Source organism: Takifugu flavidus, chromosome 7, assembly GCF_003711565.1.
Source record: "Takifugu flavidus isolate HTHZ2018 chromosome 7, ASM371156v2, whole genome shotgun sequence".
Lineage (NCBI taxonomy): Eukaryota > Metazoa > Chordata > Actinopteri > Tetraodontiformes > Tetraodontidae > Takifugu > Takifugu flavidus.
Genome location: NC_079526.1, coordinates 3,866,865 through 4,131,514, shown reverse-complemented (window position 1 = coordinate 4,131,514; position 264,650 = coordinate 3,866,865). Strand labels below are relative to the sequence as shown.

At 46.0% G+C, this 264,650-nt stretch overlaps 16 protein-coding genes and 2 long non-coding RNA genes across 50 annotated transcripts; 8 read left to right on the top strand and 10 right to left on the bottom strand.

Annotated features, from left to right (window-relative positions):
- Positions 1 to 10,789: 10,789 nt before the first annotated feature.
- scfd2 (sec1 family domain containing 2) lies at positions 10,790 to 70,124 on the top strand. 3 transcript variants are annotated; one of them, XM_057038602.1, is made up of 10 exons: positions 10,790 to 11,715; positions 12,410 to 12,578; positions 18,257 to 18,384; positions 21,792 to 21,967; positions 38,812 to 39,106; positions 42,569 to 42,604; positions 62,276 to 62,421; positions 65,892 to 66,026; positions 68,194 to 68,313; positions 69,708 to 70,124. In XM_057038602.1, the coding sequence occupies exons 1-10, from the start codon at positions 10,902 to 10,904 to the stop codon at positions 69,798 to 69,800; spliced, it is 2,112 nt and encodes a 703-aa protein (XP_056894582.1). In that variant the 5' UTR covers positions 10,790 to 10,901; the 3' UTR covers positions 69,801 to 70,124. The 3 variants fall into 3 exon arrangements, with proteins under 3 accessions (XP_056894582.1, XP_056894583.1, XP_056894584.1); XM_057038603.1 differs by lacking the exon at positions 42,569 to 42,604; XM_057038604.1 differs by lacking the exons at positions 42,569 to 42,604; positions 62,276 to 62,421.
- Positions 60,663 to 61,983, top strand: LOC130528843 (uncharacterized). Its single transcript, XR_008951410.1, has 2 exons — positions 60,663 to 61,419; positions 61,472 to 61,983. It is a non-coding gene; the product is annotated as an uncharacterized LOC130528843 (long non-coding RNA).
- A 471-nt stretch (positions 70,125 to 70,595) lies between the features above and the next one.
- rasl11b (RAS-like, family 11, member B) lies at positions 70,596 to 72,734 on the bottom strand. Its single transcript, XM_057038624.1, has 4 exons — positions 72,431 to 72,734; positions 72,287 to 72,343; positions 72,117 to 72,193; positions 70,596 to 71,714 (listed from the first exon to the last, which is right to left on the bottom strand). The coding sequence occupies exons 1-4, from the start codon at positions 72,543 to 72,545 to the stop codon at positions 71,217 to 71,219; spliced, it is 747 nt and encodes a 248-aa protein (XP_056894604.1). The 5' UTR covers positions 72,546 to 72,734; the 3' UTR covers positions 70,596 to 71,216.
- Positions 72,735 to 81,952: 9,218 nt separating this feature from the next.
- On the top strand, positions 81,953 to 88,646 carry usp46 (ubiquitin specific peptidase 46). Of its 2 annotated transcripts, none has more exons than XM_057038610.1 (9): positions 81,953 to 82,346; positions 84,502 to 84,582; positions 84,806 to 85,019; positions 85,541 to 85,779; positions 86,115 to 86,191; positions 86,294 to 86,377; positions 86,477 to 86,674; positions 86,760 to 86,864; positions 86,942 to 88,646. In XM_057038610.1, the coding sequence occupies exons 1-8, from the start codon at positions 82,311 to 82,313 to the stop codon at positions 86,815 to 86,817; spliced, it is 987 nt and encodes a 328-aa protein (XP_056894590.1). In that variant the 5' UTR covers positions 81,953 to 82,310; the 3' UTR covers positions 86,818 to 86,864; positions 86,942 to 88,646. The 2 variants fall into 2 exon arrangements, with proteins under 2 accessions (XP_056894590.1, XP_056894589.1); XM_057038609.1 differs by having other exon boundaries at positions 81,955 to 82,346; positions 86,786 to 86,864.
- A 4,822-nt stretch (positions 88,647 to 93,468) lies between these two features.
- On the bottom strand, positions 93,469 to 98,544 carry spata18 (spermatogenesis associated 18). 4 transcript variants are annotated; one of them, XM_057038608.1, is made up of 12 exons: positions 98,047 to 98,540; positions 97,332 to 97,437; positions 97,128 to 97,243; positions 96,818 to 96,936; positions 96,571 to 96,666; positions 96,371 to 96,505; positions 96,070 to 96,301; positions 95,838 to 95,996; positions 95,596 to 95,771; positions 94,763 to 94,886; positions 94,615 to 94,683; positions 93,469 to 94,415 (listed from the first exon to the last, which is right to left on the bottom strand). In XM_057038608.1, the coding sequence occupies exons 1-12, from the start codon at positions 98,131 to 98,133 to the stop codon at positions 94,359 to 94,361; spliced, it is 1,476 nt and encodes a 491-aa protein (XP_056894588.1). In that variant the 5' UTR covers positions 98,134 to 98,540; the 3' UTR covers positions 93,469 to 94,358. The 4 variants fall into 4 exon arrangements, with proteins under 4 accessions (XP_056894588.1, XP_056894586.1, XP_056894587.1 ...); XM_057038606.1 differs by having other exon boundaries at positions 95,596 to 95,996; positions 98,047 to 98,543; XM_057038607.1 differs by having other exon boundaries at positions 94,615 to 94,886; positions 98,047 to 98,542.
- Positions 98,545 to 99,337: 793 nt separating this feature from the next.
- On the top strand, positions 99,338 to 102,412 carry sgcb (sarcoglycan, beta (dystrophin-associated glycoprotein)). Its single transcript, XM_057038611.1, has 6 exons — positions 99,338 to 99,488; positions 100,081 to 100,290; positions 100,377 to 100,562; positions 100,655 to 100,846; positions 100,935 to 101,066; positions 101,178 to 102,412. The coding sequence occupies exons 1-6, from the start codon at positions 99,474 to 99,476 to the stop codon at positions 101,385 to 101,387; spliced, it is 945 nt and encodes a 314-aa protein (XP_056894591.1). The 5' UTR covers positions 99,338 to 99,473; the 3' UTR covers positions 101,388 to 102,412.
- Positions 102,413 to 102,569: 157 nt separating this feature from the next.
- Positions 102,570 to 112,159, top strand: LOC130528832 (uncharacterized). Of its 4 annotated transcripts, none has more exons than XM_057038593.1 (6): positions 102,570 to 102,752; positions 103,276 to 103,719; positions 105,488 to 105,657; positions 105,797 to 106,130; positions 107,222 to 109,802; positions 109,879 to 112,159. In XM_057038593.1, exons 2-5 carry the CDS (start codon positions 103,287 to 103,289, stop codon positions 109,786 to 109,788), a joined length of 3,504 nt encoding a protein of 1,167 aa, XP_056894573.1. In that variant the 5' UTR covers positions 102,570 to 102,752; positions 103,276 to 103,286; the 3' UTR covers positions 109,789 to 109,802; positions 109,879 to 112,159. The 4 variants fall into 3 exon arrangements, with proteins under 4 accessions (XP_056894574.1, XP_056894573.1, XP_056894576.1 ...); XM_057038594.1 differs by having other exon boundaries at positions 103,281 to 103,719; XM_057038595.1 differs by lacking the exons at positions 102,570 to 102,752; positions 103,276 to 103,719 and adding an exon at positions 103,762 to 105,334.
- A 92-nt stretch (positions 112,160 to 112,251) lies between these two features.
- Positions 112,252 to 119,818, bottom strand: dcun1d4 (DCN1, defective in cullin neddylation 1, domain containing 4 (S. cerevisiae)). Of its 10 annotated transcripts, none has more exons than XM_057038616.1 (11): positions 119,794 to 119,818; positions 117,741 to 117,811; positions 117,619 to 117,658; positions 117,375 to 117,462; positions 117,124 to 117,221; positions 116,974 to 117,044; positions 115,677 to 115,768; positions 115,450 to 115,558; positions 114,571 to 114,675; positions 114,330 to 114,432; positions 112,252 to 114,239 (listed from the first exon to the last, which is right to left on the bottom strand). In XM_057038616.1, the coding sequence occupies exons 4-11, from the start codon at positions 117,443 to 117,445 to the stop codon at positions 114,184 to 114,186; spliced, it is 705 nt and encodes a 234-aa protein (XP_056894596.1). In that variant the 5' UTR covers positions 117,446 to 117,462; positions 117,619 to 117,658; positions 117,741 to 117,811; positions 119,794 to 119,818; the 3' UTR covers positions 112,252 to 114,183. The 10 variants fall into 10 exon arrangements, with proteins under 10 accessions (XP_056894596.1, XP_056894600.1, XP_056894593.1 ...); XM_057038620.1 differs by having other exon boundaries at positions 117,124 to 117,209; positions 119,794 to 119,817; XM_057038613.1 differs by lacking the exon at positions 119,794 to 119,818 and adding an exon at positions 119,053 to 119,136 and having other exon boundaries at positions 114,330 to 114,429.
- Positions 119,819 to 122,195: 2,377 nt separating this feature from the next.
- ociad2 (OCIA domain containing 2) lies at positions 122,196 to 125,021 on the top strand. Of its 2 annotated transcripts, none has more exons than XM_057039214.1 (7): positions 122,196 to 122,378; positions 122,467 to 122,551; positions 123,916 to 123,969; positions 124,052 to 124,099; positions 124,182 to 124,326; positions 124,534 to 124,605; positions 124,678 to 125,021. In XM_057039214.1, the coding sequence occupies exons 1-6, from the start codon at positions 122,307 to 122,309 to the stop codon at positions 124,601 to 124,603; spliced, it is 474 nt and encodes a 157-aa protein (XP_056895194.1). In that variant the 5' UTR covers positions 122,196 to 122,306; the 3' UTR covers positions 124,604 to 124,605; positions 124,678 to 125,021. The 2 variants fall into 2 exon arrangements, with proteins under 2 accessions (XP_056895194.1, XP_056895193.1); XM_057039213.1 differs by having other exon boundaries at positions 122,206 to 122,399.
- Positions 125,022 to 133,199: 8,178 nt separating this feature from the next.
- On the top strand, positions 133,200 to 173,370 carry fryl (furry homolog, like). Of its 4 annotated transcripts, XM_057039293.1 has the most exons (63): positions 133,200 to 133,707; positions 134,811 to 134,876; positions 141,909 to 142,117; positions 142,904 to 142,957; positions 143,863 to 144,002; positions 144,127 to 144,223; positions 145,056 to 145,135; positions 145,219 to 145,299; positions 145,404 to 145,572; positions 146,687 to 146,779; positions 146,865 to 146,963; positions 147,082 to 147,183; positions 149,516 to 149,560; positions 151,377 to 151,480; positions 151,569 to 151,677; positions 151,786 to 151,872; positions 151,949 to 152,120; positions 152,201 to 152,333; positions 152,429 to 152,536; positions 152,654 to 152,891; positions 152,976 to 153,152; positions 153,236 to 153,322; positions 153,407 to 153,675; positions 153,914 to 154,115; positions 154,299 to 154,423; positions 154,518 to 154,575; positions 154,677 to 154,768; positions 154,875 to 155,047; positions 155,163 to 155,323; positions 155,416 to 155,526; positions 155,701 to 155,855; positions 155,956 to 156,055; positions 156,175 to 156,343; positions 156,696 to 156,964; positions 157,051 to 157,191; positions 157,271 to 157,439; positions 157,519 to 157,606; positions 157,817 to 157,929; positions 157,999 to 158,149; positions 158,231 to 158,334; positions 158,471 to 158,653; positions 158,756 to 158,957; positions 159,133 to 159,254; positions 159,339 to 159,526; positions 159,648 to 159,742; positions 159,984 to 160,579; positions 160,701 to 160,969; positions 161,048 to 161,188; positions 161,704 to 161,904; positions 161,991 to 162,152; positions 162,370 to 162,444; positions 162,610 to 162,786; positions 163,457 to 163,657; positions 164,684 to 164,866; positions 166,603 to 167,069; positions 168,251 to 168,458; positions 168,548 to 168,697; positions 168,794 to 168,892; positions 169,776 to 169,844; positions 170,211 to 170,228; positions 170,888 to 170,998; positions 171,597 to 171,790; positions 171,888 to 173,370. In XM_057039293.1, the coding sequence occupies exons 1-63, from the start codon at positions 133,491 to 133,493 to the stop codon at positions 172,126 to 172,128; spliced, it is 9,669 nt and encodes a 3,222-aa protein (XP_056895273.1). In that variant the 5' UTR covers positions 133,200 to 133,490; the 3' UTR covers positions 172,129 to 173,370. The 4 variants fall into 4 exon arrangements, with proteins under 4 accessions (XP_056895273.1, XP_056895274.1, XP_056895276.1 ...); XM_057039294.1 differs by lacking the exon at positions 134,811 to 134,876; XM_057039296.1 differs by lacking the exon at positions 149,516 to 149,560.
- A 278-nt stretch (positions 173,371 to 173,648) lies between these two features.
- Positions 173,649 to 175,171, bottom strand: zar1 (zygote arrest 1). Its single transcript, XM_057039305.1, has 4 exons — positions 174,457 to 175,171; positions 174,196 to 174,288; positions 174,017 to 174,091; positions 173,649 to 173,950 (listed from the first exon to the last, which is right to left on the bottom strand). The coding sequence occupies exons 1-4, from the start codon at positions 175,114 to 175,116 to the stop codon at positions 173,807 to 173,809; spliced, it is 972 nt and encodes a 323-aa protein (XP_056895285.1). The 5' UTR covers positions 175,117 to 175,171; the 3' UTR covers positions 173,649 to 173,806.
- A 343-nt stretch (positions 175,172 to 175,514) lies between these two features.
- On the bottom strand, positions 175,515 to 178,328 carry slc10a4 (solute carrier family 10 member 4). The gene is made up of 3 exons (XM_057039304.1): positions 177,169 to 178,328; positions 176,802 to 177,012; positions 175,515 to 176,310 (listed from the first exon to the last, which is right to left on the bottom strand). Exons 1-3 carry the CDS (start codon positions 177,654 to 177,656, stop codon positions 175,786 to 175,788), a joined length of 1,224 nt encoding a protein of 407 aa, XP_056895284.1. The 5' UTR covers positions 177,657 to 178,328; the 3' UTR covers positions 175,515 to 175,785.
- A 101-nt stretch (positions 178,329 to 178,429) lies between these two features.
- Positions 178,430 to 188,787, bottom strand: slain2 (SLAIN motif family, member 2). 4 transcript variants are annotated; one of them, XM_057039300.1, is made up of 10 exons: positions 188,068 to 188,787; positions 186,161 to 186,303; positions 183,032 to 183,199; positions 182,779 to 182,952; positions 182,312 to 182,665; positions 182,101 to 182,241; positions 181,049 to 181,135; positions 180,532 to 180,570; positions 179,974 to 180,184; positions 178,430 to 179,884 (listed from the first exon to the last, which is right to left on the bottom strand). In XM_057039300.1, exons 1-10 carry the CDS (start codon positions 188,535 to 188,537, stop codon positions 179,821 to 179,823), a joined length of 1,851 nt encoding a protein of 616 aa, XP_056895280.1. In that variant the 5' UTR covers positions 188,538 to 188,787; the 3' UTR covers positions 178,430 to 179,820. The 4 variants fall into 4 exon arrangements, with proteins under 4 accessions (XP_056895280.1, XP_056895281.1, XP_056895282.1 ...); XM_057039301.1 differs by lacking the exon at positions 180,532 to 180,570; XM_057039302.1 differs by lacking the exon at positions 181,049 to 181,135 and having other exon boundaries at positions 188,068 to 188,786.
- A 574-nt stretch (positions 188,788 to 189,361) lies between these two features.
- Positions 189,362 to 195,345, bottom strand: anapc4 (anaphase promoting complex subunit 4). 2 transcript variants are annotated; one of them, XM_057039298.1, is made up of 28 exons: positions 195,123 to 195,345; positions 194,878 to 194,993; positions 194,699 to 194,804; positions 194,488 to 194,620; positions 194,327 to 194,401; positions 194,222 to 194,248; positions 194,080 to 194,124; positions 193,895 to 193,979; positions 193,477 to 193,584; positions 193,160 to 193,330; positions 193,023 to 193,087; positions 192,861 to 192,903; positions 192,706 to 192,782; positions 192,524 to 192,624; positions 192,390 to 192,441; positions 191,898 to 191,953; positions 191,768 to 191,814; positions 191,641 to 191,697; positions 191,515 to 191,571; positions 191,326 to 191,419; positions 191,147 to 191,244; positions 190,985 to 191,046; positions 190,855 to 190,896; positions 190,671 to 190,772; positions 190,524 to 190,601; positions 190,278 to 190,445; positions 189,804 to 189,927; positions 189,362 to 189,716 (listed from the first exon to the last, which is right to left on the bottom strand). In XM_057039298.1, exons 2-28 carry the CDS (start codon positions 194,983 to 194,985, stop codon positions 189,462 to 189,464), a joined length of 2,436 nt encoding a protein of 811 aa, XP_056895278.1. In that variant the 5' UTR covers positions 194,986 to 194,993; positions 195,123 to 195,345; the 3' UTR covers positions 189,362 to 189,461. The 2 variants fall into 2 exon arrangements, with proteins under 2 accessions (XP_056895278.1, XP_056895279.1); XM_057039299.1 differs by having other exon boundaries at positions 194,878 to 194,989.
- Positions 195,346 to 196,547: 1,202 nt separating this feature from the next.
- palld (palladin, cytoskeletal associated protein) lies at positions 196,548 to 235,737 on the top strand. Of its 3 annotated transcripts, XM_057037822.1 has the most exons (21): positions 196,549 to 196,718; positions 198,020 to 198,946; positions 212,789 to 212,964; positions 213,062 to 213,128; positions 213,826 to 213,943; positions 214,015 to 214,077; positions 215,695 to 215,836; positions 215,963 to 215,986; positions 216,593 to 216,712; positions 217,230 to 217,695; positions 228,133 to 228,780; positions 229,241 to 229,385; positions 229,622 to 229,723; positions 231,241 to 231,462; positions 231,551 to 231,700; positions 231,885 to 231,973; positions 232,490 to 232,622; positions 233,645 to 233,852; positions 233,928 to 234,093; positions 234,170 to 234,303; positions 234,454 to 235,737. In XM_057037822.1, exons 2-21 carry the CDS (start codon positions 198,021 to 198,023, stop codon positions 234,612 to 234,614), a joined length of 4,260 nt encoding a protein of 1,419 aa, XP_056893802.1. In that variant the 5' UTR covers positions 196,549 to 196,718; position 198,020; the 3' UTR covers positions 234,615 to 235,737. The 3 variants fall into 3 exon arrangements, with proteins under 3 accessions (XP_056893803.1, XP_056893802.1, XP_056893804.1); XM_057037823.1 differs by lacking the exon at positions 229,622 to 229,723 and having other exon boundaries at positions 196,548 to 196,718; XM_057037824.1 differs by lacking the exons at positions 196,549 to 196,718; positions 198,020 to 198,946 and adding an exon at positions 207,711 to 207,863.
- LOC130528447 (uncharacterized) lies at positions 198,953 to 203,238 on the bottom strand. 2 transcript variants are annotated; one of them, XR_008951298.1, is made up of 4 exons: positions 202,338 to 203,238; positions 200,646 to 202,028; positions 200,327 to 200,543; positions 198,953 to 199,620 (listed from the first exon to the last, which is right to left on the bottom strand). It is a non-coding gene; the product is annotated as an uncharacterized LOC130528447 (long non-coding RNA). The 2 variants fall into 2 exon arrangements; XR_008951297.1 differs by having other exon boundaries at positions 200,646 to 203,238.
- Positions 235,738 to 236,714: 977 nt separating the features above from the next.
- On the bottom strand, positions 236,715 to 239,192 carry cbr4 (carbonyl reductase 4). Its single transcript, XM_057037825.1, has 6 exons — positions 239,042 to 239,192; positions 238,613 to 238,815; positions 238,253 to 238,373; positions 237,848 to 237,984; positions 237,137 to 237,271; positions 236,715 to 237,050 (listed from the first exon to the last, which is right to left on the bottom strand). The coding sequence occupies exons 2-6, from the start codon at positions 238,755 to 238,757 to the stop codon at positions 236,872 to 236,874; spliced, it is 717 nt and encodes a 238-aa protein (XP_056893805.1). The 5' UTR covers positions 238,758 to 238,815; positions 239,042 to 239,192; the 3' UTR covers positions 236,715 to 236,871.
- Positions 239,193 to 240,908: 1,716 nt separating this feature from the next.
- Positions 240,909 to 262,402, bottom strand: sh3rf1 (SH3 domain containing ring finger 1). 4 transcript variants are annotated; one of them, XM_057038368.1, is made up of 13 exons: positions 262,122 to 262,402; positions 260,853 to 261,355; positions 249,867 to 250,142; positions 249,484 to 249,579; positions 248,860 to 248,967; positions 248,662 to 248,772; positions 246,604 to 246,714; positions 244,951 to 245,078; positions 244,213 to 244,383; positions 243,769 to 244,043; positions 243,403 to 243,701; positions 242,909 to 243,294; positions 240,909 to 242,829 (listed from the first exon to the last, which is right to left on the bottom strand). In XM_057038368.1, exons 2-13 carry the CDS (start codon positions 261,231 to 261,233, stop codon positions 242,661 to 242,663), a joined length of 2,511 nt encoding a protein of 836 aa, XP_056894348.1. In that variant the 5' UTR covers positions 261,234 to 261,355; positions 262,122 to 262,402; the 3' UTR covers positions 240,909 to 242,660. The 4 variants fall into 4 exon arrangements, with proteins under 4 accessions (XP_056894348.1, XP_056894347.1, XP_056894350.1 ...); XM_057038367.1 differs by having other exon boundaries at positions 248,662 to 248,967; XM_057038370.1 differs by lacking the exon at positions 246,604 to 246,714.
- Between the last annotated feature and the right edge of the window lie 2,248 nt (positions 262,403 to 264,650).

Sequence of the window (264,650 nt, the reverse complement as noted above, 5' to 3'; positions counted from 1 at the left end):
GGTATCCCATCTGCCCTGGGAGGGACTCGGGGTCTGCCAGGAGGAGCTAGGAAACGAGGATTTTCCTTTTAGAATCAGGCAAGAACAGAACAGTGCAGGATGGATGAACGGGCGGATGGACGGATGGCCTGATTTGAGGACACTGGATCTCAAAACCTTTTGATAGATTAAGCATCAAACAAAAAATAAACCTGGGAAGCTTCCGAGCTAACCATCATTAGCAATAGCATCAACAAGAACTCACTGGAGGAGATGCCATTAGCCAATAAGGCCCAGGGATTTGGTTTCATATCTGGTTATTTGCCCCATCAGCCACTGGTGTGCAGGCCTGTTGGGGCAGGCGGTAGCCAGGCTCCGTCAGTATGACCTGTAAATGTGCCGCGGTGTAATTCTGTCCACTCCCACCCTGCAGTCATTTGAGTAAGAGGCCAGGACGATCCAGTGAGTCACAATTAACACAATTAGCACAAAATACAGCGATGGAACAGCCCGTTCCGTGGGATCATCCGGTATGAGATCCTAAAATATTCATTTTACATATTTAAACTAAATCCCTCCTCCCCCTGACCCTGTAATAACCATGTTTGATATTTACATATTCACGCCAATTCATATGTAAATTATAACCATCTTACCTTATTTGAAGACATGAACAGGGCCTGAAATGTCAATTCCACATTGGATTTCTCTCACAGAGCATGAAGAGAAAAATCCTAAAAAAAAAAAACCAATATTGTTTAATAAAGAGGCTAAAACTGTTGATCATAATTCTTGGTTCTGTTATTCAAACGACAAATCGTATTTCTTATAATTTAATCATCTTAAACCAACCAGGCAGATGACAACAGGGGCCAAGGGTCGACCTGAGGTTTGTTGGGAAGGTTAATCTCATAAGGTTTGATTAAATATGTTGGTGTAACGCAGCCCTACATTACAGGAACGGGTGTATTATGAATAAAACTACACTGAACTGAATAATTACTGTCTTGTTAGGAGAAGAAATGAAGTCAAACCAGTAGGTTCCAATTATCGCCAAGAGCCCTGTTGTTATTCTGGGCTGTGAGTGATAGTTTGACACCTTCGTGAATCGCGTCAGGATGAAGGAGCCGTAACACATTTAGAGTGCAACAGTGGCACGCAGCCCTGAGCCCCTTTGTTAGCATCTCCAGATTGCAGAAATGAATGCCCTTATTTGTTCCAAATCAGTGATTCTATTTATGCCGGCATAAATAATCTCTCAGCCATGCAGCAATGCAAATTAAGCTAATTAAGACCCAGCCTGCAAATTATCAAGCCTGCAATTATCAAGTGTTGGGGCCTCATAAAATTAAGCGATGTCTGAGAATTTCCAATTGGAAGTCCATCTTTTTTAATTATTTTTCTTTAATCACGCCCGACTGTGCTTATAAAACCTGGTTTTCCTCACACTGTCCTTCCGGGAATGAAGAATGTGTGGCAGAGAGCGATGGTATGTTTCAAAACATACAACATGCCATCGAACGCACCGAGCAAAGCAGAGCAGAAGAGCGTTATTTTGCGTAATGTCACTGAGGGCTAAGGAAGTTGGGCAGCGAGGAACGCACAAACAGATGGAGGTGGAACAGTCACCAGATCCAGAGAATGACCCTCAAGCGACATCACGCACAAAAGCAAAGGGGGGGGGAGGGGTTTTACTGTGATGCTCTCCCCACAATAAAATGAGACTGTTGAGATCGAGGCCGTGTCTCGGAAATCTAAAAGAACATCCTGGGTGGTAACCTGGTCCTGCAACTGGCAGGAGCCAAAGGGACTGGTGACGCTCCAGATGTGCATCCATCCAAGGAGGCTGTTGTTTTCCTGACCGGCTCAATATTCAACTGCTGCTCTGATTTAAAGGGAAAACATTCGACTGTGGCTCCGTTGGCAGGTCCTGCTTCATCCTCGCCATCTACAGACACAGCCGATCCAAGACCGCCCAGTTCTAAACCTTTTACCAAAGCTTTCTGCACGGCTCCGTCAGTGGCAATGTCTTAACGGTACCATGAGTCAGAAAGACAAAGGGAACAGTGCATGTGGGACTGTCATGTGCAAGTAAGTGCATATTCGCATATGAAGGGGCCCAGCTGGGAAACGGAGGGCCAATATTTATCATTCATTGCTGGGATCTGCGTTCGGGGTACTAGCAGTCAAAGATGGAGGCTGTTCGAGGAGAAGGTGGGAAGAGGCGACATGGCTGAAAGTGTGACGGCGGTGGCAAATCCCATAATCCCAGTAGCAACAGCTGATGACCAGTAGCTCAGCCACAGTGCTGCCATGTGTGACTCAGCATACCACATGTGGGCTACCTCCCCCGGAGCAACGACTGTGCACGGACGCGGCTACAGTCACCAGGGGTCCATCTGTGTCTCCTGCTACACACACACACACGCACAGGCAATAAAGCTGCTAGGTTCCAGTCTAAAAATAGCTCAAATCTGAGTTATAAATCAATATAACAGCTAGCACATAAACACGTACGTGTGTGTGGAAAACCCTGCCATGGTCATGTGACCGGAATGTAGGGCAAAGACATCGACTAGGCCCAGAAGGTGCGAAGAGCTCAGCGAGCTGGAGGACGAGTCCTTTGCGACTCTTAAATACTCAAATCTCCTGTGCATTTGCCTCGTCTGTCGCGCACGTGTGCGTCACGTACTTGTTCCCTTCAGCAGTGCGCCTACAGCTTCCCAGCTGTCCCCACGTCCCACTTCCCCAATCTGACCCACAAGCCTGTACGGCGTGTCCTCTGTCTGGTGATCTAATGGACGCAGATGCCCAGCATCATAAGTAGGATGAGTGCTGGAGACTGCATTTAAGGATTTAACAGGGTACAAGCAGAAATGATTTGGTTCATCATTTATTTTAAATTTCGCTACAACCGTCCCGAGTATCGAGGGCAGCGGTAAAACACCACGCTCGCCCATCCATGCAGGACATGAGAGAAATGTGAGTGTATCATAGCAGGCAGCAGCGCATGTTGATCATAATTGAGCAGACACGTGTGTAGCTGTCACTGCTGCGTGCACGGGGGAAATGTAGGGCATGTGAGTGCAAGCGCATGCAGCAGGTTTCAGGGCAGTGGGGCACTATGGGAGATTAGCGCTGCTGTTCAAGCTAATTTTACTTTGGGCATTAAAGGTATTGTTTCTGTCACTTCCTGTCAAATACACTAGTGTGTCCTGTTAGCTACCGCAACACGACACCTGACTAGCAGCTGCACCGTCTGAGCGCTTGTGTTGTTCCATCAGCTTAAGTTCCCACCTGCATCGTTTGTTTACAGTTTCTCTGAGGAGCGCTAACACCAATGTCGACTCATGCTGGGTGGGTAGTTCTATTACCTCCTAGAACTACCCGAGAACTTGTCCTTCAGGGAGGTTCCTGTAGCCCTGTGGTCTGTTTCCATCACACCTTAAAGCATCAGGAAGGTACGAGTAGGGAGCATTAAAGAGTGCTTAGTCCACACACAGCTAACCAGTGAACACGTGTGAATTACAATATTACAATTGCTCTAATAAACACAGCCATCACTAATATTCACTATTGCCAAAACCACACGCTCTCACCTGCCAAGCAGACTCTTCCTTCTCTTCCTCTTTGTTCTGCTCTTTCTCTGAACTTTTCAGCCATAAAAAAAGCTCACTGACTGTATATAACACATATATGCAGGTAACGATACACACACACTGAGGGAACCCAAACCAGATCAGTTACCTGGAACAGAACCAACACACGACACACTTCCCAGTCCAGAGGAGCCCAGCTGTTCACCAGACAACAGCGTTACACTCTTCAAAGCCGTCCAGAAGGGCAGAATAAAAGACAAGGGAATTCATCTGGGGTTTGATCATATAAGATATATAAGTGTAACAGACATAGGATGCACGTATATAAAATTCTGCCTCGTATATTTGCTGATAAAAAAAACTTTTAGTGCAAGTTGATGTATAAAAAGATAAACAGTATCTAAAGCTAACCTTCAAAGCAGCAAGATGAGATCTGTGGCCATAAAGATCAAATACAATAGTATATTGAGACTGTATTACATTACATTAGGAAAAAATGAAATTCTCTTGTTCCTCTCCTGCATATTAAAGGCAGAAATGGAACTAATTCATTCCAAAACTACAGCAAAAACAAAGCCTGACTTTCCTTTGAGCATGAATGAACAGACGGTGAAACATGAATGAGTGAAGAGGAAGGAGAACAACTGAATCGGTCTGCAGTGTGATCAAAGCGCTGGGTTTTTCATCGCACAGCTGCAGTTTGGAGCGTTTGAAGCTTATCATTAAGGTGCCGAGGACGCCTGCCAACCCCTGCAAGGAGGATGGATACCATTGATACTGTTGAGGTCTGCAGGGTCCACATGGAACCCACACACGCCCTCGTCCAGCTGATCATTTTGCTATTGTGCAGAACATGAGCACGGACCTTTCGCAATACCCCCCCCCCTACACACACACACACACACACATACACACACCTCCCCGGCCAGCTGCGAGGTTAGCCTGTGCTGCTAATTCAGCACTTTTTACTCTGCACTTTTTTTTCTTCTACCAGCAGAAATCACCAGAGATCTGCCCTCTTCCCTCCTCTCGATCACACAGTGACACATTTGGGCCATTGTAGGAGAGGCGGAGACGCCTCCGAGTTTAAAGCTCAAGATTCTGTAGATTACGTTCCGAATATGTGGAATTCGCCATCACAGGATTTTACGCAAACTGAACTGAAATTCCTTCGACAAATCAAATCCATATGTTGCTTTGTTGAAAATGTGATGTTGTTTTTTTAAATTCTGACCTATAATAACAGGAATTTCCACATAAGTGTGAGTCAGTCCATCCCTGTGTAGGATAAAAATGTTTCTTTCCTCCTCCTTTTCTGCTTTTTTCAGTAGAATACTCTTTTCAACATTGTTTAGCGACAGCGTTAACTTATTCGTGTCCTTAGAAAGTGTTGGATGATCAGAAACAGCCTATAAAAGTAAGACATTCCAGATCTTAAAACCCAAATCTGATTGTACAAAATCTGTACGGCCCAATGTGCAGATCATAAAAGAAATACCTGCTGTTTACAATGCCCACGAGGGAATATCTGAACATGAATAGTGACGGAAAGACTGTCTGCAGACTCTGCACGTGTGTTCGGGAAAAGTTGAAAGGAAATGATTCATAAAGTGTATGGGAGATGGTTGGCAGGGTTCACAGGAACAGTAAGTCCCTGGAGGATGGGAGGCTTTGGCAGAGGAAATGTGAGCAAAACCCAGCTTTTAGGACAAAAAGAATTCGCGCACACGTAGACACTGCAAATTAAGACAGAGGGAAGAAACGGGGATTGGGAGAAGGAGGAGAAGATGAAGGCACAGGAAGCTATAAAGACAGACAAACAGAAATGGGACGAGGCGAGCTGAAGGCAGACGGCGTCCAAAAGTAACAAATCCAGACTGGGCTCAGCAGCAAGACCTTGTAAGAGGGTGAAGGGTACGACGTGGTCCGCCCGTGACCGGAGAAGTGTAAATTAAAGCCGGAGAGTGGGAGTTTGCAAACACGGCGTGACACAGATGGGAGTAGCGGATGGCTCAGACACTCATAAACAAGAACAAATAAGGTTTGCATCCTGGTCTGCGCCATATTTGGTCACTGGTCAAGCTGCTTGATGATCCGCATGGTGAAAAACCTGAAACAGCTCAGAGAAGCAGCGAGCTTAGAACAAGGCCTTTAGCGTTAAACTGTTCCTTCTATTTCAACAGCTGCTCTTCTCTTCTTTGATTGAAACTGTTGCCTGCTGTGCTGCATTCACAGTACAAAGGTAACAGGTTTATTGGCCCTCCTGGCCGAGGTATCGGGGGAAAGACGGCCACGTTTGTGATCGATGATGGAAGCGCAGCGTAGAGGATTTACAGGACGAACCCCACCCGCACACGTCAAGGTATAGAGCAGAAAAACCGTCATTTCATGATCTTCCTAACGAAATCCTGTTGTGTTGCTCTTTATAGTGTAGAAATGTGTCCCTGTTTGGAATTCCCGACCCAGTCCAATGCATGGCTGCACACTTAATGGCTACATTAGCACTAAGTACGTCCTCACATGCCTACACACACTTTTCAGAGCCAAGGTTGCGCCACAGTTTCACATCTGGACACCATCTTCTCCCCTCTTGCCTAAAGACCCCTAATGGGAAAGTGGCTCACATTTTAGCACAGAAACCTACAAAAAGAGAAAATAAATCATCAAAGGAGGAGAAATAACTCAAGCTGTAGGGTGTTGGAGGCTGAACGTTGAAACTCTTCAGGCTCTTCTGCTCTTCAAGTGCAATCTACGACATCTTGCTTCCCTTTCAAATAAAATGCCGATGATTTGAGAGGGTCTGAAGGGCACAGCGGTCCAGTCAGGCTTTAGAGACTCCAGACACCTGAGCACCCGCGGGAGGCCACATGAACCAAAACCGCCACTTCTGACCTCAGCCTAAACTACAAGCAAACAGACACCCGAGACAGGAGTTATTTCTTTTCAAATCAGTTTAAATCCGTATCCCCTGCATCTCAGAGTACCCGCAATCCAGGAACGTTAATGCATCGCAAGCACATGCGAGCCAACGCCAGCCTGTCCGAGCCCATGCCGTGAGGGAGTAATTGCTTCTACCTGTGGTGATTTCCAAACCACGTTTGATGAGGAGCATGAGTAGTTCCATGCTTGGCGGCATGTGAGAGAGTTAATGGCTGAGGGCTAATTGCCATCAATTGTGCTTGCGTGGCTTTCACTCTCATGCAACCTTCTCACGGAGCCGCGGGCCTTTAGATGGAGGCGATATTTCTGATTCGCTGCCACCACCGCTTGGATTGAAGCTACTGGGTTTGGACAGATGTGGACAATTATTGTGACAGTCCTCGCATTGACCTCCCGCATGTAATTATTGTTCATATGATGACACATGTGGATACACAGAACACAGAACACAGCTGCACTGTGGATGTTCCGTGTGGATTGGTCAAACCAGTGATTGCAATTATTGCCTTTCACCAAAATCTGTATCCATCAAACACATTTGGCTTCAAAAACAAAACACTCAAAAAGGAAAATAAACAATTTCCCCCTCTATTTTCCACTTCCCTGTTGTCAGCCTGTTCAGCACATTTCTTGATGTGCAGTCCAAGCATTTTTTTTTCCACAAGCTGTCTATTTTTATCAGGATAACATTACCGTCATAAAAAAGAAGAAAAGGAAAGAAGTCACAGCGAGGGCGAGTGGCATAAATAAAAATACATATTGGACACATGCGAATGCACTTCAGAAGTGCAGGATGTTTCAGATTTTGATTGTATTAGCAGCTCTGGCGCAGGTTCGCCAACCAGGATGGGCTTCACAGGAGGTGTGTAAAGAGTAGGGGGAGATGAACTGGGCCATCTATTTTTGAATCTTTGAAGATGAAGATGTGGCATGTGTTCAGCTGTGCACAAAGCACCGGCGAGCTCTCCTGGATTTCTTTCCAATTTACTACAAAGATTCAGAGGAAGTCTTAAAAGTGACCACCTGGCTGGCACGAGACATCTGCGAGGAGGACGTATATCTATACAGCGTCCTGAGATAATATACACGTTCACGCACATCAAAACACGTCATCTGTCCTTTGACATCGCGGGATTGTTTGTTATGACACATGTTGCTGCTTTTGGAGTTGCACACACGCCCGGTCAAATTACTGTTAGTCATTTGTGCAGCTGCAGCATCCTGCGCGGTCCTGAAATCTGGGTATGCGCCAGTTCGTCCCACTCTGGAGACAACCTACCTGCTCACCATTGGCTTAAGCACTGCCTCAAACACGGTGAGAGCTTAGCTTTAGGAAGTGAAACTGAGTGGACGGGACTGATGATCAGCTGTTAATCATTTTTTGGGGTCATTTTTGCTGTATAACGACATTGCTGAGCACATTACCTAAGCCAGATTGTCCTGCCCAGGATATACAGTACATCAAATGAGAGTTAAAGTAGATTTTAAACTTTAAAGTGCCATAAAATACAAGCTTCACAATGCCTGCATCTGGCTACACTGCAGAACATCTTTGTTTAGCAGAGCCTTACTTTGTCCTAATCCCACTCCCCATACCCCTACTTTAACCTACCATGGGTCCATTAAGGTATTAAACCTTCTTATGTGGGTCATATCTCATTCTTCACAAAATAGTGCTCTGCAGGCCTATCAGCCCTGCCACACACTCAACACCGATCACCGTCAAATGCACACACGGACCACTAACCCATTTCTGTCATTAAGACTTTGTCAACAGTTGGGCTAAACATGCAGGAAAGAGGGGATTAAAAAGTACATTTAATGGCAGCCTGGAAGGGAAAGGCTGGAAGCATCTTAATGGATTTTCAGTTCAGAATTCAAAAATTGACCTTTTTTCTACTGTCCTTGACAATAAACACGGGTAAACGTAAAAAGCAAAGAAAATGGGCTTAATTTGGGTGAATCTCAGGAAAATCTTTCAACATCAGCGGAGAAGATCACAGAGAGATCAACAAAGACGTCCAGACACATCAGCTACCACATGAGAGCGTGAACATGTGTCTCCCTTAAACAACAACATGTGTTCTGATCTTCCACACAGTGCAGCACAGATCTTTAATGAAGTGGCCAGTCCCACTGGGCATCTTACTCAGCATGCAAAATGCCAAGGAGAGATGTTACGTGAGAGTAAGTGCTCTCAGCACCCAGCATCTATAAATACAAGGCCAAATGCATGCTGGGATGTGGACGCTATTTACTAATTTACTAAAATGGCAAGCATCTGCAGCCAATGAGGGTGTGGAGCTGTGAGGCAGTTCTAACAGACCTGTCCCCAGAGAATTTTTAAGCTCTACACTCATCTGAACAGACAGGACGCAAAGACCCAAAAAATAAACTGCATCAGTTATTTGGCTATAGGGTAAGTTTACATCCTGCTGACCATCTTATATAGTGGTACCTTGCATATACATTAGGCATTGTACATACATGGCACTACTGCAGTAAAATGACCAAAGAAGTGTAGATAAATTGAAGGCAATATTGTAATTATTCTACCCTATACCAGTGATTTCCAGAATTTGGCATATGTGTGCATTCTACCCTCAGGATTTCTCATTTCATCACACATAACAGATGAACATTAGTCTGTGTTGATCTCAGTGTTTTTCAGATCCTTAGCCAGTGCAGCCCTTATATGCTGAGCACATCATCGGAACAGATGGCACCAGCCTGATAGTTGATGTGTCACCAGAAAATAAAATGAAAAAAAATTGAAATAAAAAAAAGCTCAGCTGCCAACATCTCAAGGTTGAGGGCAGGGTTTACAGCGAAGCCAAGGCATTCCAACTGCTCTGTAAGCTGCTTCAGGTCTCTTGACTGATGCTTTTCCTGTGTAAAGTGTGCCCCTCCTGGAGGTGTGTGGAATAAAAACTTACTTTTAGTCAGCTTTTGAATATTCTCCTATCATGAAGAATCCATTCAGTTTTTGCCTTGGATTAATCAAAACTGTTTATTTGCCCGCTAATGACATCAAAACCAAAGTAGTCTGCAGATATAACAGGAAACAATTTGGTGTTTACGAACTTATTGACTTCTAATATGATTAGCAGCCCCCCACAGCTGTTCATTTGCATTCATATTTGAATATTAACATAATGTCCCTGATATGTAATGTATTTATAAATTCGATTCCTCAGCACCTTTGACCAATTTGCATTCACATATTCACACTGCCATTTACACGTGGTGGAAGACTCCACATCACAAGCTGCCACCTGTTCAGCACCAGAGGAATGGGTACAATATGGAGACATTTGGGTTTGGATGGCTCCTGGAGAGTTTGACATATGGACCGCAGAGGATCGAATTATACCCTTCAAATTGTTGGAGCACCCACTCTGTATGATTCACAGCCACCCGGAAGACCCTAAAATATATACATAATTGAAAAAGCACTGGGGGTATATTCCAACTGATGTGGGCTGCAGATGCACTTTTATATCATATTTGACTGTTGAACAGAGACAACTGAAGATGGCTAGTGGAGAGAGTGCCACCCTCTAGCTGCATGAATGCAGTGATATGATTGATGCATAATTACACATCTTCATTAATTGTTAAATTACATCAAAACATAAAGATATGAATTCATGCTCGATGTCCCAACAGCTTGCTTGAGAGGTGAGATAGACGTAATTTCTACTGAGAACCAAATGAGGGTGCAGCTTAGGTCTACTCAATTATTACAGCTCTAGTTGTAATAAATAAATAATATACAAATACAAAACTGTGTTACTTGTAAAAGAACTCCCTGAACTGACAATTCCCCATACAGTGCAATCAGGAGAGACAGATGTAAGGAGAACATCTTAAATTTATTAATAATTTTTAAAAAAGCTCAAGTTCACAGTTTACCATTTGAAATAGCAGAACAATAGGAAGAAAAAAAAGAATAAAACTACAAAGACAACTTTAGTAAATAAGAAAACAGGGACTTTTTTCTCAGACCTTTAGTTGATACATATAAGAAAAGGGAAGAAATTGAATTATTTTGTCAAGGAACAGAGCTTTATCTGTTCGCTAAAAGCAAATTAAAAATGCTTGTCATTTGTAAAAAAATCACGCGTTTTTCGCATAGTTCATAATTCTATTATTATTTTTTGTATATATAAGATCCACTTCTGTCAAACATGAAATAAAAAACCTCCGCTGTAACTCGACGGAGTGGCGGCGAGTGGTTCTCTTTGACGTCATTATTATGCGCCGTTGCCACGTCACCATTGAGAGACTCGCGTGTTTGTTTTGCTTCTGAAGCTGCTTCAACTGACGCTTCTCATGCGTGTTTAATTTCCATACATTCATTTAAGGGTGTCAATCAGAAGAATGCCTATGACCGAGGATTTTCTACGCTTTCCTCACCAAATGTGGGAGAAGGTGCTGTCGAAGGTGAAGAAAGCTGTTGTTTTCATGGACAGCAGGTGTACAGAGGCTCTCCATTGGAGCGGAGGTGCTGCACTCTTACTGGAAGCCGGAGCCAGGAACCTAAAAGAGTTTTCAAGTTTTGAAGCCTGCGCCGAGAACGAACCGAAAGCTGTGTTTGTGGTGAGCACGTTGTTGAAGGGCAGAACTATCGACGTCATTAAAGACATCATATCGCTCAGCCACTTCCAGTATTGCGTCGTCATCACCACGGTCGCACACTCGGTGCACCTGGTTGCCAACAATGTGACGACAGAAATGGAAGGGAACCCCGTGTTTGAGCAGTTCGAGGAGAAGCTTTGCGAGTGGATGGGAAACATGAACTACACCGCTGAAGTCATGCATGTACCCGCAGTCTTTGCCCCTGTGTCCCAGCAGCTCCTCCTGACACCGGCGTTTGCGCACCTGTTTCCCTTACTGTTCCCTGACCTGGAGGCAATAAACACAAAACGTCCAGAGAAGAAAAGGTTCGGGAGCCTTGTTGACATGGACATGAACAGTCTCCCTGTCGAATTGCAGCTCGAAATCAAATCTTTGGCTGCAGTTCTCAACGCAATGTTTGAAGCTACAGGCACCAGGGAGGAGAGTTTTGCTGTGGGTCCCATGAGTCGCATCATTGCAGGAGAGCTGGCCGGTCACCCTCAAGCTAAAAACCGTAGAAAGACTGCACCTAACAAAGCATCGATCATTTTTGTGGATCGAACAATGGATCTTACAGGTTGACTTGCAGATCTTTTGATATCACGCACCACATGTATTAGGCTGGGCAATGCAAATCATCAATTTAATAATAAACAGTGGATCTTGCTCCTCTTAAGTACTGAAGCCCACATACGTGAAGGCAATGCATTTATGGATTATCAAAACCTTTTGGTTTTATTGCTTTGTCTTCATGATTTTGGGGGAGTATTATTTGATTTCTTAACTGGAATTGTTCTGCAGTCATAATGAGGGATGTATTGTTCCATTATCAATACAAACCAAGTGGCATCATTAAATGAATTGGCGGCCATAAAAACAGGCAAATCTTTATATGTGACATTGTATTTAATGATGCTCGTCATCTGAGATAGTTTTGAAATTGTGCACTAATGCTGCTGTACAAACTTTCCCTTTTTTTCCTTACAAGGCAACAAAATGAAAGGATAATTCATTCAGATGCACTAAAACACACAGGTTATTACAACACTAATAGGAGGTCCAGAGTGTGTATTGGCTGATAGAGATCTGTGCCAGAGCTACACTGGTGCATCCCTGACCATGAACCTATTATCACATTCAGTACTCATCCTTGGAACTATAGTAATCTGGAGTAAATAGGCCCGTAAATGTGCTCAGCTATGAAACCCTTTCAATGGCAGCTGCTCCTACATTCTTGTTTTTACCATTTTCCATTTTTTTGAACATCCCAGGTGCTGTAGGTCACCATGGCGACAACCTGGTGGAGAAAATTTTAACAGTCCTCGAACCTTTACCGGGTCATGTGACAGACATCCAGGTGGACATGCTGGAGCTCACCAGTCTGCAGCGAACCCCTCACTCCACCAACATCCTGGCCCCTGGCTGTCTCGCACAGACCCAGTAAGTATCTCTTTAAATATTATCATTATTCTAAGTACCACTCAAACGTTAGTTGCTTTATTTTTAGTTGTACTGTAAATAATAGCTCAATTGAAAAACATTCATACTTCTTATAGTTAAAATGATCAATTTAAATTAGACTATTATTGGTTTTAACCTGTTAATCTTGTGTAAGTTAAATATATAATATGTGTTCATGTTCTGATTTTTTCCCTTTTCAAAATGAATTCATCATCTTGATGTTCACCCCTCCATGAATTATATAAGCTGTCTCGACTGAGTTCTTGGAGTTCATGTTCATTTTAAGAATGGCTTTATATTACACAGTTTACATTTATACACCTTTCTGATTTGGTCAAATACACATGTGCAAGAGACCATGTCCCCAGCCCACGGCTGACGCCTGCTCCCTGTTGCACATGACCAGCATTTGTTGCCAGCTACTCAGTGAAGCTTGCCTCCCAACGTGGCTGAACGGAGGCACGTGTTGGGTACCTGCGGTGGGGCTGTTGTGCATGGCAGGGATTACTCCTACATCATGTGTTCCACTCCTACTGGAGCCTTTCATGTGGCTGCAGGAAGAAAAGTCTTTGGTTGGCGCGGTCATGCAGTGCGTCTGGACGCGTCGAAGAACGGACTTGCACAAACACCGAGTGGGGACTGTTGTGATATGGGTCGGAGCTTCTGCTGTAATGGAATCACTCTTAGCCCTCGTGACAGTCATTGTGTGCACTTTAGCAGATAGCTTGAGCACAGCAGGGGCAGCTTGCACCGACCCTCAAATTCATGGCTCGTGTCCGGGGTGAACGCCAGCCTGATGTGTCCAGAAAAGCATGTACCAGGATAATCATGGGAAACTGCAAAGGCTGGATCAGCAACTCAGCAGAAGGTGTTTGTGGCCTGGCACACACCTTCAGCTCAGTTGTTCAGACAGCCAACCCTGATCAGTTCCTACAGGCCATGGACACAACGAGGCAGAGAGAGGAGCGTGGCAGACAGTATTGTGCAGTGCTGTGGGGGATGTGCCTGATCACAACCAGCAGGATCAGCAGGAGGGTTATTGCCTGTGCAGTCTCCAGAGCAGATGGCCCTGTTGAGCCTTATCACAGATGTTTTGGTGATTGAAGTGCTGCCTGGGCATGACAAGAAAGAAATACAGAGGTTTTTGCTTAGCTTAACTGCCGTAAAGTGTATGCTTATCACAAGCAGAGATTGTTGAAAACACTAAATGTTTAAGATGGGCTCTGAAAATGGATATTTTTAGATGTAGGCCGCTCTTAAACATCCCTTCTCCCCGATAGTAAAGCACATGTTCTTGACGGGAAAAGAGAACATTGTTGGACCCCTCTGGCTCTGCGGTTTGATAGTCTATATAAGTTTCCTGCATCTGTATGTTTATACACCTTGATGCATTGGGCTATTTTTAACTGGGACCAATGTGTTTACATTGGTCCTGCTAAGTTGACCACCTCAAGCCTTTCAAATAATTGGTGTTGGCATCATTTTGCCTTTTGTAGTGCGTTTCCCTCTGTAAATGCAGGATATTATTATATATTAGTGTCTTAAACATTCTGTGGGTGGTTGTTGATTCTAGGCCCCGCTCTTGCTGTGCAATTACCGCAGTATTGTCTCTCATAACTCTGTGTGAATTTTCCTGATCCTGCAACATCACTTTTACTCTGTGGTTCCAGTAGTCATGCCAGGGTGAAAGTATACACCCACACACACACACATGCTGCCGGTGCTGTTTTTGTTTCTCTATTCCTGTATTTTGGGATCCCTGTTCAGTTTTATGTCGCATCAGGATGCAGAGTTTGCTGTAGTAAAGCATAGCAGGCGGGTCCTTTCTGCGCCCGAGTGCGTGTTTGTGGTCAGCTAGCTTCCAGAAAGCTGCTGTGCTTGACTGCTTAGACCTTGTGATCCTGAGTAGGACATATTGTAAGAACCACACTGGCAGAGGGCACCAATTTTCTTCCAGCCAGGGCCTGAACCCTGTACCCTTGTCAACCGGCCGCCTCCGACCTTGATCATGCGGTGGGAGTGTGCACATGTGGGCAAAACTGAGTGCGGGTGGCCAAGGTGCTCTTGGGCCTGTCTCAGGAGCTGCTGACCGAGTGCCAGATAGGGTAACGGACCGCACCCTGCCCCGAGAAAACACAGCAAGGCTGCCATCTCCTTAAATCTGCCGCAGCTCCTGCAAGTGTACCACCAGGAGGGAGGGAAAATACCCAGCTCTGTTCCCATTTGGGAAATATGAGCTGGAAAGAAAAGCCATGCATGGTTATTTGAGTGCTGGCTGCATGGGAAAAGTAACAGAATAAAAGCATAGATAGTGGAATGTGGAGACAGACACATGACAGACATCTAACCACAGCTCACCCTGTTTTTACACCACCAAGAATAAAGAACATCTCTGAAATCCCGCCACATTCAATCCCTGGCAGTTCCTTCTAGTGTGTTGATTGTTTTACGGTGCTATACTTGTTGTGAGGCCTTTTAAATGACCATGATTCATAGGCTTGCGAAAGCTGTCTGCTTAGGGGTTTGAATGAGTTTACACTTAACCTTGTATTGATTATGTTTTAGGGATCGCAGCTTTTGAGCACAAATGTTAACTGAATATTGATTTTGGTGCAACATCTGAATTCTTGTAGCGTGTAGCTGAAACATCATTCTTCTTTTTGTTGCACATCCAACATGGCGGAGCTCGTAACAAACAGAAGCATTTGAATTTCAATGCTTTGACAGGATTTTCACTTTTCATCCTTCTGTCTGTTTGGTTGATGCAGCTGGATTTTATTATGGGGCCAAAAAGGGGCCAAGGATAATCAAACAAATTTGAGAGTTATAGCACGGCCTTTTGGGGACTTTCAGGCATGTGGGTGCTGTGCTTGTCTGACTCTTTTTGTAAGTCTGGTTTACAGACAATGTCTGATGAGATGTGTGTGTGGAGTCATTGATTAAACTTCTCGTAGGTCCATTTGAGTGAGTCTAATTGTTGTGTAGAACTTTCTTCCCTTCTCATGCTGAGTTTCCCTCCCTTGTTTTTCCCTCATAAATCCACAAATCTTCTCAGTCCAGCGTTCTCTCCTTCTCTCCCAATCATGTACATGAAACTGTTTACGGGAAGCCAACAGAACATTTTGCCCCATGAAAGAAAACATTCCATTAATTAATTCGCCTAAGAATCGGCCCGACCTTGCACAATTTGTACAGAGTAGATTTGTTACACGTTGGAACACGCTCAGATTGTCTGAATCATCTGGACTTGGGAGTAGATCCCCGTGTGAAATACACTTCATGGCTCATCTCACAGAAGAAGTGAACATAAAATTTATTAAGTAACGAACACGCGGATCTTTCTTCAAAAACAAGATATTGTTCTTAAGGGGATTCGGAGTCAAAATTAAACGGCATTTTAATTGGTCTTCCATTGATTGACACTTCCTGCTCCTTCATCATGAGTGAAAGTGTTTGACGGACTGTAATTGAGGCCCACTGCCACAGATTGCTCTAAGGGCAAAGTGTAGTTTGATCGCGTCAAAACAAAAAGATAAAATCTTCTAACTAGTGTTTTGCAGAAGTTCCTAACTCGATTCCTATTTCTCTGGAAAGGATCCTGTTCATCCTGCTAGATTAGAGGGAAGTCAGACAAATGTGTTCGCGAACCCTCTTGTGTCCTTAAAACATTTAATTGGCTATTCAAATGTGGCATGACTCGGCTCTGACTCAGGAAATAAACTTACTTTTGTGGGGTCGATTTCTTCGTTTCCAACAGGCAGAATAATGAAGTAATCACTGATGTGGCTGAGCACTCATACACGCATCTGCGAGGGTCACAGGTCGGGGAATAAATTACCGGAACCCTGAGTCAGAGCAGTTAAGGTCATTCTTCAGTGCTGCATCACACTCTTCCAGGAACACTATCCCCCTCCTCAACCCTCCTCGTTCACAAGTCTTGTGCAAGATCTTTTGCATCATTTTTAATCACACCATGTTTTTCAGTGAGTTACACACATGTTTCTGTAGTGTATTTACATTATAATACATAACACATTTCACAAAATATGGAGACCACTAGGGACTAATCAGTGCAACAGCGCCCCCTTCAGTCCATAGTTGGAACATCATGTTGCACAGACAGAGCCACTCTGTAGTTAAACTTTTCAGAGGGCTTAGCCCCCCTCCCCACTCCGAACCCCCATAGTAAAGCAGTTACTCAACATGGTTCTCTGCTGGTTATGGAGCCTGTCTCACACCCTGCCAACACAAACCCCCACCCCTTGAACCCCCCATGTCCTTCTCCGTCTGACAAAATGGCCCTAGGAAAGCACTGGGGGAGTGGGCCAGCGGGGGGAAGGGGTGTGACTGGCGGAGGTGGGCAGGAGGCCAAATTAGAACCATATTTCATGGACACTTTATCGAAACGATCCCGTCTTCCAGGAATACAGATGGACGCAAACATAAACACATGCGTGGACACACACAGCGGTTGACATTAGGCTCGGTCACGCCGTTGGTATTTCAACCATGACAAATATGTGGGACTTCATGGATTTTGTAACAGTACACTTAATGATTCTTTCCAGAAAAATAACATATCATGACTCTACTTCACCAATAAACACAAGCTGAAATCCCAGGGAAGCACACTCGCAAATACAGAAGAATTACTCTTTGTCTTCTGCTGTGTCAGGTTTTTTTGTGGTTTTCTGTGTCATTTGCCCCGAGTCGAGTCTTTGCCAGTCTTTGTGTTTGGCTGTAGGGTGAAGATGGCGGCCGCCGCAGCGTCAGTCGGGGTCTGGAACAGATTACATATGATATTAAACACATGGCAGCAGTTAGAAAGAGAGAAGGCGAGAGACCAAAAAAAGGTGTTTTTTTTAAAATGAGAAAGAAAAGAAAAACAGAGCGGGTTCATCCAGGATCCCCCCCCCCCTTTTCTCTTCATGTTCAGCCACTTTTCTTTTCTCTTTGTCTTTCCCGGGTTTTGGGCTCAGCCCTGCGAGTGCAGGGACGGATCAAGTCCACTCATGTCAGTCCAACTGTCAAACACACAAACAGAGATGTTTGCCGCTCGTCCCCTTTCATCCAGCCAACAAAACGCCTGTGCCTATTTAACAGAGCCATCTGAGAGGAGAACAGTGGAGGGAGAAATCAAAAACATGCTTATATGTATGCACAAAAAGCCATTCTAGAAGGTAAAAACCTTCCCAGTGGTGCTCTTTTATATCTTTAATGGAAATACTTGAAGCTCTTTAGAGCAGATGCTAACAGTCTTGCACACATGCCTTGTCCTCAGCCTCACATTAGAGATGTGGATCAATGTTTCACAATGCTGACGCTAATGAAACACGTGGGCAGATACGTTATCTGCAGGCTGTTTTTAACTGATATAATGATTGCACCCAGCAGCTGGAGGTGGACTTGGAACATTCCTGATGATTCTTTCTCTAAACTTCAGCCTTTTCCTGAGTGGTCTCACAGGGGAGTCACCGCTCCCTGGCCAGCAGGGCCTCTGTCGCTGCGACGAGCGCTCAATCACGTCCGTGTCGCCGTTCTGCGTTTACCCTCTCAGCAGGCTCGGTGGCACGTCGCTGAAAAATGGCTACATAACCTCCTGTTTATTTGACTCTCCCAGCTAACAAAATGATGTGCGTGATTGTTATACCTACCAGGTCACCGGCGGCACAGGCCCTCTGGGAGACCATGCTGACCAGTAAACATAAAGAGGGGGTGATGGAGGTACGCCGGCATCTCGTGGAGGCAGCCAGCAAGGAGAAGCTGCCAATCAAGATGGGCCTTGGTAAGAAACGGCAGGGAACTGATGACACGTGTCTTTTTAATACACAAAAAAAGCAACAAAAACCCCCACAGATTTACCAAAAATACACAAGGAAATTTCCCCCAGTAGATTTAAACAGCCTCGGTGAAGCAAAGGGCTGCAGCATTTCACAACGGAACCATAGCGCCTCCTATCGGCCGTTATTTTTCCTTTGCCATGTGTTTGCCCCTGTGTCCACAGAGGAAATCTGAACCACATGTTGGCTGTGTGACACACATAAATACACACACACACATGCACAGACGCAAAACACGCACGCAGAAAGCCTTTGTCTGCTAATAAAGCGAAATCGGGGGGCCATGATGGATAAAAATATGTGTAGGCATGCACAAATAAAGTCAGTACATGCTCAAAAACACACTGTGTTTGCCTTTAACCCTTTGCTTCACCCGCATGGTTAATGCATGCAACTACCACCCACACACACACACATTCTTGCACAGCTTTTACACATATGAAAAAGGTTGGAGACATGGGCGGAGCCATGTTGTCCCTTAGCTCCTATAATCTGCGAGGTAAAGACAGTTTTCTCTCTCTTAACAACAAGGTTGTAATATGTTGGAGGTCACGCAAACACTTGGGGACACACACACACACCACAGCATCTGCTCACACATGGTTTCCTTTCACACATCGGTGCTAAACAGCAGTCCTAATTCTGGATCGCCGTGACATGATTTGGTTTTCTAAACATGCCACTGAGAGTTCAGGCTGCACTGCAGAACCATGGAGACAAAGAGAACGTAAACGTGAGAGAGCAGGAAGAGGCCACAGCGCCGAGGGTTCTGTTGATTTGTGTATTTTCTGACAGGGAATGAGAGAAACGATGGTGAGAAGGGCTCACTCTCAGACCCCTCACACACTGAACCTTTATACCCAACTGGCAGATGACCAGATTCTATGAAGCCCCTTGAGCTCCCAGCACACCCCCACAAAGTTCCCATTCTGCCCACCAGCACCCCCAGCAGCGTTTCTCACCCCACTGCGCTCCGCTCATGTGAGCCCGAGCAAAACCTTGTAACACCAAACGCTTAGAAATAATACGCATGTTCGCTCCCAGATCCCACTCGCTCACCGGGAGAGAGTATTTTTCCGCTTGCACCCCAACAAATTCTCGCTGTGGTAGGTTCGTGCTGATGAGTAGAGAAAATAGCGGATCGGGCTCTTCAAGGCCCAGCAGTCTCACGTACACACCGCTTGGTGTCTTTTCATCTCCAGAGGAAAAGATCATCCAGAGAGCGAGGAGAGAAAATAAGAGAAAGAATCCAGTTCTCGGTGTTACGCCTCAACTTTCGGTGGGAAGATTTTGTGTGTGTGCTGATGTTTTCCTTTAGCAGGAGTTATGTTGTCAGATTCCATCATTTTCCATCTGTTTTAAACGCTTCTGCGTGAATTTACTTAACAAATAACTTAAAAATGTGTACGGGTGGAAGGTAATGACTTGGTGATTACTTTTGACATTCAAAGTCAAATTTCAGTGAGATTTAACCTCACCAGGAAATGAAATGTGCTGTTATCCCAGAGCCTGGAATCCTGAGAGGGGCCCCAAAGTGCATCCACAAATAAAAGACAAGAGGCTTTTTCTCCTCTTGGACTGCATAAATAAAATCCTGCGGCCTTCCTGTGTCCCTTGTCTCAGCTGAATTTCTTATGAGACCGTCCAGCTGCTGAGGCTGACGTCACACTTCTGAAGAACCCTGCACACCTAAAAATCTTCTATTGAAAGGGCTAAATCTCTGCTGGTCCCTGTGCTTTTTTTGAAAAATTGTTCTGCTTCTTTGATCATGGCTGAGGCACAATTGGCTCTTCAGGGGGGACCAGGTACCATGTAAAACCTCATTGTAGCACTGGAAAGAAAATTTGATTCAATTTATTGAATCCCCTGCATTCAGTGTAGACAATGAAGGGAGGTAAGGGTCCCGAGGAGCACAGCAGACACGCTTAACGACAGCCCTGCAAAGAGAATCGATCCGTTACTAAGGTTTCTAGAAATATCTGGTTTATGCCAAAGCCCAGCGTTGCAACGGCCCATCTCCCTCAGTGTCCTTTTGCATCTGGGAACAAGATGCTTGAGGAGTCACAGGGCTGTTTAAGCGAAGTTAAGCAGCACAGATAACAGTTAAGGTTCAGCCAGTGCTGTTGGATTGATAGTGTAATGCAGAGCAGACCTTTCTATGGATTTAGTGTGCCAAGAACTTGTTCTGCGTCCCCTCCTTGTTCTCACTCACTCTCATATGATCCAACTGAGGTAGAAAAACCCATTTTATTTCTTTTTTTAATTTTTTTTGCTGTGTCTTTTTGCCCATTCTTGGGAAAGTTTGCACTTGGCTTTGCTTTGAGTGCCGGGGGTTTTATAGCTGGACACCTTCACAATGCAGCTTTTCAATATTTTAGAAAATGTCTGTGGTGAACGATATTCTTTTTTTGTGGACTTTGCTTCCTAAGAGGCAGGTTTAAAAGAATCCGATTCACTGTCAGGGTCACTTCTCAGCTGGTTTTAAGCCACCTTGGATATTTGCTCCATTTATCCTTGAATTTATTCCCCCAGTGAATAGATCAAGGTCAGAAAACTGTAGTTTCTATATTACTTCACCACCTATTTTCTTATATCTGCATCCAGTATTTTTTAGCATTGGGCTCCAGGTTTGCATTCGGCCTTTCTGTTTCTCTTCTAGTCGTGTGTTTGGCCCCCGCTAAAGAAAACACTGGCCGAGTAGTCACACAGGAAATACTCCCACATCTGGTGCTGGTTCTGAGCATCAACATGAAGAAGTAGGCTTAATGGGGAGTTAATGTGTGCCCCCTCTCAATCCCAGCCTCTCGTACCTCAAGGCCACGCTGCACACCCCCTGTCTGTGCCCTGACACCCTGCATGCTGCTCTTCTACAGGAATCTTTGCAAGAAGCGCAGCCGCAAGGGGTTTGGAATAATAAATCATAGAAAACTGCTGAATTTCCCCAAACTATTTCTGTTTCCTCTGTCCACTGATGTGCTAAAGCTCAAAGGTGAAAACCTGCTCCAAGAACTGCTTTTATTGTAGTTTTGCTGAAAAGTGCTAATAAAGGTTGGTCAAATTTAACCGTTTACAGTTGGCTGTAATGATAAAAGTACTCTAGTTTTCTAGAGCAATGAGCTCTTGCAGCATCATAAACAGACCAAATAATGAAAATCCTAAATTGTTGCATCCTCACTGTCACATACACACTCGTGCAAACCTTATTTTATTTGTCCTTTTTCACAAATTACTGCAGTCTATGATGGAACTTCTGATGAAACTTTAATATCAACTGATGTTTTTTTTATGGCTGCCAAGTTTGTCGCCCCCCCCAGATGACAAAATATGTGACTTTGTTTTTTCCTCTGCTCAGGCCGGGTGACCCCTGAACAGCTGCGCTCCTACGTGCAGCTGTTCCGGAGCCGACCGGGGATGCTGGAGAGTCACTGCGGGGTGCTCCAGCTCGGCCTGGCCACAGCCCAGACGCTTCGCCATCCCATCATGCCCCGCTGGGATGCCTGCCTGGCATTCGAGAGGCTGCTGCTCCAGGTCTGTGCTCAACCTACACATACTCACGTGAAAGGTGCTGAGACATAACAACAATCTGGTGGCTCTTCTGCTTGGAACGTGCTCAAAATGCCCACAAACCAAATTTACCACCAGTTAGCTCGTTGAATTCAAATTCAAGCTGGTCTCATCAGCTAAACAAAAGCAAAGCTAATGAGGTTGCACAGGGTCTGCCATCCCATGTTAATGATTCATTTCCCTCCAGGTCTGGAAACCGAATGGCATTAACTTTAGAAAACACACCTAAAATGGCAGGATTGTATGAAGGCTTTTGGGTGTAGCTTTGGCTACGTTTCTTTGGTGCTACGCAGAAAACCCTGCATTCATTGTGGTCGTTATTCTGATATAGCTCTGCCTCCATGGAAATCATTTGTTACTGACACTCAGCAGGTAAGAGGGTTGTTTGCTTTTCTAAATGTTGGCCGGGGATCAGAAAGTTTAACTCCTTTATTAACGAGAAAATATTTTGATGCAGTAAATACTGTAGAAATACTACATTTCCATTACATTTCTAAGGAGGCTTTCCAGAGCAGAGGAGGAAGATGCGCATGTATGTACGATGTATATGAAGCATATATACAGTAGACAGTATTTGACTTTAATAAAGAGGTGCCTAGACTGAAGAACAACTTCATCATCACTGTTTTAGGCCATTACTCAGACCCATCAGCTCGCTCATATCAGTGCCGTTCTGACTCCTTACTGTTTTCACTTCATATTTCTTTATCTATAAAGCAAGCAGTAAGACAGGAGAGTACTTAAGAGGTTATTAAAGTAAATCACGGAAAACTAAAACAACCCTGCAGCAGTGTCTCATGCTAGAATAAAAATCGAAAACAACCTCATAAACCTTGGTCCTCAGCTGGGGCCACCGTTGCTTTATTAAATGTAGGAAGGAGACTTTAGGGCTTATCATTCCAGTATCTGTTCGCTTTATGGCTTCATTTGTTCTGCTCCATGCTTGTACCTGGCTCATTAAACGATGAACGTCCTCCTCTTTTGTAGTTTTGCTTTGCTTTGAGTCTGCCAGATGTTTAGGTGGCCGCAGACGTGAGCGAGTGATGCAGACTGTCGTTAATGTTGTTGCAGGATCAAAATGACGTAACACTCTTTAAGAATCAAGCTCTAACAAGTCTTCCAGCCTCAGGCAGGATGTGGTGTTTTGGTGTCCGTAGTCATAACTGCCCTAAAAACACACTTTTATTGAGGTATTAAGGGAAATGAGTTGTGCGTCCTCTGTGCCCCCTCTGTTTATTTAATTTCCTTGCAAGTTTTTTTCCCCCCTTTGGCTCAACACGGACAGTCAGACGTTAATTACTTTAACAAAATGGAGGGATGAAATGCCTTTCAGTGCTGCCTGGTGGTAAGTCTGTTTGCTCTGCCTGAGTGTGTGAGGGCTGCTGTGTGGTGCACCCAGACTGAGCCGGCCTCCCCAGAGCGGGCGCACACTGCGAGTTCATTCAGGCGGCTGTGGCCATGTGCTGAGGCCTTTGACTGGGCAGCAGCAAAGGACCATTGAGTTCACGTCATTCCTGTGCCCGACACTTAGACACACACTTTTATCGACGTTTGGACCCAGACTTTGCCTGAGCAACAGTATGCAGTCATACATGTGAGGTAATGTTTAGATGTGCTGCAGGGTGTAAAAGTCTGCCCTTTCTTGACTCTAATGCAGTATAACAGAGAGAGTCTTGTGGCTGTGTGGTTAATAGTATTTGAGCTGAGATGTGGTCAGATAGCCATAGTGGTTGGATTTAAGTATTAAAAAGCAGCTGAATTAATTTCCTCTTTGCTGCGACCCCATATCTGGTTCTGTCACCCTACCTGCACTTAGATCTTCCAACGTGCTCAAGCCCTGGATGTCTGGTATGTCTCTGGGTTACGGTCTGAATGGCTCAGTTTGAGAGGTTTTGGTTCAACTCCAGCCCACAGTTACAGAATGTGTACGCTTGTGCTGGACGGGGCCGGTTCAGACGAGGCAGAACTCAACAGGCTCAGCCTGTCTCCACTTCCCAGAACATCACCTCCGCACCAGCTTCCCATCAAACACCCGGCCAGAGCCTTAATGGCAGCCTAAACACGCACGCCGCTCCTGCACATCCCTCCCACGGAGATCTGAATTTGCAGCTTTTATTTTTAAATTGCAGCATTAAAGGCTAACGTTGTCTTCAAATGTGGCTCATGTTAATTAGCCACATTAGCCTGTCGCATCAGTGAGCATGGTAGTGATGACAGCAGCGCAGCAGAGAGAAGCTAACCTCTCTCACCCCAGCCTGTTGCTTTAGTCTACTGGGATTACCAGGGCATGCCTCTGCAAACATTCATGCTCCGCGTTATTACTAGTCGCGCTCAGACAGAGAGCAGCGCCGGGATTTGTGTCCTCTTCCCCCATGAGTCTTTGAAACGGCCGTGTGCAGCCCATATCTCTGCCTCTGCTGTATGTTTGGGTTTTAGTATGAAATATTGGCTATATGTCTAAATGAAAATTGACTTATGAACACAAACACTAGGTCCTCGTCCTTAATCAGCAGCTGCGGGTAAAGGAAATGTGGAGCGTTTTGTTTTTCACCCCTTCACATACTCAGGAGAAGCAACATTAATGGTCCCTGTGTATTTTTTAATTTACTTGTCTGGGCTGGTTTTTCATGTTTTCAGCTTTTGGGCAACAATCCTCAGTAATCATCAGGCTGTTGTTCCGTTGGTGGGCTCTTATCAGCGAATATATGGCCCGGTTGGAGCCTGGTGACCCACGTATTCCATTAACACCACCCCCCATTACAGTGTCAGCGTGTGCTTGACCTTTCACATTTATCCTTTGACTTCTTCTGAACGTATGGTGACCTGTAGAAGCTTAAACCTGCAAGTCTGTCATTTGTCAAGTGACCTCACCGTCCAACTTGTGTCCCTTTCCTGGTATCCAGGACAATCAGAAGGCACACAATCCCCATTAAACAACAGTTACATGCAACATCTGGATTGTGTCATTTCTGATAATGCAGGAGAAAAATGTTGAATAGTCCCAAATAACTTTCATCTTATCTGAGCTGCATGCCACAGATGGGAGCTTTAAGCTTGTAAATGGCCTTTCCCCAGGGTATTTAGGCTGTCCCCTGCATCCCAGACATTCTCCTTCTTCTCCACCTATCTCCCGTGTCCCTGCTGCTGGAGATTGTAACAAAAGGGCGTGAATGACTCGGGGGCACTGCCCTGAGATGTCCAGCGACTGACCTCCCCAACTTCCCTACTGTTTAACAGTCTCACATCTGGTCTGACCCGGACTGACCGTCTCCCCGTCTATCCACATATTTTAGTATCGCGGTCTCATTTATTTAGACACCAAAAGCTTCCTGAAGACCGGAGCTAAAAAGATCTGCTCAGAGGTTGGGAATCAACTCCTGACTACTTTTTAAGAAATCCCGATCTTCCTGTTGCAAATGCAGTGTTTGCACTTAATCTCTGTTATGTGATCTCCAAACATGTGCCTCGCTGTAACATATACATACTGCACATAGGTTGTGAGCCTCTGCGCTCCGTGTAAGTCCACTGTGTTTTGAGGCATAACAAGCCCTCTGAAAGTGGAAGAACAGTTGGCTCTATCAGAAGATTAGTTATTTACCTATCTCTTCCTTCCTGTGTTTAGTTGGAGAGGATTACAGTGGGGGAGAGCCGCAGCGGCGTTTACTCCCAGGAAGACCCAGGAATAGCCTCCCATCCCGAGCAGTGCAACAGTACGCTGAGACGGCTGTGTTTACACTTTCCTGCACTGCTCAGACCTAATGTACTATCTGTTTAATAGGCAGAGAGAGGGGCCTGTTTATAGAGAGGGACCTTTTTAACATCGGTGATGGGCTGGTAAGCCAGAGGGCAGGACCAACTCATCTCATTTCCTGTTATCATTACCCCTCGACCGATAGGTGCTTGGCTTGCTACACTCTCTGCGTCGCCTCTGCAGAAATGCTCCCGCCATCCGGCCGGCATGTTCGGGCGCCACCTACACCATCCTTCATGCGCTGCATTTTACATGTTTTTACTGAAGCTGTATGTCACCCCACTGACCTGAAACATGACATTTAAAGTGTGATTCATTTAGGCTTGTGAATGTTCTGAGTGCGTAAGAGGAGCGTAGTATGGTTAAATATGCTGGTCATGTCTAAAGGTCCTCAGAAATTAGCATTTACTCTCGAGCTTGTTGAGGACCGGATCAGAAATGCATCTGCTGCATACGTACATCTGGGAATATTATTTGCGCTGGTCTGTTTACTGCAGCCGTTTAACTGTGCAGTCAAAGCCTTCCACGGCATGAAGATTTTTCATGTGGTTTGGATTTCTGGATTTCATTTCTTCTGTGTTTGAGAGATTTCTGGTGGTTCTGCAAGATCCAAAAAAAAGAGGGTCTTTTAGAAACTCCATTTTTGGTGGCCAAAGAGGAAAAGAAGACAGACGGAAACACTCAGTGGTTCTCGAGGATCGTCTTGGTTTTTTGGGATTCTTGCAATAAGTTGCATTGTCATCTTCCTTTTTTTTCTTTTTTTTCAGGGGGGGGAGTCGGGTAGTGGAGGGAAGCTCACAGAGCTTCTATTAACACCGTCCCTTGTGAATCAGGTCAGTGTGGCTTGCTGACTTGGCCTCTCTTGCATCGGCCTTCACTTGAGCGTGGTCCAGCTTGACACCGCAGACTGGGGGGGGAAATCCCACAATGCCCAGCATTCACCGTTTTATTGTTACTGGGGACGGTTTCTGAAGTAGCTGACCATGTGTGAAGATGACGGGGGTTGGAAAGACAAAACAATGACCCTGTGTCCCCCATTGAAGCTGTCCAATAGACAGCTTAACACCTCTCCAGTTCTCTGACTGGAAACTCTCTTCATTATAAGGTTACTGTAAGGACCTGCATATGCAGCAATAACCAGGTGTGCCTACAAGGATGTGAGTGCAACCAGGTGTGCATGCATCCATGCATGCATGTGTATCCTTTAATCTGTTGTAACAGTGTCTCAACTTCCTGTCGTCACAAACAGCCTCTCTGTTCTCCTTCCAGAAAAGCTGCACCTCAGGACAGATTAACTATCGGCTCATTTGCCACTACCTGCTGAGCACAGGCCGGAGGAGGTCACGGCCCAGAAGACATTTGCCTTTGTGTCTGTAGGTTTGATCGGAAATGGAGATGCAGAAACATTCCAGGTTCTTTGGCCGTCTTCGTTAGAGGCTTTAGGACTAGATTACAGATTTTTAGCCAGTTTGTGGATTACATTGTCATCAGTCAATTAACAGTAAGAGGTTGAGGAGGGAGAAGCGCTTCTGCTTGTAGCAGTGACAGAACTGGCATGTTTCAGCACTACAGAGGATCATGTGTCGCGTCTCCGGGCCTGACGGGCTGTTGATGAATGCCCGTCCTTGTGACTCAGCAATCTCACGCAATTCAGATTTGTGCGCTCAGTTTCCTGTTGACCTTTGTGTTATGCAATGTAGCAGAATGGTAGTGCCCCCCACTGGCAAAGGTGGGTCTGCGTTTTGGGAACCAATGAACAAGGTATGGCGGGGGAGGCCCCAGTGCCCTCAGGTCATGCAGCAAAGGTAGGACAAGAACTTCTCTTTGCTGCTGTGTGTAATTGTACCCATTTGAACCCTCATTCTGCACCTCCTCCTCCTCTCCCACCTCCCCGTTCACTCATGCCCACCATGCAGACCACCTTATTGCCCCAGGGATTCTCACAGCCGTCCACAGGGAGCAAGACTGACCAATCGCCATGGTAACTAAGCATTTAGGGTCAAACCAGGTCAATCAGAGACAGACTCCTGCCATCCTTGCCCTGTCATTAATTACCCATCATTCCCCGGGGCATCGCTCCATGTGTAACCAAACAAGCTGGATCCAAATAGTTGAGCTGGTGTTTCTTTCATGTATTTGTGTCACTGGGTCAGTGTGCTGTCCATTCCCAGTTGACTAACTGGAGGGTCAGATTCATATGCTGTGTTGGTCCTCTGATTTCTGTGGTGTTGCGCAGATATTTGAATGTAAAGTGTCCTGTAGCACTAGCAGCATCTCTGCAGTTGATTTGGGGAACTAGAGCATGCAAACTGCGGTCCAGCCGGACTCGAACCCTTTTAATGTTTATTGGCTGTGACAGCCTTTTGCAGTTATATCTGGTTTTGAACTCAGCGTTCGACACGCACTGGTATTCGCATTTAAGAGCAACGCAGGTGAAAAAAGTGCGCCGAGGTTTTCCTTCTTTTGATTTTGGCAAGCTTAGCTTTTGTTGCTCTTGGAATCATTTGGTATCAGCTCACAATGAAACTCATCTGTTGCGGATTTTTTTTTTTTTTTTCTGGGCAACCGTACCCCTCCACTCGCCTCGGGATGCGATTGACATCTGGAACGTTCCAACCCCTTTGTCTCCAAATTGATATATTGATATGATATGGTGCTGTTTCGATGTGTATAAAGCTGTTTTGTTGCGCGTACAACTCCATGGTTTCCACGTGACAGCCTAAATAAGTAAGACTAAATAATCCCGCCCTATAAAATGGAGCCATGGCCAATGTGAAATATATACCTCTAAATAGATTTGGAATGTTTCCTTTAAAGAAAAGCCTTCATACATTTGCCAAAAGACTTAATGTGTTCAGGACAATCACATGACAGATAGAGATGGATTGCCCACATGTTTGCAGCGCACAGGAAGATTTATGTTGTGCAAACCGCCCGTGACATCTATACTTGTTGCTGAAATATTTCAAACTTGTGGGCATACAAGGGAGAATTTGAATACGTCCGCACAGTTAAAAAGTTTCCCCTGCCTCTCTGTCTTGTTGCGCTCCAGATGCAGCCAAGGCTAAGCCGTTCCAGCCCTCCGCCTAATTGCATCCAATAGGAGCGCTTGATTTTGAAAGTGTGTGTGGGGAGAACCTCAATCATGCCTGTGTTTACCCGCTCCAGCTTTCATCTGGAGTGAACTCACTTGCCCCACTTTTCTTCTTCTATTGTTTTAAAACATGGTCCAATTGGAGACACGGGCGGGCCTGTTTGTCTGACTGTTGTTTTCTTGGAAATGGGAAATGGAATAAAGAAACCCAAAAAGGGCAACGATGCCGAACCGCTAATTATAAGCAGGAGGGGGTCTGGGGGAGAAGGAGGAGGAGAGGAGGAGAAGGGTTTCTCATACGGCCGCCATGTGCCCCCCATAACCCCGTCCTCCCACTCTCCTGCTCCTCCGTCCTCCAACCTACTGTTGTTTGTCTCCTGTTGCGATTTATTTGTTGCTCCATGTCCTTTCATCTTCGGAGTCGTGACGATTTTGTGCTCTGTGCCCTTGAGTCTCATCATCACATCAGATAGCTGCGGGGAGGCGCCGTCGATGGGGACCGGGCTGAGGGGTCCTTTACATGTTCACACATGTAAAGTCGTGAATAATGTACGGTTTGATTCATGTGTTTTCGTCCTGGTGGTCAAATTTGGGATGAATTTGCTGTAGGCTTTTAACTAATTATCTGCAGCTTGTTGCTGCCATTAGGAGTTTATTAAACAAATGCCACATTCAATTCACATCTGGTGGGGAGCATCACACATTCAGACTTCCTCATTATTCTGCACCCAGATCCTGTCTAACGATTCAGAGGTTAAACTGCTGGAGTGAGCAGAATAATGTTTTTGGCGTTATTCTGCTCACTCCAGCAGTCAAAATCTGCCTGTTTTTTTTATTATTTGTCTTTCTTTTTGTAAGCTATTGTCAGCATTTTTATATCTCCAACCAACCAAATTTCAGTTTTATTTTGAGCTTTCATTTTCCCACTACAAGAAATAGTGGTAAAAACCAATTTGATCTTTAGTTTTGGAGGTTTCAGACGATTTTATCGTTTAATAACACAACGAAAAAAAGCAGCACACAGCACTTTTGGTTTGGCTCACCTCCTGCAACCTAAACAGAAAAGTCCAAGAGTATAAGACCGGATTGACTAGCACCATTGTTTTTACTAAACAGTGTAAAATCCAGCCTACCCGCATTGCAGAAATGTTATTTTCATAAATATTTTCTGCAGCATTTGAGCCTATATTTGCATTAGAAACACTTTTGCGGAGGCTCATCAGAGGCAGGTTTCTAGTTTCTCAGTGTTGGTTAAAGTACAGCTAGTTTCTCTAAAAATTACCCTTTTTACTAATGCTAACACAGCGTGGAAGCATGTTTAAACACATGTGCTTTTATTAATATTAGCAACATCCTTTAGACTCATGAGCACTTGAATCAGCATTGGAAATCCCCCATTGATGGCGGTGTTTGGAGAAACGCTGCCTCTTTGCCACGATTTGTTTAGACCTTGTTTGTCAGCTGAGCTCTGCAGTAAATCACAGACAAAGAGACAAGAGGAGACATTAGCGATGTGTTTCCCATCTGTTCAGGAAGGACAGACATGATGGGGAATGGATGAAGAAGGGAGACTTTTTCACTTTGTACAAAGGCAAAGGTGAGGGACGTTTGAGGATTTACGGCCAGACATTAAGCGTAATTTATCAGAGGCCAGTCAAACACTGGTGCACGCTGGTGGTGCGCACTGTGGCGTCCTGCAGGATTGTTGGGTTTGCTGTCATCTTTAGATTTCAAATACCTGCAGGTGAGAGAGAGGAATTAATCTCGAATCCACCACTGATGTAACAGCCAGAAACAGAATTTTAGCTCCCCAACATGATAATTTATGCACTGCAGAGGATTATGTAGCATAATGTGTGATGTGAACAGAGGGTGTGAAATGATATAAGAATATGAAATATTCCATATTCATCCAGCCTAGATTTGCCTCCATTCTCTTTCACCGCTATCTCAGCCCTACACACAAAAAGCAAAAAACAAACCAAATCTACTACAGACATTATTTGATTTGTGTTATAAGTTCAGGGCATTTTATTCCTTAAAAGATTAGAGGTGATTTCTCAAAGCTACGATGGTCCTGGGGGTTTTATTTTATCATGTGAAAAGAGGTTGAGACTTGGCCGGTGCCGAGTTCTGCTTGAGCAATAGAAGGAAGCTACATCAGGGATTGGGTGACGGAATAATGGAAATTACAACAGAATGGAAGACTCACAGAATTGTAGACCGTCCTAAAAACGAGGCGTTGGGCTGTATTGGTTCGACCGTAATGGTTGGGGCTTATCTCCTTACCCCTGCGGGTTGTGTTTTTAGCTGAGCTTTGGATCGAAAGCTCTGGGAATGTTTGTGCAGGAGGAACCCTGGCTGATGTTGTTTGTATTGTTCTGTTTCAGCGTATGTGTGGAACCAGCGTCAGCAGAAGACAACTATTGTGTTTTGTTTTCGCACGCACGCGCGGCCACAAGAGGGATCAGACGATCGCTCATCACGCTGTCTCTGCCCTGACCCCGGTTCCTAACCCTGCATCAGTTTACTCCTTGTTTGCATCTTTTGCCCTTTGCCCCCACTCGCGCAATATATGGGTCAGCGCTCCAATGAATCGGCACACAGAGATCCTGGTGAATCTGTAAGTGTTATAACAGATGGAATTCATGCGGCGTGATGGATGTTAGCATGCAGCCCTGTGGTCTGCATAAGCGCCACTGTACAGTATGTGTGCGCCTCTCACACTGGCCTGTGTGTTGTGTTTACTTCGAGACATTTCAGTAAACACACATAACACATATACCTCCTGTTGCCTGTAGGTGTGTGGCGCGACTGCCCTGAATGCCAACTTCTTAGTGTTTTGGTGTGGGCCATCGCGCCTCAATGCTGCCCACGTTAGCAGTGTTTCTCAGAGACGACCACTGTTTGAACGTGGAGGTGGATACTGTAGCTACACTTCCATGTTTCTTCTGCACCAGCTCAAAATAACCCAGAGATGTGACTTCAGCAGCATATTGCACGTTTTAAATGTTGGAGAGAGACCTGAACACAGTAAGAATCAGACACGCTGCATGCGATGTGCCACCCACACCAGGGGACAGGAACTGAGGTTTCCTAGTTTAGCTTTTTATTCTTCCAATATAACCCTCTCTGCGAAGCTAAAAATCAACGGGACTGGAAGAAACGGCTCCCTTCAAAACACGTTAGACTGTAGCGCACATTTGGCAAACTCTGATATCAAATGAGACTTAATATTCTGAGTCATCTTGACAATTTCATTTTTCAGAAGCCTAAAGCATATTCCCTAAACTTTGCTGTTCAACAGAAGCACCGACCAAACTAAAGTAGCAGCCCTCTCAAGTCTTGGAGGAATGATATATTGGTGTTTACACGTTGTCTGATTATGTTACATGTTTCAACTTTTGGTCCTGATTCACACCACTGGGCTTGTTAGAATGTGACTGACGTGCGCAGTGCGTGTGATCATTCTACTATGAACCAGTTTACTATTTTATGGCTCTTAAACGCTCCCCGTGTGTATTTGTGTAATTCTAAATGCGTGTTAGCCAAGTGCTGCCTAACTGTCACCATGGTCAGTAACCTTCTTTATCTGTCTCATGTCAGTTTCCCTTATTTATTTGTTGTCTGTGCTTTTCATATGAACACCGTATCTGCTTGGCAGCATAAGATCTGAGTCACAGCCTTTTATCACAAGCGTCCTCTCTGCTCTTTGGTTAGCACCGTGCGCACTAGTGAACTCACCCCTCCTTCACTGATTCCATCGCTAAGTTGATAACTTCAAGAATTGCCTCCTCCCGTCTTTCAACATTTTCTCCCTGTATTCTCTTTTCTTCTCCCGCTCGTCCGTATTCAGCCCTTTCGTTTTCAAAGTGTCATTTGTGACTTCTTTCTCAGACTTTTGAACCAAAGTCATCAGCGTCCGTCCACCCAGGTGTTCGGACCAGGGCGCTTGGCAGGGAAGTGAGCGCGGATTAGCTGTTTTTCCATTTCCCGTGTCTGTGATGAGTGTTCTGTAAATGTTTAGGTCCGAGCAGCCGTGTGGGGATGTGTTTGTCAGTAATCACCAAACGGGCAAGGCGCAGGTTGTACGAACTATGCGGCGTATGATGCAGAAAGGATTTCCACAAACAAGAAATAACGGCTACACGTGCACAAATACGCGGCCTTCCTGTGCTAAGGTGTAGGAGCCCGTTGCTTTAAAACAGATGTTGCTGCGTTTTCATTTACCCATAAATACTGTTACCCCTGTGACCTCTGTGTTATTGTGGGGCGCAGAACCGACCCTCTGCCTCTGCCCAGATGTGACACACTGCGTAACCCCCTTTAAGCGAGTGAGAGCGCAGCAGATGTAAGTCAGAATGATGACTCACGTCATAGTACAGGTCACCGAGAAAGCTTTTGGTTTATTTCGGATGAATTCCATATTTTATTTAAACGCATCGCAGGCCTCGGACGACGACAGCAGCTTATGACGACAGCCAGAGATGACGAGGACTGAGGTGAGATCAGACATGAAAAGAAGGGTTGTGATCCAGTTCAGAGTTTAAAAATAGCCAGATTTCAGCCCATTTCCTCCTTGTTGAAGATGATGGGATGGCGTTTTGGAGGGAACGACGTGGCTAGGTGCATGCAGGATGAGACCCAGCGAGCTCGTGGTGCAACAGCGCCCCCTGATGTGAGAGAGTGTTCCTGAATTCAAACTAATTGAAGATCCCAAGATTCCGATTTTAATCGAAAATTTTTACATTTTGTTCAAATTAAACACTTAAAATGATGAAGCATAGTTCTGTAACTATTCTCTCCAGAAACCAAAATCCCAATTTTGAATCCTGTCATCAAATGTGTCCCCACACACTCTCCTCCCAGCAGCCTTCTCTGCATGTGTGAGACTGAAACTGGAATCAGATGGACTCCTTTAATCTTTGAGTCTGCACGTTTCTTTATTCAAACCAACAAAAGGCGATGGAACACAAGTAACATGGCGTCTGCTTCGCGTCTGTGATTGGCTGAAGTTGGAAACAAAACTTTTGCAACTGCAACCCGTCAATGTCGGGTGTTTATCTTCGAATGCCATCAAATAAACTGCAGTCGTTTGATTCTGTTTGCGTCTGTTTACCTCAGGATGTTTTCTCCCCCGCTGGAGCCTCTGTAGTCAATTAGTTGGGGATGTAATGTACTGTCCTTGGCAGTATTCTGTGTGTGTGTGTGTGCGTGCGTGTGTGTGTGTTCATGTTCATGAATGCATATGAATCAGCTCTCACACTGTGAGAGAAGCGAGGTCTAACATGGCCCTGGGGTTTGTGGCTGCTCATCTTGTGAATTACACCATAATCTGTTGTAGCTTATTGGGTGAAAATAAAGACTTGTTACTTCCCTGGTGTCGGAATGTTTGGAAAATTCCCACTGCAACGCTCCTCTCTCTACTTAAAGCTGTGTTGTACCTTCACGGTTTTTTGGTTTTTTTTTTAATTGTCAAAAAAAGCAGATGTGGGGCGATAAGCAGGCCGGCTGTCGTGTGCCAGGCAGACAGAGTCCAGCCGCAGAGGCTAACATGTGGCTCACTGCTGGTGACAGGGCGCCGTGTGTTTGTGTCTGTGATTGGGTCCCACGTCTCCTCTAAATTATAGCCCCCAAGCCAACCTTTAACACACAGAGCAGAGTGAAATAGTGCAGATAAAAGTCAGGAGATTCACACGGAGAGAGTGGCTTAAAGGGGGCCCGAATGTAAACCAGAGGCAGAGCGGTGTGAAAGCTTCGGAGAGGCTGCAGTTGCCCGTCCGCCTGTGTCTCCTCAAGCTGACCAGCTGTGCGTCTCCACGTGCAGGAGTTCGCCGACTTCCCCTCCCAACAGTCCAACACGCAGGATGCTCCAAACCAAAACAGAAACTCCTCACACTCTGTGTGGCCACTCAAGCCTCATTTAACGCAAAGGATTTACTGTAGGGCTCCGCAAACACACCGGGCAGCAGGTCGACGCAGTCGCACCAGGTCGCGCGACCTTTGAGACCAGTTGTATCGGCCATTCTTTTCCTTCACTTATGCGGCTCCTCTGTTTGTTTGGAGGACTTTCCTCTGAGTCGAGACGTGTGAGTTAAGCGTGCAATGCGCACATTAGTGCTCAGTAAATACATCCCCTATAGTTTCCCGAGTTATTTGCAGTTAGGAAAACTCTGCTGTGTTTGGACGGTGATTTCATGTTCTACACATCACATCAGCTGCACCATGATCCTACTGGAGCAGAGAAACACTTTAAAGAGTGATTTTCTAAAAGGGGGACGTTATAAGTAAACTAGATTTGTCACTAAATGGTTTAGTATTATCGTCTAATGTGAATTTGTCTGGTGTTTATTTGATAGCGTCAAACTTGCTTTCGACACTCTGGTGATGTTTTTATGAATTCTGTTGTGCTTGCTCCTCCGTGTCATAGTTCTTCTCTCCTTCCTGAGCACCTGAGCTGATATCCGCACCCTTTTACACAAGACAGAAAATGGTCGTAAAAGGAGCCAGAGATAAACGTTATTTTTCCCTTCCTGCTCGACTTAATGCAGGTTTCCGCCTTCTGATAAACACAATTTTTTTTCCACGGAAATCGCTCTTGGATTCATCCTTGTCACTGACGGAGGTTAGTCAGGTGTGTGTGTGTGTGTGTGTGTGTGTGTGTGTGTGTGTGTGTGTGTGTGTGTGTGTAGGAGGTGGGGCACGGTGAGAGGATGTGCGTTAAAACAGTGTTGGTGTTTACATTTCTAAACTAGTTCCTGTGTCTATGAGGGGAAGACATACTTGGCTTTCAAGAAGTTCTACAAGTAAAAAATGTTTTCCATAATTTACAGTCTAAATTTAGTCACTGCCTTCTAAGTCCAGGATTTATGTATTTTGTCTTCAGATGTTTGCTTGTATCCCTTCCAGTTGAACATGTTGTTATTTGTGATTGCAAATTGGATGAGATTATACATTTGTAAATGAAGCACATGTGTTCCTTTTCAAAGGAATTGCAAATACTTTTTTTTCCTCGTTGCCATGCTGACGATGAGCTGTCTGAGGTGACTTGGGTCTTGACGGTCTGTGGTCGAGTACAACTTCTGTCCTGATGCCAACGTTGTTCCTGCTCCCACAAGCACTCACCCCCCTCCACGGTACCAGCCCCTCCCCTTGCCCTCGGGCCCAGAAAAAGGTTCATTGTGCAGGCAGGGAGTGAGTCCAGAGAGGTCTGGTTCTGGTTAGCGCGATGTGCTGCAGCTGAAACACTCACCTTCCTCCAGGGTTTGCATCTGGAGCTGGTTTCCTGTTCAGGCTGTGCTGAGCAGGGGCGGGGCTTGGCCCGGCTCTGTGATTGGCCCGGGCTGAGCCTTTATGAACCCCGGGATGGTTGGAATTGCCAAACAGTAATCCGTCAATCACTGGCATACAGATTCAAACCAGAGCAAAAATGTCAGAAAGAATATCTGATTAGTGCAAAGTCGCAAGTAAAATGCGAGCAACATTTAGCCGTAGAGTTATAATCCAGCACCAAGTCTGCTGTTCTGATTACAAAGAGCTGTTGTGTTTTCTAGCTTTATCTGCGCTTATTTATTAAATTGTGTCATTAAAGTGCTCTTAAGTGTTTTCTAGTAATAACACTGAGTAATTGCAGCATTAAAATTAGCATGGTTCTCATTGTTATTGTATAATGGTGTATAATAATGGTATTAGAGCCCGGCAGCAGGACCGCCGTATTCAGTAATGGTGTGTAATAATAATGTTAACTTCCTGCTATTACAGGAGTAAAGTTCTGCCCTTTGTTCAGCACAGAGGAACTCAGATACTTCAAGAGGGCCGAGAGTTTCCTGCAGAAAATAACACGCATTTTTAGTATAGTTTGGTGCATTTGAGTAGGTGGATTGCCGAAATAAAAATAGACAAATTGGGGAGAAGCTAAATTCCAGCCAGTAGAGTTTTGTAATTGCTCATCCTGCAAAGCAAACATCTTCAGCAGTCAAATTAAATAAATGCAGTTAAATTGGGCCTCTGGTGTCACAGGAAAGCATTCTTTAAGTTCACTGTCCGGTTGTGCTGAGTCATGCTCTGTGAATTTAGCGCCAGCGTTGGAAAGAGCTCCAGTCGCTCTTCCTGTTCATTTTCAGGCAGTTCAGCCTCTTCCCTGGACCAAAGACCTCCATTTCCTGTTGTGGCGCCAAGCTTAAGCTGACAGGAGCTTTTATAGAGCTCCTGAAGGGACCCAGTTACAGCGCATGCTTTCTGTCACATGTAAAAACATAAACATTGTGCAGGGTTCAGGGTGCCCGTGGATTAGGAAGCTATATTATAACAGTGTGGAAGGTTATTCTAGGAAGTTGCTGAAAACACTGTTGGGCATTCACCACGGCTGGATTAAACTCAACTTTTCAGTCACATTTTTAATTTTCTTCATGTTTTGCTTGTTTTAATTGCTGTTTACCTCCAGGGGATGAATTATCTCCATTTTGCTTTACCAACAAAACGAGCCCTGTTGCACGATAAACCCCCGTAAAGGTGGCTTTTATAAAGCCAGAGTGCTGTGTGCTATAGAGAAGCTACGCGGGCCGGTACTTCAGGCAGTAGTTAAGTCCATATGTTGAAGAACAGTGAGCAGAAAATGGATGTTTGCACGTGGGAACACACACCGCTGATGTGCTCGGAGGCCAAAGAGGTATCAGTTTTTCAGGTTTGTGTGAAGTTGACGAATAACACGGGGGCCCCTCGGGTCCTCTTTGAGCTCCTTCTTCCTCTGTTGCTCCTCTCTGGATGCCTCTGATGTTAGGGTCACACATCTGCAGATTCCTCACAGGCCAAGTGTGATCAGAACGGGATTAAAAATGTAACCTAGCAAAAGTGGAAAGGGCAAATAAATACCCTCCACCACCTGTGCAGGAAGAGTTTCAGCGCCATCTAGATGCGATTCAAATGAAGTTTACAAATGTTTGGCAGTCAGAGTGAGTGTAAATTAAAGAGTACGATGATCTCAGGGCGTTTCATCAGCACTCATATTAGGTCTGAATATTAGCCAGGGTCTGACAGGGGAGGGGTCCACCGATGCAGAGGGTGTTCATTCAGCAAGAACTGGAAAGTTCCTCCAACTACTGACGTGAACGGAGTCTTGCAGCCTTTTTCTGCCAACAATAGGAGCCGACCTTCACCTCCACCATGACACCGTGAGTCACAGTCCGTCCCTTTGCTCCGGCTGCTGGTGTTATTCCTTTGGCTGCATGAGGAGTTCTTCTGGGTCAGATACCAGATCCCCCCACTGGGCCTTCCACGGGGGTTAAATCGCCCCCCCTCTTGCTCTTGGTGCTTGTTGGTCTTGGTGAGAGGAACACAAGGTCCTTCTGAGGAATCCCTCATTAAAATGAAATATATCCGCTGGTTCATTTGTAGTTCTGACAAACCCTCTGTCCTCCATCAACAGTCTCTTCCTATATATTATCGTCTAAAACCCAACTCCACTGACATTCTTTGTGTTTTTTTATCCCCTTCTCTGTCCTCATTTTCATTTAATTTCCATGTTTTTCACATTGGAGTTTAGCGCCACACCCCTGTTTTATGGCTGTGTGAGCTCAGCCTGGCTGTGAGAGCGGCCAAAGTTCTGTAAACGGCCGCTGATCTACAGCAGGTTGGACGTGACTCTACACAGCAGCTCAGACTTACTGACCTAACCAGCAGTTGCCACATGAACGTTAACCCAGTTTGCCCACACCTAAGGTGTTATTACAACAGGCTCAACGATGTAAAAATAATAATAAACCAATGATTGGACATGATGTAGATACTCAGGGTTCAGATTGGGGGACGATCAAGACACCTGGGGGTTTTCAGCTCTCCAGAACCTGCAGAATGTATTCTCTGCTCAGTTTTAATGACTATATTCAACCCTTATTTTGGAGTGGAGCAGTCACTCTGGTCACTAAGAACTATCTTACATCGACTGTGTCTGTGTGGGTGTTGCAGGCTCTCGGAGACTCTGACTTCACTGCTGTGCTCAGGCAGCTGCTGCCCTTGATGAAACCCCGCAGAGGCGAGGACGACACAGCCTCGGGGTCGAGGTCCAGGGAGGAGGAGTGCGGGCCCGACGAGCTGATCCTCCTGCTGGTTTACCTGTACTCCCTGGCCGATGAGGCACAGCCCTCAGACCAGGACGCAGAGGAGGAGGAGCTGGAGAAGCTGGAGAGGGAGCTGATCGGCCAGCTCACACTGGTCATCACCCAAGAGCAGCACCTCAGCCCTTTACTTCAGAAACTCACAGGTGAGAGAGTCAAGACAACAGCAGATTCCTAATTACTTCCAGGAGTTCGCTGAGTTTGCTGGGTGGGGGGAAATGGAACAGAAGAGCGGTTAAAGCCGATTGTTAATTTCCTCTGTCTGCCTGGAGCACCGTTAATGGGAGCATCTTTATCAAAGTCCTCACACCTCATCACTCTCCTGCTGTCCCTCTGTTCTTGCTCACACGGCTCCACAGATAAACACTCACACATTCTGGTTAAGCTTGGCTAGGAGCTGCACAAACAAAGGAGTTTGGGAAAATCTGTGCTCGTAAAAGTGTGTTTTTCTGAACCTTCCACGAGTCAAAGATACAACCAATGAGCTTGTGTTTGAAGGTGGGACCTTGGGCATTAGTACAATTTCTAAACAGTTTTTTTTCGTCTTATACCAGAATTCTTATACCAGTTTGTGTCTGGTCCAACATCTGTGCATGTGTGCACATGTTTGATGCATTTAAGTTGAAATGAGCGTCAAGAGCAGTGACACTGCTGTTTACTGGACTGGCACATTCCTCTTTGAATGATATCACATACATAATGTGTAGCTGGAAGATATTGTGTAGCACAGCGCATGCGACTCCTAATTATAATAGTTTTTTCCCTAAATAGACATTTCATTTCCTGTCCAACAGGAAAACTCAGTTCAAGGCCTCATTTAATGTAGAGCCTTTTGTTAAATGTGTGTGTACAGTGTTATTAGAGTAAACTAGCAGCGCTTTTTGTAGCAAACGCTAAGTCGCCGCCATTGAAAACACCATTATTTGCGACGGCAGAAAACAGCCCTTCATATGAATGTGCGATCCGTCCACCGCCACAGCCAGCGGAACCTCCCAAAGTAATAGCATCTTTAACCTTGAGCCTGTGCACGCACGGCCTCCTCCCCTGCCACAAAGTTCATAATTAGAGCTACTTTTAGTTTTGGGTGACTCCATACCTTAGCACACACCCTAAAATAATACCCGGCTGCTCGGCTCAAATCGCACACGGGATGGTGCATTCTAAACGGCCTCGGTGCAGCCCGCCGTATGCCTGGCGCTAATAAGGGCCGTTGATCATTCTTGCTCTTTTTCATTCCGTCTCACTCTTTTCCTGCTCCACTTGGCTAAGTGCAGCTCGCAGTTGAGGGGCCTCTTGGCAGGCGCGGGCTGAGCGATGTGGCTCATGTTGAAAACCCGACTCTGTTGTAAACACTTCATTGGAAATTACCCTGTCATGGTGTGCCAGGTGTGTCTCAGACAGAGAGGAGTGTGTGTGGGGGTGTGTGTGCGTGCCGCTGCCCATTGAAAGGCGCTGGCATTGCACGCGCACTCGATCTCGTGCACGCGCGAGAGTCTGCGTTTGGGCTTTATGGTGGTAGATAAAGCGCTTGGCCGGGGAAATATGAGGCAGGAGCTCCTCTCTCTCTCTCTCTCTCCGGGGCTTCCAGAGCAAAACACTGATTGTGACATTCTCCCCAATTAAAGGATTCAAATGGAAACCAGACGTTGAATGAAAAGCGGTCTCCATGAGAACTGTGTTTTTACAAATCCTTCCATTTTGTTTCTTGGCTACAGTGCACGTAAAAACAAAGTGCACAAACGCCGAAGGACAACAGACATAGGGAAGCGAACCGGCCCGCAAGAAATTAGGATAAGAAAGTTTAGGGCAGACACAGTTACGCAACAGCCCCTGGCCCTGCCAAGTGTCTCCTTCTGGGAACTTAATTAAAGAACATCTTCAGGAAATGGTGCTGCTCATAGATGTGTTGTCGCTCCACGTTTCCTGTGAACCCCGATGACCTCGCCACCGCCGAACAGCTCCCTTTAAGTTCAAGTACTAAAACTATTGCAACCTTCAGCTGAGAGATTTTTATTCTACCCATGCAAAAACCTGAAAATCAATAATTATTCAAGGTTGGAAGCAAGTATTTGGTGTTTTTCTTTTGAAGCTATATTTAATTGTCCAAACACATTTTCATTTATTATAGTGATTAGTCACACAAGAAACCTGGCACCATGGAGGGAACTTTTTTTTAAAAAAGCATTATTTTCTTTATTAAAGTGCTTCGAGCAACGTTAATTTACCTGCAGTATTTATGAAGGCTGCTTCATCTGCTGGTCCGTGACAGTTTGAGTTTCACGGTAATTAATGCTACATTTGCAGAGACAGGACGGTGCGTTCACAAACTGCCTGCGGGATCTGTGATTCTAACCACCTGGATGTTGAACTTTAATGGCAACTTTTTATTACTTCATAACAGTCCTTATATGGCCATTATCAACCTGGTCTAAGACAGCTTGTCAATCAAAAAGTGACAGTGTTTCATTTGTTAGCTTCTTACTGACTGATACTAATACTTACTGTCATTTCCTGGGCTTCTGTGATCGCTACTAAACTGCTTCCATGAGTATTTCTACCTCAAAAGGCTTCACGCGAGCTCTGCGCTGTGTTTCATTCTGTCACTTCACATCAGAGGAAAGCCAGCTCAGCAGACTCTTGAATATCTGTGCATATTTAAGAAGCTTTTGCAATAAACAGAGCAACTCCATCACCGTGTGAAACGGACATGACGGAACTCTACAAAGTCTCAGTGTCTGTACTTTTGTTTTTGGGTTTGGGCTTTGATCAAAAGGCCTTGGACATCGTTAATCAGAGAAAATGCTCCCATTTACTGCAGCCTGGGGAACGAGCTCTTAAACCCAAGTCTCCACAGCCAGCACCGCATGTGGAAAGACTCTTATTGGTCACGGGTAAAGCGACGGATGCAGAACAAACAGTGTAAGTGGATAAGAAAGCCACCGCTCATGTAAAACCTGAAGTATGATCGCTGGCTGCCAAGCAGGCATGCGGTGTGTGTGATGTGTGCAGGTTGTAAATAGCTCCGAGCGGTTACTCTTAATCCCTTTGTCAGTTGTGGCAAAAACGGCAATGATGCCGGTCAGAGTAACGAGCTTTTGTTTTTGATTTCCTGTCTGTCTTCATGGATGTGGGTCCCTTCTTTTTCCCTTCTCAAATCTAAATGTTCCATTTCTTCACGCTACTGATGGAGCGTAATTGCCTGCACCCCTGCCGGCGTGTCGGTGTCACAGCCGACATCGTGAGACTGTAAATTCCCCTGACGGCGATGAAGATGGTGGTGATTTACCCAGAGGAGACGGGACGAGGGTCACCCGCTAACTCTGCAGGAATGCAACATGAGAGAAGTTTGGGTGTTTTGTGGCTGTGCCCGAGCCAGATAGTGGGTTTGTTGTTCATCCTGTCAGTGGGGTGCGCGTGGGGCGAAGGAGGAGGGAGCAGTGGGAGCGTCAGACCTCCCCAGGGCTGCTGTTTGGGTTGGCACAGCAGAATGTGGAGGGACGGGAAAGGGAGCCGGCCACCAACTCTCCATTTCCCTACATCGAACTTTTCTTCTCTTTGTTTTTATTTTAATATTCAAATTTTCTTTATCTCCACTCTAAACCCTGCAGCCTCCCCTTCATCCCTGAAGCAGCGGGCCAGCCATGGTAGGAAGCGGAGCATGAGTTAATGATTTCGCCTGATTGAATAATATTCCCCCTGCGACACTGCGTTAATCAAATTATTCCCAATTATTTTTAATTGGCAGCCTTTTTTTCTAACTTCCTCCTCTGTTACACAAACACACACGCACAAATGCACATATTTGAGTTTGAACCGCAGAGGCCAGAGTGAACCAAGCTGGTGGCGTTCTCTCATTCCTTCATTTCATCAGATAAGCTGATGACACGCAGCTCAGGCCTTAATTAACACAGGCTCATCAGCTCCTCACTGTTGGGCCAGACAGGCGTGGTTAACAGGCAGGGCCACACAGGGAGTCACCACCAAACCCCCCCGACTCACAACCCACGGAGTTTCCTCAGGGGGAGAGGGTTTGGTAGCAAGTAAAAGTGAGAAAGAGGGGGCAAAATGGGCCCAGAACCTTTAATTAATGCTGTGTTTGATACGGTGACTGCCGTTACGGGAGTCAGCCAGGATCCTCGTTTCGTCGTCGTTTCATAGTCTTACGACCAAAAATGCTTTAAGGTGAAGTATTTACTGCTATAAAACCAAAAACAAACCAACCACGTCTATATCTAACAGTCATGTGGAACAGGTTGGCCTAAGAACGCTCCGCCCGTACAGTTTGAAGCATACACGGTAATAAAAAGTGACACTTGGAAGTATTATGACTCCACGAGCACGCCTATCAGCTTTAATGTAGCAGTTGCAGCGTGGCAGGTAGGTTTCTCAAACCTGGCCCACACTGTGCGTTTCCACCTCTGTTTGTTTTATGGGCTATGTTAGCGCTCAGCGGAGAATTCCCTTGCTTTTATTTATGACAGGAAATGCACATCATAAAAGTCTCGTAAGCACTTATATCTCCGCTGGGAATGGGCTTGCAGGATGGAAAACGACGCACCGACTTGCAAAGACATAAACACACTTGTGTACTGAAAGCGAAGGCACACACACAGAGGCTCCGGAGGGACTCGAACCAAGAGAGCGGCCCCTGGCCCCCACGCACGCGCCAGTGCAGCTAGAGGTCAGCCTTTGACCCTTTGACGAAGAAGCGGGATAGCAGTCTAGCCATCGCACACTCCCACTTTCTCTCTTGGCCTGTCTGCAGGGACGCTCTCCTTTGATCAGCCTACATGCCTTTCTGCTCAACGTCTGTGCAGCCCTGTGACTGAGAGATGACTAATTTGATGCTCTTTCTGTTTTACGCCCCTTTTTTTTTTTCCCTATAGTGTCTGGGCCTGGAACCACGTATTGTAGCTCAGACAGCAGTCTGGGCTTTCAGTTTTGCTGGACCGTGTGCACGTCTGAGACTTACTTGTACTGTCTATCTGTGCTTTATCTGCCGCGGAAGGACTTGTTTACGTTTGGGAATCCAGTCAGCAGTGAAAGATGACCAGTCCTAATTTAACCACTTTCCTCCCCAAAACTGTCCCCTCACCCTCCCTCTCTCTCTCTCTCCAGGTCTCTCTCTCTCTCTCTTCTCCCCCCTCCCACTTTATTGACTGTAACGCCCAATGCAACTTTGTCCAGCTTTTGAAATTCCCATTCCCACATCACACTCTTCGATTGACATCCAGCTGGGAATGTTTGGCAATACAGAGCGTCAATAAAGTAGCCCTGATAGCTTGAGTAACGCGGCATAGCTCAGCGGGGCTTTTACTCCACTGTCAAACAACAAGAAGGGGCCGGTGTGTTCTGTATATCGTTCTGCAGAGACTGCGGGACCAATGTAGGACTCCTGGAAATGAAATGTGCCTCTGCTTCGTTCTCCTGGGTGGAGAATTCCTCCATGGTCTCAACACCAGATGGAAGCTCTCCTGGCGCTACGAGCTGGCCGGGTCATTTCCTGTCAGGAGGCCTGGTGTTAATCAAGGCCTGAGCCAATGGCGACGCCCCTCTACTCGCCTACCTCCTCCTCCCTCTGTTTTTTTATAGCCCCCCCCTCTCCTTTGGCACCCCCCCCCCCCAACTAGCAGAAAATCTAAGAAATACATATTTTTCTCTCCTCCCCATTTCCCCAGTTTTTTTCCTTTGTCCCCTGCACCATAGTCGTTGTTTATACGTAGCGGTGTCTATAGGTGGCCATAAATCAGGAGCTTATCACAGTGTCCCTATAGAGGACTGGTGAACTGGGCCAATAGATAGAAGGAGATAGTGGGAAATGAAGAAAAAGGGGTCTTTCTTTACTGGCCGCCTGATGTCTGGTCACTTTCTGTTGTGTCTCCTGTAGTGTGATGGACACAGTGGGAGATAGGCTTATCTCCTCACTCCTCCCGCTCAGCTGCCCTCCTCACTGACCAGACGCAGGCCTCCAAGCTTGGGGGTGCAGTCAGAGGGAATGTTTGGACTGAGGTCTCCCGCTATGTCTTTCTTAATCACTCAGAGGTCTACGTGCCACATGTGCAGCGATTAGAGCTGAAACATATCCTCAGCTCTGCTCTCTGCGGAGACATATACATACTCAGAGACTGCAGGCCTAAACAGGGCTGATTCACTATAATTCCATTAGATCAGGGGTCGGCAACCCAAAATGGTGAAAGAGCCATAATCTGTCTGGAGCCGCAAAAAATTAAAAGCCTTATATAAGCCTTATTATGAAGGCAGCGCATGCTGTAAGTGTCTATATTAGCTATATTAGCCTACTATTAAAATGATCAGTAGGCTACAAATACATAATGAGCATTCATGATTAAATGTTTATTTTCCCTGCATCATCCTGGAGAGAATGACACACCACGTGGCCACTCTTTAAGTTTAACTTTAACCATTATAATGTGATGTTGAAATTAAATATTTATTATACACATTTTTTCAACATTGGAAAACTTTAAGAATGTTTGTCATGTTTTTTCCTCCTACAGAAATTATTTTAAAACAAAACATATATTCACACCATCTTTTTCCATTTCCATATTTTTGAAAAAGCTCCAGGGAGCCACTAGGGCGGCGCTAAAGAGCACGCTCATGCGGCTATAGTCTATTTCACATAGCGCCGATGTTGTCTGGACCTTCCACTCATGCGCAAACTAGCGAACCGGGACCCTTTGTGCCAGGTTAGCATTTATCCAGCAGCCGCTGATCCCTGAACGACGTTCTCGTAGATGCAGCTCGGCTGTTCCAACACGCCGCCACCCTTGCTTAAATGTCCAGCAGGCAGAATACTCAACAAGCACACAGGACACGGGATGGCCCCAAGAGCTGTGGCAGAAATGTGTAATGACAGCATAAACAAAGCAGAAAGCACCGCTTCTCTCTGTGTTCAGTACCAGAATTGGATGTTAAACAATAATGTTTTGATATTGATTAGCTGGTGCAGTCGAATTAGTAGTAGTATATTAGTAGTAGTATATTAGTAGTAGTATATTAGTAGTAGTATATGGCTCGGCGCAGAGTGGGACAGAGTTTACTGTCACAACTGCCCTTGTGTCACTCAGATGTGTCACCGTTTCTCAGTGATATGTAGTCCTGCACGTAGCTCCAGTCAGATGGGGAGAGTGAGTGGGGATTGTTTTCTTCTGTTAGTGTTGGACAATAAAACCTAGCGTGATTTATTAATGATGTCTCACTCACCTGCGTCCCATCTGCGGAGCTGTGAGGGATCAACCGTTTTTATGACCAAATGGGTTAAATTGAGTTCTTGACGGGACAGAAGGGTTGGAAACAGCTGAATTAGAGGGCTCACCAGGTCAAGACTACACAGCTGGTTGTTTAGCTAACAGTGCACCCTGAGGAGACACACCTGGCTCTTAATGGGACTGTGAGCAGATACTACTTTAGTTTCTGCACCAATGCAACATCTTTGCTCTCATTATCTGCCTGTAGACCCAGATTGGTGAGTGTTTAAGACTCATTTATAGCTAGTTTTGCAAGTCCCAGCGATGGCACATGTGCTTTGGTCTCTGGACACGTACGCAGCGAAGGTCTCTGTGTTCTTTGGCTCCATAAAGTAGAACCGCTCGAGTCCTCCTGTAGCCGAGGCTCTCGAGAGCGTGCACGTCCAGAACTTTCCCTGGTGAAGACTCTGATTTCCTGTTGGCTCCACACAACATTAGTGCAATCAAATGATTTCCAAATGTTCAAACTTTCCCTCCTGATCTGGTCTAAACTGCACACAACGATCTTCCGTGACTAATATTGAATTTAATCTGACATACCTTGATTTTTTTTTAATGCTATTGCTAAAGTTGACCTCTGGACAGATGCAGACATGCTGATACGCAGACTTTATAAAACACAGAAACATTTCTGGGGTCTGTAAAGGGTCACGCAGTTCACTTTGGGAACTCTGTAGCTCAGAGAGTGACATGTTTACCACCAGCAACCTCTCTCTGCTTACCTTTATTGACTTTAAATGATACCAAATGTCAAAACCTGTGTCAGAATGAGAACCATGAGTCCATCCAGTTCTTGTCCTTTAGTGAATGACGTGCCGCGCTACTATAGTATATGTTGTCCATAGTGGCAGAGGCATATAACCTGCGGTACCACCAGCTACATGGTGTAATAGCTCCATGGTTGACCCTGCCAGCAAGGCAGCAGCTTGGTAGATCTGGAGATGCTGGCAATCCCTCAGATTACAAAAACCTTCTAGATCAACTCTCCAGATTAGATTCTGAGCTGAGCTGACTCATGAACATGCAAGAGATGGTCACTATCATTCAACTGCCATCATTTACACAACATTTCCACTGTTCCCAGTACACCTGTCTCTCTCTCTCTCACACACACACACACACTCAGGCCTTTGATGCCGGCCGCCGCCTGCTGTCTGCATGGTGTGTGCCAGCTCAACAATCCCAGCCCTCCCGTCTCCCTCTGATGGGCAGAGTTTTGATGAATGAATGAGCCGCTTGTTGCCGTCCCGCCGGGGGTGAGAAGCGTTTTGCCACCGACCTCTGTTATCTTCCTCACCGCTGATAAGTGTGTGCTGCTCTGAGGCCAGTGGAAACTCTGCCTCCCCAGAAAATAAACACATTAGTACACATATACACACATGCACACCTCTTCCCTTATAACTCTTGCCCCAAGGCCAGAGCACCCCCCCCCCCCCCCCCATTAGATGCTCTCCCACTATACCAGTTCTTTTAGTGCTGACCCAGAGCATCCAAAGTCACCATCCCATGAAATTCTTCTATTATTTCCATGATGGGATATATAGTTTTTCTTTACTTTCAACCACTTGGGCCTATTTAACAAATTTAATTTATACTTTTAAGCTTTGAGCTAATCTGGCACCTTTGAAATCTGGTCCAGAATGAAAACATCAAACTAACACACATCACTGTCACGTGTCTATTTGATGGCTCCCTCTGATTGACCTTCTTGCACCACACACACACACACACCACACACACACACACACACATTTACAGCTGTCTCACACTTTCATTCAGAATAAATCTAAAACCAGCAAACTTTGTACTGTCAATGTTTTCAGTCGGGCAGTTCCCGACCCATCCGTGACAGGCCTCTATTGCCCTGTGTGGGAGCGGATTAGCCCGTGGTGTATTTAGGAGTGTGTGTCTCTAAAAGGCTAGTAGTAGAATAGGAAGAGTGTGTTATTAGGAGTGCCTCGTGTTACACAAACTCAGCTTTGTAAGCAGCGCCTGCAGAGTTTGTTGTGGTAATGGGGGGAGCGTGTGTTGTGTTCCTCTGCTAACGCTCGTGTTAGCATCACAGTAACAACAGCAGGTTGTGACGTACTGCTGTTTTTGTGTAAAAGAGGCGTTTCAGAGACTTTGCTTTGCCCATGGGTGGTGTCAACGCGTCGAGGTCAGAAATAATGAGCAGTGTGTAATGCGCTCAGTTTAGCACTGGCTTCATCCACCCTGTAATCCGCTTTGATGTGGACCTCGAGCCCACCAGGATGTGATGTTTGTGTAGGACGCCTGCCTGGATGGGTAAATATATGTATGATCATTTCAGTTTTGGGTATTATTGGGACAGTGGCCACAATGCAGTCCGAGAATGGGAGACAGAAGCAGGAAGAAGCATCCCGATTAACAGGATCTGACATGTGGAAGAGAGCCTTCCTGTGACAGGAGGCTTCCTCTGTGTCTGTGGGACGTAGCATCTTATCTTCAGCCCTCCACCCCCACCATCTCCTCATCTACAAACAACTCCTCCCACAGTCACTGTTAAAGGCTATACAGTGGGACCTCTACTTACGAATTTAATTCGTTCCAGAAGTTGTTTCGTAACCTGAAAATTACGTAAGTAGAGATGCGTTTTCCATGTAAATGCCCTAATCCATTCCAAGCCCCCAAAAATTCGGACATAATTTTTTTTATAAATCATAAAAATGCATTAAAACATGTAACAAATACATGTTACAATTAGATTACCGCACAATAAATGTAGGAAGTGCAAGGCTTCTCCAGGAACAAAATGAACTTTATTACAGGCTAATCTTACATTAGCCGTCATTACTAGCAACGAACGTTACCACTTGTGGTAACACCGCCATCTAATGGACAAACATACGAACACCCACAATAAATAAAAGTTAAATGAAGGCGACGCTGGGATACACACAAACTTGTACATACTGACGTCCCTCCTAGCCAATGGGATGACAGGAAGATGCTAGGCGATAGCCAATGGCAGAGCAGCTACAAGCATTATTGCGTTCGCTAAACTCCGCGAGCTGCGAGTAGCAGCAGTAGCGTATTTTTGACCTTCGTATCCTGAAAGTTCCTTCGTAACAAGAGGAAATATTTTCCCGTTGAGACGCTTCGTAACCTGAAAATTTCGCATGTAGAGACGTTCGTAAGTAGAGGTCCCACTGTACTGTGTTTCTGGCTTATGGTTCAAGAGTGAGACTAATGCTATGGATGATTGGGTAATTCACAAAATCACCACAGGATCCCAGATTATTTCATTTGCATCATGATCAGATTCGATTCTTTAAGAATTAACACCACACAAGGGAGCTTTGACAGTACTTGGGGGTCGCCCAGCCTGCACCACCCTCGCAGAACCACCTCTGACATACTGACACAGTCTAGTAATACTGACAAGATTCACATATATCTGGACGCCATGTTTGTTTTAGAATTTAAGGAAAACTTGTGAGTCTGAGTGTGGGAAACTTTAGCAGCTTCTTAACTGACTCCAGCCTGTTTTGAATGTTTGTGTATTTCAGATAAACTTTTCAGGGTTGTTTGGGGGTTCCGGTAGAGAATGTGTCGTATGTTGTCTGGGCTAACTTTCAACCTCTTGCTAGGGAAATTACAACCAAGGCAAGTATGCAGTGGAAAAGGGACCAAAGGAAAGTGCATTCCATTGCTAGTATAGGAGGGCTTTGTCATCTTCTCATGAAAATAAAAAATGATTTACATCGTGTGTGTCTGTCTGTGTGTGAGAGGCAGAGAGAAGGGACAGATGTGCAGTCTCACATGTGGCTTCAATCAGTGTTTCTATTGGTCCTGCCTCATTCTTTACCATCAAGAATGACTCCTGACTGTTTCAGACATCTTCAGGGTTTGTCAAAACATGATTCTTCCTGGACTTTGTCCTCTCTCCTGCAAAAACAAATCATCATCTGAGGTACGCTTTGACCAAAGGAGAGAATATTGCATCCAAGGTTATGACGTGTCTGTGAGTGTGTGTTGCTCTGCGTGTGTCTGCTGTTGTGTCAACTGATGGGCCAGTAAACACCCCCAGAGTCTCAGATATCAGTCTAGTTTATTGCCCTGGATCCAGATCTGGCGTCCCCTGCCTTGTTTATTTGGCTTTCAGGTATCGAATGAAACCCGCAACTCACTCACACAAACATGTGTGTCCCCACAGTCGGAGCGTGCAGCATTAGCTTTGTAAAGACAACAAACAGTCATGCAAAAACGTGTTCACACGACAACACAACTCACTGGTACACACAGAGGGCATTACCCCCCCTCCCCCCATCCCACGTTTCTTGCGTTCCCACGTGCAGGAAGCTGCTTTTGCTTCACGTCAGGTGAGCTCCTGAACGTAAATTCAGGTCTCTAATTCAGACCAGCAGGTCCCACGGAGCACCAGGGGTCGAAGGCTGCACAGTCCCCCCCCAGCAGCCCCCCCGACCCTCAAGCAGGACCCCCTCCTCCCAGGGCCAGCAGCGTGGGCCCGTCTCTCTCGGGGGTCACCGTTCACTCTCTCTACTCCGCCCGCACACCCTCGCTCTTCCTCTCCACGATGCGCCCGCATGCATCCGTGCGCCCGCAGCAAAGATCAGAGGTCAGTTGTGTCTTTTCATCGGCTGCGCTAGCCTCCATCCATCCTCCCGTGTTTATGCGTGCACGAGCAGACGAGGTTCGTCTGCGGTGAGGGCAGCGCTCCTAACCTCGCCGGCGGACTCGTACCGCTGCGCTCAACAGTAAATAAACACTCCTCTCCCACGGATTCCCTCTATCTCTCTTCATCTCCTGGAGATTTTTCCTTTTTCTCTTTTGAAACCCAAAATGTCTGCTTACATTAGTCAGTTTAATGGAAACCAAGTGTTTGAAATATGATGTACGCCCCAATAAAGAGCGCATAACAGAGCAGTTCTATCATGTGATAAGTATGTGAGATCTCAGCTCCACCTTTACAAGCCTGCAAGAGAGCTGGGAAGCTTGATTTGAGAGCAGAACCCCCCTCACATGAGCCCCAAAACTGTAGGAGGGCGGTGTACATTTACAGAAAACAATGTGGCGCGGTCGTGCAGAGGCAAAGAGTTCTGGAAAAGTGCAGAAGCAAACGCATAACAATGCTTCGATTATAATACATACAAATAAAACCCCACTTTAAATCATCCTTCTAGCCTCCCCCCGATAGAGTGAGATCATAATTCATTTTATTTGATGAGTTTAAACGTTCTGGGTACAGCGTCAGCAGCACTTCAGGCTGTGCGCTTCCAAAACACATTTGTTGAATAATGTATCATTTGGGAGTAGCATTTCAACAGTTTGAGCCTTCCATGGCGAGTGTGTAGCCATCACCAGGATCTCCAGATCCCAGCGCTGGCGTGGGGATTAACTGGAGGTGCTCCGGAACACCGTTCCTGGTGTTGTGGTGTCACTGAGCGGAACGATGTTCCGCCATGAATTATGGCTAGCATCCTTGCAAGGAGGGTTAGCTTGCAGCCTTTCCTCCAGCCCCCCCATCAGCACGGTGGTGCGGGTCTGGAGCTGTTCTGGGCTGAACTGGGGGCTGCCTCGCAGACCATCACGTCCTCATGCTCCCTGGTGTGTGTGGTTGAGCATGAGCGTCCACTCATCTGACACACTGAGGTCCCAGTTTTAGGGAGAAATGCCCCATGCTGCTCCGTCTGGTGGAGCGCTCAGTTCACACATTTCACGCAACCATAAATTTTAGTATAAAAATGGAAAATATGTGGCCCAACAGCCAAGTACAACAGCCCAGTAACGGTGCGGTCTAATTCATGTCACGTCAGTCGGCCATAATCGGTCAATTAGTTTATCTTTATACTTTATTTTACTGGCCTTCTACAGTACAATGTTTTTATTAGTAACGATGCATGTATTTCCTAGACATTAGAGAGGAAATGAGCAGTTGTCCTCTTCTGTAGTGTCTAATTAATGTTTTATTAAAAGCTGTGTGGTTTCCCTCACTCACCAGGAGCCCCTGCAGGTCCGGTTGGAATAGACAGCCTCTTGGATGTGTTGTAGCTTAATATGAGCTGGTGATCGTCCAGTTTGGGAGGATTCTTACCTGAAATAAGTCTTCAGCGTTAATCTAAGCCTCCAGCTGGGAGGCTGTTAGTTTAGCGGAACACAAATACAGGAAATGGAGCTAAACAGCCAGGCTGGTTCAGTCCAACGGTAACAACGGTAGCCGTCGGCAACCCCTCGTCCTGTCTGTCTTTGCTTTTGCTCAGGCAACATCAGCAGGGTGGAAAAACAGCACTTTGATTTTTCAGATTCTTTTTTTTTTTTTTCAGGTTCCGCCGATAATTTTACTCAGTTTACGGCGTGCAGATGAGTTACGGCGCCTTCGGACAGATTGAAAGGAAGTTATCATATGTCATTTTTTTCTATCAGGTGAGATGTTTGATTCTGACTGTTTTTTTTTTATGGAAGTCAGTTTTCCTGTCAGCTTCTGCAGATGTCAGAATTCACGGCTCTTCGGCGAGCGGCTGAAACATGAGGAGGACGTCCTTCCCGCTCGTCTCCGTCCTTTTCCGTTGTGTGTATCTGGCAGCGCCGGGTCCCGCTGTGAGGCCTCGGCGTGCCACTCAAACTGCAACCTGCTCTGCACTCTGACAGTCTGTTAGTACGTGATCTACAATTACACGCAGGACAAGTGCCAGTTTACAGGTCACAGCTTTTATGTGAGCTTCAGCACCTCCCAGATGTGGTTAGAAGAATGTGGTATTGGGCAATCCGACATGTCACACCCAACTATTAGCCCAGTGTAAAGTGTCCTCTGGGTAGTGCTTTGGATTTATTTTATATGCACAAGTCTGGTATGATTAAAAACAATATTTGAGAGGTTAACAAGGTTGTTGGAACCATTTTTTTATTTATTCTTTTTATGATCATTTAAAGCAGTGAAATTAAATAATTAGTTTTTTAGAGACATAGCAACTTTTTTATGTGCCTCTAAATGTGGTGCATGTTTGTGTACTCTGGCACCAAAGCGAGTAGACATAAAATAACGTAAAGTGAAAAATGTACCCCCTAAACAAGAACATTTGGTTCAGGGGTGGAGTGAAAGTGACTTTCTTCCCCCTTTTTAAAAGCGGTTTTAGGGTTGTTGCCTCACATCTGGAAGACAACCTGACTGTATTATCTAAGACGGACAAAAAAAAAGCTGATCTCCCTCAGGACCGAGAGAAATCAGACTGGTTGTGGCAGCAGTGTGTTTGGGCCCGTGTGCGTGTGCGTGTGTGTTGGGTCTGCGAGGCCTCCCTGAATGGAGCAACAGTGCCCCCTAATGGTTGTTGTAAGAATTGCGAGCGCTCTCAGTAAAATTCTCTGTCTATGAAATAAGACAAAAACATTCCAGCTTCATGGAAGCCGTTGCTGTTTTGATCACTTCTGGCGTCGAGATATGGTGGGAACTTACACTCTTATCAGAAAATCACACTTCTAACAAAGGCTGGGTGTTTACGGGAGGGAAACATCTGACAGGATCTTGATTTAGTGTTGTTTAAAAAAAAAAAATTGATTTCATTCCAAAAATAACTAAATACCTCTGCTAATGGTGAACACGAAACACTTTCGTAGTTGCCATAGTGACAGTCCTGGCATTAGGTGACATTCCTGTCTGCAGTGGAAGGTTTTCTTGTTTTTGCTGCTCGCCATCTTATAGTAAAACATCTGCATTTGTCATCATATCTGCACATTCCAGAAGATAACATGGCATCAGCATCCTTGGACATTATTTACGTGCGTCTGTTTGCGTGTTGGTGCACACTAGTGCCTTTGAACGTCTCCGAGGATGCGCGTGTGTTCCCGTGCGCTGTGGCCGTTTGTAACTCTAGCCCAGCACGGTCGCTCAGAGGAACACCACAGATGTTCAGATGTTTCTGCTTGGAAAACAAACAACACGGAGACGGTTTTATTCAGGGCAGAGGGTCTGTCAAAATAAGAGCTGGGCCCTTTTCGGCCCCCTCAGATGAGCTTACGGCTAAAGTAAACCCTGCCGGGAGCACAGGCCAGTCCTGCCAGCTCCACCTCCATCACCTATGATTCACACCCTGCTCCTCACAGGGGAGTTCCTGGCTCCCCGGGGGCCTCGCGGGGCCCCAGGTGAAGACCTCAGGGAGGCAGGAATGGAAGGAAAGGAGGGAAAAACATGAAAACACGGCCAGCGCGATTGCTTTTTGCACACTGTGTGCCAGATGTTTGTCGTACCGCTCCGCAATAAAGACGACACCAGTTCTTTTGGCCTCGCGCTCCAAAGTCTGTTGCCTGAAGCGGAACGTGCACGCTGGCACCATGAGGCCGGCAGTCGTGGACGAGTGTGACGGAGGGGGAGCAGAGGTGAAGAAAACAAACAGTTTGAGCCGCGAAACTGAAGAAGATCAAAGCGTCGGCGGGTCGTAAATAAGCCTCGCTGACCGCAGGCCGACAAATGTGCGTGGACACCACAGTGCACCATTCATACGGCACCGTGTGGCAGCTGTGCAAGCATCAGGGAACTCAGAGGGAAACGCACCCCAACCAGGGACCCTCTCCGTCAGTGCCTGAAGGAGAATACGTGCTTAAGTTCTGGGTTTGAGGCCGTGATATTGGCTCTTTCCTTTAATTGCTTCTTAAGTGCTGCATTAAACCACAGATGAGTCATTCAGTGTTGATAGAAAAGCACAAAATGGTCAAGTTGAGCATGTTTATTCCCAATAATCCACCAGCACTGATGAAAACCAGGGAGGTGCTCCATTGAATTCCTGTTGGCCCGCATGTTTTCCAGAATCTGTGCTTTGGATGCGATGTGATGAGCTTATTTCCTCTGAGTTATTTGGTGCTGCGCAGCCTCGCGCAGCAGCTGTAATGTGAAGTCCAGGTGCAGATTTCAGCCCCAGGGAGGAAGTCCTTATTTACTCATGTTCAACCTGCCCTCCCTTTTCCCCTTTTGGCCCTTTGACCTGCCACAGAGGTTCTGTTATTGGAGCCACGTTAGTTGTCAGCCTGGTCACCGCCGCGTCATTTCACTCACCGGGAGCTCCAGTTATGACATCACCAGTGTTAAACAGGAGAGGGGTGGAGATGCTGCCGGGACAGAGGAGGACAAGAAATACAAGGGGGGGGGGCTGTTGTGGGGTTTTGTGTCACAGAACAGAGAGAGAGAATTGAAAGAAAAAGTGAGAAGTTAATAAGTATCAAAAATGACTGGATTTCATCTTTTAACACATATTTTCCCACCATTTTAAACCTGAAGGTTAAAAATCGGCTGCGCTGGAGGTCCAATGAAAAAGCATCGCTGACCCGTAGCCATCATTTCTGTGTAAAAGTGGTTCTGTCTTCGTCTGTCCGTCTGTCTGTCTTGACCGCATGACAAACGGTCCGGTGCTGCTTCAGTGAAGGGTTCTGCGCTACCACGATTGTCCTTTAGGGGGCAGAATAACGCAACTTTAGATAGTTCGGGAGGCAGCCGTCGGCACCAGAGGGCGCAGGTCACCCAGCCACTGCCAGCTGCCCCAGGAGGGCCCCAGAATGGAGGAGTGATGAAAACCAGTACAGTGAGGAGACACACACACTTACACACTATCACACTCGTGTTACAGCGTGCACACCGTTTAATTACTCGCGTGCCTCCAACACCAGAGCACATCTCTAATGAAAGCAGCCCGTCTGTCCCGGCACATCCAGGCTCTCAGTCATCGCGGTACTAATGACATTCTTTCACACACATGCAGGTATGTTTGGGGAGCAGCACCCTGCTGGTTCAGCTGGGTTCAGGGACTAATGTACCGGACAGACGTGCCTTTGCCTCATCAGGGTGTTTTTCCATAAATAAACCTAATTATCCTGTTTAACGCGCTGTGAAGTAATCAGTGTATTAAATCCGGACGAGCTTTCACCTCTGACAACGCGGCTTTCCATAAATGATGGTTTTAGGTGTTTTGATTTGCGATATAATTCCCTCATTTTTGCAGGCCGTCGTATTGAGGGGAGCTGTTCATTCTTTGATGCTTATGTAAGCGCTGCTGTCTAATGTGCTGGGGTTTTTAAAGCTTACGTAACGTTTTCTTTGCCAGCCAGTTGCACGATAAAATACCTCGGCTTCCAGAAGAGTAATCAAATCTCCCCGAGTGTGTGTCCTTAATTAAACCTCCAGTATTTCACATACCGTTGAACGCCACTGCGAATAGTGCCAGAGTCGAACAGGCACATGAACGTGCACAGGTACCACAAGCGCACGTATGCACAGAGACAGACAGACAAAAAGGGAAAGGCCCTGAACGTTTCCGTTCTTATTCAGTTCAGCCTTTATGAAGACACTGGGTTACCATGCCAACCGCTGTAAACCTTCACAGCCTGTTGAAGTAAAAGCTTTCAGCCTGATCAGAGGCCCCCTGCACATTTAACACATGGACTCACACACACACACACACACACACACACACAGGGGTTCATACGCAACAACGTGCATGTGACAGTGTCTGATGTTGAATTGTTGTCATTTTACCTTATAAATACTCTGTATTTAAATCATCATGTCTTTTTCCACTTCAAAATGTACATTAAACATGCACAATACACACCTCTGTTAGTGTTTACACCCGTACGTAGAAATGTAGCAGAACTACACCATGAAAACACCAATCAAGGCCCGACTAAAATAATGTGCATAATATAGAGCAGCAATCGTCTTTATTGTGCTACATTTGCCAAAAAAGACAAATATCGCAAATATATTATATATTTATATATTTTTTTTTTTTTTTTTTTTTTTTTTTCGTCCTGTCCTGCCAGAAAGGTGCTGCTAAGTAGAACTCCAGTGGTCCATCGCCTCCATCGCTGCTCAAACAAGAAATCACCAAAACTAGAATCAGCAGAGCGGAACTTCCCGCTCCCAGGATATCGGCGGGTCCCTTTAGGAGGACGATCGGGACGTTTTCTCTCCTGCGAGTGTGCGAATGGGACGGACGGCGGGTGGGAAGGAGAGACGGTCCTTATTAGGCTCCTTATTAGGCTCCTTATTAGGGTCCTTATTGGGGGCTGAAGGACAGCAGCAGGACCGCTACCAGGAGGGGCCCGACCGGTGACCTGTTCCAGCCCCTCCTGTGCACGTTTCTGCCCAGACGCTGTCACAAACACACTCCCAGTGGGGCCAGAGTGCAAACATGCACACACACGCACACACACACACGCACGCACACCTTCGACAGGCAGGTTTTGGCGTCTCCGTAGACCCGCTGCACCGCTGGGATCCGGTTGCACGGGGAATCTTTAGGAGACGGCCAGACGGATTCTGCAGCTCGTCTGCCGTGGCCGTGCACACGCCGCCTTCGTCCCCTTCACTCGTCCGTGCACACGCGGCGGTGGATTCATGTTGCATCGCGTGCGGCGCTGTAATTTCCCCCTTTGTCTGCAGTCTTTGGCATTCACGGCACCTTCCCAGATTTCACCGTTTTACCCCCCCCCCACCCTGGAAATGGAAACACTGTAACACTGTGATTATTGCACTCAAACCACTCACACGCACACGAATATGAAGACACATAGCAGCACAATTACAGGGGATCAAAGTGAATCCGGGCGAGGCTGACACTCCGGCGGATGGCGGGCGGCGGCGGCGTGGAGCTGCGCCGCCTGCAGCTAATTCTGAGGCTGTGGATCAGCAGATGAGTAATCGCTCAGATATGCAACGTTACACAACAATGGACATTGTGAGCGCTGACAAATGGCGACCCTGACCGCGATTCAGAAGAAGCGGCGGAGGATTTAGTGGGATGGCGTGGAGATGTGAGAGGGAGTATTAGCTCCTTTCTCTCCATACGTCCTGATCTCTTCTCTCTGCTACGCATTAGCCTCCACCCCCACTGGCAGCGACCTGGTGGTTCCCCTTCCCCCGGGGGCGTCCAACACGCCTGCGGTCGGACGCCCCGCGCCTGTTAGCAGGCAGGACAGAACCTGGCCGCAGGATGACAGGCAGAACCGCTCCGTTGGACCACAGCGGCGCGGCCGGCGGTCGGCTCTGACCATGAAAGGTCGCCTTCATGAGCGGCGGGTACGGAGACCCCCGCCGTCCTCGCGGCGGGCTCGACCACGTGGTTACGCAGGAGCCTGCAGAGGCTGAAGATGTTGGCATGGACCCACGTGTCCTCACTTCTCTGACAAAACCTGAGGCTGTGTGTGTGTGTGTGTGTAGACTGTTATGGTATACTAATGGGCACCAGTAATAATATTATGGGCTGCTCATTGGCCCACTGAGTCAAAGGTATGTTGATTGTAGTTGTTCCTGTCTGTCTCATCATTTTCTCCTGACCTAGAAATGCTGCGGCTGCCATGGTGACCGAGGGGGGGGGGGTGAGATACCTTTAAGTGCGGTTTCGGTGCTTTCGCCCGACCTGTGACAGCCCGTTCCACATGGGATCAGCTGGGCAGATACACACACCCCCCCAGCTCTGACGGTCACGTATGCTCATTCTTTTCCCGGACCATAACAGAGGTTTTGCCCAGATTTCCAAATAAGCCGGGCTATTTTAGGCGTTCCACTAAATAGCGCATAGCGACTGGCTTTGATCATCCCGGCCTACATGGCCATCCAGTTGTTGCTGTTTCTGAGGGTTGCTGAGGAACCCTGAGCACTGCGCACGCCTTGTTTTCTCTCTTCTTTCGTCCTGGTTCCATGATGCTTTCTTTTTTCTAGGCGCGTGTCTCTTTCTCTTGGCTCTGTAAATGTTTTGGTTCTCACAGGCACGTTCTGTTGGTGGGTTTGACCGATGAATAAACCCGTCTGTGCTCACCTAACAGTGTTCCTCCAGTGGTGTCGAGGCCAGTTCATTATTCTAGTGTCCATCCCAACGTCACAATAGGGCGAGACGCGAGGCAGGAACACGTCATCCTGACAGTACAGATGCTGCTCCCTGTCCCCTGCTGTCAGCCCATGCTTTCTTTTCTTTTCTTTTCTTTTCTTTTCTTTTCTTTTCTTTTCTTTTCTTTTCTTTCCTTTCCTTTCCTTTCCTTTCCTTTTCTTTCTCACGTTCCTCTCCTTTTCCCCGTTCTACCATCACAGCTCCGACTCACTGGAGAATTCCTCACCTCCGGCGCTGCTGGGTCTAATGAGGAGAACCCTCAGTCACCCGTCGTTCCCTCGCAGGCCTCCTGGAGTTCTCGGTATCGGGACCGGACCTCCTCTCTCCTCGACGCTCTCTCTGTCTGATCCTGACGCGATCTGCTGAGTCACTCTCTGAAACCATGCGGTAAATTTCTTTAAAGGGCCTGATTGTCGATTTCAACAGCTTCAGGAAGTAGTTGGATGGAGCAGACGCCCCGAGGACTGTAATTATTGTGTTGCTGCTCGCTGTTTTCCATCCCTTTCAGAAATACTTAATGACACCAGGGGAGGAAAACAGAGGATGTTTCATTTGGACGCGCTGGGCTCCCTGTGCGTGAGAGACTTTGCTTTGTGCTGTAAATGTAGTGTGCCGGCGTTCCGGTCGGCGGCGCAGCATCGCGGCGTGACTCCAATCCAGACGCAGGTGTTTGGACTTGCAGCCAAGGCCTTCCAGGACCTGCAGCGGGACCCAGATGTGAGCCCAGCGATTGACATCTCAGCCCCAGGTGGCCACGGGGCAGGGGGGTGGCCTCGCCTCAGACCGTGGGCCGTGGCGGAAGCTCGACAGGCTTCCACGGCAGCTTCACGTTAGCAGCTTAGCATGGAGAACTGCTGCTGGTTAAAATAGCAGCAGAGTCCTCGCTCTTCTGTTGTCCTGTATCCAAGGGAATGCACATCTGTTGGATTTTGTTTTCGCCTTCCTCATCGGGCAGCATCTGGAAAGATAAGACCCACATCTGACTGAGTCTTCATGCTCCGAGCCACGACTGCTTTCCTGACAGACAGGGCAGGAGAAAAGAAATACTCCAGGCCAGACATTTACATTCCTCAAGACCCAAAATAAAGACTCACCGTGCTAAATTTAATATCGCGTGTGGGAAAAGAGACCCGACTACGTAACAAAGACTTATGATGCGTGAAACAATCGAGCTGTCCAGCATGCTACCTGTCCAGCATGCTACCTGTCCAGCATGCTAGCTGTCCAGCATGCTACCTGTCCAGCATGCTCGCTGTCCAGCATGCTAGCTGTCCAGCATGCTCGCTGTCCAGCATGCTGCCTGTCCAGCATGCTACCTGTCCAGCATGCTGCCTGTCCAGCATGCTACCTGTCCAGCATGCTACCTGTCCAGCATGCTGCCTGTCCAGCATGCTACCTGTCCAGCATGCTACCTGTCCAGCATGCTGCTGTCCAGCATGCTACCTGTCCCGCATGCTACCTGTCCAGCATGCTACCTGTCCAGCATGCTGCCTGTCCAGCATGCTACCTGTCCAGCATGCTACCTGTCCAGCATGCTTGCTGTCCAGCATGCTACCTGTCCGCATGCTACCTGTCCAGCATGCTACCTGTCCAGCATGCTTGCTGTCCAGCATGCTACCTGTCCCGCATGTTACCTGTCCAGCATGCTACCTGTTCAGCATGCTAGCTGTTCAGCATGCTAGCTGTCCAGCATGCTACCTGTCCAGCATGCTACCTGTCCAGCATGCTAGCGTACAGGCTGTATACAGTCAGACTCATTGCAGCCATTTGCGCTGAAGACACTGTATCAGCGTGGGGAAGGCCGGATCTTATCTGCTCCCACATGTGAGTTCATGTCCTCAGCGGGGCTGCGTCACATATGAGCTCACGAGTGTCCGAAGAAAAGAAGAGCTCTGATTGCAGGTGTGGGTTGAATGGTGACCCCGTGGGGTCAGAGGTCAGGGACAGCCTGTGGAGCCTGACCAGTCTAATGAAGTCTAATGTGTACCTGTGTCTGGGTTCTGCAGTACAAGCATGTTTGTGGTCATCCTGGAATTTTGAAAGAATATCTTCAAGAAAATTATGACTATTTGTGCTTATTTTCAGTCAGACCAGGGTGGTGTTGTGTTTTTAAAAATCTTTTGTTTACCAAAATTGCCAGAAGGTTTGAGTTTTGAATAATGAGTTTAAACTTTTAAAATCCATTGTTTGTATTACCTAAGGGAGAATACTTTGCTGTAGGGTACTTATGTATTGTGGCAAGATCAATAAATCAACCAGCAGATGAATGAATAATGACCATAACGTAGCTCAGGTGGAGGCTCCCGGCCGTCCGGAGCACATTAGCGTCCCTCTAAAGTGGGTTTCCGTGCTCTGTCAGCAGCCAGGAGCCCCGACGAGGCTCCTCCAGCCTAATCTGCTGATCACAGGACTCATTTCACAGCGTCTGACTGGGAGGAAGCGAGAGCTTAAAATTCCAGTTACTGCTCGTCTGTCATAAGCTAAAAAATATGGATTTGTACCGCTCGTTTCGTCACCGTGGTCGTGGCTGTTCGCCGTCCCGTGTACCTCAGCTGACAACATTCCTGAGCAGCAGAGGGGGGGTGCAGGTGTCAGCCGGCCCAGCTTGGTCGGCGTCTGCGGCCCTTCGCCTGCTCATGGCCTCTCTGTTCTGGTCCCAGCAGGCCTGTGCTTCCACTCACGCTCTTTCGTAGCTTTTCTTGTGTTCAGCAGCCGTTCAGATCTGATCAAAGGAGCTTTTGTCCTCTATATTTATCTGGGTAAGTGGATGAAGTGAGCCCCCGGCTGGGAAAACTAGCTGCAATTTCTACTTCATCCTCTGCAGAACATGATGAAATTATTGGTACTTTAATTTGAATCCTTCTGTGTTTATTGTGTTTATTAAACATGGATAAAAACACGTCTCTGATTCTGATACTTCGTCGCTACAGCCTGTCCAGCCTGTATAAATGTGCTTTTATTTTTGCCGTGGTTTCCCTAAAGCGTTAATTGATTTATCGTGGTGCAGCAGCGGGAATGTTCTCACAACGGAGCGGAGGGAACGTTTCCGGTTGGTTGTGAATCACCTGTTGAATAAGCCGTCACATTCTGGAGACACAACCTCTGACATTCCTTGACAGAAGAATGTGTGTGTGTGTGTGTGTGTGTGTGTGTGTGTGTGTGTGTGTGTGTGTGTGTGTGTGTGTGTTGCCAGGCTGTGACACGCCAGAGCAGCTGACCATGGAGCAGGCCCACGCTGCTGCTGAAGGGCTCTTTGAGACCCTGCGAGGGCTGAGCCAGACCAGAGACCACCTGAAGCAGCTGCGCTCCGTCTACACCGCCAGCGACGGCGTTCACCAGGTCTGACACACACACACACACACACACACGGATGACGCCCAGTTTCAACATCTTCTCTCACAACTGAGGGGTCACACGCGGCTGCGTTTTTACAGGCGTCTGTGGAACGTGGTTTAGAATTCTGGCCTTGGCGCTTTGGAGCCTCCTGCCTGCGTCACGCTGTGAGCGCTTCCGTTTCTCGCTCCCTCGCTTTCTGTGAGCGGAGCTGCACCGCTGCCGTCCTCCGCTGTTACTGGGGAACAGCAGCGTTACATCACAGCAGCGGCAGCAGGAGGCACTTTAGGAGTCTGTCACTGGGGTTTGAGGAGAGGGAGTGAAGAAGAGCCAGTGTTATGTGTGTGTGTGTGGGGGGGGGGGTGCTCAGTCAATCAATCAATCAATGAATCAATCTCTATTTATATAGTGTCTGTTACAATCAGAATTGTTTCAAGGCGCTTTCCAGAATCCCAGGGCCTGACCCCCAACAAGCAACAGTGGCAGGAAAAACTCCCCCTTAACAGGAAGAAACCTTGAGCAGGACCAAGCTCATGTAGGGGGACCCTCCTGCTGATGGGGGGCTGGATAGAGAGAGGAGAGGAAGGGAGGGGAGGAGAGGAGAGGAGAGGAGAGGAGAGGAGAGGAGAGGAGGAGAGGAGAGGAGAGGAGAGGAGAGGAGAGGGGGGGACCACAGATCAGGGATAATAAGCTTTTTCAAAGAGGAAGCTTTTAAGTCTGATCCTAAAAGTGATGGACAGGTTTCTGTCCTTCCAGAGTCCCAGGTATTTAAAGGAGGAAACCATCACCGGCCAAAATGGGGTTGTTCTAGGAGGCACGGGTGACCCTGGTCTTGGTCACAGGTGACCCTGGTCTTGGTCACGGTGACCCTGGTCTTGGTCACGGGTGACCCTGGTCTTGGTCACGGGTGACCCTGGTCTTGGTCACAGGTGACCCTGGTCTTGGTCACAGGTGACCCTGGTCTTGTGTTTCTGGCCAACAGCGGAAAAAATCCTGCCCGGGTGGGCTGGAGGAGTTGTTGGAGGGTTTTGGACGCAGCCTCTGGGAGGGCACCTGTGTGCTCTGCATAGAGGTGAATACAGGAAGGAGCAAAGTGCTTCAGGTTCTGATGTCAAGTGGCCGTGCGCAGCCCCGTGAACAGCAGCGTGACAGCTCCATATTCTCTCCCAGCTGTTTCCACCTGACCACCAATGAACTCTCTCATGTCCTGGGCGTTCCTGGTTCCTTTGCTGCCCACCACTGTCACATGGATGTGCCGTAAAGGTCCATAAGAGCCGCACATTATCCCAACACATGCCTCGCCACGCGCTGCTGGAGACCACCGGCTCCCCTCCGCAGAAAATCCCTGGTGGGAAGTCGGAGCAACAGCAGGATGGCAGCGCCGTTTTTAGAAATCTCTGAGGATTTTAGAAGCAACGGGACAAAGAAAGTTATGTAAGCGGCGACAGACGATTGTAGCGAGGAAATGACTCATCCTGTCTGAGAGGCATCAGAGACCTCGGCCAGGCTCTGGTGGTAGATCTGCCGATGCCGGCTAAAGGCTCGCTCTCAGGCAGACAAAACAGTCGCTCTCAAAAGGACGCAGGGAAACGAGTCCAGGAATTTTGTCATCTGAAGGATGGATTACTGTAATCCATATTGTCAGGCCGCTGTAATCTCAAAGGAATCTTCAGATAGCGCCTGTACGCCCATGCTAGCAAGAATGTCAGTTAGAGATCACGTTTCTAAGATGCAGAGAGGGGTTAAACCCCACTCCTTAACTAAGTCTGTAAATCACTCAATCATTCAGTCGATCCCCTCCACCCTTTCATCTCAAGAGAAATGATCCCTCGAGTTGAGTAATGATGTCATTGTGCATTTGTAAGAATGTCTCGGCGTCTCCCTGCGTCCGCTGAGGTTTCCTGGCAGGTTCAGGCTCTTTATCTGTGACAGTGATGGGTTTTTGTTCTCTTTCAGAAGAGGAACATGGAACCCTGTCAGCAAACAGAGGAACACACTGTTGGGCTGAACTATCTTCTAACTTCTGGATGGGAAAAACATGCTGCCCTTTTGCCGATTAGCCTTTAGCCACGTGTTTTTAAGGCATGCTAATGAGATGCATAGCACGGGATGTTAGCCACGCTGTTTTTCAGCATTCCATTTCTGTTCCTTCTGGGTTGCTCCGACACCATCGGCACGTTGTTTTAGACTCTAAAATTTAGAGCCTTAATGCGTTGATCCATGGATAAGACTTCAGACACGCCAGTGTTACGGAATGACTGATTTTCCTGCTGTTTTTCTTTCGTAGGCGATGTGATTGAACAGGGTCACTCGAGTGGCTTTTGGACAGCAGATGTAAATGGAGAACGGGTGGTTGTTTACACCTGTAGCTCTTCTGCTTGCGCATTTGCAGTGCAGTTTATTCTGGCCTGAGCTGAATCGTTAACGTGTTTGCTCCCAGGAGAGTTTGCGCAGGCTGAGCCCAAGTCACCACAGAAATAAATGCTGGCGGATATAATTCCGCTGCTGTGGGATATTGGCTGGGCCTGATTGGGTGCGAGGAGTGGGAGGCTGAGGGGCGTAGGCAGTGAAGAATGATCCATGCAGACACCATATTGAGATGAGAGGAACACCTGGAAACGTGAGCATATGTGTGTGGGGGGGTTTAAGGCCTGATTCATCACAAGTCTGCCAAATGTCCTGATGGGTTTCCTGCTTACACACACATGTCCTCCTGTAAAATATATGAGGAGCTTGAGGCTTTCCTATTTTAGGATTATTGTGAGTACTCAACGCAGCCCTGGCTTCGTCTTATCTGTTCAAACATCATTCCAACAGCGAGGAAAAACAGAGTTTTTGATCCCTGGTTTTATAAAAAGGCCTGTTCTCTTCTGGGCTGCTGGGCCTGTGTTGACTTTTCTTCAGAAGATATTAGGATATTTAGCAGAGCGACGTCAGATGTAGCAAAAACACACTGAAATATTTTTCCGGTGAAAGACCCTGAGACCAAAAGCGTGTGGCAGAGGAGTGCGTCTGACCCAGCATCACTCGAATGAAGCTGAATTTAGGATTGTTTCCTCCCTCAGCTTATAAATACATCTAAATACAATCGGTTGTTGTTGTTGTTGCCACAGTCACACACTTGTCAGATGCTGCCGTTTGTCCCGATCAGCGACAGCGTGGACGCACTTTTGGACCGTCCTGATTACAGGCGCGTTTAAGCGCGTCTCCCCTGAAGTGACAATCAGACCTGTTTAGAACTCGGCCGTCTCTGACTCCTGCGTCTGTCCAGACAGACAGGCTGGGGCTAAACACTCAGATACACACACACACACACACACACACACGTGTTTGTGCTTCTGACAGTGTGTATTTTTGTTTTCTAATGCTATACAACATTGTTATAATAAACAGACACATTAACGTTTGATTTGAGTTTCCATGAGTATTAAGAATACGTGTGTGTGTGTGTGTGGTGTGTGTGTGTGTTTCTGCAGGCGACCTACCGTCCTTTCCTCCGGCAGGTTCTGGAGGAAGTGTTCCACCCCGACAGGCCCGAATGCCCCGACATCGAGTACATGTCCGGTGGCCTGACGGACCTGCTCAAAACCGGCTTCAGCATGTTCATGAAGGTCAGACGAGGCCGCCCCTCCTTGACGTTAAACGGGAAACCCTTAAACGCTGGCGGACGTGTGTCTGCCCGGGGAAAGTTTGCCGTGCGGGAGCCGCTGCGTCGCCCCGGCAGCAGCTCCGTCAGGGTTTCCTATAATGTTAGCATTATAGGAATGCATGAGAAAGCATGAGTTTGCAGAAAACCAACCCAGTTTCCCTGTCGGGATCCCGGTGACACACGAGTCACCATATGTTTGCACATTTGCTGACCTGTGAATGTGTCTGATCAGATGGGGGAGGTTGTGCTGGCAGCCCCGGGCGCAGCCATTCTCCTTTTTACACGCTCCTCACCAGCCTGTGCCTGCAGGACCCTGGTCATCACTCTGTAAATAAGCTACGTGGGGTCGTCTACATTGATAATGTGTTGTTACGAGGTGCTAAATATGCGCGAGGTTGCCTGCAGCTATTAGCAACAATGAGCGGTTTGGCAATGCCTGCTGAAAACTCATTAAACAGCAGAAGGTTGTAAAGATTGAGGAGGATCAGGAGACTCGTGTGGAAACAGCTCCTCCCTGGTCTGGTTCTGCTCCGCAGGTCCACTGGTGACAAGCTTCATCCTTCACCTTCTCTCACCAGTTCCAGCAGACACTGTTTAGCGGCTCCACTTTACTCTTTTGACTCTGCTGCCGATGGAAACTCACACTCGCGCTGATCCCGTGGAACATCTCCGTCAGCTGGACTGAAGTCAGCGGGTTCCCTCAGACCACGTTGGGCCCTCTAACGCGGTGCAGACGGATCTGTTGCAAACAGACCTGGGTTTTCTGTCCCGTGGCAGCTTGATCGATCCTTTAATGCTTCTGTCGTTCGTGTGTGTTTCAGGGGGTTTAGCAGAGGAGTAAAAGGGCTGTTATTTAGCTTACGCTAATCTTTGGCCCACATGCTTTTCTTCGTCCGTGTGCTGTAGCTCACATGTCTCTGGGCTGTGTGGGTAATGATATGTACTGGATGATTATCCCACATCTGGCTGTGTTTAATGTGATGATCACTCTGGGGGAATTAGCCCGCTTGTGTAACTGTGTTCCGACTGCTCGATGTTTTAAATCGCATCCGAGTGGCAACACGGTTGCCTGAACTACCCGGAGCGTGCTGCTGCGGCTCACGTCCGTCTGCCTGCTGCCGGATGTCTGGTTTTGGCGGCGGCAGCGTTCCGTGTTGTCCCAGACGTCTGGATCGGGCCGCAGTTCCTCCACTAGCTTGTCTGAAACGCCAACGGTGGCTTTCAGATGACTTTAAATTCACGTATTGAGTGAATATGAGGGGATGTTCCACTGTGAGAGCACTCCCGCACCACTAAAAGGCATTTGTTATGCAGCCCAACCTGCCCAGAGCCCGTCTAATAAAGCCTGTAGAGCTTTAATCAGGAGGGAGAACATGCATTTGACTCCTCATCTCAATAGTCTGAGACGTTGTTAACGAGATGCTGAAAGCTTGATTGAGAGCGTGATGTTTTCTCTTATCCATAAAATAAATGTCCTCGGGGAAGGAGGTGATGGAAACATATGAGAAAGAGGCACATGCTGACCGATGGCAGACACGCCTCCCTCCGTGCGCGTCCTCCTCTTCACATGGACGGCCGCTCGCCCCTCGTGTCCGCCACCTGCAGCTCCGGTTGTTAGCGTTCAGGGGCGGCAGATGGACGCAGCACGTCGGCCAATAACACTGAATGTTTGTTCCTCCCCAACAGCCAATCACCGCTGGGGGTGTCTGCAATATGCAGTATGAAAGAGCGCGTGGAGGGACACGTGTTCCCGTCCACATGCGAGCCGTCTTATCACAAAGGTGCAAAGAATACTGGGCTTTGTTGAGGGAAATCTCGTGTTCAGAGGCATGATGGGCCGAGGGTTGATTACAGCTCACACCTGAGCTCCGACGTGATGCAGAGTGGTGCTCCTGAGGGCTGTTAGACGTTCTCAGAACAAGGTCACGGCGCCACATTGACCCGTGTGTCGCACACGCACTAGCTTACAATGTGCAATTAAGCCAGGAGCCGCGGGTGACCAGAAAGCTGTCACCGCGGGAACGGACCGACCTTGTTTAGCGCGAGACCAGGCGACGGAACGATGAGACGTCCCGTAACGTGATTACATGATCACCAGCACTCCCCATAATGTCCTGTCCTCCCATCAGGTGACCCGTCCTCACCCCAGCGACAACCCTCTGCTCCTCGTCTTCCTCGTCGGGGGCGTGACGGCGTCCGAGCTGCGTCTCATCAAAGAGGCGGTTTCCACGCACAAACCAGGAAGTCAGGTGTGTCCATTTATTCCCCCGCTGTCGTGCGCGCAGGCTAAATTTGTGTTGCCTAATTCTGCCGTGTTGAGTCGAGACGGGTGTGTGTGTGTATAAATCCACTTCCTGGATCACAGAGATGAAACTAACGGGCCCCATTCAGGGATTATTAAACACAAACGCCAGTTTCAGGTGCAGCTGGTCCAGATTAGATGTCAGGGTGAGACCTTTACGCGCACCAGCTCGGCGGGGTCACGCGGCCGCCACGTCTGTTTTTGCGGTTTAGGTGCTGATTACATATGCAGACGCGTCCGTTGTCTCCACGCGAGCGGAGGAGGGCAGGGCGATGTGGCTTCATCCTAATGAAAGGCTGCAGGGAGGCGGCCGGGCCCAATGAAAGGCCTCCCAGGCATCAAAGACTTCCATCTGTAATCAGGAAAGACCTGGATGAAAGCGTGCGTGCGTGCGTGCGTGCGTGCGTGCGTGCGTGCGTGCGCCGCGACCTGCTGGGCCGCACATGCTCCAGCCCCAGCAGATGCGTGCAGTTCAGCGTAAACAGGCGAGCCGACGGACGGACGGACGGCGAGCGACGGCGAGTCCAGCTGCAGCCTCTTCGCTCCGAGCTCCTCTGAAATGCGCCGACTCTGCCACTACAAACAGGGCGCACGCCAAGTTCAAGGTGCTGACCTGGAGTTAAAACAACACGGCTGCAGGGAAACAGAGCAGGTCTGTTATACAACTCCACAGAAGTGGAGCATTTATTCAGAGCGCCGGCGCTAATACCAAGGTTCCTATTCCTGGATTTGGTAGCTTCCAAGGAAAGCTCCGGCCGTTTGCTCCATTCTATACAAATAAGGCAGAAATAAGAACGTTACACCCGTCTGTACCGGTGGGGCCGGCTGGAGCCATTTTGATGCTGAAAGAAGAAGGATAGTTTGAAACGTTACAGCCCCCATCACGCCGCAACACATCTGTAATTTCTAAACGAGCTACGCTGATCATCAGACGACCACGAGGGCGGATACGTGGAAACCCAAATGGCGATAAGAGACGGTCTCAGCGGGACAATTAAATTAAAATAGTGACCGCATCAGTTTGTATTTTATTTTAGATTTGTAACAGAACACGTGGGAGGAGTGAAAGATGTTTTTAAAAATGGCCATTTTATAGCCAGACCTGATGCTTGAAACCAGCAGCTCATCTCATATGGAACAAAAATTCGATTAAACATCTCTCCTTAAGCTCCAGATGATGTTAGAAGCTCCAGATGATGTTAGAAGCTCCAGATGATGTTAGAAGCATCATGATGTGTTGAAAAGGTGATAACTGATGGTCCTGCTTGTGTAACCAACCAGGCACCACAGCTCCCAGCTTCTGCATCTTTATGAGGACATTTTCTGGGTGTGTTTCTGCAGGTGCTGGTGTTGTCCACCCGGCTGCTGCGGCCCACCGACATCGCTGAACTGCTCTTCGCCACCCCGAGACTGTCGCCTGATATCGGCGTCTGAGCGGCTGTCACGTGGAGCCGCGCACATGCCCGCATGAGACGACACACGCTCCCGGAAAAACGCCTCCGCACCTCATCAGGTGTGCTGGCGTTGGAGGTGATGAGATCATCTGACTGGAGAGGTTGAATTGGAGATCTGGAACATTCCCCAGTTAAACTGTAAAGATGTTATTTTTAGCTTTTGACAGCTTATGTTTTGTGGGAAACTAAACCTCCGTTCTTACTGATCCCTCTGTTAAAAAAAGCAAAGGCGGCAGAAGCTTGATGGCATTTTTAATTGAGGCGCCGCTCTCACCAAACACAATAAAATCGTTTCCCAACTGCACTTGTGTTCCTGCGCACAGTTGTAGCCGTTCCCCCGCAGCTCCGCCGAAGTGTGTGTGACGTGGGAGAGAATACACACTTCCCGTTAGCGCCTCGTGACATTGCGTGGTGACAACTGAGCGGAATAATTAACAAGCGGTTTCACTGCGGCTGCTAACGAGCTCACGCCTACGGGCCGCGCACGCCACCCCCTCCAACGGGAATGGTCTTGGCGAGGTCACCCAGACAGTTCGTAATGTAAATAAACGCTGACTCAGCAGGATTTATTGGACTGGATTAGGATTCCCAGAGGTGGTGAATACAAACAGGACCTCTTCTGCTTCATTTCCACACGGGCTCAGATTTTACAGCCCCGTTGGTGGTTTAGGAAGATTGAAAAATGTTAGTTTAGGGCGGATTTGAGAGCAGAAATATTTCGAGTTCGAGGACACCAAAGCCTCCCCTGGAGAAGAAAATGGAGCAGCACAGACTCTTGGGTTCATCACCACTTTATTGTGACCAGAGTTTTAAAGAAATAAATAACAAACAGGCCCTCAAAGTATTTTTGCCATAAAGTGCATCAGTCAAAATAAACCCCACATGCTACATTTCAGCCTGCCTGCCCCCCCTCTTCCGCTCATGCACGATTCCAGTGGGTTCCAAAAATACATTGCAGGTATCGACAGAGCGCCTGTCCTATGTACAGTTGTTGCGGCGCACAGCTGCGCAGTTCCGGTAGCCGCCGTCCCGCCGGCCGTCAGCGGGGGCCGAGCAGCGGGCTGGAGAAAGAACAGCTACACTGGGCAGCAGCGCTAAAAATAAGCTAGCCCTTGAAAGCTGCTGTTCCCAGGAGAGTTTTGATTTGTACAGTCTGGAACAGTCGACCCGGCGGCGCCGCTTCCTCGGGGGCCGACTTGTCACGTCCCCGCTCGCAACCCGACGGGACAGAGCCGCCACGGGGCAAAGGTCAACAGGTCGCTGACTGTTCTCAGCTCGCTTCTGTCTCCTTCCAGACCTGCACAGGACTGCAGGAGAAGCGCGGTTCTTGTCCGCCCTCGTTCGTATCAACGCCGTCTCTGCGTGGCGTCCCTCCGGACCGGGTTCACTCCCCCGCTCACACCGAGGTGACGGTCCTGACTTTGGCGGACAGCGCCTGTTTAAAGCGCCTCTTCAGGTCCTGCATGTTGGGAGACTTGGGCCTCGGGATCAGAGGCGAGCGGCGCTTCTCCGTGGTGGCGGAGGCGCCGGCAGAGTTCTGGGCGGAGGCCGGTGCTGGTTGCTGCTTGGCTAACTGGCAGCACAGCCTGTGGAAAGCGCTGTGCACCTGGTTGTAATCCTCGCTGGCAGACACGTCGTAGAAGGAGCAGCCCAGCGTCCCCGCCAGCGAGGGGCCCTGCTGAGAGTCGACCCGGCGCAGGTGCAGCAGATCCACCTTGTTGGCCAGCAGGATCACGGGCATGTTGGCGCCGCCGGCGCGGGTGACCAGCTGGTGCAGCTGGTCGATCAGGTCAAAGCTGCGCTGGTCCGTCACAGAGTACACCAGCACCACCGCGTCGGCCCACTGGACGGAGCAGCTCACGTGGTCGGGGAGCCCGACGCCGTTGTCAGTCACCTGGGAAGAAAAGGAGGCGAGTCAGACAAACGCAACGTCCTTGAGTGCCGAGCGCTCTTTAGTCATGACGGGAATGCTGATGGAGACAGACGGCCGCTATAGGGTTACTCAGAACGCAGCAGTGAGGTTTGGATCAGGGTATCATTTACTCTGGTCCCAGACATCCATTAGTCTAAATGGAAGATTACACAGCCAGACTGACTCGCAGACTGGTTCTACTTCAGAGGAAAATATACATCCATCTTTGGGTTTGGATGGAAGCCCGGAAAAAAGGAGGGTGGGGGGGTGGATTCTTATTACCGCCACTCTGCGAATTTGATTATATTATCTTTACATCGAATTCAGCTGCTCCAGACTAAATAAACTGTCATCTGAGGGAGTTTAAAACCAAAGAAAACTCACCTCCACACCAGGAGTGTCCTGAACCTGGATGGTCACCTGCTCCCCATCGACCTGGACCTCTCTGGAATAGAGGTTACCTGCACAGAAACAGCACGATGTTTCACACCCATCCAAAATCGGCATCCACAATTCCCACTTTATTCCAGTTTGTCTTCTTTAATCAGACTTACCGGCGTTTCTCTCATAATCTCCGATAAAGCGCCTCGTCAGGAATCTCACCACCAGCGCTGCAAGACAAAAACTTTGGCGTTAACGAACGAGGGCACAGAGGACGAAGGAAAAGCCCCCCAGAGCCACAGCTCGCCGGGTGTTACCTGTTTTCCCGACCCCGCTGGCCCCTATCACAGCCATCTTGATGACCCGGCCGAGGGGCGAGTTTTCGGGCGTGGGACACTCCGCGATCGTCGTCATGTTGTGGATGAGACGCATTTTTTTCTGTCCACCGCTTCGATCAGCAAATCCGGGGAAAGAAGATGGGAATCTCTCTGCTCCAAAGGGTCCCGACGGAAGTCTGCCGGAGAGGCTGGATGCGGCTGTTCTGGAGGCGGTTCAGCCGGCAGCGGAAAACCCGAGGAAGCAGCAGAAAAACCGAGGAAGCAGCGGCGCACTGAACGCTCCGAGCCGCACGCGGTTTAAATAGCCGTCTCTCGTGCTCGCTTCCGATTGGCTACTCCTCCCCCCTCCTCCCCCGTGTCCCCGCCCACACGTGGGTATATGGGCATTGCAGCAAAAGCTGCTGCAACAGGTGAGAGCCCCGATGCTCCTCACAAAACAGCCTTTGTTTACGACCATTGTGGCTCTGCTGCTGCTAGCTCTTCATAGCTCGTCATAAAATAACACCATGAAATAACATATTTTGCAGCAAAAATATGCAATCTGCACTATCCTCGGGGGGGTGTGCAACTATTTTCAACTATGTTATAGTCAGGAATTAAATAACACGGGTAACCAGTCACTCTGAAAGCACATTTTAGGTACACACGTAAATGTGTTATCCATAATATATTGAAAATTGTCATAATGTGGGTGATTAGTTCCACATTTACTCTGTAGAAGGTGATTAAAGGCAGGGATAAAGCATCTGATTTAGAGAAATTTGAGAATATCTTTGCAGTTTAGATGATCTGTCTCTGGCTCTTCAAAAATTATTAGTTATTTAATGCGTGTAGCTGAGTTAAAGCATATCGTTTGCCCCAAAAAGGAAGTTGCACTGTGACATGTTGCACTCAGCTTCAGCTTCTGTGGAAGTTTAGGATGTAGCTGGATCCTCCCAGTGTTGTTGCACTGTTGCAGTGGGTAACCTGTCGAGGCATGCCTCCACGCTTGGGAATCACTCACACTTGGGGGGTAAACGGCTGCTGATGCTGGACGAGCAAACCCCCCCTCCCCATCTCACATACCTCCAAAGAACTCATGCAAGCATTCATGAAGTCTCTCTAAAACACACAACCGGCACAATCAAACACCTGCTTGTGTTTTACATTGCAAATGAAATCAGCCCGATTCGACCTGCATCATCTCTTTGTGTCAGCCTCCACCCCCACCCCCCCACTCCACCTCCATCCCACCCCTGTGTGCCTGGCCCGCTCGTCTTTCACTTGCTCCTGAGGTATTTTGGCATCCGTTACACTCTGGTATGTATTTTTGATAAGGCAGCTGATGACAAGCCGCTGCGCTGAAATATGAAATGGATGATTTCTGAGCCGAAGTGGCTGCAGCCAGTCCTCAGGGATTTTGGGATGTGCTTTTTTCCCCCTCCAGGTACTCATGAGTACATTTGATGACTTGTAACGCTGCAGCGTGTTGTAGCACCAGACTGGTTGTTTTTTCCTCCTCTAGCTGGGATCTAATGATGGCGGGTCACAGGAGAACGCTGCGTAGGTGTTTCCAGGTTGTTTTGAGAGGGTGTGACTCATGCCGGAAGTCAAATCAGCTTTCGAGTGCGACATCAGTCACTTGTTTTGTGTGTAAAAACAGCGTCCTTCAGGAAGGTGTGTGTGGGGATGTTTTGAGCTCTGCAGGAAAGTGACAACGGCTCAGAGTCAAAGCAAATTTGACTCCAACCGGTCAGAAAAAGACCTGATTTAATAGCAGCACCCACAGGTGAGCGACACACAGGGTCAACCACGGGTGTATGGGGGGGGGGGGGGGGGGACTAGCATTAGGGAGCAAACAGAGGAATATGTAGCAGATTAAGTGGGGGGTTGGGAACGCTGCAAGAGGCAGGTGACATCAGGACATGTTCCCAGAAGGATGTCCTTGCTGACACGTAGGTGAGGACTGATTTCCCGAGGAGGCCTCCGCCTTCACCAGTGGGGCTGGAGGGGAGGCGTCTTTGCCCCTCCACCCCAGGCCTTGGTCCCTTCAAAGGACACTCAGATATCAGCGAAATGGGGGGGCGTTTGGAGCAGAACCCTCAGGGGTTGATGATGCAAATCGCGGTCGAATCTTTCTCACTATCAAGACTGATGCTTATCATCCTCACAGCCTTTAATCATCACACAAGAGTGATGATTAGAGGACAATTATGCATCTCTGAAAACCTCCAAACGTCCCTGAAACCTCAAAAACAAGAGACCGTCGAACCTCCGTCGGTGGCATCCAGTATCGACACAGCTGGAGCATCACTGACGGGCAAATTCACGCCGGTCGGTCGGAACCCTTCCTGACCCTGGCGTCCGTAAGAGCGGCAGCTCTCGTCCCCCACGAACACAACAGAAGAGCGACTGTTTTATTTCTGATTGAAATGTAAAACATTCGGCATGTTCCTTCGTTTGCATACCTCTAAATGTCAACAGTCGTTGTGTGTGTGGTTGGTGGGGGGGGGGGGGTTATTGGGGCTGTGAGCATTATTGCAGTGGTCTGAATAACAATAGCACACACACACACAACCCTCCACAGCTCCTCCCCTCCCACTAAAGGAATTCCAGCTCAAGCCTTTACAGCCAAGCAGCCCCATTTAGTCGCAGCCAATTACCCCCAAAACACACTGGAAAATAGCTCAGTCTCATTTCGCCACCCCCCAACGCCACCGCCGCCCCGCCACGTCCACGTTCCACAGATGATCTACGCTTCCTCTCTCATTACAGCAGATTGACACACACGTGGCAGTCCTCGTTTATATGTGTCAACGTGCGTGGCGGCGTGCACAGAGGCGACAGCTAGGTGTTGTAGCTTTGGGGGGGGGGGGGCTTTTCGTCTGGTGTGCATGTGGCCGTGGCTACTGGTTTTCGGTAAGACTTTACACCATGGGATTATCTTGCGTCTCACTCTTCTCACGTGCAAAACAGCGTAACGGGCTGTAAATAACATCCGTTCCTGTGTTTGGGAAAAACAGGCCGTGGCCACAGCAGCGCGTGATTCAGTGTGTTTATGTGACATTTGGGGGAGGAAAGTTAAAGTGTTATCATCAGAAATTTGAAAAAGATGTAAACACAGCGGGGAAATTCTTTATCTTTGGATAAAAATGGAAGGCCGGGACGTCGCATGGGTACATCTGAACGGTATAAATTTATAAATGAGACGCAGCTCTGCCGCAGGCAGACTGAGGACAGAACCAGGTGGTTTCGGTTCAGGCTCGGATGTCATCTCAGGTGAAAAACACGCCGAACTGAGGCTGCCGCCAGGACAACGGGGGACAACAATATTTTTCACCATGTTGTTGTTGGCCGGGCTATTCTGAGCATCCTCCACCATGTTTGATCTCTGACATAATAGGTCGGGTTGGAACAGCTCCAGCACCGGCAGCCCAGAAGCAGTAGCCGCTCCACCCACCACGACAGAGTCCGACACTCGGAAAAGACCGGCGCTCCACTTTACGGTCTACTACTGCGCAACTAAAAAGTGCTTTTAAATTTATGGGTTTCCTCTCGGGGATTTCGGTCTCGCTCCAATTTGTAGCAGGAAACGGAACAGAAATGTGTCCACCAGCGGTCCACTCACAGCTCCCTCTGTCCCCAGTGAAAGGGTCAACACATGGTCCCCAGTATCGGAACAGCTTAAGTTTCATTCTTTTCTTTTTTGTCATTTAGCCGCTCTTAAACTTCGTAGAGAAATGAAAATTTAGCCTCATTCCTCATGAATCAGCATAAGAAACATTTCTCACGTCATTTCTAGTGAGGATTAAAATCCCCTGAGAACTGGTCAGAAGAAGAGGGACATCGGAGGAGGGACATTCTGGGGTGGACTGTGCAAGGACACAGCGTTCGCTGAGGGGAATTTATGGTCTGTGGCCTCTGAGAGGGTCATTTAGACATTTTCCCCGGGGCTTCGTCTGTCCGTTCAGCCCGCTCTGGAGCACAGACTGTGCAGAGCTGGAGGCAGAGTAACGTCCAGAGTGGCGACGGTGACGACCGGGAGCTCCGCCGGGCCCGGACCTCCCACCTGCGATGCTGCTACGAAGAGCACTGGAAATTCAAAATAAGAAGCGAGTGTTCCGCGCAGCTGAGTTTCCAATGAAATGTTTTGGTCGGGTGTTGTCAGGCCCGGGCGTCATGGCGACCGTAGAGGGCGTGAGTAGGGATGAAAGGGAAGAGCTGCAGAACCAAAACAACCCAGGAAAAGAGACGAACAGCGTGCGCACATGGGAAATATTTGCCAGGATTAGTTCCTCTACCCTGTCCATCAACGTCCCAGTCCTCCCATCGCTCCCACTGCCTTGTATCAATAACCTGAACGGCTTGTTTTTTATTTTTTCACCTCGGACCCGCGCGTCTGTCGTCGTCGGTCACCCCGGAGGCGGTTGGCATCTGCGGGACTGAATAAAGTTTTGTGTGCGCGCTGACAGACGGGCTCAGGAGCATGAAACCGGAGGATTAGGCACCTGCACGCACAAACGTGACGCTGTGAAGACGCGCTGGACAGCAGGACAACACGGGGACATTCATCGCCTGTCCGTGTGCTCAGGCTTCGCCATAACTCTCGATCATAAGTGAAGGAGGGGACGCTCCAGACAACGTGCACGGACGCGTCCCTGTCTGACTGAGGCGAGCCGGGATGGCACGAGCGTCTTCACCGCGACCCACACTCGCCGTCGAGTGTCCTCCTGACCGCCGCTCCAGCGTTGGCGTGCGGCGTGGGAGACAGGAGGGAGAGACCTGCGGCAGACACAAGGCCGCCACACGCGGAACCTCCAGAGTCATTCACATGCACGTGGACGCCCGCGCTCTGGCGTAATCTCAGCGAGGTGCACTTACTTTGTGAATGACTGTGTGACTGATTCAGAGTCTGTATCTGCGCTCCAAGGTCGCCCCCCCCGGCTGACTCTGCGCGGGCGTCCTGCAGTTTAAATCGGTGACTCTCAGCGGAAGTTGAACAATAGCCAGATGTTGAAAATCTCCAACCCCTGTGTTTTCATCATTTGCAGCGAGCAGCAGGGTGAAAGGCAACGCACGTGTGACCCGTCTCTGACCTGGACGACCAGCACGTGCACGTGTCGTCCTACAGCTGCAGGCGAAGCCCAGCATCATTAGCACCTGATGCTAGTTCAGGGACAAATGTGCTAACGCCTCAGTTTAAATGGACTGGTTATGGTGGGACACAGGACTGGTTATGGTGGGACAGAGCATTTAAATGGACTGGTTATAGTAGCCAGAGAGGCTATATGAACTGGGTGTAGTTGGACAGAGAGGATACATGGACTGTTATAGTGGGGCAGATCAGACCAAGATGGACTTGTTATACTGTATATTGCCCCCCCCCCACCCCCACCCCCCCCCCACCCCCACCCCGCTGCACCATTAGCTGCACACAGAGAAGAACCACTTGGTCATTAAAGGAAGATGTCTCGATGTTCTTGAACGGAACACAGTGTGCTCTGTGAAAATCACTAGCACACTCAATGGCAGAGCAGACTCGTGCGTCAGACACCCTCCAGCAGTACCCCCCCATTCAGTGATACACACACACACACACACACACACACACAGGGACATGCTGAGGGTGAAAATGACATTTCAGGTCATTAACTTGTGATTTGAGAAACAAACTGACACAAAAGTTAAACATATACGTGTCCCTGAGCTGCTCATATAGTTTACCTAAATAACTGGGCCGTAATGCTGGGGTGGGGGGGCGGTGAGGTCCCGTCAGCAAAAGATTCCACTTTCTGGAGGTTCTTTTTGTTTCGGACATTTAACGAAAGACTTGAACTCAGTATTTTACTGAAAAGAGAAAATCCCATTTACTGAAATGAAGAATGCTGTGAATCAGGAATGAACGCCAAATGTGGGCCTACGCAGTTACACACCCGGGAAAGACAGAAAGGAAGTGGAAAAATTCAGAAAAGCATTGACGGATATTATATTTGTAACTCAAAATTCCATTTTATCGTGTTAGCATGTAATTTAGCATTAGTAATGATGGCGCTCTAGCTGCTGCTAGAACATCTGTCCACCAATGCTAACTTGCTAACCAGCGCTACCAATGCTACACATCCCATAAATCAGAGAAAAGCTTGCACCCTCAGACCTGCAGAGTGCATCATAAGCGCTATGTGTGTAAATGTAAATTTTGCTGCGTCTGTAAATAAACAAATTGCACCTTTTCCTCGAGTATCATTGTGCTTCTCTAGCTTTTGCTCTGTATCCATCTACGGGTATCGCTAACATCCTGATGTTTGTGCATGTGAGATGCACGTGTCTTTTTCTCCCCTCTTTCTGTCCCCCCCAAGCAGGAGGGTCGAACTTGTGAGCCTGGTCCAGCACGCGGTTTCATCCTGCCACTGTTGCTCACTCGGGGGGGGTCAGGTTCTGAAGTTCCTACAGGCACTTTTGATCAAGCAGCCTTTTATTTTAGGGAATAAATTAGCTATTTTTTATCTGTTTAAACAACAGTGATCCCGCTACGGCTGCCTGACATCAAATCAAACCTTAAACCCTCACTCGGGCCCTCAGTTAATGGACCCTCACGCTCGTTCACCTGATAATTGATGGGATCCACAGGACCCGAAAGTGGGTCAAGCTGGCTTGTTTGTGCAGCCGTCTCAGCCCGTCTTGACATCCAATTATACAAGCAGACATAAAACATGATTCCATCTGTACGCCGCCGAGAATGTCGCCTCTCTGACACGAGCGTCCTTTTGCTCGTCTGGAAAGCTGGCGGGTATCGCCGTCACCTTCTGGCGGCACACGCATGTCTCCATCCTTCTGTGAGGTGGGGTAAAAGTTCATTCAGATCTAGGTCAGTGCTCCATATAAAGCCTGGCGCCGCTATCCAGGGACTCCTGTCGCAAACCGCCGGGTCTGAGTAAACGGTGCCATGTCACACGTTCCATATGTGCACCGATGCCACTGATGATGCGTCAGGCCAAATAAAATGTGCACTCACACACGCATGCACAGAGTTTCTAGGGCGACCACGGCAAACTCGCTGCTTTGTGGAGCGAAGGCCGTCTGAGTGTTTGCTCACAGCCCCTGGATCCATACCTGGATGTGCGTCAGGTCTGACTCATGTCACTGGCGTGATGGTAACTGTCACCATAACAGATCCATTTCATAATTATAGTATTAAAGCCTTTTACAAAATGGCAGTTTAATTATTTAAGACTAGCCTGCAGCTCAATTTCCTCAGAATTTCTTGCCCTAAATGAGCAATGAAATGCAAATATTTGTGTTCTTTGTGGAAAATATTTTCTGAACTCAACACCTTCGTCTTAAGTTGGTGGTCTGCAGTAGGACCCAGTTCTACTCGTACGCACCCATCCAGTCAGACCTGGGCTCAGCTGTTAGGTCACTGCTCAGGCTGTGTGGATTTATATCCCCGTTAGGGTTCAAATGACTCAGCGGCCTTTGGTGTGTTCTGATATGTAGTTTTGTGTGCAGGTTGGCCCACACCGGAACCGCCCGGCTCGCCTCCTCTGTTGTTATAGCAACAGTATCAAATCAAGTCGGACCTCTCCGTCTCAACATGAACAGAGCAAACACATCAGAAGAGCTGAAATGGTAGGAAGTGGAGCAAGACCACCTGGAGGTCGACACCAGCAGACTGGGGGTGTCAGCGGTTGCACGTGTGAGGCGGACTGGTGCACAGACTCAGGAAAATGGAGCTATTCACAACTGGGGGGCTTGATAATAAAGTTTCCCTGAGCAGAATTTTAGATGTGCTTCTGGTTCTGTGGGTAGAAGCATGTGCTCCGACAAGGGAGCGATGCCTGATGGAGGCCAATTCCCAGCCTGCTAAACGACACGAGTGAGACGAACTCAGAATGAACAGTGATTCCGGAGAACATCTGCTCCCTGCAGAGCCTGAAAACAGAGGGTTTTTTAATTAAAAAAGAATCTCCTTTAAGAAAGGAATAAATCATCGGTGCTGTGTTTATGTCTGTGGCTTCACTGGAAAACATCAGACAAATACTCACTAACTGCACAAATACCATCTGTAACTTGGAAATTCGAGGAAAGGCCAGCAAAAGGTCTCTTGCGTAAACGGAGTGGGCCCGCTCCCAGGAATAAAGGCACTAGTTTATTTGTGGATGAACCAAAAAAGTTTGTCCGGTTTGGTCATGACAGGAAGAGCAGAGGTTGACCTTAATTTCCCTTTTTATGGTTCCCGTTTTTTCGTTTCCGGTCACAAGGTATTTTTACAGATTCTGATGGATTTCTTACAAATGAATGTCGTGTTTATCTGTCGGGGACGTTCAGGATGTCCACAAGAGCGGAACGCAAGTCAAGACCTGAGTTTGGACGTTGTCTCTCAGTAGAGGACACATGACCTCCCACCATGAGGGACCACATACTCTTAATGGAAAATCCTGAGAAGGAGGGAAATCTAATACTTGGAATACCTCAGCGCTGTTATGGAAACTTCAAATGTCTAGACTTGAACTCCAAACTTTAAGGACAATTCATGTTTGATTATTAAAATGGGGTCTAATATTTCCCTACAACTACAAACTGAATTCCATTATAACTAAGCAAAACCAGCATCTAATAAATAATAAAAGCCTCAAACTAGACTTAAACTAGTAGCCTGTCATTTCTGTGTTTCTGTGTTCTTTTAAAGTCCTGAAGAATTACAATTATTACTTGTTTTCTTATCTTTTGCATGTAAATGCTAAGAAGATAATTGCAGGTAGATTGCTGTGAAAGAACAAACAAAGTCTTCAGAAATGAGTGTCCCGGGGGCCCGGGACTCCTGCCGAGATCTGCCGAGAGGATATCAGCATTCTCTCTTTGTGTTTGAACAAAATACCTTTTTTTTGTTGTTGTTTTTGCTTTAGAGGATCTATAAAATCAAATGATGTTATCAGGATTGTGTAGATATCAAAGCTAGAGATGTCTTTTTAAAAACAGTGGAGACTTTAGAAGAGTTGTTATTTTTTTCAGAATTGTGTCATAGAACGGTAATTTCCAAAATAATTCCTAAATATGTATTACTGGAAGATTAAAGTCCCTGCGGAATCTGGACCATCACTAAGATTTAATCAGTTCTTCTTGGCCCATTATCAACATTTCCTGAAAATGTTATGAAATTTTTTAAATCATAACTTTTGGAGTTATTTTGCTAATAACAACTTCCTTGGCGGAGGTAGCAACGGCTGTAGTAGTAATGTAATGTTGTTGTTTTTTAAATGTGTAATGAAAGCGATATACTTATTTCATTATATAATATAAACACTGCAAACTGTGATCAGTTAACGTTTCGATCAGTTTGGATACGGTCCCAATATAAACTACAACTCCCATACACCTTTGGGGCAACATGCGGGATGCTGATTGGTTACAACTCATCTAAGCTTTATCATCCAAACCTGCAATTGGCCTTAAATATCTATCCATCAAACAAAATAAAATATTAACCAATCATTTTCCGAGTTAATAGAATATGGGCGGTGCTTCGACGCTGGTACGCGGAACTTGATTCCTGATAGCTGCTAACTACCTACTGCCCGTAACTTGGTCCGTTCTCCGCTCTGTCATGTTCTGACGCGTCCCGGCTGTCGTGCTGTTGCTTTTTTAAAGAAAATGGTGGGCGAGGATGAAGCCTTGTCGACGCTGAATGCCGTCCCGACCCTCAGCTCCGTGCCGGCGGCCGCATGATCCTCCGCGTCTCCGTCCGTAGCTGCTCTCTGACGGTCGGGGTTGCAGTCTGGCCTCCGACCGCGGCTGCGATTTAACGTCGTCTCTCAGCGTCGCCTTCCTCTAAAACCATGTTTATTTTCCTGAAGATGGCGGTGAAGGGGACACTGTAAACTAAATGACTGTCAGAAACATCGCCTCCATTTGTAATATGGTGAGTGCATTGCGGCTCCGCGGCGGCATCGATCCCCGCGCCGCCGCCGCTTCCCGACCTGCAGCCCGGGCTCCCGGTGCAGCAGCAGCCTGTAGTTCTAACGTGCATGGTGGCTCGGCGATGCTACAGTGTGTTTTTGGCTGTCAGACAGGAGAAGGTAGCCGTGTGGCCTCTTTGACAGCTTGCTCTGGTTGCATAAGGTTATTTGGAGGCAGCCGGCGGGGTCGCGTCCCCACTGCGGAAAGCCCGCATTGCATCTGCTGCCCCCGGTAGAAGTTTCTGCACTGGTTCTTTAGTGCCCAGTAATAAACTTCCGTCTGGATCTGCTTCATAATCGAGACTTATAATGATCCAGATCAGCCTTGATCAGACTCAGATCTCTGGCCACATTAATAACAGTAATAATGATTCCATCTTCGTGATAGCGAGCATGAAATAAAGCACAAGTAAATTTCAGTTTTCTTTCACAACACATGTCTTTTGGATACTGAAACTCTATGCTGACAGGGATTGTGCAAATGTGTGTCTACTGTCGTAACATTCCCCCCAAAAATGAATGAAATTGCTAATTAATATCAGATTTATTTATAAAAATCTGTATATGCATGCATCAGCATCATAAATGCTTGTCTCTGGAACTAGATTATTTATTTAGTTTATTAAAAGTCGATAGATGCTAATGCACTTTTTTCCTGTCTGATGTAGATAATCGGGTTATGCTGCAACCTGCCAGCAGAGGGCCATCGGGACACTTTGGCCTGCTTTAATGTCTTCCTCATATTATTTAGTCTGTGGGTTTAATTGTTTGATATCCAATTCTATTAAATCGGAATCAGTAGATTAGTGCTGTACCGAATCTAACCTTTTTTATTCCGTGTCCTGAACTAACACAGATAATGATGATAATAATAATAATAAGGATAGTAGTAATAATAATAGTAATAACAATGATAAGTGGTGAAGCCGTCCTGATTGTTGGTGAGGACAATTGCTTCTTTTTCCCCACAGCCGGCTGCTGGTAATGAGGACTGGGATGTCATTAGACGTGAGGAGAGCCTGCATAGATGTCCCGACTCGCTCCCAAAAACCTCCTCTCTGTCTGCTCAACAAAGCTGTGTTTGATTCAGAGACGCTTTGACTCCTGACAAGTGAAACGGGATAAATGTCCATCCTGAGAACTCGGCGAAATGCTATCGACTTTTGACACGAGGTTTAGACCACATCCTTTATCTAGTTTAATGGCAGAGAAGAATACACGCCCTCCAAATTACAATATTCTGTAAACTGATACTCTGGCATTTAGCAGAGGGCCATTTTTGTCAATTACCAGTAATTGACCTGTAATTATAGTTAATCTCTTCGCTAGGACTCCAAACCCACAGTCATCCAGAGATTCCATAGACACGCCAGGAGATCTTCATCTTTTCAAACGTTAAATAGGAAAAGAAACTTTATTCTCTAAAAATGTCACTGCTGCGCCCCGACCTCAGGCTCCTGGCCTAGATCAAAGAGCACAGGCAGGTTAGAACGCCACATTTCAGGTGGTCAAAGCCACTAAATGTTTGGATCGGTTTGGCGGCCCGATGGTGTGTGAACGTAGAGCCTGGCCCGACTGTAAACACCACCACTGCCTCAGTGCAGCTGCTTTATTGTGTTTAATATTGATCCTCACTGTGATGTCAGTGTTATGTCAGTATTGATTCAGTAATAGATGACGCTCGTCCGCGCTGAATCTCAACAAAAGGCTCCCACGCTTATTTTACCGCCTCGTACAGTGGGGGCCCAGGCTGCTCCGGTGACGGGCGGCTCAAGGGCAGCGGCGGGTTTTTGGCGTTGATCTTTTCCCTGCAGTCCGTCCACGGATGAACTTCCTCCTCATATATTATCTAGTCCCTATTTATGCTCTGGGGGGGTGCTGAACACTCCAAAAGCCCCGCTGGCTTATTTTATTATTCTTGATGCTGCCAGAAGTGAAGTAAAGTTTGAATGTGCCCTCAAGTAAAGGAAATAAATAGTATCCAAAACGCGTAAATAGATATTTACAGTTTGCACCTGTATAGCACTGAGGTAGAGCTGTTTCCTTTTTCCCTGTCTTAAACTTTATTATTATTATTATAATGTGTGAGTAACGTTTGTGGCCTGTCTGGTTTTCCAGGGCACCAATGCCTCGGCTCTGGAGAAAGACATCGGCCCGGAGCAATTCCCAATCAATGAGCACTACTTTGGGTTGGTCAATGTGAGTTCCGCTGCATCCTCTCACGCTTTAACAGCGTTCATCGACAGAACGACTAAACACTGGTGTCATTTATCAAAACAAACGTCCCTGGGTGTCAGCGAGCCGCCCCCTCACGCCGGCACGCCGCTCAGCCGGGATGTTTTGATATTTCCATAAACACAAAGCGGTGTTTCTCCAGTGCGTTTAACAGGACGTTCCCCCGTCCGTGTGCTTCTGTCCCCAGTTTGGAAACACCTGCTACTGTAACTCGGTGCTCCAGGCCCTCTACTTCTGCCGGCCTTTCCGGGAGAACGTGCTGGCGTACAAAGCCCAGCAGAAGAAGAAGGAGAACCTGCTCACCTGCCTGGCTGACCTCTTCCACTCCATCGCCACCCAGAAGAAGAAAGTGGGGGTGATCCCGCCCAAGAAGTTCATCTCCCGCCTGCGCAAAGAAAACGGTGAGAGCCGAGAGGCTTCCAGCGTTCCCAGAGTCATTCGGGCCGACGGCAGCAGCCTTTTCCAAATGTTTGAGGTCATTTCAGAGACGCGAGGCCGACAGCGAGGCCGACTGTCCCCTTGTCTGTACTGAGTCAGGCCGTCCTGCTGGCTAACAAAGAGAGCTGTGTTGAGCCCAGCTTTGCTCTGCTGCCTCCTTCAGCCCCCTCTGACTCTCCTCTGCTCTCTTTATTTGCTTTTCACGTGCTGACCCGCCACAGCACAGGCCTGTGGAGCGCTGACCTACAAAATAAAAGTCTTACATGACTGAGCACCAACACAGATAATTAGTATCTGGAATCGGGGGGTTTATTTGGCTGTTTTCTTTAAGTTCAGGCAGCACATAAGTGGTGAATCCATGCAAATACAGGCAAAGGATGAAAGGAACTAGCTTTGTTGTTTGAGCTTAAGCGTGTTAAACGGGATCGGATCCAACACCCCTCTGACGTCTTCACCAGTGAGTCGCTTCTGCTTCCGCTTCCAGATCTCTTTGACAACTACATGCAACAGGACGCCCACGAGTTCCTCAACTACCTGCTGAACACGGTGGCCGACATCCTGCAGGAGGAGAAGAAGCAGGAGAAGCAGAACGGCCGTCTGAAGAACAACGGCACCGCCGGCGCCACCGAGGCCGAGACGGACAACAAGACGGAGTCCACGTGGGTGCACGATATCTTCCAGGGCACCCTGACCAATGAGACGCGCTGCCTCAACTGTGAGACGGTGCGTTGCCCCGCCCCCAGGACAGAGGGGGTGTGTTTTAATGTCCCCGTGCCACCTAGATTAACGGCGCCGTTGAATGGTCTGAAAAACAGATTAGACTCTCGCAGAGACGCAGAGGGATGTTTTTAACAAGGCAGATTTAGTGTGACGACCCAGCGGGCGGCGCCCACCCTCCTCACGTCAGGCCCGCCGGGACATTTGTCTCGGCCGACTTTCTTTGGGTTCGGTCGCCCCGAACGCCCCCTGCGAAGAGCGAGACGCCACGGGAAAGCCGCTCGCCATAATGTGCGCGTCGTCCCCGCCCACTCAAGGTTTCCTCATGTCTCCTCTGACAGGTGAGCAGCAAAGATGAAGATTTTCTGGATCTTTCTGTGGACGTGGAGCAGAACACATCGATAACACACTGTCTCAGGTACTCATTGCTTATCTCACGTTCGCACGGGGCTAAAACGCTCCCGGCGCTGGCGCTATATAACCGGGCGTGGCGCTCTGCGTGGCGTGCTCTCCTCTCCAGGGACTTCAGTAACACGGAGACGCTGTGCAGCGAATATAAATACTACTGCGAGACCTGCTGCAGCAAGCAGGAAGCACAGAAGCGGTCAGTAAAAGCCTGAGCTTAATTCCAGGGTCACCTATCACACCCTGAGCATGTCTGTGTGTGTGTGTGTGTGTGTGTGTGTGTGTTTTCTCTCCACAGGATGCGTGTAAAGAAGCTTCCCATGATCCTGGCACTACACCTGAAGAGGTTCAAGTACATGGAGCAGCTGCATCGCTACACCAAGCTCTCCTACCGCGTGGTTTTCCCGCTGGAGCTCCGGCTGTTCAACACATCGGGAGACGCCGTCAATCTGGACCGCATGTACGACCTGGTGGCCGTGGTGGTTCACTGCGGCAGGTGGGTCACGCCAGCGGTGCACCGGCGCCCAGCATCGACCGCTGGAGCCGAACACGGAGCACAATGAAACCTAACGAAATGACAGGTCGGTGTTTGTCCGTGTGTCCTCAGCGGTCCCAACAGAGGACATTACATCACCATAGTGAAGAGTCACGGCTTCTGGCTGCTGTTCGACGACGACATCGTCGAGGTGCGTCGCTCGGCTCCGTCGTCTTTGACTCACCTTTGACCGTCCCCCCTCTAAACAACATTCTGTGTGTTGGGCAGAAAATCGACGCCCAGGCCATCGAGGAGTTCTACGGACTCACGTCTGACATCTCCAAGAACTCCGAGTCCGGATACATCCTCTTCTACCAGTCCCGGGAGTGACCAGGGAGGCCCAGGAAGAAGACTTGTTTGTTTATGTAAACTCCTCATTCCACCGTCATCGCCTGTTTACCTGGTTCTGTTGTCTCCCTCTGTCCTCTGTCCTTTCTGTCACCTGCATCTGGACTGCACTTTAAAACCAGACTCGGCCATGGAAACAGAGTTTATGTCACGGACGGAGAGTCCGGCGGAGCGGAGACGTTCCCGTGTCTTTTCCCCGTGTGTAGATGGATGACATCACCCTGCATTAACCCGTCGAGCCGGGCTATGTCCACGCGGCTGTCGGCGTCTCCTGTGTCCTGGATGCTGTAACACAAAGGAAGTTGGGGACGGACAATGTGTGAGCTGAGGTTCTGATCTGCCAAGTGGCTCTGAAGCAATATTAGAGAAGTAGCTAAAGTAGCGCGCCGTGCTAACAACGTGGAGCCATCAGGCTGCTGTGAGACAGCAGCTCTAACACCATCCTTGATAGAGCTCAGAGACATCAGCAGCCAGATGAGCTTCTCTTCTGGTTACATTATTTATTGACACGTTTGTTGTTTGTATTGTGGACCGTTGGCCCACGAGTTGGTGTGTCTAGTGTGGCTCTACTGAGGGCTGTGTGAGGAAGGTAAAGCTAGTTTTTGCCAGTTTTGTTGTTGTTTGCATGCTGATTGTAAAGCTGAAGATGGGACACAAACATGACTGCCCCATAACTGGAAGTCAGGACAGTGCAATAAGCAGCCTCTCGTCCGATATGTTCCTGGACGCACCCTCACCCAGCGCGTCTGGGACCTTTTTAAGACGCTCCGGCGTCTCCTTTCCTCCGTTCCTCGCACGATATCGTCTGTTTTACCGTTGAAACCCTCTCGAGCGGTTGTGCCTCGAATTCTCCTGTGGAAATGGGGCGAGTAGCCGTTCTTTTCCCCTCCTGTGGATCCACGACCCAGGTCGTTTTTACGTGAATGACATTCCTATTTGCTTTTAGCATTTCAAAGCGGCCTCTTGGAGGCAGCGATAGAGTAACTAGTCTTTCTGTGCTGGGAGGTAGAAGTTGTAGTGAAAATAGTGAAACTCCGAGTGTTGAAGGCACCTGTCTTTTCCCTTTAGTACCTTTTTGGGTGAAGTTGTGAGGAACACGTGCCAAACTGGAGTCTGACCTTACAAAAGTCTCTAACAGAACATTATTTTCTTTGCTGTACAAAATAGAACTTGTATATTCTGTAGAAAAACACCTGTGGAAATATAGGAACTATTTTTTTAAAGGGACGGTCTTCAAAGATTTTAGCATTAACGACACTGAGATACTTTACGATCACTTGACAAACGTCACTTTTGAGCGGGTCGCTTGTGGTCGCCGGGCAGAAGTGGCCGGGGAGCGGTAGCGACAGGAAGGAGACGAAGGCTCCGATCTTCCACTGACATTTATGCACTCGCCCTCACCGAGCGCTCGCACCTCTCTCATCGTTACCGTGACGCCGCGAGAGCTGCAGTCTGGTGGGCTGTGACCTACGGGGGCACTTTAATGGTGATGAGCCAGCTTCAGCGCTTTAACATGAAGAACCACAGAGTAACGCACTAATTTTCTGTTCAGGTCGTTTCTTTTCATTAAAATGATGATCAACGATCTCGTCCGTTTGGGTGTTTTTTTATTCCCCCGCTGCTGATAGTTCCGACTGAAAGGGTCACATTCCATTAGTTTCAATGTTAGTGTGTGTGTGTGTGGGGGGGGGGGGGGTTAATATGCATTAAAAGCATGTCTTTTGGTTGAGAGCTCATTTGAAGAGGAAGCTAATGTGCTCGTCTAATAGCTGCTCCATGATTGTTCCTGTTAATGTTTATACTGAGGATTAGATGTCCGTTTTTACAGCTTTATGTCACCGGTGCCCCGACGGCTCAGTTAATCTCAGAGGAGACAAAAACACGGCGGTGGCCAACAGGCTGACCCGTCTCTGTTGGGGCTTTTTTTTTTTTTGCGTCCTTCCTCACTGACACTTTAAAACCCCCATTTAAAGATCCGCATCAGCGCGGGAGGCAGAATGACGCTTTGTTCATTCCTTTTGTGGCGTAGCGTGAATTAAATCATTCAGATTCATTTCTTCCCTTTCAATGTCAGCTGTTTTTATAGAGGCAGGCTCACAGGTATGCTATACTTGTGGGGTCCGGCTGCTGCCCCTGCTAATTACCCAACATTTTAATTAAGTAACGTCACTTCCAGTGACAGGTTGTCATCATAGATGAGGAAAAGGCTGAAGGGTCACCCTCTGATAGCTGCCCGCTTGTAGCCACCAATCCTCCTCTAAACAGGAGAACATTAGCACACTGAGCATTTTATTGTGGTATTTTAGTGATTTGCTTCAGAGATGCTGACGGCTGAACGACCAGGCTGGTTTCTAGGTCAGTGTGTGAACACTTCTTCACCATCGTTACACAACAGCCACCTGTCAGGGGCGGCTGCAGACGTCTGGCGTTCAGCAAAGTGGAGCAGCAAAGATCTGCAGGGGGGTGCAGCCCTCACACTCGTGGCTCCCTCTGTTCAGTCAGAGGATCCCAGGCATGGTGCGTCTCAAACACACACACACACACACAGTCAAGGCACATCATTTGTGTGTCAGTGCTTCTTAGAAACCAATGATGGGATGTCAGGGAAGTCCAGCTTTCAGTTGAGTCTCTGGTTTTGTTTTTTCCTGGAAAACGGTCCAACCAGTTCTCGTTATTTTCTTCCTGCTTGTTTTTTTTTCCAATGTCCTCATTCACATGAAAAGAGGGGAGTTGTCTCATCGTCCGCCTGAATTCCACACAAACTTTCTTTTCTAACTTTTCGCCCCCGGAATCATTACTCACTCCGATGAGGTCAAACACCAGAATAAAACCTGCGGCGCCTCTTTTCAGACCAGTCGTCTAAAAATAGTTGATTGATTTAAAGCCTTTGCAAAGGCAGTCGGGGGCCTCATTAATGTCCAATTAGTCCACTTCCATGTCTCAAATGTAATTACTTCTACAAACACTGATGTTTACATCTATATCACACATGTAGCCCGGAACAGAAAAACAGCTGAACATTTCATCACTTTGTAGACTAAAACGTTCTTTTTCTAAAGCGTCACTAAACACCTAATAAACATTCAGGTCTTATGACATCATAATTCGTGCATGCAAGGGTTAAAGAAAAAGGGCAAAAGCCTCCGCAAGGCAACTGTGCAAATTGAAAATTGGACGCACAAATTCTTGCTGTGTGCGTTCTCACCACTAGTTGTCGCCAAACCACCAACCATCTTTTGTACCCTGGAAAAGTAAAATTCCACGTTTCCAAGCCCCTCAGCATTGCCTGTTACTTTAATCCCACATCAAATCAACTCAGTCCGTGAGGAAAGGAGGCCTAAGTAGCTCCAGGTTGATGAGTGTAAACATGAGATCAGCTGCGAGCGTCTGCAGTTAAGTTCGTGTGACGTCTGTTTATTCAAGGACAAGTCAAAGATTCCCCGCCCTACATGAATATTATACTATGCTGATTTCCTGACAGCATTATTTACTATTAGAATGTTATTTTTTACGGCTAAGTCGTATTAAAGCCACGACAAACATGCGTACACGACAATATTATTGGATTTCTACCTGCGACAAACCCAGTGAGGCCAGATACGGTGCTGAAGCGCCATCTAGCGGCCAGAACTCTTCATAAGTGGACGCGGTCGAATACACGTAAAGATTAATTAACTATTAAATATTGCCATTCAATTTGTCGCCATGCAGATCACCGAATATTATGGTTACTAGGATTTCTAGTAAGTGTTTTAATTTTTTATCAGTGTTTTCATCAGCATAATTTAACTTCCAGGTCATAGATTGAGCGTTGCTCTTGAACGCAGCTCCTACTGTTCTCTTCATCGAGCAGACATGTGATGAGTGGAAACCAGATGGAGATGTGTCATCTTCTCTTCAGAGGTTCCCACCAGGTGATGGATCCACCATCCTGCAGCTTTTGACAAGTGATGAAACAACAAGGTTCTAAAGGTTCTGGTGGTGGACCTTTAGAAAAGTCTCACCTGTTCCAATCTCCCCATTCCTCTTCATTCAAACCAGGCTTCCTCTGCAGTTCCCCATCTCTCTGGTGGCTCAAAGCTCTTAGTTTTGCTCGCTGCAGAGCTTCACAGAGGTTGTTCTATTGAAACCGTTTGTTATCTGTCCTTCTGTTACAGCATTTACGTATTTCCGACCTTCAGAGGAACGTCTCGGCTGTTCTGAGATTAAATGTCTCATTCAGGCCCAAACACATTTAATTCGCTCAGTTAGTGTTCCAGGCATGCGTCCTGTTCAGGACGGCCTGATGCCGTGAGACGGTCAACTCTAAGGAAAGTCAAACAGGCCCCGGAGGAGCCGTCAGCTTCCACTCTCACACCTGCAGCCACGGCGACGCCAGCCAGCCACAGCGGCTCTGTGATGTAGAGGATGCCTGTTATTCATATTAATCACATCATCCAGATGTGTTCTCGCGCTATTGCAGTCCAGCGGTGCTGACAGGGAGAAGTTTAGCAGAGACAGCTCCCTGGTCGGAGGCTAAAGCTTTTATCTCCCCTGAAAATCAACTTTTTAAACCACATCGCTTGCTGCGGTCCGTACGTGGCGCAATAAACCGCTTTTGTTAAGGCAGCATTAGCATCTTAGCAATGGCAAACCATGAAGCCCTTTCAACTATCACACAGCTGAAACTCAAATCAGCCCCAGAGGTCGAACATTGAGATCTGCATCACATTAAAATGCTGCCAGCACGGATGTTTCACCATTTTCTGCTCAGTTAAGTTCCAGTTCAAAATGGCTGACTGTGTATTGAGGACAGGTGAATTAATGCGGTGCCAGTGGGTCTTAAAAGGAACAATCCGTCATTGTGAGGCGACCGTGAGCGTATGATGATTCACAATCCCAGCCTATGAACTTTCCCATGGATCAGTACGTGCACTGACCCTCTTGGACCCACCCACTGGGGCTGGTCTCAGTTCTGATGTCCGTTCATTTAAGAGGGCCCGATTCCCGCTGGGCTCCTTTCCTCTTAGTCTCTTTCAGCTTGTGCATCATAATAAACGTGGATAAGGTGGAAAAGTTCAGGCTGCTTCGTGGTGCTTTCATGACCACCAAAGGGAAGTGATGTGATCATCAGGTGACCTGTGTCTGAGTCCATCAGAGAAATATGGGGGGCATGAGCAGCATTTCTGGATCCGTTCAGCTCTTCTGATCACCGAGGCACCGAAGCCGACCAGAGAGGAAACCGTCCAGGCAAACGTGTGCACGGGGAGCAAGAGAGAGGACGAGCTCGCCGTTTTTCTTTATTTGATATGATGGTTGCCATAGAGAGGGGAAGGGAGGAAGGCTTCATCCAGAGTCTCCTTGGCCGAGCAGCGGGGTCACATGATGTCTGACCTCACTGGAACTGAGGACTGAGCCCTGCAGGCGGCCTCCTGCCGTGACATCACACACAGCCGTGCAGAGTAAATCCCCTCCTGAGCATTGGATGGGCTGGGAAAGAGGAACCCAGAGATCATCCGGTGACAATATTTAACATCGCAGTTATAGATCTGCCTCTCTCTCCATCTCTGCTCTGTCCTTCCTGTCATAAATTGTACAAAAACCAGGATGAGGCTCAATTCCAGATGTGTGTTATGGTCTCTGTGGGCTCTGACAGCACAGCCTCTGAAGAGCTTCACGCTCAAAGGTCAGCGGTGCAGAAGCAACCAGAAACAGAACATAGAACACGGAACCAGAGCAGTCACACTGACTGGACTCAGCTCACATCAAGAACAAAGTCACGGAACAATCAGCATGTTGCTAATCCACGGCGTGCTAACCTAGTAAATAAGAGTGATTGCCTTGAATAAACAACTCATGCATGCTGTGAGTCAAATAGGACTAAATGGGTATTTAGTCACAATAGCACAAACATTAGCCTGTAATGCGCTTTACATTCCTGTTATAATCACTCACAGAGCCCCCTAAAATAATTAAACAGTTTATACTATTTTATGCATATTAATTCCACAGCACCATTGTTGTTTGTGTGCAACGTTAATATAAAACATCCCTACTAACTATAGAAGTCGTTTTGAGGTCCCTGTGACTGGCAAACAGTAACGTATGTAAAAAAATAAAATAAAAAATCAGTCTTTGAAATATATTCCACAGTTAGCAAACACTCTAAAATAAGTGATTCAACAAAGAAGTGTGATTTTTGTTTGGTAATAAAGGACTCGGGAGCGTCTTGGGCTCGCACTCATGATGGTCCAATAGCACCACCTGCTGTTGCCTTAGTGTACTGCAGGAAGAGGTAATAACACTGAAGCGTCAGGACACACTGGAACAATCAGCACACACTGGATCACAACTGATCTGTCCTCAGCTCTTTGCTAAATCTGTATCCAGTTACTGTGTCCTTTAAAAAAGAGCCAAGAGAATGGGGGTGTGGGGGGGTGTCAGCCATTTATTCTGTATAAACACAATGATAGAACATACAACTCTGTAATGGAAGCTCAGAGCAAATCATGCAAAATGAATTACAGTAGTATTTAATAAAATCGTGTCAGAGGATCACGTGCACGTAGAGTGAATAATGAAAAGAAGTGCACACGTTCACCTGTTTACAAATGTGGGTGATATTCTTAAACATACTACGTAGATTTCGGACACATTTTAGACAGGAACAAAAAGATTTTTCAGTGCCGTTTCACAAACATAAAAATGATTTAAATGATACATTTGATGTGTTAGACTTTTGGAAAATGTGTAAACAAATAATAGTAGATTGTTTAAACCCGAATTCTGTGTGTATTTACTAAATGATAGTGAGGTAGCGAGTCTGTTCTTTACTCTATTTCCAGTGGGTTTGCTGACTGTTTAAAAAGGCTTTTCTTCATTGTTATGTTTGCGTAATGACATTCTTTCACTTTTTTTCAGTCATTGAATGTGTAAACAATTGTAATCAACAGCACCATCGTCATCATTTTGGCCAAAACAATGTGGATTTGGAGTTAATAGGATTATTCTCATGATGCTACATTTGCTAAAGCTGTCAGACTAACAAAGTGTTACCATGCAGGTAAAATAAACACTAAAACGCTGTCAACAACACCCTACTCAGAGTAAATATAAAAACAAGGAGAAGTGTGGAGCTGCCAGACTGTTTTGTTTCATCTATGACATAAACACACGAAGGGTCGAGCATTGCCACCCCTGAGAGACCTTTGTGTGGTTTTGTATCAGAGGAGTTCTTGTTTTATTTGGTGGAATTGGAGGTAAAACACAAAACTGCCTTCAGCCTTGTTTAACTGAGGGTGGACGGACGGGCCGGATTTCACAGGTAGCCCTCTCTGAGACGATCAGGAGACAGGCTTCTTTTGCCGTTCAAAGCCTAAAAAGGGTTGAGGATGTTAACTGTGCAGGGACGTTTGATGAAGAAGCAAACAGATGAATCCAGTAGTTAATCCACATACCCTCAGACCCAGTGGGGTCAACGCAAGAGCAAAAATGATCATATCTGAGTGTCAGATTTATAAGGAACTGACTGAACCCCCCCCCCCCCCCCGTGTGTGGTTGTAGTGGAGACTTACAAGAGTGCGTGTTGGGCTGAGCGAGTGAGAGCGCACAGGGCTGGCGCTCCTGCTCCGACCTCTGGCCCACTGCAAGAATCAGACACATCCCCAGTAAATACGGAGCGTAACTGTGCCCTTCAGGGGTCGGCCACACGGAGGTCTGTACCACAGCCGCTCTTCTGGTCACAGCCTCTCCCTTTATCAGGACAGCGTCTCCCTCCACCAAGGTCGGCCACACGTGGTACCTCACCAGGGGAGCGGTGAACTCGGAGTCGTAGCTGCGCCGGTACCTGTCAGACAGGTTGGAGAAGCTCTGACCTGATGTTTGCTTTGGTTTCTACAGGAGATGATGGTGGCAGCAACTAATAGACAAAACCGATACAACATTTTGAATATGAGCTGATAATTATGTTTTTTCCCCTTTGGCTTCGCTTGAGACCCTGTTCTGAGTTTATGCTTAACTTCAGATTAAGGTAACTTCAGATTAAGGTAACTTCAGATTAAGGTAACTTCAGATTAAGGTAACTTCAGATTAAGATAAATTCATATTAAGGTAATTTCAGATTAAGGTAACTTCAGATTAACTTCATATTAAGGTAATTCACATTAAGGTAACTTCAGATTAAGGTAACTTCAGATTAAGGTAACTTCATATTAAGGTAATTTCAGATTAAGGTAACTTCAGATTAAGGTAACTTCATATAAGGTAATTTCAGATTAGGTAACTTCATATTAAGGTAACTTCAGATTAAGGTAACTTCATATTAAGGTAACTTCAGATTAAGGTAACTTCAGATTAAGGTAATTTCAGATTAAGGTAACTTCAGATTAGGTAACTTCAGATTAAGGTAATTTCAGATTAAGGTAACTTCAGATTAAGGTAACTTCAGATTAAGGTAATTTCAGATTAAGGTAACTTCAGATTAAGGTAATTTCAGATTAAGTAACCTTAAATCAAAGTCATCAAACGAGCAGCACAGTTTCACTCAGAACAGCGACCTGCTGTCGTTGTAAAGTTCTCCGTCACTAGCGAAGGAAATGTCCAGCGGGGGGTCCAGTGTCTGCATGGCGAAGGCCACCTTGCACGTCTCTGTGATCAGGTCGCCGATGAGGACAAAGTCCACCTCGGGCGGGAACGAGATCTGGGGGTTCACATTCATGGCGCTGATCACGTCCTGGGAAGATAAAACAAACTTCAGCTGCTGGGAAACCAGAACCCGAGAGAGGGGAATGAGTCCTACGTTGATGCTGGTCTCAACATCGTAAAGGTCCAAGTTTCTGACAATGTAGTCCACAGACGCGTCCTCTAGGCTTTCTGGTCCAAAGTGTGTTGCAGACAGCGTCTTCCTGGTTCGGAGTTTGAACTGACGATAAGCCAGTTTGGCAGCTTTAAAGGACTCCTGGACAAACACAAGCCGACCAAGTAAGACGCCAGTGAAAACAAGCCTCTAGTGTGGTTGTCTGAGGTCGTACCGCCACAGCGATGAAGATGATCCTCTGGACCGTTTCCAGGTCGTCAATGTAACGAAGAAGCAGCGCCTGGGCCTCCAGGCGCTCCCCCGCGTACAGGCCGTTGAAGCGAGATATGAGGCGTGTGTGGCGGGACGAGCTAGTGAGCTGAGCCCTGGTGGGGGACTCGCTCCTCCTACTGCTGCAACAGCGACCCAGTCTGGACAAGGAACTTGGAGAATGACTCCTGGTCAACCTGATAGGAGCCAAAACATAAGCAGATCATATATTTACCATATATACCCTGCTGGGTACGTTTGCATACCTCTCGTGCAGCGTGGACTTCTCTGTGCTCAGGTAGGAGAATTCCTCTCTCAGGAGGCGAATCCTCCGTTCATAGTCATCCAGAGAGCTCAGCTTCCTCTCGTACACCTCCAGCTGCTCGTGAGCAGCATGCAACCTGAAACAGGGACGTCAGGTTCATAAAAGACAGAAAGGCACAGCATCAAGGAGGACTCCACCCACTCTGCTTTCAGTCGTGATATTTCATCCTCGCTGGCCAGCAAAGCGGTTGCTGATTTGCTCTTTGTCTCATCAAGTTCCTCCTGAACACCGGCCATGCTGTTGGAATAATAAAGGCTGATCAATAAATGCCACCGGCAGGACATGTGCACCATCTGTACCTGGAGACAAACTTATGAGCAACTGGGCTTTGTGTCCATAACCTTTCCCTGAAGCATCAAAGCTGAGATTGAAAACTGTTTAAACTCACGCAGCCTTGACAGATTCCAACTGCAGGCGTGTGGAGCCCAGCTCAGCGTCCAGCTTCTGCATCTGGTTGTCATGGGAGACGGAGAGCTCCCTGATTTTCCGATCCTTTTCCACCGATTCCTGAGAACCGCAGGTGATATCGCACAGTAAATGTAAGCAGGCCCATTTACTCATATTCATATACTCGTATTAGACTGAAGAATATTGTAAACGTTCATCAGTACAGACACAGAAAAGCGCTATATGTAAAGTGGGTATGACTGAAAAATGTTGGTTTTCTGTTCATAGTAAGAACTTTTTGTTAATGTCACCTGGATCAGCTGTAAGCTGGTGTCATGAGTGACTGACGGCCTCGACACTGAGAAGCAGGTTCCGAGCCAGGGAAGCAAGCGTGTTTTCAAGGTGTCCACTCCATCAAAGTGTCCACCTGAGTGTGTGTGGATCAGCCCGTGAATTCAGTCACCTTTAAATTTGTTGTTTAAATCAATCAACAGTCATACAAGCTTTGTTCGTACCTTCTGCAGCCGTGATATTGAGGACAGCAAAGAGCTGGCTCTGGATGCTGGTGGTCAGTTCAATCAGCTCACAACATTTATTTAGATTTTGGTCGCAAGATAATATCTGAGTGGTAAAAAGTCATTAGTTAGTTAGTTACGCAACATAATAAAATAATAAAGCACATTAACGACTGCTTTGCTCTCTGTTCTAGGGAAAATGTTTCATCAAAGCTTTAAATTAACCTAAATTTTAATTTTAGTTTGCCGTGTACTTCCGGTCAGTAGATCAACACAGGAAGTCAAAGTACTTGAACTATTTCAAGTGAAACGTCTTTGGAGAAAGTAAGCGGTAGTCATGGCGACTGGCGTCCATAGCAACCAAACTTGCACAGGAAATCTATGTCACATACAAGTGCATTCCTTTACTGTGTGTTTCAACTTATAGGTAAAATATGTATATCAAACACGACAGCATGCTACTCGCATTGTGTTAGCAGGTTTGCTGAATGATAACGATGAATTAACGTCCAGTTTACGGGAGAAAAATCCACATTAGTCCTCAATATACCGGTTAACTAATCCTGAAATGGCTGAACAAATATGGTGAAACTGGGCAGAAGCTTTTTACTACATTGTGACAGAAACAAAGGCTGTTAATAATGACTAACTCATCCATACAGGGGCAGCTAGCTTACTGAGATTTGGGTCGCTGATTAAGTATTAATAAACTCACCCGATAATCCCGCTGCCAACTCTCCAGCTTGTCCTGTAAAAGGCTGAAAGATGATGCATTGGTCAGTCTTCTCAAAGCGTCGGCCATGCCTGCGGAGCAGCTTTAAATGCCCCCCAACTCGTCAGCGAGCCCCCTAACAAACCATCCCGCCCTGGCAACTCTCTCCACCCCCGACGCAGACGCAGAGGCACCGCCCCGGCCCCCAGAGCCGCGGCCCCGGGCCGGGTGTGGAGCTCTGTGTGGGGACCAGCACTGTCCCCTGCAGCTCCTCTCCTCCCTCATCTTCTAAACTGGGTTCTGATTCTCCACTGTCAGACTGGGACCAGTTCAATTACTGGCACAAACATCCATACATACACAGTAAAGGTGGAATGAGTCTGTCCGTATGTAATGGAAGAGTAGATCAAGTGTTACAAACAGAACTCTGTTAATGTAATGTTCAGTACGCACTTTTATTAGTGCTCTGTTATTTTAATATGGTGTTGTGTGGTTTTAATACTGTTGGGGGAAGAAGGCTCTTGCTTACTAACCCGCTCACCTTCTGATATTTGACATTATATTGGGCTTTTTATGTGACTTAAAGACCTGTTTTCGCCAGCACATTATCCCATATATTCATGCAACTTTCATGGTTCTATTTATTTGCATTATGTTTCTTTCCCTCGATTTATTTATTTTTTAGCGGAGGAAAACTACTCTTTTTTTTTTAGGATTTTAAAGGGTCGATGCGGGAAATGAAGTCAAGATCACGTAGTTTAACTTTTCTCTTCCAAATCTGCTGCATGTCTGAATGTCAAGAAAATATGCTTCACAATCTCGAAATAGAGACAACTCCCAATAAAGCCCCTCTTTTTCAAATTTATTGTGTCCAATCGTTTTGTTGTTCCCCCAGGAAACACGCCTCTTTCAAAAGCAAACTCTAGATATTGGCAGAGAAATGACCTCTGAACGTTAGAATAGTCCAGGAATAATTGATTAACGGGAATCATGTTATTGATTCTCTTCGAGGGAACGATATAAATGTACATGACAACTCCTACTTCGCTTTCTTCTTTCCACTCCTGGTAGTACTGCATTTCTTTATTTCTAAGACTATTTGTTCCCTACAGGTTCATCCTATCTCCTGCAACAGTCCTCTCCCGGGATCCATATGGAACATATGAATGAACGAGTTTTCCTATTTTGGGATCCTCAACTCATTGGCTGGCATCAGTCGGAATGGGCCATTATTCACAGAGTTTAAAAAATCATAATAACTGGTCATTTTTCCAGCTTTCACCCAAAAGTTGCCCAGTTTGGATCCACAACATTTTATTCGATGACTAAATAGGTTCTAAATTAACCTGATTTTATAAAATAATCCGTGTTTTTGCCGTTGAAAATGGTACGTTCCTGTTCGCTGCCAACGCTGGAGAGGGAGGGTCAACATGGCGTCCGAACAGGTCCGTTATTTTCTATATTTTTGTTGAATTTCTGCTTTCTCTTCTAGTTTCAGCCCATAATTGCATTAAATAAACACTAATATGCAACCATGGCCCGTCTGGGGCGGCATTAAATGCCTGTACATGTAAGTAACGCAAAAATCATAGATCCGCCACTGGCCCAGTAGCTTCGGCTTTAATATTGTGTTGAAATTGATTATTGTTGTTTCATTGAGGCTGAACCAGCGTTTTATAGAAACAAGACTTTAAATGGCTAAAAAAAATCTGTTTGATATTGCGATTTATTTCTGTTCGGCTGTGGTTTATTTATAGTTGCTGCCAGACAGACGGTCGCTGGAGACATTCCACTGCAGAGCTCTGGGAATAAAAACACTATTTTCTCTCCACATTTGTAACAGTAATGTTTATTAAGCAGAAGGAAACTTAATATGAACCATTAAATCCATTCTGTCTCTACTGAAGATGTTATCTATTAAAAAAACACGTATTCAGGGATATTGCTGGTTCTAGATCTTTGGACTGTGTTTTTATTCTTACTGCATTGACAACACATATTTTTTCTTCATAAATCACAAAGTTTTATACTTTTCAGGAAAGCACCAACGGGCCTGTAAAGAAGTCCATGCGAGAGAAGGCTATAGAGAGACGCAGCATCAACAAGGAACACAACAGCAACTTTAAGGCTGGTTATGTACCAATAGAAGAAGAACGTCTGCACAAGACGGGTCTGAGAGGACGCAAGGGCAACATGGCGGTCTGCTTTGTTGTCCTCCTCTTCCTCCTTGCCTTAATTAACCTGATTGTGAGTGGATTCATTGTCCATTTGATGATGATTGTGTGTACTTCCCTGGAAATGGCAGTAAAGAGTTGTCCACGTGTGTTCCTCAGATCACGTTGGTGATATGGACAGTTATCCGAATCGGCCCCAACGGGTGTGACAGTATGGAGTTTCATGAGAACGGGTTGTTGCGCTTCAAGCAGAAGGCAGACATGGGCATTGTTCACCCACTGCACAAAAGCACAGTCGGAGGCCGGAAGGACCAAGACTTGGTTTTGGTCGGCAACAATAATCCGGTAAGGGAGAAGAGAGTCCGTTTATTTGGAATGTGACTCATCAGGTGCACGCTGTAAAAAAATGGTTCTTTGCTTTTTCTTTTCCTATCCAGGTTGTGTTCCAGCAGGGCACCACGAAGCTGAGCGTGGAGAAGGACAAAACCTCTGTCGTCAGCGATGTCGGCATTTCGTTCACGGACCCTCGCTCGCAGAACACGTTCTTCAGCACAGATTTTGAAAACCACGAGTTTCATTTGCCCAAAGGAGTCAAAGTGCTGAGTGTGAAAAAGGCTTCCACGGAGAGGGTGTGTGTAATACGCCCCACAGCCTGCACAGTGCCCTCGGAACTGTGGTAAAGAGATGTGCTTTATGTCATGTTTTCTGTAACTGCAGATCACAAGTAGTGCGGCAACCGACCTGAACATTAAAGGCGACGGCAAAGCCATCATCCGTGGAAACGAAGGCGTCAACATTATGGGCCGAACTGTGGAGTTCAAAATGGGTGGCGACATCGAGCTCAGGGCTGTAAGTCAGGAATTTGACCTCTCCTGTAAATGAGGCTTTGTGTGCGATTGTGGGTGTGAGGAGGGAGAAACCAACACGATACTCACTGGCTTCTGCTTTGTCCCTTTCCAGGAGAACAGCATCATCCTCAACGGATCCGTCATGTTTAACGCTACACGCATCCCTAATTCCGCGGGAGACGTGTACTTTGACGAGGGTTTAGAGCGGTACAAGCTGTGCATGTGTGCAGACGGCACGCTGTTCCGTGTACAGGTGAAATACCCCAACATGGGCTGCCAGACTTCAGATAACCCCTGTAGAAAAACCCACTGGGACATTTAACTGGAGTTTAATCTTACACCTCTTTACAGTCTGTTACTGACGTTAGACGACCGGTTTGCATATTTTGGAAGGTTTGTGTAAAGCATCAATGCTTGTTGAATGGCCTGTGGTTAAAATAATATATCTTATCTTCTGCACCAGCACTGTGCAGGCTTATTATTATAGCTTAAAAAAATCAGGCCAGAATTGAGTTTTATTTTTGCTGTAATAATGAAAGAGGTTTTGAGTATTTTTTATACTTCTATTGTATCATCCCAACATTGCACAGGATACTCTTTCTGTTCAACTGATCATTATTGTGATCTGTAATTATTTGTCAGATAGGAAATCATGTTGTAGTTAATTTGGCCAAAGATATTAAGGTGACATGTGGATGTTTTATATTTCTGCAGGTGTGCCAATAATTTATAAATTCCTGTCAGTGATCAGCACTGGACATAATATTGGGTTTGATTGCGCACCGCTCAGTATTTTAGCCTCATCGTCCAGTATTAGACTCCGGAGTTGTTTCAGATGCTACTTATAGTGTTGCTGTGACCTCTGTGTTCCATATTTATTATATTCTTTGTCAGACGCGTATTATATTTAGGTCTCATCATAAAACACGTGTATAATGAGACATCCAGGAATGTTGAATTTGCGTAACTCTCCACAGAAATCAGCCATCATGCATGTGCCAACGGATTTACAAGGGATGCTATAGAATTTTAGTATTTTTGTTGCTTTCTACAGGCAGACACTACACGGTTGTGTAGCTTTTGAGAGCGATGGACTAAATTCTATTACAGATTAATGCAAATCATAGATGCCGTTTGGGTTGAAGCTGTGTGGAGTGTTTTGAATCTTGTGCAATACAATGAAAAAGTCTTGAGTTTTGTTTTGAGGTGTCTTGTCTATATTATCCTACAGCCTGTTGTGAGATTGTTTTAAATGTTTAACGATATTAAAGAAAAAAAGTATCGTCCGATCAGGAAAGGCTCTGCTTCATGCCACTGCTTTCATTTTATTAAAGAATCTTGTTGCTACGTGGAATTTCTTATCATTGGTTTCAGTACATAAATAATCATAAAAGGTTGTGTGTGTGTGGGTGTGGGTGTGTGTCTCCTGGGGCTGCTTTACAGTCTAATAGAATGTGGAGGGGCACGGTCCTTGTCATAAATGTTCAGGGCTGCAGTGATCTGTCATAAAGTAACAGAAGTAACATATTAACTAGATGTAAATGATTACATAAATCTCTGAATAGCATCTTAGGGTGGATGTTATGCTGGACACAGCAAAACACTGACAGACTTTGACCAGAACTAAGAGAGAACTCACCGATACAGGGACAGCAAAGTTAAGAAACGGTTCCTGTCAAGTAAACAGGTGAGTTAATTTTAACATCGTGTTCTTAACAGCAGATGTTAAGCTCGAGTAAGTGTAATGTAATGACTGTGTTCAAGAATCAGTTGTGGAAAATGTATTTAATGTGTATTTTGATACACTTCTGCTACTGGACTGGCTTTTTTCCAATTAAATAATTGTACCAAAGAATAAAGGTAAATATTAACATTCACATTTTAGCACTACTGTACAATAATATTTCCTATAAAACTGTTTTTTTTGTCAGTTTTACCCATTTTGGTCAAAGTAGAAAACATGAATTTATTCTGAGATTAATTTTTGACTGTTAAACTCTGACTTTATTGCAACATTCTGATTAAAAAGCACAACAGAAGAACGAAAAAAATATGAGGACGTTAAAAAATTGCTAAGGCAGCACATAATCCTCAAAGAGGTCTAAATTTAAATGTATGCATAGTGCATCCAAAGCTGTAGGTACCTGAAGTACCTGTGTGGTTTTATCCATCAGTGTGATCTAACTGTAGCTGTTGGTTCCTTCTGCCAGGGCAGGTTGTGATGGCGGGGCCATTCTTGGCACCGGGGCCATTCTTGGCTGCTGCGCTGCTCCTCCTGTCCTCTGGACATCACTGCCTCGCTCCCCCACCGCCGTGTCCAGATGTCTGTACCTGCCAGCGTGACCCCGTGCTGTTAAACTGCTCCTCCGCTGGCCTGTACCTGGTGCCCCAGCACATCCCAGACTCTGTCTCCGAGCTACACCTCTCCCACAACCACCTTTCCTCTGTAGCCCTGGACCGACCCCTGCACAAGCTCCAGACTCTGTGGCTGGATAACAACGGCATCACACACTTGTCCCTCTGCGTGGAGAGAACCCGAGGAGGTTGGCGTGAACGCCGCATGAGACCTTGGGGCAGGCGGGGATGTGACTCCTGGGCCCCCACCCTGCAACTGTTATCTGTTGAGAACAACCACCTACAACAGCTCCCAGAGGGTGAGTCAGTGCTACAGAACCACAGTCCAGAAACCAGAACCTCCAGTTACTCACTGTTAGAAACTCTGATATTACACTGTCACTCCTTTACATATGAAACCTCTGTACTCTGGAGGATCTATGGCAATATTTACATCTATATACACACTCAATAAATGACTTTTAATAAAGGATTACTCAAAATCTAACCTAAATATGTCATTAATGGACATCTTTTACAATAACTAAGTAATATTATAAGAACAGGAACCAAAAATGATATCACTATACTTATTAAACAGACCTGTTGGCACCACAATGGAACTTGAAATGTTACCAAACTGATAAATCTTAGTTAAATATCCAACAATCACTTTTTAATGTGTATATGTGAAAATGATCCTGATCTGCTGAGTGTCAATGACAACATCAATATCATCAAAAAGTATCACAAGAGTCCAAAGCAGACACACGGGAGAGTAAATGTGATTCACCAGTGCAGGGTCCAGTCATTGCTCACACAATTTCAGTGGTTTAACTGGTGCACCACACCCAGGAGTGAAGCCTGTGGGTGTTCCCCCGTGTGCACGGCAATATCTATCAGCTGGATTGACAACGACAACAAATAGTTTTAGATAAACTATTATGACTGAATAGATGACACATTGATGTTTCTCTGTGTATAAGATTTAAATCAATATGGTGGATTTAAGAATGAAAAACTGTCATTTTTATTCGTTATAGTACAGCAAAGTGTTTGGCATTTTATACCTTAAAAAAAACTTAAAATGACTGAATGTGCATTGTCTGTTCAGAGTTCAGATTGGCATCAAATCAATGAGGTTTTATTTTTATGACACTGAAGTTACACAATAAGCTTCAAGAGCACCTTAAATTAGGAGAGGAGGTTGTAAAATGTCCGCACGTGCAGCATAAATGAGTATCAATTCCATACATCCTTAGCTTTACCGCTGTTTCTGAATAAAGCTTTGATCAGTGTGGGAACTGCCTTTTTGGGGGAGCATCTCTCACTTGAGCAAACCTTGACAATAATATCCTTTATCTTAAGTACTTTGCTCTGCTTAGAAATGATTAAACCTGCCACGATAATGACACTGTACAACCTTCAGTCACGCTTTTTATTGACATTCCAGTGGCTCCATGACTGATGTAAACACGCACATTTTCTCCTGCACCATGTTACTTCATGAATGTTTCTACTTGGTTGGATGCATGAGTTTCAAATAAATGCTTTCACCGGGGTTCTCTGAAAGCATGTGCGGACAGCCCATTTACTTAGTGAGAGTGGTGTTGACAGTCATAGACTTTTTTCCCTGTTTGGTATTCAGCTCACAGAAGCCTCGGTGCCTCTCTAATGAAGCGCAGACCCACAGTGGCTTATTTCAGCCCCGCAAACGCGGGGAGATCTGGCTTGTCGAAGGACGAGACAGCTGGAGAAAGAGCACGGAGAGATTCATAGGCCCCAATTACTCATACTGGATAGTGTTAAACCAGGAGAATTACAGATTCACACTCTGGGCTGGGGGGTTCATTTTAGACATTTTTGACATCCAGAGACAGGCTGGAATTGTATCTTGACTGAGCACTGATACCAACTCAATACTGCCTTCAGAATGTAGAATAAAACAGAAACACCTTTACCATACAAATCCTATAAAAGAAGATGAAACAGTAGTGGATTATTATTGATAAAACTTGTCCAATACAGCATTATATTTCTGCTCCAGATCATTAATGATTATGATTATGTCTCTTTTCTGTAATGCAGGACTGGAAGGCAGCACATCGTTGCAGGTTCTACACATCTCCTTCAACAGGATCTCGACTTTACGAGCAGGACAGTTCAGCCGCCTGCGACAGCTAAAGGAGCTGCATCTGCAACACAACCTCATCGCAAGTCTCCATCCACACATTTTCCAGGATCTACCTCAGCTCCAGGTCTGTTAATTATATTAAACAAATATTACAAATATTAAATCCTACATAGAATTCTTTCTGAGTTACTGGTATTTCTGGTAGATTCATGCTTTATATCTACACCATGTCCACCCCCACCCCCACCCCCACCACCTCAAAGGTCCTGGATCTGAGCTTCAACGTGCTGACTAGTCTGCATCCTCTGATGCACCTTTCTCTACGTAACATCGGGGCAGAGGTTAAGCTGGCTGGGAACAAGTGGCATTGTGATTGCAGCCTGCGCAGTCTGAGAAGGCGGATGGTCTACGACAGGAACCGAGGCCCGAAGGCCTGGAATGTGACGTGCGCATCTCCGTCCACCCTTTTGGGCAGAGATCTACTGCAACTGGAGGAAGACGAGCTCAGCTGCCTCAGCACTGAAAACGATGCAGAGCTCCACCAAGACATCACGGTCTATAGCGGATCCCAGATACTGCTGTCCTGCTCTGCACAAGGTAACAGACATCACGACAGCATCTCCCCGGGGATTTATAAATAAATTCTATTTGCATGGTTCATTTCAACGATCATGTCATCATGGTTTTGGTGCTTTGCTAATTAGTCATATTGACCTGTGAAAAACATCAAATATCTGTTTCTACTGTGAGAGATCAACATGTCATACTTAGAGACTAAGAAAGCCGCTAAGGACACATTTTGACTGCAAAACTATTCCCAGAGTGCTCTGTCACTAGGTGCTTTCTATTTAGGAGCACAGCTGGACGAAATGGCCACCTAGGGAATTCCTCCAAAGTCATTATTCCCTTAAGATGCTTTTCTGAGGTGGCATTTGCCCCACCAGAAAGAACTGGGAAGAACTTAGCAGACAGTGACAAAGTCATTCACCAGTATCAGCACTTACAGTAGTCCACAGAATTTGTACACATCAGAAATCCCCTTCGACTGGAGTGACGTTGAGTTGCATCTGCACGTGTCTCCTTTTAGTTTAGATTAAAGTGTAGTTAATGTAGCCTTTCTATTGCATGCTATATACTGTATTTTACTCATTACTGTTTCTCCTTGCAAAATGTTCCACACACCATCAGTAATAAAGTTTGGGATTCTTTTTTAAATGATTAATATTTGGAAAAGCAATGGATGACTTTACTTCAGTGTTCAGGAAACACATCTGTTAACATTAGCAATGTATATGAGACCAACATATCACAGCTAGTCATTGTCGTTCTGATCCGTAGAGATTAAGATCTCCAATTTTGTTATTGTTGCAATGACGTCTCAAGATTTTTCTTTGTATGCATTATATCTATTTTCTATCTTGGTCTCCACTTGTGATGAGGTGGTTCCAAATGCATAATAAAACAAACTGGCCCCATGGAAACTGTGGGCAAATTAACAATTCCTCTACTAAAAACATGTTTATTTTTTCATCCAAAATATGGTAGACAAAAAGCATAATATTTTTAAGATCTGCTAATTTAAAAAATCTGATATTTTATCATTGCAACAAATTTTCTGTAAAATCCCAGTAAGCCTAAAATAACACCTTAACATCACTCCAACCCATTTCTGTTATTTTTCTTTGCAGATTCAACGTGGTTGACACCAAATGGTCGCACTCCTGTCGGTGACCGTCAGGCAGGTCTGCTCATCACTGACATTAGAGAAGGAGACACAGGCCTATATGTGTGTGCGTCTGAGGAAAATAATGTTCTTTCTGTTTTCAACCTACAAATAAGTAGGGATAAAGGTACAAAAAGGAAAGCTAGAAGTTTACCCAGAATCGATACACAGATCACACAGGATGTCTCAGATAGGATTGTTCAAGAAAGGAATCAAGCTGGGAGCCAATCAAATTTGGCCCTGGCTGTATGTCTGTCTGTTTTCATCACGTTTCTGGTAGCCTTTATCATTGGAGTCATAGCAAGACCTTGGCTTGATGCTCTCTGGCAACGGATCACCAACAAAAACAGCGCCCCTGCAACTACTGAGGTCTCCATAGTAGAGCAAAGTCAATATGAAAACCAGGCTTTCAACTGTTGTGATGAACCGGGACAGGTTTGTACTCACCGAGAAAGGAGAGTCACATTTTCCAGATTAGATATTGGTGAAAACAGCAACGTAGACCAGTATGACAGCGTAGCCAATGACAGCCAGGAAAACATCAACAAATATAAAGTCTATCAGACCAACAGGGATGCGCATAAAGCCGCAGATTCAGGAAGTGAAACCAGCTCACAAAGCAGTCGGGAGGAAAACCAGAGAAATGTCAGAGCTGATGCAGGCCTTTCAGAAAACACAAAACTGGAATACATCCAAGAGACCAATGGGCCAAAAACTAGAAGACACTCTTCATCCTCAGATTCTTCAGTATTTGTCAATGCACTTACCACAGACAGAATTAAGTCTTCTCAGGTGTCAGAGGAGTTTATTCAGCAGAGAGCACCTGTATCGAAAGGTAAAAATGAGCCAAACTCTTCGATGGATTATATGGAAAAACGTGGATTTTCTTCTGATGGAACCCCCAGGGAAACCCACCCAGAAATGTGGCAGCAGAATGAACAACACTTTAAATTTAGTGATTCTGATCAAAGCGCGTCGAGTTCTGGTCATGTTTTTGGTTCTTTAAAGACCTTGAAACGGACAGATCAAAAGAAGAGGAACGATGACTTAAGCTCAAATTCCAGCTCGTATTTGAGTGAAAATGAGATCACAGAAAACACTGTGAATCTAGATCCAGAAGAGGACATGGAATGGAATGACAATGCACCAGAGGTCACTAAAGATGTTCTTAGGAAGGTTGTTAGCGTTCCGATCCACGGTAAAGAATCCGCTGTAATTTCACCAGGACTTCAGGGTGATTACAGATATGACACAAAATCACATGCAATGAGACCAAAGGCCTCTTTTTCCTCTCATTCCAGTGAGAGTGAGGATGACACTACAATCAAACAAAAACAAAGTGCAAGATATGAGAATTACAGTTCTGACAGAGTAACTGGAAAGAGGGATCCCCAACAGAAAGTTGTACCCTTGCCTCGCACAAAGTTGCCTGGATCTTTTGTTATACCAACTAAGGATACCTCTCCTGACACTAAAAAACCTACATCACCTGCAGTTTATTCATCCTCTTCAAGCAGTGAGAGTGAGCTAAAAGCCTCCAGTATAAAAAGGAAACAAAAGAGGAACAAACTGATATCAGGGGCCAAAGTCCAAGCATCAGGAAACATCAGGAAAACATCATCAGATTCTGAATCATCTTCTACCAGAGGAAGCGAGGGTGGAACAAGCCAAGTACAAAGACATGAGCAATTGGTGACATCTGCACCAAGGCCTTCGGTTAAAGCATCTCAAACTGCCAGTTCGGATCATGTCTGGCCTGCTATTGACCTTCAGCGTACAACACGAGTCAAGAGGCGACTAGACATCAAAATACAATCACTTGATTCAGGATCATCATCTAGTAGTGATAGTGAGGAAGAGACAGGGCACATAACAAAGCAAGACATAGGGCAGACAACCACAACAAGGTTTCCTCAAGCAACAGTCTCTCAAAATGCCAGTCCAGATCTCTATTGGCCTGTTATAAATCTTGAAGGCACAACAAAGATCAAGAGACGTCTAGATATCAAAGGAACATCAATTAAATCAGACACAAGTACTAGCAGTGACAGTGAAGATGATACACCTCATCACATAAAGAAAGTGGAACATTGGGAGACATCCACATTAAGGGATCCTCTTAAAGAATCACAAATAGTGAATCCTGACCAACATTGGCCTGCTATAGATCTGCGCCAAAAAACAAAAGTAAGGAGACGACTAGATATCAAAATACAATCATCAATTAAATCAGATACGAGTGTGAGCAGTGAAAGTGAAGATGACAGTGACCACAGAGAGAAACAGAGGCCAGGGATGGTACATGGCTCTCAACGCCCAATCCAAAAATATCAGTCATCCTCTAGTAGTGACAGCGAAGATGACACAAGCCACATTACAAAACAGGACCAATGGCAGACATCCACAACAAGGTATCCCCCAATTAAAGTATCTCCACCTGTACATCCAGATCACCAATGGCCGGCAATAAATCTTGAGCGTACAAGGAAGGTCAAGAGACGTTTGGATGTCAGAGTAACAGCACATGACTAGTGAAGATGACAGAGGTCATGGAGATACACAGAGGCCTGGGAAGGCAGGTGTCACTCAATTTCCAGAGCAAGAATCACATTCCTCATTTAGTAGTGACAGTGAAGATGAACCAAGCCGCATTATAAAACAGGAGCAATGGCAGACATCCACAACAAGGCTTCCAAATAACACATCTCCAACTGGGAGTGTAGATAACCAATGGCCCACTATAAATCTTGGACAAACAACAAAAGTCAAAAGGCGTCTCGATATCAAAGTAAAACCACATCAACCTGAATCATCCTCTAGTAGTGACAGTGAAGATGAACCAAGACACACAACACAACAGGGACAATGGCAGACGCCCACAACAAGGCTTCCAAATAACATATCTCCAACTGGACGTCCTGACCAAGAGTGGCCTGCAATAAGTTTTCAAACAACAACAAAGGTGAAGAGGCGTCTAGATATCAAGGCACCATCCTATGAATCTGATTCATCATCTAGTAGTGATAGTGAAAATGACAAAGGAGGCCACACTAAACCTGGATTAGGAGTCTCTGTCGTATCATCAAATACAAAAGATTTTATTAAATCTTCAAAGATACCACTGATGCAGCCTTTCAATAAACCAAAGGCAGATGACAACATCAAATTGGAGAAATATATAATTAATAATGACTCCACCGACAAAACCAGTAGCAACAGCAACAAAACACCAGAGATAAGCACAGAATTAGAGTCACGTTGGGCTAAAATGAATCTGAATAAGTCTCGCTTCAGAAAGCACCTTGAAATCACGTCCCGTAAACAGGAAGCGCCAAGTCCACCATTGTCGCCTTCCCCTGTATCTCCGTCTTATACTGGCTATGATAGAGGAACCGGGAGTAAACTCAGTACAAGGGGAGCTCGAGGAATCATACACACAGAATCAAAAAGTGATTCTGGCATTTCAGTTGGAAGACCAAGAAAAGGCAGCAGTCCCTCCTCTGACTCCTCCTCCAGTGATGAAGAAGATGCATCAAGAAAGGACATAAGTGAGAGATGGAAGGGACCAGCTCGCTCCTCCTCCCAGACATACCCGTCTCCTGTGGAAAGTAGTGTGTTTATGACATTTGATCAGCCACACAGCCAAACTCAAGAGGTTAAAGGACAGGAATTAGATATTTTAGCAGATACTGACTCTCTAATCACTTATAAGCGCTCAATTTTCAAATCTACGTCACAGCTCAGCAATGCCACTTTACCTACGGTAAACAATAAACATACAAAGTCTACAGTGGGAAATGATGAAGTGGAAGGTCCATCCCATAGCCACGGAAGCAGAGAAGCACCACTTTCTCCAAAGACATTTCCCAGTAAGAACTTTGATGAGGTAATAAAGACAAGGATTGCACAATCCAGAACTACTACAGATGTGGAGGTGCCTCCAGAGATAAAATGGAATGGCATTGGCCGTCAGCCGATCTCCAACCCGAGAAGTGCAGATGGAGGCGAACTGACTCAAAGATGGGAACCTACAAAGATGGAAGTTTCTCTTTTGGATGACTCCAACATCCCCATTGGGACTAATGTGCTAATACCTACAGAGTGGAGAGGCAGCGCCATTAGTGATCCTGTATCGAGCAGATATCGAGAAACAGTCGAAAACTCACCCAGCAGCCCAAATAAGATTCTGAGAATGCAGTCTGACAACGGCAGGGAGAGACGAGGTCTCAATGCTCTAAAAGCCATGTCTTCAGAAAGGAAAAAATGGGACATGCACAGCGAATCTGTGATGGATGCATCTCCTCAGTTCAATGGATACGAGTCACCGATCTCCACCCGTTTTTACACCGGAAGCTCTGAAGGACAAAAGCCACAAACACAACTGCCTCCATCCTCTAATGCAGAGCATATGGAAAGAGTCCAACACTTAGTGTATGGTGTCCCACTATACAGGAGACATGCTTTTGGAACGACTCCTCCTCCCATTCCCGCAACACCCCCACCGGATGAGATAGAAATTCCTGCATGGAGGTCTCCACAGAGCATTGAGAGGCTGCCGGGCATCAGAACACATCCATACCAATCAGGCCCCTCCACAACCAAGTCTGAAGATGTGGCAGAGCATTTTGATAACCCATATAATAACATTAGCGGTGTGTGAGGGGAATTCAAATTTGAACACATATTTTGACTTATACTTTGTTGAAATAATTTACAATTTTGTTTGTATTAATTGTATGGAGATGTTAATGTGTAAATATACATCAATATTGCATAATCTCTGACATGCTTTGTGTAAATTCAAAATATAGAGTACTTATTTACATGACTTTAAATTGAAGATGATTTTGCATCTTTGCACAATTATGTTTTGACATCTAAATTAAACCATATTTAAACTGTGTGTGGCAGTGTTCATTTTGAACTTGTATCTCAAGAGACGGCAGATATCACTGAGAGCATAGATAATTGATTAAGAGACCAATTATATGCCAGTAAGTTAATAAACCAATTTTATTTATGGATATAGACATAGGTTATAGTGAAAACGGACATATAGACACATAGTTTACGTACATATATACAGCTGGAACAAGGGTGTTCTTCCTCCTGCATCATCATGGGAGCATACTAAAATATTGAAATCTACTCACAATATTTGGTAAGAAATGCAACAACTTTATCAGTCTTAAATGTTGAAGCAGTAATGAGAACCAAGGTTAGCTGTGGTAGATGTCAATGATGCGAGACGTTGCTGCCGTCACAATAAATACCTTGTGAGTCAGACAGCATGTGCAAACCGATATTTGTCTTCTTCTAACAGCTGCAGACTTCACAGCATGTTTAAAGAGGCCTTTGAAGGGACCCATACAGGAGGGAACTCCTGTTCCACCGTGAGGTTACAGGTGTGTTCCAGGTCTTAATAGCCACAATCATGTTCTTCGTCCAACTTAAGATAACAGGATTGTGAATATTAAATTATGCACAAAACACTTACACAAATTTCTGTACAAAACAAAATGCATTTGGAAAAAAATTATTTCAGAAAGAAAAATCTCATCCATTCACAAAAGGCCCTGTCGGAGCGTGCATGCAAATATTTCAGAATCACGCCACAGCCAAAGACGAAAATTTATACATGTGTTACAAGAACGTTATACTAGGCAAAAAGAACAGCATAGCATCATAACACAAATCTAATCTGTCAGTGTCCAGATCCTATGGGTGGTACAATGCAATGCTTTCAGCAAACCTACTAATCAAGCCGTAAGGACCTTGTCCTGAGAGGGCCACTGGTCTTCCACTGAAGTTACATTAACACTGTCAGTGTTAGGGGAGATGCTAATACTAAGAGACCTGAAACTATCAGTGGACTAAGGACAACAAAACAGATGACACATACCGATACAGAATAGACACCAACTAGCTCAAAGTATAACACATCTGAAACAGTCTGACTTCATCCTGAAATAATCCCTGACCAGTGCATCTGTGCATGTGTGTCCTGTATGTCAACTCAAGTGTGTATATAGTTAGGTTTATTGGTATGTGTGTGGGGACACACAAAGTGACTTCCATGTTTTGAGGCACAGTAATACTCTTCCCTACAGAACGTAGATACATAAATTGGTCATTGGACCAATAAATGCTTATCAGAGCACTCGTGGCTCACTGCTGCACTGTAGAGTGAGTAAGCAGCACTAATGATTTGTCTGGTATTATGAGGTCTGACACCTTTGGAGGGATGGTTGTTAGAATTAGCTGAAGCAAAAAAAAAAAAAAAAAAAAAAAAAATCATCACTGGCACAGATTGATATTAAACAACACAGGCACCGAAAGGAAACCTGCGATCAACTCTTTGACACAGTGTGCTTTCTTGAAGGACTCCTAAGTAAAAACTAATAGAAACTAAAAAGAGGTTAGTGCCACCTGTCCAGACAAGTTCAAGTTCATTGCACAGACATACATAATATTTAAATGTGTCCAGGTCCAAGTGACTCAGTTTAAGACTCAGACACAATGCGTGAATGGACACGTCTGTTGGTTTCTCTGTGCTGAGGACAAGGGCTGAGGAGTGGTTCACACAATACCGTTCTGCCTCTATCATCCATCAATGATACCATGTAATCCTAACACAAACAGCAATTATGACATGTGACACTGAGAGACAGCAATGCCACCGGCGGGCTGCTGCAAGCCTGCCCACTATGCAACTTCGATAAGGGAACTAAATGCCACAATGGCACCCCTCTGCCGCTGCATCCAGGCTGCAATCCCAGTGTCCCCACCCTCGCCCCACCCACAGCCCCAGCCCCTCCTCTCTGAGGAAGCACAAACTGTCCCTGTTTTACCATTTTCATATTGTTGTATTGGTTGTTAATTCCGTTCGTTGTCACAGTTGTATTTTTCCCAAACTTGGCTCTGCACCTATGACATCTGTCTCTCTTTGTACCATTCCACAAACTCATCCAACAAAACTGGCCCTGCGAAGAGAAAAGACAACATGCATCTCATTAGGTGTGCGCAGCTCTCACAGTTCTGTTGTATTTTCCTGGAGGCGTGTGCTTACTCACAGGCACCGTCCTCATCGTAGTTGCTGAGGTCTAGATTGATTGTCCTACTGAACTCTAAAACATTGCACCACTGGTCTTTGTTGATGACTTTGTACTTGGACTGCTGATGAATACAAAACATGTTTTACAAAATTGCTTTGCTACACAAACCTGATTCAATCCAAATAATATTTCAGATATCCTTGCTTATAAATGACACGTGCTGTAGAAAATAGATGTGTGAATGCTGCATATTAAATACCTCTAAAAACTGATTAAAGACGGGAAATAGGGGCCATGTCTTTCCGAGAAGAAGTCCCAGCATGCACTTGGCTGTGTTTAAGTCCAAACTCCTCTGATCTTTTTCCTGTTCACAGAAAAAGCAGCTTTAAAAAAAAAAAAAAATCAGAACACACAGCATCACATCGCACAATATTCTCCCAACTGTTTAAGCAATCGCTGTGGACATAAGATGGAAAATAAATGTTAAATTAAAGCCAAACATAACAATTACCTCCGTCGTCTATTAGCTTGCATTTCTGACGATTCTACATTAAAATGGCTGAATCGAATACTAACTGATGAGTTGTTAGTAACTGCAGTGCAAATCGTAGAGACACACACCTAAATATCCATCTGAACTCCATCTGAGATTGATTTTGACCTACAAGTCTCAATGAGACCCACTTAGGCTGATCGTATACTCCAACATTCAAGCGCCTCAAGATTCTGGGTGTGGGGCCTGATTTAAAGGCTTGTCTCCAATTCTTTGTCCAATCATCAAGATCAGAAATGTAATCTGGAAATGTAACATCAAAAAGAAAGCTGCCTCGTTGTACCCGCTAAAGAGAGCGGACCTGACAGGGACGATGTCAGGATGTTGCTTACGTACAAGTCTTAGGGCTTAGAGTGCAGAGACTTCTTATTAAAGATTTTACTTAAACTCCTTTTCTATACTTTTTCTCACTACAAAAAAGCCTGCTGAAGGATGGACCCTCCTACTGTCTGTGGGTTCTCAGGTTTGTAAACTGTTTATATTTGACAATGTAAAGGGAAAAAAATTAAAAAATAAAGTTTTACGTGTCGCCGACCTCAGCAAAAATACATTCTGTCATGGCAGATAAAGCCACGCTCAACTCACCCGAGCGAAATCAAAGGCATATCTATAAATGAGCTTAAAACTGGTGCTGTCATTTAGGACAGATCTCAGGTAGTCGAGCGAGTTCCTCAGCCGCTCTGTGGAGTCGCACCTGATGAAAGCAGAAAAGGCATTCAGATATATGCTAATGCTCTGCAGGAGCCAGGGGACTCTAGAAGGTATCGCAGTGTGGAACAGCATGCAGTGACAAGAGGTATTAAATGACATACTGCAGTGAGCTCATGCCTCTCAGCCACTCCTGTCGGGTGAAATATCCCATACTCTGGGCATCTAACTTCCAAGCCAGAACCAGCATCACAACCTGGGCACAAAAAGAAACATACTGTAGGTAGAAGAGCTGCATGTACAGCTGTGATTGAAAGGCTACGCACATCTGTAAAGATCACAAAATTATAAACAGTCTGGAAAATTAGTGCAGCTCAATTAAATTTATGGCCTTCATCCGAAAGCCTGGTTCCTTCAGGTGAAGATCAGACAATCAGAGCTCTGAGATACTGAATAGAGGTGCCGTCCTGATTTAGTTCTCATCAAATTCTGAGGCGTCTTAAAAAGTACTGGATCATTCAATAATGCTCAAGTCAACCTTCTGTCTAATGACAGGATTTTTAAAAGAATCTCATCATCCTTCTTCATGAATCCCTGTGCCACTTTAAATCACCAATTCCACAATCAGTAAACAAAACAATGATCATAAACCCCCGACTCTGTTTGACAGTAGCTGTAGGGATCTTGGGGTTAAGGGCTAACCTTCCTCCCCACTCATTTTTGCTTAACAGGAACAAATAACTTGTTTGTACTTTTAACATCTGTATCAGAGGTTTCTTAAATAGACAACCTCTCATTTCCTGATAGCCTATTTGTAGAAACACATACTATATGTACGGTAAACTTCAGCTGCTTGCAAAGAATTAGCCTCGCTAATTTCTGAATATTGTAGCTCAACAATCCAGACGTCTCTCAGCAGATTTTTATTTGTGTGGTCTTCCTGATCGTGACAGAGGCAGCTGAGAGAACTAACTTCAATTGTTGGTGTTTGGACCAGAAGCTGTATGAAACTCTGTTCTGACTTTTACAAGCAAATAATGGTTTTCCAGAAAACTCCTGTTCAAGTCTAAGAGATGTATGGAACTGGCTCTGTTCATCAGATCAGGCACGTCAACAGCCGTTATCCTAATCTACAGAAGCTCACTGAAGAACAGGAAGAGGAACATGGTGTGAAGACAGCCCGTCACTTAAAATTTTAACCTTAAAGTTCTTGATCAACAATTCAGTATCGTTACTAGAGGGGAAAAAAGGCTCATTGATGGTCCCAATTTAATAGCACACAAAATATTAACACTCATTTCACGAGAGAAAACGTAACATTTCAAATAAATCTTTCCGTATGTATAAATTGGTTAAAACCAAATCTATGTTGTATGGGTCATTAAAAGTCAATTAATGAATACTGCAATAGTGAATACTATACAGATTGCATATTAAAAAGTCAAATAGAAAAGTGCTTACATTTTCCGGCTCCACTCCAATGTCTTCACAGAACTTCTCCATGCCCTCTGGACCCACCACGTCATCGCAACCTAGTTTGACAAGATATATATGTGCCACATTCCTACGATGTTTGGTGGCGCAAGTTAGCGTATACAAATATACACTCACCTGCGTATTCGTAGAACCACTCCAAGCATCTTTTACTGGAAAATGTCTCCTCGCGTATTTGTGACGTGTCATGTTTTCTGAAAATGCTGTAGAGGATACTAAAAGGTTAAGACATGTGTTTAGGAGCGACATTCAAACTACAGCTTTGACTCCATTTCAGAAGACCAATGTCTCAGCACTGCAGAACTGAGACCAATGCCCACCACCAGGCATGGTGGGCACTTCTTTAATGTTTCGGAAAAGATGCACACCTGTCCTGGCGACTTTTCTTGGCTGACAAGTCATCCCCAGCAGAAGGTCTCCTCTTTTTCCTAGGAGGCATGGCTCTTGAACAACAAGCTATGGTAAATAGTAAAATAAAATAATTGTAGCGGGCAACATTCAACACAAGCTGCATATTATATGTTGCTACACGTACAAGCACAATCCTGTTGAGGTCACAACGGTTTGCAGTTTAATCATCATACAGAAACACAGCAACACACACACATTTACCTGATTGGTGGCTTTCCTGTGCAACGTCTTCTGTCAAATTCTGTGTGTCAAAACACCAAAATTACTGTAAGACCTATGTAAAAACGCATACAGGTAAATCAAAAATGGTGACATGTATTTACCAGTCTGTGCAAAGTGTGATGGATCTTATGGATGTTTGCCAATGTAGTCAAATGAGAATTCAGCTGAAAATCTGTATCACAAATCAAAAAGACAAGTATTCAAACTCAGATATAAGTATTCGTGATCACATTTCTATATATAGCACACGAACGTGATCTCATAGCCTCGTCAACCAAAGAGATACGTTATAGCAGCTCCGATTTTGGTCAAATTTCTAGTTTGATACGTAAAAGCACAACAAAATATCTCACACGAATGCGGGAGTGACTCTGTAGATTCCTAGAAATACGTGCAAATTCGAACATATATGAGCAGTGCAAGCTAACGTGACCCCAAACGACACCTATACACTCTTGGTACAAAGCAGTAATCAAATATACATGCTTTAAATGATTTCTAGCTCCAAAAACAGACAAATACAGTCGAGCATATAGCACTAGCTGCATACCTAAAATAGCAGTGCAGACGCGCAACTTGCACAGAGTTTAACAAAGTATCTAGAGAGTTGTGCATATGGGTGTTGTAGTCCATTTCCTATTACCAGGCCCAAAGAGCCTGGCGCACTTGTTGAGATAGGAAACTACAATTCCCAAGCCTAACCAAGCAACTATTTCTTTTAAACCACTCTACCCCCAACATTCACCCCGACTGCTTGGATGCATTTTTACAGTTTATTAATAAATTATTTCATTCGTTTCCTAGCACATAACCAGTGTGCAAACGTTTTGCAGCAAAAAGTATCGGCGTGGCAAACCCGGCGAGCGCTGGTGCAGCGAGCAATGAAAGATGTTTTACAGAACTGCGTCACAATTTTCTTTCTCTGTAATAGTCCACAGTTGACCAAAAACCCCGACCTATTTAGGATGCCAATCTATCTAACTCAAGTATGAGTTAAAGCGAACAATACATGAGCAGTAATTATGACAGTTACGATCGCAGCATACCGATTGCGATCGAAAACCCAACGAATTCAACTGCCCATGTAGGCATTAAACAAAGCATCTATAACGTTAAACACAAAAAATAAGTCAAGAAAAACTACCATGTCAAATATGTGTCTATACATGTCCAATATAATTGAAAATACTCTCGCTATCCACCCTTTGTTATCGCCCAAAGACAGCACTGGCAAATACAAAGACCCTAGCAAATATCACGAAATTCGTTCCTCCTCATCAAACCGCACATAAATGTAGGCCAAAAGTAAATAGATAAACATTAAGCCAATGTTCGCTTCGCTTTCACGTATTAGGGAGTATTCGTGATATTCGGAGATCGATGCTGAAAAGCCTCTACAACCCTACTACTTACTTGCCGCATCAGAGTGCATTTTTATGAAACATACAACTGTATGTGGGAAGTCCGCAGACCGGCCAATGGGCGGGCCTTGACGACGTAAGCCGCGCCCACGCTCAATGATTGAGACTGGCTCGGTTGGTCCCCGCCCATATCGGCTTTCAATTGGCTGTTCATGATGCCATGTCACAAAGAGGCGGAAATAGAGGTAGACCCCGCCCACACGCAAATATGATTCGTCGGATGTTACAAACACGCTGCACCGTCTCTGCGACTAATTGGTCCTGAGTTTTTTGTGCGCACGTCACTCACCAGAATTTCCTCGTGCAGACCTGAACCCAGCCCACGATGAAATGCGATTGGTGAAACTGCTCAGAAGTTGACTTTTTGGTGTAAATACCGTTTAGGTCAATTTGTGTAAACACTCGGCCAGTTTGGATTTGCTGATGTGAGCCATAATGACACATTTCGTTCCAGGACAGCGAAGTCAGTATTCTTATTTGGAACAAACATGCGATCCGAAATATCAGTGTATTTAATGGACGACCACTGTTTATCATGTATTTTTCATCATCCACAGGTTTTGCCACTTGGATGTGAAAAATACTTGATCTTAACAGTGAAGCGTCCTGTCTGCTTCACAAATTTCCTTTCTGGTCGTTTCTGAAGACCCACGTGTTGGCGCTAAAGGTGCCTGAATGATACATCACGTAAATTATTCATAACGTTAAGATTCATGCAGTTAATAAATCGTACCGTTTTCGGGCCCGTCATCTGCATTTGAATAGGATAGCCCTGGGACCGTGTTAATTTTAATACGAGCGAAACCCACGTGACACAGGAAATTAGTATTCCGGAAACGACATCAAATTGGGTCTGAATTGGGTCAGCTGTTCCGGGACAAGACGAAACGTCGTCGAAAAATTTGCTGTCCTTAAAAAAAATCTGTTTAAAAGAATATAGACATTCTATTTAACTCATAGACAAACAATCAAATGCATCGTAATTTGTAAAGTAGGGGTAAAGATAAACAACTCTACATCCGGTTTTCACAATAATGGCTTGCGTTCATCAAGCATTTTTTGGACACCACCCTTACTAATGACATAATTTCCCTTCTTGGCTTTTGATTTTTAACATTATTTTTCCACGTAAGTGAAAATCACATTTGAAACTGTAACATTTTAAGTTGCTAGAATTTAGAATGTGTTTACTTAAATGACACAGGGACAGTTGTTTATTGTCACATTGACCTATCCACCTTTATAGGCTAGATCTATATAAGAAAGTAGCATTTTAAATTATGGTAACTCGTATCTTGGCATTGATGACCTTATTGATGTTTTACACTGCACCTTCTTCCAATTTACTTGACGGTGAACCTTAGAGGAAAATTGCTGAATGAGGCTGTAGATCATAACCTAGGATTCTATCTACACAATCTATGTGTTTTTTAGCATTATTCTCAACCCCGAGCTTTGGCAGGAAACAAGTACAGTACAGTAAAGTAAAGATATTAATCCTGATTGAGGTAGATCAAAAGGCGGAGACAAAGTCTCTGCCCTTCACAGTATAGTACCGGTACTTCAAAGTGTCTCAGCTCGTTTGATTGTTATACTGCAGTCTCATCCTATTCCTACCAAGGTGTTTCCATACTTGTTCAGGTAGCTTTTTTGAGCAAATCCTTCATGGCCTGTGACAGTGAGGCCTCCTCTCATCTTATCTTGTCCCTTTTCAGGGTCACAGGGTGTATGCACATATGGGCAAATGCAGATTAGACCTCTGGATGAGTTGCCGGTTCCCTTTGTGTTCCCTATGTGAACATTTGTGGGTTCGGTCATGGCGTCCTATGTGTAGAACATTTGGCATCGGGTCTGAATCTTCAAGTTTACTTTAAAGAATTGTCTGCCAAGTTCTTTTCTGGCAATTTGTGGACACCCATGTGCACATGGTAATGGCGCCTGAATTTTGTATACATCACTTAAATTGTAAATTTTCAATGGTGCAATTATTTCATATAATTCATACTATATTTTCAGCTCTCATCTCCATTAGAAGTAGGACTAGACTTAAGCTCCCCTCTTAATTTAGAAATCAGTGAAACCCAACCCTTAATAGAATTGAACTTTGGACAAAAAGTTTAGATCAAATATATAGACACTTGATGAACAAAAATAATGTACTTTGATGAAAGTGTAACTTGAAAGCACAACTTCTGTTACCACTACCTTTGTTTTCTGGAATGTATGTATTTGTAGAACTTAACTGCTTTCCTATTGAGTTGAAAAATCTTTCTCATCACTCATCCTAAAATAAAAATGTCTCATTTATCCAAGTCTCTTTTCTTTGGTTAGAAATAAATCAACTCGATGAGAGGTGAAAGGTCTTCAAGGATTCATAAGAAAGTCTACAACCTATTTTAGGCAGAAAAAAAGTATTTGACATGGATGAAGGAGGAACATTCACGGACACTGTCAGTTTTTGCACTGAACTCCATGACATCTCATGACACATTTTCAAGGGTAGATTAAAGCACACCTTTGAAATTGGCCAATAAATGGGATTGCAACATGCTAATATCATGCTCCCCTAGAAAAGGTTACAAGGTGCACTAGAGTAAAAGAAAATATGTTGAAATTTTACTGCTTTAAAGGAGGAAAAGCCAACAAGTTTCACAAGGGTTTAAATTGTCATTAGTCATGATTCAAGCCATATCACTGTCCTCTCAAATAAATGAAATATGTGTATAGATATAAACATGTGTAGTCATACAGCACACCACTTTTCTCACAAAGAATATTTTACTCATTTTATTTTCCTGATGCAATAAATAAGAAAATAGAGGGTTTTGATCAGTAACATTATGAATTTTATAGCATGCCACAATCACTTGTAAATAGGCCATAAACACTAAAGCCTTTGACCTGGCCTGAAACAGCCACCTCAAATAAAGGCGTGCCTTCGCTGCACAGAGGTGAGCCTCGTCTGAAAGATTCATCACGTCAGTAGTCGAGTTAAAAGGAGGGAAAGAGTCGATGTAATGGATTTTATAACCTAAAGTTCTTGACATTGTCATTCATGCTTGATGTAGCGTTCTGGAGAAATACATTTTACCATGAAAGGGTCTTTAAAGGGTATATTAATTGTTCTTCCGGGTGGGCGGGGCCGTCTAAAGAGGCACGGTCACCCGCCTCTGGTAGCTTAAGAGGGAACGCACGTGCCTTCCGTAGTCGATAAGTTGGAGTCTGAGACAGCTGGAGCCCCACATCATGAGTTCGGAACCATCTGGCCAGAAGCAAGAAGGAGCAGCTGCCCCGGCTGCGCTCAAGGGGGAATGGAAGGTCCGGAGCAGTAACGCTGTTGTATGTGAGTCGTCAAAGGCTACTGGAGTCCACAAATGACGACAAAACTGTGTGTTGTCTTCTCCAGTGCCCCATGGGGGACCGTCATGTCCACAGGGATGATCTGAGAAAGGTCTGGAAGGAATGTCAGGAGGAGAGCTTCTGGTACAGAGGTACGCTTCGTTTCTCCCGAACATGATCCCTTAGCACCAGAGCCCACCGAGATCCAGGTTCGAGGTCAAGTCTAGGTGGCTTTAGTGTGCTTTTCCCTGCTGTGTTGCGTAATTCCTTTGTGCAGAAAGAAGCAGGGAAGGGCTCATCAATCACCTCCCTGTTCTCTAAACTTCATGTTTACATTCCCTTCATGAAATTCTACCCGGGGCCCCAATTTACGTCATAGCTGCTTCTATGTTAAATATGATGGCCAGGTAATTAGCACCGTACTAAAATGACTCCACGGCGTCATGTTCCTGTGCGTATATTGACTGCAGCTTTCATAGAAAATGGCCTGATTACGGATGGAGCACGACCGAAACTGCGGTCTGCTCACATGTACTGTAGACTTTCTCACGCTTGTGATTTTAGAGAGTCTGCAGCTGGACTGGATCATCATTAACAGATAATATATTGATTTTGTCTAAATACATGGGTGCCTTGCTATATTTGTAACCTTAAAACGCACCCCGTTAATTTACCATGCACAATAGCTTTATTCGGGAGACCGTTTCAACCCTTTTGACCTTGGACGTCGGTCTTATCGTCGTTTTTGACCAGCAGAAATCTGGCCTGATTTTAACCGAGGTTTCTTGATTCCTCTTTGATAGTGATTATACTATACTTATATTTATACGATCTTGTTTGTGAAACTTCTGTAACCCGCCTGTAACTGTCCCGGGCCAGTAGTCAGTGCCGCTAGGGGGCGCTAAACACGCGGGTCTGTCCTGTGGTCCTGCCAGTTGGCTGTTGTCTGGACATTGGTCTTTGTGGTAGTTACCTGTATATTTGAAATACACCTTTACCTTAACAAAACTGTTTAATTAATAACTTTAATGCCCCCTAGTGGCTGTGACCACTGTGCTGGACCACAGACTGCTCCAACCCCCTCCAGAACCGTTGGATGAGGATGTTTTAGATCAAAACACGCTGCCTGTGTTTTTCCACTTGTCAGTCACACCGACGTTCTTGTGTTCAACTACTGAACATCTCAATGGATTGCCCAAGAGTCGGCTCGCGCTTGTCCGTCCTGTCATCCCACAGTTTGCTGACTGAAGTTGGGCATAAATGACGCCTGGTATCAGAGATAATTGGTTTTACCCATAGTTTAATGTTCTCTCTGTGGTTTGTTGGCCTTCTGACTGATGTTATGGAAATATATTGTGATTATTTACATACAGTGTTTACTGATCAACCCAGCATGTTTTGGCTTTGTTAGGTGTAAAATACAAGAAACTGTTAGAAAAGTTCAGATTATTTTTCTTTTTTTGCAATATTGTATGTATGCATGCATTTTATTCAAATGCTCTTACTTTTTATTTAGCTCTTCCCCTGTCTCTGACCAGTATGGCTGTCACTGGTGGCCTTATCTACAACGGTAAAGCAGAAACATTAAACCCTCTGACTAAAATATTAGAATCCTTATTTCACATCAGTCCTGTAAATGTATTTCCATACAGGCACCTGGAAAGCATCAAAACGCTTTGGACCGTTCCCAAAACTAGCAGGTGAGTACCAAACAGTTATTTTTTTGGTTTGTTTCATTGGTAGCAACAATTGAATCCCCCCCCCTCCCCACCCCACCTTCAGCTGCTGGGATCCTCGGTTTTATCGTGGGGAGAATGTCATACGCCTCAACTTGTCGAAGCAAGTTCCAGAAAATTGGCATTGAGGGACCAGGCTTTGGACCGTGGGGTGGTGGACCTCCGTTCTGGAGAGGTGGCCAGGGACACAGGTGAGGGACACTTCTTTCGGGTGGTGGAATCAAGGAGGTGTGTATTTCCCAAAGAATTCAGAACAAAAGAGTCTGACAAGGCTAATTACATAAGATGCTTCAGGCTGACGGTTAATAACAAACCATAGTCCCACGTAACAGATGATTCAGATTTCTGTGAATGAAATTTAAAAAAAACCTTCTTGTATCTGTGCTCGTCCTGACAAGATGCCATCATGTGTGTGAAGAATGTAAGAAGAAGGCTCCGGCTGCACCTGCAGAACAAGTGAAGAGCTAAAGGTAAATTATGAGTTGCTAGACTTGAAACCAGCATGAACTGTGGGCTTATCAACACTTATCTTTCTTTTTTAGACACACCCTCATCACAGAAATCCAACAGTCATCATGAATGTTCCCGTTGCAGCACGATAATTCCTTCTAATGATCCGCTTGAACCAATAACTTGTCACGTTGCAATGACCAGTCCTTCCCGGAAGCCGCCGGCAGAGGGAGCCACTGTCTTCCTGCCATCTTCCATCTCCAGCAAAGACGTCCTAGGATTATTAAGCCATTTTCTCTGAATGAGTTCTATTTTTAATATGACGGCAAAACTAGTCCACGTGTTACATTTTGCTTGCAGTGAACAGCTCTTGAAACTGTTTTAATTGTATTGAATATAAATGAATGTCTCTTTGTAATAAACAGATGCTCAGTAAGCGCTTCTCTTTTCTCAAATGTTGGTAATACCATTACAAACTCGTTTCTTTATTTGCACAATAATGGCCAATGATCTTATGAGGAATGACACCATCGTGAATTAGGTTTAGATGCACCTACAGTGATATTTATTTTTGACAATGGCCTCGTCACGTGTTCTTAACCTCAACTTTACTGTGATGGAAATCGACCCCTAAATTGGAAGTGGATGTGGTGAAGGCCTCACAAAGCATCTCCAGAGGAAAGGCAAAATCTAAAGACATCCATGTACTGCAAAACTTCAAGCACTTCAAGGAAAGATTTTTTTTATAAAAAAATATAGAGGTTATTGGGGCTTGGTCCTTGGGTACAAAACATTTGTAAAATGTAAATTCAAGATACAGGTTCTTCGGACGTACTGGTATTAACTGCTATTACACGTATAACCCCCCCCCCCCCCCCCTTTTTTTTTTTTTTTACCAAATCTTTAAAAATGTGAGTCATAGTTTTCTTAGATGTTTTATTTATGAATGGTGCTCACTGTCAGTTCAAGCAACATACGTCACGTCGGTCAGTCTCACAACAGAAGCGGTGCAGCTTCCTCAAATATCCCCCCGGCCCCCGCCGGTGCTCGCTGTAACCCCGTCCCTGTCCCTTCCGAGTACCCGCGTGGTCATGCGTGTTTCGGTGTACGCCGGTTATTACAAAAAATAGACCCTTGCGAACGTCACCCCGAAGACGTCATCCAATCAACAGGTCGATTCTTCGGGATTGCCACGTATTTGGTGAAATAGGAAGCAGTATTTCATGTGGGCGTGCCCAATTCTAGCCAATCACAGATAAGTGGGCGGGACTACGCGGCTCTGACAGTGGAGCTCTCTCAACACAGAAACAGACCGAAAAAAAAAATCACGCCACTACGCAAATCCTTCCAATGGAGGAGGGCCAAGACGGTAAAGCTTGTTCGGCAAATGAAAAGAACGCTTGCAAGCTAACTTCACAGCTCCACTGAAGGCAGAGGCACAAAAAGTTGTAAGTAATGTGAGCGCAGCGAAGAACGAAGTAGTTGAGGACACTGCTGTCGCTGACTAATGTAGCTAACGTCGGCTTATGCCAAGTTCCGTGATTAACTTTGCCGCTAAGGTTGATGTTAGCTTTCCAACTGTGGTACCAATATTGGCTGCCCTAGCAGCATGCTAAAGAACGAGTTTGGGTCGCTAGGGCGACTTAATCGCCTAATGGTTGATAGCGTGTAAGTTTATTGATAAGACACCCCAAAGATCCCCGTTGTCATTAGTTTTATTGCTGCCTGGTAGAATGCGGGGCGCTTTCGGCTGCTACAACACCAGTGTTTTAATGTGAAATGATGTTGATAGTTGAAGAGTGGATAGTAAGCTACATCAAGTTGCTGTTGCTAGCTAGCCTCCAGCTAATTATCATTTTGCTTTACATAGTATTAACAACGGGCTACTTGCTAGCCTAAAGCTACAATCAAAGTTCCCCTACTCCGATTTTGGTACAGTTTTCCACTGTTTTGGACGTTGTAGTGTCTTTTTTTTATTTTTAAAAGAACGAAAAGAAGAATGTCGAGAAAAAAAACCCTCAACCTCTTCTCACCTACTTCATCTTTTTTTAAAACAACAACTATTTATTCCCAGCGCATACGTGTTGTTAGCCTGCTGAGAACTATCTGCGAATTGAAGAATTGTAATGTAGTTTTGGTCTTAATTTGAGCATTTTTCAGCTCGCACTCCCGGTGTACATGAAGGGTGGAAGAAACATGTCCCAGCATGGTCGTTGTCCTGCGAGTTAGCACAACAATGAGAGATCTGCATGCATTGCATCAAAAAAATCCCTGTAGGACTTAATTCTACTTGTGTAGAGAGCATCTGACATACAAGAAACCGTTTGTTCATCTTCTGTGGACACTGAGACTTTGGCACTTGCACAAGAATCTGGTCTACGCACTTGTGCAAAACAGTGATCACCCTGTCTGTTGTTGCAGCCAGATGAGGTTTAGACGGTCAAATAAGTTGTTATAAATGAAAAAGCATATGTATTATATTCTGCTTTTCTGTAAGTGTTTATGTTAATATTACCAAAAGCATGAAGTGGCATATGAGCATGTTTAGATTTAAGATTTCCATCTGGTTTCTTTTGCAGTAACAGTGCTGGAAGCAGCGTGATGTATGTATATAGTGTATAACATGAGATCAGTAAATGAAACAAGAGTGCACCATAGCGAGCTGGAGAAAACCAGACATGCCCAAAATATACATTTCAGATGAGATGCTGATCAAATTAAATAACACTGACTGGATTACTTGTTAAGGAGTGTTAACGTGTTGTCACGGTGTTGTCACGCGTTATCATGGTCTTGGAGTCCAAATCAAAGCCTGCCAAGAAGTGGGATGGTACTGATTTAATTTTATTCACCTTAATTACTTTAGCCTAATAATTGTGTACCAGACGGAGCTGAACTGGAGAGTTTGGTGGCTGCTTTAGTTGTACTCTGAACAATTGAGGCTTGTGTTTTTGATTGGAATGATTGGAATATAGTTCAAAATGATGTTTCAATATGAATATGTCAGCTGCCAAGTGGACATCACTGTTATAATTGAAGATAAATAATGTTCTCTCCATGGCAAATTGATAGAAATGCGTTACTTTTCAAAATGAGAAGTAGTTTTAAAGAATAATTGAGCTCAGTATTTTTATTTTTTGTTTAAATGCAGGAGCCAATTGAGATATTCTTGCTACTCTAGCGGTTCTTTTTCCAGAATTCTGCCCTGCAGGATAAGCTTCTAATGGCCGTGCAGATGTGTCATGGTGTCTCCTGTACATGTTCAAACTCCGAGGATCTCCAGGGTCGCTGATAGTGATCTGTCAGGGATTATCTCTGGCATAACTCCTCTCAATTAGTGCATTTGTTTTAATCTGGTGAAGACATTAATGGCATTTAAGAGTATAGAGATGGAAAAGCCAAGCTGTGCCAAAAGCTCCTAAAGTGGCCCTTCGCTGAACCGCCACCTGCCAGGATGAACTGTTGACTCAGCATTTCAGCTCTGCTGACAATATAGGTCGTTTTTATGTAACATAAAACCTCAAGGCTTTATTCAGATGTGTTCCACAAAGTCAACGTGTCCCATTATTGTCCTGTTTGTTGTGGGCAGCATGTTTGTGGGACTGACATGGGGGGCTTCATGCATCTCTGCCTCTGTGTTTGCTTGTCACCCGTCTTTTGTTCTGTCGAACGTCCCAACAAGGGTCACTTGGATTCAGCTGTTTATTAGCAACCAAGTTAACAACGTGATACCTGAGAAGGTAAACTTTCACATGCAGTTGTCCTGTGTGTGTGTGTGTGTGTGTGTGTGTGTGTGTGTGTGTGTGTGTGTGTGTGTGTGTGTGTGTTCCTCTGCAGTCTGATCAAAAGGGGTGATTTTAACCTACCTATCTTTAGTTGTTTTAAAATGTGTAGTAATTCAGGATGGTGGTAAAGATGTAAAACGGGGACTTTGTTTCATCAAAGCCTTGTGAATTGTTGACTCTTTCATTTTTACCACTGGAAACACAGACGTAGCGTATCCCTCCAGAAGGTCTTTTAATTGGGGGGTTTGGGGAATAATCGGTGCTTCTGCCTGCCTTTGCCAAAATCCCACCCTGTCCGTGCCCTCGCAGCCACCTCGGCCATGCTAAGTGGCTTGGCTATGCTGTGTTAAATGCATATTCTTTTGCTAGAATTGTGCGTCAAGGCATGAAAACATTTCTTGTTTTTTGTTGTTGCCTCAGACGTTTCTTCACTGTCGTGTTCCTGCTGTGGAGGTAGTGGTTACAAGACGGCCCGTCCTGCCATTGAGTGGAGGGGAGCCAGTTTTAGTTTATACTCTCTGAGACATCATTTCTGTAGAAGCTGAGTGTTTTTAATGGAAACCTCCCCAGACTTTGCATTATTGGCCAACTCCCCTGACCTTACCCTGAGAAGCATATCCAGTGATCCGTGACACAATGAGCTGTAGATTCGTTAAGGGATATGGGACAGTCAGAAATATCTCTTACTTCCTGGTTGACCTTCTTTCTGAAGCATCCTTGTGTGCCAAATTGCGGGGCAATACTGAACAAAGTCAAGTTAACCATTGATCAGATCACTGGTGCTCCACTGACCTTTAGTCTTTCTCACATGTCCCTGTTGACTAAAATGTAGGTTTAAACTGCTTTAACCCCTCTAATGGATAGAGCTCTAAATATAGAGGAGGCGGTTCTACCCGTTAGTTGGGCTTACTCTTCCTTTTTGTGGTCAGACAGTTTTATGTTTTTAGTGTCGAAACAGGATGTCAAATGTGTTTGTATGTGAACCGAGAGACGTGTTTTTTTTGGCAGTCTTTGTTGCTGCGGGAGGCCTAATAGCTCATGTGATGAAAACGAAGCTGTATTTCTGCTGACCCGCTCGCACCATGTGTCCTCGCACATCAGCTCTCTCTGGCCCGACTCACTGGCCTCTTCTTCCTTCCTTTGTTTTGGTGGTCCTTCATAAAAGTTAGACCCTTCCATGCTTGTTTATGCTCCTCATAGCATTAAACTCTTCCTCCTTCTGTTTTCCGTGCACGTGCAGTGGCCATGATTGTGATGGTGTGGATCCCCTGCAGCTGCCATCATGTTAAAGTGGAAGGAAAGCCCAGTTTAGAGGCTCTCGCCGCTTACGTAACTGCCTCTTGGATGTGGTGTATAATCTTCAGATTAATAGTCTTGCTCAGGCAAAGGTTTTAATCCTGTCCCAGCACAGGGCGACCCAGGCTGCTTTAGACTGGCCCGTCGATTTACTGTGACCCCAGAGCGCACCATCTGATGGCGCTCCACGTTCAGAGCAATGCTCGGTCTGGCGGGAACGTATGGAAGCAGCCAAACTTCAGGAGAGCGCTGCCATTTTAGGGATCGAGTTCAGAGTTGGAGTCCCGTCCAGTGGCCGAGCGTGCACTGACTGTGCGCATCAATGCTTTATCATCAGGAGGTCTTTCTGAGAGAGCTGCACGGGCACCAGATCCAGGCAGCGAGGGACAGGACACCGATGCTTCCCGTGCTTTATGTTCCAGCTGCTGAATTCCAAACGTTTTAGTTGACTGGCCTGTTGTTGTTGTCACAGGACTGACGGGCGTTCGGAGCTCATTCCTGGGAAAATGAGCCAGATCCTATCTGAGTCATTAGGAGTATGGTACACATACGCCGCTCGAGTTAAAAATTCACCAAGATTAGAGTTTTACTTTGTCATATAATCATTATCAAACTATTAAAATGTAAAACATTCAAGGCAATGTGATTGTATTATTGTGGTCGATATATAAAATGCAACATGAGCAATTATGCCCTTATAAAAACAATGGATATATAGAGTTTTACAGAAACAAATTCAATTTATTTGGATCCAAGAACAGAACTTATTCATCTTGTTAAGGCTTTAAAGTAGAATACCCGTCTAATTTTAAAGTATTATCTCTTACCAGAAACAAAAAGACCTCTTTTTACCACACGATTGTCCAGTTATTACATAAAAAATCTCTCGTCTGTGATCATTCATCTGTCCTTGGCTGGCATTGGTCAAAGGATAAACAAAACAATATTTTACAGTGGTTTTGAGGTAATGTGTACTGAGAGGTTTGTGCTTTGTTTTCAGGTTTTTAAAGAGTAAACCGAGGACCTCCCTTCTCCCCCGTGTGGACACTGACCTATGGCCTTAAGGTAAGCCCTGCTGGCTCCGTGGTCCACTGTGTGCTCTAGCTTAGCTGCTGCCCAAACTGCAAGCTACGTAGAGTGAGATTTGCTGACAGTAAAGTAACATAAATACATTTCTTGAACACCAGAGCAGCAGGAAGTCTGGATGTGAATCTGATGATGCGTATGGGTACGAAACAAAATAAATATACCCTGATTTAGCAGGTTCCGCTCACAAAGAAGGCAGAGCTCTGCCATTTCCATTGTAGGTATACTGTACTTTAACTGTGAGGGACAGCCAGAAATTCACATTGAAGGAATTTTAAATATTTACATTGTATACTTATATCTGCAACACTGTAGCTTGACTGATTAAAAAAAAAAAAAAAAAAACAACTACTTGAGTTGCGTTTTGTAGTAATTTTGTGGATTTAATGCTTTTTTAAAATGAAAAACTAAACATAATCAACATTGTGTCGTTTCTTTCTCCCAGAATGATTCTTTAATCATCTTTGAAAGTGCTTATGTTCACATCTCGTGACATTTTATGAATATAAATGAGCTGATAAACTATCTTGTGCCACAGGGCAGCTTGTTAATGACGTTGATCAAGTGATTTATAGTTTACGCTGTATTTGTTTTTGGCAATCGTATCTTTTATTAATTCTGAGCAGCAGTAGATATGAGCAGAATGTCTGGTGGTGGGGGGGGCATTTAGGTCTATTTTCTCATGATGTAGAATCAGTCAAAGCTGAAAATTGAGCAATTCTGTGGAAAAAAAATAACAAGTTCTAGTCAGGTGACATTTTTATGTTCTTAAGTAATGGTACTTGTTCCGCAGCACAGCTGTCTGTCGGGGTTGTCGGCTTGACTTTCAGTGTTATTATTAGTATTTCTTGTTTCTGGAGCGAAACTAATGCTCTCGTGCTCCAAGGAGTCATGAAAAGGGACCAGATGACATATTTCTCTCCTCCACCGCGAGTTGTGCGTAATTATATGCCGCAGATAACGATGGCGTCAATTTGTGTCAGTTTTAGAACCTTAATTGTCATCAAGCATATAAATGATGTCAGATGTATAATAAGAAGTTGGGAAGGATTCTAGCTTGAATAGTGTGTTTACATTGTGTGCCATTAGAGGGCAGTGCAGCATCATTTTTATTATTATTTTTTGCTATTGTCTTACCTGTTACGGTTTGAACCCTGACTACGGATGTAAAGTTTTGGACTCACCTTTTAGTCATATGTGTGATCGTCACAGATTTGTGCTGAGTCACACGCAACTGCAAGCCAAGCACCACATCTATAAATTTGGAATAAAATAAAAAATCTGGACCAGCCCAATAGTCTTCCTGTTTTCTGCTCGAAAGCAGAACAAGGCTGAAGCGGGTGGGACCCAGAGTGGCATTGGAACGTTGCACATTGTTCTCAGAACTTCCTCTTCCACATTCCTGGGCTGATTGGGATCTGGGCCTCCTGTGCAGGAGTATTGTTCTAACTCGTCAGCACCAGCGACCTGGCCCCAGCAACCCGCAGCTGCCTCCACTGGTCATTGTGGTGCTTAGGCTGGGTGATGGCTATCTGTGCCTCATCAGTCATCCCTCTTTTTCTGTTAGTCACCTTCTACTGTTGCCCCACTCTTTCAGCATCTTTCCCTTTTCCCAGACTTGTATTATCCCAGAAAATGTGCCCTGTTATTTTCAAAGAAGGGTTGAATTAAGCTAATGGCCACACAATTGAAGTAATTGTGCAGAAATCCTCAACTCCAAAAATGGGTTATTGGGTTATTGGGAGTTATTGGGCTCCTCAGTATTACCTCTGTATTGGGCATTATTCTATTATTCATGATAATCAAATCATTTAGAATTAAAGATGGAAGCGAATGTTTGGAAGTGAATATTTTGACGTGTTGAAAGATATCAAGCACGAATAAAAACATGCTGGTTGAAGGCGGTACGATCTAGTTGCTGTTTACTGTTGACCTTTTGTTGGGGCGTTGATCGCTTTTAGGGCCTGATATTTACTTCCCTCGGTTTTAGGCCAATGCTCGGATAAAGCTTTAGATTGCGACGACACATTGCAGTCAAAGTTTGCACAGAAATCTGTCTTCACCCGTCGCTGTGCTGTAATATTTCAGCAACGTTCGAAACAGGGGGTGCTTTGTCCTAGTTATGAAGCCAATAACTTTGTTTACTTTTGCCAACAGCTATCAACCCTTGGTAACGTTGATAAGGGCTATCATCGCTGCCCTCTCCACACGGCCTTCTGTCTCCTGAAACCATCTGTCAGTCTTCTCTTGGGTTTTCTCTCCAGTGAGCAACCACAACTGACAGGGCGTGGCCTGTGTCGTCGTTGTTGTCATTGGCTGTGGGCCCGTGCTTGCGTTATCTTCGGTGGAACATTTGCTAGTTCCACCCTAGATAGTGCCTGGGACTCGTAGTCCTGCCCACTGCTCCTAATTACATCATGAGCCACAAAAAGTGGCATGTGTTTGTTCGCCATGCTCACAGTTGGCAGACGGCTACCGCTTCATAGTGAGGAGTTTCCTGTCTGTCATGAATGGGTTTTACCTTTACCAGTTAGTCAAGACAAACGACATAAGTCTGACAGGTGTTGGCTTCACTAGACTGTAAAGGTGCGGGCTGCGACTGTGTGAATATGCTTTTTTAGGTATCGGTTGCAGATAGGGAACGTTGCTCGTCTGTTAGTGAGACGGATGCTTCAGGTATGGAGGTAGTTAAGAGAGTGGTGCAGCTCACGTTACTGGATTAAGGACGCAATTGAAAGATGGCGTTTCTGAAGAGCCTGGTTCCAGTCATCATCTCAGGGGAACCGAATAGAGCTGCGCCCAAGGATTCAGGGTCGCGGCTCCTCCACATGAAACGACTGGGCCTGCTGGTCATGGGACAGACCATTGACGAGGACCCGGTAGCGCAGGTGATAGCTGCTGATCCAGGGATCAGCCACCCCAGGCCTGACAGTAATAACCGAAGTCGCCTCAAAGGTACAACTAGAGTAGAAAAGATTCAGCACACTAGGCTTTATTGTCAATGGCTTCTCAAATCATTAGTCCTAATTCCAAATCTGACTGTGACCAGGCATCATGGTAACATCGCTAGTGGTGCTTTTCCTTCAGCACACTTGGAAACAAAGATGTAGAATTGGTCAAATGTAGTAGAATATTTCAACAAAACAATCAGCAAGTGACGTCTCTCACCTCTCTTGACCATGTAATATGCGCAGGTTCACTTCCTAGCAGATACTCTATGCCGTCACTCTCACCAACCTTTTGCAATTTGAACAATAAAATTGAAAAAGGCTCCAATGCGATTTATACCATAAAAACACCCCATTATTAGCATAAATGTACTGTAATAAGAGGTGGTGTAACTATAATCAGTCTAAAATGCTGTGTCGGTTTGTACATTTGTTTAAGGAACTATGTGATAAGTGAGGCTCAGGGTCACGATGGTATAAATTGCACAAATATATTGCAGTGTAACAAAAAGTTTAGGGGTGACATAATGTTTGAGGGGGGAAAGTAAATTTATTTTCCCATTTGGCATCCTAATGTATCGCAATATATCACACTGCCACCTGTGTATCAGGATGTTTTAACATTGATGTTCCCTCTGCGTATGTGGTCATTTGAAATTAATCAAACTGTCTGATGCTTCACTGGATTCGTGCTCTACTTCTGCGTACCAGCCAACACTGCACAGATGTGTTAAAATACTAGGCTGCAGATGCAAAGAGTTAAAGAAACTTATCTGATAAATACACCAGGTTCACTGTCACAGAAGTAATAATTCAGTGCAATAATCTATATTACTAAAATAATCATTACCAGACACTGTTATGTAAGGCTTATCCATAAGGACTTCACTACTCTTTAATCTGGGTAAGTGAAGTTTGTGTGATATTCAAACTGCGTGTTGTGCCGACTGCGTTAATCATCTCAAGGAGGCGTCTAACATCAGTAGACACCGTATTTATGGTACATTTTTGATCTGTGTGCACATCAAATACTCTGTGTTGTGATGACACTGAGTTGATTCCTCGACGGGCTGGTTTGCCTAAAAAAAATGTTTCTTTCTTTCCAACTAGGAAACAGCCGTCATATTAGAAAAGTCTCCTTTTTTCAACATGTGGGTGGTGGCAAAGGTGACAATGGTGAGTTGTGTAACGTGTTGTGTGGTTTGATCGCTACAGGAGTGAGTGTAAGAGAATACAAAGGGAATGATACGCAAAGGTGGCGGTGTGGTTTATTCAGGTATTGGGATTATTTTCATTTGATTTGAATTTGAGTGCCTCCCTTGATGGGAGTCGACTTTCATGAAGGTGCTTCTCATCCCATCAGGTTTCTCTGGATAGAGTCATAAAGTACTTGAATTTGCATATTTTGGGAGATTATATGTGGTAGTGTAATGAAATCGTTGCAGCAGCATTTTGTGTTACAATTTGTGCATATTTATTGCATGTTTTGTAGGTTGTTTTTATATGTTGTGATTTTTTTTTCTTGAAGAACTGAAGACACTGACCTGGACTAATGTAGTCCTGAGGCTTTGTTGTTAATAGCTGACTGGAGTGACCCAAACACTGTAGTGACACACTTTGGGGCGGAGCCTGCACTTGGTTTAAATGCGTTATTGTGGCAATGACACCGTGAATCATTGTTTAAGTTTTTCCATTTCCTGTGCTTTAGCTGTGTGAACTGCACGCCGATGGTTTGCAAAGAGGTGCTGAGTGGTGTGGCGACCTTTCATAATTTGTACCTATGATGAGATAAGGTTTAATTAAGGTTGGCCTGTTGTTCTTTTGACTGTTCTTAAGACTTTGGAATGTTCCCTCTCTTGAAATCTTCAAGTGGAATTATATTGGAGAAGAAGGGACCTCTAATTACGATGGAATACATCTGGTTTGTGCAGGAAGTTATTCCTGTAACACCTTGCATTATACTGTAATCTTAACGGTACAGTCTATTAACCTGCCCAAGGCAAAGCTGAGTTAATCAATAGCTCGGTAAAGGTCCAGACCATGGGCCCCTGCTGGGGTAAAAAAGCTCATTAACCCACTTACAAGAAAAAAGAATTTCCTTAAGTAGCAGTGAGTGTGTGTGTGTGTGTGTGTGTGTGTGTGTATATGTATACACACACACATATAATGTGTATATACAGTATATGTATATAGAAAACTGTTGTATATTAAAATATATATTATTAATAATATATCTATTTTATTTTTTTTTAAATAAAGGGTGTCTTCCAGTGGTTAGTCCCTGAGAGCTGTGAGAATGTGAAGGGAGGAGTGAGTTTAGACTTGTGCTGTATACCCAGATGGCTCTAACTGGTGTGTCCTCTGCAGCCCAGGCACCACTGGGGAGGTCAGGGATTAAATTACAGTTTATCGATTATTGTTCCCACCACTGCCCTTCAGAGGGGCTGGGACAGGAAATGCATCCTCCAGCCTCCAGAGGAACAGCTCCTCTATAATGTCAGCAGAAAGGATGGCCAGTTATCCATCGCTGCTCCCATTTTGTGAATGGGGCATCTGTAGCCGGCCCTGATTGTGTATTTAGTAGACATTATTTAATCAGCGGGCTCCTCTTTCCAGGAAGTCAGTCATGTTTATTTGCAGCTTACGTCACTTGTGTTAGGCAGCAGCTCTTAGCACTAATGTTGTCAGTTCATCTTCTGCTTCCCATTAGCCATAAAGCTTCACAGTCTGTATTTCTATGTGATCTTGGAGCACAAGCATCAGCGTACCAAAACATCTTTACATGTCAGTGACGGGTCTTAAAGCATCACCTGGTTTGTATGTAAAAATCATTGATCCAGTGGATTAAGAAGACAATGATTCTCCAAACTGTCTCGCACTCAGACACCTCGCTGTATACAGAACTTCCAACATGTTATCAAGGAAAACATTGTCGAATTGATCCAACTGTGCAGTGGAAGGAATCTGTACTTGTTTATGACAAGACAGACTTTCACAGTGGAAGCCAGCATCAGGGTAGCACCAGCCAGGGCTTCACAAAGCATCTGCTTGTCTCTGTGGTTTTTTTTTTTTGCACTGTGCTCTGCCTCATTTTGCATAACTTGTGAAGTGGAGGACATGTGACATAGGGTGTCACAGGGAGAGAAATGAAGACAAAACTGAAAGACAAAGAGTTAGTCTTTTCCCACGGCAGTTCTCTTCAGAATATTTTGGTAACAGCCTAATCCTGAGCTGGATATATATTGCTCAATGTCATGTGAATCTGGTCTGAGGCTGTGCAAGTGCAGAAAGAAAACAGACTCACTTATGCAACGTGCTAGTTTGTTTATTATTGTCTGTGTTACTATGCTTTAAACCTTTTGGACAAACACTGATGTAATGCCTCCAATGGGTGTGAGCAGCTAGCTCGGGAAGATGATGGTGCTCTGAACTGTGAGACTCTCCAGTAACAGTGTGAGATATCGATGGATACGTGCTTTAAATTCTGCCACAGTTCCGACTCAAACCGGAGAGCAGTTTAAGATTGTTGCATATGCACCCTGTGTTCGATTAATCCCTTCCTTTCTTTCCCATTCTCTCCCATCCTCCTATTCTTCCCCTCCTGCTGCAGTCGGGGGTGACGCATCAGTATTGCTGTAGAGCTTACAGGAAGTGGCGTTTTGATAGGCCAGAGGAGAAGCAGCACAGTAGCAGCTCTGACATGCATATGCATCGCTGAAACCCAGCCAGGGAACACTCGCAGCATTTTGATGACATCATTCGCCCCACACCGCGCTCCCACCTCCCCCCGTTGTGTGTTGAAACAAGATTGCTCTCACTCAGAGAATGGAGCAGGCATCGGTGAAAGAACCAGAGCTAGCTGGGAAGGGGAGGGGCCGCTTGTAAGCAAATGAAGAGAGAGAAGGCACTTTTGGGGGAGGCGGAGGGTGGTGGACTGCGCTATGATCTACGACTGGCACACACGTACACACAGGAAGGAGAAAGAGACGGAATATCGCAGCGTATTGTTAAGAGTTTTGCCGTAGGCTGTTTTGCTGCTGGGTTGTTTTTTTACATTTTTTTTAATTTTTATTGTGCAACAAAGTTCGCAGAGGTTTGTCCGTCACCGTTCTGGATTCTTCTGTGCTGGAATGGGGATGCGTGACGGTGTGGACTGGCAAGTGGGCAGCAGGCACTGGTGGAGAATACTTCTCTAACTAGCCAGCTCTACTCTTCTTTCATTCCCCGCTCCGTTTTCGATGCCAGAGAACAGGCTGTGTGAAAAAGAACAACTTGGTGGCACTTCTCGGATCTGTCTTCCTGACCAGCTGCTCACTGCTCTTGTTCTCCACCATGTCTGTAACCATCACCTGTGGAGGGTAGTTTTCATCTCTGCTCAACCGAAAGGAGCCCCAAATGTGAAGAGCCTACACATTTCCTTTTTTTAAATGACATTTCGGTGAAATGTACTTTTGATCAGCCATGTAAAAATCGTCTCCCGTGCTGAACCGAAACTTTGGAGGAACACCATGCTGAGCCTCCAGGATTCCGTATTCTTTGAGATCAGCATCAAATCTCTGCTCAAGTCGTGGAGCAGCAGCTGTGAGTACCCTGCCAAGCCAGCGCTCATGTTTACATTCTTCACCCGGCCACCAGACTTATCTCCTCCACCCAGCAAGGAGACACTTTGCAGCATTACATGTCCGCGTGCAGTGAAATCATGCTCGGAGGTTTCCTGTTTCCTCCCTGTAGGAGAAAAGTGGTTATTAATGGAGTTGTCAGGATGACTGATGGTGGTTCACCAGGCTTGTTTCATGCGTATGCAGGTTGCAGCGGCTCTCTCCTCTCCTCCCGTGTTTATCCTGCTACTGGTTCCTGGTTGTCCATAGATATGCTTTTATTGATGATCATAGTCTCATGGATTAAGGAACACTTTGTTTAAGATACTTCTTTATTTTTCTTTTAATACTTTGACAACAGAAGCCATAACCAGTATTTCCTCATTCGTAGCTCATAGCACAATCTTTATTCTCCATTTTCCTGCCTATAAGCCTCTGGTGCTGCTAATCTTCCCTCTTATTGATCTATCTTGTACTTCTCTCCTATTATTAGCTTCCCTTGCAGTGCGTGTCATATTGGCTGTGAAAGAGGATCTGGTTCATTCTTCTCCCTGAGATATACAGTATTATACATTGACTTGTTTAGCAATAGTTTTTAGTTTTCAATCTGTCCCATAGCACATTTGTTTGCATTAATCATCAGTTATCTTTAGCAGAAATGGTCTCGGATGTTCACTGCGTTGGCTATGCTTTAGTTCCAGAGCATTAACACATTTTTACAAGGCATTTTTAGGAAAGGAATGTTTATTTTTAATGGAGCAGTAGAGTTGCCCTGCTTAAGGAATGCTGCAGAGAAAGTATCAGCAACATCATCAAAGATCAACAAGAATCACATGAGCCAAGGATTCTTTAGCAAAATAGATTTTCCTTTGTTAATTATGCTGCCTGTTTCTAAAGTGACCCTCAGCTTTTGACCATGAACTTATCAGCTTTGTTTGTTTTGTCCTTCTTAACTTACATTTATAACCATTATTTGTAAGAAATTCCATTCAAAGACAACAGGATTACACTTCTGAGTTGCATTTAATTATATTCATAATGTGCACAAATGTTATCATAAGAGGAAGATAAATGATTATTTTATTCCATCAGGAAATGTCTGTCTTCTATATGCCACAATATATTCTCTTATTGAATGGGGAAATTAGCTCCTATGGTAAAAGAATCGTGGCAGCACCATTTCTGAACTATAATTATCATTGAAATTAGACCCAGGATCACATAGTTTACAACATGGAATCAAAGCCATCGCATATTTGAGTATGTGAAGGCTGTCGTACCCACAGGTTTCATTAATTTATTTATAACTAGTGAAACTACACACTTCTTGGTATTAAAACCAAACCCAGCTTTATTGCTTATGTTCAGAGGTTCACGCAACCCTTTCTGTTTTGCAACTGCGGTTCTATAGTGTGCTATCGAAATGAATAATGTGATGAGGCAAAAATTCTGATTTACTGCCAGTTGTTACGGTCATATTAGTCCTTAATCTTTTGGAAAATATTTTGTATGGAGGAAGAACTCTGCTGTTGATCGTAAGATCTAGTGTTTTTAGAGGTACTGAGAGGAAACCTATGATTGGTGGATGCAGGTGCTGCACTGATAGTTGACTTTCTGCACACAGGACCTCAGGTGCCCAGCCTGGGTGACCATTGGGTTCACGGCCACAATATTTCTTTCCAGATCTCGAGCTTTAAAGAGTCCTGGTTGTTCCAGACTTCTTTCATTTTAAAATGGCAGGGGCCTCCAAGCTCCTGGGATCCACCAGTGAAGCAGAAATAGTTTTATAGCCTCTATATGTAGATTGATTCAGTCCCTTTGATCCGATGGTTTGTTTGTTTCCTCAGATATACATTATGAACTGTGATACCTCATGTAGACAGGTGTGTGTCTGCCCAAATCATGCCCACACAGAGACATTAACCACAGATGGACTCCAATGAAGGTGTAGAGATGATCAGGAGAATGGAAGAAGCCCAAAACCGAACGATACATACGTCTATATACAATACTATATCATTTATTTTGACAGCCCTTGCTCTTATACAAAGTTAAAAGGGTTTTAAGGACATACTATCTTTAGAACATGGCTGTAGGAGATAACAAACCACAAAAAGTGTCTGTCATGGAAGAAGGAGCAAACCTACATCAGGCAGTATTTTTTATTTTATTTTAAGAAAATGGGAACACAATGATGTTATACAATTCTGACAGATTAACTGGTGATAATCTGGGATAATGTGATGGTCAAGGTTCAGTGCTCAATGGCTGGTTTCCCACAGTAAACTTTTGTGTACAATGTTTTAAAAGGTAGCCTTTAAAAAAAATAAAATAAAATCTTGGTTTGAAAGGTTTTAGTTTCTGCCTGGAATTAAGGATTTTGTGCAGCTTTCTGGCAAAAATGAAACTGTTCTAATGGGGATTCACAATCTTTATGACACTGAGTAAAATGTCAATCATAATGATAATAAAAATAACTAAAGAAATAAAATTTAGACTCGCTGTCTTTTGGACCCAAGACGTCATCCAGTTTGGTACTGAAATGTGCCACAAATGCTACTTTTTTGGAAGTTAAAATGGGTCTGATACCAGGGTTCAGCCTCGCAACTTTTATTTTCCAGCATGACGAATTAGCTCTGACAAGATCCAACACTATATGTGGCACAAAATAAGGTCCAACTTCAAATGTAACCGAGGTGGGACGATGTCCTCAAAGCCCCAACAAATGTCAAGAGGGTCTTTTACATATTATCCCCAATCCCTGCTTCAGGATTTTGCATTTAAATTTGACTGGGAAAAGAAACCTTGTCTTTAGGTCACAGATGAGTCAGTGAGTGCAGCTTCAGCGAGTGCTGCCGCTGGTTTAAAATAGGGACCATTGAACCACTTCTGTTTCTGTTGTGTGATGTTTTTCTCTCTTGCATCAACTTTAAGCAAATACGGATTTGACTGCTAGTTTGTCTTCGGGAGAAAATAAAGCTCATTTCAAGTACTTCAAGTAAAGATAAGAATAAATGTATTATTTTGTATTTTTTAAATTTAAATAACAAATGCACACGTGAAAGATTTAAACAAACTTCAGTTGGGAAAAAAAGAAGAAGGCTGGCAACTACTGTTGAAAATCACAGTGGAAGTTAAGTTATTTCTGATTGAGCAGTGTGACAGTTGTGAAATATAAACACAGATTTTTTTTTTTGCCCCCCCCCCCACACGTTCATCACTTTCGTTTCCCTTGGTGGTACTTTAAGTTAATATAGAAAATTCTTTTGCAAAAATGAGCATTCATCAGTATTTCTCTGGCTCTGCATCAGGCTTCTTCTTTTATCACACTTATAACGTTTCACAACGTGATCACAATATGATTATCCTTGTTAATTTTTTTAAGGTTATTCACCTCACTGTGGGCAAATGTCTCATTTTAGAACCTTGGAAAAAATGTGGTCGGTTGTTGAGTCAGTTTGCCTTTTTTGGAAATGTCTGGGCTGCTTTTAATTAGACATAGACCATGACACTGCATGTTTAACCAGGCTACTTATTAAATATGGTCTTTTAATTTAATGAGCTACTCTTGAATGTCACTATATTATTTCCCAACCTTTTCTCTCCACAGCTTCTGCACCAGTCAGTAGCAGCGTGAGCAGACGCCGTGCCCCCTCCTTAGTGACTCCCCTCTCGTGGGAGAAGCAAAGCATTGCCGCCATGTCAAGCATCACCATTGACCCCGAGCTGAAGCCCGGGGAGTTTGTCATAAAGAGTCTGTTTGCTGAGTTTGCTGTGCTGGCTGAGAAGAAGATTGAGATGGTGATGGCCGAGCCGCTGGTGAGTCTGCAGAGGCTGACATCTGGTGTCAAAACACACAGGAAATGAAATTTGTAACACAAGGAATCATTTGGTGCTGTCGAAACAGGCTTTTGCAACCGAGTCACATTCCTTTTAAACTGGCACAAGAGGAACATCAAAATACTCATCCTGTATATACAAATATTACTGTCAATGCAGAATGTTTAATTAAAGCTGGTCAGTAACATAATTTATTATAAATGATTGCATAAATTAAGAGGCATTAAAAATGAGTAAGCCATTTATTTTTCACAAGCTCGGGCCATTGTTAGGATCATATTTACTGGAATACAGATAATTTGAATGTCACAAGCTTCTCAGGATGTTGTGTAAAGACATCTGTGTCCTGAAGGTCCCTTACCTGGTTAATCAGTATTCCTATTACGGTTGTGAGTTAAAAAATGGAAGCTAGCATAAAATGTTTGCGTGAATAGTTTTCTGTCATTGTAAAATGTTTGTGAGTTCAGTTGAATAGTGTATATGTAGTGTAATAGTGTCCAAACTAGAGAAAGTGTGTAAAGGTGGTTGATGCAAACACTGATGACGACGTTGAAAGAAGTAAAAGGTTCAGCAGCAGTGATGTGAGTGACTCTGCAAAAAAATCTGCTGCTCAGCTTCTTTAATTGTGATAATGAAGTTTTGGAAAAGCCCAGTAAGTTTTTGGTGGTTTTATTGCTTTGGCCAAGCAGAATATTAATGTGCTTTCACACCATATCATGGGGTTTCTGGTTCATTTACTCTTTGACTCTCTTACGTATGTTGCAGGAGAAACCCCTGTCCCGATCCCTTCAGAGAGGGGAAGATGCACAATTTGACCAGGTCAGTATGTTCGCACTCAGAACCTCCAGGTTAATGAGGCATTTGGCTTCTTCTGGGCCACTCTCCCCATTTTGTTTCCTCTGCCAGTGCGTAATATCTGAATCCCCAGTTCCTATCACTGTGACCTGTCTATGCCTCATCGGTAGCTGCTGCAGAATCTTATACAATAGGCCCGTCTGCTGCAGAATGCTTTTTCAGCACTGCACAAAGCCAAAGAGGATACGGTGCTATAGATCCATCTGTCCCATTGTAAACCAGGAAGAGAAAATGGGTATAGAGAGTGCAAAATTGAGTGCAGAATTGCTGTGTCACTCCTGACTACTAAATCAGTATTAGGCACTGGAGTGCATCTCTGTGACAGTGTAAGGGTGGACAAGCAGGTGCCCACATAATGTTGCATTTGTCCTAGAATTGTTTTTACTCTCTTCAAAAACACGTAAATACAGACCAGCTCCTTAAATGAAATGTGCCGAATCATTTTCTGAACACTTGCATGACACATTTTTATATTTTGCAATGGAAAAACAGCTGAAACAAACCATCAATTATCGAATCTTTAAGGGGGGAAAATGCGCACGACATAAGCTCATGCAATGAATTACAACATGTGATAAATAACTGTATATTTCAGCGACCATCAGTATGAAAAGGCCATAAACTAAAAATCATTTTTGGATTGGGAGAATAACATTATTACTTCATAAATCTTGTCTGTTTACTTGGAACTATCCAGTAGAATCATGTTGTCTTTATCACAACACCACCTTTTTTTATTCGTACTCACTCTTTACCTGCAGCTATATGAATATTTATACATTTCACATGTATAACGGAGGGATAATTACTACATTTGGTGCACACAGTAATGTCTGTAATGCGTATTAATTTTCTGATTCCTTCCTCAGTTAATAAGCTCTATGAGCTCAATAGCAGAACACTGTTTGCCCTCCCTACTTCGCACACTGTTTGACTGGTACCGGCGGCAGAGTGGCACTGATGACGAGTCATACGAGTACAGGCCTCGCTCCAGCACCAAGTCCAAAGGGTGAGATGCTGTGGATTTTCTTTTATTCTTGTTTTTCCAACTGTCTATATTGAGTGATTGTGGTTGTTTTTTTTGCTGTTGTAGAGAAAACATCTATTCATTGTTTGCATTTATGTGTTTGTAGTGATGAACAGCACCGGGATAAAGATTATCTTCTGGAACGGAGGGACTTAGCCATAGATTTCATTTTTTGTTTAGTTTCAGTGGAGGTTCTGAAACAGGTGAGCTTTTTGCATCCCGATTTACATGTTTTTAAATTCTATTTTCCAGTTAAACTGCAGAGGTCATATTTGTCAAACGCTACCAGCTGAGATAGAATAAGGGAGAGTCTCTGTATGTACTTAGACCAATATGACATGTGCTTATATCATTTTTATTGCAGTAGTGGGTCATTTCAGGCCATTGTGGAGTTTATTTTATCGGCCATTGGTCTAAACCACATTTGTTCATTTGTATTTCCATTATCACATTTCCTATTCAAAGCTCCATCTTTGCCTTTATAGGCCACCAATATGTGGTGTCTGTTTACAAGATAATCCCTTTAAAAACAGAATGATGAACCAATCTGAAAGCACTCTAAACTGGTAGCATGCTTAAAACTGTAATTTCATACAATACTAACTGCTACAGAACTATTAGTATTGTTTGTGTACCCATAGATTTGTGGAATTGAATTTGAATTTCAGGATTTACCTCCAGCTATCTTGTAAATAAATAAATCCAGTTAATTGTATTTTTAAAAATGCAAATCCTCAATAAGAGCATTTCCTGCTGCAATGCTCCATATCTTATGCTCGAATGTTCATTATGAAAACTGTCTTCCACAAGCACAAAGTGGAGTGCACACCATAGAAACAGCCTCCCAGCTCTCTGTTGAGGCTGTTTCTAGCCACATCCAAGCCACATTCTGAGTTAAAAGCCAATCTCCCAGGAAACCGGTGCTAGGTTTTCTATGACATTCCTCTTGCTTGGGTAAAGAGGATGGTAGCAATGAGAGATTCAAGCCTTCTAATAAAGCTAAATGCCATGACCATGGCTGTGCTCCTCTTCCAGATACCTCTTCATCCTGTGCCAGATGTGTTAGTACATGAAGTTCTAAACCTGGCGTTCAAGCACTTTAAACACAAAGAGGGGTGAGCAATATTTCTGTAATATCTGTAGTTATAGAACGTTATCCACCAGATAAATTCTAAATATGCTATGCTTTCCTCATCAGATACTGTGGTCCCAATACCGGCAATGTCCACATCATTGCTGATCTGTATGCAGAGGTCATTGGAGTCCTGACACAGTCAAAGTAAGGACCTGATTTCTAATTTTGATGCACCTCAACCGAATGTACATCTCTTAGGAGTTTATTTAAGTGCAGTGTATCTTTATCTGTGATGTGTGTATGCTTAGGTTTCAGGCAGTCAGGAAGAAGTTCATCACCGAACTGAAGGAACTCAGGCTAAAAGAGCAGAGTCCCTTTGTGGTCCAGAGCATTATCAGTCTCATTATGGGCATGAAGTTTTTCCGGGTCAAAATGTATCCTGTGGAGGATTTTGAGGCTTCATTTCAGTTCATGCAGGTAAATTATAGTTGGCAATGTTGTTCTGGAGTGATTGTTGTGCGTGTTTGTACTTCAGTGTCTCTGATAGAATTCTGGCCCCACAAATGTATTTCTTCCTCTTTTTTTCAAGAGATCACCTTTTCTTATTTTAATCAATGTTGTATGATAGAGACGAGAATAAATACAAAGACTATTTTTGACATCTGTCCCTACAATTTGTTTGTTCTTCAAAATAAAAACACATTTACATCTACTCTTTAGTGAGCTTGGACAGGGAAGTATAATATCGACTTTACAGGCCCCTGAAAAATATTTCCTGTCTATATCTAATGAATTATTAAGTCAATTATATTGTTATGAACCTTCAGATATGCATAAAACGTGCACTTGGCTTTGTGTGATTTGCCATCATTGACATCCTGGGCAGCACAGCAGTTGAACCAGACGGTAAACACAGTCTAACCCAGTGGTGGGTCCCTGTGTTGCCATATTGAGTTATTTTCCACTGCTCCTTTCAGCAGCTTTGTTTTTGGCCTTTTTGCCTGAAAAATTCCACTTTATGTGGCAACACCCATGTGAGTCATTTACTGTCCTGCTGTTACAATCAGAGATGTGTGTTCAGCTTCTTCAGTGACCAACCTGCATTTAGTGTGTTCATGCCCATGGCAAGCATCAATGAGGCGTGTTTGCTAAATTGCATCAGACGTTTTATTTTACTGCTGCCTTTGTTCAAACTCAGTTGCTCTCATAAAGTCAGATGAGTAACGATCAAAGGTGAGGCTTGCCAAGGTGTGTGTGTGTGTGTGTGTGTGTGTGTGTGTGGGAGATAGACTTGGTTCATCGATGGTAGTTTATTATCAGCCTTTCCTTTCACTTTTCATCATGATTCCATCCATGGACAATTAGCAATGCAGGACATCCACTCTTCTTTTCAATGTGCTTCTTTTAAATTGTTGATCGAATTGAATTCCTCTGCAATAATTTGTATGAAAAATAATGCCATTTATTGTGAGCAACATTAGTGAAATGTACTCCAGTATAACTAAGTCAGTGTTTTCCCATTTCACAAATACTGTAAATGTTTGAAGCAAACCACCAGTCAACACTCGTGACCTGTATGTGGATCTTTCAGGAGTGTGCCCAGTATTTTCTGGAAGTCAAGGATAAAGACATCAAGCATGCTCTGGCAGGCCTTTTTGTTGAGATCCTTATTCCTGTTGCAGCTGTGAGTCATTTATGTTAAAACTTATTTGCACTGATTTATTCTCTCACATGACAATCTGAGAGATGACAGACTTGTTCATCCTCAGGCGGTGAAAAACGAAGTCAACGTGCCCTGTCTGAAGAACTTTGTTGAGATGCTGTACCAGACAACATTTGACCTTAGTTCCAGAAAGAAGCACTCTTTGGTAATACTGTTTTCATGTCTCCCTTTATACTCCTGTTCCTATTTGTTTAACCTATTTCTTGTATTTTTCCCCCTCTCTACCCTGAAAGTAAGGCTGACATTATTCCCTCTCTCCCCAGGCTCTCTACCCTCTGGTGACATGCTTGCTGTGTGTTAGTCAGAAACAGTTCTTCCTGAACAACTGGCACATCTTCCTCCAGAACTGCCTTTCTCACCTTAAGGTATTATCAGAGCTGGGCTTCACTCATAGCCCATTTCAAAATGCTTTCCAAAGTATGAAGAATCCATACTGTAGGTTTTAAGACCTTGATTGTTCTGATAAAACACCTGACCCGACCTTAATGAAACATTAAATTCTGACCACAGTAAATTCATGATGGTGATTTCCCTCTTTTGAAGCTATTATTGCTGGTTAAAAAGGTTGTCCCTGTTTTTACTGACCTGGGTGCTGCAATCATTGGAACCGTCGTGGGCGTGATTGATTGCTGGGTTCTTTTGTCTGTCTGAAGATCACAGTACTTTATCAGCAGCAGCCAGATCTGAAAAGGGAACAGCACTCGATTTAATGACGACTTTTATTTGTCGCAGTTAAATATGATTACCATTCATAAAAATAAAATAAAAGAAGTTAATTGACTAATTATTCACTTTTGAACTATCACAATTTCTTTTAAGTTTTCAACTTTCCTTGTGTTTTCAAGTGCTGTTTTATTTCAGGTCTGTTAGTAATTCCTTATAAACCAATCAGTAGCGAATCAAAACTGCATTATTCCTGCCTGTTACCCTCATGGAGCCTCATTGACCAAATTCTTGACAGATTGACTCACTGAATGTCCCTTCTGTTCGTTGATCACTGTTCTGTCGAGGTTGTGCGCTCTTGTGGTGGTGTTTAGTTTTCCGTTTGTGTGTCTGCGTCGGTACATTTCTGAAATAGCCATCTGTATTTGTATCTTCTTTCATTTTTACATTTTTTAAATGCAGCTGATTTACATTGAAGTCAACAGTGTTTTTTGAGTGATTGGGCAGGATTCTGGGATGTGTAGCTATTTTTAACCGTGGTGATTTCTCTTAGCTGTGCCCATTCACCAGTTTTGAAAATAGCCGTGTTATCATCTATCAAAGGTTTTCACACAATAGTATTAATTGTAAGTTTGTTGTTTCAATGGTTTTGATAGTTAATGGAAATTCACTCGGTGTTGTCTTCCCTATTTCCCATAGAGCTTTCTTACGTCACCCCTTTCCACAAAGGAAATAATTTTTAAATTCAGGAGTGAAAACATGTTGCACAAATAGAAGGAATAAAGTTATTCCTGCTGGAGATCAAAAACAGCTCACATCTGTTTTCAGGTTTATCGCAAGAACCAAACCCAAGAAGTCCAAATCCAAGCCTATCAAAATATGATTGAACGCCGTGGCTTCATCTGCACTTGTATGATTTGATTACTTATTGTAGGAATCCCACATGGTTCAAATATAATATAGAGCTTTGTGGTGGAGGTGTTGGACATTGATTCGAATAGACTTCTGTCTTGGGTGTCACTACGTTTCAGCTTTTCTGTTGAGACGGGTGATGTTTTGTGGTTTCTTTTATATTAACTTATGGCTCCAGAGCAAAGTTGACATGTAGATTGATAATCTGCCAAAGATGGTTTTAACAGACAAGAGGTGTGTTGTGTGTAAGCTAATGTATTTTAATTCTGCTGAAATGGACACATAGTAATACTAAATGGAGCCCACCTAGTTCAGTTAATGAACAACAACCCAAGGGTAAAGTGTAAAAGGTAAATACCATTTGATGTGAATTTTAAAGTTTAATAGGGGGCAGTTGAACGGGTGAATTATCTGCTGGCAACCACTGGCTTTGCCATAAAGTCATTAGAGTTTATAAGTTGCCCTCTGCCCAGCCATGCCTTGAAGTCACTTTCACTCTGTAGGTGTCAAACTCCAGAAGATACAGCAGCAGCAAGCCACTAAAACTAAAAGATACACTAAAACGAACTACAGTGTCCGATATGTCTGTTGAATTCTCTGGATTTATGCCAGGTTACTGCTAGCTTAACCTATTGGGCTTGGAAAAACCCACCTACAGTTGTTGCATGCCAGGAAATAATTTTGGACTCTATTTGTTAACGTTTATAATGGTTTCCAATTGCAATTTTTTAAATTATATTTTCCGCTTCCATTTATATCCACTTCTTTCTTTCTCTGCATTTTTTCTGCCTCACTGTCTTGACACGCCTTTGCTTTTGCATGATCACCTTTCCTCATTTTGCAATCTGAAATCCAATCAGTCTAACATCAGATGGATTTCTTTTTCTAATCAGTAGAATTTTACTAATTCCTAAATCCAGAATTACCATGTTAAGCAGTTCACTGTGTTTGACTGCACATGGATTAACCTACAGTTACTTTGACAAGAGTATAGAAAAAGATGCTGGACTACTCTTGTCATTTTATGTTTTTATTTGTTTCAACGTGCATGTGCCCCTCCCCAACTCTGCATCCTTTATCTGCTGCCATTTGATCTTTTTTTCTCACACTGACTCGCTCCAGATGCCGTCTAACAACAGCATCCGAAAGCAGATTGAGACACTACAGGTGAGTTGTCTTAAGTCAGTGGCCTGCCTGGTGCGTCCATTCCTTTGACAGCTCCACAACCCTAGGGTAGTTAGGGTAGTTCATCCTGTGAGTGCTCCCTGGTAAAAATTATGTTAAGGTTTTAATTTGAGTTGAAAAATAAACTGTGTGATGTTGCTTTAGGGCTTGTAGGAGAGATGGTTTATGGTGATGGCTTTTGTCAGATTAGTGGTGCATATACCGTACATGCTTATACTGTACTCATTTATTATTAGTGGCAGTATAAAACAACACATTTATCAGTTCACCTCTCAGTGCTGTTGCCTTATTAGAATTTCCCCAGAAATCTGTGCACACATTGCAGTGGTTTAGACCCCAACAGCTGTTATTGGGCCACTTGTTTTTACATACCCATATGCATTTGATTTATTCCCGGCGCACATATTGTGAAATTATTTTGGTCCTCTGGTCCTTTTTTATGTTAGAAAAGCATTTGATACAGATTCATTTGAATTTGTTTTTGCTCTTCAAATTAGAAGTGCTATGAAATGTTTACTTTATAATATGCACAATGATAATGGTAACACACAGCTATATGGTGGAGTGTATCAGAAATGGTCTATTATCAACACCCCTTTGCAAAAGAGTTGAGTTGATGCAAATCTGGTTTGCATCAACATTGCTGCAACCTTTTGTGACCTGTTGGCACGATGTTATGCTGGCAAACGTAGAATATAATCACAGGATTTATCATTGCTTAAAAGAAATGTGACACAGCACGTTGTCCTATTTGTTTTATCTTTTTATTGAGAAATAATAAAGGGTGGCAGTTAAATTGTACACCGTTGCCTCTGTTTAGAGTTTGTGGATTTATCATAAAATCCCCAATCTCATGAGAAAACGGTGATGTTGGTCAGAAGAAATGAAGGAAAAACTCCTCTACAGTAGCCATAACAACAAAAGAACAAATATGGAAATAACAAATCGAGCATATCCTTTTGCGTAGAAACACTGCTAAATAAACCTGTGCAGTATGTCTTGGTGAAAAGTGAGTGTGTGGAGGAATTTAATTTATATGTCTACTAAATACTAAAGGATGTCTTATTAAAAATATCTCATATGCTGTGGATTCAGAAGTTTGTTTAATTGGCCAAAATAGAGGAAAAATCCACAGACACTTTGCAAATCATTTGGAGTGGGTGTAACACCTAAATGGAATAAGTTACAGAAATGTTGATGGATGGATATTTTCAACACACCCGTTTCTGCCCAAACCGCTTACATGTTTTAGTTGTTATCCTGCTTGGTTGGTCCAAAAACGTCCCAAAGACTTACTGGAGCATGGGATTTGAACCTGGGATGCAGTTTATTACTCTTGTGGTAATTGTGTGTTAATGTGTCCTCTGAATGTGTTTATGTCAGCTTCTATTAGGGGGAAATTCAGAACTCTCTTTGTCATTGCCTTTGTTTCTTTACTGCATACTTTCTCTATTTTATTCACGTAGTCCTGAAAAGTCATCGGTTTCTCATTGTCGGGATGTTCCTATGAAGGGTTGCAATTACAAATGCATTTATTCGTTATCCTGTGACTAAAAATGTATTTAAAGGTTCAGAATTCAGAAGCCTCTCAACGAATGCGGCGAGATTCTGTTGACTGTGTGTGAGGGTCTGGAAGTGGACTTGATTGTAACCATTATGACCCGAGTTGTGTTGTGTATGTTTTGTCATAAGTTTTGTGTGTGATCGTTGCATCCCAAGTGACAAACACCCAGATTTTACAGGTGAGTGATGAATTTGCTTATTGATGTAGCTAAAGGGATTGTTTTTACTTTCCCAGAACAAAGACCCCAAAATGTCCCGTGTGGCGCTGGAGTCGCTCTACAGACTGCTCTGGGTTTATATCATCAGGATCAAGTGTGAGAGCAATACAGTAACCCAAAGGTTAGTTTTAGGATTGACACATCAACATATTTTGTAAAAATATTGGTTACAATGAAGTAACCTCAACTTCTTTCTTTTCTTGCTCCAGTCGGCTGCTCAATATCATTTCAGCACTTTTCCCCAAAGGCTCCCGGAGTGTTGTTCCCAGAGACACACCCCTCAACATCTTTGTTAAGATCATCCAGTTCATAGCTCAGGTGACCTGCAGGATTAATGAATGTGCCTGCTTTCACAGCAGATCCAGACTTGAGGGAATTGTGAGGAAATAGCTAAAAGGATGACCTCTTCCCTCTCTGTTGTTACAGGAAAGACTAGATTTTGCTATGAAGGAGATAATCTATGACCTCCTGTGTGTGAGCAAGTCTCACAAAACCTTTGCCATTAATCCAGAGGTAAGGTAGAGTTATGAGCGTTGACTAAACCTCTATTTTGTCATACCTTACATCTTCTCCCTGCTCTGCCTGACAGAGGATGAACATTGGTTTGAGGGCCTTCTTGGTGATTGCTGACAGTCTGCAACAGAAAGATGGTGAACCTCCTATGCCGACAACAGGCATCATCATGCCTTCTGGGAACACTCTGCGGGTCAAAAAGATCTTCCTCAACACCACTCTTACAGATGAGGAAGCCAAGGTGATAGGTAGGTTGGAGTTTTGATCCTCGCTGTTTTTATGGACGCCATCTGACTTGTGTGTAATAGTTGTGCTGGGATGGTTTCAGGAATGTCTCTGTACTATCCACAAGTAAGAAAGGCCTTGGATAACATCCTACGGCACTTGGACAAGGAAGTAGGGCGTTCAATGAGCATGACCAACATACAGATGTCCAACAAGGAGCCAGAGGACATGATTACGTACGTAGCCAAATCTTGATTTGTACAGTATGTTGTGTTCCATGGCTTTGCATCCCTCTGATAAGCAAGCTTCCAATGAAATGTTTGTGCCACAGGGGTGAGAGGAAGCCAAAGATCGATTTGTTCCGTACGTGTGTGGCCGCCATCCCAAGACTGATACCAGATGGCATGAGCAGACAAGACCTAATAGAGCTTCTAGCAAAGTAATTGACCTTCCTTTTGACTTTTCACACACACCTTTCCATTGAGTACAGCGTTGTTTCATAGGACCCACACAGATAATATTATTCTAAATATTTCCCTTCCTGTTTCCTCTCTAGACTGACCATCCATATGGATGAAGAGCTGCGGGGCCTTGCCTTCACTACTCTTCAGGCCCTCATGGTGGACTTCCCAGAGTGGCGAGAAGATGTTCTCTCAGGCTTTGTTTACTTTATTGTCCGTGAGGTAACTGATATCCACCCTTCGCTACTGGACAATGCTGTCAAGATGCTACTGCAGCTCATCAGTCAGTGGCGGCAGGCAGTGCAGAGCAGCAATAAGACCCACAACGTGCAGGTGGGGCACGTTTCTAATATATTCATTTAAATTCGGTGGAAAGTTTAGAATGAGCTTGAATTCAAAGTTTGTTTTGTTCAACAGGGCGCAGGCAGAGGCCATTCTCTGTCACTGGAACGCACTCCTATTTTGGGGGTGCTGCACATGGTGGAGGGGTTAGCACTGGTGGTGCTTTGCAGCTGCCGCCCCGCTACGCGGAGGCTTTCTGTTAACATCCTCAAGGAAGTCCGAGCACTGCACACTGCTCTGGGAATCGGCAGGGTAATTGCTTCCTGTCACTGTTTTTTTTTCTTTTAAAGAGGCTTTTGATGAGCTCTATTTCTGACATCTACCCATCATTTCAGGGTGATGAGGAATTGGCAATTGATGTTATGGACAGATTAAGTGCATCGATTTTGGAAAGCTTCATTCATCTTACCGGAGCTGACCAGGTATAATTGTCATCTCTTTCCAAAATACTGCGTCTTACACATTATGCATATGTGGAACATAATTGTAACCTGTTTTCTTTGTAGACAAACTTGCTGTACTGCCCCAGTGGAATTGATCTTCAGACTCTTGCAGAATGGAGTTCCTCACCAATCAGTCATCAGTTTGATGTGGTCAGCCCCTCACACATTTGGGTGTTTGCCCATGTTACCCAAGGCCAAGACCCTTGGGTCATCAGCTTCTCCAGCTACCTGAGACAGGAACACCTGCCTAAACATTGCCCCACTGCAGTTAACTATGCCTGGATGTTTGCCTACACCCGCCTGCAACTGTTATCTCCACAAGTTGACATCAAGTATGTTTTCACAAGGCTTGGTCTTTATGCCCAGTGTACATGTAACTTACGTTTTAGTCTCTTTGTACGAAACAGGGGAGAGTGTCTTTGTGATGATGCAATGTGATAGGCTTCTTCTCTTAGTCAAGTAATTTACAAGACTATGGAGACAAAAGCAACCAAAGGCAAATGTTTTATGTGTATCCTCACCTGTTCTTTCTGTCCCTGAACATTAACCTGTCCTGTCTGTCTGTTCCAGTAGCCCAATCAATGCCAAGAAAGTGAACAGTCTGAACAGTAGTGACTCCTACATTAGTCTCTGGAGAAACTACTTGATTCTGTGCTGCAGCTCTGCCTCACCCTCCATGTGTTCCTCATCCTCCAACCCTGGCTCCGTCCGCTGCTCCCCGCCTGAGACGCTGGCGTCCACCCCAGACAGTGGCTACAGTTATGAGTCAAAGGTTAAGAGTGTGGAACAGATGCCACTTTGTGCAGTCAGATTTAAAATCTCTTAAAGCAGTGCTTATTTATTTCCCTATATCTATTTAGAGACACTTAGGTTAATTTGGTAAAAGCTCAAGAATATTTACTTGGATTACTTGTTTATTTCACCTCTGACCTGCTCTTTCTCTTTGTGATAATAGATCGTTGGCACTCCGTCCCCCTCCTCCCTTTTCAAACACATTGTTCCGATGATGCGCTCTGAGAGCATGGACATAACAGAGTCTCTTGTGTTGGGGCTTGGCAGGACCAACCCTCTGGCCTTCAGGTACTAACAGCTCTACATTAATATTCATCCATCTCAATTTTTTTTCGATGATATACTTTTTGTCTGATTTGTCATAAACATTTTCGCCCTTCAGAGATTTGATAGAGGAGCTCAATCCCATCATAAAAGAAGCTCTTGATAGAAGACCTGAAGTAAGTGCACCTTGACTTTGAGGTTGTCCCAGTACAGACCTACAATTCTGTCAATGATTGATAGTATCCGGAGTTAAAATGCCACACTCTCCCACCTACAGAACATGAAGCGACGCAGGCGTCGTGATGTCCTCAGGGTCCAGCTGGTCCGGATATTTGAGCTCTTGGCTGATGCTGGTGTCATCAGTCAGATGTGTGTAATAATCGTTATGTTTATGGACAGTGTGAATAAAAAGCATGTAGGATTTTATGTGACACCTTAGTGACCATCATCTTCTTTTTGTTCAATCTTTTCTCAGTGCCAGTGGAGGGTTAGATGGGGAGAGCCACTCTCTCAACAGCACGTTGCTTGAGTATGTTGATCTCACCAGGCAGTTGCTTGAGGCTGAAAATGACAAGGACTCTGACACCCTGAAAGACATCCGCTGCCACTTCAGCGCACTTGTGGCCAATATTATTCAGACCGTTCCAGGTATGCATATCGTATTTCACTACTTCCTGTTTTCATTAATTGGACTATTCCAAGCGCATCGGGTTTTAAAAATGACGCATTCTAATGTATTAATGCTGTTCATTGGGGAGTGTAGTGCACCAGAGGCGGACCATCTTCCCTCAGCAGTCCCTTAGGCACAGTCTCTTCATGCTCTTCAGCCATTGGGCCGGTCCCTTCAGCATCATGTTCACGCCACTTGACCGTTATAGTGACAGAAATATGCAGATCAACCGCCATCAGTATTGTGCTCTAAAGGTACACACATAAGACCATTTTTATGCAGAGTAGAATTTATTAACACATATTATTGCTATCTGATCACAATGTCAACATTTAAATTGTTCTAGGCCATGTCGGCAGTGTTGTGCTGTGGACCCGTAGCTGACAATGTTGGCCTTTCCTCTGATGGTTATCTGTACAAGTGGCTGGACAACATCCTGGATTCTCAGGACAAGAAGGTTAAATAAACAATTTTCTATTTCATTTTTTGTATATTCATCCCCATAGAACCTCCAAATGGATCATAGAGGTACACTGTAAAAGATATGGGCAATACTTCGATCACACAATTCAGGTCTTTAATAAAATATTCCAGGTGAAAGTCCTAGCAATTTTTCAATGATCTCCTCCAGGTTCACCAGTTGGGTTGTGAGGCTGTGATGCTGCTGCTGGAGCTGAATCCAGACCAGAGCAACCTCATGTTTTGGGCAGTGGATCGCTGTTACACAGGTTCTCGTCGTATGGCGTCCGGTTGCTTCAAGGCCATTGCAAATGTCTTTCACAACAGGTAGCATTACTCCAGAACCCTGAGAAAAAAAAAAAAAAAAAAAAACAGTCCATTGGGCTCATGTCAGGCCTTTGCTAATCTTTTTTTTTTTCCTGGATAGGGACTGCCAAATTGACACCGTGGTGCTGATGAACTTAATTTTGTTCAAGGCTGCTGATTCTTCAAGGGACATTTATGAAGTAGCCATGCAGCTGTTACAGGTTAAAATTCCTTTTTAAAGTCAACATTATTTTATTCAACATCTACTTGGAGCATTGTTCTCTTTAGTTTTGCCATTAATCGAATTTGGTCTTTTCATGTGTTTGTGTGTCACAAGTAGATCCTGGAACCCAAGCTCTTTCGTTACACTCACAAATTGGAGATCTTACGGGTTGATGGTATCTTGACTCCTCCCTCTCCGTTGCCGCACCTCTACTCTGTGTCTTACTACCAGCTGTCTGAGGAACTTGCAAGAACTTACCCAGAGCTTACGCTACCCATCTTCTCAGGTTTGCTGTTTCACCATTTTTAACAATTTGGGGGAAGCAGTTGTGGAATCACTGTGTGTATAAAAGCATTATAACATGGTCACATGCACTTTGTTGGGTAGTTTGAAAAGCAAGTGAACACCTACTTCATACATTCTCAGAACTCTATGAAGGCAGTTAAGTAATTGGTAAAATGCCATCATTAAGTAATTTTGATTGATTCATTATATTTTGCTGTTGGTCCATGAAATTGTTATTTTAGAATAACCTAATACATTAACCACGATGATATACGTCTTGCATCTGAGGTTGCCAGCAACTTTCACATAAGCACAAATGATTAATGGCAAACCTTGTCTTTTTTTGACTCCAGAGATCAGTCAGCGTATCCAGACAGCGCACCCTAGTGGTCGTCAAGTTATGTTACATTACCTCCTACCTTGGATGAACAATGTGGAGTTAGTTGATTTCAAACCAGCCGCACGACGACCAGAGGACTGCGGGAGTGGCGAAGACGATGAAGACGCACATGAGCGGGAAATGATGATGGTCAACAGCAGGCGCTGGCTCCGTGGTGAGGGCTGGGGTTCACCTCGAGCAACCACGATGGTGCTAAATAACCTCATGTTCATGACTGCTAAGGTGATAGACCTGTCTTATTCTAACAGAACAAGGCGAGTTTGGAAACCTGTCTGTTTGGCAACTTTTTTTATTTTATTTTTTTACAGTATGGTGATGAGTTTGCCTGGTCAGAGATCGAGAACGTCTGGACCACATTAGCAGACAGTTGGCCAAAGAACCTCAAAATCATTTTGCACTTCCTCATCAGTATGTCCGGTGTGAACAGTGACCCCAGCCTCCTGCCCTATGTAAGACAAAAGGGTTAACGTCCAATCATCTACATTTCCTGCACTTATATGTTTTTATGGTGTGTGGTATTGTTATCAGGTGAAGCGGGTCGTTGTTTACTTGGGCAGAGATAAGACTATGCAGTTGTTGGAGGAGTTGATGTGTGAGCTTGATCTGACTGATCCTGTTAGCTCAGCAGTCACTCATATGGACAACCCCCCATATTACCGCATCACTTCCAGTTACAAAATCCCCTCAGTCACCTCAGGTAAGTTGAAAAGCTGGGCATAACACTACCAATATAGCTTTGGTGTTAGGTGGTTAATGTTGGATCTTTGTCTTCACAGGAACAACCTCCAGCAGCAATACTATGGTGCCAGGAAATGATGGACATCATCATGACTGCAAGATCAAAGACCCTCACTTGGAAGACAGGTAACACTGCACTTATCCAACATATTTACACATTAGTGGAGTAATGCTCATATGTGTGGAAAAGCTATCACCAAAACACTTACAAAGCATTTAACATACATAACATAGTGTTGGATTTTTTAAAAGTTTGCCGTTACTTTTAACTCTACTCAAACAATATATAATAATTAGTGGAGACATCGGATGATTTCAAGTTTGGCTGTTTTACAGTTACACCCACCTGGACATTTACACTGGTCTGAACTCTAACCTGAATCGTCAGCACCATCGCTTGGAATCTCGTTACAGCAGCAGCTCTGGAGGCTCTTACGAAGAGGAAAAAAGTAAGAAGCCAATATTTTAATCCGTTAATACATTTAGAATTAGGCCTTACCAGTTGATTCTCTTTGTAGGTGATTCCATGCCAGTTTATGCTAACTGGCGCCTGAAGGTGATGGATCATAACCGGCCAGAGCCTCTTCCCTTTCCTCCTAATGGAGGCTGTTGGTCCCCCCTTGTGGACTACTTGCCAGAGAAAAATTCACCTGCGGTACCACTACACAGGTTTGTCACTGCACACAACCTGCCTTCCCATTTTGGTATTCAGTTATTTGATGCCCATGTCAATTTTTTTCCTCCCCTCAGGTGCAACATTGCAGTCATCTTACTAACCGACCTAATTGTTGATCATGGTGTCAAGGTGGAGTGGAGTGCCTACATTCATCTTTTGCTACATGCCATTTTCATAGGTAATTTTCTTCTTGCCTTTTATGCATCACATACCACAGATACAATGCCAATTTACCGCATAGTCTTTATCCTGTGGTTGAATTTTCCCCTAGTTGTTAGACCCTGAACTTAGCAAACTAACCTTTAATCCTCCAGGGTTTGATCACCAGCACCCAGAAGTCTATGAGCACTGCAAACGCCTTCTGCTTCATCTGCTGGTTGTCCAAGGAGCCAACAGCAATGTTCAGTCTGTGGCTATGGTGCTGCTACGCAACCGAGACTTTAATGAGTCGAGGGTCCTGACTGTTAAGCCAGTAGCTCCAGAGATGAACCTTACAGGTCAGTCAAAACAGAGAAGACACATACCACCATCATTTAATGTAAGAATGTGAAATAACAGTGGAAACCTGAAGGTATAAATGGTTGTGAATTGTTCTATAGGAGTGCAGGAGGTGTTGCCACATTGTCAGCCATCACCTATGACGGATTCGGGCCTCAGCTCCAGTTCTACATCCTCCAGTATAAGTCTGGGGACAGGGGGGACTGCTCTGTCTCATCTGTCACCCTCACTGCTGAGTGAGGTGGACGTTTCAGCTGATCAGGATGAGAAGATCAAAGGTCTCATTGATTTCATTACGTCAAGGTGAGGAGACGCTGTATTTTGATAAATGACCGTATAATGAGGAACACAACATTTGCTGCTACCACTAAAGCTGTTGCTAACTGTCTCTGCCAATCCCATATGTTTTCTAACTGATTATATATTAAAGGACTTTAAAATGCTCTTTCAAAAGAATGGTTCTGACCTTACCTTGCAGAAAACGGGGCCCACTCTGGAATCACGAGGATGTTTCACCTAAGAACCCAAACATTAAGAGTGCTGATCAGCTCAGTGTTTTTGTCAGACATGTTGTGAATGTATTCAAACAGTCTCAATCAGGTTTGTATGGTTTTAAATAGCTGTTTATGTTGATGTTAAATAGCACAGTACTTCAGTATCCTAATTTATATTTTACTCACTCAGGTTTCCAGCTTGACTCTTTGCTGAGCGAAGTAGCCCTGCAAACAGCTCTGTCATGCTCCTCACGCCATTATGCCGGCCGTTCCTTCCAGATTTTCAGGGCACTCAAGCAGCCTTTGACTTCAGCCTTACTGTCAGATATTCTTTCTCGATTGGTCGAGACTATAGGAGACCCGGGAGAAGAGGCTCAGGTAAGAGAAATAGTTGAAGTTAAAAAAAAAAAAAGCATTTTCTCTGATTTTTAGGTTTGAAATGACTCGTTACTAGTTGTCAAATTCTTCTGATCCACTGATTACAAGTTGTTCATTTTAGGGCTTTGTCATTGAACTGCTCCTGACGCTGGAATCTGGAATTGATACCCTAGCAGACGCAGTCAAAAACTATGACCTTCTCTCTGCCTTAGCTCAGTAAGTCTTTCTGTAGTTATTCTTATCATTTTCAAATACCAACCTTAAGTTATCCATAGGCTTTGATGTTATAGCATTGCTGAAAAGGATCTCAACTGACTGTAGGCCAGAATTTGCATTAGTCAGCAAACCTGCATGACATAGACAATTAGTCCAGCAAGCAAAAGCAATTAAAGAAAGAAAAATAACTAACTGTATGATTAAAGCCATTGAGGCTTACAACATTTGTTTTTTCTCGTAGAACACCTACACGTGATCACTTCCTGGGGCCCAAATTTGCTGCCAACAGGAAGAGCACTGGTCAGTTGAACTTGAACAGCGGCGGGCTCTTCCAGTACGCCCACACTCGTAGCAATTCTCTTCGTACCAATCTGATTGGGGAAAGAAAAATCGACAGGAGAAGGAGCAACACCCTTGATGTAGCGGACCGGCTTGGAGGCAGCCACGGGAACTTGGCGCGCACGCGCAGCTTATCATCGCTGGGTGGGGGAGGGGGTCCTGGAGTTGAAACCATCCCTCCAGTGGACCCCTCAAATTTGATGGCCACTGTGTTTTGGATTGCCACCTCATTGCTGGAGTCGGACTATGAGTTTGAATATCTGTTGGCTCTGCGGCTTCTTAACAAGCTGCTGGGGCAGTTGCCTCTGGACCGAGTGGATAGCAGAGAACACCTGGAGAAGGTTCTGGCAAAACTGAAATGGTACAGCTTCCCTGGCCTGCTGCAACTCTTCCTCAAGGGTTTTACATCCGCTTCTACTCAGGAGCTTACCATCCATCTGCTCAGCAAGCTCATCACTGTCTCAAAACACACACTCATAGACCCCTCACAAATGGCAGGTCAGTCTGTGTCCACAAAAATGGGTACATTATTTATCAATGCATAATTATCACTGCCATTATTATTATAATGAGAGGCTTTGCTAATTTTGTTTACTGTCTTCCTGGGACCGGTACACAGGTTTTCCTTTGAATATCCTGTGCCTCCTACCACATCTCATTCAGCACTTTGACAGTCCTACTCCATTCTGCAAGGAGACGGCTGACAAAATAGCCAAGGTGTGCACGGACGAGAAGTCGGCCACGCTCTCCAACTTGGCACACATGATGAGCCTTTACAGCACACACAGCTATTCCCGTGACTGCACCAACTGGATCAACGTGGTCTGTCGCTATCTCCACGATGCCTTTGCTGAGATAACCTTGAATCTGGTCACTTACTTAGCTGAGGTACTGAACTGAAGATCAAGATGTGGCTGTTGGTCGTATTGCAGAAAATGTTGAACCGTTGTTTGTTTTCTCTCTCAGTTGCTGGAGAAGGGCCTTCCCAGCATGCAGCAGTCTTTGTTGCAGATCATTTACAGCCTGCTCAGTCATATTGACCTTTCTGCAGCCCCCGTCAAGCAGTTCAACCTGGAAATCATGAAGATCATTGGAAAATTTGTTCAGGTGAACTTACAGCAGCTACACATTTGCAGATATAACAACGCTGTGTGTTAACGTCTAAAATGATTTTCCTGATGTATGTGGTGCTATGAAACAAACAGTTGGACTCTACAGAAACACATTTTTGATCTGAATGTGTGTATTATTTGTGATTCTAATATAACAGACACTAATCTATTCATAACAATGCAACAATGGTGCTGTAGCTCTTTGTCAAAGCCTTTTTTCTGTACGTGACCCAGAACAATGTATGCATGTTAGTTACAGCTGGTGTAACAGTATTGCCTCAAGAAAATTCTTACCTGGTTTGTCAGCAGCGTTGCCCTTTGTGGAAGCCATTATGTTGGTGCACTCACAATTATACCTCTGTACACGTGTATGGTGAGCTTCGTTATCATGACCACATGGTTGGTGACATTAACACAGCTCATGGCTTTAAGATGCTGTCTCTGAACTAGAGTAGGAGGAAGTTGTTTATCCTTCTGAGTCCCTATTTGCATGTAAATGTGATGTTATAGAGTCCACACTGGAAGGAAGCCCAAAACATCCTGAAGTTGGTGGTTTCCCGCTCAGCCAGCCTTGTTGTCCCAGACGACGTGCAACGCTCCTACAGCACAGAATCCTGCGGCTCTCCAGAGATTGCCTTTACACGCATATTTAACAACGCGTCTAAGGAGCTTCCTGGCAAAACTCTGGACTTCCACTTTGATATCTCAGAGGTCGTTTCTGCCTCAAGTTTTCATAATAGTTTTTGCCTTCATTGATTGTTATTTTTGTGACTAACTGGCATCATTTGCCTCTACAGACACCAATCATAGGGCATAAATATGGAGACCAGCGTACAGCTGCAGGCCGGAATGGAAAGCCCCCTGTAATTGCGGTAACCAGGAGTACCTCTTCTACATCCTCTGGTTCCAACTCCAATGGACTGGTGCCAGTAAGCTGGAAGAGACCCCAACTCTCTCAGGTAACAGATACGACAATTTGGCAGGTTTTACATTTTACTTCTTAAAGACCTCGAGGAAATCTCACGGAGCAGAATAGTGCGTTCAGATTTTCAAATATTCAGAAGTGCTTTGTTTTCTTGGGGCATGTGTTCTGACCCAAAGATCAAATGGTTATGAAAGGGTTTTGTGGGAAACTGCTCACTGAGATGATTGTTCTCGCTTGTTGTCTTGTTACAGAGAAGAACCAGAGAGAGGCTGATGAATGTGCTGTCTCTATGTGGCCCAGAGTCTGGCATTCCCAAGAATCCATCTGTAAGACTCCTCTCCTACTCTAAAGCCTTAAAAAGATCTCAGTGAAATACTGCCGCTATTACTGTGTTGTCTGCTTTTCTTGCTGTTCTCTTCTCAGCCTGATTGTAATTTCATTTATTCTGCACAAGATTTATATTACTTTGGGTTTTTTCCCTTCCGTTGCAGGTTGTGTTTTCATCTAGTGAGGATCTGGAATCTGTGGACCAGCAGACCAGTCTAATACCCACAGTGGAGGAGGTGGTGAGAGAGGAGGAGGTGCAGGGAGAGGACACTGGCAGTGAGCAGCAGTTTGGTGTCTTTAAGGATTTTGACTTCTTAGATGTGGAGTTGGAGGATGCTGAGGTGAGGGATTTTATTTACAATCATCCTTAAAATGCTCCTAATTTTAAAGTTGATTTACATTTTTTAAAAATTAAATGCAAACACAACATCACCACAAAATCTTTCGCTTTCTCTCAAGTACCCGTATATATTTCACTTTTCACCGTTATGTTTGTACCTTATTGCATGTGTTTATGTCATTTCGGATTAACAGCGTTGATGTTTGTCCTGTCTGCTCTACTACAAAACATTGCGTATTGTCCTAAGTCTACTAACATACGTATTCCTTCTTTTCTCTTGCCACAAGGAGTTGCAGGTAAGTCTGTGGGCCAGAAGGTTTTTAGACACGTTACTCTTTACAGTGCCCTCATCTCATGTTTGTGTGTGTTAGACTCTGGCTTCTGTTATGGGGAAAACTTTATTAGGTCAATAGCTTGGCATCAATTTCGTCCCTGAATGCTTCGAGCCTTGCCACTCATACACTCATGAGTGCTGCAAAAATTGTCATGCAGTGATGGAATTTGCCATAGCAATTAGATTACTCTCAGCAAATTGTGCAGCATTAGCGTCAGTCTTTTTGGGACAGATAATATGCATAATTAATTTATTTCCCTTATTTATTGCATTCATTCTTTCTAAAAATCAGCCGTTCCTCTTGTGTCTAACTGCTGTTTTCTTGGTTGTCCTGCAGGGGGAGAGCATGGACAACTTCAACTGGGGGGTGCGTCGTCGCTCCCTAGAGAGCATGGACAAAGGGGACACGCCGTCTTTGCAGGAGTACCAGTACACAGGCAGCACGCCAAGCCTAAACCTCACCAACCACGAGGACACGGATGAATCATCTGAGGAGGAGGTACTGAGCGCTAGCCAGATTCTCACCCGCTCTGGCCTTGTAAGTCTCACTCTAATCAGGGGCCGTTACAAACCCAACCCACCATGCTCCTTACACAGCCCTCGATGGTGTGTGTGCGTGCGTGCGTGCGTGCGTGCGTGCGTGCATGTGTGTGCGGGCATATATTCAGCTGGACTTGCTGCCAGTTTGGACGAGGGCTAAGCGCTTGCTTCTCTGCTGGTGGTAGTTTCCCCTCAGTGCATTCCTTCTATTTCTAGATTTATGCTGTTGTCCCTTTATCTGTTAATTATTGTTATTATGGTAAGTACAGTGTAGGAAGACATATATGAATAAAAGAGTTTGATTTACACAAAACCATTAAAGTCAAGTCATTGACAAATGGTAAAAACAATGCTTTAGCTAATGGGATCATAAAGTCAGAAAAATAGCATTTTCCTTTGTTTTAATAAGTGCAGGGCTCCGTAATATTTGTCCTTATTTTGCTTTTTAAGTGCAGCACATTTGATGTCATATATCTAAATGCTTCACACAATAATGGCAACATAATTCTTTCTGTCTTCTTCTTTTTTCTGATTTTGGCAAAACTGTTTGTTGTTACGCCACTAAATAAACAAGCAGTGCTAATTGATTAGCATGCAGCATCTACTGTATGAGTGTGGTTAAAAAGAATGAGTGTGCAAGCAATATTGTTGTTAGTTTTTAACTTATAGCACTTGAAAAGAGCACTAGAATGTCAAATATGTGAGAATTTTATTTTAGAAATTGTCTTTATCTCACTTGTCATTCAACATTTGTTGAACTATAAAGTAAGTACCGGTACTCATTAAAGTCCAGTTAATATACAGAATAATGCTAAATGGTTCTGTTGTCCTGTTGAAAGACTGAATAAAATGTCCAGAAGTATCCTGAGTTAGTAATTAGCTTCTGCACTTATTTAATAAGCATCATTAGATATGGTTATATGGAAAGGTTTGCTGTCCTCGACACAGCGTTTCTACTTTAAAGAATCAAATTAGAGCTTTTATCTTGACTGGGAAGTTAAACCAGTCCTTGTTTCTTTTGCAGCTGAACAGTGACTCTGCTACCGATGACACCGCCTCCAATCATGTGGACTCTCTGCAGGAGTCCTCCAGCAGCGCCCTGACGGAGGAGGCCACCGTCCTTCCATCTGTGCCATCTCTTCCTCGTCTAGATAGCCCCATTTTGGAGATTGTCCACTCGGACAGCGCCAGCAGCCAGCTACCTGAGGTGCGATCAATCGGGAGCATCGATAAGCTGTGGTTCTCGGGTGCTTTCTAGCTCGCCTCTTTTCCTGCCTGTCCTTTATCTGCTTCCGCTCAGTGTTGTGCTTGTCTGCCATGACAACAAATCGGCTCGCTACAGGGAGGTACGATGGGCTTCTATAGCTGTGTAGAAGTGCTTTTAGGTGAAAACAAGTGCTGCTGCTGCTGCGTGCTCCTCCCACTTCCTCTTATGTTCCTTTCCTCTGGGTGCAGGTGCTGAAACCAGACCTTGTGCTTTTGTTTTAAACTGATTTATGGGGTCACTGTATCATAACAAGGCTTGCTGGTTTGTCGGGGCTTGCTTCCTTTTGTGATTTTTGGGGTTGATATCAAAGCTCACCTCAGGTTAGCTGTTCCTGCTCAGCTCCAATAACACAACTGACCATTCCAACTAAACACTCCATTCATATTTTGAAATGGACCCCAGCTCCAAAATCTTCAGCGGAAGCATGTGTGAGTATAAGTCCATCATAGGTGGTGTGTTCACTTGCAGTTGACTGTCATGACACCCAAAGGACCCTTTTCTATTTGCAGCCATATTAACAAAACCTCTTGTAATGGACAGCTTTGCTATTTTCTGCAACTGGTTTGTCATTTATACTAACAACAAGCAAAGCATGCTGTTTGGAGTGTGCACGTACAGTAAGATAAATGGCTCAACCTTTGACCCTCATTAGTGTTATAAATATTGTTTGTTTATTAAAAAAGCCCTGCCCCTTGTCATCCTCCATGTAAATAATAAATGTAACTTTCTAGGAATTTTGAGACAGTGGTCTCAATATCAGTCCAAGGACGTGTCCCCCACCACAGCCTCAGCTCTTAGTGTAATGAGCCCCAGATAAAACCATCAATACTCTTACTCATTCCCTCCAGGATGGCCATGACCACTTTTAAAAGCTTTCTGTAATATAGCTGCTGCCGCTGTGATGCGCTGGCTGCCTGCCACACAGCTGCATCAGGTTTATAAATACATTTTTAAAAAGCAGCTCTTAATTAGGACTCATCTTTGCCCTCCTGGACAAGCTTTACATCCAAAAAGGCTACTTTACATGCAGAGTTTGCTAACAATGCTGATTCCTTCTGAGTAACACACGTTAGCTCTTTGAGCTAATTTAATCAAGGATAAATCTATAGCAAGACAGCATCCATGTGGGCTCTGTGGAGGATTTATGTTCCTAATGCACTCCATTATTTGTGTGCAGCCTATGTAGAACTGATAATAAATCAGTCCATACCATTATACCGTTCATCAGAGTATATCAAGCGTACCTGCTGTCCCTCATTTCTGATCGTTTCACAGCAGTTTTGCTGTTTTATCGGCCTTATGGCTTCTTTTAAAATGCTTTTTTAGAGACTTATTAGCAGCTTTTTTTTTATTGATATTTTTTTCCCTCTCTTCATGAACTTAAGTCTGCGGGGTGACAAAAATAGCACCACTCATAGTTCTCAACATTAGAGAAGTGCTGACTTAAGAGTTCCCCATATAGCTGAATGTTATATGTATAGGCATGTAGGATGTATAGCAGCCTCAGTTTATCCCATATGAGCTTTGGCAGTAGATCCGTGTAGAGCAAGTGTCGTTAAGCGCTGCCATTTTCATGACAAACGGGCGCCATCACTACTAAGTGGAACCGTTTTCGTGTCAGGTGTAAATTTGACTGCCATATTGCACAAGTGATCCCCCTCTGGATTGTGTCACAGGATGCTGTAAGCATGACAGCAGCAGATGAGCTGAGCAGCAGTGTGAGCGAGGACACGGGGTTCTGCAGCGCCCCCCCGCTGCCCTCTGATCCACAGGAGCTGTGTGACCTCACCGACTCACAGGAAATTCAGGATGTTCAGGAACCCCAAGACCCTCAGGAACCCCTGGAAATCCTAGACATTCAGGAGACCCATGAAACGGAGAGCATGCAGGACCCTCCGGACGACCTGGATCCAGCCCCCCCTCCTCCACTGGCCATAGACACTCCACCGGGGTCTCTGTATGAGGAGGAATCCCAGACAGGCTTGCCTCTGTCTCTGTCACTGCCCATGCTGCCAGGGATGAAGGTCGACCCAGACCCAGACGGCACCTGTGGCTCTTTGTGGGAGGCAAATGTGACCCAGGCCCTGAAGGAGCTGGATGAGCGCTGTGAGGAGGAAGAGGCTGACTTCTCTGATATCTCCAGGTAACACACGAGATCTGCTTTAGTTGTTGGTTTTTTACATAGAATCTGTCAGTTTCTATCTCCTATTCACTGGGTTGTCTTGTTTGAACTTGGATTGTATATCAGAATTGTATATACTGCCAGACAAGAATGAAACATTAACACACACACCCACACACGTTCCACCTGGCAGGGGATGGAGTGAGTGAAGTTTACCAGTGACATATTTTTGTTTGGTTGATGCTCTATTGTAATTCAATAGGTCAGAAATTGACGATACGAAGACTCCAGTAGTCTGTATGAAGGTACACTGTGTGGTCTTGTCCATGGGCATGGCTCCAGTGAGGGCGAATTGGCTCCAATCCACATTAAATGTCCCCTCTTCAAGGTGGGCCAATTCTGCCTTGAGGACGATGGCAAATTCAGGCGTTGAAAATATACAAAGGCAATATTAGGAAGCCCGATCTTAAAATCTTCCGGGGGGTCACTCTAACCAAGGCGTTACACCTAACTTATCCACGTGCTCCCCTTCTGCAAGTGTTAAAGTACGTGTACTTCTGGTGATTGTCTGGATGCTAAACAGTTTAGCTGTTTTTTTATGGATCAGGGACTCTCCATCTAATGGAGTGCTGTTGCTCTGCCTGTTTGGTAAAAACGCAAGCGCGTGTGTGTGTGTGTGCGCGTGTGTGTGTGTGTGTGTGCGCGCACGCGCTCGGGGTGTTCAGCTCTCTGCAGTCCTGTGTGGGACGGGAGTGCAGTGCGCTAGCGCCGTTAGCAGATGCAGCACAGCCGAGCCGCAGGAAGAGTGAAGGAGAGAGAAAAAAAAAAAGGGAAGCTGTAGTTTAGTCGAGAATGAGGATAGAATCCGTGTCCCCTGCAGCGCTTGGCACCGCGGGCTTTAGATTCTTGTATTCTGTCTGCTTCTTCAAGCTGTTTGGTCCGACTGGCCTGTGAGTATCTGGAGCTGGGAGAGAGATTTGCATGATGCTAGAATGCTAATGTCTCGTGTTGTTATACAAGAACACTGCAGCAAAATAGAGTTGTTATTACAAGTCCGGAGGCAGAGATCCGCTGACGTCAGGTTGTTTATTTACAAATTGCCAGATTGAGCATGCGTTTGTTTATGTTTGTCCTTTGGCGAAGACTGAGTGGAGTGGAAAGCATGTTAGGCTGTAGCTTATTGGCCCCTCTGTGTGTTTCAGTCAAGATGATGGTGACGCAGACTGCTTCCCAGAGATCCAGGCCTCTCCGCCCCCTTCGCCCTTCCTCTCTGCTATCCTGGCAGCATTCCAGCCCGTTGCCTATGACAACGAGGAGGACGCGTGGCGTTGCCATGTCAACCAAATGCTGTCAGATACCGACGGTTCCTCGGCTGTTTACACCTTCCACGTGTTCTCCAGACTATTTCAGGTAAATCTTTGTTGCAGCAACACCGGCTCTGCACTGTCCCATCTGTGTTTGTTCTCTCGTTTTGAGTTTTACATCCTTGTTTATTGCAGAGCATGCAAAGAAAGTTCAGCTCCATTACACATTCATCCGTTCGCTTTCTGGGGGAAAAGCTCCAGAGGATGGGCAATCAGTTTCTCAGTTCTCTCGAGGTCATGACGTCGTGTTCGCAGTGTCCCACCGTGCTGCTGGACGCAGAGACGGTGAGACTATCCGACACATGGAGACGAGAATAAAACGCTAGCATTTTTATTTTCCAGCGTATAATAACGTGGGTGGTGTTTGTCGTGTTGTTGCAGCTGGTCTCTTGTGGGTTGTTGGAGACTCTGAAGTTTAGCGTGCTGGAGTTGCAGGAACATCTCGACACCTACAACAGCAAGAGAGAAGCAGCAGAGCATGTAAGTCCCCCCAGGACAGAATCGCCTTGTTCTGGAATGGTGGCATATTATAGTGATTCTGCATTACAGCCAGCTGTGACAGAACAAAGTGCATGATGGGAACCCGTCTCTCATCCGAGTCACATACGTTCAACCGGTCAAGTCTGAATTGATTTCCTTAAAGCCAAGTGTGTGTATGAGTCCATATGAGCCACATTTCTGCTGCTCCGTTTACATCAGGAAGGAGTCCCAAAACAATGTAGCATCCATGTCATTGTTTTACAGTGCAGATTTAGCTGGACATGCTCAGTCGGACCATTGGTGGCCTTAGACATGCAGTGCACACTCGAGCCTCCAATCTCAGGGCTCATGATCAACCTTACTGATGTCATAGTCTTCCTTGGGGTCTTTAGCGCGATGTGGTGGGGATGCAGCCAAGTCATTAAGTCCTTTAAGGTCCGGCTGAACTGCGCTGCTCCAGTGTTACATGTGGCCGTATTCCCTGTCGAGGGGGATGAAACTACTTCTTGTTATTGTTAAATCACGTAGAAAATCCCTGGCTGCGAGGGGGGAGGGGCTTAAGAGATGAGATTGCACAGGATTCTGGGGTGCAGGGGCACTAATTGAATGAGACTGCAACAGTCCCTGGAGGCTCACATGCCATCCTGTGCTGTGCTGAGGCCCGTTTTAATTTGCTAAGACATATCCAAGCACACACACACACACACACACACACACACACACACACACACACACACACACACACACACACACACACACACACACACGTAGTCGTAGGTGACCAACTGAGAAGAAACGCTGCCAGAGCCCCTGCAGGCGCTCTTTTCCCCCTCCATTTTGAATTCTCTTATCTCTCATCCGCTCCTGTTTTCTTATCTCCTAGTGGCTGGAAAACTGCAGGAGAACCTTTGGCGACAGAGACAGCAGCCAGCGGCCCAACACTCACGCACAGGTAGGCGCAGACTCTCGACCTGCCTCGTCTCCTGCGCTTCAAGCATGTTTTCACGGAGGTGCTCTGAATCAAAGGGTTGGGATTCCTGAATGGTAAATGTTGTATTTGTACTGGGGAGAGTCTCCACCCAGCACACGCAGAGGTCCTTTCCCTCCTGTGTCCTTCCTCCTGTGGCCTCTAGCATATCCTCTCTGTCCCTCCTCACAGGGAAGGGAAGATGATGTCCCACTCTTTGCCCCTCAGGTCACTGTGTCCCTGCTGCCATGTTTAAGCTCACTAATTCTTGGTCTTTCTCTCCTCCTGTTTTGTTTTTGTGTGTGTGTGTGTGTGTGTGTGTGCGTGTGACCTGCTCACCTTCTTGCTTAGCAAATGGAAAATCTAGCAGTAAGTGGTTCTCATATTACAGACTCTCAATAATCATCTGGATGTAAGAAAACTGTGATCACCTCATGCCTCCACGTCCCCGTCCCAGAACCTGCATCTGCCGCTGCATCTCTCTGTTTTGATTGGTCATATAACTGAGTTTAATCGCTGCCTTCCTCCCGTATCTTAATTTCCTCCCATCCTGCATTGCTTTCTCTGCGTTCTCCCGTTGCTGCATCCAGCCTGGTCGTCCGTGTCTAAGGTGCCGCCCGGGGAACCTGCTGCAGATAGAAGACGTGCAGCAGAGATTCTGGATGTCTGAAGATTAGATTGTCACTAGAATGAGATTAAGTTATACTGCATGCTTTAAAATCCAGCCGCTGTTGTGTTTTGTTTTCTTATTTTGACACGGCTCAACGTTACCTCTTCGCCTCAGCTTGTGCCAAAGGGAGCATCTGATGAGTTGGAGATGGATCATTTCCCCATTGAGAGCACTAATTCTTCTCATTGTACCGCTCACCTTTGGCCCAGACCAGATGACCTTTTGCTCATCTTAACCTTTTCATCCACCCCCACGTCTCTAACACCAGATCCCATGTGTCTAATCACCGTCACCAGCATCAGAGTGAGAGCAGGCCAGAGTGTAACGCAGCCTCGTGACTGTGTCTGTGTCTCCGCAGGAGCTGGAGTTGTGCCGCAGACTCTATAAGCTGCACTTTCAGCTGCTGCTGCTCTTCCAGGCGTACTGTAAGCTCATCGGCAAGGTGGACACCATCAAGAGACAGGCACAGGTGAGACGGCTGTCGACCGTGTTAGAGGAGAACGCCGTTCCCTCGGCGGGAACTCTGATGATGGAATAATTACCAGCTAATCTTTTATTCAGTAATTCTATATAAGAGCCACTTTTGGCCCCAAAACACTCCAAACTCCCAAAAAGACGGAGCCGAATGTTCGTGGCTACATGGAAGACGTGCAGCTCTAAAGGATTTATGTTAAACGTAGAGAAGCGCTGGTTCCGTCTCTTCTACCAGAGTCAGAAACAGACGAATTGCATTATAAAACCAGCCGGAGCTTCTGTTTCCTGCTTTTTACTGTAGAACAACCCTAACATTCCTGATTTCTGTCTATAGTGAAATGCGGAGGGAGCCGTGCCGTTTTAATTGTATAATATGAGCTGTCAGGGCCGAATGTGCAGCTGATCTATCACGGCTGCGTCTCGGCAGAGCTTAAATCGGATTAAAATAATGACATTATGTCATTTCTCCCCCTATATTGGATACTGCGGTCAGCTGTTCCAGTTACGGTGCAGTCGGCAGGTTTATTGTGCTGACCTTTGGCAGCCATTGAGTGGACTCAACAGGTTCTGATGCGCCTTTCTCCAACCTAAAGGTGACCAACATGTCTGAAGAACTGACCATCCTGGAGAGCTGCTTGAAGGAGGCGGAAACGGGCCTCGACTGTCAGGAGGACGTGTGCATGCCAGACGCCGCGCAGACCAACACGGAGACGGCGATCCAGTCGCTGGTCGAAACTCTGAGGGGCAGAGACTTCAGCTCCGCCATCACTCAGGTCAAAGTGTTCAGGTAAGAAGGTTAAAATCCCGCTAAAGCTCCAGGAATCTTGGACACCCGGATCAGGGAACGTCTTTGACGCTGCGATGTCTTTTTATTTTGTCCTTAGGTCTCTGTGGCCAAACGACATCTTTGGCAGCGAGAAAGACGACGCGGTCCAGACGCTTCTGCACATCTACTTCCGTCACCAGACCCTGGGTCAGACGGGCTGCGTGGCGGTGGTGGGGCCCAGCAGGGATCTGTCTCAGGCCAGCAGCCGCCTCATGGAGCTCAACCTGCAGATCCGCGAGGCTCTCAGTCAGGCGCAGGCAGGCCAGCCTCGGGACACCGTGGTCAGCACCGGACTGTGAAGCTGCGGTGCTGCCTGGATGCCTGGACAACCCCCCCCCTCCCCCAACACACACCTATAAAGGGCTAAAAGATGCGCGTGAATAACTGTGACTCCCTAATATATACAATTACACGTATGAATGCTTAAAACCTAACATCTGTCCCACAATCAGCCAACATGCAAAATTCAGTTGCAATAAGTCGTGCTGGTGTTAGGAGGGAATATGAGGAAATGTTTGTTTTTGGGTTGGTTTTATTGGGGTTTTTTTTTTTTTGCTTGATCTGACCTGAAGGGCTCATCTCAGCGGAGACAGAATGTTAGATAGTCCAAAGGAGGCGTCATATAGCAAACAAAATCTGCATGCTTGAAAGGAAAAAAAGCACTGCAAGAATATTTTTTTTGAGAAATGTATTTTTTATTAGAGCTAACATCCTAGGTTGTAAATGTGAGGATATTTAACATATAATTGTAACCCTGTGGGAAGCGTTTGCCCTCAGGCTGTGTAAAAAGACAAATATCTGTTTAATAATCCGAGGAACCCTCTTCACACAACTCACTCTTTAACCAAATAAGTAGCTGCCTTTAGAAACTCTTGACTGTGTGATATCTCCTGCTATACGCTCAAACGCATATGATAGCGCACGCACACACACACACACGTGCAGACTGGCTACAGCTCTTTATGGCAACATAACTTATTATACTCTGTATATATTTTAGAAAATGTATAGTGTAAAACCAGTATTTTTCCCCTTGTACTTTTGTGTAATGCACTGTCCATCCACACAGGATGTCTGTATAAAGCTAACGTGATGAGAGAAAACTGAGATGAGGTTTGAGTCATTCGTGATCTGCTCCACACACTTCCAAACTTCCGAGGCGACTTCGGCACCGGGTCGTGGTCTCACGGAGGCGGGCCGGGCTCATTCTGGGACATGGCGACGCGGCCCACGTCTCCTGCTGGACCACGCCCGTCCGAGTCACGTGCATTCCTTCTGTCAGCGTCTTCCCCCCCACCTGGACCGTGTCCACATCGGTCTCTCCTCTGGAGCAGAGCAGCTCTGGTTGAAGCTCTGAAACCTCATGGTGGCACATCGCAACAGTGGCTGCACTCATGCCACAGCCGTTATTCCCTCCTGCTTGTCTGGTACATTCAAATGCTGTCATTTCATGTCCCTGAAAGGTGTTTTACTGTAGAAGTGCATTCTTTTTCTTTCACTCACATACCAGCCTTCTGAATCAATAAAAGCCTAATTCAGTACGAGCTCTGGTCCTTATTTACAGCACCGTCCTCCAGTTTAAAGGGTCTCAGGAGACTTGATTTTCTCAAGGGAACAGACATTTGTCACCTAAACCACAAGTTAGGCAAAGTGTTTAACACCTATTTGAATGTCTCTGAAGTTTACATTGACGCCAACAGTCTGAGATACAGGAAGCTCATCTCTGCGGGTGTAGATACCGTCGTCTCTAAATCTGTCAGGCGTTCCTTTCTCACGGCTCAGTTTCCCTTTCAACTGTAAAGGAGACGTCGATGCGGAATGCAAGGTGGCCATTTTATTTTTGCACCATTTATTCCATCAACACAAAACTGGTGTGAATCCGTGAAACCAGTTGCGTCCACTCCAAACGCTGCAGCCGTCGGTCTAGCAGAGGGTCAAAGGGGCCGCATCGGAAGGCGAGAGTTCATTCGGAGGCCGTTAGACGATGTATTTGAAGCTGAAGGTGCTGTCGCAGGACAGCCGCTTGCCCTTGCACCTGCCGCACAGGTCCTGCCTGTGGGGCCTCTTTGGGTCAACGTGGCGCTGCGTTTCTGCGCAGGCACAGCGGGCCTTGTTGCACCTCTTGAGAGACAAAGACGATTAGTTGACGCAACCGCCACCCGTCTACACACCCACCTTAGGACTTACGTGACATGTGATGTCCTCTACGCGGTACGGGTTAAAGTCTTTTTGGCATTTCCTACAGAACTGCTTGAAGTAAACCTGGAAGAGAGGTCAGTTTAACCCGCTTTGGCTTCCGCCGCCGCCCAGGGCTCCTCATACTACTGCAGCAGCATCTGCAGCAGCCATTTCCATGACGTTGTTACCTTGTTAGTGCCCTGAACGCACCAAACGTACGCGCTCTCCCATCGCAGGTTGCATTCTCTGCAGTGATAGTAGCCGTACTTCTGTTCCAGAAACTGGTAAAAACACAACAGAAGTTAGAAATCTAAACCGGCGCCGGCTTCAAGTGGAGGCTCGTTTGATTTTCATGTGAGAAACAGGACTTTAATTTCTATTTTTGGGGGTGGGGGACATCAGAACTTTGTGCTCATGTTGCGTTTTTGCGTACTTGAAACGTGACTCACCTGGAAGCGGACACGCGCCTTGCCCTTTGACCCCTCAGCGTCTGCGGCGGTTTGCGCATCTTCACTTTGCGGTTTGGGCTTTTTGCGCTGTTCGGGTAGATTTGCGTTCGTTTCCTCGCCGGCCTGGTTCTCGCCGCCCTTTTGCTCCGGCTGCTCACCGGGCAGCTCCTCGGCCTGGGCCTCGGCGGCGGGACGGTCCTTCCCGGTCTCCACCAGGAAGGAGGTGACGCTCCTGAAGGCAATGGGCGAATACACGGCGAGGGTCCGCGGGTAGCGCACCTCGCCCTCCGTCTTCTGGGGAGTTCCGGGCGGGCCCGGGTTCAGTTTTCGCCTGCGCCGGAGTTCTCGTTTCACCACCAGGAGGGTCCGCGGGCCGATGGAGCACTGCACCGAGGCGTCCCGCTTCGGGTTCACCTGCACCGCCACGTCTTTGGTGTTGGCCTTCCTGAGCCTCGGGGTGAGTTTGGGATTGATTTGGGATAAGATGGACTTGAGCTGGGCTCGCTGCTGGTTACTGAAGGCTTCTGAAGTGTCCCCATAGTGGGAGAGGTAACTTTTATATTTCCACCCGGCGTCTCTGTGCCGGGGGTACCGGCCCATATACGGGTTGTAAGATGAATAGAAGTAGCTGTCGACTGGCTCGTCACAATACGTTGCCATTTTGTTCAACCAGCCGAGTCGGACGGCTGGAGCCGTTTAAGTGGGCCTGACGTCACCCGCCCCTCATTAATGACAAGTGTGTTCAGGTGCGCGAGGCCGGCACGCGCCTTTATATACGCCTAACACGACACGAAAGTAAGCGCGTTAATAATGCGACGATGACGCAGAAGGTGCGTCGACAGTGGCGGGCAAAATAGACCTGATTATCTGCGTCACAAGCCTCCATTGTCTGAGTTTAAACCGACAAAAAATATCCGTCCCGTCCAATTATATTATTGTGTAGTCCAAAAAAACTTTAAAATCGAATTATCTATAAGCAAACACAAATGCACTTTTCTGAGCTGGTCCATATGTCATAGATAAAATGCAACAGTCACACCTTCTCAATCAAACACTCGTTTATACTTTGCCATTGGGTTCTACTTTATTTTACCTTCTTATATAGTTTAGAATATACACAGACTATACATTATGTTCAGACGGATGGAACACAGAGACTGGCACTGATGAAGAATAAGTGTGTTTCCCCCAGCTTATCTCCCCTGGTAAATATCATTTTAAAGGTCTGATTAAGAGGACGTTCCTCAAATAAACGAAAGTGTTGATGACACAGAAGCACCTTGGTTTCATCATAGGCTTTTGTCCCTTCAGTTTCTACCTGGTTGCACGTTAAACAGGAGTGGGGTCGGGGGGGCACGGGTCCAACGTGATGCTGTTTGGGTCACTCACTGTCACAGCGCCATAGGAAGAGTCAAAGTCCTCATCTTGAAACCTTTGGTACGTTATGTCCGTGTCCTCGCCGTTGCCCATGTGGTCTGGTTTGTGCAAGACGTTCTTCCTGTACATCCTATAGGCCAGGATGAACACGCCGGCCTCGGCCGCCTGGAACAGGGCGTACAGCAGGGGGAACATGTACATGCCTTTGATCAGCTGAGGGGGGAACGCCAGCTTCAGGATGGCGGTGCACAACTGCACGTTCTGGCACCCTGTCTCCAGGGAGACGGACCTGCGGCTGTTGGGGGGCAGGTCGAAGAGCACCCCCAGGCCGTACCCCGCAGCATAGCCGCACAGAGGCATCAGGATGGCCACCACGTAGACAGAGGGGGGGATAGTGGACAGCAGCTCTGGTCCCAGCATGGCTCCAGTGAGGATGAAGAGCAGCAGGAGGGTGACCAGCAGAGACCAAAGAGACGCCTGGGAGACACCACATCAGAAAGGGGACATGTCTTTGAAAATGGGATGGTGAAATTGTAGTTTTCGTTTTTTGTTTGTTTTTAAATCAAGAATGAGATAATGTTTCTGGAAATATATATTTTTTTAATGGCAGAGAAATTCTGGATCTTAATTTTTGCTAACAATCCTTCAGATGGGCACGTGTGTGGAGCTTTAGAAGAACTCTCAAGCTGATTTAGTCATCTCCGTCACGCATCTCTGCTGCCGCCCTGTAACCGCTGTCCTCTTCCATCTTAACTGGCTTTTATCGGGGACGGAGGGAGGAGCTCTTCCTGACACTGTGCCTCTGATGTCACCGTTCCTGGTCATCATCATTAAATGACAAGAAGAAAAATACGCAGTGCGACTTTGCGCAAATGTGCTCCGGCGCCGAGGTCCGCTCCTGAGTGACGGACCCCTAACGGTTCAAGCGAGTTTCCAAAGTATCATTAACAAAATACTCTTATATTTACCTTCAAGACAATGTCGGCCACACGCGTGTAGCGGTACCGGAGCAGCACTCCTAACCCGATGGGGATGAGGGTGCTGCACAGGGTCAGGATGATGGCCCCGAAGGGCATCAGGTTGACGATAGGCGTGTTGATCCAGGCCCGGCTGTAGATCCACAGACACAGCGGCATCAGCACGAGCGCCAGCAGCGTGGAAGAAATGGTCATGATGATGCTGGGGGGCAAAGTTAATGTGGTCAGTGGGTGCTGGCTCAGTTTGGCTGGGAGGGGAAGCACCTTATTAAGTTTTAGGAAGAGGAGCAGCACAACTAATCTGTGCGTAAAGTTGTTTTTTTTAATCCGTTATTAGCAGGACTGGTGCGATACATACCTCAGATTCATCTCTCCGTGCACCAGCAGAGACATGATGTTTGATAAATTGCCCCCGGGGCAGCAGCCACAGAGCAGAACAGCCATCGCCTCCACATCCTCCAGAGAGAAGGTTAACGCCAACAGAAAGGCCACCAAGGGCATGATAACGAACTGGCAGACCAGAGCGAGCAGCACCCCAACGGGTCGGCGGATGTGTTCCCCCAGCTGACTGACGTCCACCGTGCAGCCCAGGCCCAGCATGGTGAAGCACAGAACCAGTCCCACAAACACATTGATGCCGTGGCTGAGCGGGGAGTCCCAGAAGGCGGGCATCAGGTGAGAGGATTCCGTGGGCGCAACGGCCGAGAACTCAGCCCAGACCGGAATCCCGAATCTGCCGCCTGCGGTGGCCTCTAATCCCGCCATGGTGGCGTCGGCCCCCGGAGGAAATGCAACTTGCTGCGGAATATGCGGTAGATTGAAGCCCGGCTGAGTGGAGTTATCCATGGCGCAACAGGAGGACGGAGGCTGATCCTCGGCGTTCGTGCGTAAAGTGCTTCCGCTGGCTGCGCGCCGTCACTAGACGAACAGGGCGGACGGACCAGAGGCTGGAGCGAGCGATGGTGCCATGTCACCGCTGGTGGGCTCAGTGAGACAGGCAGGGGAGACGCACGTCGCCTGGAGGGAGTCTGCACACGCTCAGCAGCCTCAGCATCAGCGGATGGACCAATCAATAACGCGCACACTCCCTTCACGCACCACCACGCTCCCTATGACGGCCGAGCCCAAAACATGCATGGAACATTAGAACAGGACTATTCTTCACACAAGCTGCCCTGTCTCTCACACCTGTGTGATGAGAGTTAAATAATAAATTAGGATTCACACCTGTAGGGATCCACGAGAGGCTGAGTAACAACAGGCGCAGATCAAAACCACCAGATCTTCACACCACCGCGCAGCAAAGCGGGAATATGATTTTTTTCTTAAAATGGAAGCTCGCACGTCTCTCTGAGAGCAGGGAGCCACGTGTTGCTAGGTCTTGGTTCAAATATCAGAAAGTTTCTCCCCGGTTTCTTTAGCAATTTCGCGAAATTTTCTTCTAAACAGTCGGCGTGATTTTGGTCCCGCAGCTCCAGAAATGGTGTTTTCCTGAACCCCGTTTTAATATTCTGTGTGTGTCGCCGCACCGGGATCTCCCGATTTCAATCTCACGTTGGAAGCCAAAGATCATTACTTTGCGCTTCAACGTTCAATAAAAGAAAAGAAACTCCACGGAGAACAATGTTCAGCTTTTATTTGAAATGTGAGTTTACACAAAGAAACCAAATGTCATGGTCGGGGGGGTATAAAAAAAGGTCCAATAACAAAAAGTTTCACACAAAAGGTGTGGTATGTCTGACATAGTTGCAGCTTTTCACTGAATCGGAGCTTTGCCAGAGGCACGTGTCTCTTTAATAAATAGATTCATTTACAGGAATAATTATAAATATGAAGGCGCATTTGAAACATTAGTTTTTAAAGCAATTGATAAATGTTTTGATTCAGTTACAAAAAAAAAAAAAAACGTGCAAGCAAATCAACCAAGCTGAGATGCAAAATTGCAAATGTTGGCAAACCCAGAAAATGGCACAAAATGATAAATGAAGACAGAAATAATGATCAAACTCAAGTGAAACTTTAAATTATAGGCACTAGTTTTATAACATCCACCACAGCACTGAACAGAACTCCGGCACGTCCGACTCAAAGCTCATGAGGTAAAAGCCAGCAAAACACCTGCATCTTTATCTTAATCATATCCTTTTTTTCTTAGCATGGGTAAAGTACAAAGACAGAATTCTCTAATGGGAAATTTAAGATATATCTCTGTCGGTTTCGCTGACCGAATAAGTGAGAGAGAAGCTGTTGGGGTTGCTGATTAAGACGTTAAATTCATCCACGGACCTGCTTCGCTATCATGCTGGCACAAGTGGTCCAAACCAGGACTGATGTTTGGTTTTAATCCGACACTGAACTCAAAAACCAGGCTTTGGAGCGTTAGCTTGCAGTTGAGGTTGAAAACGCACAAAACTAAATACTGATATGGATGTTTGGACATACATTTCTTAAATAATTTGAATAAATAATTTCCAAAACATAGTTTGTGCATACATTCTATCTGAATTAATAAGATTCTTAAAATGTCACACGCGTGTGCTTTCACTGTTGCCAGGCAACCGCGACCCACTGTGACGACTCCTCGCCAACATCCGATGAACATGAACAAAGAGAGAAACATTTTAACCTGAGGGAGGCGGAAAAGAGACCTGGGGGGCAGGAGGGGGGTGTGAAGCCAGGCGATGGCATGATATAAACGGTCTGACTGCGGTCAGAAGAAGGCAGGCGCGTCCTCTGCTGGCTCAGCTGGACTCCGGCTGGTTTCTTTGGCATTTTCTGGGTAGTCAGCTCTGCATGCCTGACCCCTCCGAGCCGGTGCCGCGCAGATAAAACACACTCCTATTTGTTTTGAAACTGGATTCAGTATATTTGGGGACATAGACGCTCTATCTCTTATCGCTTCTCAATGAATTGAACTGATTTGAAACTTGAAAATGTAGCTAAAGTGCCATGTTGAAACGTCTGCCATCTGCCGTTGAACGCTCGACCGGAGCGCCCCCTGCCGGTCAGCTCAGTAACAACCTTCTCTCCAGTTCTCGCCTCCACCGCTGTAGGTCCGAGGAGCAGGAAGAGATCTGAGCGGAGCACAAAAACAGCATCACGCATCGGTCAGTGGGTGTGTGTGTGTGTGTGTGTGTGTGTGTGTGTGTGTGTGTTCAGCCACCTGCGGACAGGCTGGGCCAGTTTGCTGCGAGGCAGAGGGATCCCCCCTCCTGCAGGGGCAGCACTGGGTCGGGGCAGGCCGCTGCGAGGGGGAGCCAGGGAGCGGGTCGGGGTGGAGGCGGTGGAGCCCAGGGTGGCTGTGGCCTTCACGGGCTGCTTCAGGGCCAACGGGGAGGGGGTGGCGGGAGTTCGTAGCTTACTGGGAGAGGGGACTGGAGACAGACAAGCAACCCAGTCAAGAACGCACCTGTGCAGCGACACGGTCACGTTAACGAGCGACGAGCACGACTCTTCCACGGTTATCAAACACGCATGACGGCTCAGCTACACATTCACGATGTATTCACACATGAAAGGTTTAAAATCTACAAACAAAAATAATAAAAAAAATCACAATAAAGCAAAAAGGGGAAAAAAAGAACTGAGCGACCACTAGTGGCTCTAGATGTGTTTAGAGAATGAAATGGAAACACGTCTCATAACAGGACATCGATGCGACCACGGCGTGGAACCACAATCACAAGACTGAAAGGTTGCAGAACCCTCAGTGGATACTCACTAAAATCACTTTCTTCCCCAAAGCAACAGGAGAGTGGGACTGGACAAAGACAACAGACACAGGCCTTAAATCACAGCTGAGAGCAACGTGTGTGTGTGTGTGGGGGGGGGGGGGGCTTTATTTAACACTTCCTGCTACTTTAAAAGGTGACTGAGACAGGCTGATGTTAATAACTAGAGAAATGGACCTTTGACAGGTTTTAAAAGAGATCAAATGTACGAAGAGTCAATGGGTGGATTCATAAATATGTATAATGACAATAACCAACAGTATGTTTGTATTTGAAAACAGACGTAGACGAGTGTCCAGTCACGCTGGAGCGGTTGTAGCCACGCAGCACAACGGAGCAACACCTGAGACAGATGTATGGGTCTCTGACAGGCCGCGGCCACCGTTTCTATAGCAACAGATCAACACAATCCTCACGAATCTCCTCTTCCCAGCTCAATTGTGTCAGCACCAACTGCACAGGTGATCAACCCCGACCTCGCCAGCAGGTCTGGGAACAGGCTGTTACCTCGCAGGGCAGTTGGCCTTTGGAGGTGCTGTTTGGGTTTCGGGGTGGAGCGGGAAGGGGTGGAGTACCTTGGGAGTTGAGCTGCTGCTGTAAAACAGGCACAATTCAACATGAGAGCCAGACTTCATTCAGTCTGAGTTTCACGGTGACGCCGGAGGTGGCGGATGCAGAAGAGACCCCTGCAACCCGGGTTAGGGCCGCTAGAGGGCGGTGTTCGGCATCGTTCATGAGGGGGAAGCAGCGGGCCGACACCAGCCAGTGCGAGCAGGTCGCCAGCAGTCAGAAAACTAGGAGCCAGATGGGGTCGCACATGCTTAACAATGAAGAAAGGACAACCCCCCCCCCCCATTTTAACTACTGCTCACTAATGGTTTAATATTCAGCCTCACTAAAAGGCTCATCCTCCCTGAGCCACACTGGCTGAGGCAGGATTAAAGCTCTCACTACACTTTTACCCACGTGAAAGCCGCCCTTCGATCCCGATCCTCTACGTGTCCAGTAACCACACGGATTACGCTTCCTGGATTAAGGACAACACCATTAACTACACATCCCATTACAAGATTACATCAAGCAGACTCCCTTAAACCTGGGAGGCGGGATCGAGAGCTTTTGGAGCGCAGCAACATCCCGGGCGTGCCGCGTCGGAGCGACAGATGCGGCGAGTCTGGACTCGCAGTGCTTCTGACATGCTTTTTCCTTTCATTCGGCAAGACGTCAAAGCGAACAAAGGCGGCGGCGGAGGGAAAGAGATGTGAATAAAAGATGGAAGAAGATCAAAGATTGTGGAACGCCCCCCCCCCCCCACACACACACACACCGGAATGCAAAAGCCGCGACGCTACAAAGCAGCTCGGTCATTGTGCTGCAGGTGCAGCCAGAGGGAAAAAGTGTCGTCGCTCGCACAATGACGGCAGACGGGCTGGAACTGCCCCGTCACCCAGATCAGACACGAGTGGTGAGCAGATTCCTTCACAGCTCCGGGTGCTCAGCCTTGTTTATGCAGCGAAATCAGACCGGCACATCCACGAACGGGTGACAGTTATACTCACTAGCAGACTGGTTCTGGTGCCGAGGAGAACCGTTTGGCACCTGTAAGTTGGACTCACAGCTGCGACTGTTCTTGACGGGCTCGGGGGCCTGGGCCGCCATGGAGGAGCGCGTCAGGTTGGGAAGGCTACGCCGCAGCTTTTCTGGAACAGAACAGGACGGAGATGTAGCGCACGCCGCGGCGATCGGAACCCGGAGCTTCCGCCGACTCACCCTCGTTCTTCACCACGTTGGTCTGCAGGTCGTGGCCGTGGCCCTGCAGCGAGTGGCGGGGCTGCTGCAGGCGGCTGATGATGGGCTGCGGGGAGCCGCGGCCGTGGCTGTAGTCCATGGAGCGGGCCGGGGAGCGGGAGCGCGGCGAGTTTCTCGGCGAGGCGCGGGGAGAGTGTCGCGGGGAGGGGCTGAAGCGGTTGGAGGGCAGATGGAAGGCCGGGTGCACCGCCTCCTCTTCATCCTCCAGGCTGTGAGCGTCCAGCTCCTGGTCACTGAAGGTGCTGCGCCGCAGCGAGTGGCAGGAGGAACCCGAGCTCCGCCTGGACGCCGTGGCAGCGTACTCCTGCCTCAAACCTGCAGTAATGAAGGACGAGTCAGTACCACCACCTTTAAGAGTCTCCATATTCCCCCACGCCGAGCGTCCAGCCTCCAGGCAGACGACACTCAACACGGACGCGGGTACATACTTTCTTCCTGCATGCGCGCCAGGATCTGGACGTCGGTGACGTCGTTGAGTTTGTATGTATTCGAGGAGCCCACGGAGTCCTCGTCCATCTCGGAGGTGCTCAGCTCACTGTCCACTGACGACTGCGGACTCAGGGGCGGGGGGTTCCTCTCGGCCGCCGTGTTCCGCTGGTGCACTAGCGTGAAAGCAAATGGCTAATTGATAAGGTGCAGGTTGGGAGGACATGTTGAGAATATGCTGGTAACGATGCGTACCGGCATTGGCAGGCAGCAGTTGCTGTCTGACGATGGGCACTCTGCTGGGGGTGGAGGAGGGGGAGTTGAAGCCGCTGCTGTAGGGGCTGTTGGCTGCGTTTGTGCTATACGGACTTCCATACCCCTGCTGCTGGTACGGACTTCCATACAGGCTCCGGCGCTTGTTAGCTGTGGAATCACAGACAGGAAACAGTTGGCGTGAAGCGGCAGGCGATCCGTTCCACTTGGTTTGTCAGCAAACAAATAATATTAGGACATAAGTTTAATTGAATTCATTTGTCTGACTAGAGTGAGGCTATTAGTTCAGTAAGAGACACAAAGAACGGGGACAAAGGCAGCACAGTCGGGCTCATATCCGGCTCCTCGGGGACAGCAGTGTGCTAACAGGCTGCTGGACTCTCTCAGACGTGTGCTGGTCCGATAGAGCCGGTGCATCATCTCTCCGGAGCAACACTGCGACAATGCGAGGCATTGAGTGCACGGAGGGAGAGCACAAGGCCGTCCTCTGTGAAGGCAGCAGCAAAAGGCCCCGGTTTATAGACTCACTTGTTCCAGTCATGAGATCAGATTCCGGACAGGCTGCTCCTCTTTTGTTGTTCCCCGCAATATTTACATGCTTGATTTCTCGGGGTCAGCTCCCAGGTCAGCCGTGAACACACGGCTCCTCACGCTCTGCACCGTCCTGCATTATTTAAACCACCACTCTCTGCTACTGAGGGTGTCAGTAACCCTGGAGTGGAGGCTTCTGATGCTCTGCACCCAAACAGAAACCACATACAAAGATGCACCTTCATCACCCTCTCGTGACAGGGAGCAGAAAAGAACGCTCTCGCCTTCAGGGCTCAATACGACCTCTTTGGATAAAGTTTTAAAAAAAAAATAGTTTCCTCTGATGTGTGTTCAAATGTGCAGGAACTTGATACAGTGGAGGTCAACTAAGGGGGAACGAACCTTCGATAAGAGCAGCTAATGTTCTGTGGTAATTATTTGGAGGTGATAATGTGCCCGATCAAAGCAGGAGGGAGATGAGACGGAGCTCAGGATCAGCAGCGGAGGGAACAAACCAAAATAGAACGTCCTCAAATCTCCGTCTAAAAGAAGAAGAGAGGTGAGGCTTCCCGGGTGAACTTCAACCGGAACATTTTGCTTCTCAACCTTTCAACGCTGGGAAGTTCCCACAGGCACAAACACAAAATTCAGAAATGTCACCGGGCAAATGACTGAAACCCAAAGCCAAAGGGGATAAAGTGGAGACAAAGCTGGGCACTGAGACAGAGCTCGACTAAAGTAGCAAAGGCCGAACGGAGCGTGAACATCACAAGAGAAGCGCGAAAAAGACAAATGAAAACCGCATGCGGCAAGTTTTTTTCTTTCTTTTTTGAGGAATCTGCTGCGGGTGGAGACGAGGCTGGAACCTCTTGGATGATCCTGAGCGCTGAATCAACAGAGCAGCACTCTGCAAACTCTGGCTGTTTATCAGGGCGGCCAGGATAAAAGAGTAGTCTCCTCCCAGTTATGCAACGAAAGGCAGGAGTTGGAATTTTGACAGGTTCTCATCGCGGAATACGGAATCACTTGAATACGAGTGTGTGTTCATCCAATCTTTAGACTAACGAGTACTCTGATAGAAGGAAGTCAGCGTTCTGGCTTCACATAGCCTCCACTGACTTTGGTTTTCTTTTCTTAGCGACTCCTGTGACACAAAGTCAAAGCAGCGGCGTGTCGGCTGGGTTTTCACGGCTCGTTCGCTGGCTGGGTATGAAACAGAGCAGCCCGGGGCCAGGAGGGCCGGTCCCACCTCCCTTACGCAACGAATGGATCCCTTACTGGATCGCTGAATGGATCGCTCTGATTTGAAGGAGTCTTACATTTGAAAAAATATAAGAATGAATCATGTGTCCAGAGCACAGCAGGACGTCCTGAGGTGGACTTTATCAGGGACTGAAGGGACCGAATGGGATGATGTCACCCCCCCTCCAGCAATGATGTCATCAGTATCAGGCTTCACCGCCTCATGTATGCGTTGATCATCCAAGACAGCAGCGGGACGGTTCCAAGGTTTGAATCTGGCGCTTTGTAATAAATTAGCTGCACAAAAAAAAAAACCCACGACGGAATGACGATGTGGTCAAACGGCTCAAGTTTTAATTTAGCAGCTAGCGTTAAAAACGTGTCGGCGTTCTTGGAGGAGGCGGTGGCCGTGCGTCCAGGTGCTGTCCAGAACCCCCCGTACACAACCCAGAGATCACAGGCGCCCTGCTTAACCCGATCTGTCACATGAGCATTCCGCTGTCAAAATGGAAACGACTCTGCCCAGTTTAGCGTTCAGCCCGGTCGTCCTCGCCAACACACGCGCTATAATTACCGGTAGCTAAAAATCAGAGGATGGACATAAACCGGGGGGCAGTCATGAGTGACAACACGGTCCTCGCAGGTCACCAGTACACACTGGTCGTATTATTGCCGCTGCAAATAAAGGAAGATCACATCTGTATACAGTTAAATACAGCGTCTATACGTCCAGAATGAGCCCTCTACTCCTGGGATGCAGGACTTTCTCCCCTTCACCTATGACACTGATTGGAACCTGATAAGCGTGTGTTTGTGTTTGCACATCCAGAGCTTGAGAGATGCCCTTCCTGTCCTTGCTGACTGCCTGTTGATGAGTTTCAGCCAAGATTGCTATTTGAGGAAAAATTGCAATGTTGGAGGAGATGGAGGGGCAGATGTTAAGTCTACGGCAACACGAGCGCGCGTACACACAGTAATTACACTGAATTCAGACGGAATTCAGCGTAATTCTCTACTATTTAAGTGATAGAAACACCCAAAACTTGGGACAACAGTCCCTGCGGTTCACAGAGTGACCATATATGTGTAGGGATTATTTTATCTAGGAATAATGAAGCTTAACAACACAGTAAATCTGCCTGATGAATGATCCCACCATCTGTGTTTAGTTTCTAGCTGCAGGCTCTGCCAGCAGTCTGTATTACTGAGCTTAAGAGGTGTCGCAGAGGCCAAAAACAGCCGGGATAATAAATAACAACGATCACATTTACAGCAAATTGATGGCATCACTACTCCGTTTCTCCTGCCGCAGATACGTCGAGGCGCCAACGTGCTCACCTGACAGGGTGAGGTCCAGTCTGTGGATGAGGGAGCGCTTGGCCGACTCCATCTCAGGACTGGGGTTGTCCAGAGTCTGGCGGCACCACACGATGGGACTCAGCGTTTTCTGCAGCGGGCTGTCCAGCTTCGCCTCGTACAGCCTGCGGAAGCCAAATGAACAGAAACACGGTCGTAAACGGGGCATTTTCTAACACATTCAGGCATTTTTACAGAAGAAAATGTTGAAAAAGGCTTTAAAAGTAGAAAAGTTTGCTTCCGTTGTTGTGCAGGTTTATTCCCAATAGTGTTTATGATAACACTGAACATTACAATGACTTTACTTTGATTAATTATTGATGGCAGCGATAGTTCTGCTCCAGGACGTGAGCGAGCAGCATTCTGACACAGATGAGCTCAAGATAAGAGAGCGAGATTAGTTACTCAGCTACTCCTCACATGTCGCGTCGTCGTTTTTCAGCGATAATAAAACAATAATAAAGGTTTACAGAGAAGAGAAGAGAAGAGAAGAGAAGAGAAGAGAAGAGAAGAGAAGAGAAGAGAAGAGAAGAGAAGAGAAGAGAAGAGAAGAGAAGAGAAGAGAAGAGAAGAGAAGAGAAGAAGAGTTAAGTTTCCACTCAGAGAAAACTCTGAGTCAGCTGTCTGTGGGCTCTGCTGCTGTTACAGAAGCCTTTAATGATCAAAGCAGAAGGGCCAGCGAGGAGAAACACCAGCCTGAAATCCGAGGCTGCGTCCTCACTGTTCACCATCGTTCGCCTGCGGGACGGCGCCGTGAATCGGGCGGTTCGCTTTGGGAAGCCACCGTCTCCAGCGGGCAGGCAGGTGGCGGCCATCGATGGATCAACGCGGCGGGGAGATTACAGCGCTACTAAATCCGCCGTGGTGCTAATTCCTGGATTACAGGAGTCTATGACAGCAGCCTGTGAGATCTTGGCACTACTTGTTAATCCCAGATATCCATCGGACCCAGAGACCCAGGAGGGTGGGCCGCGGCTGGCTGGGGGGAGCCTGAGTGAGCAGTGAGAGCCCTCCAAACATCCTGGCTTCAAACCAAATATTATGGGCCGTTGTCAGGGCACCGCGGTCCGTCATTAGGCTGCGGCGAATCCGCCCCGAAGTTGCCTATTACAGCGCCGTCAGCAGAGGACACACAAATGAAGTTAAGTCGTCCTGGCAAAGCAGCAAACGGGGACCCCGAGCTGAGCTCCCCCCGTCGTTATATTCACGTCCACGGCTCGTCTGCGTCTTCGCTTCGTCTCCTCGGGGGGATTTTTCCTCCAGTCGGGATGAGAGGCGATTTAGGCGGCGGTTAAAATAAAGTATTACGCTGGGATGTCCAAGATTATCCTCCCAAAGTGGGTCTAACTGTCTCAGAGGCACGACGCCACCTTCGCGTGACCCCTTTATACGTTAACGTTCTCTTTTTTGTTGTAATCCAGAAAGCAGAAAGCCCACTAACGTCCCCACGACAACCTGGCAGCCCTGCTCTGAATCTCCTGTCTTCGTCTCCCGGTGCTGCCAACTGTCGTGCTACAGGAAATTCATGGGAGGAACATAACCATGGTTACCTCTCCCACAAGGGTCGGTGAGAGAGGAAAACAACTTTGGGGTTTTTATTGGGCCGGACTCTCTCCGCTGCTGTCAGGACGGGCCGAGACATCTGTCCCGTCCCGGCCCCGAACCCACCTGGGACGTTCAGGGTCCAGCGAGAGGACTGGCCTAGAGATCCCAAACAGGAAGTGACGTTTGACACACCAGAGAACCAGGACAATGTCTATTGTGGGTCAGCCACAAGCACCTGTCAAACAAGTCAGGTTCTGTTACTGCTCACAACAGCTGGTGCTTGAAGAAGACACGGCTGCAAAGGCCTAAAACTTCCCAAAACACCCCCCCTCCCCCCCACTCACCAGCTGTCCTCGTCTTCGTGTAGGCAGTCCATGTCTTCGAGATCCAGGATGTCCACTTCGTCCAAGATCGACGTCTCCCCTTCGTCTGTGCCGTCCGGATAACCCGAGTTCATGGTGCCGGGGGCGGCCGCGGATGCCCCTTCGTGTTCATAGGCCCTCCTGAAGCTGACACCGTCATAGGACAGCCTGGGGCTCCGGCAGCGGTTGTTCTCCAATAGCCCGCTGTAGCGACCCGTACCGACCAACCCCACCCCGGAGAAGCCGACCAGACCGCCTGTCATCCCCGCTGACAGCGACGACGAGTCGTATCCGTCGCTGTGGGGTCTGTGGTGTCCTGACATCGCGCCGGACGAGGACAGGATGGAGGAGCGACTCCGGAGCTGCTCGTTCTGTTGTTCGAGTTTCTTCACCAAGTCCTGGAGCTTCCGCACCTCCAGGTCCGCGTTGATATTCGAGTTGATATCCTCCATCGTGGCTCTTCAGCTCCGCGGAAATATGCGGCGGATTGCGGTACTTCACGGCGGTTCTCGGGCGTCACTCCGCGTCTCTTTTGGCTTCCTTGGCTGTAACTTACGTGTTTAGAGAAGACACGGCGGTGTTCAACTGACTTGCGGGGCTCAACGTCGTCATCTTCTCCGGTGTACCGAGCTCACGGGCAGGGTCGAGGCCATTTTCATAATACTCGTCACCAACTGTGAAAGACCAACAGGCGGCGGACTGCATACGTCACCACGTCAGCGTCGGGAGCGAGCACGTAACCAACACCTAGCTGCGCGTGCACCGATAGGCGGCGAAAGGAGGAGGACTCCTTTGTCGCTTTATTTATTATAACACAAGGCGAATCTAAGAGAATAGAGTTGATCGGCAGAAGTCAGAGGGGAGACTTATATTTGCAGAGTATTAAAAACTAAATGCTCTAAATAAAAAGGTGCTCCTTCTCGATCCGGTGATGCGTTTATGGTCAGATACAGAATTGTGTTTTTCTTGAGATTTTTCATAATAAACCCGGTACCATATTTCATTTAATAAACAGAAACACCAACTCACAAATTCCCCCATTCTGTTCTCTATCTGTCCCCCCTCTTCTCTGCTCAGCCATCCTTTGGCAAGAGCCTGGTTCTGCTCAAGGTTTCTTCCTGTTAAAGGGGGGGTTTTCCTTGTCACTGCTGCTTGTTGGAGGTCAGACCCTGAGTTTCTGTAAAGCACCTAGAAACAATTTTGATTGCAACAGATCCAAGATAAATTGAATTTTTGAAAAATAACAACATAAATCTCAACATGTGAAAAAATACAGTACGGTATATCAAAAATGTTTATTTTCACATACAATTCATGTTTTTAGAATGAGACCACATTAAACAAACAGTTCAGCAGCCGAAGCTCGTTTCTGCGTCTCATTCCTGAGACAACTCCAGGGCCTCCTCTGACTCCAAATGCTCCTGGCTATTTGGAAATGCTGCTTGACTTTGCTCCGCCGTCGCTGCTGCTCCATCTTCAGCCCGTCCGCTCCCCTCTTCCAGTCCTTGGCTGTTCATTGAAGTTTCCAACCCGTCCTGGTCGGCGCTGGCGTTCTGAGATTCTGGTCCCTCGTCATCTTCATCCTCTACATCCATCTCAAAGACGCGAATATGCCTCAGATTAGCACTGAGCTGCCGGAAATGAAGCAAAACCCATTATTAACCAATTATTGTACAAATAGATCCTGGTACTGTATCATATACGTAAATGTCACCTACCACACAGGCGACTTTGCGGATTCCATTAACAGCAGCAAACTGGGCCTTCATGTTTTCCAGTTCTCGCCACTGATTGCCCAACACTAACTCTTGGCAGGGGATGGCTCCGCTCTGCTGCTCCAACCTGACGATACAGGAAACGTCTTAATTCTTCACACCGGCCACTTTGAATCACTCACTTAAATACAACACCGAGACGCTTCGACTTCACTGAAATGGTCACAAAACCAGGAAAAAGAAAACGAAATAATAACTAATTATAGGTCAGAGGATGGAGGAGAATGTCATGAATTTTCCAAATAACTCAAAAAGTTAAACTCAAATCGATGGAGTAAAAGTTCGATATTTTCCTCTGATTCCGCATAGAGAGAAAGCAAACAGAAGAGTAAACTTCGAGCGTTTCAAGGTTTAAACAAAACAGTACGTCAGTAAATGTAGTCGGTCAAATATCCCAAATGACGCACACACACTTACGTCATGTTCGGTTCCCAGCTGAACTCGGTCTCACAGCTCAGTGTGGAAGCTAAAGGAATCTGAGCCAGGACACGCTTCCTGTTATCTTCCTCTGCTCCTTGCAGAACAACGGTAAGCATCTCATCGTCATAGAAACGAGCATCCAGACACCTGTATAGGTAATTTGACCTGCAAAAGACCACGTTTAGGTCACTCCTGCTACGTAGTTTTCCCTGCTTATTTTAACACGACAGTAAAGATACTGACTGAGCTGCAGAATGATCCTCATCCGCACTGTCAGGATGGTGACTGAGGTCGACGGACACGACGCTGCTGGGCACAGATCTGTGCAAACAGATAAACGCACATGTATGGACATATTTGTACTCTGCACCTGCAACCCAACGCCCGTACCTGTTAACGTCTGTTCCTTTGCGTAAAAGGTAAAGTTTGCTGGGGGAAATTTCTGGCATGCAGAACAGAACATAGTGCATTTTTGCTTTCTTGTCGTTCCACCTGCAAAAGAAACAACAAGGAAGCGTCACTGATATCAAGCCGGCTGTGACTGCCAGACCATCGCGATTTATATTTTACATACAAGGATGGAAGCTCAAAAAGGCGGGGCGTGTTTTCAGAAGAGCTTAAAAGATAAGGAAAAAAACACAATCACAATTTAATAACTTCATTTTAGCAATAATATAGAATACTTAAAAAGCATAAGAGCATACCTGTCGGGGGCAGTGTACAGCGGCAAAAATGCAGCCTGTTTGACAGACTTTCCGATCACTTCCTACACACGCATCAATTTTAATTGTTATTTAAAACAGGCTCATTTAGCTAAAAGCTGTATTATAAGGAAAATAAGGCAGCGAGAGTGGCAAAGAACTCACGGCGGGTTTCTGGAGACACTGTTCGATCACATTCACCATTATCCTCTTGACAAAGTGCAAAGACTTTTGGGGGTATGAAGGAAACAGCAAAGGGCTTTCTAAAAACAGGCCGATATATCATTAAGATTTAAATCATAAAACATAAAGCGTCAATGCTGAATGTGAGGGTGAAGGTTTACCCTTCAGGTGCGTGCTCTCATGGAGAAACTGCAGCCACTGGTTTCCACAGGTACTGGGCGGAGACACGAGGTCTTCATCCTCATCCTTCAGGTACTGAAAGCGTTTGGATAACGAGAAACCAGAATATTGCAAGACGACAGCGGCAGAATTCCTCACCAAACAAGAAAAAAAAACCAAACAAAGCTCACCTGACCAACTCGCTCTACATTGAAGTATTTCCCCTTACGATCAAAGAGTTCTTCGTTCTGTCAGAGCGGCGATAAATGAATAAACGGCTCTACAACAATTCCAGGTGCTTTTGTGGCTGATCTCACCTCATTAAAATGCTCAGACAGGAAGTCGGCAACAAAAGCGATGTCCTTCTGCGTCATCTAAGACAAGAAATACCCATTCATTCAGCAACACCTTTAAATCTGCTTCTTAGCAACTTTACTGACTCACTTTGTTGAGTTCTGGTGGTACAGGCTCATCACACATTCTCAGCATAGCTAGGGGGAAGCATAAAGTACAACAGATGATAAACGGCTGCACCACAATCTATATTGAATTAAATTGCAGTTTTTACTCTCACCTACATACAGCCAACGGAAAAAGGCCTTGAAGTTCTTCATGCTCTTGTCAATCACCCTAAAGGACAACATTTGTCATTCTTTATAGCTAGACAGCAGCAATAAGCAACGCTGTATTGACATTCTGGACGTGAAAAACCACACCAGGAGATGACAATCGCAACATTATTTAAGAGATTACGTTTTCTGCTTAAATGACTTGTATTCTCCACGAGCCCGAGTTACAGTTTATTATAATGCCAACCGGGTTCTGGCTGTTGTGTATTTGCTGGATATAGGGTGAATATTTCAGTCTGCTTTCTCTGTCGAATTCTTTGTGAAGCTTTTGGTGAGTTCCAATGAGTCACCCCAGTGTGACGTCAAGCTAATTACACAACCTATTTAGCTGCAGCCATGTAGCCTTTACAGCCTGGATTGAAATTTAGGGTGTGCGATTCTAAAACATGCAACCATGAAGGGAGTCGAGATGAGATCAAGAGAATCACAGAACTCACTGCAGCAGTTCATTGGCTTTTAAAGAGAAAGAACCCACGGCTGTGATGGCAGCTGAAAGAAAAAAAAAAACATGGTAAATGTTAATGTTCAAACAGGAGAGATTTCCTTTTAACTCATCATGCAGCTTCCGGACCTTCTATAGCAGCAGCATCCAGACCGAGAGGCTCAAATTTCTGCTTCCACAGGGACATGCCTTTCACTTCACTGAGGTGATACAACAGAGCCTCAGAGCCGCTGCGGTGACAAAAACAAAGGGAGAAGGTGAAAGTGAGTCATCTCAGAGGCAGCAGCTTGGAGGAGAAAATCTAGAAATACCTCTGCAGGTGGCTGACCACCAGCTTCTGGATGCTGGAATAGGAGGACTCGATGGACTGGCCCAGTTTCTTGAGCCCCTGTGATGAAAATAAGGTTTTCAGAGGAGAGAACATTTCATTCAAGGGGGACCTTTAAGCTGAATATTAGAAAATTACCTTAATGGTCAGCTGGTTCATGAGAAGGGCCTGTAGTTCGGGACTAGATAATAGTACAGAGCCAAAAAACACAACAAAAAATGTTTTAAAAACCCCAAACAGAGCAAAGATGGTAACCTGATGAATAAGTAATAATGACTAAAGAAAGGTTGTTTTGTTCACCTCGATTGTCCCCACAGTAAAAGCTCAAGAAACTCATCCTGAACTTGGGTGTTTGTGTTCTTTTCCTGGGGACAAATATGGACATCTGTGGGTTTTTCGTTTCACCCGAAGCGGCTGACGTATCAGCATTTACCAACCTGAACAAACTTGGTGAGTCTCAGGTCCATCTGCATGAGGATGTCCTCCCAGGCCTCACACATGCAGGTGAGGGACAGGTGCAGGTACTGCAGGAGGGTGGAGATGTGGGTGAACTTGCGCGCCATCCTGGACACCTCAGGCAGGCAGTCCGACAGCAAGCCTGTATCAAGCTGGAAAACACCACAAACACAACACTGACCTTAGTGTTTGTGTAAGTTTCCCACTGTTCTTCTCCACGAGTTAAAAAATAAATATGGAAATATGGGAAACTACGACATGAAGTGGCATGTGCAGGACATCCCAGCATGCACCTCACCTGGCTGTAGCAGATCTGGGGGCTTTCGTTTGCAGACCTAACCTCTGAGATCACGGACAAGGACTTGAGATCTCCGGACAAGCTCAGGTTCCGACAGGTCCCCGATACCTGTGGAAATGCACAGCATGGTCAGGCATGTTTCCAACACTACCTTCCCATATTGGCTCCTTCATTCCGACTCAAATCTCATTGGACATGTGGTGTTTCGTTTTGCTGCTGATCCTGAAAGGAGGAATTATTTCATCAATAAAGAACACAAATTCAGACACAAATTTAAAAACACTGAGGAGTGACATTAATAGGATGGAGCGTCTTGCTGGGACACTGTGAATGTGTAGATGTTTGCTAAATAAACAAAATAAACACCAATAAGACTCCTTAAGAGCTTCCTAATGTCGAAAGAATAAAAGAGCCTTACTTCTGTTAATGTTGCTATCTTGTACATCCCATAGGCATAAAGCTCAACAGAGCCAGCTTCTCCTCCAAGAACAAGTATATTCAACCTGTATGTGATAGGAGTGGGGTGAAGATTTCCAGTCTAATTATATATATAAAAATAACATTAACAACATGGCATTATAAAAACACAGTGGTTTGTTTTACCTGATTTCTCCCATAAGATTCATTATTTCATCACACTTCTCCTCACTGACACACAAAGAAATAATTAAAGACATCAGCGCATAAAAATATACAAGCGAATGATGATTTAAAAACGATAACTTCACATTTTAAATATTCTCACCTGAAGATTTTAGAAGTTGTGCTGTAGCTGGGAATGAATAAAAACGATGTTATTCCATTAACTCGGTATTTGCTGCCTTATATTTGCTCTGAATGCTGCTGTTACCTCTTGGGCAGAGTTGGCAATTTGGGAAGAAAGAATTTCGATTCATCCTCCGAGTTGCAGAACGAACTGAGAGCACTAAAACAAAAAGTGGTAATTCCCCTATTTTCCCCCAAAATAATCTGTACATCACTTTTTTGCCCCCCACCGAACCTCGTGCGTACCTGTTCTCCTCCACCACCTCCATCCAGTGCATGCACGTCACAGTATTCTGCATGGAGAACACATGGAGGATCTCCGCTTTCTCCACGCCACACAGGACCACCTGCTTGGTGTCGCCAAGGCTGAAGGCCAAAACTGGGGAGGGAAGAATGGAGTTTAGCAGATTCACCTGGCAAAGACGTGGCGAACCAGGCTCACACGGTCGCTCCTTACTTTTGCCATCAGGTCTCCAGGCAAGTGCAGTGATCTCCTTCCCAGTGTATTCACTGGGCTGCAGGCTCCATACGCGCTGGAAACTAGCCAAGCGATGCAGGAGCAGCTACAGAAAACAGACCATTACCCAACCATAAAAGACACCTGGGTGTATTATGCAGTAAAAGATGTGAGCCGACCTCTCCAGCTGTGTTGGCCAGAGCAATGAGATCCCTTTTAGGGGACCAGGCCATGCACAGCACCGGGTTCGGAAGCTGCTTCTCCCCTACCTGCCGGAAGGCTGGCATGTTTCTGGCTGGAAGATATGGCATTAAACCAGAGGAATGGGTTACAATCATTAGGCTTGGCAACATTGAGACAGACAGAAAAATAACGTTTCCCTGTTGTGGAAAAAGTACTTCAGAAACAAAACGGGGGAAAATACCTTATACAATGGTCAAATTCTCCAATTTAGTTGTTGTTGATCGGCAGAGCGTTAGCAAATCAACGAGGCTTTATCCGTCAATAAGCGGATAAAAACAACACATACGACGTGACCTACTGAAATCCCATCGAACCATATTGTGACCTGCAAAATCTAAGATTCATATGTTTATCGGGATGTTTTCACTGCTCCGCGTAAGGCGCCATATTTCCTCTCCGACCAATCAGCGAAGAGCAACGGAAGCCGATGAGAGGAAAAAGAAAGAAAACGCGAAATTCTGAAGGCTACTAAATTTCATATCATTACGATATTGCATCAATAACGTTTTTTTTACTGGAACTAAACATCAAAAGGGGTCGCATTAAAGGTAAAGTTGTTGTTGACATGTGTTTGGGAACCAACTTTCTATTTTTGTACAAGATTGGTAAAAGAAATGCCCCTGTAAGGGTTTAATATAATAAAAGTTGGTGACATTATATTTTAAACATTTGTATGCTTTAATGTGTGATGTAAGCATTGAATATAATTTCTAAACTTGCAGAAATCTCATGTTGTGATTTCTATGATAAAAGAACTATGATGGATTGTGTTTTATTATATTATCTACAATGTTTTGTTTCATCATTATTCAATTCTAATTTTAAAAAGTCCACATTCTGATGTCTTATTAAGATATTGTGTCAGATAACTGAAAAAAAAGCTAATAGTGAGGGGACAATCCAAATTTTAGGAAATGAGGGGAAAACAACAGTGTGAGTGTGAAACATACAATTACACATTAAACATTCAATAAGTGTGAGGTCTGCAGTGATGAATGGAAAGTCAATCCAAACTTATCAGTGCTCGTATTATCAGTAGAAGAAGCCAGGATCTTTCTGACAGCATAAAATATGATAATGGTCTAGAAATAAACCAAGCGAGGCTGCCCTGTCCATTACTAATATTTTTTGAGGAGGGTAAGTGGTAACGGGTAAATGGCTGTTTTTTATGTTTCTTTTGAAAATGAATTTAAAATACACACAACCGAAACATCAGTAAACATATTTACCCGCCAGTGATACAGAAAGTGGGTGGTCTGGGGTTACTGGGTTAACTCAGCTGGATATAGAAGTAACACCGATAACCTGCTGTCACCCTGCGTCATCACAAACATCATCGACTAAATCCTGAACCAGACCTGAACTGACAGGCTGTAATCTTGACGGTGTTGAATGCAACTGCAGGCTAATCATTAGTAAATATTGGTGTTGACTGCAGCCGGATGCATGTTTTCGGTTTTTTTCCTGCATACCTTCTGTTCCCCTTGGTAACACTCACTCTTCATGCCAGTATCCTGGCTGTGAAACCTGAGCCGGGCCAAATATAGCCCCGCACAGCGAACAGTCAGAGTCTGGGACAGATGGAACAGCAGGCCACTGCAGAGGCAGTGTGCAATTGGACCCTGAACCTGTGAGATCCTCCGGACGGTCCGACCAATAAGGCTGCTCTTCTGGAAAGAGAAGCTTTGTTTAGGCTCTTCATTTTTTCCTGAAAATACAAAAAACTTCAACTCTCCAAGCCAGGAAACAGAGATTAAACACACAACTAAACCTCAAGGTATGTTGGCTTTGTTTTTGCTGATTTAAAACAGCATTTTAAAGGTTGCTTGTTTTTTTCAAAGGTTACTTAAAGCATCACTCCAGTCATCTGATTTAAAAAATCTGCTGTAGGTCAAAATTATAGCTCTTCTGTTTAGATGATGCACTTTTAGCTCCTTTATTTTGTTGTATCAATACATAGAAAGACTCTTTATGGACATATTGTGACTCGCCGATAAAAAAAACCCCAGCAATGAAACTTGTCATTCAGAATCAGTTTGTATTTTCCATGTTCACATCTCATCAGCTCCCACTGCTGCTTCTGTTCAGATATTAGTCTGTTCAATGCTCCCTGTCTTTGGTGATTTAACTGAAAATGGGTTTTACACCTGAGCATGTTCTAGGTTTAAAAGGCTCTTTCCTAAGTTCCGTGTGTGTGTGTGTGGTGTGTGTGTGTGTGCTGCTGCTGCTGCAGTGAAACGGAGCCCAGCAGATTAAAAATAACAGCAGCTGGTCTTCAGGACGCCATGAGGCACTGAGTGACCCTGCGTCAGACGCGTATCCACACTGACAGCATCAACAACATGTCATTGATTAAGAGTCAGTGTCACAAAAGAAGAAATGTCTTAAGCAACACGTGTACGTGATCAGGGAAGCATCAGCTGCGACAAATGTAGCGCACCGCCCACAATGAACAGATTTTATTCCAGTATATTCCTAGCATTGGTTTTGTTTATATGATGTAATTCATGATTTTTGTCGATAGAGGGTTTAAGTGTGAAATAATCCATCATTTTTGGGCACTGATAATATCCTTCCATTTATAAAATGGTAACCTTCTTCTGCTAGATACATATAGGATAGATGCAGCTATAGGAACGCCAACAGTATGATTGACAATTTTTAAATTCCAGTTCACTCAACAGTTAATCTCTACTTAATATTTTTGATAAGACAAAGTTCGAAACACTGAGCATGATAAGATTTCCTTTAATTAAACCAGTCAAACGCCAGTCAAATAGACTGAAGGCAACTGGACAGCCAGTCTGGGAAAAATAAACTGGGAGAGTAATATCAGTGCGCTCTGAACTCAGCTACGGCCTTTGTTAAATCCCCTCATCCGTGTCCAGACAACACTGGCCTGACTCATCTTGCTAGCTATGGCTGTGGCAGTAAGGGCTCTGGTATTGTGGAGCGAGGGCCTATATTTGAAGCGTAGCTCCTCGAGTCTGACGTCTATTGAACGCACGGTTACACAATGCGTGCGGCATGTGTGCAGTATAAATGTATGTCATTGATAGCAGTTAATCTATATTTCAGGATGCAGGACGGGAGTTGGAATCAGCCACTCCCAATCTCTCATCTCCTAAAGGACCTGGCAGGAGGCGGGACGTTGGAAGGTGATGGAGGAGTGTATTCTGAGGCCTCCTCCGATGGGGAACTCTATCTGGACAGAGTCGCAGAGCTGGATTCTGGGGAGGGGGATTTTGCAGATCTCACTGCCTTCTTGAGTGCTGAAGAGATTAACCGTAGCCTGGACCTGGCCCGGGAGGCCTTTGGTGACCAGTTACCATCTGAAGATTCCTCTAATCCTACGCCCCAGGAGCAGGTTCTCCAAAAGACTTCTGAAAGCCTCCCCACAGACCCCAGCACACAGCTCCATGCCAAGACCCCCCATGTAGATGAAAATAAATCATTTGAGGCTTCTTCCAGTCAGAACGTCCCAGATGAGCAGCAGACCGACGAGGCTCCATCCACGGCCGAGAAGGCAGAACCTCACAAGTCCGTCCACCCAGTTTATAAGCAAGACAAACCAAGGCTGGTTCATGAGGGTCTGGAGCTGAATGAACGATCACCTTCAGCCTCAGAATTCTGTAGCCGAGCTGCCACGTTCATTGAGGAACTCTCCTCCATCTTCAAAGGTTCTGCTCACCACCAGGAAGAGGATTCCTCTTCTCCTGACAGTGGTTATTTGTCTCCAAGGAGTCGACGACCGGCGCCGCAGGGCTCCGTCTCTGCCCCCTCTCTGGCCCCCAGCGAGCTGGGAGAGCCCCACTGCAGCCAGCCCCCTGCGAACCAACCAGGACCACCGGCTCCTGCAAGACAGCAACCTCCTGGTGCCCCATCCTCTCAGGAACCACTTTCTCCTCCCTGCTTCCTCCAGAAGCTGAAGAGCCAGGAGGTGGCAGAAGGAAGCCCCATCCACCTGGAGTGTCGAGTCACTGGAAACCCACAGCCATTGGTCAGGTGAGCTTTGGCAAGCTGTTGGGAAGCAACTAGCATCCCTTTTCACTCCATCATGAACCTAAAATTGTTGTATTTTAATATTCTGTGAGGTTTCCTCAAAAGCTTTATAGTTTGATATGAACCACGTGCATCAGGATCTTAAAAATATTAAAATATAGCATCGCGGTAAATCTGAAATGCAGGAATTAACAGCGGTCACATTTTATTACATTGTATTAAATCAATTCATGCTGGAATAAACAAATTTAAACCACACCTAATAGCACTGCTATGGCATGGCAACCCCCATGAAGTTAGATTGAATGAAAATAATGTGGTAAAATGTTTTCTAAGAGTTCAAAAAAGCAGATTGAGCAATTGTGCATTTGAAAAAAAGAAGGAAAATACTATTAAAAAAAGTAAAAAATAATCTGCACTCAAATATTAAATCCAGCACAGAGTTCCGTGTCTCAAAAGCACAACTGTTAGAAAAGTTGCTCATAAGAGAGTAAAATGACCGCAAAAAAGGTGAGTTTTCTTTTAAAAATGTTGTCTGCTAAGATGAGGTCAGGCAAAGGTCAGAGGGTTTTCACCAACGGTCCAGAGCTTCAGAGTGTCTGTGAGGTGAACCAGCGCTCCTGTCAGGGTTCAAACCACTCCAGATAAGCTGGGAGGCCGGGCTGAGAGCATCCCTTCTGCCAGAAAGAGTAAAGAACAAAAGAAGTCAGATGCAGCTGAAGTATACGTCCTGATACTGGTGTGTGTGGGTACACTTCAAAAAGGAGGCTGTTGTTTTAAACTTACTTTAAAAATTGCCTTCAAACATCATAATTGCTTTAATTGAAAAAACAGAACGACGTGATCGTCTGTGCTGAAAAAAGACCCGTCAGGGAAACTTTTAGCTGCAGACTGTGTCGTACGTGAGTTGTCCAGGTTTCACACTCTAAAATGGGTGGTTGGGGGTTCAGCTTCCACATTTATCACTGTTACCTGTGCCAGTTAAGGCCGGGGCCCCGGGTCTGGGGCTCCAGGTTATTTACACCAAACTAAAAATACACGCTGCTCTCTTGTTTCCCAAGGTGTCGGCCTCACCGCCTCAGTTAACGCTCTTGTTTACTCTAAAATCTCACCTGCTCTAATTCAGCTCCTTCTCTGCCCAGGATGTCATTATTTTAGGGTGGAACACGGCCGTCGTGGTAGACTACCAATTAATTATTCCATTAATATCCTCATATAACAAAAGTGTGAGCGGTTGGGCGTTCACCAATCACTTTTTAATTAGTTTTCCACATCCCACCAGGTTGTAATGAGATTTTTATCTTGAGTTTAAAGGACTCCACAACACTCAGCACACCACACCAAAAGAGCTTGAATTAGAGAACACAAAGTTGGTCACTGGACCTGGATGCGGGGCTCCCTGGTAGTCAACAAGGGCCTCTTCTCTGGATGTATAAATAGTTTCCAGGCGACCAGGAGCGAGGCACAGGAATGCTGGTAATGCAATGACAAGGCGTTTTCTGTCACCAGGCTCCATATCTCCTCGCACCTTCTTCGGGAATATGAAATTAGTCTGCAGAGTGGCTTCACCTCCCCGAAGCTGTGGCCATGCTGAGGTAACCTTAAATAAAAGAGAATGGAAAGGGGAAACGAAGAGTTAAAACTTTGCTTTATTGAGCGAAGATCAAAATTATTGAGATTGATTTGGGATGTGAACAGTCACCCAAACTGAAGCACTTCCACTGAGGTTGCTGAGTGGAGTATTTCTCAGTCTTCAGTCTTCCTTTTCTCTGTTGGGGCACCGGTGCCGCTTGTGTTGGGCACTGGTTGGACTGGACACTAGAGGGCAGCAAAGTCTAAAAGATTCAACACCATGCTGGGCTTCTTCTGCAAGTAGCCTCTATAGAGCTCCAGGGTGTCACAAACAATCTTTATAATCTATTAGTTTTAACATCTCATAAAAGCCAAATATGAACAATGCACACACACACACACACACACACAGCCTTGGACTTCTATCATTGTGAGGACTTCCATCAATATAACATAGTCACTCTAACCCTAATCATCATAACTGAACCCAAAACCCCAACCTTGACCTAAACCAAACACCAACCCCAAACTTAAACAACCCAACATTCAAACATTCATTTGAAGTTGTGAGAACCAGCCAAAAGGTCTTCACACCCCCAAAATGTCCTCACTCTCATAGTAAAAGGTATATTTTTGCATATTTTGGTCATGTATATGTATGTATGCATGCACAAGGTCACACCCTTTACCTGCATATCATCTTTTGCAACACAGTGTTCAGTGTAGACTGTCAACTGCGAGAACGTGCACGGATGTGTAAAACGTGCGTGTGCGTGGCACAGAGGTCGATTTACTAACGAACGAGCTGCTGAAACAAAGGAGGACGCTCCTCTTTCTGCTCCCTGCTGCACCAGTGCGCTGGTGCCAAGCTGGTGCCAACATTTTGCACGGCCACTCCGAGAGACATTCCTGGTGTTTCGGCGGTGGGTGTGGCCTCCTGAGGTCAGCCGCAATTTGTCTTGGTAAAAACAGAGCCCTGCAGTTCTGGGAGCCTGGTATTTCTCAGTGTGTCTTCATGTACTTTACACATTGCTCCATGCAGGGCTCTGCTTATAATGATGCATGTGTAGTGTTGGGATGTGCACGTTGTATCCTAGTGGGAAGCACTTTGCGCATTTCTGGAGTATGAGGTCATTTTGGCTTTTCTTCTTCCTCCTCCTGGATCAAGATTATTTGGTGATACATGAGAGGAGGAGCCACTGTAAGAGTGTCTATTTAGTGGTTGGAGAAAGCCTCTCTAAATAGTGTCATCTTGCTGGTGTTGGGGCTGGCTGGGCAGATCACTAACCTCCCCAGAATCACTCGATGACAGATTTCGTGTATTATTGTAGGAAACAGTTGACCAAGCCGGCGAAGGGTGGAGCTGGTTTAGAACAGATCACAGTTTCCTCTTTATCGCTGTTATCAGCAAACAGATAAGAAAATAGTCTCGACACTCATCTCTTACATGAAAACGCAGCGGTCAAATGAGCGCAGTGTAATTAAGATGGACATCAGACGCAGGCCAATCGTGCTGAAACAGGTTTTGAGGGTTAAAATGATGGATTTGGTCGTAAACTTCACACAAGCTGCTGTCACCAACGTCAGCGGCAGCAAACTTTCCAGCGCAGGGATTCAATACAGCAAATTAAATCTAAATTTTTCTGCACAATTTCATTTTATGCTAACTCGTTCTCTGCTATGTACAGCGCGTAGGCGCACGTGTTTCTGCAGTTTGATGGAATAACTAGAAAAAAAGCGAGTGCATTTAGCCTCACGGAGTGAGTAATCAGTTCAGACATAGACAAACGTTTTTGTGTCAGAGTTCATTTTTCTCGCTGACTTTTTTGGAGCGGCGTCGACTTCCCACACTTCCACACACAGAACGATGTGAGTTTGGCCCACAGGACCGGCCGGTGGCTGCAGAACCAGAGCTGGCAGTTACAGTAGGCCTCCCTCCTCTCTCAACCAGACTGAGTATGAGGTCATTGCAGGTGACCCGGTGCTGACTCATGACGCATGCTGGCTGTAACGCGGCGTGTTTGGCCTCTTTCAGGAAGAACATCATTTAAAAAATCTCCCCCCATGGGCTCATTTGATCTCTGCAGGAGGAGAGAGGAAACTGTTCTGGTATTTTTAATACCTACTTTTGCCGAGCGCTTAAGAAGCATGATGTCATTTTATATTTAAGCTCCAAATAATGAGCAGGGATGGATGGTGGGGTGGGGTGGGGGGTGCACTCATAGCTAAAATTAATACTTTGTGTGGACTATTTGATGGAAGCTTAACATTCCTGAAGTGTGAAAGCATTTCAGAGGGTGTAGCTGTAGCTGTGGACACTGTAGGAAGCTCTAACACGCTGCTGTGAGGTATTCACTTTGACGCATTATTGATCTCGCACCCTGCTGACAGCTCGGCTGCCTCCGAGGCTGCGTGATGCACCTGTGCACTGAAATCGTACATCGTGTTCGTCACTGGACCTGGAGAAAAAGATAAAATGAGCAGGAAGAATCTTTTTGTTCAGCTCACCTAATACGCGGATTCACCACTGTCAAACCTGACCACGCCCCCCCGCAGACGCCACGAATGCATCCAGTTAGATCTTCCAGAGAGACGCACGTCAACACTTTTCCTCAGCAGCGTGTTAAAGACGGCTGTGACGGACAGATCCGTCCTGTTTGGCCCGCTGCCGTTTCAGAGACAGAGTGTGAAGTTTCACCCAACACGGTGTGACTTTTCCTCCCTTCTGGCCTTACCGTCCATCCATCCATCTATCTATCTATCTATCTATATCTATCTATCTATCTATCTATCTATCTATCTATCTATCTATCTATCTATCTATCTATCTATCTATCTCTATCTATCTATCTATCTATCTATCTATCTATCTATCTATCTATCTATCTATCTATCTATCTATCTATCTATCTATCTCCATTTGTCTGTCTGTCTGTCTGGGTTGGGGGTCAGAGGTCACTGAAGGGTGTGTGGGGATGAGGCAGGTCTGTGGGGGAGAAAGGGGCCTGATGGTGGAGGCATTTGTGGCTCAGGATCGGGGCCGCTGATCGCTGACAGCAGTGTTTTAAAACCACATTTTTTGCGTGGCGACAGCAGCAGAGCAGCGGACGCATTTGTCTCTGTCCATGTCCCGCTGACGTTAGAGTCGAGGCAAGTACAAAAGGTTCAGGCAAGACCTTCCAAAGTGGACAAAGAGGTCAGAAAGAGTTAATGACCGAAGGGAGGCAGTGAAAGATGGGAGGGGACGGCGCTCTGTCAGGGGTTACATAAGCAGATCAGTGACAGTTGAAGAAGAGGAAGAGTCTCTTTAATATGAACCATGTCCGCCGTGGACAAAAGCAGCGATGGTGCAGGGCGGGGGGACGGTAATCTAAAACTACTTCAACAGGAGGATGTCTACAGGAAACACTGTAAATCCTGACCTCTGCTCTCTCATTGCTGGCTCCGTCGCCGTTCTACCGGCCCCGGCCGGCTGTGGACGCTCGGTGGTGCGTGAACGCTGCCTTCCTGTCGCATCACCACAGCTTGAATTACTCAAGCCTCACAACAAGTACCCCACCATAAACTCTGACCATTTCAAATAGAGCGTAGGAAATGCACAGTGATGCTGATGACAGGTTCCTGTTCCTGGAATGGTGTTTCGGGGCCCCCTCCCCCCCGGCTTCCCCCGTTCACCCGCTAAATGACTCTTCTGCTATTCATCATCCTCGGTCAGGCCTGGCCATCAGATCCAGCTTACAGTAATCTGCCTTTTGATGAGACGTTTCTGGCTGTTATTTCGCTGGATTCCTGCGCGCACGCCAAAGAGCCCTGTTTGATGTCGAGGCCGATTCAATTACAAACCGCCGCCGACATTCAAATGGTGGAATTTTAGTGCGTGTTTTTCAGCCGTGAGTGTGAAATCTGTGTAAGCGCGGCGCGTGCAAATCCGCCCGGGCATTAGCAGCGGGGATGCTTGTTTTACAAGCATGCAAGAGGTCAGACGGGGCTCATAACGACGAGCGAAGGCCCCGTCTTCTCATGTACATGTGGCGGGATAATAGCGGCGTGAAGCTTTTACACAGAAGGTCAGGAAAGAGCTTTGTCCCTCAGTCTCTCTCTGTCTGGTGGATATTGCCCAGCTCTTCCTTTTTTATGCTATTTTTAACTCCTGCTATCTTGGCACGGCTCACAGGGTTCATAAGCTAAAATAAAAGGCTGTAAACTGCGATGACACAGTTAAGGGCCTGATTCCAGCTGCTCCGTCACTGAAGCTCTTCATCTCTTTCAGTAAACCTTTGCTGGCAGACGACTTGCTGTAATTTGTTGTCTCTTAATTACAGGCTGCAGGTTTCAGGTATTAGCATCCACCTTCAGAGAGCCTTTGGTGGAGATTTGGCATGAAAATAGGGAAAGATGGTAGGGCTGTAATGAGAAACTGGTGTTTTGGTACCGATTTGTGGATAATGGAACTGGTTCACAGCCACACGCTTCATTTTGTCAAAAATCAGGGGGTACCTGAGCAACAAAGCGGACGCTGTGCACATATACAGCAGGGTTACTATAGAAACACAAACGGAGTCTTTACAATACTACAGGAGAGCAGTGTTGGAGGATTGGAGTGAAGTCGTAGAGGCGTGCAGCCAACCAGCTCTGTGTGGTTCAGCCACTGCATTAAACTCCATCTATCATTACGGAGTTATGATCCATACTAACAATTACACTTACACGGGGTCTGTCTCCGTTTGTAATTACCCAGTGGGAGGAAGATCGATGACTGTGGTTAGGAGAGAAAGAAGGTAGAGTTTTATTTTAAAGTGGGGGGATTTAACGCATTGATGTGACCACTTAGTTGGTGTGTGTCTGCAAGTAGACCTCTGAGCATCCTGCAGTGCTCACATTAATGCTCACTGATGGGTGAGTAAATGTGGGTAAAAATGGGTCAAAATGTGCCGAATCAGCGCCTCGCTGCTGAGATAACTGACCCCGTTGGCCCACGGTCAGTGTTGCCGTTTAAACATGTGAACACATTTATTTTATATTGGTGAAATGTTTATTATCACCTCCTTCTGGATGTTAGCGTTTGTTGGCTTTCACGCTGGATTTATTTGACATTTGGGAGGATACATCGTCCTGACTGTATGACATCATGAGAGGACAAACACTGTTTCTGTTTTCGTTAGTGTCCTTTGGTTTCCTTGGAAATGACCCTCATTAATATGATGATGTCAGCCGACCCTTGAAGGACCTTCGGCACTGGAATAATGTGGACAAATGAGTGTCTGACTGAAAGGCGTGAATGTTCCAAGCTCAAGCTTGTTGGTGTTAATTTTAGGGCCATAAAATTACTCAAGTCAAAGTCCTAAAGAAGCTGAAATGTGCTTAAGAATCTATAATATCGGATTAATCTGTTCTCAGTAGTGACAACGAGGCATAAGTGATACAAAAGTGACAGGAAACAAGCAGATTATTGCTATTTTTTCCTTAAGTGCTAACACATGCCCCCTAGCTAGAAGCGCTGCTCAAATGCTGATTTCTTGGCCCAAACAACAGATGTAAATATGTGCGACTGTGGGTGGCATGTTGCTACGGTGGTTAGCTCAGTCCCCTCATAGTAGGAAGATTCTGGCTTCATTTCCAGCTCGCGCCTCCGTGAGGTTCTTCGGGGATTCCCGTTTTTTTCCCACAGGCCAAAAAACACGAGCGTTTAGTTGATGGGAGACGTTAAATGTAAATGCTACGCGTGTCCTGAGGGGGACTGGTGAGGCGTCCATGCTGTGGTCCAAGCTTCTCACCCAATGACTGCTGGGATAGACTGCCCCCCCTCCCCAAGATTAGAAATAGTTGTCAGTTAACAGAAAATAGATGGATGATTGCTATTATCTGACCGTCACTATAGTCTGAACCTGATAACATCTCTCTCACACACACTCCAACACTCACACACATTCACACACTTTTAACGAACTTCTCAGCAAGCTGTCTTCTTGTTGTGGTGGGTTTTTTAAACGCCACAACAACTCGTCAGTCACACAAACATATGCATACAATTAAATAAAATCTTTCCTCGTCGTCATCAAGATTTTTACAGACAACAATTTGTGGAACCTTCATGTCATTATTGGCGAAAATGGCAGATGATGCATGTGTTTTTTTCCCCCTCCGCAAACCAAAGGATTTGAATGCAAGAGTTGCCTGATTACAGTGTTTCTAGTGCTGGGACGAGATGTTGTTAGCTGCACCGCGTCCAGGCCTGGTAACAAGCCCCGCAAATAATCCCGTCTGCCTCATCCCCAGTGGTCCTCAGGCCTCTCACTGGCAGGGACCAAAATATCGCTGCATCTGTGCGCTGTAAAGCCCGAACGGAGCCCCTGCAGAGAGGGAATCAAACCACACCCTCTGGTTCTGCTGTGGACTCCGCATCAGGAACCGTCTCTAAATAAACCGCAAATACCAGATTTATGTATGCTGACCTATGTGAATTTGTCCCGTCTGGGATTTTCATATGCTCAGTCTGTGTGTGTGTGTGTGTGTGTGTGGGGGGGGGGGGGGGCAGTCACAGTAGCCACAACCATTTGTCTTGCCAGGTGCTACGAGCTCAAAATGGCCTATTTAGATCCTGACTTAAGCGAGCTATTTTTGTAGGGGCCTAACTGGGCTTTTAAAGCGGCCCACTTGCTTCTGGCATGTGGGATTTATTAAGTATGTGCCAGCATGTTTAGTGTGCTCCCTCTTTGTGTCCAACCAGAGTACCTACTGTTGCACCTCTCTCATTATTCCCCCCCCGGCAGCCGGGGGCCAGTGGCCCCGGGCTACAGCACACCGTGGTCTAACTGGACCCATACAGGAACAGAAAAGGGGACGTTTATTCCACCTGTTATGTTGGAGTCTGCAAGGACAGAAACAGCCTCCTTGGTTTGTTTTAAAGCCCTCAAAATGCATCAAAATAGAGGTTGTTTACCTGTTTTCTGCCATGACGCGGCGGGTTTTGGGTTCATCCTTCCTGTGCAAGAGAGGAACAAATACGGAGACAATACACACGACCACAAAAATGATGTGAATGCGTTCGGTGTGGGCGACATCACAGCAGTTTAGGCCTCTGAGAAAGCTCTTAAATGTGATGTTTTTCCCCTGCTCTTCTGTCTTGAGTGGAATTTGGCTGTTTGGGGTTGCTCCCTCCCTCTCTCCCTCCGCCGTCCATGCATGGCGTGACTCAGACTGGCAGTCCTGGTGTGAGAGTGTCAGTGGCTCCAGTCTGTGTCATGCTGTCAGCAGGACACACTCTGAGTGTCTTAGTCCAAAACTGAAACCAAGGGAATCAGCCAAAAACCTTCACCTGCCCTGGAAGAGCGCAGCCTACATAAGTCAGGTACAGAGGAGCCTTTTTTAATTTTGCTTATATAGTTGGGAAATAGCTTTGATGTGAGGTGTTTTACTGTAAAAAGTTTGCGATCTGCTGCCGTAATGGAGATTAGAAGATTAATTATCGAGCGAGAGTCCAGTCATACGGCTGAGATCACACCGAGCTTTTCGGGATTAGGCTTCCCGGCATTTGGAGCAGCGGTCCGCCGCTGATACTGTAGAATCTTTGACGTTTGTCTTTTTAAAGGGAAACCAAATGTGAGTGAGATGAAAGTGAATGAGTTGATCTTGCAACTCAGAATTCTAGCGATTTCAACATGTGTGTGTGTGTGTGTGTGTGTGTGTGTGTGTGTGTGTGTGTGGTGTGTGTGTGTGTGTGTGTGTGTGTGTGTGTGTGTGTGTGTGTGTGTGTGTACAGTGGAGGCATCCCCATAGGTGCAGAGGTGTGTCCACTTGTAGCCCAGCTGCTGTCTATGTCTGTCATTTTACTATTTAAGATGTCTTTGTTCTATTTATGTCCCCCAACCCTCTCTCGCTCTCTCTTTCTCACACACACACACACACACACACACACACACACACACAACACACACACACACACACACACACACACACAGACACACACAAATTTAAAATGAACATATAACACCACCACAGAAGAAGTTACAACCTTCTCCATCTCCACTCACCTCACCGATCTCCCTGGATTCACCACTGAAGAGTCCGTTGTCGGATAAATGCCATTCCGACATGGATTCAGGGTGCTTCCGGTCACATCTTTGACTGTCATCCGCAGCTGTCCGCTGTCCAGAATGTTCCGCTGAACTGTGACCCCGGCGTTCGAACAGAGCCCGGTCTCCAGATGGTCTCTGCTCCTCTGGCTGCCTCCACTTCTGTTGCATGAACAGGAGGAACGCTTCAACTTTATCCCGGGGTTGTTCATAGTTCTTTTTCTCAGGGCGACCATTTAGGTCATATAAAGCAAAGTAGGATTTGAAATGATCATTTCAGTGTGGAAATAGTGTTCTAGGAGTTTGGCTGCAGACTCTTTAAAGTCCGTTCTCATGGCTGCAGCTGGCTCTGGACATTTTTTTTTCAAGTTTTTGTTTATTTTCCCCAGTTGTTAGCGTGCACCAGTCGATAATTTTGCTTCAACAGCCTCTTAACACGCACAGAAGAACCAACACTTCAGATGCAATATTTCAGTGTCCCATTGTTTAAAACATTACACTCAGCATCAGATTTTCTTCTTTTAATTAATCTTCTATTAACCATTTCCAGTAATCTCGAGCTGAGTCCACGTCTTTAGACTGCGAAGGCAAACCCAGGCAGGTCAACAGAGCTCTCCTCTGGTTGTGTGCCAAGTGTGCTCGCCACTGCATAAAAAATCAAGAAAAAAGTAACAGAAGACTCACAAAAAATGCACAAGAAACTCAGAGAGACACAACAACAGCACTAAACTAAACAACACAACATTTATTAAACCTTAAACTGTGTATTGCCAAAGATTGTGGGTGAGGCATTGATAGAGAGATAAAACTTCCTGGATTTTATTTTAACCTTTGTTTTTTGGTTTATCGCTGCCATAATAGCCTGCAGGGAATTGTGTAGCCGGTTAACATCATTAGCAATCATGCAACACGCTAACATCTAGCTGAGGCCTCGTGGAGGTCCTTGAATGTTTCATCGTTAGAAAGAACCAACACGTAAACCCAAACCAGCTCAAATTAAAAGTCCCCATGTCATTTGGACTGAAAATGCAACTTCTTGTTTCCAGGTTTCATCTTTTTGACATGACACGATCAGCATATTAACATTTAAAAACCTGCAAATGATCAACAGTGTATAAATATCGTTATTTCTGTACATTGACTAACATATTTTAATCACTGGTCTAGGAAAGAGACGTGTGGTCATATGCAAAGTTGCTATAATAAAGGGGTCTGTGGGTGGAATAAATGCTTTAGCATCACTGGTGAATTTGTAGTGTTTTCACTGTTTCTTGTGTTGATCAACTCACTCGGCATCTGTGGGGAAACCCGACCGGCTTTCTCATCGTGGCTTTGCAGAATTATGAGACTTCTGTGTCGTGGGTGAGAACGTCGTGACGTCCCAGTCGAGCTCTGCTAAAGTTTGTCATTAAGCTTCGCTGCCGCACTTCAAGTCCAGTAGCTTTTTGGTCGACGTCGGGTAAACTCGCCAGCTACGCCAGAAACATGCTAATCTGGCCCCTCCTCGTAGTCCGGATCGATCGCTGCCTGATTGGCAGTTATGTCGAGGTCAGAGTTAGAACTGCGTCGTCCTTCCTTCTCTCTCAGCTCTGCACTTTGGCCTCGGCTGCTTTGGGTTTGTGGTGAAACTGAGCTTGACTTGAGAAAATTTTTTCCATCAACAGCAGCAAATAACATCAGGGTCAGGCGAGGAGAGTGCGGCCCTGGGCAAGAAACGCCGAGGCCGGGCTAGCGGGGAGAACAATGGCCCTTTCTGTGGAATGTATGCACGAACAGGTTCGCACAGGGGTCCCTTGGTGAATGTAAAGAGCACCATCTGGCATCAGCTGGCTTAAATGTTGTATTTATAGATGGTATCCATATCTGGTGGACCGGTGAAGTCCTGTTGGTCATCTTGAAGCTAGTTTGCATGTGTGGTTTTTGTGCTAAGAGGAAAATGAGTGTTGGGTTCTGGGAACACTGCGCTTTCATCCAGAACTGCAGCTCAAACACAACCCGGTTCCCCTCCAAACAAGACTTTTGATGGTTTCTGGTCCTTGATTCATGTTTATGCTGCTCACCACGTTGAGCCCATTCCACAGAAAGAGAGGTGATTAAAGGAACATTACTGTCTGATTCTAAATGAGTTTAGTCAGTCATTATGGGTAATGGCTGATCATTACGGCTGATTGATAAAGGCTTTTATTGCTGTGGTGGTTTGTGCTTCCTAGTCCCGCTCAGTCAACCCTCAGGAGAGCCACGGAGAACCTGCTCCATCAAATTTCCACCCCAAACAAATTTCCATTTTCATTTATTACTCTCACTGGGAAGATGAGTCTCCGTGTCATCCCAGAATCAGGTCTTTGTGCCACAACAGATGGAAAAATACTCCAAAGATATCGTCTTTCTTTTCCAAAAAAAAAAAAAAGACAGCATGACTGATGACTGTCTGGATTATAAATTTATCTTTTTGGGTTTTGTTCACATGATACTGCAGGGAAACAGTATTTTCTTTAGTCGGGATCTGGACAGATTCAGGCCACGCTGTGAAAAGTATATCCCTCTGTCTCCGTTCACTATAGCTACGCTAACAAAACACACACTTCCAGTTGCACAATAGTCATTAGTTGAATGATGTCATGTGTGACAGTAATCCCTTTTTCTGCTTTGAGGCTGCTCAAACATCCAACATCTAGCGTAAATCATTGTGATAATACGCTGATGAATACAGTGAGACTTAAAAGAGCTGGTTTAAGTGGGTCTAAATCAGAATCATTCTAATTACACTCACTATTGCTTAGGTTTGAGCTTTGAATGTTATTTTAATGGAGCATTTTTGCACCACTGTGGCAGCAGCTACTTCAATAACAGCACCAGCATGACTGACAGTCAGAATGCTAAAAGCTAAAATGCTAACAATGGATCTTCTGTGACTGCTCGGACAGACTGAAGCCTCCGCTGAGACGGTCTTTCTTTGGTAAAACAGATATTTTACTTTCTCACCTGCCTTAACTTTACATCGGTGGACTTGAAAATAAATAAAACCACTTTTCCATGATGTCATCCGCCTTTTTGAGTCGTCTTTTCTCGTTTTGACCGCGATCCTGACAGACTCATTTTGAAACCGCCTCGGCCTTCAGACCAATCACCTCTCTGCTGGTGATGGGCTGCCGTCAGCTCAGAGTTTTGCAGTCACGTAGCGCGGGGTCCTTGAGTGGCCCCCACCCCCCCACTGTCTGGATAAGTCTTTGATAGCTGCTGGCATGCTCGCCAACAACTCTCGACCTCTGACCCTCTGAGCGAGGATGAGGTCTCCTCTCTCTCCCTCACAGCTGTTCATTATCTCCATGTCACAAACTTTTCTCCTGCCGTGGCACACGCCAGAGTCTGTCTGCGTGCCTGCCCGCCAACTTTCCGTTGTTTCATTCCGCCACGCGATAACAGAGAGGAAGTCCCCCGGGGAGATTACATGCCTGTTCCACCTGTCTCTGCCGCTGATTCATGACTCGCTGTCATTCCTGACAGCCAACGAGCGTTACATTTTCTCCTGCTTCACCCGCCCTGACTCACAGCCACTTTCACCCTCCGTCTGCGCTCGCCCCCCCACTCAGGCGCGGATGCTGCTGTATGAGGAGGCGTCTAGAGGTGTCGGCTGATGAGCGACTCTCTGACCGACATTCTGAGGTGCGCAGTTGCTAATTGGCTGATAATTAAAAACGTTGATATTTGCTTTTGGGACCCCGTGAATTCCTGGAAGGACCGCTTTGTTTTTTACAGCTCTCTGTTCTGGGTGAGGTGGCAGCTGTTATTAGAGTGGTAATAAGCTGCTAGGGAGCGTGGGTATTTTCATTTCATGAGCCATAACGTAGGGGAGGGTTAGGCCCTCTGGGAGGTGGCGCGGGGTCTCTCAGGATGCCTGCCCGAACACACACACCTCTGACTGGAAAGAGGAAAAGGGTGTGCGTTTCCCGTAGCGCGGCGTCCCCCTGCTGCCCCAGGCTGGCAAACGTTTCTCAGACGTACCCAAAGGAGAAGGTGTGTGAATTCATGGATGTTACGCAGGCAAAAATTGGTCCTGGGCAGGTCCGATGAGGCCAGTTTCAAATCTCGGCCTCGCTGCCTCTCACTGCCTCCGTTGTATTAATAAATAAAGCTGCACATATTTGGAGGAATTTGGAATGGCAGCGATCCGCTAAAGTGCCAAATCTGCCTCTTCTTCTAGGTGGTTCTGCGAAGGCCGAGAGCTGCACAACTCTCCCGACATCCAGATCTCCAGTGATGGTGTCCTGCACACGCTGGTGATCAGCGAAGCCTTCGAGGACGACACGGGACGCTACACCTGCATAGCCTCCAACTGCCTGGGGGCCGACAACACGTCTGCTGAGGTTTACATCGAAGGTCCGGTCTTTTTTTGGTTTCTGCAGAGCTTCATCTGCACAGCAGATCCAAATTTTTGGTTTGAAATGGGATCCGTATGTTTGTATCATTCCTACAGGAGCGTCATCATCAGATTCAGACGGAGAGGGCGCTGCGTCCCACCTGAGATCCGGAACCATGCCTCAGTATGTATGTTTTAACCTGATCTTATTACCTCGGTCAACTTTTGACCCCTGATCGGGTTAACTGAGACCTGTCAGGTCTGGTGTCTTTAACTGGGCCCTTAAAAGGCCCTTAAAGAGCCCTAACACAAACCAGTGCACAGGTCACGCTCCTAATGAGAGGTGCGGGAGGTCGGCATGGAAACCCAGCCAGGATTGTCCTGTATTCCAAACCTTCTCTGAGGTTGAGAGTCTGTAGAGCTCCAGATGTCTTTGTTTAACTTCTAGCTGTTACAAAAGAGGCCGTATGTATTTATGTATCATTAAAATTGCTGTTTTCTTCCCGTCCGCAGTCCTCGGCAGTTGTCTCACAGAAAAATCTGGAACACATAAATGTTTATAGTTATATCGACTTGGGCTGAAACATGGACGGTTCAAAATGTTCAAACATTTCTGCATTTAATCCATTTAGAGAACTCTCCTCGTTTATGCGCTTCCCCTGTGCTCCAAACATTTTTCATCTGTATCTTTTGTATAAATCTGCTTCTGCCGGTCTTGCTTCCTGATTCCCTCTTTTGTGTACACCAGGATGACTGATATCATCTAAATGGCTGGAAAGACAATTTTCCTTGATTTGGACATCACATTTGGAATAAATGCATGTCATGTGGTCAAGCCGCGTTCCTCAAATTGCACCGCCTTTGCTTTTGGACCATTCTAGAGTTCAGAAGAAGACCACATCGATGTCCCTGACCATCCGCTCGTCCTCGCCTAAGACCCCCGAAGCCCTTCCTCATCGCTCCACCCTGGTCCAGGCGCTGTCTCAACCGTCGCCGAGGGTAAGACATCAGCCTAAAGGCTCTACACGCAAATGTCTCCGACCCCTGAATGGAATGTTCCTGTGCTCCAGATGCAGAGCCCCGTGTCGTCCCTGTACGCCGGCGAGGTGTCAGGCCCCCCCATATTCACCAAGGTCAGTCTGAGCACGTGTGACCGCACGTTTTGCACAAGTCTTCCTTTGGAAAATCCCATGTCACATCGATCCTTTCACGGGAGTAATGTTTGAGCTTGGATACGTTCTGCTTTTTCTCCTGCTTTCATTCTGGTTTCGTGTTTTGTGGTTAACTCTAATAAAAGATTTTTCCAGCCGCGGTGCGGAGATTCGCTTCCATTTGGCTTTTAAAACATCAGGCAAAAAAAAAGAAAAAAAAAAAGATGGGCTGTTCTGATGTTGGAAAGGGAGACTTTAGTTTGTGTTTGATGGTTTTGAATTAAAGACTGTCTCCGGTCCTCCAGTTAGTTCATACAGACTCCACAAAACCATGTTTTCATGGAAATGCTCACGAAGGGCATGGTGCCACTTTTAAATGCTTTTCGCTCTGCTATTGAGATCTCCTCTCACTTAGAAACGAGCAGACTTGCAGACCGTCGTCCCCCAGTGCTGCGCTAAGAATCCCGTACACGTGTAGCCTGTGCACGTCCCATAATAACAGCATTCAGGCCTGCGGCTTTCAGCGGTGGAGGTCAGATAGAACAAGCGTCATGAGCACCTCCTCCCCCCAGCTCAGACTCCCCAGCTCCCCCCAGGCTGTGAGTCTTGTGCCGGCAGGACTCAGGCAGGCTGAGGCAGCCCACAAGGGTCACATCTCTCTCACTCTCATTCAGCCGGTCGGGACCTTAAATCATTTTCTGTTTTATTTCAAAAGGACATTTGTTTCTCGTCACCTCCTCCCACCACCGGGCGGCTTTTAAAAACTTTAATCGCCTGGCTGAGGACGGTCGCCCCTGTTGAAGTCAGTGCTGTGGTATCACCTGTACAACACACACAGCCTTTACATTCCTCTAAAGGAGAAGCTGGGGTAATTAATGCTGATGCTGAGTGCACGTGTTGATGGACCCGTGTCCTGTTATCTAACACACGGCCCAGCGCTGACAGAAGCCCGTCCACCAGCCTCTGTGGTCGTATTTATGCACCACCATAGGCTGGATGGAAGCAGGTGCCTCCACTGGTGTTCAAGGAGAAATCCTGCAAAAAAAGAAAGACAAAATTCACTGTTTGCAAATAGAAGGTGAGCGATTTGATCAAGATCTGCTAACAGAAAACACATGAGAGAAATAAACACGCTGACGTTGGACCAAGACAGTGAGCTTGACAAATTCTTTTAAATGCATCCCAGAGGTGAGTTGTCAGGGCTGGCGAGGAGACGTCTCAACCATGCGTTATGTTTGACAGCCTGTCAAATTTCACCTTTAACCTTTCCAAATATTTAGCAGCTGATTTCATTTGGTAGCATTCGTTGGGGGAAAAAGCCCGTTTTGCAAAACAGGTGGTCGTCTAGAGCTGAAAGACCTGGACACTGGAACAGTCGGATTCATGATTTGTGATCATGTTTTTGAACTCCAGGACAGCGCACGTTAAATCCAATAATGTCAGTGGAGACCCTAAACTGTCGATGAATGACTGAAGGATGGGCCGGCCGAGCGGAGTGGAAAAACCTGCTGAAATATGTTTAACTATAGATTCTAATAATGCTGTCTGAATGAAGGCCTTGATCGTCTCTAACTCATTACGCGTCTCTTCCCCTGTCAGCTGCTGCAGGATGTTCAGGCATCTGAGGGCCAGGTGGTGGTTCTGGAGAGTCGGGTCCGTGGGAGCCCTCCACTGCAGGTCAGATGGTTCCGGCAGGGGGAGGAGATCCTAGATTCCCCTGATTTTCGTATCCTCCAGAAAAGTGAGACGGTCCTCTCAGCCCATTTACTGTATTTTACCTTTATATGATAATGTTTGATCACTGGTCCAAGCTTATAACCACTTCCTGTTTCTCTTCTTTCCAAAACCTGATCTGAATCCGAATCAGAGCCTCGATCTGCAGCGGAATCGGGTATGTCGCAGTTCTCTCTCCCCTGTTTCCTCCTTCCTCCGAGTCGGTTAATTTAATTAACCAGATTATTAACCACATCTGCAAACTCAGATTTGTGACTTCATTGTTATCTGGAAGCTTTTTTCCTCTTTTACGACACTCGCAGATTCAGAGTGTCTCTGATCTTTATCACGTCCTCCAACAGCCTTTAAGAGTCTCTGGGAAAGTCTGAGAACCAGCCAACAAAACCAACAAAACACACGCACGAGGCCGTAGATAAACAACAGCAGATGCACGCTAACTTATGTCAGCGTGTTTCCACCTGTGTGACTACAGGTGTGAGTCACTCAGACACAGACGCCGCCCCTCCCTGAAGGTCTGAGGACGAGCGTCTGAACGTTCGGTCCCCGCTCGCTGTCTGTCTGTCAGGCTGGGAGCCGTGATTCACCAGTCTGCTGAACCGGTCCATCATCGCTGCCGTTGTGTCAATAACTCATCTCCCTGTCATCTGCTGCCGCCATTACAACTCATTGGCGTGCCAGCGCGTCTCGCTACACCTGCACACGTGGAATCACAAGCGGGTTGCATTATTAAAGGTGTGCTGATGGCGGCTCCTTTGTTATTTAGAGGAGATCTGCACCTTGGTGATAGCTGAGGCCTTTCCAGAGGACGGAGGTCTGTTCTGCTGCACCGTGTCCAACCCGTATGGGTCCAAGAACAGCACGGCGCATCTCGCCGTCACCGCAGGTGAGTCACACGGCAACCCGGGTCGTTTGCACCTTCGGTTTCTACTGTGACGTTGTACAGAAAGAGTCAGACAGCCTCAGGGACGACTTCTGCTGCGCACATCTGCAGTCCCCCCGGTGTTGGAATGTTCGGTCAACCTGTCGGGGAGTGTCCATGGAGACAGTCCTGACGATTTACAGGTGTCAAAAGAAGCAAAACAAATAAAAACGAGCGAATGAATCAAGTGTGAAGACTCACGTGTGCGCGTTCGCTAGGGGACAGTGTCCCGTTGTGTTCTTCAATGTAGACCCTGTGGAAGGTGTGAAGGTGTGATGTCATGTTTCCCAAACAGTTGTGTGTGTGCTGAAGGACTTCCTGCACGGCTGAAACTATCGCAACAGTGACTAGAACCATCTGTGTTTGTGTGTGTGTGTGTGTGTGTGGGGGGGATCTCTTGAACTATGTGGGGGCCAGAGTCAAAACTAAATATTTAAAGTCCAACGTTTTCCAATTTTCTTGTGTTTGTCTCTGGTCCCAGCCGAGGACTCATCCAGTAATGGCCTGTCTGGGGGAAACTCGGGGATTGAGGATGTGGCGGCATTCCCTCCCCCTCCACCCCCCACAGAGATCAGCCTACTGGAGCTTCCTCCCAAGGTTCATCCCGCAGCCGAAGCGTTCCATATCAGGGAGCTTGAGGTCTGGCCCAGCGTGTCGTGCCTGCCTCCCGTACAGATGGACCCGGTGGTGGGACACACAGATGGGGGAAATGGGTCCTTCGTCGCTGACCAACCGACAGGACCCGAAAGCCCGCCTAAAGAAACCACACCTACACAGCCCCCGCTTCCACCTCCTCCTCCGCCTCCACCTCTACCACCATTTGACCCGATGACAGATGAGAAAAGTCCCACCCAGATGGCACCAGACTCTCCTCCCTCCCTAGGCAAGCTGTCTCCTTCCCCTGGGAAAGATGCTCCTCCACTGCCTACAAAGCCCAAACCAAAACTGTGAGTACTCAACAGGTCCCTTTGTGTCTGTGGCCGGGGGGGGGATAGGTTCACCACCAGGGAGGGCTTAGAGGCCCGTCTGAGGCCCAGTGGAAGTGATAGTGTGGAAGGGTGAGGGAGGTGAATCCCAGAACAAAAGCATTCCCGCTGCTTTTATGCTGTATCAGTGCAGCATCATGTTTACCACAGTGAGTTTGCTGGCTGCTGCCCGTCTGCAGCTGTAAACAGACACGTGTGGGGTTTGCTCGATGGCTCCAATTGTGTCCTCCTGACACCAGGCTGCCTGTCCAGGCCAGGACAGGGCACATCATAAAGAGAGACAAGCGTTGTTTTAGATATAAACGAAGGGGAAGCCTGCATTTATGGTCCGCCTTCACATCCCGGGGGCATCTAGTTTAGTCCCACATTCCAAAAAAGCCTCTGGGATCCAGAAGTCAAGAAATAAAATTTTAGTATTAAAGGACATGCAGATCATTATAATGGCTCAACTCAACAAGCCTGAACTTTGTGAACCAAATTGTTCTGTGGAGTTATGAGCCTCAACCATTTGGTCAGTGATGTCAGAATAAACGTTCTCATCATAAAAGACCCATTTATAGATTTATTTAAGGTAATATCTCAACCCCAGGTTGACGCTAAAGTGTTCCAGGAAGAATGATTACTTATATTGAGTTAAGAATCTCACTTTGGCAGCTAAAAGCAGAACACTTCCAAACACTTTTGGTATGAGGATTTCATTCTTCTCCTTTTTTTATGCTTGTTAAAACTGTTGTCATGCAGAACAGAAGCTGGCTCGTATAGACCCCGTCCATGGTGGGCTGCTGATGAGTAGGACAGGCTGCTTTAAAGTTCATTCTAACCTCATAAAACGTTGGTTTTTTTTCAGTGCACAGCCCATTTCCACGACCTGCTTGCAAGATTAGATTGATGGATGCTCCAGGATGACAGTGTATAACTGGAAATAAATAGTATTCAGAGTTAAAAACTAGAGAGCGGAGAGAAAATGACAGGTAAACACTGGACGGCGAGAGTGATGCTCTGGTTTTGAGGTGACTGGCGCCACATGAAGCCTCATTAATCAAACTGTGCAAGCAAACAGAGACAGAAGCAGATGGCAGAAATGGCCAAGTGCACCATTTTGGGTTACTTTCATGCCAACGGCGCACGCTGTCACTGCGATCAAGGCTGAGACAGCTGTGAAACTCGTTGTTTCTTCACCTTCACGTTGGCAGGAGTTGTTTTTTCCCTCCACCAGTCGTGTGAACCATCACTAAAATCCCTGTTAAATAATAAAGATGCGACCACAGAGCAGATCAAAAGTCCCCGCAACATGAGAAAGATGCACTGCGAGGCTGCTTGAATGATTCTAGATACAGAAGAATCCGCCTGGGACAATCCCGTCACCTCTTCTCTTGTGGTTTTTCCGCAGAAAGATTACGAGAGAGCTGTTTTCCCACAGAAATCGTTTGTGGTTGGATGAAAGTCGTCTGATTCTCTGCTGGCACGTGTTGGAGTGAATAATGAAGGGGGGGGGCATTTTTGGGTTAAAGGACTGAGCTAACGTTCTGTAAATGAAGAATGCATGTTAGTTGGTGTAGAACTTGCGATCCTTGGATGAAGAGATTGGGAACAGATGCACGCTGAGCCCTGCACTACAACTGCAGACAAGCGCTGCCATTGTAGATTTAAATAGCACCAGATGCATCGTCGTAGGCTTGAGTTGAGCGTTTCTTCGGATACGCACGTCGTCGCGTTTACTGCCCGAACGACATGAATACGATGTGAGAAGCTTCCTCTTTAATCCATCCCACCTTGTTTCTCCTTTTTAAATCCGCAATTACGCCGTAAAAACCTCCAGCCTGTCGTTGCGGGAAGGTTGCAGCTATCTCAGGTAACGCGGTGCAGAGCATGACCCACTCCTGAACTGAAATCCCTGAACTTATCTTTGAGTTATGATTGTCCTGTTCCTTTGTTGAAACACTATAAATCCAAGAGGCAGAGTGGAAACTCTGACTCCCAAAAAGGTCGATATTTTTAGAAGGCAATTTGATGAAATAGCAGATCGAGTTTTATTATCTCAGTAAGCTGTTCAGATATGTCTAGACGTTAAGAATTGATGCGATTTATTTGAAAGTCTTGAGTTTCTGTGCGTTAGGTTTTCACTCACAACTGAAAGTATGGAGCGGCAGGTTTTTATGTGTTTATAGCTATTGGAAAGATGTGACCGTGTTCGCAAATCTAAAATAAATCATCTTAAATCGCTGGGAAAACATGCTGGGAGCTTGTGTAAGAGATGATTTTTGCTTCAATAACAGTGAGCTGATGAGATGGAGGAAGTCGGTGTGTGACTTGGCAGACTGGAGGGTCTGCAGGAGACCTGAGCTGCGAAAACAGTCCTACTGTTTTTATTTCTGCACCCAAGGAAGAGAGAGGGAGAGAGAGCTCGGTATTTCGGTTTGATGCCCAGCATTGATGTCAGATGACAGGATAAGAATGAAAGGAAATTCTCCAGGGAGAGGCTTTATGGCGAGCTGGATTAGAACCAAGTCCCAGGAGAGGATCGACCAGAACAAACAGAGCAGCACCCTTGCACTGATTGTTTATGTGGAAGTCAAGGTTTATAGAAGAATTTAATCATTACAAAATCCACCCAAATGCACCGTAATACCACCTGAACGCAGCCTTGAAGGCGCGACCTTGAGTGTTTCCAGTTATAAATGACAAAAGCGTTGTGCATATTTATAGGTTTTCTTTTATGAGTTGCAGAAAAATGCTGCATATCCGACCAGCTATGTTCGATCCGACGCGCCCTCGTAATGTGCACATTTTCCGTGTTGGCCGGCTCCCAACCTCCCATGAGCACCGCGTGTTATTGGACTAGAGGTCGTTTTTGAGCCCAGTGCTCCCCACCATGATAGAGCGTCGTCATCTGGAGCTCGGCTGTGCCTGCGTATGTCCCCCACATGTTTGCGAGTGTGCGTCCATGGATGAGGTGTTGAGGTTACCGCTGCAGCGTGCTGGTGAGCGTGAGCGTGAGCGTGCACGGAGAAAGAGCGGAGAAAGAGCGGAGAAAGAGCACCTTCAGCCGACGAGGACAGCTCAAAGTCAGGGAATGAAAGTCTCCAAGTTACGTTTCACCACGCCAAATAGTGGTAGAAGATCCTTGTGGCTAATTCTTTATAGCTTTATTGAAAGCAACAATTCCAGGACGTCTGAGGACAAAATGGGTGGACGAGCATCTCCGTGTTAATTGGCAGCTCAGTTTTTAGACGGTAAATACTTTGTGTGCGAAGTGTAAAGACCCTTTGAAGCTCAACCTTCCTGCAAATTCTCCTCCTTAGTGATTAACTGATGAGTCTTTATAGGCCAGGACAGGCTCCTGACTAACCCCCATCCCTCTCACTGCTACACTGTATCTCCGCTCCTCCTCCAGTCAGTCAAGCACTCAAGCTGCTGTTTCCTCATCAGACATCAGGAAATGACAAACGTGTTTTTAATTACAGCACTTTTATGCAGCATTAAATCTCAATGTTCACTGTTGTTGTGCATCCAGACAGTTGAGAGCTCAGTGGCCACCGAATGAAGAGCTAAAAACCTCCGATGACCTTCTTTATAATGTATTACAGGACAATTGTCAGCCACCATGTGGTCATGGGGGTACTGGGGTCTCTCCCAGCAGCCACTGGGGGAGAGACAGGAATACCAGTTGTGTGGATCAGGAAGCTTTATATTAATCATGATTTGAAATTAAAAAACCATCAAGGGAAACTTTTTTACATTTGTATTTGGTGGAGCATGATCCCCGCCTACTGTCATGGTGGTTTTTAATGGAACTCTATTATTTTTTAATCATTCAAGACAGATTTTAATGCAAACATTGAGATTAAGTTAGTAATTGCGGCACTGCAGAGTGTTGGGAAAAGGAGCCTCCGTGGAGTTTCTTCTTGCATGGTGGAGGCATCAACAGCAGCAGGGGGAGCTGCTCAGGGCAGGGGGGTCTTTTCAGGACCCTTTATTTCCACCTCTTGTTCGCTCTTTATGATTAAAGTGAGTTAGAAGAACCCACGCCACAGGAGCTGGGAACAGTCGGTCTGTTTAGCCCCCACCCTGCGCACGAGTGACGCAGCAACGAAGATAAAGGAAGGCCCCATCCACCCCAATGTGGCCCGCCTTGCGTGCCAGCTGACCTGGTGCGTTTCAGCCCAAGTCTGCTGACATAATTGCACTTTTGCTCAGAGTAAATGATTTCTGCAGCCGTTCCAAACCTCTTTAACCCCACCGAGGCTGTCGTCAGGACAACAGCAGGCAAACTGAAGGCAACAAACTGCTCTCTGCCAACAATTCAAACGCCTCCCCGGATGTGTGTGTGAGTGAGAGAGAGAGAGAGAGAGAGAGAGAGAGAGAGAGAGAGAGAGAGAGAGAGAGAGAGAGAGAGAGAAATGGGGATTTCGAATGTAGCGGCGGCTGCTCCGGTCTTTTGCTTGATCCTGCTGTACATTAAATCTAAAGCAGGATCTACATCATTCCCATGTTGTAATGCTGAGCAAGGAGCTCCAGCTGCCAGGACGGGTCACATAACTGCGCAGTGACTCAGAGCTTCCTCTCGGCAGTGTGTTTGTGTTTACGAGGTGCAAGTCATGAACTCTCTAATGAAGTATTAACAATCACTTTCTTGTCGAGGTGTTGCTTGTGGTTTGGGAATGCACATTAAAGACCTACATTCGGTTCTGGCCACAGAACTGGGAACTTTGCTGGTAGTTCATCATCATCATCATCCAATGTCGAAGGGTGGCCACACACTAAAAAAGGCTGAGTGTGGAGCAGTGCCCTAATACAGTTTGGGAGACACAGAGAGGGGATTTTGATCATCTGGCAAATGGAGAATAGACAAAAACAAAAAGTGATTTGGAAATGAGAGAAACAGGGGGAAAAAAACAACTCTAAATGAAGTCAGCTAATTTCAAATGGGTGTCCAGAGTCGGAGATGGGCAGTCCTTAAAAGGACATGGGAGACACAGGATTGGCTGAGACTCCGGTACAACATGGCCCTGATTGGTGGGACGGGGCTTGAATGACCCGCATGGAATGGTGAAACATTCCAAATAAGGAAGAGAGTTGTGGGAGCTGACCTTCATAACGCAGGCAGAGGGCTGGAGGAGCGAGAAGGGAGCGAGGGATCAGGGTGTATGATCGGAAAAAAACAGACCGCTGGGAGCCTTCCAGAGAGAGAAGAACATTCATACTGAGAACTTCCACCCCAACTTCCTCTGGCCACAGCGCGATTCGAGAGAGAATTATTGATCTTTACAAAAATAAAGAGCCGCTCTGCCTCAGTTACACAGATGTTGGTTCAGTCGTACGTGGAAGTGTGTGAAGGCGTTTTCAAGGGGCCCAATGACGCGCTTCGATCGCCTCGTGACCTCCGCCGGTGGTGCGAGACAAATCTGGTTTTGTAACAATTTTATGTCCCTCATTCAACATGTAGTCTCGGGGGTGTGACAACACACTCACGCACACTGTGAGGCCAGAGCGAGGCGATTCGCAGCGACTCACGGCCGAGGATCAGTGAGTCAGACCCCCAGCGAACAGCTGCCTGACCTCGACTCTCAGCATCACGGATTCCAGGCCTCCAGCCTCCCATCAACCTGCTGTGATTCATCAGCCGCCTGGAAAACACACACACAGGGTCTAAAAATAGAGCCATTACACGCAAAAATAGAAACGATGGATTCCCCAAAAAAGGGCGATTATTTAATCGCAGAAAAACGGAGGTTTCTCTCATTGAGAAAGGGAGCAGGCTGCTGTTTCAGGGAAACCAGAGCCGTGTTGGGAGTGTCCACACACTGGCTGGTACGGTTGCTCTTCCCAGTCCTCAAACTGGTCCACAGGGCCAATAACGTGTCACAGGAAACCATTATTGTTCCTGATGCTCAACATATAGATAATAGTCACAGAGGCCCAGATAAGGTGTCTGAGGACTCACAGTTCAGCGGCTGTGGATATTATTTCCACAAATGGAAGTTTCAAATGTTGCCTCACAATGGACACAATTAATTTTGTGTCACCTGAAACTGTGAGAATTCCTCAGATAATTGCTCCTTTTTATAGATCCCTCGTCCAGAGAATAAAGGCTCAAGACAAATTGATGCCTGTAAAAAAAGAAGAAGAAGAAATAAAGCAGAGAAATTGTGGTAGAAATGAGGGAGTACCAGTCATGGGGAAGAAAGTGTGAAAGTAAATTCTTGTCATTCTGCTCCATGAAGCCTCATTTGCTGTTTGTCTTTCATTTTGATCTTTGTTGTTTTTGTGTATTTCAAATTTTTTTTAAAAACTCCGCCAAAACTGAATGAACTCAGTTGTCGACCACACATTACGGCTGATAAAACTTTAGTGTCCATATACGTGAAAATGTGTTTTAGCTTTATTTTACGGGGACTTGTGTTCAGCAAACATGAGAGGGGAGCTATGCTTTTATTCTGAAAGGCAGTGTTTATTGTGAAGAGGAGGAGCTCAGACGACTGACTCAGGCAGTCAGAGCGAGCGAGCATGTCACTGTCTGGCCTCTCTGCTCTATAAATGCTTGTCACACCTGGAAGGACAGCAGTGCAACGGGCTTTACGTTCCTGCAGGGAAACTATCAGCTGCTGCTCAACAACCCTGAAGGTAAAACTTGTCTCTTCCTGTCGGCCCACAGCTCAAACTTCTAACTTTCTTCTGCTTGTTTGCTTCATCTGTTCATGGGGTAGTTTTTTTTAATTTCTCGCGTGTCGTTTAAATCGGCTGTGAGAGGGATCCTCCTGATCTGCAAGGCCCTGAAAAAGGTAGAAGAGGCTGTCCTGAAAAAGAGAGGAGAAGAAGAAGCATCACTGTTGTTTCTGGCTAATGAGGAGCGACTGTTTTTGTGGTGTTGTTGGGTTATTTGCAGAGCTCCTCGCTGGAGTCAGCTGGATTAGTTAACACCATACAGACTGTTGGGTTACACAGCGTCACAGCCAGCCCCCCCCCCACTCCCCTTCGCTCCTGCTGTTAATCCCATCTGATGGGGATGTCTTGCCCACTTCAATCCTGAGAAGAATGTCTTCAGCATTCTTGCCATGGAGGGGTGGGGTGTGTGTGTGTGTGTGTGTGTGTGTGTGTGTGTGTGGTGGTGGTGGGGGGCTGAGTTGGACAGAGAGAAGGAGGCCTGATTGAGGAGAGCCCTCTTCACCTCCGCTTGATCTGAAACACAAGCCCAGAGAGAGAAAGCAGGGAAATAAGAGAGGGAGAAAGGAAGAAAGAAAAAGTAGGGCAGGGAGAAAGTGGGTGAGCTCGGATGAGGGAAAACTCTCAGTTTCTGTGTTTTAAAGAGCGGGGGGGAAGGAAAACAGTCTGGTTCTGTTTTATGTGGTGTGTGCAATTAGAGGAGTGGGGGTACCCGTGGAAGAGAGGGGCCGAATATAAGTTATGGACAAGTGAACAAAAGCCCAGAGAGAAGCTGCAGGAGAATAAAAGGCTGGCTGTGTGTGTGTGTGTGTGTGTGTGTGTGTGTGTGTGTGTCCAGGAGAGAGAGAGCATAGTGTGCAGCAACAGGCTGTTCTTGGGAAGAATATATAGAAAAATCTCCTGCTGGTATAGATTTCTCTCCAGATAATGGAGGAGGAAGAGGAGGAACTATAATGTTGCAATTCTCTCATGCTGACTGTTCTTGTTCTTGGTAAACGGTGAGCAACTCCGGCCATATCCATCATGCCACAGCTAAATCAGCACTAACTGGTTTCCAGCTGGTCTTACTCATGATGCATCAGAGTCAGGGGAGCATCACGCAAGCTCTCGCTCTCTCACACAAACACACACACATACATTTTTATTACCTATTTGGAAATCATATTTTACAAATGGAAACTTGGTGCACTTACTTGACAGCAGGCGTTAGCGGGAGCAAACACACAGAGGTGTAATGTAAACACAATAAACCAGAGCATCCAGTAGAACCTCAATATCTTTTCTCTAATCTCGCCTAAAGAACCTTCAGGAAAGCGAGCCTGTTCTGATCCTCTGGTGTTGTTGTTTTGAGGGGGAACGCTCTCTTTGCAGCACATGTCCCCTCCACTGGTTCCTGTAGCCCCTGTTGGCTGCAGCTGGATGCTATCATAAAAAATGACTCCATCTGTTACAGAAAAGAGTTGAAAGGAGGACGGCGGCGGATGAAACGTGCCGATGGCTCCCATCATGAGAGTCAGGGGACCTGAGCATGAAGCTCCTCACGCACCGTGGTCATTCCTGCATTATTATGGATGTTAAAGACGTCCCTGATGGTAGATGACTAAGAACCCACTGGCCTGCAAAAGACAATTTCACTTTAGTTGCTGTCAGACTCTGACTCTTCAAGGCAGTTTTCCATTCAAAAATGGGACACGGTTCTTTATTATCCTGCATTTATGCTCCTTCAAAGAATTTAAAGACAGGATCCAGCCCAAGGAAGGTATTTTTGTTTAAGGAAAAAGGAGGAAAGTTTAAATGTTTTGCCTCCTTAAGCCACAAAATCATCACGGCAATAAAGAGACAGAGACAGGCGGGCTGGAGCTGGAGTTAAGTGGGCCAGTTGAGACACGGAGCTCATTCACAGAGGGACATTAGCCTCCCAGTCCAGCTTCTCTTCAAAGACAGACAAAAGAAGAGAGAGAGACGCAGAGCAGTACTGCTTCTGCAGCCATTTGTGGTGCAGGTCAGGGTTTGGGATCAAACAGCCATTATCAACGTGTGTGTGTGTGTTTTGGGAGACACACTTTGTGGTTAAGGCGGTCTGGAGTGCTGGAGGGGTCTCAGTGACCCTGATGGCTTCTTGTACGGTCCCCGAAATGGGCGATAAAACCCGGGCGACCGCACGCGATCCGAACTGACCTTTTCAAGCAACGTCTCATGTCCACGCAGGAGGAACCAACGAGCCAGTTTAATGAGCAATCTGTTTAGCTGCACCTTGAATGCCAGTGCACTTTAAACACTCATGACCACAGCCTTGAGGACGCCACTGGATGATACCACAAAGAGTTGCATTTTCCTGCTGAAGGGTTTCACTTTCTTCGTCGCTGATGTCAGTTTCATGTGGACGTCATCCTCCCAACTCCCGCTAATACGTTTTCCAAGCCTCATTTCCACCTCCAGTGCTTATCTTCGGTGTCCACAACCCGCTCGAAAAAGCTGCAGAGGTCTCTCGGAGAGAGCCGGGGCGTCTGGACGAACGGGGATGAGACCGCGAGGAAATGAAGCGTGTTTCCTCTCTACTGGAGCAGACGGCCACAGAGCTCCTGAGAACACAGCCAAAAAAGGAATCAAACTGCTGCGGAGCGCTGCAGGCCCCGCTAGCGGCCAAACGATTCCAGCTTTTCAGTGAGATCCCAACAGGCGTTTGGGAGAACGTAAAGGTAACTGTGCACGGACGAGGTCGTGTTGGATCTGTCGCGTGCTGCTGCACTTCCAGGGAATCCTGGGAGGTTGTTGGAACGACCCTGTCTGTGGGAGGTTGTGAGTTAGGAGGAAGCGCGGAGCGACTGGCTGAGATCTCCTAATCTGGTTTCTGTTGGTGGGTTTGATATCAGCGTCAGCTTTGAGAAATACTCCCTGGAGTTGTTTGTAAAAGTTGGGGTGAGGCTAAAGGGGGGAGGAGGGGGATCCCTGCATTCTTAAAGATGAAAAATAGCCCGAAAACTCCAGTTATTATTAACATCTGGAAACGATTTAGGCATGCGAAAGTCGTCTCGGTAGACCTCCTGACAGCAAGCAGCGCTGGGATGGAGCGCACATTGTGAGCATGCTTCTCATGACGAGTTCATCGCTCACGCAGAGTCAGAGCTGAAGGTTCCCTCCCAAACCAGGTCTGCTCCTCCATCTTAAAAACAAAAACCCCGTCTGAGGTTACAAACCTCTCGCAGTTGAAAAGAGAGAGAGATGGGATGAAATACGTCTGAAACAAACAAAAGAGAACTATGCCTCACGGTCAGGCCGCAGCCCTCACACAGTGACCACATGTCTGACGGTGCCGGGCTAAGCCCCGCCCACCCCCTCCGCTACATCATCCTCCGCCTCTGCACATTTGTTTAAACTGCTGCGCTGCTGAAAATGGACACACAGCTTATCTCCTCTTTGACACACTTGACGCACTGTCAACAGGCTGGCATCTCAGTAAGCCTGAGTTGGACGCTGCGGCCTGATAACAGCCTGATAATCAGCTTCTGTCGCCGGTTTCTGCGGTTTCCTTCCCAGAACTCACACAACAATCTGTCGCCGCCGCGCCAGTCTTCAAGAGAGCAGCAGGGTTAGAAGGTCATTCGTTCAGTGGCATATCCAGCCTCCTTTGTTAGCGTGGAACTGTGTGTCTTTGGCTCCAGATGGTGTGGGGGCGGCGCCACGTCGCCCATCGGACTCCCCGTTCTGGTTGTTGACGGTGCTTCTGTTTTGCAGGAGCCCGTTCCAGCTGAAACAGCTGCAGGACCAGGTTCTACTGGAACAGCAGGAAGGAGACGACTGCCAGGAAGTCCCACCTCCACCTCTGCAACCACCCGAGGAAGTGCCCCCACCTGCTCCGCCGTCTCCGCCCCTGCCTCCTCCCCCGTCCTTCCAGGAGTTAGAGAGCAACACCACCATGCAGGCCAGCACCTTCAACTACGCCAGGCCCAAGCAGTTCATCGCCGCTCAGAGTCCCGGCGGGGCCGCTTACGTCACCCAGTCGTCCGGCTCATCGGGGTCCAGCCTGTCCTCCCCCCTGTCTCCCCCCACCCCTCACAAGCCCTTCAGCAGGGTCACTATGCCCACCTTCAGCAAGGCCGGGAGTGTGGAGTCTCCGAGCTCTCCGTCCTTCCCGCCTCCTCCTCCACCCTTCCTCAGCCCCATTAACTCATCCTCTCTGTCGGGCCCTGCCCAAGACTTCCCACCCCCTCCCCCGCCCCCGCCCCCACCGGTCTGCTCATCCCCAGCCCGCTCAGACATGTCCTCTCCATTTTCCCCTGTCCCCCCATCTCCAGCCTCCAGCTTCCTGGCTTCAGTGTTGCCCTCCACCCCCCCCTCACCTACAGTCAACGCTCTGGGCCTCCCAAAAGGCAACGGCACGGTGTAAGTTCCCCCGCACACCCACCTGCACCACGTAACAAACAACGTAGACGCTTTAGTTGGTGTCGGACTGTCACTGGCTGGAGAAATCCTCACCAAAATGGCCGCCGGTTTGATCCGCTGCTGTTTGGGTTTCTCGCTTTAAACCTTGTGATGATAAAAATCTGCTGTTGTGAAGAACTCTCTTCTAATGGCGGCCCCACGGGGAGATTTATTTACTTTGGGCTCCCCTCCATGAAGGATGCTCCACCGTCCTCTCATGGCTGGTCATTTTTCATCTCTGCCCCCCCTTCCCCCACCCCTCTTATCCTGGCATTCCTACTGCACTGGTGAGAGATAAGACACTCCTGGAACGCTCATATTGGACGTGACCCGATAAGGATGGGGGTGTTCGAGCCACAGAGGAAAGAGGAGTCCTGAGATAGCGCACGTGCTGACATGCGCTTCTGCTTTGTCTCCTCAGCAAAGCGTTCCCCAAGAAGTCCTCGGTCACCAAGACCCCTCGCACCGTCTCCGATTCGGACATTCAAGGAACCAAGGATGCTGTCATCCAGGACCTGGAGAGGAAGCTGCGCTTCAAAGAGGAGCGCATCAGCAACGGCCAGCAGGTGTGTGCGCACGTTTGCCTGAGAGCTCCACAACTAAAACAGAACCCTGCAGCAATGCGGTTGAACTACTCGGTCCCCATAACTGTATTTAAACGTATGTTTTCTGACCCAACGCCTCATTTCCATGTATAACCTGCTCCCCGTATCAGCTCAAAGCCAACATTAACACTATACGAGCGCGCTGGTGTGGTGCTGTGCGCACTAACCCCGCTCAACCATATTAATCCTGCTTCCAGAGGCTAACCTATGAGGAGAAGATGGCGCGTAGACTGCTGGGGGCTGACAACGCTGCCACAGTCTTAAACACACAGGACACAGAGGAGGAGCCCGTCACACAGGTAAAGTGGCTCATCAGATCCACACACCTGGAGGGGGAGTAACATGCCCGCACCAGCAGTGTTTTTAACACTAATCCCACTGTTGCGTGTCTGATTTGTGTTCGGTCCTCCGATTCCGTGTCATTCCGATCCCATGACTGTTGGATTTCCTTTGTACCAGGTTGAATATTAACATCGGCGTCTGTAAACACGGGCTGGTTATGAAAGCGGAGCATAAACACTGTAAAGTCCTGCAGAGCCCGCCATAAAAAGCGATGTTTACCCAAACTGGTGGAAGCCAGCGTTGCTGTAAACACGCTGGGCTCCACCATAATAAAGCAGCATGGAAGTGGCAGACCTAAATACACGCCTGATTCTTCATGCACTGCTTGGATATAATCAATGGACTGTCTGCAACATTCAAACCCCCCAGTTATTTGTAGACACATCTGGGGAGGCTGGCTGAGTTCAGGTGTCCTCTTGTGCTGGTAGATGAACTTTTCTGACTTAGTAGCCAGTATCGGGCTATAAATGAGCCTTGTTTGTGGGTATGAAGCCAGGTTTAGAAACGAAATCTGGTGCACGTAGCTCTGGTAAATGAGTGACAACGAGATGCTGCCTGTAGGGGCGCTGTAGCTTCAGGAACCATTGTGATGTTGTGGCACTAGATATTGAATCAACACTGATCTAGTGGATAGAAAACAATTATGCTTGATGCTCAATACCACCACAACGTGCACTATTTTATCTCCCAACAGGAAGAGAAGGACCGGGAAAGTTTCCCTCAGAAGGTTTTTCCTCTCTTTCTCCTTCATTCTGTGTAAAATGTCATTGAATAAAGCTGCCGTGGCGTGTTGACATCGATCGGAGCAGGAACAGAAGCGGGATTCAGCTGTTAATGGCACACAAAAGATAGCAACAGGAATGTGTCTTCTGGTCGCCATGGTTACATATTGACAGTGTTTCTAACCCACCAGTGACTGAATCGATGCAGTTAACGAAGCATGTCGGCGCTTGTTCCTAACGGGGCACTGGTTTTCACCCATGGTGCACTGTGTTTGCTCTGCAGCGCACGTTTCAGGGTCACTACGTTACAGATCCGGACCGCAGGAGCCTGACTATGATTACAGGATGTCCTTCCTGTCCCCGATCGTGTTCGTGCCTATAAAAATAATGTGCATGTAGATGAGAATAGAGACAATTTAAGCCGCAGGCTCCAGCATTTGACAAGTCCTAATTGTTGCTGCAGAGTCTTTATCCGTGCAACGTGTCACCAGAGCTGCAGATGTTCAGCAGAACAGCTGTCAGACTGAAGGAAAGAGGAGTGGCTCCTCTGGGCACTGGGAGACGGATAAGCTGAGATAAAGCTGCCACTGTGACAATGAAGACGGGTTAATCAGGGATTTTCTTCACTTCCTCCACTAATTCAACATGTCTGTCACATGTCTGTTACGCATTTCTCTAAATCACACAAACCAGTGAGTTACACGCCCCCCAGCCTCTCTGTCTGAGTCTCTTCTTGTTCTGTTGTCCTGTAGGAATACAAAGTCTCCAGCTTCGAGCAGCGGCTCATCAGTGAAATCGAGTTCCGTTTGGAGCGTTCCCCGGTAGAAGAATCGGACGACGACGTGCAGCACGACGAAGACTCTGCAGGACGGGGCGCGGCGCTGTCCTTCGATCGGAAGCTGAAGCACTACAAAGTCTTCGAGGGCATGCCGGTGACCTTCTCTTGCAAGGTCAACGGAGACCCGAAACCGAAGGTAGGGGGGGGCGACGCGTCACTCCGGCCCCTGTCGTCTGCACCCATTTTAACATCACAGTTGAATCAAAGGTCGTCTGATGTCACAGGTTTACTGGTTCAAGGACGGCAAACAGATCTCCAAGAGGAGCGAGCACTACAGGATCAGCCGAGACGCCGACGGGACCTGTTCTCTGCACACCGTGGCGGCCTCGTTGGACGACGATGGCAACTACACCATCATGGCGAGCAACCCTGAGGTGAGCTGACAAGTGCTCACTACCCATAATCTGTTGATCGTTTTAAGGCTATATCGTCTTGTCACTCTCACGCTAAAGATGTATGAAGGTCAAACATTTGTCTCCAGACACGTCTTATATGTCCTCCCCTCTTCTGGTTGCGTGATGGAGCATCAGCGCCTCCTAATCCTCCCTTCTGTCTCAGGGCCGGGTGAGCTGCACCGGCAGGATGATGGTCCAGGCCGTGAACCAGCGCGGCCGCAGCAAGCGCTCCGTGCCGGGACACATGCGCAGGTGACTGCCTGGGGAACAATCTGCCGGCGGGGGAGGGGGGGGGCACATCTGCACGCCACCTGCACTCGCTTGGGCTCCCGCGTGGTTCCCGTTTAAAGCTGTTGCTGTTGTTTACGCAAACACGTGTTGCGCGCTGAATCACCACCGCCGGTGCTTTGTTGATCTGTGTGTTCAGGAACACCTGTTTTCTGTTTCCCATCGGTCTCTAATGACCTCGTTTATACAGCGGGAACAGAAAGAGCCCAGATCACAAGCGCCACGCCTGTAATCTGCTCTGTGCGTGAAGGGATAGAGTGAGATCAGGATCACAATCAGCGTCTCTTTCTTCTCTCTTCCTGGTGATGCCACAGGGCTGAGAGACGTCAGACAGCGGACCTGCGGGTCAAAAGGTTCATGGGGCTGGAGAAAGAACGGAGCGGGAAATACCAGACGCAACTGTTCACGTGTTGTCCGTGAAATCGTAGTTTAAAGGGAAAAAAGTAACAGAGAATCCGATGTTCCTCCTCCCTCCGCCAGGCCCAGGTCCAGGTCCAGAGACAGCGGCGATGAAAACGACAACATCCAAGAGCGTCACTTCCGCCCCCACTTCCTGCAGGCGCCCGGTGACCTCATCGTCCAGGAGGGTCGCCTGTGCCGGATGGACTGCAAGGTAAACCGGTGCACGGGCGAGCGGGGTTGACGAAGGAAGGTCAATGCGCGTCATTGATTAACAAAGTGGTGAAGTTCACGCTTTCAGCGCTTGTGATTAGTGAGGCGTCAGGTTGCCGCCGGTTACAGATTCACAGGAGAAGTCAGCGGGATGTGCTTGGTCAACTGGAAGAGATTAATGCAGCAATGGAAAGTTACCGAGTGCTCTTCCTTTGTGCATCACATGCTTCACCCATACAATCCTGTACTTTTAAATTATATTAGATTATATTTAATCATAGCAGATAAAGCTGCATAGCTTAGGTCTTCTTTTAGGGCAAGTTCATTCCTGAAGTGCATTTATCCTGTAGGTGAGCTGAGTCATGCTCCTCCTGATCCTATTCTTTGATTCAAATGGAAAACGGCCACACTAAAGAGAATATTTTAATCACAGTAATAGAGAAAACCATCTGAGCTCCACCCTTTAATCCAGACTGCATTACTTTCAAAGGAGCCTCCGTGTCTGCTCTGCCAGACATTCCCCACTCTGCGTTCCAACTCCTTTGAGGAATACAAAAAAGAGACAAACCCAGCAGAGACGAGATGTCTCATCACATCTTTGCACTCGCAGCGTCTCACGCACAGGAATAGAAGAAATCGGAGGTCTCGCGCCACCTGGATTAAGAGAGATGAGGCTGTTTTTATTCTTTTAATCTTCCTTGTCATCACCTCACCACTCTCAAAAACAGCTTTCAAAACTGCTCCCAGACAGACAACTCTGCCTTTTAGAGAAACCGAGAGCCTTCAAAGCTCTAATATCAGGGATATTTACAGCAAATATTTATTCCGACTTTATTTGTGGCAAAGTTTTTCCGAGTGGAAAATGTTGCCACTTCTTAAAATAGCACCGGGGTCTTTCCAGAACGATTTGTCCCTTGTGACTCGTGATATTTGCACCACAGACTGTTACATCACCGTGGATTTACTCCCAAAACAGCGTTTCACTCACATCATGAGTAAAATCGAACCTTTTCCTGCTTGCAGGTGAGCGGCCTGCCCACCCCCGACCTCATCTGGCAGCTGAACGGTCAGACCATCCGCCCCGACTCCGCCCATAAGATGCTGGTGAGGGAAAACGGCGTGCACTCGTTGGTCATCGAGCCCGTGACCAGCCGCGACGCCGGCATCTACACCTGCATCGCCAGCAACCGGGCCGGCCAGAACTCCTTCAACCTGGAACTGATAGTTGCAGGTAGCTCTTCAGCCCGATTTGAGTTTCCATGAGCTGGAGGAGAGAAACCAGTCAGTCACGCGCTCTCCCCCACAGCCAAGGAGATGCACAAGGTGCCCACGTTCCTCGAGAAACTGCAGAACACCAGCGTGGCCGAGGGTCATCCTGTGCGGCTGGAGTGTCGCGTCTCGGGGGTTCCCTACCCACAAATCTTCTGGAAAAGAGAGAACGAGTCCCTGACGCAAAACACAGACCGAATCAGGTGAGCGATTGTCGCTTTGCCGCGTCTGAACGCTCCGGTTTACAACTCCAATCACAATGGGCCTTTTATTTCCCAGCATGCACCAGGACAACTGCGGCTACCTGTGCATGATCATCCAACCAGCTCTAAAGGAAGATGCTGGCTGGTACACGGTGTCGGCCAAGAATGAAGCCGGCATTGTCTCCAGCACTGCGCGTCTCGACATCCACAGTGAGTCTGGACACACACTCAAACCTCTATCCTTGTGAGGACCTTCCCAGACATAACACACCCCTCAGAGAACTTTCCCTCACAACCATCACAACTCATCCTAATTCTAACCTTCAAATCACATCTCAACCCTCAACCTTCCATCCTCAGCTCAGTGGCAGCAGCCTAACCTCCCCAAACCGAGGAAGGTGCGTCCCTCCACCAGCCGCTACGCCGCCCTGACAGAAAAAGGCCTGGACGTGAAGGCAGCCTTCTTCCCAGACTCCAGCCCACTGCAACCCGGCGGCCTGGTGGAAAGCGACGACCTGTAAACGTGGCGGAGATGCCCGAGGGTCGCAGCGTTGCCGTGCCTTCCCCCTAAACACCCCCCCCCCACGACCGCTGTCCAGCACAGCAACACTGAGACAAATAAAAAAAGAAAAGAAAGGTGACTCCATCACAGAACTGCAGACACAGAACTAGTGGGAGGGCGGGCGGACCGAGCTGGTACATCTGCGGTTTTCATGTTTTTACAGTACGACACATTTACAGAATTTGCTTGATTCTTCTCAACTGGACCTGGAAGGTGATTGGAGTGTTTATGGAGGTGAATTGTACAGTTGTCGGTGCCTCTCGTGCCTCGCAGCAACCACGCAACACAAACAGCCTCTGCACGGCCGTCAGACATCCGGATCTGCCCAAAGATCCGGCTCGGAGCAGCTTTGAAACGGGCCCGTTCGGCGGATATCTAAAGAATGCGGTTAGCTCAGAGGTCAGAGGAAAGGCCGGGCCTTGCAAACATGACATTTACTGGGGTTTTTTAAGTAAAATAATGAGTTTGGGGTGTAAAAAAACAAGAAACTGGAAGGAGCTGTGAAGTGGGCGCTGGTGGATGAAGCAGGTTCTGTGACGGGTGTGTGTGAGAGGGATGCCGGTGACGTAGCCGCTGTGGAGACGGCAGAACCTTTTAGGTCATTTTAAGGATTTCTTTCTCCGTCTTATTTTAAAGTGTGAGTTGAGACGTTGTCGCCCAGAGATCGGGTTTCTCTGCACGCGTCTCCGTTTTGATTTTTTTATGAAATCCCTCCCAACAACCTCGACATAAATTATAGCACAGCCTTTTTGTTCACCGATGACGCAATCTTTCTGTATCATAAAGTTTTATATTTACTGCCTTAAATCACCTTTAGGATTTATATAAACACAACTGCTTTGCATGATCATTTTGGACACTTGTAGAGTGCCAAACAACCTTTTTCCGGAGCGTTCTGGTGTATGAAACGCACTTAAATGGATGGTATATTTATATCTGCTATTTCCATCACATCTGTCTGAACACAGACGTCTTTCTGCCGACAGTTACAGTCTTTGCACATTTCTATGCCGACCGTTGCCTGTATATGGAATGTTCTGCTATTATTTTAGGTAATGAAAGTTAATAAAAGTCTAACTGAAGCCACGGTGTGAGGTCTTTTTCACCGATGCGCAGCATCTCGGTGTAAATATCGGTTTTGCTGCAGATATTAAATGCACCATGAATACAAAAACGTAACGTATGAACTATTGAAGCTGGATTTCTGCCATTGAAACCCCAAATTTTGCCTGATAATGTGGCGTCATGACAACCTTCTGCAGATTCCTAAAGTTTCTCCATCGACGATGAACTGTGCTGCCCTTACAAATGTAATGAAAGCTAAAACCGTGCCAACAGTATAACTTGTAATTATAATTCTTTTTGTCTGGCTGCACTCTGGGACGGCCACTTTATAGAGTAGAGCGAGAAGGACACGAGCAGAATGAATTAGAACTATTTTCACCTCTGTTGATGAGTCACCAAACCTGCTTAGTGGTAAAAGCGAGAGGACACGCAAGTCCAATAAAAACCCCCAACAACAGAAAGCAAATGCTGAGAGCAAGGTAAAACTTTGAGAACACAAATTTAGGTCACACCTGCACAAAGCAAGGACCGTACTCAAGACCATTTTGAACAGGACCTGAATGCAGCACGACTCTCACCTTCGGCCCCGTCCGTCCACGCTGCAGGTCCACAGCTGTAATCAGACACTCAAAACATTCCCAGAGCTAAAAATACTCCCCTCCCATCTCCACTACCTCTAATTTCCTCCAGCTGCAGCCCGACATGCCTGGCCCTCGGACAGGCCCCTCCAGAGGTGGGCTCAGGAGGGGAAACATGGCTCGCTGTGAGGGGGGTCTCCCGTGGGAGGTGGCGGGGGGACAGAAATCCGGAGCGGACGCTTTACAGTCACGGAAAAAGAGACGCCAACCATCAAAGTTCAACCTACTGATTGAATTTGGGACCTCGGGCACCAAAGTGTGAGCTGAGCCAGACACTATGGAGTCAACACACACACACACACACACACACACACACACACACACACACACACAGAGGACAGAATGACTCAGCACAAAGCAGCGAGACAGGGATCACTTTATGAGGCGGTTACACAGAGTCGTCGTCATTTGGAGCCAGTTTTCTCCCGATGTTGATGGTCATCAAGTTTTCCTACTAAAAATGTCACATTCACATAAAAAAGGCAGCCTCCAGCTGTTGCCAGTGTTGTGGACCTACATGGCCAGCTGCAGTCCTCCGTCCACCACCAGCACCTGTCCTGTGATATAAGGTGACTCTAAAAGGAAAAGGACGGCTTGGGCGACATCCTCTGGCTCGCCGAATCTCCCGAGCGGGATGGAAGGCGCCCCGTCAGCGTCCTTCATCCCAGCAGTCATGTTGGTGCGGATGAAACCTGGAAAGGGCGACGAGGACGTGATGAAGGTCAGACAGAGGGCCGTTGGGCTGAGAACACGCAGTAGATGCGAGGTCGTGTCGTACCCGGAGCCACCAGGTTCACTCTGATGTGGCGCGAAGCGACTTCTTTAGCCAAAGACCGCGTGAAGCCTTCCAGACCAGATTTACTGGCGCTGTACGCACACTGGCCGGCGTTCCCCTTCAGACCCACAACAGAGCCTGTAAACAACACAGCATGATGGATGTGTTGGAGTATAGAACTGCCACAAACTCAGTGATAAACAGCACTGATCACATCTGTGCTGGGTTTGATCGCTCACTGGCAGCTAATGAGATGGAGAGCTGCTATTATTCATCGTGGCGTTATTCACCACTGAGGTGATGACGTCACGCTTGTGAGGTGAAAACTCGTCGTGCCAGCGGATCATTTGCTGTGTGAGGTCAAGTATCGAATCAAATCAAATCAATTCTGTTTATTTTACGAAGGCCTGGGTAGGATTCAGTCAGCGAATGGATGAGACTTTAAATATAAATATCATGTTCAGGTTTAAAGTAAAACAAATGTATTAATATAATGATATTAAGTTGGCACATACAGTGAATTTTAGCACTTTTACAATAATACGTATCCAAACATTATGAAATACTAAACTTTTTCGGAGCGGAGAAAACCAGTAAAAGACAACAGTGCCACCTAGTGTATGACTGCACACATAACATTAATTCCGGAGGTGCCGCGAGTCAGTGGCTGTCTTTGAATTTGATAAATAAAAAATAGATAATGAATATCTGCACCTATATTAACAATGGCAGCTCCCTCAGTGCGCAACATGCTGCGCAGCGCCGCCCTGCAGGTCAGCATGGTGCCCAGCAAGTTGGTGTGAAGCAGCGCCACCATCTCCTCCTGCTTAGTCCTCAGTAATAAAGCATCCCTGAACACACACACACACACACACACACACACACACACACACACACACACACACACACACAGGTCAAGTCTTTCACTGTGCATCAATCAATCAATCTTTATTTATATAGCGTCTGTTACAATCAAAATTGCATTTAGGTGCTTTACAGAATCCCAGGGTTAGCAGGGTTAACAAGCAACAGTGGCAAGAAAAAACTCCCCTCTAACAGGAAGAAACCTTGAGGAGGACCAGACAATATATGTGAAACAGCATCCGCAGAGATGCTCACCTGTTGATTCCAGCTGCGTTCACAAGGTAAGAGATGTTTCCAGAGGTCTTCTGGATGGTTTCAAAGGTTTTCTGCACCTCCTCCTCTTTGGAGACGTCGCAGCTGAGAGCAATATGGTCTTCTAGGAGTCAGACGCAGAATGTCTGAGAGAATAACTCATTTAAAGCGTTTTACTTTAGCCAAGAGCGAAAATGAAGTTATGACAATGGAGTTGTGCAGCAGCCGTGCAAACTCTCTGTTTTGACTTTTAAACTCGATTGGCACAGCAGTAAATCAAATCAAATCTTTCTAAGCATCCACAAATCGAGTTTTCCCAACCAAAGACTTAATAAAGGGGGAAAATGTCATTTCTGCACTTGCCTCCGTGCAGAGAGGCCACAGCGGTGCGGGCTGCGTCTTTATTCCTAGAGACGACGGCCAGCCTGCAGCCCCTCTGAGCCAGCAGGTGGGACACAGCCCTCCCGATGCCCCTGGAGCCCCCACACACCACGGCCAGCCTGGACATGACGCTGCCCGGAGAACTTATAATATCGCGAGAAATCACGTGGCTAACGTGGGCTAACCTGTAGGTTGATACAATATAATGTAAAATTGCTGCATACTTCACACGTACGCATTTTACATCAACACGATCGAGAACGTTTGATGAGCAATAAATACGTAGCTTACAGCTAAAAAAATCTCATGACCGCCAAGTTTTGGGTCATTTTGATTGTTAGCACTAGCAGTTGCACGTATAAACAACAATGAATGCATAGTGACGTCTCCCGGAATTACTCCATCATTTACCTTGATAATGTGTCGATCCGTCAGATAAACGTGACCCTCTTTAAAGAAAACATAGCCTAATAATGCCCCGAGTTCCCCACGATCAAAGGTTCGTGGACGGCGCCATGTTTGTTTTCGCTTCTGTGCGTGTGATCTGTGATTTGCCAGCAGGTGGCGCTGTGGCGCCAAACATGTCATTGAATCTGACATCGCTGATGTGCATAACCTGCTCACTGGAAAAGCTCATTGCTTAATAATTACACCCATTTGTCTTTCTATTATTGGTCCCCTGGGAAACATCGGCCACCACATCGGCTGCCAGTAAATTGGGTGATGTTGAAGGTGGCTGGGGGGGGGGGGGGGGGGGGGGGGGGGGGGTGTCTTACTCCTGGACAGACCATCACACTAGTTCTTTCTGCAGCATCGACCTAATCAGACTCCACCTGCGCTTAATGTGGGATGCTGGATAACAAACACAGGCTGCAGCACCAACACCAGCCCGTGTTTCATAATTTGCTTAATCTGTTCTAATCCTGAACCAGAATGTTGGTTAATAAGCCGAGTTAGAGAGCGAAATCAGACTTGATCTGTATTCAGATCACCTTCCCAAACACTAGGATTGTTATCCTCTTTCACACTTCACAGAGCTAATGATATATGTCAACCCTGCTGTGCTAACATGCACACTGAAAAACTCAAGAAAAAGGTAAGAAATGTCTCTATAATCCTCAACACGCACGTCCATCAGGCTCCTATATGTATAAAATCATGTACTGCACACATTAAGTGCTCTCATGTATCTTCTGCATAGTAATAATTATCATCTAGTATAATAACGGAGCATCTTCTCTGCCTTTGAATGTTTCAGAGTAGAAATCCCGCCTCAGCGTACAGATTCAAGATTCAAGAGTACTTTATTGATCCCTTTAGGGGGTGTCCATCAGGGAAATTAGATGTGATCTAAATTAGATGTGGCCAGTATCTGGATATTTACTGGCACCGGTCAACACTGTCCTCTGAAATTGTGTCTAATGTCATAAAAAGTGTCCCTCGTACTCCTGTTTTTGATGAGGAAAAGAAAAATACAAATTCTACACATTACAAACTAAAACTGCTGCATTTTTCTGCTCATTTTCTAATTTAAAACTATTTTTTCATTAAAGAACAATAAAACTATGAACAGTTGAAAAAGAAATTTGGGAAACATTAACTTCACAAATGAGAACATTACTTGGAAAGTCTATAAGGATATGAGATTAAACACACTATTATTTCAATTATTTTCTGTCCAATTATGTATATACACGTTTGCATGAATATAATTATATGCTACATTTTCAGCTACTATATTATTGTCCTGGTCAATTATCAGATTCAATATTTATATGTTTTGTTTTGAAATCAGATTGTCTGAATTTTAAAAATTCTGCTTTGAAAAGCTATATCTATCTATATATACAGTATATATAGATATAGATATATATAGCTATATAGATATATATAGCTATATATATATTTGGAGCATCTGCTGGTCTTTGGAGCGAACAGAATTAAGGGTGGTAGAAATATAGGGAAACATCTTATATCCATGGCAACCGCCCTCTGCAGGGTACTGCTGCAGCAGTGACCTCTGTGGCTGCTTGTCAGCTCCTGTCAGCGTTTCCCAGCCGAGCTCTCTGGGAAGAATCTGCACGGACGTGACTCATCCCAGACACGTTTAATCAGAAACAAAGTGTCTTTCAGCCGTTAATTGACCACACGTGTGCGTTTGTGTACTTCTGTCTCAAAACTGCAGCAGCTTCAGACTCTAGAGGTTTGAGATGGGGGAAACAGCGAGAGGCAGGGAAGACAAACGGTGCCAGGAAAAGATGACAAAGACCTCAGGGAATGATGGAACCCATTAAGTTTTATTGTTATAGAGATTTATATAAAACGTGCTATTCCCTCAAATACTTCAGAATGCTTTTTTTTCACATAACTGTGCAAAAAAAAAAAAAAATTCACCATTTTCAGACAGACTAACTAGACAAAAAAAACAAAACAAATCAAGTTAAGTCACCTTGGCATGAGGAAACTGTTAAATGGGAATTCCAGAACAAAAAGGTAGTTAATTAATGTCTGGAATGAATGCTTTGTGCAGTTTACGCGTGGACTCTTACAAGAAGTCCGTAAGTCTGGTGTGTATATTAAAGGCTTACCAGTGAAATGAAAAGACACTCACAGGATGCGTTTAGCAGAGAGCCTGAGGTTGGTGGTGGCTGCCAAGACAACAAGGTATCACACTAATTCTACACAAGTATCACTTCAGAAAAGCAAAAAACAAAAGGCCCTAACAGTGATTTGTACCATCGTCCAACAATCTCTTCAAATTTCATACAAACTAACAAAATATTCCAGCAGTCAGTTTACACAGTTGGTCCCCCTCACGATTCACAAGAAAAGGGAAATACACGTTCGGGTTTGATTCAGTCGCTTCAACAAATCTGAAAGAAGAACGCAGATTGCCTCCAATTGAAAGTGTTTCAAAGCCAGCGGATCTAATGGGGATCGGACCGGAACTGTTTAACACTGTGGCTCCAACGTTTGACAAGTTGATTTTAAAAAGTTATTTTCATTTAAAAAAATATGGAGGAAAAGAAACAGTGTTGAGGATTCATTTTACATCTGCGTCTTGTTCATGTTTGGCCTAAAATTCTTTCCAATTATGAATAAATCTGAATAAAAATGGACCAAAGGGAGTGCAAGTGAATTGATTCACACATTTCTGGCTGCACGCTGATGTGATGATATGTTGCTTCACACAAACATTCTGGGCTTTAGCTGTGGCCGTTTCCACGCCGTCACGTTAGAACCCAGAACCTTTACCAAGACGTTGCCGTCGCTCCTGTGATGTAGAGCCACGTCCGGGGGTTGAGGTTAGCGGAGGATCTACGAGGAAGTGAAATCTTCGGAGTGTTTTCGTCAGATGATAAGCGATAACCCAAAGGTCCTGCAGCACATCGCTCGCGTGCGCGTGTCCGATTCGCCTGTGAGGAGCCCGGAGGAACGATCTGGTGATGTGCAATATCCACATGGCTCCAGTGTGCAATCTGGCCAAAGTCTCAGGATCAGGTAATGCCTCAGGTACACCTGCACCAGTGCCCAGTTTGCTGCTTCAGCAGAAGCAAAAACATTGTTGCTGGTTTGTTCCCGTCTGCATTCTGCTGACAGCCTGAAATAACGCTAAAAATCTCAGTCGGGAGGAACGTGCAGCCATTGCTGCAAGATATAACAAGGCCTGTGCCAGCTTTAACCCCCCCCCGAACATGGTGCACTACAAAAAGACCCACCCAAAAAATAACTTAAAATGTGTCGTCTCTATATCAACAGCTCGCCGGATCATCTGTGTCCTTATGTACAATAAAGTGAGGAACAGTACAAGGCACACATTTAACAGCTGAATTGTTTAAAGATATAAATAACCAAGAAAAAGGAAAAAAAGGTTCATGAGTGGTGCGCGCTCCTCGCTGTGCTTCCAATCACAACACACTCCGTTCTTCACTGCAGCTCTCGCTGTTAAACTGGGCTCCAACGTGTCACTGTCTGTTTGGTGGTTGTGGCGACGCGCTGTAGCCGGGCCCCGGGGCGGAGACGGAGAGTGTTAGATGAGGTCTACAAAGCTGCCGGGGAACAGACCGGTCCTGCCGTTCCTCTGCAGCGTGCCTTTGAACCAGCCGTCCTCTCTCTTTCTGTGCACAAACACAATGTCTCCCTCCTTCAGTTCCAGCTCTGCTTCGCTCTGGGGAGGATACGACACCACCACCCGGTACCTGGGGAGGACAATCGGAGGCTCCGTCAGATACCGATACTCCAATGGTGCGTCCTGAGCACGGTGTTGTAGCAGCCTACCTTTCACATATAATGGGCCGTGCGTCCTGGTGCTGAGACAGGAGAGAGGAGCAGGGCTGGCGTGGAGGAGGAGCGATGGGAGCGCATCCATCGAGGGGGTTGCTCCTCCGATGAGCGGACTCCAGGGCTGAGGAGGAGCACTGGGACGAAGAGGCAGAAGGGGCAACGGCAGCAGGCTCAGGCTCGAGGCAGCTAACGGAGCCGGAGGGCGGGGAGGCGTCGGGGGCCGCTGCGCCCTGAAGCGCCTCACCAACACCACCACCACCAGCAGCAGCAGCAGCAGCAGCAGCAGCAGCTTGTTCTGCGTCCAGGGTGGGAGAGGAGGGCGGCGAAGAGCGAGACTTCTTCTTATTGGACAACAGCTTCAGAAGACTCTTCTTCTCTTTCTGCAGCAACAACAGAATTTAGACAAGTCAATGCTGTTGTTCAGCGTGGTGCCGAACTCATGACCGCTATGAGCTGTGGTTTAAACTACTAAATATAAAGATTAAAACCTTGTTGTCCTTGTCAAGTCTGCAGGCCAGAGCGGTGCTGTTGGACGAGCTGTTGACAGAGCCGACAGTCAGCAGCGGCACGGGTCTCAGAGCGTCGCCCTCCAAAGAAGCAGCGCTGACGTTGGGCGGGGTGAGCGAGGCAGCGGCGCAGCCCATTGCCACTCCCGCCCGGGTGCAGCCTTGTCCCGGACTGGGGGAAGTCTGTGAGCACACTGCCAGGTGTGGCAGGTAGGCGACTGTAGCTGCAGACAGGATGGGGGTCACTGCTGCCGTGGGCCGGTCCTGACTGTGACACACAGCTGAAAACACGGAGCAACATTAGACATCGAGCGCGGCTCATATCTACCTCGTCTACAACAAACTCACCTGTCCTGACTGCATTGCGAGCTTGGTTCACAGTCATCTGTGAGTTGACGTGCACAGGGACTTTGGGCTGTTGACCTGTAGCTGTCTGAGGTGCGGTTACCACGGCAGCAGGCTGGGAGACCGCAGATACACCGCTGGAGCAGCACGTGAGCGGTTTGCTGAACTCTGGACAGGGAACAATGGTGGCAGACGAGGGGCTGACAATGGTGATACCTCTGCCAGCTGGCGTGCACGAGCTCATGTGCACCTTTGCCTGGCTGCTCCCTGGCGGCGTCCTAAAGGAGGACAGAGAACCACCAAATCTTTAGATCACTTTTAGGTATTTTCTTTAGTAATTGTAAAATCTATATTGTCTGTTGCTAATCATCCTAAATAACGACTAAATCATTAAGTAATTAAGATTATTCTTATGTCAGCATGGATCACAGCCATGAGCCAACGGACCTGCTGACGGGGCTCATATAGTTTCCAGGGAACACCCCGATCTTTCCAGTGTGCATGGAGGTGCCTTTGAACCAGCCGTCCTGACAGCGCTCCAAAACCAGAAACATCTCCCCCTTCCTCAGTTCCAGCTCGTCCTCCTTACGGGGAGTGTACGGAAACATGGCCACATACCTGCAACCATGACAGAAGACATGAGGACTTTCAGCACATGACAAAACCCGCACAAATAGAACTAATCCGGCATTTCTCCACACAATGGCGCGTGCTATAGATCTGTCCTGACACTCGTGCATATGTCAGACCCTCTGGCAAACACTGCACCCTCTGACCCGGGGAAAACCGGAGGATGCCTGAAATAGAAGCCAAGATGATAGAGCGTCTCAACTGGGATGTTTGCCTTCTGATTTCAATGTTGACGGAGACTGAAGGGACACAAAGGCCTTGCAGTCAAAGGTGCGTGCACCCGCAAACGCACGCGACTAAAAGAAAAGGCAGGAATGAGGGGATCTAACTCTTATCAGCTGTGTGGAGCAGAGGAGAAGTAATGAGGGCAACTGTGAGGGTTGAGAGGTCAGGGGTGATGGAGAGGAACTCCAATGGGACCCAGGAGACCATCAGTCACTTCACCTGTGCACGTATTCACACAGACAGCTGGGGGAGCTTTTGCATTCACACCCTGTGCCGATGATGTGCAAAGCGCTGCTGACATTTGTGTGCGGGGCTGTTTTTATTACTCACACGGTGGGCCTTTGCCTCCCACTTTGGTCACTTATGCTGGCGGAGGGTCTCTGTCCAGCAGCTAATGAATACGCTGCCCCGTCTACGGAGGACTGCGGTGGAGGAGGCGGGGGCGGCGGGAGCGCATCCTGAAACAGGAATAACAGAAAAATCATTAGCGCCGAGGATCAAATCTCTCATTACCCCGCGACAAACTCGTCGACTCCTCCCTCTCGGAGAGAAGCGTCAAAACAAAAACAAGTAACCCGAGACGTAAAAGCGCAGGTTGAGAAACCAGTTAGAGACCAGCAGAGAGACCGTCTGTAATCGGGGATATTCCCTCCAGTCTGCCAGTAGTGTGGGAGCCTGGATTTTACAGTCCTGTTCCTTCTGCAACCAAAATTTCTTAATCTTTCTTATTTGTTTGTTGCTGGGAGACCAGGCGACTATAATCAGGTATTTAATTCGAACCATACGAGACGAGAAACATGCTTGCAGACGCACGTCAGCGCAAGCCTGAAACCAGGAATGACTGGATTCATCTCGACTCCCTTGTTAATCTGTCGCAAAGACAGAGGCTCAAACTTTTGGCTGGAGGCTAATGAGCTCAACATGCTCGGAGAAAGAAGAAAAAACATTACATTTTCTCTGTTTAGTCCGAACAGTCACAGGACCCTACTGAAGTCATCCGTCTGCTATGACAACATAAATCACATGAAAATAATCAACTCTGCACGTATTTTTAGATGCTGTAAAAAATCTATATAAGTAGCACAAAGCGAAGAGTCAGAACACCAGTGAAGACAGCAGCTTCGCCTCCAAGCACGATCAGACCTCTAAACGTCAACGCGGAGCGGCAGAGTAATAGCTTCCATGACACTGCTGGAGCAGAGTGGCACTCAGACGGCCCTGTGGCGTGTCTACGGGCCCGCGTGTGTGCGCGCGTGCGCGCGTGCGTGCGAGCATGGTGATGTGCTCTTTGGTCTGCTGCCGACGCTTGAGCTGAGATAATTAGGCTGCCTGCAGGCTAGAGAAATCATCTGTACAAAAACATCATGTAGTGTTCCCAAGTCAAGCGTAGAGCTCAACCTTTGTGTACGCATTCCTGCTCATTCAAACACTCCCCATGCCGCAGCGTACACACAGACAGACAGGAAGTGCCCCTGCTGTTCTGTGTGGGTTGAAGGGATTTCTTGACGTTTCTAGTCGGCGGTTGCTTCCCACATCTCCGAAAACAAAACGACTGCTTTAAAAGAGTCGTCAATGTTGCCATGCCAATGTTGTTGGCGAACTGAAATAATATCAGTATTGTATCTGATTCAACAGAGTGCAGACCAACACTGCCGCAATCCACCCGGAAGGAGCCTTTTGTTGTTGGGAGGAGGCCAGAATCTGAATAAGCTGGTTTCATCTAAACAAACTGAAGTTCTCAGGAGATACGAAGGCTACGCAGAACACGACTGTGCTTGAGGAATACAAAAACACAGCTCGTGTGAACTCTCATACAGCTTCAAATACACAGCGTATTTATGTGTGTAGCGTCATCTACGCCGTTGCAGTATGACAGGCTGCTATATAAAGTCGTGTAAAGATAATTTAGTGAGGTATAGGTCAGATATTGATCAAGTTAATGATTTTCAAGCTTTGGACTTGTGTTTGTACGACTCTACCTACCACAGGGATAGATGAGTAGCTCGAGTCAGACGGAAATGTGAAGACTGTTGCTGTAGTAACAGGACTACTAGGGGGCGGGGTCACGATTAGTCCAGTTGTGCAAATGTGTACCTGTCGAGAAAAGGAGATGTGGACCATAAAATACACTAAAAAGAATCGGTGGAAAGGCCCAAGTCTACTCACTCGACAACAAACATTCTAAAAATACAGCTCTGTACATATGTGGCACTGTAGCTGGGTGGTTGAGCTACAACCGCAGCGGTTGTCTGACGATCTGATTGGCCGACACAAAGCAAGTGACCACCCAGCGGGTCATTTGACTGCCCATGCAGAGGTGGCTTCTCCAGGCAGTCATCCACGAGTCACAGCCGTGTCCTGGTAACAAGGCCATACTGTCGGACAAACAATGTTTCCCTGTAGCCTGCGGCTGGCCTCATGCATGACTGCTCCAAAGAGAACCGCCTCTCAGGGTGAACCTTTGCGACAGAAGGCCTGATTATTTACCTCCTGTTCACAAGGAGTGGCAAGGAAAGTCAAACATAAGCACGATAGCAGGTTTAAGTGAAATGGCTGCTGGGAAACATTAGCCGGGTGCAGGTATGCTGACACTCTAGGAGGAAAAAAAACAAAAAAAAACCTCTTTTACTGCTCGTCCTCTTCCTGTCTATTGGATTATAGGCATGCTCATTTCCAAGACACAGGCTGCTCAACCCCGTAGGCAACTAGTTTGTTTTTGTTGTCTGGAAAGGAAGTGGGATGAGTAGAGAGTAGGAGACTACTGCAGTGCGGGGGTGATTCTAATAAACCCTAATAATAAAGGTTTGTGCAAAATCAAACATACCGTTTTGTGAAAATATAAGCTCCTTTGTTTTCAAAGTACGTAATAATGATTTGCAGGCCTCAATTCAGTGGGAACGCTCGGCCCTTCTATGAGGATAAAAGTCTTTCATGACACATAAATCAAGTCTACATGAAAGTGTTTTGGTTTGTGTAAAAAAAAAAAAAAAAAAAAAAAAAATCCAGACAAACCATTTTACTGTCTGCTAGCAGTCTCTATGTCTCTTAAAGTAAAGACGGTTTACTGACAATCGGGACTAAACTTCATCTAAAGAACCTAAAGTCTAAACTGTTGAATTAGGGCATCATTACACAACAACTTGTGTACAATATGCCGAGTAATAATCTTACAGGACGTCAGTGCGTCCGTATGAGTAGGAGACAAGTGTTGCCAACATTATAACTAGGCTGATAATGTGAGACCTCTGGAGTGAGCCGTCAAAACTCCATCACACCACAGACTGGTTTATAGGTGGTTTATACAGAGGAATTGAGTCATAATATGTGACAAATGATCAAAGAATGCTGTCCGGGAAGTGAGCAAACCATACACTACCGCACACTGGCGCGCTTTTGTAGCTACTATGACATATCATAGCCTTAGCAACCACTGAAATACACAGGCTAATATAAAACAGCACCTGCCCTGGAAATAAGACTGTCTGCTGTTCTCAGTGTCTGAAACCAAGTCAAAGCCAACCTCCAGCGGCCAGCAGACATAAAGCAGCTGCGAGTTCCTGTTATGTTGGGACTGGTGTGGGAAACCTCAAGGGCTGAGCGGGAGTCATTGCAGCAGACGAGCGGAGTCATGCATCCGTGATTTCAAACGCTCGGATGGAGCAATGGTCTGTTTGGTATGGCGGTGGAGGGGTGAGAACGCCAGTCTAATTGCTGACAGAGGGAAGGAGGGGGCAGCCTTTGGAAAGCAACAAATTTCTTGTGCAAAAACAAATGTTTCCGGCTCTTGCGTTCCCATAATAACCGTAAATACCAGTGAACGGCATCTACACAGAAAAGGGACGCTTGATATGTATCCAATACTGATTATTGGATTATTGGGCAAGACTTTAATTATTATTACCAGATCACTGATGCGTGTATTGAACACGCACGAAGACAGATACTGCGAAAAAGTGCCAATTTGCTGTTTTTCGTACAGCTTTCTCTTCACGAGTGGACGAGAACGCCCATGCTGTTCTATTTCACTCTCGTGCTTTATACCTGTGAAGGTGCGCTACAGGAAAGGCCCCCACTGATCTCTCCGATTCGTGCGGCTGCTGTGGGGTTGCTGGAACTGATGAGGACTGGCCCGCTGATTTCCATGGAGTGGCGCTGAGGGGGAGGAGCTAGCATGGGTTTGTGGGACATGGTGAGAGAGGTAAAAGAATGTCGCTTCTTGCTGTTCTTTTTCTCCCCTACCCGCTGAGCACCGTTGCTCAGGGGCCCTGAGGAGGCCCCCTCTCCAGAGTCTCCGTTGGAGTCTGACGGCTTGTCCAACTCTATAAGCTGACGAGCTGCTGTGTTGAACTGAGAGAGAGTAAAGGAAAAACAACAAACAGAGATTGTTGGCGCCCAGAGAGTACTGAAATAAACTTTGAATCTGTCACACTCTGTAATAACGTGTCATTGAAGGTCTCTATCAAGCCGACATGGATGGTGAGCCACACAATGCCGTGTCATTACACTAAAAATATCCATCTGTGGGAGGTATGGGTATGAGAGTGTACGCTTGGTGACCCTTACAGGCACCTGTATGCTAAAAAAATCAAAGGAGAAACACTAAAAACAGTTTCAGTTAATAACAGGGTAATAACAGGGTGTGCTCACTTGCTGTCACATTTGGCCCCAAGCAGCTTCCCTTTACTTAGACCATGAAAAAAACTTCACAACAACCCACCAGAATGAAGGTTGCTGACGGAGCCAGAATGATTATGAAAAGTATAGTTACACAGCCTGAATTGATTGAATTAATAGATTGTCCTTCTCACTGTTGCTACTCTGTTTATGTATTACAATCCCAGACGACAGAAAGTAGCAACTTACCTCAACATATGAAATAGGGAAAATTCCAATTTTGTCTCCCAGCATTCCCTCTGCCCAATTTTCATCGACTCTGCGGATCACAGTGAGGATATCGTCCTAGAATTCATGACAGGAGGAGACAGCCATAATTAAGGTTTGTCCTCTGTAACAAAAAAACCCATGCATTCCATTTTTCTGCCCTGACAGCTGGATTTAACCATACATATGTTGCTCATTGTCTCCATCTTAATTACAGTTTTTCTCACTCTCGGCATGAACCCTTTCTTCAGCCCTTTCAGTTAGCAGCCTTTTAAATTCTAACATGTCGCTATCAAGAGAAGGGAAATGCTCAGAGTCACTTGATTTTTGTTTTACCGTCAACCACTTAAGTGTGGGTGTGTTACCTTGGAGAAGGGGAGACAGTCCTTGTCCGCCTCCTTGTCTTTGAGCTCAAAGTCATATAAAGCTTTGCACTGAGGCGGGGGCTGCGGCAGGGGCTTGATGACCTGCACGAAGTTGGTGGGGAAAAAGCCGTGAACTCCACCCATCTCCCCGTGGTACCAGTTCTCATCCACCTGCCGGCGCAGGATGACGATGTCGCCCTTGCTAAACTTGAGGTCTCCTGGTTCTTTGCCATCATAGTTGTAGAGGGCCTTGGCACACGGGAGCTGGGGTATACCCTGTAAAAAATGGCATCTGTAAGCCTTTTGATTTAATACGACATTTTTTTTTAGTTTTGAACCAGTTTAACTGTACAGTAATGCATATGTTTGTCCTGTCTGCAGCCCAGTAGTGGAAAGGTCGGTATTGATGTGTGCACGGCTAAAGAGTGATGAGCATGGCTGGTTGGGACTAGCTGACTAACACATCCAAAGGGCCCAGAGCTCTCCCTTTATCTTGCTGGAGAAGGTTTTATATCTCAGCTTGCAAGCCCCAAGTCCTTAAAGCCCCATTCAGGCAATGACAACCCAGCAAAAAAGGGACAGCAAGTGGGGGGTTGCAGTAGAGAAGCATCAATGTACTCCATTCATAGTTGGTGTCCATGAAGAGGGCTTCTTTCAAAACCAGCCCCCAACAGTCTATTCCAGTGCTGAGCATCTCTCCAAGTGATCAGAATCACAAACTTAATGAATTTCAAAACCCGAAACAAACCGCAAAGTCATCAAGGAAGGCATCAGGGCTGAGCACAGATAGAGAGTTGTAAACCAAGCGGAGAGTAAAGGGTTAAAGTGGACTTTGGAGCGAGCTATGCAAGTCTTGTTAAAGGCTAATGAACCATTTAAAGGCTCAGGGGAAAATAAAAGTACAGAATGAGCCGTGATGGTGAGCCGGGGTGACATTACCCCGCTGCAGAAAATCACACAACCTAAAGCGCAGAGCCAACTGGTCTGGAGCTCTGCTGGCTCAGCCTGAGGGGAGAGGAGGGGTGCTGAAGCCCCTATACACTGCAGAGAAACTGGGCCTCTTTTCAGGGGAAAAACAGGGTTTTCTGAGCCCACCCAGGCCTGGCAGGAAGGTTCGTGCTCAAAATACAAATAGTAGTGGAAACTCGGCCATTTTTGTTGCAAATGACAGATCAGTTGAAGCTACACAAAGCCAGTGGCATCTAATTACATGGTAAATATGAAATGCTTGTCTCTTTAAACCCCCGTTTGTAAGCACTTCTTTGTAGACTTCGGCCAGGACTTAATAAAACCTTTTAATGGCTGAACAGCGTCCAAAGTCAGCTCCGTTATGCAAGTTTGTTTGCAAATGTGATCGCACTTGTCTGAGTAAACAGTCTCAGAAATAGCAGAATGTGGTTTTGGAATCGTCAGTAAATTGGATTTTCAAAATTTCGTATGAATTTAACAGTCAAATCAGTTTAGAGCAAACACACTAACGCAAAACACAACTGTTGGTGGCAAGTTCAAAAGTTATTATCCCCAGCAAAGAGCTTCCTCTGGACCCAGGTAAGGAATAATGGAGGATGAACTAATGGACGGCCATCAGGTTGACTGTGCTTCTAATAGACGTGACCTTTATGTGCAGTGAAGTCATTCGCTGGAAACAGAACAATCCAAACAAACACAAGAAGCCATGACTCTTTGGGTTCTTGGAAAACCATACCATCTGCGTTGGCACACGCACAAGGAAACCAGATTCCTGCCCTAGTTCGATTAGATAAAATGAGGATGCCGTCGCTCAACTCCAATGGTAGTGTAATGTGATGTAGTTGGACTGCCACCCCTGCCAACCAACAATGGGGACTTATTTTAAAAGGTTGCGGAACGACTGGCTGTATCCTCCAAGAGCCCGATGAAATACAAGTTCCCACCTTTAACGCAGTGCTCACGGTAGCTCTTGGATGCTCCAAAAGCCGAACACACAAGCATGAGGGGAAAAGCTTGAGCAGTTAAGGTCCACTGTGCAGAGGATCAGCGGGTGTGTGCAATTACTCCTGTACTGCAGATAATGCAATTAGACCTGTGTGCTAAAGGGCTTTGGCTGTTATAGTGTTCTCTTCCACAGCACTGGATTAGAGCTGAATTAGCCAAGTGTTCTGCTCTACGGCACAGCCAAATGTCAACAACCAGTGTGCAGACAGGCATAAAGGCTATAATGCAGAGATGCATGCGGTCAAAGTAAAGTTAGGTCTAATTGGAGTAATTGCTTTTACACTCGGCAAGAGGAGGGAAAAGGCAAATAAACAAGCATCTCATACAATATGTATGTTTCCAACATGCAGCTCACTTGTCCCCTGGTATTAATTATGATTCGTCTGGAATAGGCATGATTTGGGACCGAGACTTGGCAGACATTCTATGAAATATCAGATAAGATAATGAGATCAATATGACTCAAGTGAGTACGTCACCAGCTCAGGACAACTCAGCTAAACAAAATCAGGCGAGGAACCCTGGCCCAAATCATCTATGGAAGCAGACATTCAACCATACAAGCTTTGCCCCGTGAGAACTCAGTGTGCATCTCTGATTACCTAACAAAAAACCCCAAATGAGGTCCCACACAGACACAATAGTCAGCACACATGAAGGCTGTCAGCAGTGTGGAAGCCAGATGGAAGCTTGGATCGCATGTGGGAAGCACGGTTTTTAGAACGCTCACAGAAATTCCCTTCGGTTGTTCTTCCATTTTCCCAGATCTTCTGATGATGTGCTGCAGCTTATATACACACATCCAAGATATTCCAGAGCGTACCGAGCAAACTACGCATCGGTCATCAGAACGTGTACGTTCATGGAGGGAGTATGGATTTGTGGGATAACATATGCACACACTGCAGAGCTCTCACACATATGGTTTCCATGAAGCTTTAATGTGTCGGTGCGAGCAGGCTCCACTTTGGAAAAAGCAACTGCATGAAAACCACTGGCACATGAACTTGTTAAGCTTTTTGTGTATATGCAGGCTTCTTTACCTGACTGCCCTCCGATGAGGAGGAACATCAGGTTCTGGGTGGCCGCGGGCTCGCCCCATCTACCAGGCCGGCTAAAATGTGCAAACACCACTTCTCAAGTTAGTGCCAATTCATACATGAAGCTTAGCGATTGCTTTCACATGGAGCGACTCGCCTTACAGCAAAGCGGCCGTCTGGAAGAAAGCTAAAACAAAAGTGCATGGAAATGGCTATATATCAAAAGATTTTTTTTCTTTAAATGAACAGAGGAAAAGATTCTGAAAAGTCGTTCTGAACATAAGACCCCTTTGCACACGGCACTTGCATTGTGATCTGACGGCAATCAAATAGGTCTTCACCACAAACATTTAGGTCTCTTGATCTCTGTACTGGTCAATAACAAAAAAAGCCCATGTTTGAATTTTTGAATAGAAGATACCAAAGCGGTCTGCCCTAACATGCCGTCTAAAGCAGGGTGCATCACATGTTATGTGTGTGACATGTAAGAGGGTCACAAACATTCTAACTGGCATTCTCCACACGGTACCCGCGGAGGTCAGTTCAAGCTGAGTAAAGCCAAGCAACACTCAACAAGATCAGACTTGTGGTCTGATGATTCACTGAATGACGACGGGGTGTTGCGCAACCCTTGTCTTCAAAGGACGTGTTCACCTGCTGATCACGTTGGGTAAAACGCACGAGTGACAGGCATCATTCTAGACGCCGGTAATTAATAACCAAACAGCTCAACCTAATCATATAATAAGCATTACTGCCACCAATATTAATAATAACAAAGCTGTGCTTGCTTTACGTTATGTTTCTGCTCACTCTGCATTAACATTAACTGGGGAACATTCTCAAGATGTAGAAGAACTCCACTTTCTGAGAATGCTGTAAAGCAACAGTGATATTTATAACCAATAACCTGGGTCGCACAAAGAAAATCAGCTTGTATCCAGGATACAAAGGGATTACTTCCTAAATGTCACAGTATCTGAGGACGGAGTACCAGTCAATATGAGCAGAATACTAAGCGTTTCCTCACATTACTCTCCGCTGTGCTGGTGAAAGCGTGCAGTCTCTGAGGACCTTTGTTCTTCTGAGTCATTCAGGGGAGCCACCTGCTCTGCTGAGGCCGACTGTGATTTAGGCCAAGTGTTCCAACTTCAGGGGGGAAACTTGACAAGAAGTGGCCAATTATCTGCACAGTAGTTGCCTTAATCTCAAAATCTGATGTAATCACCACAAAGTCCAATTTATCTTTGTTAGATCTCTCACTGTCTGCCTGCAGGGCTGGGTGTGTATATATATATGTATATATATGGTGTAGGGGCAGGGGAATCTGCCCCTACACCATATATTCTCATGCTGGGATGACATACGATATATAACAAACATTACAACATGCTAAAAACCTTAAACATCACAGGACTACTTTTAGGGTAGTGGTGTTCTCTTGCACATCTGCAGGGTAGATTAAAAAGCTCACAATTCAAATTTAGCACCTTGGGTTTTCTCCTGAGGAAGAGATGGCTAGTAAATTTTCCTTTTGTATGAGCATGTGAATGGGATGTGTGTGTGTGTGTGTGTGTGTGTGTGTGTGTGTGTGTGTGTGTGTGTCTCCTGCAAATTACTTGCACCCCGTTCTGGATTTATTGCCACCTCACACCCAGAGAATGCAGGGATAAGCTCCTCCAGTTAGCATAGTATAGAAGTTAAAACATAAAACCAATGAAGGTCCGATGACCTTCCATTATGTATCAAAACAACAATGGCATCAAACATAATTACAGTCATTTAAAGTTTAGGCCTAAATGTTTATAACTATACCATCTCCATGTTGTTTTTGTACACCTTATTGGATAATCCTGAGTCGCTGACACTCTCCCACTAAAGAATTCGGAGGTCTGAATAAGTGTTGTCCTGATCTTGTACCCCAATACCAGTTAGATTCGGTATCGAGTCCTTGTATGTATAGTGGTGGTACATCATCTGGGCCAGTAATTCTGTTGCTTCTTGATGATATGGGCTGTAAACGGGTCTAAATTTTACACACGCAGCTGCAATGTTTTTAATGTGGACGTGTTTCAAGTGTGAAAAAAGTTAGCCTGATGCTTTTGTTTAGGATTTATTTTTGTCTGGCCAGTAACCTGGCAACTACCTCCCAATGTTATTTGTTTATATGCCTAGTTCTTGAATAAAAATGGATCAACAACAGCTTGAATGTGGGCTTTTTTCCCATGTCATTTGTCTGTAGAATGGCTACTTTGATATTAATAACTTTCCCGTAGGCCTACTTTAACACTGCAACTGTGTATCGGTAAACTGTATCGTGTGGCAAGAGAGCGTTTAATAATATTGGATCCGGGGTTAAAAGTACTAGATCGGGACAACCCCAGGCTGAATGGTTGAGTCTACAGGGGGATAAGACTGTATACAACAGTTTAATTAGTCTTTATACGTTCTTATAGCTGCACTGACTGGTAGAAAAATGTATTAGTTGTTGGTTGAAAAAAGGAGACAGAAACAGGCTGATGAAGTTAATCAGGGTGAGTCAGGGGGCCTCTCCTTGTCAGGATATGCATATAGACCTGACCTTTGTACCGTGGAATATAGGAAAAGAGGCTAGGTGGAGCAAGCCTACACATTTCACATAGTGTACTGAATACACACCTTTGTTTCTGTGGTTACGAGCACTATAAAGACCCCACTGATGTAAAACCTGTCTGTGAGTCATTAAAGCAAACATGTCTCGGGCTTTAACAGCTTCACCAAGTCAAGGGAGCGTTTGTGGGTTTGATGACTTGGGTCTAGTTTCATTTACCTGTAACAGTCTAGTCGCTGGTTCAATAAGGATCACACCTTTGTAGGTGCTGCACTATCCAAATGGACTTAGTGCTTAGTCACATGCCGTCAGTAAAACACCCCCACATATGGATTAATTTGCAACACTGAATTTTCTAGACATGGGAAAGATTCTAACGAAGCATTTACATTAGCCTTAGTAAGACGGAGCATTAGCAAACAGGCTTTGTCTCAGAAGTGAAATCTAAATGCGCAAGAATAACAGAGGTCAAAGAGTCATTTTATTGCATCTCTAAAATAATAAGAAGCGTCCACAATAACCGTGAAAGGCTGATTATTCTGGCTTCGTGACAAATCACCTACCTGTGTGCACGTAGCAGCAAAAGGAAGGCAAGAAGGAACTACTACACCGCTGCTCACCATTTTGTTTTTACATATGCAACACTTCATCCTCTGGACCAAGTACTGGATTCCCAGAGTCTTCTCACAGCTGGGATGATGTCGCTCAGGGGACAAATGCGGATTAACCACATGTCTAAGTCTCAAACAAAAACAGGAAACGTCTCAGCACGCATCAAGAAAGCAAACACGCTTGGATACAATAAGACGCGCAGATCTGAGAAAAATGTTTACTAGAATTTGACAGAAGTAATTCTCCGACGTCTCAGACGGAGGTCTGGGACCACACAACTCTAGCGAAGCAGCGAGGCAAGCCCAAGGAAGCTGTGCCGCTTGACCGAGGCACCGGTTCTGAGGTCAAAGGTCAAACAACTGAAAACAAAACTTCCAGCAAGTCACAATTCTGCCTTGGGGGTGGGAACTCAACACTTAACATGCCAGCGGTCAAACAGCCCATAGATAACTAATTCTGGCCTACCAATGACAACAAAGGGTGAATAAGAGCTTTTAAAGGCGGCAGGTATAAGGGCCACTTTGGGAATAGACTGGGACACATGTTGTCCAACAGCTGACACAACAGCCAACAGAATAAATTCCTCTGGAAACATTTGGAACCCAATTTGGTGTCAACACAACAGTTCAGAGGTAAAAAAACCAAAAAAAACAAAAGAAGCCTGGCCCCACATAAACCAAGCACAGAAGAAGAATTTTCCATGGCCTCAACAGGTGTGACAGGATGGCGGTGAAGACGGTTCCTTGCGTTCTGGTTTCAAGCGTCACGCAGACTTGACAGGAGGAGAGATGTGAATGGAAGAAGGTGGGTTTGACAAAGGCGTTTCCGAGCGGTGGACCACCCAAAGTTTCCAATAACTAGACACCAAACCTACAGTATGAGGGCAAGATCGTCCACTCGCAGTGGAGACCAGATAATCAAACCTTACCGTGAAATAATGAGTGTTCTGTGGGCGACAAAAGCTGCCTAGCAAACGGATACGAACTGTTGGAGCCGTGTCTGCCTCCAGGCGTTCAGGTGCACAGGAACATAACAATCGCCCTTAAACTGAACCACCCTCTGACCCAAATGACCACATTCAAGCATGACTCAAATGTGGTCATGAGATTAAAAGTCTGAATAATGCAGATATGCTGAAAGGATGTTTAGGAGATCACAAGCAAGTTGGACGAGATGAGACAAGCCCAATGTTTGGAGGAGAAACAGTGACCTGCGTCTCCTAATGACATTCCTCAGAGACACACTCACACCAGCACAAAACATCCTATCTCGGAGAGTGGATTTAAAGATTCTCAGCCTTTTTTCCACTCTGTCTGGCAAATAGTAAAAAGCCGAAAAGGACAAAGATGTGCATTAGACTTTCATCACAGGCAAATATACTGCAGGGAGGAGGCAGCTTAATGAAGTGTTTAGATCTTTCAAACCCCTGCTTGTGTAACGTGCAAGCCCAGGCATTACGGGAGAACATTTCACACACCACCTGGCTGCTGCGCCCATTTACCCTGTGTTTTCCGCATATCTGTGCCTATTAGGCATGAAATAAGAGCGTCTGTTGACTGTTTCTGTTGTCACCACCAAGACAAGGGTGGCAGGAAGAGCTCATTATTCAGGAAAACCTGGTTAGATGGGATAAATAACACCGTTTTATATCAGAAATGCAGAGTATTAGCGCACATATGTCACAGTTTTAATGAGTGGTGCCTTCTATTATCAACCTGTTTGGAAGCTGAGGGGGATAAAAAACCTTACAGATTGAGAGGAAGTGTAAGCAAACATCGGTTTAAGATTTAAGAATACAAGTTAAAAGCATAGTGATGTGTAATTTCCCACCATTACAAAAGAGCTCCTTCTATAAGATGACAGGCAGCAGCAAGCAGGAGACAGAGGACAGTCTGAGACACACTAATCTCATTACACCTGTCTGGACTTAAAGGGAGTGAAGGTGAAACAATACAGCAAAAACACAAGAAACAGGCCGTCAAAACAGCCGCTCAATCCAAGGTGAAAATCATTATTGGCTCCGAAATCCCCAGTGCGGTGTCCAGGAGGCCGTGTCTTTTTGTGGACATCCATGGGAAGTAAAGAGGGTGCGAGAGGAAAGCGTGACGGTGAACGAAAACTCTCATGGTCTGTTGAAACCTTCCCAGTGAAAGGCAGTAGGTCTGAGTCTGCCAATATGTGGATAGTGTGAGGGTGTAATGATGGGGTTGGGTTGCACAGGCAGAGGTCAGCCAGCAGGCCAAGAGGAAAGGCTTCAACAACATGATGTCATCAGAGAGGGCCCGGAATGACTCACGGACCTCAGACAAGGGAGGTGCACAGGAATTTTAATGAGATACCTCTACATAAGGAACCTATAAACAGCATTCTTCTGCTATGAAGAAATAAATCAACTGCAAAGAAAAGGGACAGAACCCACCACGCCAATACCGTGGTCTCACGCCATTAAACCACTTCCTTCCTTTCATTGAATGCAAATAATACCAAATAAAGTCCAAATTAAAAGCTTTCCTTCCTGTTTGTTCAAAAAAAGAAACCTAATGGTTGGTTTTGGGGCAAAACAAGTACTTTAGAAAGACAAAAAAAAGCTTTCACTACCACAAGAGACAGGAACTTAATGAGGAAGAGAAGAATGGAGTCCCATATATTTCCAATTACACAAACTAAGAAATGGGTGGGGTTCAGTAATTAGCAGCAAAATGCATACGAATGTAGAGAACCTGTTATAATTCATTAAAGTTGCTCATTGGCTACAAGGATAATCCTAAAATATCCCAGCGGACCTCCCCAGCAGATTCAGATAAGTAAAGACATCCACAGGAAACCTTCTCCCCCTTCCCTGGTTGGCTCCAACCCCCGACAGTCATGACTCCTGAACCCTGACCTCTGACTCCCAGACATCTCCAGTGGCTTTACTCACGCACAAATACCACCAAGCTATCTGTTCTCAATCTGTGTGAACAAAATATTGTGTTATACGAGTCAACAGGAAGACAAAACAGCCTGTAACAGAGCACCGCAGAGGTGTGTCACCGGCCAGACAGCCACAACATTACAGCGAGGATGTGCCTCTTTATCCACCTCATCAAACAAATGCCACGGCGGATTGTCAAACAACTGCCACAGCCCTGGAGATGGAGAGAGGAGGGGCAGAAACTGTGTTCAGGGTTACACACCAAACATTTGTTCCCGTCTGGTCAAGACACCTTCGCCTAACAGCCTGTTACTGGGAGCTCGCTCTCCCTCCCTTTCTTTCTCACTCACTCACTCACTCACACACAAACACACACACTGACCAGTCAGTGAGATCAGAGAGGACCCAAAACAAAACCCCGTTGTGCATCTGTCAGACAGCACCCCCCCCCCCCAGGCCCTGCTCTTCTCTGGGCATTTAAGAATCGGAGGTGGAGCTGGGCTTCAACAGAGTCACCGCACCGGAGGAGCCGATTCAGGGCTAAAGGAACCTGCACAATCCAGACGAGGGCTGGTGACCAAGAGCCAATGAAGCGCTCAGGGGCGCCGGCCTCCAGCACCTGCACAGCTCACGCAGAACACACTCCAAAACCCTGCACAAGCGCTTCGAAGCTGCACAAGGAAGTACAAGGAGGTTGTCACATTTATCTCCACCTGGATCTTATCTTCCAGATAAAAGGCCTAATAAAGACACAATTACAAATCTATTTGTTTTTAAATGGATGCACTTATGATCAATTCTGCCCAGTGTGAAATGCCCCCAAGGCATCGCAATCAAACATTAATCATTTAACCAGGAAATCATACACCACGGTGGTGGTTTCACCTGTCAGTTCCCAACAATGTGGCTCTTTGGGAGAGGGGAAATCCGTGATGCACAAACAGCTTTGGAGCCAGCGTGTATCCTCTGAAGTGATACCACTGTGCAGCAAATGAGGCGGGTCCCCCAGCAGCCATGTACAGAGAGGCCTCTCATCTTCATACCTGCATGGCTCCGCTGATACATTATCAGCGCTTTGAAATTCCAGTGTTTCTGTACAAGACCGCGACATCTTTTGATCTAATCTACCGTTCCCGGCGTGGAGGCCAGAGCTGCTGGAAGAGGGGCTTCTTGCATTTGTTCTGCCAGTGTTTCAAAAATGCAGTGAATGTCAAAGCCACACAGTAAAAAGTGTGTGAATCCTTGACTGCAGTTTAAACTTGCCCCCCACCCCCCCACCCCCCGCCCCAAACGAAGCTGTGATTTTCCATTAAACCATCAACAAATGTTCTGGGGGGGGAGTAGATTTTGACAGACTTTGCGTTCATCCTTTCCTCCTACAAACCTTGTGGGCAGTAAGACGTTTCATAAGTTCACAGGAGGACAGGGTAATGACAATATTTTTCTTGCTCCGCTCCTAAAACCAGTGAAAAACTCCAGTAACTCGAACACACAACATGGAACACTTTTCTTGTCTTCTCGCCACCTAAACCAGCACTCTGTAGTTCCACCCTGAATTTCTCACGTACATTCACAAGAAGAACTGCAGCCAGAATCTCAAGTGCAAGGGAGACTTTGGCAGATGGCTCCGTCGGAAAGTAAGCAAGAGCACGGAGAATGTTTACGAGTGGGAAAAACTCAGCAGAAAGAGGAATATTTGTTGCCTTAAGAGCAAACTGGTCTCAATCGCAGCCATTTGTAACAATGACAGTTAATCTCAAAGAGAGATTAGTGAGTCAGTAATGCAACAAGCTGCTTTTAATGCTCAAATCGCTCCTGTTTGTTGTAAGATCGGCGCTCGTATGGCGTGTACTCACCCGGACGAGGGTGCTCTTTGCCTGGGCTCTCTGGGGCTGTGTTCCGGGGGTGCCTTGGTCTCTGGTCCCGCTGTTGTGCGATCTGGCCACAGCGCCAGAAGTACCGTTCGTGCAGACTCCCGCTCCAGGTCCAGCCTTTCGAGGTCGTTGCTTGATGCCATCCAAGAGGCGCACGAGGAGGATGTTGCTGGGGAGTTCGTCCACGGCACACTCCACCAGCGTGCGGCACTCCGGGCAGCGCAGCTCCCCGCGCGAGCCGAGGATGCCTTGGAGACAGCGGCGACAAAAGGTGTGCTGACAGGGGAGCACTTTCGCCGAGGCGTCCAGCCGCTCGAGACACACGGGGCACTCGAGCAAGTCCAACAGTACAGATTCATCCATTCTCTCCGCGTTCTGCTGCCGCTTCAGCAGAAAAACATGATGCCGATACGGTTTCAGCGTGGATGAGGCACCGGCGTCACGTCACTCCCATAACTCAGCTGTGGCCATGGCACCTGCATCAGCTATATGGGTCAAAACGTGCACGTTAATGAACACGTCGAGGAAGAAATAGTTCATGGTTGGTATGTTACAGACAGAAGATATGGACAAAGGTTAAAAAAAACACCGCATATACACATCTAACGCTGCAATTCAGAGATAAACTACGAAGAAACACAACACAACTACGTTAGGAAAAGTAAAATTACAATTTTTAAAGCTGGAAAATGGTTAAAAGTTGCCGTCAGCACGAAGGGACGGACGGACGGACGGACAGAGGAGTGACCGGCAGGACTGTGATTAATGAGTGCAAACACTTAATCAAGAACCTGATTAACTTTGATGAGTTGATGGGTAATTAAAAAAAAAACACATCTGAATCACACAAGTATTTAAATCTGTAAATGCCGACAACAAAACATGCGAAGATTTTAACCGAGCAAGTGCGCAACATTAGTGCAGAGGAGGGGGAAAGGCTTTATTACATAACACAGCAGCAGGAAAATAAGTAAGCTGGTACTTTCGACTTTTTATAAGGGGGTTGAAGAAAGCAGTCGGGTGTTTATTTCGTTTTGGGTATTTTTTTGTCCCCCATAAATATTAAACCAACGAGCTTGTAGCTTCGCCGAGTTGCGTCGCTCGCTCAAATATTACGTTGTTAGAGTTAGTAATAAAGTAATAAAAAGTTTTTAAGGGCATTCGTACTGGAGTAAACCGTGTTCTGTGTCGGGCAAAAGTAATACACAGCGACTCAAAATCCCTTTGCCAGCCGACTGGAGTTTAACTCACCTCTTCCGAAACAAGACTCCTCTTGTTGTACCCCGTCTCCCGATTTTTGCTAACCTTACACTAGTTAGCACGCCACCTGAATAAACAATTCAACCCTGCCGACTAATTACCAAATAACGCGGTTGGTGCGATGCGTGTGGGTCCCTAGAAGCGTACAGGGTGCGGTGTAGGAGCAGCGGGGGCAGATAGCGGGGCAAAAGCTGGACGGTAGAGGCAGACACGACCAACTCCGAGCGCCATGCTAGTTCGCTACTTGTGTTCTGCCCTCGCGCTGCTGCCGCTGCCAGAAGCAAGAGGGGGAGGGCTTGTGTCGCCTTCATGGACCGTCGGGAAACTATACATTCACGGATAATTAGCACGTACGCGTGGGCGAGTCTCCAAATTACACGTGTAGCCCCCCGGAATTAAATATATATGAAGTTGTTCGTGATGAGAGTGAATGAAATAATCAATCATTGCACTCCAAAGATTCCAGATTACTAAATAAACTACTTTACCAAAATGGAAGCTTAGTCTCAAGCTGTTTGTCGTCACCGACACTGACGTCCTGTGCAATAAATATACTGTACCTCAATAAAAGTTTTTCTTTCTCTTATATTAAACACCAGCAGGCTACAGAGAAGCCGTTTACGACCGAAGAGCGCCACTACGGAACATTGTAATATTGGCGCGCCGCGAGAGGGGAGCGACCAGCGTCGGACGGACGTGAACGCAACAGTCCTGTAACGTGTAATGAAGTGTAAAACGCAGCACCTCGTTCAGGGCCAAGAGAAAAATAACTGTTAATTGTTCGATTATTTTGCGACGCGGTGAGGGGGTGAGCTGGCACCCGGGACCTCCTCGTACCCCAGTTGAACAGATCACAACTGAAATCCGACCGCTTCGCATTTCAGGGAGGGGGGAGTGAGACTTGTGTTGAGTTCGCGTCAGTCTCATTATTCCTGGGAAAGGTGCGGGCCAAATGTCATCTGCAAAAAGACATCATGTCTATGAACAATGTCTCTGCTTCCTAACATCCACATGTACTTTGAGCGCTGCTGGAGAAAAGAAGATGTCATGAAGCCAATGTTAATAAACAGCTATTTGTAAGAGTACATATTGAATGATATTAATATTTTCACCCGTGATTTTAAAAAACTGCACATATGGTTTATCATGTTACGCTTCTCATGTAACATTCATTTTGAATTTAGATTATTTTTATGAATGAACCACTGATACATAAGTGGCTTTAATAATTATCTAATATACAGATACATATTTTACAACACAGAAACTACACAATCCAAGCTTTATGATGCATTCAAACGACCATCTATTATTGTCCAAAGGGGTGTTGAGTCAGTCACCAGTCTGGATGTTGAGAGGTAGAAAACAAACTGTCTTGTTCATTTAACATACTATTTACTGCAACATCACATTGAAATAAGTCAAAACTCCAAGAAACGGAAGATTCAGAATGAGAGGCAGATCATGTCTAGAACAAACAATCCATTTGCAACTGAATTCATATCTGAGTTCAAATACTCTAGTTAGGAAAGTAACAGCATAGCCAGACAGTAAATATGTGATTTATTTTTATCTCACGTGGAAGCCGCTGCATATTGAGCAAGTGTGGAGAGCTGAGGGGGAGGAAAAAGAGCAATAAAGGAGGAGATTTATGTGGAGGTGGCTCTCCTCTGTCACATGTGATCCTATGGGAGTTGGCAGGAGGCCCTCAGGTCATATTTCCTCACAGCAAAGACGAAGCAATTCCACCCCTCCACCTCTGCTGAGACAATGGCCCCTGCCCTCCCTCTCTGCTTGACCTCCGTGTAGAACCACACACGCAAACACACGCGCAGAGGAACACACACACAACCTGCACACATTCCGAAACACCGTAGAATTTGCGGCTTAATGTTATGCACAAAGACAGCAGAGAGGATTTGTAGCCTTTGAAATGCAACAATCGCCCAAAATGGCTGCACCTGAGGACAAAACAACGTCCACGCTCGCACACGACCTCATGTGAGGAGGCTGACAGCTGTGTCACCACTTATAAATGGGACAAGAAAAGGGGGAGGGAGGACAAAGAGAGAAATGTGATTTATATGGAGAGATCATGATGACAGAATACCGTCCTCAGTGGTTTGTGCCGTGACTGTAAAGGTTAAAGGTACAAATGGCAAAGAGCCTAAATCCATGGTTGGAACGGCATTCTTTTTATATCTGAAAGCAGCTCAAACTCGCTTAATGAGATCTTCTTATCAGAGGAGTCAGTAATATTCATTTTTTATGTCTTTGAGAGGACATACAAACCCAGCTCAGGGCAAACTGCTTCCTAATGAGACTGGGAATGTCAACGAAAGCTGTCTGATAATGGCTGACTGAATATATTTCCCTGGAGGGGGATTTTTCTCTTTTTTCTCCCTTATGAATAAAAAAGGTTTCATCCCAAATATCATACCAACCCTGACGAGACTGTTCCATCATGTTTTCCCCACACAGTCAAGTCTATTTTTATTTACCGGTACCTATTGCTCCAGT

Excerpts from the sequence above, each read along its gene's own strand:
- spata18 (XM_057038605.1), bottom strand. The coding sequence starts at position 98,133 with ATGGCCGACGCTTTGAGAAGACTGACCAATGCATCATCTTTCAGCCTT. Across the intron at positions 97,244-97,331 it reads CAATATCACGGCTGCAGAAG|GTGGACACTTTGATGGAGTG; the intron begins GTACGAACAAAG and ends ACACACACTCAG. Across the intron at positions 96,302-96,370 it reads AAGTCCACGCTGCACGAGAG|GTTGACCAGGAGTCATTCTC; the intron begins GTATGCAAACGT and ends GGCTCCTATCAG.
- scfd2 (XM_057038602.1), top strand. The coding sequence starts at position 10,902 with ATGCCTATGACCGAGGATTTTCTACGCTTTCCTCACCAAATGTGGGAG. Across the intron at positions 11,716-12,409 it reads TCGAACAATGGATCTTACAG|GTGCTGTAGGTCACCATGGC; the intron begins GTTGACTTGCAG and ends TGAACATCCCAG. Across the intron at positions 68,314-69,707 it reads CGCACAAACCAGGAAGTCAG|GTGCTGGTGTTGTCCACCCG; the intron begins GTGTGTCCATTT and ends GTGTTTCTGCAG.
- sgcb (XM_057038611.1), top strand. Across the intron at positions 100,291-100,376 it reads TTGCCTTAATTAACCTGATT|ATCACGTTGGTGATATGGAC; the intron begins GTGAGTGGATTC and ends TGTGTTCCTCAG. Across the intron at positions 101,067-101,177 it reads GCGACATCGAGCTCAGGGCT|GAGAACAGCATCATCCTCAA; the intron begins GTAAGTCAGGAA and ends GTCCCTTTCCAG.
- ociad2 (XM_057039213.1), top strand. The coding sequence starts at position 122,307 with ATGAGTTCGGAACCATCTGGCCAGAAGCAAGAAGGAGCAGCTGCCCCG. Across the intron at positions 122,400-122,466 it reads TCCGGAGCAGTAACGCTGTT|TGCCCCATGGGGGACCGTCA; the intron begins GTATGTGAGTCG and ends TGTCTTCTCCAG. Across the intron at positions 124,327-124,533 it reads AGAGGTGGCCAGGGACACAG|ATGCCATCATGTGTGTGAAG; the intron begins GTGAGGGACACT and ends CGTCCTGACAAG.
- palld (XM_057037822.1), top strand. The coding sequence starts at position 198,021 with ATGCAGGACGGGAGTTGGAATCAGCCACTCCCAATCTCTCATCTCCTA. Across the intron at positions 214,078-215,694 it reads GCCCCCCCATATTCACCAAG|CTGCTGCAGGATGTTCAGGC; the intron begins GTCAGTCTGAGC and ends TTCCCCTGTCAG. Across the intron at positions 232,623-233,644 it reads TGTGCCGGATGGACTGCAAG|GTGAGCGGCCTGCCCACCCC; the intron begins GTAAACCGGTGC and ends TCCTGCTTGCAG.
- rasl11b (XM_057038624.1), bottom strand. The coding sequence starts at position 72,545 with ATGCGTCTCATCCACAACATGACGACGATCGCGGAGTGTCCCACGCCC. Across the intron at positions 72,344-72,430 it reads CAGCGGGGTCGGGAAAACAG|CGCTGGTGGTGAGATTCCTG; the intron begins GTAACACCCGGC and ends TTTGTCTTGCAG. Across the intron at positions 71,715-72,116 it reads AGGACACTCCTGGTGTGGAG|GTGACTGACAACGGCGTCGG; the intron begins GTGAGTTTTCTT and ends TTTTCTTCCCAG.
- LOC130528832 (XM_057038594.1), top strand. The coding sequence starts at position 103,287 with ATGGCGGGGCCATTCTTGGCACCGGGGCCATTCTTGGCTGCTGCGCTG. Across the intron at positions 103,720-105,487 it reads CCTACAACAGCTCCCAGAGG|GACTGGAAGGCAGCACATCG; the intron begins GTGAGTCAGTGC and ends TCTGTAATGCAG. Across the intron at positions 106,131-107,221 it reads GCTGTCCTGCTCTGCACAAG|ATTCAACGTGGTTGACACCA; the intron begins GTAACAGACATC and ends TTTTCTTTGCAG.
- slc10a4 (XM_057039304.1), bottom strand. The coding sequence starts at position 177,656 with ATGGATAACTCCACTCAGCCGGGCTTCAATCTACCGCATATTCCGCAG. Across the intron at positions 177,013-177,168 it reads CACGGAGAGATGAATCTGAG|CATCATCATGACCATTTCTT; the intron begins GTATGTATCGCA and ends TTTGCCCCCCAG. Across the intron at positions 176,311-176,801 it reads TGGCCGACATTGTCTTGAAG|GCGTCTCTTTGGTCTCTGCT; the intron begins GTAAATATAAGA and ends GGTGTCTCCCAG.
- sh3rf1 (XM_057038367.1), bottom strand. The coding sequence starts at position 261,233 with ATGGATGAATCTGTACTGTTGGACTTGCTCGAGTGCCCCGTGTGTCTC. Across the intron at positions 250,143-260,852 it reads CAAAGAGCACCCTCGTCCGG|GGTATACCCCAGCTCCCGTG; the intron begins GTGAGTACACGC and ends CATTTTTTACAG. Across the intron at positions 249,580-249,866 it reads ACTGTCTCCCCTTCTCCAAG|GACGATATCCTCACTGTGAT; the intron begins GTAACACACCCA and ends CATGAATTCTAG.
- zar1 (XM_057039305.1), bottom strand. The coding sequence starts at position 175,116 with ATGGCAACGTATTGTGACGAGCCAGTCGACAGCTACTTCTATTCATCT. Across the intron at positions 174,289-174,456 it reads AGGCGCGTGTCCGCTTCCAG|TTTCTGGAACAGAAGTACGG; the intron begins GTGAGTCACGTT and ends TGTTTTTACCAG. Across the intron at positions 174,092-174,195 it reads GCGTTCAGGGCACTAACAAG|GTTTACTTCAAGCAGTTCTG; the intron begins GTAACAACGTCA and ends CCTCTCTTCCAG.
- dcun1d4 (XM_057038612.1), bottom strand. Across the intron at positions 117,222-117,374 it reads AAGAAAAGTCGCCAGGACAG|TATCCTCTACAGCATTTTCA; the intron begins GTGTGCATCTTT and ends TTAACCTTTTAG. Across the intron at positions 117,045-117,123 it reads GTGGTTCTACGAATACGCAG|GTTGCGATGACGTGGTGGGT; the intron begins GTGAGTGTATAT and ends TTGTCAAACTAG.
- fryl (XM_057039293.1), top strand. The coding sequence starts at position 133,491 with ATGGCGTTTCTGAAGAGCCTGGTTCCAGTCATCATCTCAGGGGAACCG. Across the intron at positions 146,780-146,864 it reads TCCTTATTCCTGTTGCAGCT|GCGGTGAAAAACGAAGTCAA; the intron begins GTGAGTCATTTA and ends GTTCATCCTCAG. Across the intron at positions 163,658-164,683 it reads TTCTCACCCGCTCTGGCCTT|CTGAACAGTGACTCTGCTAC; the intron begins GTAAGTCTCACT and ends TTTCTTTTGCAG.
- usp46 (XM_057038609.1), top strand. The coding sequence starts at position 82,311 with ATGACTGTCAGAAACATCGCCTCCATTTGTAATATG. Across the intron at positions 85,020-85,540 it reads CCGCCTGCGCAAAGAAAACG|ATCTCTTTGACAACTACATG; the intron begins GTGAGAGCCGAG and ends TTCCGCTTCCAG. Across the intron at positions 85,780-86,114 it reads GCTGCCTCAACTGTGAGACG|GTGAGCAGCAAAGATGAAGA; the intron begins GTGCGTTGCCCC and ends CTCCTCTGACAG.
- slain2 (XM_057039300.1), bottom strand. The coding sequence starts at position 188,537 with ATGGAGGATATCAACTCGAATATCAACGCGGACCTGGAGGTGCGGAAG. Across the intron at positions 182,953-183,031 it reads ACTGCTGCCTGCCAATGCCG|TGCACCAGCGGAACACGGCG; the intron begins GTACGCATCGTT and ends CTTTCACGCTAG. Across the intron at positions 180,185-180,531 it reads TGGGGAAGAAAGTGATTTTA|TCCCCTCTCCCAGTAAGCTA; the intron begins GTGAGTATCCAC and ends GTCTGTCTCCAG.
- anapc4 (XM_057039298.1), bottom strand. The coding sequence starts at position 194,985 with ATGCCAGCCTTCCGGCAGGTAGGGGAGAAGCAGCTTCCGAACCCGGTG. Across the intron at positions 193,585-193,894 it reads AGATAGCAACATTAACAGAA|GTATCGGGGACCTGTCGGAA; the intron begins GTAAGGCTCTTT and ends GCATTTCCACAG. Across the intron at positions 193,331-193,476 it reads CCCAGATCTGCTACAGCCAG|CTTGATACAGGCTTGCTGTC; the intron begins GTGAGGTGCATG and ends GGTGTTTTCCAG.
- cbr4 (XM_057037825.1), bottom strand. The coding sequence starts at position 238,757 with ATGTCCAGGCTGGCCGTGGTGTGTGGGGGCTCCAGGGGCATCGGGAGG. Across the intron at positions 237,985-238,252 it reads AACGCAGCTGGAATCAACAG|GGATGCTTTATTACTGAGGA; the intron begins GTGAGCATCTCT and ends GTGTGTGTTCAG. Across the intron at positions 237,272-237,847 it reads AGCTGCCATTGTTAATATAG|GCTCTGTTGTGGGTCTGAAG; the intron begins GTGCAGATATTC and ends TGTTGTTTACAG.